General features: G+C 36.9%; 25 protein-coding genes and 1 long non-coding RNA gene across 43 annotated transcripts; 17 read left to right on the top strand and 9 right to left on the bottom strand.

Moving 5' to 3' along the window:
• Positions 1–19,726: 19,726 nt before the first annotated feature.
• Positions 19,727–22,660, bottom strand: LOC114530669. The gene is made up of 3 exons (XM_028552270.1): positions 21,188–22,660; positions 20,342–20,519; positions 19,727–20,032 (listed from the first exon to the last, which is right to left on the bottom strand). Exons 1-3 carry the CDS (start codon positions 22,256–22,258, stop codon positions 19,875–19,877), a joined length of 1,407 nt encoding a protein of 468 aa, XP_028408071.1. The 5' UTR covers positions 22,259–22,660; the 3' UTR covers positions 19,727–19,874.
• Positions 22,661–26,915: 4,255 nt separating this feature from the next.
• Positions 26,916–31,039, bottom strand: LOC114530645 (G/T mismatch-specific thymine DNA glycosylase-like). Its single transcript, XM_028552244.1, has 7 exons — positions 30,960–31,039; positions 29,105–29,228; positions 28,950–29,019; positions 28,441–28,573; positions 28,164–28,246; positions 27,909–27,985; positions 26,916–27,463 (listed from the first exon to the last, which is right to left on the bottom strand). Exons 1-7 carry the CDS (start codon positions 31,025–31,027, stop codon positions 27,329–27,331), a joined length of 690 nt encoding a protein of 229 aa, XP_028408045.1. The 5' UTR covers positions 31,028–31,039; the 3' UTR covers positions 26,916–27,328.
• Positions 31,040–32,245: 1,206 nt separating this feature from the next.
• LOC114530647 (neurogenic locus notch homolog protein 1-like) lies at positions 32,246–38,628 on the bottom strand. Of its 2 annotated transcripts, XM_028552246.1 has the most exons (7): positions 38,602–38,628; positions 38,285–38,444; positions 36,992–37,200; positions 36,171–36,288; positions 35,056–35,260; positions 33,205–33,492; positions 32,246–32,425 (listed from the first exon to the last, which is right to left on the bottom strand). In XM_028552246.1, the coding sequence occupies exons 2-6, from the start codon at positions 38,412–38,414 to the stop codon at positions 33,213–33,215; spliced, it is 942 nt and encodes a 313-aa protein (XP_028408047.1). In that variant the 5' UTR covers positions 38,415–38,444; positions 38,602–38,628; the 3' UTR covers positions 32,246–32,425; positions 33,205–33,212. The 2 variants fall into 2 exon arrangements, with proteins under 2 accessions (XP_028408047.1, XP_028408046.1); XM_028552245.1 differs by lacking the exon at positions 38,602–38,628 and having other exon boundaries at positions 38,285–38,563.
• A 2,891-nt stretch (positions 38,629–41,519) lies between these two features.
• LOC114530627 lies at positions 41,520–46,138 on the top strand. The gene is made up of 3 exons (XM_028552220.1): positions 41,520–41,784; positions 44,874–45,037; positions 45,692–46,138. The coding sequence occupies exons 1-3, from the start codon at positions 41,658–41,660 to the stop codon at positions 45,758–45,760; spliced, it is 360 nt and encodes a 119-aa protein (XP_028408021.1). The 5' UTR covers positions 41,520–41,657; the 3' UTR covers positions 45,761–46,138.
• A 1,409-nt stretch (positions 46,139–47,547) lies between these two features.
• LOC114530655 lies at positions 47,548–50,637 on the top strand. Its single transcript, XR_003687778.1, has 4 exons — positions 47,548–47,673; positions 48,370–48,487; positions 48,790–48,926; positions 49,875–50,637. It is a non-coding gene; the product is annotated as an uncharacterized LOC114530655 (long non-coding RNA).
• A 193-nt stretch (positions 50,638–50,830) lies between these two features.
• On the bottom strand, positions 50,831–54,620 carry LOC114530654 (E3 ubiquitin-protein ligase RNF113A-like). Its single transcript, XM_028552252.1, has 4 exons — positions 54,558–54,620; positions 53,412–53,733; positions 52,079–52,364; positions 50,831–51,714 (listed from the first exon to the last, which is right to left on the bottom strand). Exons 1-4 carry the CDS (start codon positions 54,591–54,593, stop codon positions 51,264–51,266), a joined length of 1,095 nt encoding a protein of 364 aa, XP_028408053.1. The 5' UTR covers positions 54,594–54,620; the 3' UTR covers positions 50,831–51,263.
• A 4,578-nt stretch (positions 54,621–59,198) lies between these two features.
• LOC114530630 lies at positions 59,199–61,696 on the top strand. The gene is made up of 4 exons (XM_028552222.1): positions 59,199–59,473; positions 60,255–60,358; positions 60,682–61,040; positions 61,478–61,696. Exons 1-4 carry the CDS (start codon positions 59,319–59,321, stop codon positions 61,565–61,567), a joined length of 708 nt encoding a protein of 235 aa, XP_028408023.1. The 5' UTR covers positions 59,199–59,318; the 3' UTR covers positions 61,568–61,696.
• A 1,659-nt stretch (positions 61,697–63,355) lies between these two features.
• LOC114530549 (NACHT, LRR and PYD domains-containing protein 12-like) lies at positions 63,356–69,323 on the top strand. Its single transcript, XM_028552116.1, has 4 exons — positions 63,356–65,622; positions 65,918–65,965; positions 68,006–68,574; positions 69,241–69,323. Exons 1-4 carry the CDS (start codon positions 63,425–63,427, stop codon positions 69,321–69,323), a joined length of 2,898 nt encoding a protein of 965 aa, XP_028407917.1. The 5' UTR covers positions 63,356–63,424.
• Positions 69,324–74,298: 4,975 nt separating this feature from the next.
• LOC114530597 lies at positions 74,299–82,335 on the top strand. Of its 3 annotated transcripts, none has more exons than XM_028552183.1 (5): positions 74,299–74,361; positions 79,588–79,700; positions 79,965–79,993; positions 80,144–80,238; positions 80,755–82,335. In XM_028552183.1, exons 2-5 carry the CDS (start codon positions 79,600–79,602, stop codon positions 81,919–81,921), a joined length of 1,392 nt encoding a protein of 463 aa, XP_028407984.1. In that variant the 5' UTR covers positions 74,299–74,361; positions 79,588–79,599; the 3' UTR covers positions 81,922–82,335. The 3 variants fall into 3 exon arrangements, with proteins under 3 accessions (XP_028407984.1, XP_028407983.1, XP_028407985.1); XM_028552182.1 differs by lacking the exon at positions 74,299–74,361 and adding an exon at positions 77,584–77,663; XM_028552184.1 differs by lacking the exon at positions 74,299–74,361 and having other exon boundaries at positions 79,667–79,704.
• A 4,349-nt stretch (positions 82,336–86,684) lies between these two features.
• LOC114530573 (helicase ARIP4-like) lies at positions 86,685–100,460 on the bottom strand. 4 transcript variants are annotated; one of them, XM_028552145.1, is made up of 22 exons: positions 100,156–100,460; positions 98,860–99,552; positions 97,840–98,218; positions 97,003–97,188; positions 96,783–96,897; positions 96,040–96,202; positions 95,839–95,903; positions 95,301–95,466; positions 94,814–94,888; positions 94,149–94,298; positions 93,889–94,007; positions 93,677–93,795; positions 93,294–93,393; positions 93,043–93,138; positions 92,457–92,566; positions 92,285–92,358; positions 92,088–92,189; positions 91,522–91,603; positions 91,170–91,248; positions 90,506–90,712; positions 89,633–89,868; positions 86,685–87,497 (listed from the first exon to the last, which is right to left on the bottom strand). In XM_028552145.1, the coding sequence occupies exons 2-22, from the start codon at positions 99,532–99,534 to the stop codon at positions 87,418–87,420; spliced, it is 3,378 nt and encodes a 1,125-aa protein (XP_028407946.1). In that variant the 5' UTR covers positions 99,535–99,552; positions 100,156–100,460; the 3' UTR covers positions 86,685–87,417. The 4 variants fall into 4 exon arrangements, with proteins under 4 accessions (XP_028407946.1, XP_028407947.1, XP_028407945.1 ...); XM_028552146.1 differs by lacking the exon at positions 86,685–87,497 and adding an exon at positions 87,936–88,656; XM_028552144.1 differs by lacking the exon at positions 86,685–87,497 and having other exon boundaries at positions 87,936–89,868; positions 100,171–100,460.
• Positions 100,461–100,651: 191 nt separating this feature from the next.
• Positions 100,652–104,608, bottom strand: LOC114530670. Of its 2 annotated transcripts, XM_028552272.1 has the most exons (3): positions 104,424–104,608; positions 103,695–104,081; positions 100,652–103,607 (listed from the first exon to the last, which is right to left on the bottom strand). In XM_028552272.1, the coding sequence occupies exons 1-3, from the start codon at positions 104,467–104,469 to the stop codon at positions 100,819–100,821; spliced, it is 3,222 nt and encodes a 1,073-aa protein (XP_028408073.1). In that variant the 5' UTR covers positions 104,470–104,608; the 3' UTR covers positions 100,652–100,818. The 2 variants fall into 2 exon arrangements, with proteins under 2 accessions (XP_028408073.1, XP_028408072.1); XM_028552271.1 differs by having other exon boundaries at positions 100,652–104,081.
• Positions 104,609–105,310: 702 nt separating this feature from the next.
• LOC114530592 (constitutive coactivator of PPAR-gamma-like protein 1 homolog) lies at positions 105,311–112,370 on the top strand. The gene is made up of 11 exons (XM_028552174.1): positions 105,311–106,261; positions 106,913–107,120; positions 107,218–107,399; positions 107,745–108,057; positions 108,180–108,311; positions 108,567–108,679; positions 108,791–109,200; positions 109,903–110,239; positions 110,358–110,652; positions 110,725–110,904; positions 111,156–112,370. Exons 1-11 carry the CDS (start codon positions 105,473–105,475, stop codon positions 111,644–111,646), a joined length of 3,450 nt encoding a protein of 1,149 aa, XP_028407975.1. The 5' UTR covers positions 105,311–105,472; the 3' UTR covers positions 111,647–112,370.
• A 525-nt stretch (positions 112,371–112,895) lies between these two features.
• On the top strand, positions 112,896–127,898 carry LOC114530602. Of its 2 annotated transcripts, XM_028552191.1 has the most exons (41): positions 112,896–113,278; positions 114,321–114,419; positions 115,098–115,165; positions 115,261–115,371; positions 115,555–115,630; positions 116,447–116,517; positions 116,593–116,718; positions 117,055–117,252; positions 117,684–117,773; positions 117,872–117,988; positions 118,355–118,423; positions 118,509–118,684; positions 118,925–119,033; positions 119,308–119,376; positions 119,579–119,653; positions 119,792–119,872; positions 120,054–120,112; positions 120,204–120,300; positions 120,401–120,527; positions 120,814–120,869; positions 121,057–121,211; positions 121,419–121,571; positions 121,792–121,840; positions 122,039–122,163; positions 122,436–122,510; positions 122,643–122,703; positions 122,810–122,842; positions 122,911–123,183; positions 123,267–123,291; positions 123,577–123,689; positions 123,803–123,868; positions 124,023–124,130; positions 124,359–124,466; positions 124,678–124,806; positions 124,952–125,053; positions 125,216–125,282; positions 125,375–125,456; positions 125,591–125,788; positions 126,040–126,106; positions 126,307–126,413; positions 126,807–127,898. In XM_028552191.1, exons 1-41 carry the CDS (start codon positions 113,152–113,154, stop codon positions 127,525–127,527), a joined length of 4,818 nt encoding a protein of 1,605 aa, XP_028407992.1. In that variant the 5' UTR covers positions 112,896–113,151; the 3' UTR covers positions 127,528–127,898. The 2 variants fall into 2 exon arrangements, with proteins under 2 accessions (XP_028407992.1, XP_028407993.1); XM_028552192.1 differs by lacking the exons at positions 112,896–113,278; positions 114,321–114,419; positions 115,098–115,165; ... (2 more) ...; positions 116,447–116,517; positions 116,593–116,718 and adding an exon at positions 116,737–116,811 and having other exon boundaries at positions 126,807–127,897.
• Positions 127,899–128,397: 499 nt separating this feature from the next.
• LOC114530588 (uncharacterized protein C1orf194 homolog) lies at positions 128,398–130,994 on the top strand. The gene is made up of 5 exons (XM_028552170.1): positions 128,398–128,560; positions 129,459–129,578; positions 129,771–129,886; positions 130,008–130,126; positions 130,684–130,994. Exons 1-5 carry the CDS (start codon positions 128,489–128,491, stop codon positions 130,752–130,754), a joined length of 498 nt encoding a protein of 165 aa, XP_028407971.1. The 5' UTR covers positions 128,398–128,488; the 3' UTR covers positions 130,755–130,994.
• A 1,155-nt stretch (positions 130,995–132,149) lies between these two features.
• LOC114530632 lies at positions 132,150–134,728 on the bottom strand. The gene is made up of 2 exons (XM_028552225.1): positions 134,636–134,728; positions 132,150–133,769 (listed from the first exon to the last, which is right to left on the bottom strand). The coding sequence occupies exon 2, from the start codon at positions 133,763–133,765 to the stop codon at positions 132,809–132,811; it is 957 nt and encodes a 318-aa protein (XP_028408026.1). The 5' UTR covers positions 133,766–133,769; positions 134,636–134,728; the 3' UTR covers positions 132,150–132,808.
• Positions 134,729–138,033: 3,305 nt separating this feature from the next.
• On the top strand, positions 138,034–140,654 carry LOC114530626. Its single transcript, XM_028552219.1, has one exon. It carries the CDS (start codon positions 138,459–138,461, stop codon positions 139,389–139,391), a length of 933 nt encoding a protein of 310 aa, XP_028408020.1. The 5' UTR covers positions 138,034–138,458; the 3' UTR covers positions 139,392–140,654.
• Positions 140,655–143,193: 2,539 nt separating this feature from the next.
• Positions 143,194–147,135, bottom strand: LOC114530521. The gene is made up of 4 exons (XM_028552085.1): positions 146,996–147,135; positions 145,165–146,326; positions 144,226–144,563; positions 143,194–143,907 (listed from the first exon to the last, which is right to left on the bottom strand). The coding sequence occupies exons 2-4, from the start codon at positions 146,267–146,269 to the stop codon at positions 143,476–143,478; spliced, it is 1,875 nt and encodes a 624-aa protein (XP_028407886.1). The 5' UTR covers positions 146,270–146,326; positions 146,996–147,135; the 3' UTR covers positions 143,194–143,475.
• A 784-nt stretch (positions 147,136–147,919) lies between these two features.
• Positions 147,920–149,395, top strand: LOC114530520 (U6 snRNA-associated Sm-like protein LSm8). 2 transcript variants are annotated; one of them, XM_028552083.1, is made up of 4 exons: positions 147,920–147,985; positions 148,260–148,300; positions 148,392–148,519; positions 148,608–149,395. In XM_028552083.1, the coding sequence occupies exons 1-4, from the start codon at positions 147,928–147,930 to the stop codon at positions 148,696–148,698; spliced, it is 318 nt and encodes a 105-aa protein (XP_028407884.1). In that variant the 5' UTR covers positions 147,920–147,927; the 3' UTR covers positions 148,699–149,395. The 2 variants fall into 2 exon arrangements, with proteins under 2 accessions (XP_028407884.1, XP_028407883.1); XM_028552082.1 differs by lacking the exon at positions 147,920–147,985 and having other exon boundaries at positions 148,008–148,300.
• An 80-nt stretch (positions 149,396–149,475) lies between these two features.
• LOC114530517 (octopamine receptor beta-1R-like) lies at positions 149,476–156,237 on the bottom strand. 3 transcript variants are annotated; one of them, XM_028552077.1, is made up of 2 exons: positions 156,157–156,237; positions 149,476–150,949 (listed from the first exon to the last, which is right to left on the bottom strand). In XM_028552077.1, the coding sequence occupies exon 2, from the start codon at positions 150,855–150,857 to the stop codon at positions 149,739–149,741; it is 1,119 nt and encodes a 372-aa protein (XP_028407878.1). In that variant the 5' UTR covers positions 150,858–150,949; positions 156,157–156,237; the 3' UTR covers positions 149,476–149,738. The 3 variants fall into 3 exon arrangements, with proteins under 3 accessions (XP_028407878.1, XP_028407880.1, XP_028407879.1); XM_028552079.1 differs by lacking the exon at positions 156,157–156,237 and adding an exon at positions 155,307–155,351; XM_028552078.1 differs by lacking the exon at positions 156,157–156,237 and adding an exon at positions 152,226–152,280.
• Positions 153,937–155,487, top strand: LOC114530518 (putative deoxyribonuclease TATDN2). Its single transcript, XM_028552080.1, has one exon. The coding sequence runs from the start codon at positions 153,937–153,939 to the stop codon at positions 155,005–155,007; it is 1,071 nt and encodes a 356-aa protein (XP_028407881.1). The 3' UTR covers positions 155,008–155,487.
• On the top strand, positions 155,563–158,743 carry LOC114530519 (ADP-ribosylation factor-like protein 8B). The gene is made up of 7 exons (XM_028552081.1): positions 155,563–155,747; positions 155,850–155,930; positions 156,421–156,494; positions 156,678–156,771; positions 157,143–157,210; positions 157,607–157,677; positions 157,885–158,743. The coding sequence occupies exons 1-7, from the start codon at positions 155,625–155,627 to the stop codon at positions 157,929–157,931; spliced, it is 558 nt and encodes a 185-aa protein (XP_028407882.1). The 5' UTR covers positions 155,563–155,624; the 3' UTR covers positions 157,932–158,743.
• A 4,227-nt stretch (positions 158,744–162,970) lies between these two features.
• On the top strand, positions 162,971–167,491 carry LOC114530560. 3 transcript variants are annotated; one of them, XR_003687770.1, is made up of 6 exons: positions 162,971–163,172; positions 163,496–163,713; positions 164,168–164,279; positions 164,816–165,121; positions 165,828–166,302; positions 167,379–167,491. XR_003687770.1 is itself a non-coding variant. In XM_028552128.1 (5 exons), exons 1-5 carry the CDS (start codon positions 163,058–163,060, stop codon positions 166,244–166,246), a joined length of 1,170 nt encoding a protein of 389 aa, XP_028407929.1. In that variant the 5' UTR covers positions 162,971–163,057; the 3' UTR covers positions 166,247–166,617. The 3 variants fall into 3 exon arrangements, 1 of the variants encoding a protein (XP_028407929.1); XR_003687769.1 differs by having other exon boundaries at positions 165,828–166,587; positions 167,379–167,474; XM_028552128.1 differs by lacking the exon at positions 167,379–167,491 and having other exon boundaries at positions 165,828–166,617.
• Positions 167,492–169,153: 1,662 nt separating this feature from the next.
• LOC114530562 (fish-egg lectin-like) lies at positions 169,154–172,927 on the top strand. 3 transcript variants are annotated; one of them, XR_003687771.1, is made up of 5 exons: positions 169,154–169,730; positions 170,272–170,577; positions 171,282–171,756; positions 171,938–172,041; positions 172,833–172,927. XR_003687771.1 is itself a non-coding variant. In XM_028552133.1 (4 exons), exons 1-3 carry the CDS (start codon positions 169,727–169,729, stop codon positions 171,698–171,700), a joined length of 729 nt encoding a protein of 242 aa, XP_028407934.1. In that variant the 5' UTR covers positions 169,154–169,726; the 3' UTR covers positions 171,701–171,756; positions 172,833–172,912. The 3 variants fall into 3 exon arrangements, 2 of the variants coding, with proteins under 2 accessions (XP_028407934.1, XP_028407933.1); XM_028552133.1 differs by lacking the exon at positions 171,938–172,041 and having other exon boundaries at positions 172,833–172,912; XM_028552132.1 differs by lacking the exon at positions 172,833–172,927 and having other exon boundaries at positions 171,938–172,071.
• Positions 172,928–173,874: 947 nt separating this feature from the next.
• LOC114530561 (fish-egg lectin-like) lies at positions 173,875–177,929 on the top strand. Of its 2 annotated transcripts, none has more exons than XM_028552131.1 (4): positions 173,875–174,212; positions 174,383–175,167; positions 175,917–176,222; positions 176,935–177,929. In XM_028552131.1, the coding sequence occupies exons 2-4, from the start codon at positions 175,059–175,061 to the stop codon at positions 177,351–177,353; spliced, it is 834 nt and encodes a 277-aa protein (XP_028407932.1). In that variant the 5' UTR covers positions 173,875–174,212; positions 174,383–175,058; the 3' UTR covers positions 177,354–177,929. The 2 variants fall into 2 exon arrangements, with proteins under 2 accessions (XP_028407932.1, XP_028407931.1); XM_028552130.1 differs by having other exon boundaries at positions 173,875–174,076.
• A 937-nt stretch (positions 177,930–178,866) lies between these two features.
• Positions 178,867–191,018, top strand: LOC114530651 (UPF0577 protein KIAA1324-like). Its single transcript, XM_028552251.1, has 31 exons — positions 178,867–179,059; positions 180,237–180,360; positions 180,644–180,842; positions 181,391–181,469; positions 181,692–181,769; positions 182,378–182,521; positions 183,239–183,350; positions 183,572–183,641; positions 183,746–183,828; positions 184,036–184,124; positions 184,321–184,498; positions 184,831–184,932; positions 185,046–185,263; positions 185,366–185,433; positions 185,603–185,707; positions 186,183–186,272; positions 186,529–186,596; positions 186,734–186,785; positions 186,903–186,986; positions 187,110–187,248; positions 187,406–187,494; positions 187,960–188,076; positions 188,295–188,367; positions 188,637–188,689; positions 188,959–189,040; positions 189,205–189,248; positions 189,342–189,429; positions 189,566–189,642; positions 189,998–190,109; positions 190,188–190,262; positions 190,406–191,018. Exons 1-31 carry the CDS (start codon positions 178,970–178,972, stop codon positions 190,451–190,453), a joined length of 3,030 nt encoding a protein of 1,009 aa, XP_028408052.1. The 5' UTR covers positions 178,867–178,969; the 3' UTR covers positions 190,454–191,018.
• Positions 191,019–191,991: 973 nt separating this feature from the next.
• Positions 191,992–200,049, top strand: LOC114530641 (adhesion G-protein coupled receptor G4-like). Of its 2 annotated transcripts, XM_028552237.1 has the most exons (13): positions 191,992–192,270; positions 192,380–192,458; positions 194,231–194,752; positions 194,979–195,140; positions 195,658–195,878; positions 195,949–196,095; positions 196,455–196,549; positions 196,675–197,144; positions 197,328–197,559; positions 197,844–198,106; positions 198,290–198,356; positions 198,647–198,803; positions 199,334–200,049. In XM_028552237.1, the coding sequence occupies exons 2-13, from the start codon at positions 192,386–192,388 to the stop codon at positions 199,715–199,717; spliced, it is 2,793 nt and encodes a 930-aa protein (XP_028408038.1). In that variant the 5' UTR covers positions 191,992–192,270; positions 192,380–192,385; the 3' UTR covers positions 199,718–200,049. The 2 variants fall into 2 exon arrangements, with proteins under 2 accessions (XP_028408038.1, XP_028408039.1); XM_028552238.1 differs by lacking the exons at positions 191,992–192,270; positions 192,380–192,458 and adding an exon at positions 192,977–193,038.
• Positions 200,050–202,924: the final 2,875 nt, after the last annotated feature.

Genomic DNA, 202,924 nt, shown 5'->3' on the forward strand with positions numbered 1-202,924 from the left:
AACTAAAGTGCGCGTGACGGGCTCGCGCCAACGAAAAAACAAAGCGCCTTTAGCAGAAAAAGCCTTTGGAAGAAATATACGTTAAGTCAGATTATGAGGACTCGCTGTTATATGCATGCAGCTGATTCAATTTAAATTGAATCAAATTAAATTGAATAAAAAAATTAGTATAGACTTATGAGCGATCCTTCATATATGAATATATGTATAATTTATGTTGACTCCGTGTTTTCCAAACATTTATATTCCATGTTTTTGGCAGACTACGTGTTTTCCATAATTTTTGACTCAGTGTTTTCCAATATTATTACGCCAGACTCCGTAATTTTGACTACGGGACACTGGTTCCGAAACTCCGGCTCCGAAACTCCGGCTCCGGAACTCCGACTCCGTGTTATCCATGTTGTGATGTGGCAACGTTGAATCAAAGCTAGATATTTATTTTACCCGCTCCTCGTGTTGCAAAATAAAGTCATCCTATTGGCTGAACACTCCCGGCCTGACAGCTCAAAATTGCTTCTGATTGGACGAGCATAGTAATTTGAAAAATATGATTAATTCTTTCCTTTCATTTCTGATGTTCAGGCTCAGGAGAAGAGAATTAATCATATTATTTAAATTACTATGAACGTCCAATCAAAAGCGTTGTTGAGCTGTCAGGTCGGGAGTGTTCATCCAATAGGATGACTTTATTTTGCAGACACAAGGAGCGGGTGAAATGAATAATATGTGCTTGCTCCAGTTTGAGACACTTCAGCGCTGGTCTTCGAAGAATAAAAATGAGTCTCCTCCATGCCAAGAAAATTTCAACAGAAATTTGTATCAGATTGCTATTGTCTTCAGCCGAAGAGAAGTTTAATAGAAGTTTACTCTCTCTGACAGACTGTCGTTGGTGTAAATACCAGGTAATATGCCTTTCCCTTTGCCTGTTTTATCAGTTTTTTCATCGTGAGCTTTTGGGCTGAGGTTCCACGTGTCTTTAGTTCATGTCTTGTAATGCCTCTTTCGTGCTGTGTTCAGCTTCAAATACAAACTTGTATAGCACTAACGTAGCTTTTATTCTTTTCATGCAGAATTTTGACGTATTAAAGCGAAGTTAAACGATGAAATTTGTTAACAAGAGATTGACGACCGATGAATTGTGGCTGAACTGGCTCAAGATAACTCGCCTTTGAAGAGAAAGCAAGTCTAGGCTTTTTCTGAGGAATATTGATGATATGAAAAAGGTAATATATGTCAAATCTTACCGTTGGGCCGCTAACTTTCTCTCTAACCACACGCAAATTACGTTTGAATTGAGTTCTAAAGACCTAAGCAGTGAACTAATGGTGCCTTTTATTCTTTCAGGTGGAGTTTGAGAGTTTAAAACCAAACTGAATGAAGTGAAGTGGGCAAAAAGTCCGTTACCGTAGCTGAAATTACCCGAGACAACTCGCATTTGACTCAAGATAACTCGCCTTTGAAGAGAGAAAGCACGTCTACGCATTTTCTTGGGACTTGTTGATGATATGAGAAAGGTAATGCACGCTAAATCGTATGTGAGCCGCTAACCTTTGCTCCAATCGCAAGCAATTACCTTTGAATTGAGTTATAAAGACCAAACCAGTAAACGAACATTGCCTTTTGTTCTTTCAGGTGGAGTTTAAAAGCTAAAACCAAACCGAATATAGAAATGAGCTGGGAGAGAAAACCCATAGCTGAAAATCCCCGAGATGACTCGCATTTAAAGAGACGGCAAGTCCAAAGCTGCTCTTTAACACTTGTTACTGAAATGAACAGGTAATTTTGGGTCTATTTTATTCAAAATAGGATGATAAACTTGAAACGCTTGATCAGGCATCATGCGTTCTCTCAACTGAATAATCATTGCAAGTTTTCTTCCGATATTTAAGCTCCCTTCATCGAAGGTAAATCCTTGAAATCGCTGTCTATAACAAGCATTCTTTTGGTTTTATTGCAGGTAGCGATTTAGCGGGTCAAGCCATTTGAAACAACGACAAAACCTGTTCATAATAAAACGTGAGTATTAAGCAATTGACCATTTTTAGATAAACCGAACAATGGGGAGTTTATGCATGATTCAGGTCAAGAACGACAACGGCCGCATGATAATTTGATATGAATAATGGCAAAGAAATACTTGAAATCCCAGAGGGGTTTTATAGATGTTGTTTTGGGTCTGTTTACAATCCCGATTTTACGCGTGTTTCTTCAATAAGAAAAGTTTTCCAATAAAAAATGTAGTTTGTTTATTTCTTTAATCTTATTTCAGGTTGATGGGCTCTGTTGCATGAGCTATTACCGACAAGCCAAATCGACGGCAAATCTACGTCTAAAGTAGCCGGCAATTTCGACGGCAAATCTACGCCAAATGTAGGCCAACTCGACAGCAAATCTACGCCTAATGTAGGCAACCTCGACGGCAAATCTACGCCTAATGTAGGCAACCTCGACGGCAAATCTACGCCTAATGTAGGCAACCTCGACGGCAAATCTACGCCTAATGTAGGCAACCTCGACGGCAAATCTACGCCTAATGTAGGCAAACTCGACGGCAAATCTACGCCTAATGTAGGCAATCTCGACGGCAAATCTACGCCTAATGTAGGCAACCTCGACGGCAAATCTACGCCTAATGTAGGCCAACTCGACGGCAAATCTACGCCTAATGTAGGCCAACTCGACGCCTAATATACGCCAAAACTACGCCAAATCGACGCCAAAAAGCAACGTTCAGCGATACCCGGGCATCGTTACAGGTTAGAGTAGCCTGGTGGTCAAAAAATGTGCATGCAGGGGTTAGTCTGTGCATGATTAACTTAACGAAGTTAACTAATTTAGTTAACGAACTTAAGTTAAATAAAGTTTTAAGTTCAGTTAACTAGGTTCTGGCCACCAGGAACATAGCTAATGCATGATGCATGTGAGCAAACGTTTCTTAAATTCGGTTAAATATTTTAATCGGTTTTGTGCTTAGGACTGCTCGCTTGTGCTTATAGGGCTGCCGGCTGCGCTAAGGTTTAGGTTGATAATTTGTCTGTTAAAACTGAAAACATATCACAACTGTTATATATATATATACACACATATTTCACCTAAGAAATGGCTAAAAAGTCATGCACATGCACTAACACAAACCACAGCCACAAATGGCAGACATAATCCCATAGGTTCTTTCCTCTTTCTCTATCTTGTCCTGATTGAAATCACCTTCGGCTCTCGGAAATCCGGTCAATTGCGGCTTTCGGAATTAACATTGTAAAATGATAACTATAGGGTCACTATTCGGTCTATAATTGTAAAATTATTTGTATGTAAATACGTTTTTGATTTCTCAGCAAACATTGTAAATATACGATTATATCTTGCCTTACTATATTTTTGTAATTGAACATATAATATTGTGTATGTATTTATGAAAAAACATCTTTATATCAAAATATGAACAGATACAAAACATCATGCACTATTAACTCATGATCTTTTAGCTGCACGTATAAAATAGACACGCACACGAGTAGCTAAATACATTGATGCAAACCATGGCCTATATAATGGCTTCTAGTTTATATCTCTCTTATATCTCTTGCATTCACTTAAGGCTACAGTTAATATTCAAGCCAGAAACATTGATTTTACGGCATGTCTTATACTGTCTTGCTTTTCTGAAATACATGAATTTATGCAATCAAAGTTAACACACACATGCTCTCAATTAATGAATTTGAATTAACTTGAAGAAAATAAGGAATGGGTGGGGGGGGGTGCATGCTGTTATCTTGAAACGATATATATGCCTTATTTCTACTATAGTTAGAAACCAATTACGAGACAAACATTGGCAGTGGCATTGTAACTTTATTATTTTTCCAAGGTCTCTGTGAGATTTCCAATCATTTAGCTTCGTCGAGCAGTGCTTATGAAAAGTAAGGCGCCACTTTTTGTCTGTACTGTTTGACTTTGCTATGTGGTTCGAAGTGTTAGCAGGTATCTTGGGATATCTAATAACGTTGCAGTGTTATTTTCATTGCTGTTTCTTTAAGAGCAGCTTGCTTTGGCTATATGCCTTAGCTCTAAAAGTTTTTAAACCAGATTTTCAAAGAAAAAAATGTACTCCTGTGGCTGTTTCTATAAGAGCAGCTTGCTTTGGCTATATGCCTTGGCTTTGAAAGTATTAGTCCACTTCTGAAAAAAAAATTGTACTCTTGGTGCTGTTTCTATAAGGGCAGCTTGCTTTGGGAATATCCCTTGCATGGTTAAAAAAATGTTGACTGAATTTTTTCAAAAAAATATTTGAACTTGATGCTGCACTTGGTTTCGACAGTTTGTTGCTTTGGCTATATGCCTCAGCCTCAAAAAAATTATAAAGTCAATTTCTTGTGGTATTTTTTTCCAAACCTTGTTTCTATACAAGGGCAGCATGCTCTGGCTTTATGCCTCAGCTCTGAAATGTGCAATGAAGATTTCAAGGACAATTGTGTATGCCTTCATGCTGTTTCTATAAGGGCTCATGAAATATATTCCAAGTTAACTCGATCCTTGAAATATGTGCACAGTTAGACAGCTTAAAACGAAACTATTAGGAACACTGCCTATGATTTGTCAGCAGAATAATTTTAGTTTTTGGACGAACGTAACTTGAATCTAAGCGCTCTGAACTCAGGCATTTTTATGTATTACTATATTAGTTCGTCGATCTCATAAGCTTTGATTCAGCACTCTACCAGAGTTAGTGGGTTAAGTCTATAATAGAACAAAAAAAATACACGATAACTTAGAAACACTTACTCACATTAATGCATGTTTTACTGATCAGTTTTAAACATTACTCAAACACAATAGCACACTGTAAAAAGACATGACTATAGTATGCCAAATTAACATTTAACCTGCACTGTTCTATAAATTTAAATGTCAAGATCTTAAACGCACCTACTTTGTAACCGGTTTTAGATATAATAGTTTAATGTCTTCGTATATTAATGATGTATTATGTAAAGAAAACACACACGCTTTGTAATACATGTTTAGTGAAGTATTAATAAAAATAGGACCAAAATTGTTCGTCTCCTCTCTCGTGATTTTAATATCTTTAAAACACACACACTTTGTTGTAATACATGACTTTGTTTTAATAAAATCTCAAACTTGTGTACTGTGTGTTTAATTCCGGCTTTCGGTGAGGGTTTTTCTCCAGGCACTCTGGTTTCCCTCGTAAAAAAACAGTGTCCGTGTGTTCGGAACCGTGTTTACGGTTGGTTTTCCATACGAAAATTGAACGTTTCACGAGTAAAATTGCATGAAAGCTAAACATTTCTGTAATTCTGTTGACAATTTATATCCTCATAATTGGTATGTCTCGTTACGTTATACTCGATAAAAAGTTTAGAATATTTTTGCAACCCAGTAGACTTTAATGTCTGACGTAAACGCTCTCAGAATAGAAAACATAATGGTCTAATGGAAGCTGACCTGTACACACGGTTACTGGGTTCAATTCCCGGAACACTGTTCTTTGTCGCGATAAACTTCAAGTTCTTCAATTAAAGCATGCAAAGCTTCGTCTTTAGACTATAATTTCACTTGACAAGTTGTTGATGAGCACTTTACTGATTTTGAAAGACGTGATACAGCCGAATTAAAATGCAATACTTCCTCATCCTCGTGCTTATAAAAGAACGACCACATTCGCCAGATTCGTGACTTTAAACGTGGAATAAGTGTTCTTCAAGACTTCAAGATGTTCTCTTAATCACCACCTCATCCGTATCATTTGGCTAATTCTCAAGATTAATACGAGATAGTTGGATATCAATGAGAACGAAGAGACAATCCGATTGGCCATAAAGTGATGCTGAAGATTTCTTAGCGACAAAATGATGCGAGCTTGTTAAATCCTTAACTTACCTCCTGCACCTACTGTGAAGGGGCTTCCTTCTAGAACCAGCGCATGATGCACTGAGATTACATTTTAACTTTATCAAATAAAGATTCTTTTTAATCCGTTTTGTCAGATCAAATTTTGCCTTTATTCATGTTGTCAAATATGACCGCAGGAAAATTGGACGGTAATTGTGATTATTTAAACGGATGATATTTGTACTGGTATATGACATCTTATTTTCTTATGTTCATGATCTCTGTTGCTGCCATGCTAGTCTTCGTGGACGAAATCTGTCATGCAGCCCAAGTTGATTCTGAAGAAGATATATGAATGTAATGACAAATGCATGTCATTGTTTCAGGAGTGATGTGCCGTACGGGAATCGTGTGTTTAATGTTTTTGTGCATGAGAAGGTTTAACGGGTACTCCGGTTCCTCTTGACTCAAGATTTTCAAATAATCACTCTGCAGTTGACTGTATTGTTTAATAAAAATAAACAAATAAGCCAAATTTTAAAAAAGCTTGAGGCGAATATTTGTTATCAACTACTTGTAAACTATTCTTTCAAAGGCTTTGCATGCTTTGTAGTTTTTTTAAAAAACATTTTAATGCTGTTGTTTTCTTTGATTTGGGTGCCCTAATGGAATGTTCTTGTTTAGTAGATTTAAAAAAAGCTGTCGATAAAAGGTAAAAGAAAATCGTAGTTTGGCAAGGTGAGCATATCACTGTTAAAAAAGAATAGTTTGATAAAGGTGTAAGTGTTCATGTACTGGCATTACAAATACATGGAAATACCTGCCAGATTTCCTTGCCTGAATTCAGGGCTCTGACTTTGCTCTCGAGCTCTTTTAATACTTTCTCCATGTTTACATTCGAGCGTATATAACGTATATTATTTCACGATTCGCACATACACGGGTTATTTCTTTGCTCTTGATCGAGCTCAATCACGATTGATCCCGTCGGGGGTGCCACTGTGTCGTAAACTCGCCTCCAAATAAGTTATTTACAACACTCACAAATCTCAATTCACAACACAAAATCTCACAAAATCTCAAATTCTCTCTCTCCTCTCCAAAATGTACAACCTCATGCTTTTTTGATTGACACTTCCCTTCCTCTATTGGCATGCACGTTAATAATAATGCAATAAATTAACTTATTAAGTCAATCTCCATCAAAGAACGTGGTTTAATTCACTACCACGTATGGTAACACTGGAATCCTTGTAGCTCGTAATAAGGTGGGACGGAATCTCTAAGACGCCTCAAAGGTGGGATTATTGGTATAATAAGAAGCTATTCTGTCCATTTAGTCCATTAGCTTGATCTCCCGGCTTTCCATTCCATTTGCACTATTGTCTGTTGCCCCACAGATTATAACGTCTCAAAACGGATGTCGTTTGATTTTGTAAATAGACTGTGAAAAAACCTGTTGGAAATCCTCAATCAGTCGCTAGTTGATTGTCGATGGATGTTAAGTACACTGTCTTGAATTAAAAAACTTTGATAATGGACATGATTTAATAGAAAGTAATGCAGGGATATGAATTTAGCAAAAAAATTTGAGTTAGCATAGTTTGTCAAAAAGTTATTAAATGATGAAAACATTTAGTCGAAAGGTAATCTGATTTCCTGTTTCAAGTCTTGCCTGCCTCGAACCCCCGCGGCCATTGTAGTGTAAATATAGATTATTATTTTCGACCTAATGAAGATTTTTAATTAAAATATGACAAAGCTTTCTGACAATTTTCAGATGTGCGATCATTATTTATCTATACTTCAGTATTCGAAGTTATTCTTTTCTAATAGTTTAATGCGAGATTCCGTCCGTCTCATCTTTTAGGTAATGAAGTAAATGAACACAGTTTGCTATTCCGCAAATGGTAAATAAACGACCGAAAAGCTTATCCTTAAACATAAATAATATTCCTCAATTTAAATGGGAGGATATTGTAGACAAAGAGGAAATTGGATGTGGCAGTTTTGGTGTGATTTAAGGTGATATAAGGACGCGTAATGTAGTTAGCTACAACAATAATTCTATGACTTTGAGCAAGAGGCATTATAGCTATAATCTTTTGTTATTGTGCATTCTTTCTTTCATACGATTACTGTGGTATAAAAAATCAGTCCTTCAGTCATGAATATATGTATAATTTACGTTGACTCTGTGTTTTCCAAACATTTATACTCCGTGTTTTCCATGTTTTTGGAAGACTACGTGTTTTCCATAATTTTTGACTCCGTGTTTTCCAATATTATTACGTCAGACTCCGTAATTTTGACTTCGGGACTCCGGCTCCGAAACTCCGGTGTCATGTTTATGTTTTTGCTGTTCTTGAAATCCGTGCTCTTCTTGAAACTCCAACATATAAAGAGCTAAAACGAGATCCCAAAGCCAATATTGGACGTAAAGTATGTTCAAATCCGGTATTTTGGCTCAAAAGCTTCATGGTTACTTGAAATCTTCACGGTAGTGTGTGTCCTAAATTTTTATGGTTTAGCCAAAATACATAAATCAGGCGTACCTCTTAGGCCTATAGTTGCATCTCAAGGTTCACCGACTTATAATCTTGCTAAATACCTTGCTAGAATGTTAAAACCTAGTCTAACTGAACACCATGTGGTTAATTCTAAAAAATTTGTTGCGAGTATGCAAGATGTTAAATTAGGCGAAAATGAAATTCTTGTCAGTTTCGACATTGAAAAAGTCGTTAATTTTCACCAAAATGGTAAGGCTTACCGACTTTTCAAAATTTTCTAAACCTGTGTTAACATGCTAAGAGTATCTTTAAATGTTTCCTAAGACTAATCTCTTTGGTTTTTGCAAATATTTGGTTTGTTTTGGGCACATTGAAAAAGTCGTTAATTTTGGTTGAAATGGTAAGGCTTACCCCCTTACCATTTTTGCGAAATTTGACAACTTTTCAAAATTTTCTAAAACTGTGTTAACGCGCTCAAAATGGCTTCCTAGAACTAATCTCTTTGGTTTTTGAGCAGATTTGGTTGGTTTTTAGAGCTTTGAAAACGTCTTCATTTTTGACCAGAGTGGTAACGCCTTACTCCTTACCATTTTTGCGAAAATAAACAAGTTTTCAAAATTTTTTAAACCTGTGTTAACATGCTAAGAATATCTTTAAATGTTTCATAAGGCTAATCTCCTTGGTTTTGCCGTTTTGGGGCATATTTGGTTTGTTTTGGGGACATTGAAAAATTCGTCAATTTTCACAAAAATGGTAAGGCTTACCCCCTTACCATTTTGCTCAATTTTGACGACTTTTTGAACTGTTCAAAAACTGTCTTAAAATGCTAAAGATGGCTTCCTAAGACTAATATATTTCATTTTAGAGCATATTTGGTTGGTTTTTGGAACAATGAAAAAGTGGTCAAAATTGGCCAAAATACCACTTACCATTTACCACTTACCATTTTTCAAAATTGACCCCTTTTCAAAATTTTCTAAAACTGTGCTAACATGCAAAAAATGGCTTCCTAAGATTAATCTCTTTGGTTTTAGAGCATATCTAGTTGCCTTTTGGAACAAAGAAAAAGTCATCAATTTTGACAAAAATGGTAAGGCTTACCTCTTAAAGGCTTACCCCTTACCTGCATTTTGCTCAATTTTGACGACTTTTTGAACGGTTCAAAAACTGTCTTAAAATGCTAAAAATGGCTTCCTAAGACCAATATCTTTCATTTTGGAGCACATTTGGTTGGTTTTTGGAACATTAAAAAAGACGTCAATTTTGACCAAAATGGTAAGGCTTTTGCTCAATTTTGACGACTTTTGAACTGTTAAAGAACGGTCTTAAAATGCTTGAAATGGCTTCCTGAGACTAATGTCTTTCATTTTAGAGCACATTTGGTTGGTTTTTGGAACATTGAAAAAGTCGTGAAAAGCCTTACGTAAGTCAATTTTGACGACTTTTTGAACTGTTCAAGAACGGTCTTAAAATGCTTAAAATGGCTTCCTAAGACAAATGTCTTTCATTTTAGAGCACATTTGGTTGGTTTTTGGAACAATGAAAAAGTGGTCAAAATTGAAAAAAAGAATAAGTCTTTTATTTTAGAGCACATTTGGTCAATTTTTACGACTTTTTGGACGGTTCAAAAATGGTCTTGAAATGCTAAAAATGGCTTCCTAAGACTAATATCTTTCATTTTAGAGAACATTTGGTTGGTTTTTGGAACGATGAAAAAGTGGTCAAAATTGGTCAAAATGGTTAGGCTTACTTACCCCTTACCATTTTCCCAAAATTGACCACTTTTCAAAATTTTCTAAAACGTGTTAACATGCAAAAAATGGCTTCTTAAGATTAATATCTTTGGTTTTAGAGCAATTTAATTGCCTTTTGGAACATTGAAAAAGTCATCGATTTTGACCAAAATGGTAAGTTTTTGGTCAACTTTTACGAATTTTTGAACTGTTCAAAAACTGTTTTAAAATGCTAAAAATGGCTTCCTAAGACTAATATCCTTCATTTTAGAGCACATTTGGTTGATTTTTGGAACAATGAAAAAGTGGCCAAAATTACCCAAAATGGTAAACTTTACTCCTTACCCCTTACCATTTTACTCAATTTTGATGACTTTTTGAATTGCTCAAAAACTGTCATAAAATGCTAAGAACGGCTTCAAAAGACCGATATCTTTCATTTTAGATCACATTTGGTTGGTTTTTGGAACATTGAAAAAGTCGTCAAAATTGACCAACATGGTAAGGCTTACACCCTTACCATTTGGGTCAATTTTGACGACTTTTTGAACTGTTCAAAAACTGTCTTAGAATGCTAAAAATGGCTTCCTAAGACTAATATCTTTCATTTTGGAGCACATTTGGTTGGTTTTGGGAACATTGAAAAGGACGTTAATTTTGACCAAAATGGTAAGGCTTTTGCTCAATTTTGACGACTTTTTGAACTGTTCAAGAACGGTCTTAAAATGCTTGAAATGGCTTCCTAAGACTAATGTCTTTCATTTTAGAGCACATTTGGTCAATTTTGACGACTTTTTGAACTATTCAAAAACTGTATTAAAATGCTAAAAATGGCTTTCTAAGACTAATATCTTTCATTTTAGAGCATATTTGGTTGGTTTTTGAAACATTGAAAAAGTCGTCAATTTTGACGACTTTTTGAACTGTTTAAGAACGGTCTTAAAATGCTTAAAATGGCTTCCTAAGACAAATGTCTTTCATTTTAGAGCACATTTGGTTGGTTTTTGGAACATTGAAAAAGTCGTCAAAATTGACCAACATGGTAAGGCTTACCCCTTACCATTTTGGTCAATTTTGACAACTTTTTGAACTGTTCAAAAACTGTCTTAAAATGCTAAAAGTGGCTTGCTAAGACTAATATCTTTCATTTTAGGGCATATTTGGTTGGTTTTTGGAAAATTGAAAAAGTCGTCAATTTTGCCTTCAAGTCTTAAAGTGTACTATTTTATTGCTAGTATCAACACAAGATGCGTTGGCCAAGTGGTTAAGGCTACCGTCCTACTAGGTTGTGAGCGTAGGTTCGAATCCTCGTAGGCATAAGTGCAATTTTTCCCACCTAAATTGCTATTTAATTTTAAATTCTGCGAATAGGATTAAGTCAAATAAAGAACATGAGCGTTTTATAAATGATGCTGTGGCGCGGTGGTTAAGACTACGGCCTTCCAGATTGTAAGCCTAGGTTCGAATCTTCCATTGGAAAGGTTCGATTTTTCCCACTAAAATTATTCTTTAATTTAAACTTTATCGAAAAGGATTAGGTCAAATAAAGAACAATAGCTTTCGACAAATGATGCGGTGGTCTAGTGGTTAAGACGGTCGTTTCTCAATCCGAGGACAAAGTTATCAACTCCGAGCAATGCCAAAAAAATTAGCGTGAAAAATTTCGGTTTGATTTGGAATGTTTAAAACAGTTAAAAGACTTCTCGGCCTTTGCGAAAGACTGTAAATTGAAAAAAATTTGAAATAAAAAAAAATGAAAACAAATTCTTGCGTTCAAAAGTACTTGAAAATTGAAAGAAAAGCACAATTAAAAAAAGTTTTAAAAACACGTGTCTTCTAAAAAGCCTGAAAATGAAGAAAGTCAGACGGAAAAAGGATTTAACAATTTCCCGCTTTTAAAAAACTCATGTTTACTTACCTTAATTTTTTTCACGAAAATTTGACAGGGTGATTTTCTCGAGAATAAAAAAGTTAAATTTTTTTCACTTTTTTGAAATTCTCTTAGATTTTTTTTTCACGCGGAGGTATTTTGTCTTGGGCTACCTGTGTCAAGCCAGACACAGGTAGCCCAAGACAGACACAGGTAGCCCAAGACATAATACTTCTTGATAAAAAAAAATATCTAAGAGAATTTCAAAAAAGTGAAAAAATGTAAATTTTTTCAGTCTCGAGAAAATCACCCTGTCAAATTTTCGTGAAAAAAAATATGGTAAGGTAAGTAAACATGAGTTTTTTAAAAGCGGGAATTTTTAAATTTTTAAGCCTTTTTAGGAGACACATGATTTTAAAATTTTTTTACTTGTGCTTTTTTCAATTTTCAGGTACTTTTAAACGCGAGAAATTTCTTTCAGTTTTTTTATTTCAATTTTTTTTCAATTTACGGTCTTTTTCCCAAAGGCCCAGGAGATTTAAAATGCTTTTATAGCTTCCAAATCAAACCGAAGTTTTTCACGCTAATTTCTTTTGCATTGCCCGAAGATACCTTTGTCCTCGGATTGAGAAGCGACCGTCTTAACCACTAGACTACCGCATCATCTGTCGAAAGCTATTGTTCTTTATTTGACCTAATCCTTTTTGATGAAGTTTAAATTAAAGAATAATTTTAGTGGGAAAAATCGAACCTTTCCAATGCAAGATTCGAACCTAGGCTTACAACCTGGAAGGCCGTAGCCTGAACCACTGCGCCAGAGCATCATTTATAAAACGCTTTTGTTCTTTATTTGACTTAATCCTATTCGCAGAATTCAAAATTAAATAGCAATTTAGGTGGAAAAAATTGCACTTCTCCCTTCGAGGATTCGAACCTACGCTCACAACCTAGTAGGGCGGTAGCCTTAACCACTTGGCCACCGCATCTTGTGTTGATACTAACAATAAAATAGTACACTTTAAGACTTGAAGGCAAGATTGACGACTTTTTCAATTTTCCAAAAACCAACCAAATATGCCCTAAAATGAAAGATATTAGTCTTAGCAAGCCACTTTTAGCATTTTAAGACAGTTTTTGAACAGTTCAAAAAGTTATCAAAATTGACCAAAATGGTAAGGGGTAAGCCTTACCATTGTGGTCGATTTTGGCGACTTTTTCAATGTTCCAAAAACAAACCAAATATGATCTAAAATGAAAGATATTAGTCTTAGCAAGCTATTTTTAACATTTTAAGACTGTTTTTGAACAGTTCAAAAAGTCGTCAAAATTGACCAAAATGGTAAAGGGTAAGCCTTACCATGTTGGTCAATTTTGACGACTTTTTCAATGTTCCAAAAACCAACAAAATATGATCTAAAATGGAAGATATTAGTCTTAAGAAGCCATTTTTAGCATTTTAAGACCATTTTTGAGCCGTCCAAAAAGTCGTCAAAATTGACCAAATGTGCTCTAAAATGAAAGACTTATTCTTTTTTTTCAAAATTGACGACTTTTTCAATGTTCCAAAAACCAACCAAATATGCTCTAAAATGAAAGATATTAGTCTTAGGAAGCCATTTTTAGCATTTTAATACAGTTTTTGAACAGTTCAAAAAGTCGTCAAAATTGACCAAATGAGCTCTAAAATGAAAGATTTACCTTTTTGACCAATTTTTACCACTTTTTCATTGTTCCAAAAACCAACAAAATATGATCTAAAATGAAAGATATTAGTCTTAGGAAGCCATTTTTAGCATTTTAAGACAGTTCTTGAACAGTTCAAAAAGTCGTCAAAATTGACGACTTTTTCAATGTTCCAAAAACCAACCAAATATGCTCTAAAATGAAAGAAATTAGTCTTAGGAAGCCATTTTTAGCATTTTAATACAGTTTTTGAACAATTCAAAAAGTCGTCAAAATTGACCAAATGTGCTCTAAAATGAAAGACTTACCTTTTCGACCAATTTTCACCACTTTTTCATTGTTCCAAAAACCAACCAAATGGGCTCTAAAATGAAAGATATTAGTCTTAGGAAGCCATTTTTAGCATTTTAAAACAGTTTTTGAATAGTTCAAAAAGTCGTCAAAATTGACCCAAATGGTAAGGGGTAAGCCTTACCATTTTGTTCAAAATTGACGACTTTTTCAATGTTCCAAAAAGGAACCAGATATGTTATAAAACCAAAGAGGTTAATCTTAGGAAGCCATTTTTTGCATGTTAAAACAGCTTTAGAAAATTTTGAAAAGTGGTCAATTTTGACAAATGATAAGGGTAAGCCTTACCATTTTGGTCAATTTTGACCAGTTTTTTATTGTTCAAAAAACCAATCAAATGTGCTCTGAAATGAAAGATATAAGTCTTAGGAAGTCATTTTTAGCATTTTAAGACAGTTTTTGAACAGTTCAAAAAGTCGTAAAAATTGGCCAAAATGGTAAGGGGTAAGCCTTACCATGTTGGTCAATTTTGACGACTTTTTCAATGTTCCAAAAACCAACCAAATATGATCTTAAATGAAAGATATTGGTCTTTTGAAACCGTTCTTAGCATTTTATGACAGTTTTTGACCAGTTCAAAAAGTCATCAAAATTGAGTAAAATGGTAAGGGGTAAGGAGTAAAGTTTACCATTTTGGGTAATTTTGGCCACTTTTTCATCGTTCCAAAAATCAACCAAATGTGCTCTAAAATGAAAGATATTAGTCTTAGGAAGCCATTTTTAGCATTTTAAAACAGTTTTTGAACAGTTCAAAAATTCGTAAAAGTTGACCAAAACGGTAAGGGGTAAGCCTTACCATTTTGGTCAAAATTGACGACTTTTTCAATGTTCCAAAAGGCAATTAGATTGCTCTAAATCCAAAGATATTAATCTTAAGAAGCCATTTTTTGCATGTTAACACGTTTTAGAAAATTTTGAAAAGTGGTCAATTTTGGGAAAATGGTAAGGTGTAAGTAAGCTTTACCATTTTGACCAATTTTGACCACTTTTTCATCGTTCCAAAAACCAACCAAATGTTCTCTAAAATGAAAGATATTAGTCTTAGGAAGCCATTTTTAGCATTTCAAGACCATTTTTGAACCGTCCAAAAAGTCGTCAAAATTGACCAAATGTGCTCTAAAATGAAAGACTTATTCTTTTTTTTCAAATTTGACCACTTTTTCATTGTTCCAAAAACCAACCAAATGTGATCTAAAATGAAGGATATTAGTCTTAGGGAGCAATTTTTAGCATTTTAAGACAATTTTTGGACAATTCAAAAAGTCGTCAAAATTGACCAAACTCGTAAGGAGTAAGCCTTACCATTTTGGCCAGTTTTGACCATCTTTTTATTGTTCCAAAAACCAACCAAACGTACTCAAAAATGGAAGATATTAGTCTTAGGAAGCCATTTTCAGCATTTTAAGACAGTTTTTGAACCGTTCAAAAAGTCGTCAGAATTGAGTAAAATGGTAAGGGGTAAGCTTTACCATTTTGGCCAATTTTGACCACTTTTTCATTGTTCCAAAAACCAACCAAATGAGCTATAAAATAAAAGATATTAGTTTTAGGAAGCGATTTTTTTCATGTTAAACAGTTTAAGAAAATTTTGAAAAGTGGTCAATTTTGGCAAAGTGGTAAGGGATAAGCCTTATCGTTTTGGTAAAAAAATGACGACTTTTTCAACGTTCCAAAAACCAACTAAATATGGTCAAAAACCAAACAGATTACTTGGGAAACATTATTTTTAAGATCTTTTTGCCATTGAACACGTGAACCAAATGAAAAATCGTTATTTTCGTCCATTTTTTGAAATTTTAAAATTCGGTTGAAAATACGTCGAAATGCTTCAGAATTAAGTAGAATTGCATTCTTTCATGAAAAGAATGCATTTGAACACATAAAGTCATACTTTGGTAAATTTCCAAATTTCAGGCAAATCGGCAACGGGGAACCAAAGGAAAAAATCCTAATTTTTGTCCATTTTTTAAAATTTCAAAATTCGGTTCAAAATACGTTAAAATGGTTTAGAGTTGAGAAAAATTGCATTCTTTCATGAAAACAACGCATTTGAATATATAAAATCAAACTTGGATAAATTTCAAAATTTCATGCAAATCGGCAACGAGGGACCAAAGGAAACTGAAGGCTAATTTTCGTCCATTTTTTAAAATTAAAAAAATAGGATGGAAATACGTCGAAATGCTTCAGAATTAAGTAGAATTGTATTCTTTCATGAAAACAATGCATTTGAACATATAAAATAAAACTTTGATAAATTTCAAAATTTCAGGCAATCGGCAACGAGGGACCAAAGGAAAAATCCTAATTTTTGTCGATTTTTTGAAATTTTAAAATTCGGTTGAAAATACATCAAAATACTTCAGAGTTAAGTAGAATTACATTCTTTCATGAAAACAATGCATTTGAACACATAAAATCATACTTTGATAAATTTCAAAATTTCAGGCAAATCGGCAACGAAGGACCAAAGGAAACTGGATGCTAATTTTCGTCTATTTTTTGAAATTTCAAAATTCGGTTGAAAATACGTCGAAATGCTTCAGAATTAAGTAGAATTGCATTCTTTCGAGAAAACGATGCATTTGAACATATAAAATCATACTTTGATAAATTTCAAAATTTCAAGCAAATCCGAAACGGGGCACCAAGGAAAAATCCTAATTTTTGTCCATACTTTAAAATTTCAAAATTCGGTTGAAAATACATGAAAATACTTCTGAGTTAAGTAGAATTACATTCTTTCATGAAAACAATGCATTTGAATACATAAAAGCATACTTTGATAAATTTCAAAATTTCAGGCAAATCGGCAACGAGGCACCAAAGGAAAAATCGTAATTTTCGTCGATTTTTTGAAATTTTTAAAATTCAGTTGAAAATACATCAAAATACTTCAGAGTGGAATTACATTCTTTCATGAAAACAATGCATTTGAACATATAAAGTCATACTTTGATTAATTTCAAAATTTTAGGCAAATCCGAAACGAAGGACCAAATGAAAAATCCTAATTTTTGTCCATTTTTAAATTTCAAAATTCGGTTCAAAATACATCAAAATGGTTTAGAGTTGAGAAAAATTGCATTCTTTTATGAAAACAACGCATTTAAACATATAAAATCAAACTTTGATAAATTTCAAAATTTCATGCAAATCGGCAACGAGGGACCAAAGGAAAAATCTTAATTTTTGTCGATTTTTTGAAATTTTAAAATTCGGTTGAAAATACATCAAAATACTTCAGAGTTAAGTAGAATTACATTCTTTCATGAAAACAATGCATTTGAACACATAAAATCATACTTTGATAAATTTCAAAATTTCAGGCAAATCGGCAACGAAGGACCAAAGGAAACTGGATGCTAATTTTCGTCTATTTTTATGAAATTTCAAAATTCGGTTGAAAATACGTCGAAATGCTTCAGAATTAAGTAGAATTGCATTCTTTCGAGAAAACGATGCATTTGAACATATAAAATCATACTTTGATAAATTTCAAAATTTCAAGCAAATCCGAAACGGGGCACCAAGAATAAATCCTAATTTTTGGGGGATTTTTAACGAGGGACCAAAGGAAACTGAATGCTAATTTTCGTCCATTTTTTGAAAATAAAGAAATTGGCTGGAAATACGTCGAAATGCTTCAGAATTAAGTCGAATTGCAATCTTTCATGAAAACAATGCATTTCAACAGATAAAATCAAACTTTCATAAATTTGAAAATTTCAGGCAAATCCAAAATGGGGGACCAAAGGTAAAATCCTAATTTTCGTCCATTTTTTGAAGTCAGTTAAAATTCGGTTCAAAATACGTCGAAATGCTTCTGAATTTAATAGAATTGCACACTTTCGTGAAAACAATGTATTTGAACAGCTAAATAATTTCAAAAGAATTTCAAAATTTCAGAGAGAATTTCAGGGAAAAAAAGGAACCTCGATTTAGGTATACTAAGATTTAATCAAAGTTAACAACGAGCGATTGAAAAAATCACTATCCGGTGGGTAGTTCTATCGGCCCCAGATGCTTTATAATTGATTCGCCTATTATAACTAAACCGTAGTATGCGACTTATCTGAGTTTGATGTGGGTCATGTAGTTTCCTGATTAACCCCAGTCTTTATTCTTTTGTGTGTTGTTTGCGCATGTCAGTTCCTGCCGATCAGTTTTTTTCCGATTTATGTTAATGTAATGTTGTCTTATGGTCCTCCTGTCTCATAGTGCCACTGTGCCATGTCAATAATTCCATATATTTATGTTCTTGTACTGAGTGAGTAGGTTAGCTTCTAAGAGACTAAGACCCCGTTTACACTAGAACGAAAGTTTCCGGATTTGTAATTGATTCATTGTTACACACATGTATCGGATTCGTCAAGTGTTTACACTACACTTTAGTTGTCTCTGTATGCGGATTTGTCCGTTTACACTCACATTACTTGTTCTTGGAGAATTGTTTGGTCGTCACGTTTGAATTTCTTCGGATTCGTCGCGCAAAACGTTTACACAAGAAAATTTTCCGGATTCAAATGTTTCTGAATACAAAGTTTCCACAAACTTTTACGGATTCAAAGTTTCCGGATACGGCTTAAAACCGAGTACATTTTCTATCGGATTCGTTGCTGCGTGTGTAAACAGCAACATGAATCCGGTACTAAAACATTCCGCTTTCGTGATGAATCCGGAAACTTTCGCTCTAGTGTAAACGGGGTCTAAAGCTCCGTTTACACTACACTCGATTTATCGGCACGGCACGACTAAATTGGAACCATATAATTGGTACCCGACTACCCGTACCCAATTTTATTAGTATTCAGGCCAGTGAACTCTAGAGTTCACTGATTCAGGCTACCGGGTACCCATTTTGGCCGTGCCGTTCCAGGCGCAGACCGCGTAGTAATAATTATATATAAGGCTTTTTTCATTTCGGCTTTTATTCATTTGATCAGACAGCACAACTCATTATTGTATTCTTATCTCGCAGCTCATTGTTCTCAGCTAGTAGCTTTTGAATTTCCGCCGGTTAGTAGCTGAGAAGCGAGAATTCTCAGTGTGATCGAGTGTTTTATCTAATATTTTTATATAATTATCTATTGTTCTATCTAATTATCTTGCTTCAAAATAGGTTTAATTCTGTAGTACGATTCCCAAATTTATCAAACTCCTCAGGTTGATATAATAATAGCTGGTTTGCTTCTAAATTTTCTAAATTGATCTCGCTTTGGGCTAAGCCTAAGCATATGATCATAATGATCTTATCTTTAATTTCGCCTGCTCTTTTTCCTCTTAACCAATGACTCAATGTTAGTGTACCATCGTATGTATGATGAAATCTTTATCTTATTACAGAACTTATTACACGTGCCGCCGTACGCTACAGACCTAGTATGTACCTCGCAGTCGTCATTTGTCGACAATTGATGTTCTTTTGCGGCCTTCAAATTTCCCAGTCCACTTTTTAATCCTTTTTAGATATTTTCCCTTTCCCTGTTACCGATTTGCCGATCTTGAAATTCATCAAAGTATGGTTTCATTTTTATCAAAAAATGTAATTAGAATAAGTTTGAATTTGGAAACAATTTCGACGAACTTTCAACCGAATTTTGATATTCCACCTTTGCTTTCCTTATTTGGGTATAGCTATATCTGGCAGATATTTTCTCAGGTTGATCTATTTTATGTGCCCTTGAACAAGAAACAATTCAAATACAGGCTTGGAAAAATCTCGGCAATTTGTGTACGGTATTGTCTAACGCATATGCCTCTTTATTAATTTTTAAACCTTTATAGCCTCTTTCATACAGATTTGTTCCATAGTTACAGGTAATCTACTACTTTTACTGCTCTGATATTCTGCAGCATGATCCAATGTCATTTTTGATCATTGCACACAGCTTTTTTGATAAGGTCAACAATAGATATCCTTTGAAGATCCTCAGCTAAACGAAGTGCTGTACTACCTCCATCTGTAGAAAACAAGGCTGTGTGTGCCCCAGCATCAATGAGTAACTGAACAATTTCACAGGAGTCTACAAATATGAAATGAAATTTTAAACTGACCCTGAAATTCTCAGAGTAGGTTAATTGGAGATTGATCTCGATTTGCTAACAATATACAGTTTTATATTTATAATACCTGCAGTACTGCCAATGGGAATTTCAAAAACATATCCAGATTATTCTCAATTTATAGATTTTAAATCATACAAAATGAGTTCTTACTTAGACTCATTACTCATTATATTTCAATTGTTCAAAAATGATGCTAACACATTACTATAAAAACATGTATCAGTACAAATTGAACTGTTTCAACTGAAAAGTTAAAGTTAACTCACCTTGCATTATAGCTAAGTGAAGTGGGGTTACATCATTACATTCCCTATTGGTTTGATTCACATCTGCTCCAGCATTCAGAAGTAACCTCACAAGTTGTTTGTCTCCAGTATTAACTGCAGCATGTAACAAGCTATTCCCTGATTTTGATACTTGTTTTATATCAATACTTTCATCTGTCTGCATTTAGAATACAAGAATATGTATTTAGATTTCAGAGTAACATGGAGTAGCAAATATAGTGCAAATTTTAGTATACATTGCAATTTCCCGAGTGTACATACATGATTAATAATACCCATATACGGCTGCCACTTAATTATACTATTAATCGACATAATTCACCTACAGTGGATTCTGTTTGACTGCTAAACAAAAAGTGTTCGCAATGCATGTTGGGTCGTTTAATATATGACATTTGAAATGTCACATGCACTGTTTCCAAGAAATGGGCGGAGCATTCCATTTGTACTTCAATGACATAGTTAAAATGTTGTTGAAAGAAAGTGCTTTAAAAAAAGTGCTTGCGTTAAAAGAAAGTAATTTCCCATAACTGTGTATAAGATTGCCCTTTCGTATGACTTTCCACATTTTAAATACCGCAAGCATTTTGAATATGTTTACATGCAAGAATGTATCCCAAAACCATGTGACATTTCAAAATTCTAACGTCATGTCATTCTAATTAACGACCAAACATGAGTTGCAAATGCTTGTTATTTTGCAGTCAACCGAAATCTGCTGTAAAGTACAGTTGTGCCTCAGCCATTGTACCACCCACACCAATTTTACTTGAAATATTCCACTCACATACACTGTACATTTAATTATATATCAATATATATTACCTCCAATATATACTTTGCTACCTCCACCTGGGCACACGTGACTGCACAAAATAATAGAGACAACATATCCTTGTTTTGCAAGCCTGAGATATTAAGATCTTGTTGCTCAACTAAATATACCAGGGTGTCCAAATATCCCAACCTCGCTGCATCGAATGCAAAACCTTGGATTGTTTTAGGGTATTGATATAGCTCTTTTGCATTTTTATCAACATCCTGATCTACTATGATGTACCCTGACAAGGATGAGTAAAATTTCACCATTGCTGTAATTATAGATATTAATGCAAATGCACGGACTGATAGAATCCAGTGTATCTGCTCGGGATGTTTTGTTGCAAATTTCACATTTGAAAGAAGCTTGCGGTACTTGTCCTTCTGTGCTGAGGCCAAAGTTACTAATGTATTCAAAACAAAAATGCTGCTATGTTCACCACATATTTTTGATGGATATTCCCAAATGATTAGCAAAAAGAATGACATCACATCATCTTTTGACACCTTTTTTTGCTTGAGTCCATCCTGTACAGAAAATGTTATTTCATCCAGAATAACTTCAACTTCCATTTCAACCAGTTCTGTTTGTTTCTGATGATCCATTTCCACAAGAAAGAAATTTGCAAATTTAACAAAATATTCTTTTGTGGAAACCCATTTAGAAAGCCATTGCACAGATTCGTTAGAGCGATGTAACCAAGAACTCACTACAGATCCATCAACATATTCCAGAATACGATTACAGGACCTTTGGTATGCCATTTCTACATTTTCTTTCGAGTTGATGCCATCATTTATGTTTGTTGAGGAGTTTATTGCTGGTAACGGTTTAAAACGAATATTTCTTAGACTACTTTTTTGCTTGTCAATGTGTTCAGTCGATGTTATACACCTTAGCGTCGTTTCATTTCGTTTTATAAATGTCGAATTTTGTCCACTATGATTGATGTGAATGAATGCGTTTACAACATCTTCTCGTTCATGATCATCGTTCTGAAAACTCGATTCGTCGCCATGAAATGATAATCGGGAAATATTAATCATGTCTCGTAAATCTTTTACACTTCTGGACATTTTTTAGATTAAAAAAAGCTAGAACGTCGAGCTTCGGAGGGTGCGATTTTTCAATAAATGTTCACCCGGCCGGAAGTCTGTTTGTGTATGAGAGACTTTAGAGAGACTCAGAGTAGCCAGTTCACTGGAGCAGCCATTTCAGATCAGTGAGAAATCAGTGAGTAACCAGGTGAGCCTAAATCCTAATAAATTTTCAATGAAAAGGCACGAGGTTGATGAAAAGGATGATGAAAGGAAGCTCCTCATACTCGTCCCCAGGGCCGCTCCTCGGCTCCACTGGACTGACTGGAGAGCAAAATGTAGTCATAGGTGCGTGGGCGAGGAGGTATTTGTTGCCCCCCCCAGTTTATAGCTCCTTGTCAGGGCTGAGGGCTGAGGTACTGTTACTTTTACATATATGAGTTGCATATGTCGCATGCAGGTCGCTGTCTACAGGTCAATGCTGCATGCCCCAAGTACAGCTCGAATCAGGATAATGCACCATTGCAAGGGTTTTCGAGATTACATAAATATAGCAGTCTAGATAACAGAAGCATACCCGGCCAGTGGCGTAGCCAGCCTGACGACTTTCAGCCTCGCTATGGAAATTTCGAGTTATTATAATCATTCATGTCTTTAGAAATTTATTGTTTTCACAGTCAGTGAACACCGAAATATTAGCATAGCGGGACAAATCGACAGGCTGGCTACGCTACTGTACCCGCGGCCCTATAGAACGATAGTATAAATACTGAATGTAATACTGTAAAGGATAGAGACATAGAGTTGGATCTAGACCACGTTGTGTGTTGCGTAAACTCGGCTCATTACAATAGCAACTCGACGGGGAAAAGTTATCATTCAGTGTTAATGCGAAGAACTATAACAATATAGTTCGATTAGTTCCAACATTTACCCCGCCACCAACGAGAAGTCCTTTTTTCTTCATTTTAATACAAACAAATTACTAATCTGTCAAATGCACAAGGATGCAAACAAATTTGAATTCATTCCAGTAATTAATATTTAATAAAATTAGCCCACAGTTCATTTTGCAAAAGTCATTATGTTTATTGTTTATTGACGAATTTTTCTAGAAATAATATTCAGTTTCCATGCATGAGCCGAAAAGCACGATTCAAGTATTGAGATAATTGAAACAATAGGTAGTCTTGTCAGTACGAGAGAGTATTATTACTTTCCTTTTATTCCCCCGCTTTGCAATTTTTTTTCACTCAAAAAACTTTCTTTCCTACATTGCGTGCATGAAAGCTAATCATTTATGTAGGGAGGGCACAAGAGCTGTGAAATGAGTATGATGTGCGATCGAGTTTATCACATTTATGCGATAGAGTAAACCTAATTGCGATACAACTGCGCAATATTGATGCCAACGTCATTAACAACCTCGTACAAAAGACCCTGGGTACGAGGTTGCGTCATCAAGAGCTTATATTATAGTTTGTTTTGTTCCCATCGGCTAGGTTTAACACGGCCAATTTAGCCTTCAGTACCAAAAAGACGGCATTTCAGCGCCAGGAGCACTTTTTTTCCTTCTGCGCGTAAAATGTTATTCTTCCAGAAAAATATCAAACTATTGAATGTTGAATTCATGGTGAAAACAGTATGTCCCCATAAGTAAGACATCATTACACTGTTCCGCGGCTTCTTGATAAAGGTAAATGCAATGTAAAGGCTACCGGGAATAGACATTATCATATAACAGGCAACTGTGAGTAGACAAGCAGAAATAGTTTTGAGGTTTTTGGTTCCTTTCAGTACTAATGGTGATATTGCATTGTTCCTGCGCACTTCCCTGGAAATCCTGAAGAGTTTGTAGTTGATAAAAATAAACGGTGGAAAGTAAATGGCTAAGAAAATAATCGAGGATACCGAGAGCGGAATAAGTAAATCATTTGCAGAAATCGCCATTAATGTTATTGGTAGGATAGTAAATATTGCGAAGAGTTTTAGCAGTCTGGGACGGGTCACTGATATGCGATGAAAGAAAGGATAATATACTCCTAAATATCGTTCAATGTTCATTACCAGAATTGCGGACATGGAAAGTCCGCCAAAAATACCTAAAAACTGACCATATATTTTTATTTCTGCTAATAAATATTTATCTTCATTGAGCCATAAAACCAGATAAACCACAAGTGTTGGATGATTCGTGATCACGGTGAGCAAATCGATACATGACAACAGCATGATAGTGAAGTTGCATAGTTTCCTTCGAAGTTGGGATGATCTTGAAATACTGACTAAAACCAATGTGTTCAAAACGATTCCAAAGAGAGTAAATATTATGTTCACAATAGCCAAAAATATTAGCTGGAAGTAAATTGTTAAATTCATCTTGGCCTCACAGACATATGTGATATCACTGATATGATTGATGTATTTGCCGTAGACGTGATGCATATAAATATAATTACAAAAATTAAATGTACAACAACTGTTCACAAGAACAAATTCAATTAACATAATATTTCGCTCATTAAATATTAAAGATAAAATATTAGACACTTCAATGTAAGATATTTCTCTATATTAAATATAGGAAAAAATGAATAAGAGGCAAGCATCTTTTCTTGAGATAAAGTTTGCAAATCAAACTTTTTCTTTATTGCTATAGAGAAGATTTGATTAGGCATAGATCATGGAGGGTTGTGGTAAAGGTTGTAAAAGCATTTGGTCCGGGATTAAATAGCCAATTGGACCGAAATACAATTTAACGACCAGAATTCATTTTAACGAAAACTTTTTTCGTTTATCACCATTTACCAATTTGGCCTACAAGGGAGTAACTTAAAGTGTCGAAAATCACACTATAGTATACGATAACAAGTTAACAACAATAGCCGAATTCATATTCGAGACGGGAAACTTATCTTAGACGGGGATGGTAAAACCCCGTCTAAATATGAATAGGAATGGATAAATTTATACGTGTGATGGGTCGGGTGATGCTAAAAATGGTGTCGTAATTATTACGATAAAATTTTGTTAGTCTTCTCTTAGCATTGTTCCGTCCTTGACCGTGTTGATATTTCAGAAACTCGTCTCATTTATTAAAGACGAGTTTCTCGTCCAAACGGGATTCCCGTCCAACTTACCCGTCTGTTTGGGAAATGAAGTAAAATTATAGATTCATCAGCAACTTGCAAAAATATTTGAAATGGCGTAACAAAATGTGGTCATTCATAAACCAGTAGTAACATGCACGAATAAAATTTAAAATTCTAATAAACTTTATTATAGGATTATCGTGTATTTCGATCAACGTTATCAGACTAAAACGCGAGTTTCAAGAATTTAATTTAGTATTAATGACATTCCATATGGCTTCATATCTTAAAAAAAATTGAAAAGGCGTCTTCAAGGTGGCGTGTCGTAGTCCTTTATTGACAAACACGTTTTGCGAAATGCAAATTGACAACGAGATCGATGTCGAGAAAACACTAACCCGAAAATTCCATCTAGGTGTTATACGAGGTATACAACTCTTACACTGAACTGAGGGCCAATTTTAGTTTCGATTGGTTGAACCTCGGACATAAAAGCTTCATATTCCAGCCTTCATGGGGTTCTCGTTGCGAGACCAAGTTCTATCTTTTAATTTGTTTGCTCAATTTAGGAGCAGACTATGTCTATGTATACTTTCAATAATGAACCGTTCTAAAGTTATTAGGTATATATGTCAGTGAAAAAAAGATGATGAATGTCACTCCAGCTGCATCCGGCGCAAGATAGTGGCTATACTATAATAAAGTCTAAGACAAAATACCCTTTTAACAACTATATATAGCACGTATCCTGATGCATGGCTTAAAAATTCATTGTTTTGTTTATTTAAATTTTGCTCGAAGAGCACTAAAGAACACTCAGCTTTAGTAGAATGCCTGATGTCCTCCTTCCTCACGTCCAAACGGTTTAAAAAAAGGAAAATGCCATGCAACCAGCAGCCTGAATCTGACAACACATGCATGTCACTACTTCAATGCTCATTGAGTTTTTGTTAAAAGTGTTTTAGCACTACGCTTCATGGCGATAATTATTAAAAATTATATTCATCTCTTTTTGCGCATTAATTAATAGGCTTTTTCTTGAGTATAATGAAAGGAATGCAAAATGTTTGCGTAGAACTCTTGCATGGGTTTCACGCTGCGCAAGGTCATATGATCCAGTGGTGGTCAGCTCAAAATCGAGACTCGGTATTGGACCTACATGAGTTTGTTCTATACTATTTGTGGTGACTTTGTTGCAAACACCTGCAATTTCGTATCACCTGTGCTGAAATCACCGAAATATTTCAGGCTAACCATAATTCATTCAATATATTATCACATTGTCCAATATTGTTCAGTTTTCATTTAGCTATAAAACCATTTGAATAACAAATACTGGATTATTCGTTATGATTGTAAGCAAATCGTAACACGACAAAACCATGATCATGAAACAGAGTTGCAAAAAAGCTGCGGGTATACGCGGGTACCAATCGGAGGAAGGTTTGCTTGAAGGAATGAGGTTTGTGAGGAAAGTTCAAAGTTGAACACTCTAATTGATCACATGCATGTACCAAAAAACCAAATATTTCTTTATGCTGGTTGCCACCTGACTCAGTGACGTAACGTCATTTTGAAGAAGGTTTTCAAAACTTAAAAGGTTGAACTCTTTTGCAACTATGTCATAAAAAAACATAATTTTTTCCGACGTTGCGAGGACTTGCTACTTGAAGAGTGGTAATTCATTTATTATACTATTATAACGACCTCGCCCTGCAATCTTTGGCCGAATGCCGCACAAAAGCTCCTGTATTGGCCCGGGGCGGGAAAAAATGTGTAGATCAGAATAATTATGATCACACTGATTAGTATCATTATACATTATGTGATGTCATGCACTAAACTTACAATTTATTGTTTACATCATCTGAGCGCATCTATTTTACAAAGCTTTGCTTATATATACTGTACACATAAATAAAGTTTAAAATTATTACCATCACCATGCACCCTTTGAAGGCATTAGAGCTAGATTGTAGATTTCAGAATACATCTTATAAACAGTGATAAACTGATTTCAGTCCTTCTCTGTCATTTTAACACTTTTAAGTTCATCTATTAATTCCTTCAGCTCGAGGTAGAAACGAAGTTTGTCACTTTTCCTGGGATACGTCATTGTTCCAGCCGACGAAGATGGCATAACGTAGATTACCTAGAGTACAAAATTCACATCAAAATGCAATTTTTACCAAGAGTATATATAGAATATCATAATGCAATATTTTTTAAAATATTCCATACTCTATTCCCTACTCCTACCCCAGCAAAGGAATAAGAATTGAAAAAGTTCATACTTGATAAATGATTGGGAATGACTAAAATTACCCATACTTTTCAAAACGTGCGTGAAGGCGCTGTTACATTATACAATTTTCCTTGCAACTTGCAATGCAAATTATAATTTTGAGGGATGTTAATTTGTAAAGAGGATTCGAATGCTAAGGAAACGTTAGCAGATCGTAATAAATGTTCGTATCATTTGACAACTTTAGATGCTCAGGAGTAGATTTGCATTGCAAGTTGCAAGAATGAACATTGCATGAACACATTTACAATATTCGGATCACATTTTGACAGCCATAAAGCTGTTAACTTACAGACTTTGTGTCAGGGACTGTTTCATTTTGTCTTCCAAGTTGGCACTTCTTGTTGCCAGAAAATATTTCATAAATACCTTCATAAAAAAATTGTATACATATATATAAGATTTTTACCCATAATTCAGGCATTCAATTTGGCAAAGGTATATTAACACACATCTACTTTATACATCCTAGTATAATTAAATAGGTAATAGTTAAATTTACACTGCATGACATGATTATTACATGAACGAGATAATTTTTTAACACCTTTTCCATTAAAACATGTCACCAATGGTTGATATTTCTTAATTTTTTCAATAAGATTTTCCTTCCCTTCCTTAATTTCCGCACTGAAAAAAACAAGAGATATACGATTACGAATAAATAAGTGTATGACTAGCATAGCATTATAAATGTAAAAGACGGTAAAACAAATTGTTGAAGAAAATGTGAAAGAAAATTGAAATGCCCTTAACAGTATCACATGTGACTGAAGCGAAATTTAAGACCTAAAGACGGGTTGAAACTAGCAAACCTTACCAACCGTGATAGGTCGCTGCTACTCCGTGTTGTCCTAGCAACAATATTAGTCAGTCCTATACCATGTTCAGGACATTTTACGTCGTCCAGGAATGTAAAATGTTCAGGTACAAGAGCGGCATCAATCAGACAAGGCCCTTTAGTTAAAAGATATAAAAAATATCACCAATATCGTACTTTTTCATTTCAACTATATCTTACCAAACGAATAGGCGCATTTCTTTGGGATAGAAATAATGATTACGAAACATTAACTAAAATACGACACGGAACGTTACGAGATGTTTAAGGTGGCAATCTGACGTTCGCAAAAGAAGACGTTCAGTGTAAGAAATTAAATAAGCATGCAAAGATACAACTTTGAAATAAATTGAAATTGTTGCTGCTTTCTTACAAAAATTTGACCGCTTAAACAGCTTAAAAGAATATAATCTACAGTGACTCAAAGGACCAAAATTAATAGATGTCAAAACGTAAAATGAAAAAACAGAACTGAAATAACACAAAACATACAGAAATGATTGTTTGATCCAGCGTAATGATGGCCTTTATACGCAGACATGAGACCTGGATTGATGCCAACCTTATAAAAGAAAAATATCAAAATTTGAAATAATGACAGAAAATATTGTCAAATATTAATATAAGAAACAATAAAGCTTACTAACAAACAAAACATCCATTGTTTCTGCCAGACGATCAGGAAGCAAAAGATTCATAACTTCATCTTCTGTCATATTTCCAAAACTGCTCTTACGTTTTCTTTGAACACTATCCTTGCCATCTTTTGCACTTTAATTGTGCAAGGTTGGTTGGAAAAATCATGTTATAAAAGTCGCATGTGCAAAAGTAAGTTATTATAATTACTGTTATTACAGTGGAACCTGTTAATATGACCACCATTCGGCCAAAATATTTCGATCATTTATTAACATAGTGGTCTCCTTAAAGGCAGTCAGATTCAAATTACAGCCTAGAGCCAAGAGATTGTTCAATTATGTCATATGTCAAACAGATAATTCAGTTAGTTAGAGCTATAATGAACAAAATCCCAAACACATTTAAAAAGTATTTTGTTAACTAAACAAAAGTTATAATTTTCTTGTATGATTGCATGGCGACTTTAGTAATTATAATAACTTGTAGGTACACCACGTAAGTATTAAATACTGCAAAGCTTTCGGTCCGTTAACCCGGACCTTCATCAGTGCAATTACTTGAATACACGTTTGCGCGTCACTTAAATATCATGTTAGTCGTGATTAGTTTGCTCGCGCTATTAATTAAACGGTTTCATTTAATTAAGTTCTAACTAATGCGCGCGCCCTAGACAAGTATTTGACTAAGAGACACCGAAAAGAGCACGCCACGTACTATTAAGTGGCTTTCCCTCTTGGACGATAGTTTGATGTTTATAAATTTCAATAGATTCTCTCATTTTACGAGAGACAGTAAACTTATCGTTTGCTAAAATGGAAACGGTTCGGTAGAAATCTCTCAATACGTCTTAAAGAACATAAGACGAACTGCGAGAAAGGTAAACTGGATAAGTCTGCAGTAGCTCACCATGCATGGACTTATGATCATCGCATTAAATGGAACGATGCTACCATTTTAGCAAACGATAAGTTTACTGTCTCTCGTAAAATGAGAGAATCTATTGAAATTTATAAACATCAAACTATCGTCCAAGAGGGAAAGCCACTTAATAGTACGTGGCGTGCTCTTTTCGGTGTCTCTTAGTCAAATACTTGTCTAGGGCGCGCGCATTAGTTAGAACTTAATTAAATGAAACCGTTTAATTAATAGCGCGAGCAAACTAATCACGACTAACATGATATTTAAGTGACGCGCAAACGTGTATTCAAGTAATTGCACTGATGAAGGTCCGGGTTAACGGACCGAAAGCTTTGCAGTATTTAATACTTACGTGGTGTACCTACAAGTTATTATAATAAACAAAAGTTGATTAGTAGAAAGACAAATAGTTAAAAGACTGAATAGATTATCTGCGCCAGGGAACATAGCAGTGAAAAGCTGTCAGCTTTGATCTATATTGTTGACATGGATTTGGATTCAGGATGCCCAACTTTTGTGAAATATGTCTAAAAAATCGATCTCAAAACTTGTATGGAAAGAAAAAGTATTCCTGTTATAAAGTCTTACACTTAAAAGCAAATCCACTTTTCGAACAACCAACCCCTGTAACCTTGTTGACAGCTGTTGTACAAAATCATATTTACCATAAATATATTGTGCAGGATTTGTAGTTTTACTGTATTTGGCATGCAATGTATTGACACTCCCAAGAAGACCTTTCTTTAGTATTTAAATACAATGTGAATTTACTCCACACCATATGATAAAGTTTAAATGTGTAATAGTGTATGACTATATCAGTATATCTGCTAAAAAATTCTTATTTCGCCAATTTGCCATATGTATAAAATGTGTTGTGGCATCTCCGCACTTCTCAAAAAGCACAGAATCAAATATATAGCGAGAGTTTGTAGTGAGACTTACAAATACGGGCTGTAGCGAATGTCCGTTTCTTTCTTTCTTGGTTGTCTTCCAGACCAATTGTCCGCCATGTTGAATTTTCTCTCCCCCCTGGTTTGCATAACTCAAAACAAATTGTTGGAGCATTGGGGGAAATTTTGTTATGTTAAATAAATGGAGCCAACGTCTTGGCATATATAAGTATATGCCTGTGTTTTTTTTAATGGGAGCTGCTATTGAGTTGTTTATGATCAAAGTCCGTGTCGGCAACGAAACATTTTGTAAGTTCAAATCAAGTTATACCTATGGGCTGTGGTTATACCCATAGTCATGGCATAGTGCAATGGACAATGGTACAGGCATAAGAATAATCAATACAGTAGACCTACATGGAAAAATTTATCTGTACAGCTGGAAAGAGCAATTCAAAATTAGTAAATAGAAATTCTGGTTGCAAAGTATTGAAAGGTGTGAAAAATATTGCCGTGCAAAAATTTACCAAAGATTTGTGCGCAAAAAAATTATTTTTCTCAAATTTGAGTACTTTTGAAACTTTTGCAATATTCATATGTTACGTTAGGAAATTCTAAGAATCTAAGCTCCACTTCAAATGACTTAATCTCACTTTTCGCATCAATTGGTGTTTTCTAATTAAATGTACATACATCCTTTATAGATGACACTGTTGTAAGAAAGGAATCAGAAAGAAGATTTGAGGAGCAGACAAAAACAACACATTAATCTTTTTAAAATAGTAACAGCTTACTGCATATATACATATTACTATAAGAATGCCTGCTGGAATGCCTTGGGGCAATTATTTAAAAGTTCTTACAGCTGGTATGATCTCAATGCTTTCTGGTGCTGCTGTGGTTCACAATTATTATAAACCAAACTTGGTAATTAAATTATTATAATATTATATTTAATTACATTAATTGCAATTAGTAACAGTTAGTAACATGTTATTTAACAGAATGAAAATGGAAATTTAATGCATTAACAACTTAGTAAAATTCTTGTCAATAATGACATGGTCTAAAAACATATACACTTTATATTTCTTTGCTCATTTTAATGTTAACTATGGTTTATGCTAACTTGTGCAAGGTGAAGGCAATAGATTTTTGCTGCTAATATATAAATAAATAAATATATATATATATATATGTATATATATATATATATATATATATATATATATATATATATATATATAATATATATATATATATATTTATATACTTTTATCAAGTTGTAAATGACAATCATATAGCATTTGCAATTAGCAACTTGTATACATGTTTTCTTTGCAAATAAGATTGGTTGGTGGATAAGGATAACTGGTTAAGTTTAAAAAACTGAGTAAATAGTTCATGCATATATGTATAAAAATTGTGGGGTTTTTTCTCACTCAGTTTGTCGTTGCTTATTTATAGATAATTCCGGATGTTCCACCGTCAGCTTCTGATCCTGTCGCTGGTGAAAACCTAAAAGGTTTCAGAAAAATTGTTTCAATCAAAAAGAACAATTAAAGTGTGTGAACTGTTAATGCATTTTACAGGAATACTAGTAATAGAATACTAGCACCGGTAGTGAATATAGCAAATAAAACGCTATTGCTTTTCAACATGCTACTAAAACTGAAAGCCGCGGTTAGAAGGCTAAGGCTTTGTATAATAGAGGCTGGTTAAGGGCGTTAAGCCACTGAAAGGATGTGTTAGGGAGAGGGGATTGCGGTCCGATCCAGCTCACGAACCTGAACACCCAGTGTTTTTATGGAAACATTTTGAAAGTGATTTACGTTGCGGGAATATTGATTCTGAGTATGCGGTTCCCGATAATTTAAAATGATCTCGCATTGGAAACATCCTCGTCCAGTTCTGGCCCTCGCCCCCACCCCACGCGACAGAACTGGACTTGAAACCCACATTACCATGATTTTACCATGAGCTCCGTTGGCAATGGTATTCACTGCTGTTTCCTAGTGTTACCATGGAAAATGTGTCAAAGCGTTAGCTGGAAAAAATATATCCTCAGCAATATTTTCAAGTTCGCTCCGGAGAATAGATTAGCGAGTTTAAGTTCACCAAATCAATGAGGGGGGCGTAAAGAAATTACTGGCACCGATATTTTCACAGTTTCACAACAGAATGAAAATTAATTGGACAAAGTCAGAGCCGTATGTACAAAAAATTAAAATTAGGTCTCTAAAACTATAACGGCTGTTTTCATGTCACATCCACGTCGTAGATTTCGATATAAATACCTGTATGACTATAAGAATCTGCAGCATTGGAGCTCTTCAATGCATGTTATCTCTTGGCAAGCAGATGTTCTTATCCCGTGAATATAATAAAATTGTTTCTGGCAGCGCACTGTTGAATGTGGGTTGTCAAACGTTAGGGTTATGTCTTCATAATAACAGTCGCCTAATTGAGCAGCATCATCAGGCTTGCAGCACACTCCTTCCTCAATATAGCCAAGATCTTGAGTGCCGCCAGCACGGTAAAATCCTCGCACAGCCATGTTCGCGGGACACCAGTTCCAGGCATCACTAAAATGTACCAAGCAATATAGCCGTGAGATGTTCGTACTTCAGTTTTACTCATTTATGCCTTCCATATTTAAACTTACGTACGAGTCTACGACTGGTCTGATTTGACAATCCATTTTGTATCCAACAGGCCGCAGTTAAAAATTACAATAAAAATTACAGCCCCCGGCAGCAAATGCGAGCATAAACTGCACTTTTCTGGTGGGATGCATTATCAACAAGTGCATGTCACAGAGTGTCTTGTTGTTGGTCTATTGCACAATTACTGGCATCTCAGTGGGCCCTACTTATTTTTTTTAAAAAACCAATTGATGATTTATTTTCAATGGGGCCTGAGGCTTAATGGTTTAACAAAAAATTTAAAACATGATTTCTAGTTCAACCATTAACCAATAATTCGGCCCACGGCGGAGGTAGGTGAAGCCTCTCCTTCACAGCTTCTACATATATATTCTAAAAAAATTCCGACAAAGTTTAGGGCCCTAAGAATATCTTGCAGCAAAGCCTCCTTCCCAACCTTTTAAAATATCCCTGTTCCTCGCCGAAAGCCGGTTTTCCATTAGGCGGAATTTTTTGATCGAACAAAATTTTTCTTTCGATTTTCTTTTGTTATGACCGGCGAAGGGAATCTGCTACGGTCGAATTCTCATAATTGAAAAGAAAATCGAGCGAAAATTTTTGTTCCATTGAAAAATTCCGCCCAGTGGGAAACCTTTAAGAATGCTTTCTTCCACTTACGCGTTTTTTATACGCACGTACACGTACGGAAAATTTTAAATGCTTTTAACTTTTTATTATTTAACATCTAGGTCAACTAATGCATACTAACATATGCAGAAAACTAAGTTCCTTCGATTTATTCACTTAGTTTTTTCAAAGGTAACATGTATAAGGATTTAGACTTTTACGTGCGTGTACGTCATAGAAATAATAGACATTATTTCTATAATTCATTGTCTATCAGTATTTCTATGGTGTACGTGCGTATCGGAAAAGCGCATAAAGGCTGTTTTCCACTTACGCGTTTTTCATACGCACGTACACGCACGTGAAGTCTAAATCCTTGTACATGTTACCTTTGCATTAGTTGACCTTAATGTTAAATAATAAAAAATTAAAAGCATTCAACATTTTCCGTACGTGTACGTGCGTATAAAAAACGCGTAAGTGGAAAACAGCCTTTAGAAGTATTTAAACTTTTACGTGCGTGGCTACGTGAAAAAAACGCGACAGTGGAATACAGCCTTAAATAATTAATGTGAAATGGGGATATTTGAAATGTTCTTAATCTTTTGAATATATAACACCCTACCCATCTAGTTTTCGTTCTCCCGAATTACAATCCTATTAGAATACAGTGCATGTGGTCTCTTTTAAGAAAAGCCTGATAATCAAAAATTCAATTAAAGCCAAGATATATATTTTTAAAAATTTAATTTATAAATATTTTTTTCGTCATGACTGGGAAGAAGAAAATTGTGTTATGCTAAATATCGAATTTTGAATGATCACATCTAAAAAAGACTGAATGGAATACTTGAACCCTAAGATTATCAAACTCACTGCGCAAATGTATTCCACCAATCTCCGTTTTGACAAGACATGCTTGATGTACTGTATTCAAACTGAAGAGGACAGCATACGGGTTCCTCGATGCAACTAAGTGAAGCGCAATCACTTCTCTTTAAACCAACCAGATAGGTCTTGCCACTGCATGTATGCGTTCCCGCATGATCGAATTGGTCCCACCAGTTTAAATTGAAGCAGTCTAAGAGAATAAAAAGAAAAGATGTATTTATGACAAGCGAAATTTGGAATATATTGCCTTACACCTTGGGTTAAAGCTATATGCTTTACTCTTACACCTTCACTAAGCTATGTTTTACGTCGGGGTACATAAATTATAAGTAGCTAAGCCAGCATGCACTGGAAAATCGGACTGAAATTGTGGAGATTGTAATTTGCCACTGTTCGTCTGTTTGAATAAACTGCTCACGTTGAATATTGTTGTAGCTAGAGGCGTTGTTATGGCTGGGTTTGGAGGGAACGTGCCCCCCCCCTCCTGGTGAAATTTTAGGCCCCTCCTGAAAAAATGAAGCGAAACATTTTCATGGTCATTAATACCAGAAAATGTCTGTATGTGAACTTGCGCAACGAAATTGTCCATCATTATTCCACAAAATCCTGCTCAGAATGTTTAGCATGAACCTTGTCCCGAGTCACACTGGCAGCCTGGCCCCACCTAGGTTTTTTTCTGTATGTCCCCACCCTCCTCAAAATCCTGGCTACGCCTCTGGTTATAGCGTTTACATTTTCTTGCAAATTATGTTCAGTCAAACTACGGAATCAGCTCCACTGTGGATTTATCTCTCCAGTTGGTTTTGCAACTATGAACTTACTCACAAATGATCCGCCATTTAATCAGTGGCACGATCCTTTCATTTAACTGATTAGTAACATAGTCTTACTGGCTTTGCATGAGTTTTTAAAAGTCTTCTGAAATCACAGGCCAAACGGTAATAGGCCGTAGTGCTGATTACCATGAATGCCACTTGCATACTATATTTGGTGGTTTTTGACAAAAATTGCAACCCAAAATTTCACTTGCAACAGCTCAATAAATTACCACTTTTGAAATGTAGATGCACTACCTGCTCTATAGAAATCTCAATACTTACTGATGTCGTGTTCACAGTTAGGACCCTGTTTATCAGCTGGACAATGACAAAGATGGTAAGGTTCTTCACAGAGATCCACGCATGTCCCTCCATTCAAACAAGGTGATGATTGACAGCCCTAAGACCGGAGAGATACCATGCGTTTCACATTAGTTACACCACCATGGGGATACTCATGCACATTGTCGTAAATTTAATTTGCTGATTGATCTAAATCGAAACTCCTCCTTGTTGATGAGAGGGTAATAACTATATTAGAATTCAGAGAGACCATTGTGGCTTTTTGGGAACAGCATATATTATAAAGAACATAATGTAGCAACTCTATTGTACCATGAACTCCATATTCTACTCGTCACTCGTGCATTAATTAACAGCTACTCCTACATACATTCAAGCCCCTTACAGACGGGCAAGTTTTCCTTGACAAGTTTTCTTGACCAGTTCACTTGCACGTGTGTATGACGTACAAGTTTCCCCTGCCAAGTTTTGTTTGCTCGTGTGTACGCGAAAAAATTTACGATAATATGAGCCATGATAAAATGAGTATAGACCGAATCTTAAAAGAAACAGAAGTTGATAAACTTCAAAAACCCGCTCGATTAGCTCGAAGATTGTCGCGCTGTTCCCTGCTGCGCGATTCTTTGTCAAGTTTTCCTTGAAGGCCGTGACAAACGAGCATTTTTCCTTGTTGAAAAGGTGGCATGACTAGCTTTTGAACAAGGCTCCTTGTCAAGGAAAACTTGTCAATTTTGTGCGTACACACGAGCAAATAAAACTTGGCAAGGAAAACTTGCCAGTCTGTACGGGGCTTCGCTTACCTCGATCATTCCGCTTGTCCTTCGTCTGTAGACAACAGCCTCGGTTGATGTTGCTATACCATCCTTGCTGCTTCCGAGATGGCAATTGTTTGTATTGGTGGTCGTTAGGAATGCAAGTGATCTACAACCAGACACATGCGTGCACTCAAACGAACAGAACTCTAACCTACTTGTTGTTGTAATTTTGAGTGGAGTTTCTTGAGGATACGCTATTACAAAAGATAAAAAATAATCCGTTGGAGATGACTTAGCCGGCGGCGTATACGACGTTTGATTAACTCCACAAACTACTTTTATTAATTACTGGATTTATACACATGTACACTTTATACATATTATTGTGAGTATGGGCAGATAACTGGATATATAGTCAATTACGTAAGCTTTGGAGAACCAATACACGACGTGCTATCATGCTGATTCAGGGCACCCGGAGCTTTTCTGAAACAACGTTATATTTTCATAAACTTTATATACTATTTCTAGTGCGCTTTCGTGGAGTGATCAAATTCTCTTAAAATAACCCCTGCCTAGAAAGAAAAAGTCAACGTGAATAAAGTTATGCCAGTGTTGACATAAGTTCAGGCATGAGAAATTCAATCCATCATTATGCGCCATCATTAATTCATCATTCTTCCACCAGCCATAGATAGGTTGACTATTTTTTTATACAACCGTCCCTGTTTTGTATAGTTCAGCTTATGACGATTTATCTCTCGCCACTTTGATTTTGCGAAATCGTGTGAATCTGGTACAATGACTAAGCACTATTTCCCCCTAGAACTAAATTTAAAACTAAAAAATTCATCTAGAAACGGCATCCAAATTAGTAAGATTGGATATTCATAAAATATTTTACACCCCCTACAAATATTTCAGGATGTGCCCACCTCACTGCAATTAAGCATTTCGAAGCTCCGGGAAAGGATGAAACACACGTCACACTGGCAAAATACTTTTTTAAAAAATATCCTAAGTAGTTCAGTCAAAGGTTGCTGTACTCAGTGATTATTTTAAATACACGCGTATAAATTAAAAGTTATTGAAATTTGGTTGATAATTCTCGCTATAGAAACTGGCTGAATAAGAGAAGCAAAAGCGGGGTAATAAAGACGGTAAAGACAACGATATATATAGCCTAAGGCCAGGTATTTTATTAAACACACGCTAATTTGCTATCTTAGGCTAGCAAAAACAAAATAAATTTCCAAAGAGGATTTTTTAACTTCGTCTCGTTTGCTTGTATATGTTCCAGTGGAAACCTTTATTATACCAGCGTTTATCAGTTTTTACCTCGTTCATTCAATTTCATATATTGGTATTCGCGATGACAAAGACTGCACCATACGTTTCTGCATAGCAACCCCAATCCTAAAATCACACAGCTCCGGAAAAGCCAACGCGGAAAGCTTCTTGCTACCATGATTTATAACACGATATCTGTTTGCTATTACTAAAGTGATAAGAGATTTTCTTTACGTTGCCAGGGACTACAATATATTGAAACTTGCATACAACGGACACCACTGAGTACATAAGTACATGCCTTGCACTAATGCTCGTATGCAGTCATATATTAGGACTCTTTTATGAAAAACATCAAACAGTACCTGGGTTGTTATAGCGTTATAAAAAACATAATGCCATTATGGTGGACAGGTTTAAATAATATTTTGACCGAATTAGCAGGTAATATATAGCTACGTTGACAAGGCAGTTGCATGCAGATTTCTGTTTCATGCATATAATTACATCGTTACACAGAAACAAATGGCATCAGTTTTCTGCCCCCAAATCAAATAACAGAGATTAAAAAAGTACAAAAAATTCAGACCCCTTCCAACTCCTGTCATCCTTAAATACAACAAGTTTCCAGTAAGGACTGCAATCGTCAGTAAAGACTGATTTGCATACACTTCCTATTCTGCCTACACATTCCTATGGCCCCTATATCTACCATTTGTCGTTAAACAGACGGGTTAAGACCAAATGGAAACGCTTCAAACAATAGACAGTAAAACAAATTTTTGGTAAATATGCGTACGGATCTAAATGTTTTGGGATTTTGATTTCGGACGTTCTGAGTTTAATGAGCAAAAATTAATGCCCGACTTATCAACAAATCAGACAACTTATCAACCCCGCCTCGAGGCTCTATGATGCAGATAAAACCATCTACATAAATAGCTTGCAGGTTGTGGTCATAATTAATATCCATGTTAATGCAAATTTTCCATCCACAAAAACGTTTTGCTTTGGCTATAAGCCGATAACACTTAACTTATTATGTCATTTTGTAAAGCCCCGATGTTACTGCCTATATATTGGCTATTCTCTTGTAAAACGTCGTTTGTAAAAATGCCGGTTTGCATTGTTCAGACATGCCAGTAAATCTCATGAAACCAGTTGCGAGATTTTGCGGTTTGTAAGCTGGAATACCATGAAAAGATGACTTCAACCAAAAACTACTTTCTCTGAGTCTCTCAGGCCTCAGGGTAATTTTAGGGAAAATATAGAGTTTCGGAATGAACTCATGCACTGTATATGCATGGGGTATAGTATGCTAGCTAGCGGGTAGCTGTATGGATAGCTGTATGCTATACTATTATACTACAGACACACAGGTTTATTACGCGGGTTTACTCCGAGCGAAGTATACGGTGCATTTACATGCAGGCTGAAGAATATTGTTAGCTAAACGCGACTAATAAGACCTTCATTTCGGAATTCAGAAACTCTGAACAGCCGTCATACTAATAATGGGGACCGATGCACCATCTACGACGCAGACGTGACATGAAATCAGCCGGGATTGTTAAAGAATCCGGCAGTTTTGATTAGTTTTATACATACAGCTCCGACCTTGTTTGCCGAAGGGAGTCCATAATTTGTATTCCTGTTGTGAAACTGTTGAAGTGAAGACAGTATTATTATACTTCCGCGACCCGCGTCGTAGATTTAGTGTATCTTAAGGCCCGTTTACACTTGCGATTTTTCATTTTTGCTACGATTTTTGCTGCGATTTTCTTCTTTTGATAAATGTGAACGAGTGAATTAGCTACTGATGTTCAAATAACAGCTCTTATACATTAGAGCATTCAAGAGCATTCGAATTCTTAACTAATTATTCGACGACGTTCACCTGATCTATCAAAAGAAGAAAATTGCACATAGAATCGCAGCCAAAACCGCAAGTGAACGGGCCCCTAAGGTCCCAAATATGTCTGTTACTTAGCAATAAATAGAAAAGAAGGTTCGGAACTTGCATCCGCGAAGAAAGTAAGATCTTAAATACCGCCGCAATTTATTCCCCTTCAAGTTTAGACCAGCAACTGAAACTGGGGGTTGCAGTGGCAGCTGCTTCCCTTGTCTTTTACCAGCAGGGGCTAAAGGGGAAGAAGATGTCCAACTATACTGCAATTTGTTCATTAACTCAGCCTATAGATAACGCCGGAATGCAGCCAACCATGCAGATTTAGGAAAGCACAATCGATTGGCGAAAAACCCCAGCGGCGTAGGAGAGGGGGGGGGCACTGGGGGCACGTGCCCCCCCAAGATTTTTCAAGGGACCAAAAGTGCCCTTTTTGTGAAAAAAATGCCTTTTTGGGAAGCGAAAAGAAAGAAAAAAGTATCTACTATTTCCCAATAATCACCTTAAATTGAGAGGGATTTGCGGCCATTTCAGAGGCCTATACTCTCAAAATTTTCTCGGGGGAGCATGTCCCCGGACACCCCTAGCAGTACGAACCCCAAAAAATACGAAAAATGCTCTGCGGTTGGCGATCCCTGAATCAAACCGTCCCTATATATATATTTTTACTAACCATTTTAACCGTCATTTTTATTAACCAAAAGTGCCCCTAGTAGCTGGTGCCCCCCCAACCTCTGGATGCTTCCTACGCCCTTGAAAAACCCTCAGACACCACAATCATCTAACAACTGTTCAACAGTCGATGTTTTAAAAACACTAACCAACATTCGCATTTAAACTACCCTTCTACGATAATCTGCCCCACCTTGCCTTTGAAGGACGGAAGTTGCCATTTCAAACAGTCGTCGCCATTTTTCAGAACGGTCGACGCCTTTTTAAATGGCGTTGCCATGCATGTTTTAAAATAGATGAATTCAGATATTGTGCAATATGGCAACGACCATTTGGCATCGACCGTCCTAGAAAATAGCAACGACTGTTTCAAATGGCAACGTCCGTTTACGAAAAGGAAAATTACCCCGGCGTCTCTGAGTTTTGACCAAATTAGATGCCTTCTTATTGACCATTAGAAATTTGCGTGTATGTCTCGGGTGCAAAAAGGTATTTAAAAAATACTTGTTAGTAAGCTTAAAATTCGTGCAAGAAAGATAGAGATTTTACCTTTCATGACCACCAGGCATGCAAACTACAGTCTGCAGCAGAAGCATAATTAATGCGTGACCGTCTAAAGGCCTGCACTCATCCGGTTCATGCAAATTATAGTTGTAAATTATAACAACTAACAAGTGGCGATGTTAAACAAAGCCGACACACGCAGGTACATCACATAACACTGGTCTGAGAAGTGTAAGCATCTCTATTCAAACTCGTCGAAATATTTAAGTTGGCAGTGAACAGCACAGCGAATATGGTGGCATCGAAAACGGGTTAATGGTGTAGGAAATTTAATTTGACATGGGTTTGCAGTTGGAAATAACAGTTTTATTCTTAAACCTTGTACATTTGGTTCAAATGACACAAAGACTAGGAAGGCTGGCTGGCAATGTGACAAGTAATTCTACTACATCGCACTCGAATAGCGGTAAGTTAATCCTGAAAACATAAAACCTGGTCTTTATGTACATTCATATATCTACAGCATAATCAATATTATCTATATATCTATCCTTGCCGACCTATTTGGTAAAATTAATTTCATTTTATATTCGCGTAACACATTTCAAAATATAAAAGTACACATGCCACGTGTGATAGCTTATCAATATGCAATTGCTAATATGTTTTTGTGTTAAAATGCCATGGTAATATATTTTTTACGGAGCAATTTCAGTAACTAATCACACCAATATAAGAGAAAACATACTCCGAAAATAAACATCTTGTAAACTTAAGATATGAGTTGTTAAAAGACAAGACACGATATTCAAGGTGATATTTCGACTCTATTTCAAAGTCATTGTCAAAGACTTTGAAATAGAGTCGAAATATCACCTTGAATATTGTGTCTCGTCTTTTAACAACTCATATCTTGAGTTTACAAGATGTTTATTTTCGGAGTATGTTTTCTCTTATATTTTGCAAAATTGTCTGCTGGAAAAGGTTTTCAGTTTAATCACACCAAACTAAATTCAAAGCTGTCTGTTCTTAAAATGTTTCAAAACGCTTTTAGCAAGATTGGAAAATAAATTATGGATACAGATGCAATCAGGACCGTAACTAGCGCAATAATTGGGGGGGGGGTCACATTCAAATATTCAGTACTGCCTGACGATTTCGTTAGAAAACGCGTACGCCGGAGAACAAGAGGAACCCGTCTGGCAGAACAGATATATGAATACAGCTAAATATAGTCTTTTTCTCGCAAAGGGGATACATATTCCTCGTAAGGTTGCGCGAGAGATTTTAGGATTAGGTTACATATACGACGAACTCTGCATTGAAACCGGTGGGGTGCATTAAAACTTTTACTTAGTAATACTTGTTATTGTAAATTCAAGAATCAATGTTTTTTAACCGTTGTCTTAAATGTATGGATAACTCTACGAACCTCCCAGCAAACGCTTCGTTTGCCATCATTATTCAATTAAACCGTCTTCCCTATTTTTTTTGACATAATTGAAAATAGGAAAACAAGGGATGGAAAGTAAGATGATTTACTGACGACAAACTGGAATCAAAATCGTATCTTCCCTTCGCTCGCTCTCATACACTTCTACTGATTCTAGGTTTGAATTCTCTCTTCATATGCTTGCATGGGCTACAGATTTGTGATAAATACTGATATAGGAATAACAGGATATGTTAGGCATTTTATAATTGGTTGCATTTTTGACGCATTATAAATTTTCCTCCATAATTAAACTTCCATGGTGCTCGTATGTTAACTGTTAATTATACACAACTAAGATTTAGAGAAGACAGTGTGGCACCAATCGACTTGGTCTTTGTCGTGAAAATTTAAAAGATTTCGCACAACACTCCACATAACTTGTGCGTGTAGAGTAGTCGCTCTTTATCTCCCCTATTGTGGATTAAACATCATATTAAACATCAGATATGTTTTCCAAACGGAAGGGTTTTACTCATTCCTCGATAATAATACTTATAAGACCTCGCGAGACGGAATTATCTTGAAAAAAACTTTTCTTGTGTGTCTTGGTGTACTTAATTTTAAATATAGCTCGTAATTGTCGAACCTCGAGAGCATAAACCACACTTGATTGAAAAATAATGACATATGGGGTGATATGCATATTTCCTGAAATGCAATTAAAGCGATTTAAAATGCAATTAAAGACGGTTTAAAATTTCTTGAGAACTAAAATCTTTGTGTTTTGCTGACATATTCTTTGGAAATTCCGAGCTGCATGAGGTTTCGTTTTTTCAATACACTCTGTGTGGTGTTGCGTAATGCTTCGATAAAAATATCTAAGCTATTATTACATGTAAAGTTATGCAAATTTCCGGCTTTGTAGAACTACGGCTTTGTAGAACTTCACAGAACTATGTCTGTATAAAGATTACAATCAATTGTCTATCAACATGAAGTTAATTTTTGGAAATCGGGTTACCTATATTTACTCTACCTTGCATGATCTATCCATCCAGCTAGGCTCATATCAGTTGCATGGTTTCCTCGCGACGTATTTTTCGTTTTTGCCTGCTGTTCATCGAACGAGGAAGATAACCTATCTTTTCCTGTCATTTATCTTGAATTTCAATCTTTTGTAATTCTATTATAAATCTATTATTATTATTATTGTTATACATAAAACATACTCCCAATAGGGCTTTTCAGTATGTATTAACAAATAATAAAAATTATGCTTCTATAAATAGTATTATTATATGGGCTATACTATATTTATAAAATATATTCATAATTAGAAGCAAGTCTTGGTTATATACTAAGCTTTGTTAATACTTTTACTAAGAGAAGTTTCCGTTAACATTAATTGTTTGCTAACATATTTTTCTTTAAGTGCTTCTGAAATGCTTTACATAAAAGGTAACTTTTTTAAATCTTTCGGCCAAAATATTCCAAATTTTTGTTGCTCTGTAGCAAAAACGTCTTTGACCTGATGTTGTTTACATAGGGGAATTGGGAAAGTTGATTTCGTCTTAATTCCGGGTGTTCATAAGGTGCCCTTTTACTTCAAAAGGCTGCATTGCAACGTGTTGATAATCCGCTTTGGACAGCGCTAAACATCGGGCATTCATCTGGGCAGCTCTCACTCCCTTTTGCATCGTTCCGATGTCCCTCTGCGAACTAAAATAAAGTTTTTCGATAATTACGACACCACATTATCGTTTTAATTTAATTTACAAACACCTTAAACGGGATAGAGTTTTAAGTTTTACTCTCACGAGCCACGTACAAAAATGCAAAACATCCTTCTTCAGCACATGCATTAAAGATTTTTGTATTTTGACCAATAAATTTGGAAATAAGCCATAACACGAGAACGAGGCTCAGAGGCTAAACCCGCGAGCCTCGTTCTCGCGTTATGGCTTATTTCAATACTTATGTTGGCGTAATTACTGAAGGTCTATTGGAAACGATCGGTGCCATCTCTACACCCAGAGAAACTCTATTAGCCCAGAAGAGACTGAATACTCCATTTATTTTTTATTACAAAAAATTATTTTTATTTTTTCTTGTTCTTTCAGATGGCCATAGCGTTACCTCAAAAATAACGATAGCGGTGGCTCTGGGTGTGGGCTTAACTGCTTTAATAATCAGCTGCATCGGAATTTTCCTTTGTCGAGGATATTTTGAGCAAAAGAGATTTACGAATCACAGGCAGTTGCTTAAAATGGAGCGATTAAATAAGGTAGGAATAATGAGTCGGGTCACTGGTCTCAAACGTAGACTGGATGATACAATGGTAATTAGAGTGTAGCTACCTCAGTGAGCTACCTCCTCCGCAGGCTCTTTTCCGGGCAATATGGCGGGCAGTGATATTTTACCCTTATATATGCTCCCTAGCGCCTGTGGAGGAGGTAGAGAGTAATCAGAGTATATTACTTTAGACCTGCCTTAGACGTCGGCATTTGGCTGAGCTAATGCGCATGTGTGGCATATACATAATACAGCTGCTTTATATGTTATTTTGCCGCAGCCGTGAGCTTTTGGCTGAGCTATAATTCATTCAAAGCTCGTATTTTTATTGGCTCCTGAACTTATTAAGTGTCGAGCTATTAGCTCACATAGTCCGCACACGTGGGATATTTCCACGCGTGGACAGTCAAATCAAGCACGATGTAATTTTTCCTCACGGTCACTCGTTTCGAATTCCACAGCGAAAATCCTTACGCAGACGTGAACTATTATCAGCTGTGATATTGCCACACGTGGTTGTTATAGCTCAGTGGGGTCTAGTATTACGGTTCAGGGGTCTAAATGGATGGACTAAAGGCAGTGTACAGAGAAGAATACTCTCCTCGTTACAAAACAAGTTAAAATCATGTTAATCTTCTACTTTTAGAATGTCACATCCTCGGAAAGTAAACTGGAAAATGAACAATCGAAGGATTTTACTGAGGAAGTTTTATGATAAATATAAATAAGCGTTGATCTATATATAGTATTTAAACAACGCCCAATTCATCAGAAAAAATATCTATGAGTAGTACTCTTTCCAGGTAGCTGGTCTGTCTGTGAGAAAAATGCCTGGAACTAGCAGCCGTATTTCTTTATCAAAACTAACTAGAATTTCCAATCAGTTCAAACTTAGCAATTATACTTAGAAATAGATGATACAATTATTTTTAAAAATTGACTGTAACGTATACAAAATATGAAGCATTTGTTCACCGAATAGTAGGTTTCTTTTTGACAAACTGGTCCCGGAACTATGCTGTTTTTCTATCACATGCATGGATGGTTTAGAAATACTAGTGTGCTCAGTATCATATAGACAGAGCTCATATACTGAAGTTTTGCTTCGAAGCTTTGAAGTCGACAACTTTTTACTTTTTTTTCAGTGTTGTTCCTTGAAGTTCGAATCTAAAAACTTCCCAACTTTAACTTCTAAGACTTAAAAGAAAACGACGTACATAAAATTCGTTTATATTATCTCTATTTGCCGTAGTATTTGGCCGGTCAACTATAACACAAACCCTGTCCCCCTACGCTGGCTGAAGGAACGAGGCAGATTTCTGTCGACTTAGTATTTTGGTAGCTTTAACCTTCTAAGCTCTACTTTTTAAACTATATATATCTGCATATGGCTCTTATCTGCGCAGGAGTCCACCAACCCTGGTCACGACATCGTGAATGGTGCGGTTTCAGTTAACGAGTATTCATGCATTAGTGGTGTCCGCAAAGGACCTGGGGGGGGGGGCGTTGTCCGCAATTGATTTTCATACAGTGGCGGTTCAGGGTATTGGATACTTATTTCTAAAGAATACTTTTATCTAAAAATACTTTTACATAAAAAGCATTAGTGTGGTAATTAATTCTGACCTGGACCCGCCACTGCTTTAAGATTTGCACAAATGATTCAATGAGTTCAATGAGGAAAGGTTAAAAATTTTGACATTCTACAAACATTTAAAAGAATTTAAAAGAAATTTTCTGGAACTTTCATCGCTGCATTTTCTGACCTGCGAAACGGGGAGGGGATCATGTTATCTTACGAGTCCCCCCCCCCCCTTGCCGTTGAGACCGTGTACTTCATGAAGAAATTTTTGGGATGCAGAATACGACTCCACTTAATTTGTTTGTGTCTGTTTTAAATGCGTTCGCGTATGTTTGTTTCGCAATGGATTTTTTATGACACCCCATCTATTGTGGGTGTTTCAGTACGGCAATTTTCAGATCATTCAAATTCAAATAAAATTCAAAACACTTAAACAATTTCATAAGATCGTAAAAGCCGTTTCGTTGACCCAGTTACGGGTGTTACAGGGCAAGTTTAAATTTAAAATATGAAAGTCGTGGTACGCAACATTGCCGGTATCTGGACGAGTTTATGTGGCGAGAACGGGCCGGCAAGAACAAGTTGCTATCCTAGCAGCCATCGCCTGGGGAAAGGTAATTTGATTCGATTAATTGAGCTAAATTCTCGATTACTCGATATTAGAAACCTAGAAGCTTATATAACAAATTTCTTCTGCCGGAATAAAATCAATATTTTGGGGGAGTCGTATATTCAAATGACCATTGCAGTTTACGACTCTAATGGCAAGGGGGGGGGGAAGGGGTATCGTTCCGTTTCCATTATTTCTTGAAATCAGAAGATGACCGAGCTTCATCCCTAGAGCTGGCATTTATACACAAATTACATAAAGGAGGTTTACAAATTCACGTGATCATAAGAGTCATGGAAGGGCAAACGCTGTAACACGACACTGATGAAAGGACAAGCTATTTTCTTGAACAAACAAAGTTAGATACTCAGATTCCCAGCATACACAGAACAGAACTTGTTGCGTATGAATTTACAGCTGCCGTAGCAAATTCCATGTAAGTATCCATTTTTTGTTTTCTAATTGGAAAATATGAGGATGTAAGGAAGTGAGTTCCTCCCGGTCGTACAATGTGGTTTGCCTTAACGGCTCAGTCTGCCGATGATCATGCAATGTCGACGCGTTTGAAAAATATAAAAGAACATTTGTCGTGTTGATAAAATTTAGAACGGTGTTCTGGGGATTAGGGAAAGTCTTTTTGCACTGTTCTTGAGCATGCACAACAACTGCAAAACACAATAAAAGGTAAACTGATTATTACAAGATGAAAAGGTGAATTAAAGCCCCGGCATATAATAACATTTTCACGCATAAACCGGCTTCATTTAGACCGACTTGAACCAAGCTCTATATATAGCCTTATAAGAATACATTCATCTACATCTTCACAAATATGGGTTAAAATTTGACTTTAGTCTCTACCTATATTATAGGACAACTTGGGACACGGGAGTCAATATAACGATATTATATTTTAATATTTTTGCTGTGCGAAGTATTGGCTGCTGAGTTTCAACAGTTGTTATATACGTACATCTTTCCACACAAAACAGACTTAACTATCACGCCAACGTTAATATCAACAGTTTATGTCACTTTCAACGAGAATAGCATGCGCAGACGCCATACCGGATATAGTGTAAAACCTTGAATTTGTTTATTTTTGACGATCTTTTATTTCGTTCAAAACAAGGTTATGATGTGGACGAACGCAGGAATACTGCTAAATTTAATCTTGGGATTGACATTAACTGTTGGAGAAAGCCCTGTGACATCGAATGGACGTATCGTAAGCACCACTGCAGAAGCGAGTAAGTCGTGTTTATCTACGATTTATTAGTTTTTTATCAGGTTTTTCTGTATCCCGGGCCAGAGCATATTAAATTTAGATTGCGCTGTTCAGATCCAAAGGTGCAAGCAAAAGAGTTGTTAAATAATATATTCCCATTGTAAATTGTTCGTTAGGAGAACGATTGTAAAAACGTGGGCTTTTTGCAACGCTCTCGCCGTCTTGGTATGTTTTGGAACAATCGTAAAAACCTGAACAAACAATCAACACTAATTTTACAACCTACATCCAATCAATTTTGATAGAATTTCTATGTACTTGTAGGTATAAGTGAGGGCTTAAGCAAAGGAATTATAGCAGTGATAATTGGTATTTGCCTAACATCATTCTTTGTGATTATAATTGCGTATTATATGGTGCGTGGATATCAAAAACAAGGAAGCAACGATTTGGCCACGATTGTAAGTATCACAAGCTGATAAGTTGAAAAAATCATCCAGTTATAAATTTACTATTAACTCACCGTGATGAAAAAGATAAAAAAATTGCATGGAGATTTTTATGCCCGAACAGAGTAAATAGCCCCATACATCACAAGATTATCGTTATAAATTATTTAGAACCACTTTAAATGAGATGGATTTCAAGTTTTACTCTCACGAGCCAGCCGAAAATACAAAACATCCTTCTTCAACACATGCATGAAAAAGAACTTTCCATTTTCGCAAATTGGTGTGGAAATAAGCCCTTACTCGAGAACGAGGCTCCCAGACGTAGCCTGGTAGCCTCGTTTTAGTGTTACAGCTTATTTCCACACTTATTTGTCAAAGTTAAAATTCTCTTTCATGCATGTGTTGATGAACGAGATGTTTTTTATTTTTGCACTAAATTGCACATGGCTCGTGAGAGTAAAACTTGAAAAGAAGGGTCTATTGTTTGATTTGCACGCACGCCTTCACGACTATTTCACTCAACGCATGCAGTGACGATGTATCCAACCTTTTTCAATAGCGGAAAAATAGGCAGTAATTTCCCAAATGAAGACGTTTGTCTGACCGAACGAACTCACTGCAATCTTACTAAAATTATTTTAGTATTAGATCGACACTAAGACACTGTTGTATGTAGCAACCGTGCTATAAATAATAAATCTCTGAATTTCCACGAAAAGGGAAAATTCTCTATGGTTTCAACAACGTTGTAATAGTTCAAAATACTCAAAACTCAATTTTGAAACTTATTAACTAGTATCTAAAAACAATATATAGCTACTAAAAAATAAAAACACACTCTATATTAATCACTGTTTTCACTACGTCTACGCTATTATAATACTTGTCCTACAGAGAATATCGATTTTTATTTATATTTTGCAAATCATAAATTATTTATTTATTCTTTCTTGGCAGGAGGAAAATGGGGGAAATACATCAGACCATGTAGCAGCGAAAAGCAATATGGGATTACGTCAACTATAAAATCTTAAAAGTGTTTTATTGAAAGCAGAAACTATATAGTTTATGTAGTCTGTCGTGAAAAAATAAAACAGGTATATATCGCGGAATTGGCTGACACCGCGCTCCATAACTTTCAAAGTGAAAGTCAGTTCTGCGCATCACTTCTGCTCATAACAATGTGAGGTCCTCAGAAATTTTGCCCTAATTTCGCATGTTTCAAATTTTTCTTATGAAAAACACTAGTTCATATTCATTTAAAGGCACAGCGAACCTAAACGTTGTTAAATATTCAGACAACACAACCATTTAAAGAAGTGTAGAAGTTCAAAATGTGAACAAACCGTTCGTTTACATACGCCACGGCAGACTTGACTTCCACTTTATTGTTCGTTGCTTTTATACTGGATTCATCCCAAATTGCTAGTCTATTTGCATGTGAACTGAAATATACAGTAACATATCTATAATATGTACTCATTAAATTAACATCATTTACATAAAGCGATATGAGGCATGCAGATGTGTGAAACTCGTCATGATCATGGGAAGCAGTTAGTAATATCATGGTTGATTGCATGTGGATAGCCAAAGGCTCAGATGAAGTATATCAACCTCGTACCCAGGGTAATTTCACTGTCTTATAGGGGGAGACCCTGGGTACGAGGTTGGAGGTATATCGTGAACAAACGATGTATGTTATAACTTCCCGTCTTCTCTAGATCTGTTTTCCTCAAGTCTGCGAGACCTTCATATCAGTCGTTATGTTGTCGAATATTTTCATTAACCAACTTTAATAATTATAATTCATTCTAGTATCAACCTATAAACAATTGTGGGAGTTTATTTCTCTTCTTCTACTCCCGGCTGGGAACGGTTGTTCAAAGCTAGGTTATTAGCGCTAATCCTGGGTTAAATTTTACTCCGCTGTTTTAGTTTATATGCTTCTGCACTGTTGTTCGTTTCAAGGCTTCACAAATTAAGACTTCTAGTTCTATTGATCCACGAAGTATTTATGGCAAAACATGTTCAATGTTGATGCTACGGCTTTTTTACAACTGGCCCCAAAAGGTCAACATATTTGCAATAATCCGGCGATTTTTGAGTGGCGATTTTTCAGTCGCTAACCAAAATTTCCAGTCAGGATGGGGTACTGATATCAGTGAATAGAGCTACTTAGATTTCAGAATAGCTTATATTCGGTAGTTGTCTATCAGTCTAAATGATTACCAATATTTACACAGGTTGTTATTTACACTGTCAATACCAACAAGTCAACCTGGACTGTATTTGACACCTTGGGACCTCTTGTGACCCTCGTGTACTCTATAGCACCTCTACGTCCTAACTCTGTTCCTCATTTTGTTTTTGTTCGTTGATCTTCTTAATCAAATCCTTAGCAGGGTTAAACACACCTTGTGTTGCCTGGTTACACACGTAGCATCTTTTAGATTTTTTGTAATGTTTAAGAGCACAAGATTCGCAGAAATAATGTCTACATTTTGTCATAACAGGATTTGTGAATGGTTCCCTGCATATAAAGCATGCAAAAGGGAGATCATCATCGCTGTCACTGTTAACCTCGTACTTATGTGGGTCTTGTTGGTCATAATTTCCGCTGTCCACCTCCCGTTCCAATTGCCAGCCATGTTTGTAGTCACTTCTGTCATGTAGGAACTTACAACTATCGCCAAAACCACAAAACCCTGTTTCTTTGTAATCTTTACAAATGTCTGGTTGGTAATCCCATCTTGTTGTCACACGAATGTTCGCTGGTGCTCGTATTGGCCCGTGTCTGTGTGGATCAGGACAGGAAAATGTTTTAAAAACAAACGCCAATTTTACTGGGGATTTTGCTGTTACCTTTGAGGCTGTGTTGTTATACGATGCAGTTTTTTTGAATTTGCAATGCAATCCTACTTTTGAAATATGTAAGTTTGGCAAACACAAAAGTTTTATTTTTCCTCATGGACATAAAACCTGTTCACTAATTTACATCTCTCAAAAGTATAATTCCATTGCAAACTTGTTGCAAGAAAAATTGCATTCTGTAACAGAGACTTCATACCAGTACCCAGTGTGTAAATAGATTTTAGAGATGTTTGAAAGAAAAATGAACAAAAAGATTAGTTCAAAACACTATGTTACTTTTACCTTACCTTACACTACCTGAGGCAGCATTTCCTTGTGCTGTATCTCTTTTCTCGTAAAAACTCTGATAATTATTAATTCCTTTATAAAGTTTATCATCATCACCCTTCTCTTTTACTTCTTTATTTGTTGCCAATTTCCTTTCAAAGATTGCCTGAGCATCTCGGTCCAGTTCAGTATCAACCTCATTAATTGATGTTGCACCAGAATCTTGGGGATCACTGCTCATTGCTGATCGTGTAGATTTGAAGAAAAATTTGACTTTCTCACTTGGAGGAGTTCCATCTGCCCCATCTGCAAAAAGCTGGTGTGTTATAAGGGTGATGACATACTAAACCAGAGATTGTCACAAAAAATTATATGTCTCACAGTACAGTTAATGATACACAGTACAGTAATGATGATAAAATCGGTTGCATAGTACATGCTACATAGTTTTAAATCCTATGTATATGCACACATCAATAATAATTAAATGTGGTTATTTATCATGAGTAAAAAAATGTGTAGGATTACCACTCAATGAGCCAACAAAGGCTGCTGAATATCTTTGCAAAATGTGTTGTTCCTGATTGGAAGATTTTTATATTTATATATTAATAATAGTATAACAGAGAGCTGATGAAAATGAAAATCGAAATACTGTTAAGTAAGAATTTAATTTAGAAAGTGTCTGTGAGATAGAGACACTTTAAATGTCTGGTTGAAAGTCAGACTATTTAATACTTCATATGAATACCTTCAGTACCTGTAGTCCTAAAAAGATGTACTGACTACACACTATTACACTAATTACAAAACATTTCTGAATTTTAAAGACATCAAAACTTCCATAAAACTTCAGTTTCCACTGTCTCACATATTTGTTTTGTCAAAAGGTCATGCCCTCTGTGTGACTGATATTACTCACACAATGCAAGTATTCTGCTATGTCTGTGACCGGTACCACACAGTTTTGACTTTTGATCCTATAACATTTTCTAATTTGGGGCATCATAAAGGGGTTAGAGCAATAGTAAAAATGTTGATGGAACAAGTTGGGACCAGATTCAGGTACGTATCATGGTACTATTATCTGATTCATCTCATTGTATTATGACAGCAATCTGATTGGTGAACCCACAAGTATAAGCAAAATTAACAATAGAAGTTATGATAAACCACTATCATCAAGTCTGAGAAATGAATGTGGTGTAATAATTAAAAAAATCCACCCTTTATCTTATTGGGGAAATTTTAGTGAAATTGTTTTTTTACTAAGAACTCATCAATAACATCTACCCATATTTTTTCTATTATTGATATATTTTACAATAGTCAAAACAAAGTGGTTTAATAAACCTTGCTTATCTGAGTTGATCTTTTTAGAATTCTCGACCTCATTCTCCCAAGTCCTAACTGCGGTGGCAGTTTTTTGTTTTAACGGGTTTGGCGCGGATTTCCTTTCAATTTTCACAACAGAAGTCTCATCTTCGCTTCCGGAGCTCTCTGCTTTTCGTTTGCGAACGTTTCCTTTCCTTTTTCCTTTTTTAAAAAACGTGCACGTTACTTTTTCATTCTCGCTGCCCTCGTCCGCCATTGCTGTTTGTGTTTCCACTTTCTGTTCACTGTCTTTTTCTTCGACTATTTGTTTTCTTTTGGCGGTTTTTTGGCGGCAACGCGACTATGGTGGCGATAGTTCAAATTTGGCGATAAATGTAAATTAAATTTTCGTCTTAGCACTGTTACCATTTTTGCGCTTGATCAAATCATTCGAAATGACAATTAAATATATGTCCTGCTATTTGGGAAACCATAAATACGCGGATATCGCTAAAAAATTATCAGGCCTTAACCTTTGCCGACATATCATAACGAAACTTACAAATTACCGCTAAAAATGACTGCGAAAAATTAAGCGATTGAGAAGTTTTTTTCCTGAACTATACAAAATGCTGATTGTGAATTGATAGATTCGGGCATTAGGAAGGGAAAAATAGTATATACCATTTAGTGACAACGTTGGGAAATTAGAAACATAAAAAGATTAAAGCACTGATTAATTAAAGCAATGCTTTGCTTCAAAATCATTCAATAAAATTGGAAATTTATAAGTGGAAACATCTCACCGTGATTTGTTACCTAACTTTGTTGTTTGTGTCATTGTGTGTCGTGATTGTGACATGTGGTTTTGTGTTGTCATGTTTTCGTCGTTGTTTGTCGTCTATTTTGTATTCGTTTAGCTCAGTTTTGTTGGTTTGCTGTCTTCTATTAGGTCTGTGCATGTTGTGTGTTTGTAAATCGTATTATAGATGTAGTTAATTCCTGATACACTTGTTCTTATCTGATCGAAGCCATCATACATGGTTTCGAAGTGACGAGAGCCGTGGTGTTCGAGCACTACCATGCAATGAAAGAACCCCGAATGGCAGATTAAGGAATGATGAACAAATGAACGGATATAGGAGGTATATATTGCCTTTGACTGCAACGTTTTTTTGGGCTGACCTTGAATATTCTGCCAATAATCAATGGGGTCCTCATTTCTGAATACCACAGCGGATAATCAAATTCAGAAATCTTGACACTTTGCACTGCCACAGTGAATCACCGGAATAACAAATTGTCAGTAATTTGTCTGCCCAACCTCAAATTAAAGGCAAAGTCTGGACTATTTCTCATACTGAAAGTGAGATGAAAGTGACTTGTGGTAGATAATTTACTTCGATAGACAGGAATCACAGAATACCGACCAAAACCCTGGGTACGATGTTGGATAACGCCGATATTGTCAATAACCATTGCCAATGATTTACGATATATGAAAATCACAGGCTCCAAAACATTGCTATTCGTACCGGATATGGACTAGACGAGTTCGGGCTTAAATTAGTTTTTTTCAGGTGTTGTTCACACCGCCTACGGAGAAAAAGGATGAAAATTTTACCGGTTTTATATATGTTTCACACGGACAAACCGGATGAGTTGAACTGTTGAAGCACGGTCACGAGTTCAGGGTGTGTGAACGTCGTGTGAGATTGTAAATACGACGGTAACATCTGCTTACGAAGCGATTTGTATGAGACGTCGAGTCATCGATAGAAAATAATTCGGCGAAAGATGCCTGGTTGTGTATTTTAAATATTAAAGTATACTGTATTTTTTTGTAGAATGCTAAGCGCGCAAAGGATCATTAGCACGATACTCGGCAAAGCTCATGGCAAAACTTCTTCAAATCTTGTTAGCGGCGACATGGTACTGGAATTTTGACTACCCATTCAACGATAACTTTCTAAAGCAGAGACTTTTGCTACTTCGCGGAACTAAAACATTTCGGAATTATTTTGTGTTTCATCAAGGTTTTCTCTATAGTTACAGATACTAAATCAATATTAAAGAATAAAATCATAGCTGGAATATACTGTAAAAGCTTCTGCTTCGAAATTCGAATATACAATTCGAAATACCAATTAGAGACTTTGTTCTTAAAATGAAAGGAGTGAAATACAATGTCATAGTTCTCTCTCCCCTTTTTCTAAGCCTTGCAAAATGTCCCCTTTTTCAAATCACAAAATGTACCCTCGGAAACTTGAATACGAACAACTTCTAAAATGTTTGGGAGTATTTTTTATTACTATATACCGAAAGTGCTTGTTACTGAGTGCCTTCACCTGGCAACGTAGGAGACGTTCCGGAGATTTTTTTTCTAAGAAGAAATCAAAACGTTCTCTCCCTTAATTTATGTCAATATAATTATATGCATTATTTGATTGATGATTACTCCATCGATGGTATATATAAACGTTTCTGTTTTCCTCTATTGTCAAGATTGAAAATTAAAATAAAAGGTTTAAATATTTGTTTCGAACTAACATTTACTGTCTGCTCATTTGTAGTATTAATATACGCGTTGGCGATTTCCATAAATGCACATCCGCTCTTAGGAACCACGAAAGAGATATTACAAAACCTCTCCAAAACAATTCAACAAAAGCATTGTTGGCAAAATTTTGATACAACTTTTGATGTATCAAAATTTATTAGACGTTACAGTAGCATATTCATAACAAAGAAATTAACTCGTCGAATTTGAAGTTTTAAGCGTGGCTTAAATTTGGATTTTGCAATTGGCTGTACGATTTGGCAACTGTCTTATATCGAAAGAAGAATATTTGTCATATTCTGTTTGCATGTATGGTAAGTGGAGAATAATTCGTGTTCATAGTATTTTAGCCAGTTTTATTTTGTCTACAAAGTGAAATTTATAGAAATATGATCTTTTCATCTCAGATAATTAGATTGATTTCACTGACACGGCTTGAAAGGAAACATTCGAATGTATAAAAGTATAGAGTACAAAACGTAATAACACAACACGCACACGAACTTTATCGATTATTAATTAACACGTCTTTACATCACAAGAGCTTTTGTTGGGGGCTTCAGACCTTTTTCGGGATTGTATGTTGCAAGCTATAACAATACAAATTGACTTTTTGGGGATAAACTATTTTGGCTGGATGTTTGTTTTCAAAAATTTCAATTTTTCATCGTTTCTAATTTGTAATGATTGGTTTTCCGCTTTCTGATATTGTCGCAATAATTATGGTGAAATGGCACATAGACAGATCACATTTATTGAGCAATTAGGTAAATTTATGGACTGTTTAATTCACGCGGAATTTCTTTGCAGATCGATTGAAGGAAAACATGTAAGTGAAACATGCCCAAACAAGATATACCTAAGCAAACAGATAATTTATATGATACCAGAAATACAATTCAAAGGCGATATGGCCGAATTTTAAAGTTTTGCCAAATGTCTCATCAGACTTTTTTGTCGCCTTTGCCTTTGGCACGTTCAGCAACAAAACATTGAAAATAACAAACTTTGCAGAGTACATTATTTAATGCATAATATTCACATTTTCAATCTCGCAACTTAGCTTCGTATCGCTGCATTAGCTTGAGCCTGAGCCATGAATTCGCTCGTCAAATTTCCAAACCAAAGCCAGGATATATTATGTAATTACCCTCTAACGATATTCAGAGCTCCGTACTTATATTATGATGAATAGACAACATTGTAACAATGTTGATGTACGTTAGATAAGTCAATATGCATCGGAATTCCTCAATATTTTAAGGACAATATATCAAATTCTTGAATTTTTACCTAACTGATTTGAGGATGGCATGTCTGATTAAGGCTGTTTTCACTTACGCGTTTTCATACTCACGTACACGCACGTAAGTCTAAATCCTTATACATGTTACCTTTGAAAAAAAGTGAATAAATCGAAGCTACTTGGTGTGCATTAGTTGACCCAGATGGTAAATAATAAAAATTTAAAAGCATTTAAGATTTTCCGTACGTGTACGTGCGTATAAAAACGCGTAAGTGGAAAGCAGCCTTAAGAACTTAAGAATGTATCGGGGCAACTCACCATCTTAATAACTATATGACTGTCGTATGCTTGTGTAGTTGTAAACTGATTTTCGTCTAACCAAATTTAGTGAGTTCAATCTGAATAATCAGTGGAAACAAAGAGTACAGCTGGCTACTTAGTATTTTTTTATTCGCTGTACATATTTTAGAGCATATTTGTTACAAAGAGCGGATGTCATCCACCATTTTGCCTGATAATTTTCAAGCCTCTTTCATTCACGAATTGATCGTCTTAGACGTTGTGGAAGTTGAAAAATTTAAATTGCATGTGTTGACATAAATTAATCAAGGAATAATAAGGCTACAATCAAAAGTAGTTGGCCATGGGACTAAACTTTATAACGCAACTATCAGTTGTTTAGACACCTCTTGCCCATTCAGTGACGGCGCCGGGCTGAAATGAACGGGGGGGGGGAGTAGGGGCAAAGAAATGTTTTTGGGGGCAGGATCTTATTATAAATGAAGCGGCGAACATCGCATAAGACCGTAAACTATTACGTAACATGAAAAGCCGGTCTGGGGGGGGCAGACAACAAAATTGGCGAGGGAGAATGTCCCACCCCCTCGCAAATTATTGCAGAACGAAATTGTTTGCCTACATGTTCCAAACTTTTGAAACTGATTGTAGCTTTGAGAAAAATATCGGGAAATATGTTTACTCAATCAACTCAACCTCGTTTCCAGGGCCTTTTACCTTGATTCTGGGTTGGGGAAAAAGGCCCTGGGATCGGCCAGCCGATCCTGTTTTCTGATTGGTTAAATGATTTTTCCTATTAATTTATGTGTAATTAGCGGAATATTTTCTAATTATTCCGAAATAATACAATTCCAATTTGCTTTGAATGCGACAATATTATCCGTTGTACCTTACGCCGCCATTTTGAAAATATTAGGCAAATTTTATGATTAATTATGCTTATTCAAAATACCCCCGGAATGTGGGTATTTTGAATGGCCGATCCTAGGGCCTTTCTTCTTCTCGCCCCCTGCCCCAATCCCCCATATAAAGTCCCAAAGGACCCTGGGAACGAGGTTGATGTTTACTAATAAAAGTTCCCAGTTTACCCAAGTTCCTCACGCCACAGAACAACGAATGAAATTAAACTACAATACCATGTTAACCTCGAGTGTATGGAATAAAATATATTTTAGGCGCCCAAGAAATAAAATATTTCGGCTTACCAATTAAAAAAGGTGTTGTTTCGATTTTATGTATTGAGTGACGTCCAAATATGGGTTTTAATTTATACCTTGCCATCAGTAATTAAGTGCCTGCAAGTGGCACGAAAGCACTAGGACTAGGTGTGGTGTTAAGTGTTTATCTGTTAGACAGTTAGTATAATCTTTGCTACCTAGCTTTCCATACTCTTTCTTTGTGGAGGGTTTCTGGCGACGGCTCAAATCACATCATATAATATGATACGAGAACTTTCATATTTTCAGACGAATGTATTATTATTACCTGGCGTGGAAATGTCTGTCGATGTTCTTAAAAGCTAATTTTATCTTAGAAATTCAAACGAAAACTGACCTTTTTCCCGGCCATTTAACCACAGCATATCATCCCGCATACTGAGTACTAGTGAAGATAATACATCCGTGAATATTGAAATTCACAGTTTTGCAGATATTCGTTAGATAGCTGCTACATATTTCTTTTCACTTTATTTCAACAGGATAATAGCACTGTCAAACCATCCTTCACCGTTCCAATACGCACAATACTTGGAGGCCACGATTTCGGCAATACAACAAACAAAACACTTTTGCAAAACTCCATAAACAGTACAAACAATGTTATCATTACGTCGTCGACGGTGATGAGTAGAGGCACAGACAATTCATCAAACTCTTCATCTGGGAAGGTTGAAATGTTGTTCACTTGGGTGTTCGTAGCGTGCGTCGTTTTGGCATTGTTGCTGATTGTTTCGCTGTGTATGGTTATTGTTTGTTGGAGAAGTAAAAGACGACGAAGGTTTGGAAATACAAGATATATTTTTTTTTTAATCAAAAACCGCAACAGTGGTCTGTTTCATGGATATAGGAATCGTTCTATCTTTGTGATATCGCGGCTATTCTAAAGTGCATGAACGCGGCCATTTGCATGCCATTAACACAAACCAATAAATTTCCAAGTCATTGATTTGCAATTACGTTTTTTGACCGGGCAGTCCCCTCTACTTCAACATTAAATCACAGTCAATAACATCATCTATGCATCATAACAGCGTGGGTTTTTATACGTATAGTCAGTTGATTAAATCAGATTGCATGGAATTGCTTCGAAATGCAGGAAGGAAAATGAATACTGTAGATCGGTTGATTTAAAAGTTAATTTTGTGATTTATTTACTGAAATATTCAAACTTCCAAGTGTTTGCATGACTGATGTCTCTTGTCGGAAGTGCAGGGAGTGGCATGTAGACTAAGCAGGCCTAGCACTTAGCCGCGGTAAGCTGTATTATCTTCAGCGAACAACAGTTTTCCTGAATATGCATGTATACGATTAGGACATAAGCAAGTACCGTACACTTGCCGTGCAATATAAAGAAATTCCCGAAACTAGTTTGATACATTTCGTATCCGCTACGTCTTGTGATGATGATGATCAGATGATCTGATGCCCAGACGAAATAGCTTATGCACGATCCGATTCAATCCTTGTATGGCATAGTTATGACTTGACTGACTTTGGTAAATCATCTTAAGATAAGGTGTTTAATATTTTATACTGTTGTTTATATTGATACTGAATAGAACCGCCACGGTGACGGACGTGAGAAAAGGTGCTAACCCCGTTAAAGAACGGAAGAGAGGCAGAACAAATCTACGTAATTCAATCAAAAGAGTGTTTGTGTCAGGTATATAAGCGAGGAATATTATTTGCCTCTATGAACCGACAAAATCATTATGAGAATACTCTATGATATCCATAGAGTTGATATCCATACTTTTATCAATTACATATCATGTTTGAATGCATGCAAGGTCAAGCCATTAGAAGACATATCATTTCAAGTCTTTATACCTTATATGAGCTGAGCTATTATTTGAAATCCAAAGAAGGAGTAAACGTTATAAGGTTCAACAACTGATCGTCAGAAGGTGTGAGGCTTATGGATGCATGCATGTAACGTTTCTCTCTTGAATGCCTTCAAAAACAACCCTTTTAATTTTACAACAGATGGTCCGTTGTATGCAGTTAGTAACTTGAGTGGCAGTCGTTATACGGACATTCGTGCGGGACAAAATCAGCAAAACTCGGATTCTGCCAGATCTAGTCCGGAGATTGTAGCTGATAACCAAAGTCATATCTCCAGGGATAACCAGCGTGTCGTTTATGAACGATATCTTAGTCCAATAGAGAGTGCCCCAACACAACCCGAGTCGGTCACTCCGATCGATAGAGGAGATGAAACATATTTACAACCAATAGATGAGCTTAGGGCGTCCAAGAGATTTTTGCAGCGTTCGAGGAATGACAGCCCAGAACCAGATGATCCCGAAACGTATTTGGAGCCATTGCATGGAATACCTGTGCCGGTAGGTAGTAATTTGATTACCAGGAATATTCTCCTTTATTGTACAGCACAGTGCATGCATATATCGTTCAAGGGTAATTGAACCATGAACTCTATTTATAATGATATGCACCCTGCTTCCCTAAGGGTGGTTCGTACACAATATATATATTTACTTATTATGGGAGCCGTATTGGATTGTCGGCTCACGTTTGTGAAAAACGATTTCTAAAGAAATTTGTCATTAGCACACTGCCAGGCCCCTTTTAAGGAACTGAATCAACGAATGTGAACCGGAGATGAAGTGGGGGCATTTTAAGGGTGTAGTAAGGATGTAAGTCTACTTGTCTATGACACCTTCATTGGCATATAGCGTACAGTCTGTAAAAAAATGACGGTAAGCAATTTCCACACCAGCAATTTCCGGCTGAGTCAATTTCAAAGTCAATTTCTGTTTAGGACGATATTCAACCGAAGGCACCGAGCACTAAAACAAGTTCTAAACCTGTCACAAGCCCGAAACCGACAGTGAAAGCTAAACCTAAATAACGCATGCGTGGTACAATCAATCAGCACAACCCCGTCAGTGGACGTGTACTAATCAGAGTGCACATATTACCGCAAACATTGTTGAAAAGATCCACATATGATTGGGTTGGTAAAGATGACTGATGACTCTCCAGCAATAATCATTCCAGAACATTCAAAAGTGACACATAACTGAGATGCTACAAAAGATACCCTCCCCACCCCCTCCAAATTTTTTCTTTTCTTTCTGTGTAAACAAAATGACGGCAGCTGTCATGAATACTACAAACAGCTGTAGTTAGGACTGATTAAAAACAATAACTGGTAAAGCCTTGGTTAACTGATCAATTCTGATTCGATGTATCACGTGCCATGACGTTTTGGAAAAGCACAACTGAAACTGGGCCCCAAACGCAAGAAATCAGGGCCCTTGTCTGTCAAAATAACCAAATAGTTTAAGCTAGTTTTAACTTATACTGAGTATCTGTAAATGAAACATTGAATTTAACATGTCTTGTCAATTTCTCATCGGTTGAAGTGAAAACTGGCTGGTTAAGGCCTTAAAAACTATTTCAGTTCAATGGAGTAGTAATTTGGTTATCTCGTTGGTAAATAGTATTCTGGGATTGAACCCAGAGACTGAATCATACAGTTGATTCAAGGTTCTCATGCAAAACCATTTTAGTTAAAAGAAAGTTTACCAAGTGCCTTCAGTCTTTCTTCTCATGAACACTGGGCGACACTGCGCTGTTTAGCGAAATTATAATTCATTCTGTAACTATTGTTTCGAACAGTACAATATTTAGTCCAAACCACAGGCACTATCTTTTTGCGAAATGAAAAATAATCGAAAGGAAACTATGAATAGCGGCGCAGTGGATGACCTCTGGGAACTAGTCTGTCAAACTCAAACCATGCACTCCACACATCTGTGGCTCCACAGCACCTGTTGCATGCTGGTCATGGTTAACGAGGAGATCGTGCCACCCGGGCTCAACCCACAGCTCACAATGCCCGGCCCAACCTCGTACGTTTACGACACACGGCTAACAGCAAACGGCAAATTTCAAATCGCTTTTGGGGGCAAACTTCACAAGTTTTTGCCCACCAAGTAGCTAATTCATGCTTCAGTTTTCATAGACAATTTGCCCAAACTTCGAACAGCTAACAGTTGGCCTCGAAATATGATTTGAAATTTGCAGTTTGCTGTTTGCCGTGTGCCGTAAACGTCATTCTTAAGGTCTGTTCACACGATCCAATTTTGTTGGATTCAATTCATTTCTGACGTATGAATTATAGTCAGTTATTGATAAAGCAGCACTGCATTGGTTTCAGTTTGCTGCTGATATACATAGCAAGACAACAGACTATAAAACATCCATCAGAAGTGAATTGGATCCAATAAAATTGGATCGTGTATTGGATCGTGTGAACCACATGTGAACAGACCTTTAAAGTTCATAATCACATGACAATCTCGTGATCTACGAGATTGAGAACTGTAAGAACTGGAGGGTGTAATTAAAAAGGGTGTTGTGACCAGTGAACTGAAATAAAACTGGAACGCTCACTCTGCCGGAAGTTTGAAGCCAAGATGGCGGATCATGAAGCCTTTCTTGTAGGTATGATCCAGGCCTCCACGCGGAAATTTTGTCGGGAATTCTGATTTTTCCTTTGAAGTTTCCGCGCCAGAGGCCTGGATCATACCTACAAGAAAGGCTTCATGATCCGCCATCTTGGCTTCACTCATCAATGAGGGAAAGTCATAGAGTGAGCGTTCCAGTTTTATTTGAGTTCACTGGTTGTGACAAAATAACTGGCAGGGTGGTCGTCATATGATCAAATCTAATCTTCTGGCAAAATTAGTAAATTACAGACATGGAGGTTTGCTTAAAACTGATTCCTCGTAATTGTTACAATACCCACAGTTCAGTAGTTCTTGGTGTGTTTGTAGCAATTGGTGTTGTTCTAATTGGAATCGCGAGTGATTACGAGTCGAAATCAAGTCTGGAATGTGACCTCACGAGCTCTTTATACAAGGGGAAGTACATTGAAACACAATGTCGTCTTCAATATGCCCAAGAATTCCTCCCTTCGTTATCTCTCAATGTCCAGATTGTGATAAGTTTTGGACTTGTCGTTGTGTTGAGCGTTGTGTATGGTTACCTCGTGAAACATAGAGTCGACATCTTCGCAAATAATCCAAACACAACGACGAACGAGGGCGTAGAAGAAAGGCGGCCACTACCGTCTGAAGCATCGCCAGCCGCACCGGAAGTCTATGGAGGTAGTAATCGTTATTTTGTATTTATGGCTTACATAATCCATTTGATCGTTTGTCGTATAATACCACTGACAGTATTCTCTGCATTTATCTTAACCTCGTCCAATTTTCCGACCCATTTTGAATGTCCTTTGCCCAATATGAAAACAACAACTAGTACTTCCCACGAGAACGTCACACGGTCAACTACGAATTCTTCATTTGTGGACTGCACTTATTCAATGGCTGGGAAGAAACAACAAGTTGTTGTCGGCTTTATCACGATAAATTTCCTCGTCGATGCAGTGACGCTCGTTGAGATAGTTTATCTGTTGTGGTCGGCATTGAAGAGACCAACTTTCCATACTGATCAGGAGTTCATTAGCTTATACCTTTTACGAAAACGAACGGAAACATTCCTAGAAATGAACGAAAGATTTCCATCAATCCAATCTAAAAATTCATTTGACCTGACTGCGATCTTTAGAGGAAAACATTTGTCGGATCGAGAACTGGAAGAGATCTATATCAATGTTATGATTCAGGATGGAAGGGAAACAACCTATAATTCAAGGAGAAGATATGAAGATAGACATGAGATTTATGAAGCTCGTTTAGAAAAACTCCCTAATGCAAAAGTGTTTAAGAGTACAGCAGAATTATTTCAAGCAGCAAAAACTAGTAAGAAACAACCTAGAACTGTTCTTATAGTGGGCAGACCTGGAATTGGAAAAACTCTACTGACAAGAAAAATTTTTCAGGAGTATAAAAAACGCCTAGAAAGATTCTGGCGTGGAAGAATTGTACTATTGATTCAATTACGTGATTTTAACATGGGAGAAACAAGTCTTAAAAAAATATTAAGTGAAGTTCATGGTTCTGCTATGCCGGCTCATTGCAACATGACCATCTACGAATATATTAGCAGGAACTCAAGTAATGTGATTCTTGTTTTTGATGGCTTAGATGAACTTAAAGTTGACAAAAAGTGTTTAACTGATGAGAAGATCATAAACAGCCCAGACAAAATGTGTCATATGTTTCTTATCCTTAAACAGCTGGTGGAAGGCAAACTATTGCCTGGAGCCACTGTGTTAATCACATCTCGACCTACAGCAGAAGATATTTATCAGTGTCTAAAGTTTGATCGGAAAGTGGAGATACTGGGTTTTAATGAGGAACAAATAAAAAAGTATGTTAAGATGTTTTGCAAAGATGACACAAGAAGTTCAGAGATGTGGCAAGTAATCAAGAGTTCGCCAGAACTTTTAAGTTTCTGTTACATACCAGTCAATTCCTATATAGTGTGCTTGACATTATACGAGAGCATTGATTTTGGTGAACATGAGAAGGATAAAAGCTACAGCAAGATTCCTAAAACAATGACTGAACTTTACAAAAGAGCTATAAGGATTTTGCTGTTCAAACACAATTCAAAATATGTGAATAAACCAGTCCGAAAGGATTATCTGACTTCAAAACTTCCAGAGCAGCTTCAAAACAATTTAGACAAACTGAAAGAAATTGCAAAGCAAGGCATGGAAGACAACCAGCTAGTTTTTCAGTTTGATGGCACTGATGAATTTATGGATGACTTAGCAGATTGCGGTGTATTTAATCAGTTAGAAGATGAAAATCAGTACATCTATTCTTTCCTTCATCTTACAATTGAAGAGTTTCTGACTGCACTATATGTGGTTGATGATATTAGAAATGTTGAATCATTTTTATCTAAACACATTGATAAACCCAGGTGGCATTTGGTGATCCAGTTTGTAGCTGGGTTACTTGGAGATAGGATGAGGGAGTTAAGGTATATCTCATTTTTCTTCAAATTAGTTTAAAAAATAAAGTAATACAGTAGCCAGTTATATTGGATAGTCACAACTCAATTTGATAGCCATTTGTATGTGAGGAAATCTTTTTATATTATCTATTCATCATAATGTATTGCACTGATGAAGCCCCTGGTTGATGGAGCAAAAAATCTGCATATAACCAATACACATGGTATTAGTTTTCCCATGCACAGATAAAAAAGGAAAGAAATATGGATATATCTTTTTGTGTTTGTACTAAATCAGTTACACATATAATTTTTTTATCAGGTCAGCAGAGCATAAAGACAATGAAGTGATTGAACGTATATGCAAAAGGTATAAATTTTTTACCATTTAAAGGGAAATGGCAATACATTTGTTTATTTTCTTGTTTGAAAGAGCTTTGAAAACTATATTTAATTCTCTTTTACCGTTTTTTTTATATCTTGCTTACTTCTACAAATATTTTGATCGAATGTCCCGGAGTACGGAGTCCCGGAGTGATGTGTCCAAAACTTTAAAACACGGAGTAGTAAAAACACGGAGTGGACGTAAAAACACGGAGTGGACGTAAAAACACGGTTTTTACTTAATATTTTTATTTTATATGTGATTGCAGGTATTCAGATCCTGTGGAGATGGCTATGCCCTCATTGCAGGGGTGTTTGAGGGTGCCTTTTGAACATGAGATGATTGGCAATGTAGCAATGATGATGATCATTTTCTCCGGCGCGCTCCAATGCTGCGCTTTATATAATTTCACCAACGGGAATACACGTGAGATTGAATACCACCCTTTCTCACAAAATCACCACACATTGGGGATGTTTTATTGAACCAATCAATTCAGAGAACAGGAACCAATCGATTCAGAGATTAGCCCCCATAGCAAACCAACAGCCCACTACATACGGATAAACAGCATGCTCATGCATATTTGGACCTCATCATCATCACCGATCTCACCACGAATTCACACAATTTCCGCTCATTGCCCACAAATCACATATGCGAGCACGTCGTTCCAAGACCTGCTAGCGGGTTAGAAACGTGCTTTCCCTACTTATGCTTGGAGCCTGATGGAACATAACTACAGTTTTCAACGAAAAACAAACGAAAGGGACTTGACCAGAATGGCAATAACCGGCATTCATTCTGGCCAAGGCATCTCACGCGTTTCCATATTGCACCCGGGTTTTGCCAAACAACAAACACATATTCGTAGCATTTCATAAATATAATTTTCAAATCCACAATTATCCACAATATTCTGCATTCTACAATTCCTATAACGGAATCATATCAAATGTTACCAAGCATCAATCTTCATCATTGCCACATTGCCAATCATCTCATCTTCAAAAGGCACCCTCCAACACCCCTGGAATGAGGGCATAGCCATCTCCACAGGATCTGAATACCTGCAACCACATATAAAATAAAAATATTGAGTAAAAACCGTGTTTTTACGTGGACTCCGTGTTTTTACGTCGACTCCGTGTTTTTACCACTCCGTGTTTTAAAGTTTTGGACACTTCACTCCGTACTCCGGAACTCCGACTCCGTGTTTTCATGCATACCTATATATAGCTAATCTGTGAAGATAAGGAGAGAGAGAACTGAGTTAAGCCCTGGTCAAACGAGAATGACAGTTGATGAGAGTTGAGAACGAGAGTTGATTACCGCGCGCATTAATTTCGTCATTACTCCACTTCGTTTTGCTATTTTTTTGTTTCTGCCCGTTATTTTCAGAAGATTTCTTTTTTTTGCCAAAAAAATGCAAACCGCTGGCGGTTTTGCAACTCTCATCAACTCTCATGACCGATCAAACGCGCCCAAACTATCATCAACTCTCATCAAAATTTGAACCAGTTCAAAGTCGATGAGAGTTGATGAGAGTGCACGAGAGTGTATGAGAGTTCGCGGTCAAACGCAAGCGAGAGTTGCAACTCTCATTAACTCTTATCAACTATCATTCTCGTTTGACCAGGGCTTTAAAAACAAACAAAAAACCTTTAAAAACTATTCAAAAATATTAAAAAATAGCTGAAATTACCTGAATGGATATATTTAAAACATTTAAGTGACGTTTTGTTGCCGTAATTCTATAATATGAGGTAATATTTTACTACGAATTTAAAATAGTTTTTGTTTCGTACATGCGAAGTCGAAAACCTTCAATTTTTGGCAGCTGGAAAAAACTAAAAAAAAAACATTTTAACATCGTTCTGAAGAAAAAAAGTTGTCTGTGTTGATGTCGCTTTCATGCTTGAATTAATTTTCTCCGATAAAATGGCTATTTAATACTGTGAAGTTTTCTTCAGTGAATTATATTCCTAAACTTCTGAACTTTTCTCCTAAAATATCTTAATCTAGATTTCAAGACTGGATGCCAAAGGAACGATATATTGACGGGAGTAATGACGAAGGTTTACTCGTGATAAAAAGTGTTTGGGAAATGCAAGAAGATCGCGTCATGAAAATGATTTCGTCGTTTGCGTCTGAGGATGATGACTCGTTTGCGTCTGCGGATGATCATGAAACATTTACTTTGAGCAACATAAATATTGCACCAGCAGAATCTTCGGCTTTGTTCAAATTTTTAAGCCACATCAAGAACTTGAAAAAGCTTAAAATCAATTTTTGTACTGTGAGGAACATTACTATGCGTGAATTGGCTGAGTTTTTGAAGAAAGATAACCATGGCCTAGAGAATGATAACTGTGAACTTACTGAACTAGATGTAAGTGAGAATTATTTAGAAACCGAAGCTGTTAAATATTTAAGTGATGCTTTGAAGAGTGACAACTGTAAACTTGCCAAACTAGATGTAAGTGGCAATGATTTAACAACTGAAGGTGTTAAATATTTAAGTGATGCCTTGAAGAGTGACAACTGTAAACTTACTGAACTAAATGTAATTGGCAATGATTTAAAAACTGAAAGTGCTAAATATTTAAGTGATGCTTTGAAGAGTGACAACTGTAAACTTACTAAACTAAATGTAAGAGGAAATGATTTAAAAACTGAAGGTGTTAAATATTTAAGTGATGCTTTGAAGAATGACAACTGTAAGCTTACTGAACTAGATTTAAGTGTCAATGATTTAAAAACTGAAGCTGCTAAATATTTAAGTGATGCTTTGAAGAGTGACAACGGTAAACTTACTAAACTAAATGTAAGAGGCAATGATTTAAAAACGGAAGGTGTTAAATATTTAAGTGATGCTTTGAAGAACGAGAACTGTAAACTTTCTGAACTAGATGTAAGTGGCAATGATTTAAAAACTGAAGCTGCTAAATATTTAAGTGATGCTTTGAAGAGTGACAACTGTATACTTACTAAACTAAATGTAAGAGGCAATGATTTAAAAACTGAAGGTGTTAAATATTTAAGTAATGCTTTGAAGAATGACAACTGTAAACTTACTGAACTAGATGTAAGTGGCAATGATTTAAAAACTGAAGGTGCTAAATATTTAAGTGATGCTTTGAAGAGTGACAACTGTAAACTTACTCAACTAAATGTAAGAGGCAATGGTTTAATAACTGAAGGTGTTAAATATTTAAGTGATGCTTTGAAGAATGACAACTGTAAACTTACTGAACTAGATGTAAGAGGCAATGATTTAACAACTGAAGATATTAAATATTTAAGTGATGCTAAGAGAGACAACTGCAAACTGATTTACTAAATGTAAAGTCGTAATGGCTGCAATCCTGTAAAACGCCTCAAATGTTTTTGTTAAGCTGTATATTGCAGGTAAATCATATTAATATTTTTTTACACGACACATTGGTATTTTTACTCTCATAGTTTTTTATACGAGCAAATGTTATTTGAAATGTTTTTTGTGGAATATATTTTGCCTGTGTTTATGAGAAGTTTATGAGAAATTTATGTTGGAATTTTTGCATTGCCATTGTATTAAAAGTCAATCAGTGTTTGTAGTTTCTGACAAGGTTTTTATTGCTTTGTAAATAGTTTCTTGATTGTATATCATTGCAATTCTAATATTTTTTATGGTAAATTTCTTTAAATATAAAACTCGCTGAACAGTTGTATACGTTTACCATACGACAAGCAAGCCTTGTGTATTTAAAATAAACTTTTTACAGCCACTTTTAATCCTTTGTTTTGCGATCCACCTCGACCGAAGACTTTCCGATATAAACACAGGATAAATTTCGTCTCAGGAAAGAAACTTTAAGCTGCTGAGCAGATATTCAAGTGTGAGATCACTTTGACTGTTTGAGACAGTTTGACACCAAAGAAGCACATGATATTGTCTGGGAGATTTATTATGGATTGCCTGAATCATGTTATATATACTTATTTCAATTTTCAATACCTCAAAGCAATCTTGCGCTTCGCCCTTACGAAAAAAACACATGCGAAAACCACATGTGGAATCACATGTGACTCACATGTGAAATTGGAACCATTATATCACATGTGGTTCACATGTAACGCGTTAACCGGGATCATGTAAACTGCCCCTAGCCTAGGCTAAAATAAACTTTTTACTACTAATATTAATGCTTTGTCTTAGCGATCCACCTCGTCCGAAGATCTTTCCATTATAAAAAGGGGATGAATTTCGTCTGAGGAAAGCAAGCTAGCTTGGGTACCAGGTCTGGATCATCTTCATACAAACCAACCCATGAGACATGCATTGTCGTTGTTGCAAAGAAATTTACCACCAGCATTAAAAAATATGTTTTAAACAATTGTCCAGCTCGTGCATGGTTCAACCTACACCCCGGCAGATATACAATAGACAAAAGACAGTAAAACTCGAGCAAAAAAAAGAAATATGCTAAAGCGAATAATCTTTGCTTTGTAAAATTATTTACAGTTAAAACAAACAGCCGAAGCCTGCAGCACGCGCAACGCAAAAAAAATTATCCAATTTTAAGAGCTTGCAGCCGCAAATAATTTTTTTTTTATTGAAGGAAACGATATAAGAACGTATTCCAACAATGATTATTGAAAGATATGAACCCAATTACACTGAATCAGAACACTTGGGTGCAATTTTGTGATGTGCGTGCTATAGCGTGAAGCTTTTATCTTTGCTGAGCGCTGCACGACTTTACTTTATACGCCAGTGCAGTGTTTATGATTATTGCCTGGCTGTTGCTCAGTTTTGTAAAGAAAAAGTGGAAAACTGCCTGAAGCACACATCATTGAGTGCTACGCATTGTACCCAAACCTAGCTGCTTACGTTAAGTTTAAGTTCGACCAAGCTAATGTTTGACAACTTCACGGAAACATGATGGAAACACAATATACCACGTTACTAAGACGGCCATTCACGAGCTTAATCCGCAGAGACTTTTCAAAGTTCGCCATGTTTAAGGACAAAGTTTCGTTTTTCAAATCAGTTGCCCGTCAACAAAGAAGCACATGAAAATACTCCACAAACCTGGCGATCATAGGGTGATCCCTCTTTCATCTGGCTGCATGGCGTCGCTTTATTTCCATAAACGATCCTTTGTGATGGTGCTTGATACAACGAGTACCACCACGGACCTCTTCGAATGAAAATGTTCATTTCGTTTTCCAGAAATACCGTGTTTGATATCATGCAGTACTATTGTGGCAAGTCCTCAAGCGCAACAACCTCTTTCGACCGATGAGGGACATCCGATTACGTCATGGTTGTTCTTTAATCCGTCCCTCTTCGCTTCTGTCGTCTTTAGGGTTCGGTGAATTTATTGTTCGATATTTAGCAGCACAAATCTGTGAAACAAAAGGCACGTGTGAGCGTAAATTTGAGCAGCACCCCGAAGCGAAATGGCTTTAAAAACTGACAGAAATGTTTTCAAAATTAGGACAACTACAGACTAACAATTACCTTGTGACCTTCAGAAGCATTTGTCGGCATTTTGTTGACGTTAAATGCTCTCTGATAACGTCTTTCAACGCGAAACGTCACCGTGCATGGTTATACAGGGTGTCCCAAAAAAAAGTCCCCTCTATTGAAATCAAGCCTTTGTTAGAATCTGATTGCCTTAATATTATGATAAACCCAATTGAAAGCAAGACGCTTTATTTGAATGCCTCAACCTAATAACTATGCAATTTACACACTACTGCGTTATGCACTCAGGTTATTTCACGACTCGTAGCTCCTCGTTCTACAATACAGATTCTTCTGAAATCTTTATATGAAGATTTACGTTTACTGCTGTCGACACATACCATCGCCTCATGACCACTTTATCGAGATTGTCGAATTTTACATCCTGAAATAGGATGTTTTAAAACATTACTACAACAAATTAGGGCAGAAAATAAGAAACAAAACGAGAAACTAAGCTATTAAGATAGACCTTGTGGCTTGTGCTTACCAAGGTGTGACTTTGAAGTCGGCGTTGAATGAACGCTTTCTTGTCGAATTAACGAAGCTAAAATTGAAGATAAATCAAAAATAAGTTACACAAATCAAACAATGAATATTGTAAAGCATTATAACGATGAAATAAGACGATAATATCAAGGAACGACGCCGGTATTTTAGAGGGAAATAAACACGCCAACTTCGCGGCTAACTTAACTCATTGTAATGTCACATCATTTCGACGTAAACGGAGATAAAATATCATTTAAATCTTATACTCACTTCGTCTTCTTGTCTTTTTCTTGAGGCTCGCCCAAAAAGCCTAGTGTCCTACTTAACCTCTTTGGGCGGAAAACCTAAGAACAAGCATGGGACGAGGGCTTACTTTTCTTCGATGAGTAAGACACTGTGTCGGCCGAAAGTATTTAAGAACACGAGTGGTAAAAGCAAGCTATCATGCATAAAGTTCTGTCTGTTTAACACGCCTTGGGGGGCTCTCTTCAATATTCAAAAATATCAAAAAATGCTCAAGGGTTAATTGTGGTGGTTTTTCAATCGCTCTAAAATTGCCCCGTGTTTTTGATACAATTTGAATTGATCCTTCCTATTCCTGAAGTATCCATTCTCCATTTATCGTTAGCTCAATATTTACAATATTATTTTTCAGACATTTTTCCATTGCTTGCAAGAACCACTATTTTCAAGATTCAGCTTTCAAAAAACTTCACGACAATCTCACGGTTTCTCCTGAATTTCATATCTCAACAGGTTCACCGAGAGACGGTTACGGGAGGCAGGTTACGTGTGTGGGCAAGCAATATCATAAAATCTCTATTCTGTCTGTAAAAATCCAGGGAAATTGCAGGGCGGGATAAGCCGAGAGACTTCCTGCTCTCTGCCGTTCCTGTAATCGGACAAGCCTTCCGGGCATCCGAGAGAATGAAAGTACCAGCCTCGAAAATATGCGTAGGATTCTTTGATTGATAAATCTTACTCCAAACGGAAACATCTTGAGGTAAAAAAAATACCTGGGAGCTTCATTTTTCTCTTTAAGGCTAATTTCCGCTTTTAATCGGTAAAAAAATATAAAGAAGCTTCAGGTGAAAAGTTTTGTCTATACGTATATGATTTGTTGTCTTTCCGTCCTACTGCCTGGCGCTGCATGTTTTGACATCATATCCGTCAAAGTGCTCAAACGAGGTTTAAGCAGCTGCTGGTCATTGAATAACATCCGTGAATAACTTGCTTAATGCAACTGCGATATGAGGGCCTCCACAGACTAGGGATTTAGTTGTCGACAACTATTTGTGATCGACAATTAAATAAGTCCGATAAAGGATTCCACACAATGGCGCTAAAATACTGATTTAGCAACCGAAATAGCGCGGAGATTAAAAGTAGTCGACATCTAAAACAAAAGTTTTCACACTACTAGAAAAACGCCAAAAAATGAGCCCGTCAACAACTACGCAGTTACTCTTTCCGAAGTTTAGTTGCCGACAACGCGACAGACTACGGTTTTTAGTTGTCCATAACATTTATTTGTCGATCACAAATAGTTGTCGACGACGACAACTGAATCCCTAGTCTGCGGAGGCCCTGAGATCTTTGCAAGTGAATTTGATCACATTATGGTTGGTATTCGCATCTTTCTGCTATTTTGAATAGCGAATCGAAATGGCGATTTCAAGCATGTAAACAAGCATATAGAATTACAGATGATAGCTGGTATATCAATCCGGCTATTACAACTTTGCTTTGGCCTTCTAAAAAGTTTCAAAGATGGCCTTAGTTGTCTAGAATTTATATGTAGACTCACGGTAATTTTAAGCAATGAAGAGGGGACGGGGTGGTCCGATGACGTACGTGGTCATGAAAATAAAAGTAAATTTGCCTTTTCATCGTTTCAGTGCAAACACTCACGACGCGCACAACAAGAAAGTAAATAATGCTGGATTGTTGAAATTATTGTCATTTGTGTGTTAAATGCACTTTGTATTAAATGAATGTGGTGATGCAGATGCATATCTAAAATTCCGCAGAGATTTCTATACCCACGCTGTAAACGCAAAGATTACGCAATTTGCGGGGGTGTTTCCATAGAAAGCGTGGGCCGCCCTTCATCCGCACTGTAATTTACGTTTTTCATTCGAGTGGGCTATCACAGCAGTCTGTCTAGATCTACATAAGTTGCATTACACGTGCTGGAACACATATGAAGCAAGTTCAAAGTATATTCGAAGTTATTTCATACCGAAGGAGATCATTGTGAAAAGATTTTATTATTCGACAAAGGACACAAACAGTTATTCCTCGAATGCCACGACTATTTAGTCAGAAAAAAAGAGGTGATCGAGGTCAAAGTCTTCCAATTCTTCCTATAAAGGTAAGAAATTTGAAAATTTTTAACGGTATGAGAAACTATTCCAACAGCATTTCCGTAACTCGAAAGTGAAGTTCTGGTCTTGACGGCGAGTTTTGAGGCTGTGGAATGATAGATTATAGACTGTAGCTATAATACAAGCATCTTTTGGGAGGCCAGTTTGTTATTTGAACTTTGATTTAAGGTACGCAGTCTGGTCTCGACTACGAATATTTGCAGTATGCTAACTCGTGTGTTTACGACACGCGGTTTGCCTATCATATCAGTGACAGCTTCCCTCGCTGGCTATAGTGTGCATATAATGATATACAGTAGTCCTATGGCTATATAGAGCATGCATGGAAAACAAGTTCGTCAATTAGATTCTTGCTTAGCATAGGATTTTAGTTAGGAATATCTTGTATATAGAAATAACAATTGAAATTAGATCAAAGAAAATATAGCTAACTAAAAATTCATCTGTAGCACAAGAGCATACACATACAACATGAGTTGCCAGTGAAATACACTTTATTATCAAGTATCCGTAGCTAGCAGTTGAAGGGACTGGAACGATTAAAATTAGCTTTCATTTCGGCATTGTATGTACTCGCTTTCAGTGATTCAGTCGAGCTGTCATGCGCTACCGTATAAGCTCGATGCAGTAGAAATTCTACTTAATGACCAATCATGTTAATGTAATGTGGTCTTATTAAAAATTGTATTGCATTTAGTTAACTATTCATATTTATATTTTTGACGCTCGTTTTGATGTGTGGGAAATTTTCATGAAGCCCGTTTCACACTTCCTATAGCTTAGGTCTGGAGCTCATATAGCTCATGCTTTGTAATTTTATATAAATTCTACTTCGTCACCGGGCGGCCACTTGCAAACCGATTGAACCGTGATTCACTAACGAAAACCAGTGGAAGCCTGAAAACGTTGCGGAAAACGTAAATTGTATTCATGCATGTAGCAACACATACACTAGAATAGCAAGGCAGGCACGTCATATATAGCATTCTGGAATACACATGATATATATATACGAACAAATTAATGCGAAAAGAGAACTGGAATGCTGCAGAGACGGTGACCTATTTATAATTGGTTGTCTCTACTCTCTAATGCATCTTTTTCACCATAATTTCATATTTAATTTTACCCAAAATTTCAGTGTTTTTCTGCTAACATAAAACTGTAGAAAATAATTGCGTCTGACGGAAACAACCAACTTTGAAATTCCTCATTTCAACAATCAACAGTTCTTTTAGCCGGTATATAAAAGCTCACTGGTCCAAGTGTGCTACATGCACACCAACTGAGCTCGAAGTTCCTATTTTGGCAAAATATAAAAGAAAGTTGAAATTATACAGTGTAAACTTATTTACCAATTTTTCCAATCTTTCATAGTTTTTTAAATATCTCGACCTATGTTTAACGAGCGATTTGCATGGCCGCCATCTGGAATAAATATTTCATCTCACAAGAGGGATTATTGATTAACCATTTAAAACTCCTCTTGGTTAAGGCGCATGTTTATGTGTTTATTGACTGCATGCATGCACAACTCTTTGTCTGTGGGAAAAAATTCATCTTAGCTTGTATTCACAAAGCTTAGGACGAAACTTAAGAAATTAACCTAAATTATATGATGGGTAAAACTGGTGATATGAAATTACCAAATATACGGAAAACGTACTTGCTCCAAGGGAGCTGACAGGTTGCAAACCATCATCCCTTGAGCACTATACGTTCAAAGGATAAGCTTTTAAAAAGATAACTCAGGCTCTGTTTACACTTTACACTGTACCGGATTCGTATTGTAACGACATCAAAATTAGCTATGGCAAAGCGAGTTTTACTCCTTAAAGCATGGTAGCATGATTGCTTTAACATGATATGCCATATGAAAAAATATTGTGGTGAGTGGACAGACTACAGAGACATTGTAAAACAACTTGAAATGTACCACTATACCGATTACCTAGTGTAAACGGGGTCTCATACAGTTAATTGTAACGAATTCATTGACTTCTTCACAAAATTTATCGCTTCACTTTTAGTTCACGCTCACAACATAACTTCGCATTCGCACATCATCCCCTGATCCAATATATATTTACAGTATTTACAATATTTGTATTACCAAGAATGGCAAGTTGCGCCATTTCCGAGTTTTCAAAAATATTGGTTCAAATGCGGGGTGATGCAAAGGTGCCGCTGGCTGGTGATTATTGAGCAATTGCAAAGAAACTTTGAAATGTTTTTGACGTCAAGAACCACCTAACGATTACCTAATAACATTTCCGGGCAATTATACATTACCACGCAACAAAGCGAAAGTTATAGTCAAAGTCATTCCGCCCATTCGAACTAATTTTTTATAAAAATAAAGGAGGATATTTTGCGCAAAAATTTCGAACTTCAAACTCTGTAAATTGTTACGCTTGCATTTTAAAGCGTCTAAAGTTGGACCATGTACGACCTCATGTTGAGTCGCTGCATGGGCAAAACTTTATTCGTCAAACAAGTAAATACATAACCGCTGCTCATATGTTATTCAAGGTTCGCGATAAGCTAAAACGTGCATGCCGTCATGCGGTCAGAAATTCTGCAGTTCAATCCTTGCTAATAAACGACAAAAAATTCACTTTGCCAATGCATAAATCTGTTAATGTTATAGACAAAACTATGCCTGCCGGAGTATATGTATCTCTCAGGCAAAATCTAACGTGTGTGCGGCTTTTAAAATCAACCCTTTTTGTGTAAACACAATTGACAGAATAGAGTTTAGTCGTAATCTAACTCGCCACTAAACGACTAAAAATTCACTTTGCCAATGCATGAATCTGTTATCAAACAAAACGATGCCTGCCGGAGTAGCTCTCCTGCCAATTCTAACGTGTGTGCGGCTTTTAAAATCAACCCTTTTACTCTTTTTTGTGTAAACACAATTGAATGGAGTTTAGTCGTAATCTAAATGATAAAATCTCGTGCTCAGCTACGAACAAGGACTTTCAAAGCTCTCTTCTCTAATTAAAGAAAATCTGTAGGCAGCGCTTCGACATGCTCTGCTGATCTTCAACCCTGCATACCCTACCCAAAACCGGAAAACAGTGCATGGGCGATCTGAGTTATTTTGCATTTGCATATCCTGTGTCAATGTAGATACAGATAGACAAAAAAATAACGAACAGAATATAAAGTAGTCTTTCACCGGTACATGGAAGTAGATTGCATGCAAGACATTTAGACACCGGAGACCACACTGCATTGACTCTATATGCGGATTATTCGGAAATAAAGTGACAGCTCAGGACAGGTATATTAAAACATGTTTCTTAAAATGTAATATTCTAGAGATATGGATGTTGACAACAAAGAACGCGATATGCCAACGTAAGACAGTAAAACAAATTCTTCGTCTTTGATACAAGGAGTATAGCGGTCCTTATATCCGAGTCTTATATATGGTCATCTTTATAAGCTATATATATAATATAATTTATAGTATAGAGGGATTTCGCGTATTGATTCAATTGGGTTTCAATTAAAAAGCTATTATCTATGCCTCTAAGCATTGCACTGATAACTAGTAATCTAGAGAGAAGAAAAATGAACAGCGAACAAATTAATGAATTGGGATGACTGAGGGTCTCAACATACAATCCTTAATTATATCAAAATGACATTAACCGTTGCCATGTATATTGTAGGTGAATATACATGCATCTATATCATATATAAATCAATGTTCATTTTATTGCTGTATTTGGTCAAATAATTTCATTGCTATTGACTACCTGGGTATTAATTGACTACCTGGGTATTAATTGACTACCTGGGTATTAATTGACTACCTGGGTATTAATAGTTATTAATTCCTTCCTCGCGTGGATTTTGTGTTAGCCGGATATAACATTGCGTTAGCAAAATACGAGCGAGCTAGACAAACCCACTCAGAGAATTAGCTTGTGCATGGTCAGTATAAGATACAAAGGAGTGTTAGTAACCATCTTAACGAAAGTCCTTTTACGGTGAAATCTCGGAGCGTTTTTTTTTGTAAATTCCAGGAAGTTTCATACCACATTTGATAAACAGATATTTGCCGGCCACGCTGCTCCCCCTGGTTATTAAGGAATGCTAATTTTCGTAGTCTGTTTAATTTTGTTTTCTTTTTTTTTAATCGTCAATATTGGACTTTGTGTTGTGCTACATTATTACGTAAGTCCTGCTAGGGCGGTCAAATAGTACAGGGGTCTCAAAAAAAAGAAAACTATTGAAATTACTCATTGTTAAAATTTGAATGCCGTGTTCACGAATTTTAGCCCGCGGGGATTTAATGCAATGTCAGCTGCACAGTGAGTAAAGTCAGTAAACTACATGCCAGGGTCGGTTGAACGAAAGCTGCGGGAATATAGCAGTATCAATACCGGACTTTTTAGTTCGATTTAAATTGCCCACGCGGTTTAATATGGCACATGCAGATCAAACCATACCATTCTTTAGGTGGAGTTCCGCTTCCTTAATGGTTGGGCCAGTATATTCATGCAGTTTTAAAAATCTTTTTCGGGCATTTTAAAACGGTCGAAAAAACACTATGCGAGTCGATAGCGCTAGCTAATATGAGTCGTTATCGTGTTTCCCTTGCGTGATAATCTGTTCACGACAGGAAAAAGGAACTCCAATTAAAGCAATCTTTGATATAATGTGACCTTAATTATGTTCAGGGTTTAAATAAATATCAAAGTTAAATGTAACGAGACACGAATCGTAAATATACTCGCTTTCTGCACGTCGTATACCAAAACTCGTATATAACTGGGCCCAGGGCTCTAGAGGCGCAAATTCATATATTGTTCTGCCCAGCGAATCTCACTTGCAGGTGATTGAACTTTAAGAAGAATTGCATCAATGCAATTAAATTTGAATATATACAAATAACCACCTTCTCCTCACTTATCGCGCTATAGTTACGTCCATGCCGGTATACTTCTCTCTAAATAAAATTCACACTTCGTTTGGCCATAAAGACGACCCCCCCCCTGCCCAGTTTCGCTTCGTAAAGTACGAGACACAATGTTTCGGATTAGTTAACACTGAATAGACATTTGTATAAGGCGGTGACTTGATAATGTCTACTGACTTCAATTCATCAAACATTTATACCATTATACCGGCAATCATACAACTTTCCAGTTGATCTGTCTGTTATTAATCCTGTATCTCCTTTACTTTTTCTCCAGTGAATTTTGAAAATGGAGATTGTTCAAATCCTGCTCATACCAGCAACAATAATTGGCAGTGTTTTACTGGTGGTATCGTGTTTGTTTTTCAAAGGATTGAGAGGAAAGAAGGGGTAGGTATGACATATCAACTGACTGTACTCTATAACTTTCCCTTGTGAATTCGTAGGTATATGTCGGCTGCAAGTTCATGCGTCATATATGCATGATTGCTATAACGAGTTTATATTTGAAATGCGTGCACAGAAATGATAATTTGAGTAATAAACATGAGATAAAGTAGTCACGTTTGAAGAACGAACGCCTATGTTGTCCAATAGAAGTTATTTAAGTTGCTTAGTTGCTATATAACATCTTTTATTCGATTTCATCTTCAGAAATACACCTCCAAAACAGACCAAATCAGGTAGGTTGTGCAACTTTTATTCATTCCCCAAATTTTTTGGCAATTTTTAATTCATTATTCAATTTTACTTTTTATTTTCATTTTGGAATAAAGAAATTCAACTTTCAGTTCAGAGTTGACTTAGATTTAGTTTTAATATCCTGTTCTTAGAAAAGACCAATAATCCTGTTGAAAATAGAAAAATCGATGGCATCACCAATCTGGCCTTCACAGATGGAAGCGGAAAAATAAATTCAGACGTTGAGGTATAACATGAGAATGAATAGTTTTATATTCGATCTCAGATGTGAAGATAATACTGAATTGTTTTTCTATTATTGGTTTGCATATGTCATAAATCAGTGCGTCATAATTACTGAGTCATTTGGCGCCATCTTGGTTGACTCTACAAAGTTTACTTCTGCTTTTCAAGAGAACAAACCGCGTTGATTTACTTTTTCCTTGTTTATTTTGTAACTGCTTATAATCTCTGTCGTATTATTGGGCGGTTATTAAAATACAGCAAAATGAAAATATTATCATTGTACACATGTTTTGAAAAATCAATCAAGATGGCGGCAATTGCAAACCACCTATTGTCTTATGATTTCTGATACCACCTATCGTCTTGTGATTTCTGATGTATAATTTCTGATGGTAGAAATTCCCGAAGATTAACTATGCGAACGTTTCCTATTTAAAAAAAGAAAAAGCTTGTGATATCACGTTCGTTTTCACCATTCCCATTTGCGACTAGTTAACAAATTTTTATTATTATCTAGAACGGTTCCATGGTTTACGACTATGTAAGGAACGAACATGGTTCTGGGAAAGAGTGGGACGTTTCACATCAAAATTGCAATGTTTCGCCACTGTATGCCGACGCCACAGACACAACCACAAGGTTTTACTTCTCTTTGGAAAGAGATGCTACGAAGTCTGCAGAAACTCAAGTAAGCATCGAGGACGACGAGGGTTCTTATGTCATTGCCATACCGGAAAATATTTATGATAAACCCGAAGATTCAATGGAAGAGGGCACTCCTACTGATGAAGAACATGCATTGGATGCAGGCCAATTATATTTTACGCTAGAAGAATGTTCTGAGGAAGAAGAAAATAACGAAACCATTCGTATAAATGTTGTTCCCGAAGCGAATGCAGATTACACCGATGGTATTTATGATGTGGCGGAGGAAATGTGTGAGAATGGCACGAGAGATGAAGTTGTGATAGAAAACGAAGAACAGGACAAAATGAACGATGACCGGCCATATGTAATAAGCATACCGAATGGAGCGAATGAATACGAAGAGGGGGAAGAAGAGTTCAATGTTATCAATGAACCTGATGATATGAATGGTGAACCTTCGGAGCAAATGAGGATTGAGACGACGGGAGATGGAGACGATGGTTGCGTGGAGATAAAAGTAGATAAAAATAACGAATGTTCTGAAAATAGCGGAGTAGAAATGGATTTCGATAATTCCGAGAGTATATACGAAAATGTAACTGCGTGTTTGCAACCTGAGAGTCAAGCACATGCTCATGTGAACAATGCAAAAATCTCAGAGGTGGTCACAGCAACAACAGGTGATAAAAACATGATCACTACAAAAACATTCAGTTATGAAAACAGTCAGGAGAATATGGGATATCTTGACGACGAGGTATTAACGCATAGTGAAACTGAAGGAACTTTACAAAATAATGGGAACGGAAAACCTCATTTTGTCCCAAATAAATCACTGGCAAGTGAGTGTTTCAGCGACGAAAATGAAAGTGAATATAAGGAATGTCATGATGATGACGATATTTATGAAGATTGGGAAGATAATATCGTTGGTAGAACAGAAGAGTTGGGATTAAACCAGGTGTCAGGTTGTGGAGATTTTTATCAAAATGTAAGAGATATGAGACTTTCTCTAGTGATGCAAAAAAGTGGATGAAAATGATATAGTATTAAGTATTTTACAACGAAAATTGCAAATATTATAATGAAGTTATATCGAACCACAGTTACAAAACTATAAGAGACACGTGAATGTTATCTAAACAACAATAATATATATTATAACTATATTTTGCCCAAGAATTACATTTTGCAGTGTTGTAAAAAATATGCTCATTTAGCGACAGGGGCCTGTGGCCTTCCTAACTAAACTTTATCGAGAACTTTAATTTTCGAGCATAAAATATTTCAGACAGGTATAGCAAATTGTGACGTGATGGCGACAGTAAAACCGCTTATACTTTGTGTACTACTATTTATGAGGTATTTATTGACTGTAAGTTATAGTATCTAAATGTTCAGTCACGTCGTAGCCGGGCGCTTATTTAAGCAAAAAGCAGGCAGTAGTAAAGGGCTTTCTAGAAAATAATAAATCATTAATAAATACAACCATGGCTTTCATAATTTATTCGTCCATTGTTTTCAGGGCCGCCAGAACGCCTCTCGTCTTGTGTATTAACGAGGGATAAGAAGGCAAAGTATGTTCTTATACAATCAAACGGATTGCATAGCAATAACATAGAAAGAGTAATCACCATCCCTGCCATCTATTTCAAATGTTAAACAATTATTACTTTCATTTAGGCATGACAGTATGTGATATATAGTAATTGCACTAGTGCAAATTGAAGTTTTAATTCAATTCTCTCTAGTTCCTCGGTGGGTGTCTCTTGCCCCCTACGTAATATAAACATTATGTCACTAAATTTTAAAAACATTTTGCTATATTCTGGCCATAAAGTGCGACCCTTGTCAGGTGATATTTTTCTGGGTCCAGGGACTCCGAAAGTTCTGACATTTATTTATGTAGGTATAAACGATATGCATCAAGTGTATATAGCGACAGATCAGTGGAATGCCATGCAAGAGAACTGCTATAGTCGGGCCATATTTTTTTCTGACTTGAAATAACTGATGAAATAACGTTTCTAGTTTTCTCCCGGGTAGTGTCCCAGCTTCTCGCAAGAATGATTTTCATTGGCTGAACTTTACAATACATTTTTGTTTCAACCAATAGCATAGCTTCGTTCTTTATAGAAAGCATAGAAAAGCATAATCCAATTAGACGAAAGCTTCCGAGAGCTGCAAAATGTCCCAGTTTTCTTACTATGCCTAGTCTCTTACCCAGGCGCTTTGAAAATGGCGTGCGTGGGCATCGCGCAGCTGCGAGGACGCGAACGTCATAGAAAAAGAGGACGTGAAAATGGCGATCGCCGAACAAGGTCTATAGCGCATTTTTGTCACGTTGAATTCAATTCAAACAACAGATGAGCTGACATCTCATTATCTTTTGTTTGAATTGCATTCGACGCGACTAAAATGCGCTTATACACCTACATACACCTACATCTAATGATGCAAAAAATAAAGAACCGTATAACCACGTATACTGTTCAAACGTGAGTAGGTATAGGTATAGACTTTTTTTTATCCACGCTAAAGGCTGCTTTCCACTTACGCGTCTTTTATACGTACGTATACACGTACGGAGAATTTTAAATCCTTTTAAATTTAACATCTAGGTCAACTAATGCATACTAAAATATGCAGAAAACTAAGTTCCTTCGATATATTCACTTAGTTTTTTCAAAGGTGACATGCATAAGGATTTAGACTTTTACGTGCGTATGAAAAACAGGTAAGTGGAAAACTACAGCCTTAACTCTTTGAGCCGAAAACATCGACCATGCACACACAGGACCGTGTAGAAAAGTGTTCGAAGTACCCCGTATAATGATCGTATCGGTCGTATCGCTGCGGTAGGTCACTTAAGGTTGTTATGCAGGCTTTCCATAAAACAATTAAAAATATCAGAGACGTTTCTGAGATAAATGTCGGCTTATTTATCTTTTGCAAAGACGGTGACGTCTGCGTTGTCAGATTTCATGAAACTTTAATAAGTAATAAACTGCATTAGTTTTAATTAGAAATGCAGTTATTGTTTAAAAGCGTGCCGATATAACGACGTGCATTCAAAATTAAAATGAACATGCAGGTGCATCTACAACTATATCGTATTTATGTTCAACGTGGTAATTCTAATGTACGAAAAACCAATTGGGATGGGAAAATGCTGTAACGACAAGTGCATATGAGTTGTACGAGAATTGACATGCAATTCGACATTCTTATCAACACGCTACTGCTGTGTTTTTTAAACATATCCTTCTAGGCCGTATTCTCTGGCACGAAAAGTCGCTTAGAAAACGATTTTCGTTGCCCCCCTTCGGGCACTACTTGAAAACACGATAGAAAATTAGGATAAATTATAGAAAGTCTAAATTCACTTGTTTTCACCTTCACAAACCTGCAGTTTTCGAGCATTTCATCTTCGAAACATCAGTGAATTTGCATGTTTTGCAATACACCGACGCCATTTTGATTCAGGAAATGTCAAGGATACTTGGTGTAATATACGACATATATAGCAGATTCAGCAGTTTTATACCGGTATTTAAATGAAGTTTCCTGCATTTTTGCTGTGCAAGCAGGTTTCAACAAGGAAGCTTTGAGTGGAGTTTTACGAGGTTTTTCGCAAATTTTCATAGTTTTTCAAAACTAAATTAGTCAGAGAAGACTTAGACAACAATTAATCGGAAAAACATCCGCCAATTTTGCTTACACCCATCAAAATCATCCACGAGCGTTTTGTTTCTAGTCAAGTTATATAAAATAATTACTACACAATTCCTTTCCAGCAACCTTTGTTTTATATTAACTACTTTTATATTACACACGTTTTCTCAGCAAAAACTATTTACAACATCTCAGTTTTTTGACAAAGTTAATTACCAACGCCTTTATCTTATTATCATCAATCCACTAAAACGAATTTGTTGAGCGAAAACCCAGACATCTTTACGAAGTTGAAAAAGAACAAATTTCAAACATTTTCCTTATGAAAACGTGAGAGGACTTGTGAAAACTGCCAAGTTGGCCCAAGTCTAAACTTGCTGAAGTATTGGAAAATGAATCTGGAAATCCAGAAGTCAATGTTTGTGCATTTAATAACAATGCACTGATTGTGGATGCTATGGCAGTTATTCAGTCGATGAAAGGAAAATGGAAAACATTTGGCGATGATGCTCTTTTAAAGACCTCAACACGCTAGCACGAAAGTATAATTCCAAACGATTAGATTGTTGCAGACAGGTATCCTTAGTTGAGCATAAAGAATGCAGAGAAACAACGAAGAGCTGAAGGAGTCCAGAAAGTTCAAATCTTCGGAAAAGATCAGAGTGTTCCAAAACAGTGGAAAAAGTGTTTAAGATGCGGTGAAAACCCCGAACGATAGTGTTACAAGTAATGAGGTGTTTTCGCTCCATAGCACACGAAGAAGCAGACACTCGTTTAATTCTACATGCCAACCACGCAGCAGCAACGTATGATAAAGTTATTATCAAAAGCCCTGATACAGATGTTCTTATACCTGCGATTGCCATGCAACAACAGATGCAGAAAGAGATTTTCTGTAGCAATTATCTCGAAATTCTTGGGTGTGGATGTTGCACTTTGTTTACCAGGCTTTCATGCTTTTACCGGTAATGGCATTAGCAATCAAGCAGCATCATGGTATCAGTGTTTAAGTGCAGAAGTCGATCTTCCATCACTGGTTGGCAATGGCTGGACGCTTGACGATAAAGAGCTGGAGATAACTTGGACGACACGCCCACCCGCTCCGCGATCTTTAATTGAGTGCCAGTTGAGTGCAAGTGCAAGACTGGATGCTCGACCATGCATGCGTTGTTCCTGCAAAAAGGCTGACTTAAAGTGCACCAACCTATGTTCGTGTGGTGATTGCCAGAATGCTGTAGTTGAAGATGGTAACGACGATGATAGCAGTTATGGCCTGCCTCAATCTGATGACGATGATCAACTTGAAGGATCAGGATCTAATCTGGATTTCGGAGATGACGTCGATGATGAATTGTGGTATTAGCTGTCCGATTAAAAGGGTTAAGTTCAACATTTATTTGTGTTTTAAAATTATAAGGCGCTCGTAATCTCCCACAATGGTATTAAAACGTATCAATATCAACCTTGGTATGCGTGTTCAATATTTTAACATGTACAGTAGTTGTACGTTGCAAATCACAAAACAAAGGGTATGCTGGAAAAGAATTGTGTAGTAATTATTTTATATAATTGACTAGAAACAAAACGCTCGTGGATGATTTTGATGCGTGTAAATAAAGTTGTTCTTATTTATTTGTAAATTCCAAGAGCAGAATGCTATAGAAAAATCGCAAATTGGCGGATGTTTTCCGATTAATTGTTGTCCAATTCTTCTGTGACTAATTTAGTTTTGAAAAAGTATGAAAATTTACGAAAAACCTCGTAAAACTCCACTCAAAGCTTCCTTGTTGAAACCTGCTTGCACAGCAAAAATGCTAGAAACTTCATGTAAATACCGGTATAAAACTGCTGAATTTGCTATATATGTCGTATATTACACCAAGTATCCAAGACATTTCCTGAATCAAAATGGCGTCGGTGTATTGCAAAACATGCAAATTTACTGATTTTTCGAAGATGAAATGCTCGAAAACTGCAGGTTTGTGAAGGTGAAAACAAGTGAATTTAGACTTTCTATAATTTATCCTAATTTTCTATCGTGTTTTCAAGTAGTGCCCGAAGGGGGGCAACGAAACTGAACGATAATCGGCCACAGAATACGGCCTATTCATGATTTTCGGAATATTTCTTAATTCCGTGGTTATAATCAGCATAAAGAGGTCGTCGCAACTTCGAAAGAAGCCAACCTACTTTATGATTCTTGTTCTATCTTGTTTTGATCTGACCGTAGTCATCATCACCAACCCTCTCATGGTGCTATCAACAATATTCTGGTGTAAAAAGGACTATGAAGACGTTCGCGAAAAGATTAGGATATACTCAACGTTTTTTCTTCACGCGTTTTCAATGCTTGCTTTATTAACATTAACAATTGAACGTTTCTTCGCGATAACGTTTCCGATATTTCATCGAGCATACGTTACTAAGAAACGGCTGCTGTATTTGCTGATCTTTTTGATCATTTGGGCGACCAGCCAGATTGCATTGTCCGCAATATTTTCGCATCAAAAAGCATTAGGCTACATCATATCAGCGGCAAACCTTTTGATATTACTGTCGTTGTTTGCCTACCTTAACTATAAGATATTCATAGTCGCTAAAGCAAAACGGCGAGAAGGACGAGTTACTACAGCAACGACAACAGAGAGTGATCAAGTGGGGAAAAAACGCAAGTGGAATATCAAAAATATTTCAACGTGTTCCTTAGCTGTTTTCTGCCTCTTCGTTTGCTCTTTGCCACAAATGATAAATTCTGGTCTCCGTTCTATATCGAACACGCCTTTTTACGATCGAGACGTCTGGTTAATTAACATATGGTGCAGTACATTTGTCGCTATGAACTCAACGTTCAACTGTCTCATATTTTTCTGGAAGAATTCAAACCTTCGCCAAGAAGGAATGAAGCTGCTGAGTTGTTGTCGAAACGCGAGGTTTTGACTAGTCATATAAAAGAAAAAGGGAATATTATATATTTCGCGAACGCTTTCCCTTGGTGTGTATTTGGTTCTGGTTTACTGTAGTTACCTCAGTGAAATGTCGAACGTGGAGAAGTGTATCGATTTTAGCAACTGTAGAGGAACAATCAACACCTAATGTTTTTAAAACATTTTGCCGTCGGCAAAATATAATGTGTGTTAAACTGCCATAATTGATTTTGATATACTGATCACAGCTGCTTTTAAGTTGCTTTAAAAAACTTTAACCGAATCCGCGAATCAATCGATGCACTCCACCCAAACCATTGGCATTGGGAGGAATTTTCATTGGCTAATTTTTAACCGATTTTTCGCAAGCTTGCTGCGTGTGTTTTTATCGGATCAAAAAGCTTGTGTGATGATTTTAATTATGTATATATATACTACAATTTCCAACGGGTCTCTGTAAACATCGGAACCGTAACGATCGAAACCGGAAATAACCGAAACCGGAAATAGTGGAAGCTAAAATTGCGTTCCCGCAGAATTGCCAAATTTTAAAGCGCGCTCAATTCTTTCTGAAAAAAGTGCACGACGATGAGAGTGATTGTTATTATGTTATGCAATGCAATTCTGCTTTTGAAAGATGTAAATTAGTGAAAGAGTTTTCAAAATGTACGAATAAGAAAACATCGTTGGAGGGTGTAAATACTAAAGTTTTGCATTCGCCAAATTCACATCTCTCAAAAATGGAATTGCATTGCAAAGTTGCAAGAAAAAGTGCATCGTGTAACACGGCCTTTTATGTGCTGGTTTTGGGTTATTTCAGCTATTGTTTGCAACAGGGTGCTCATATAGATCTATGTAAACGCCCTGGCACAGAATAGAACATGCATGGTTTCTATTCTTTGGCCTTGGTTTGCAACGATTAAGCAAGACAAAGCAAACATGTTTCCATACTAAATTCACGCTAGGCACAGTGCCTTATCTTTGTGCCCAATAAGTTTAACAGCTTATTAGCAATTGAGCATTTCAATTTTGAATTGGTAATCAATGAATTTTATAGGGACACGCACTCACTAATTTTCGGCAAATATTTTCGGTCGGTCATTTCCGGATTCGGTCGTTTCATTTTCCGTTGCTTACAGATCCAACGTCGTTTACGATAAGTGGAAAAGATCCTGAAAGACAATAGCAACAAAAATAATTTATCGCGGCCTTATATAAACAAAGGTTTAAAAACATGTAAAAAATCTGTCAAAGATTGTCATATCTCGCTACGTTTTTGACATATTTGAAGTTACCTGTCACATTTATATTTGACGGCAGGTGTGTAATTATTGTACACAACATATGTGCAAAACATTTTTGTAGAAAAGATTCAATTTCAGTGTTAAAAGTAGTGTTTTTATTATATACAATTAATCAAACGTATAGTTTGTCAGGGCAGTAAAGGCTAACGCAACCGAGATACTGCACTATTTTTAGTTATACAAAAGCCTGTCTTGTGCAGATCAGGCAGGTTAGTGAATAAGTCAAGTTCCCAGCTGGTTATTTGGCCCCTTATAGAGAAACCATACTTTCAATCATCGTTTCATGTTTGTTCAACATTTTGATGAATTCACATGATGGAGTCTGCAGCGATGTTTGTAGTGGGTAAGTTGCTTTCCACCAGCGTAGAAATCTCACTGTTTTGTTCCGTAATTGTTGCATGGCCAGACCCGTTTTGATCGGGTACTGATTGTTGAAAAATTACTGGATTATTTGTCAATTGCTGAACGGTACTAGCCGCCATAATTGGTGTGTGGTCTGATTGAGGTCCAGCAGTCTCCGTAGACAGAGTTATAACATTGGATGTTGTAGGATTATTGTAGTTTTTAGTTGTGATTATGTCAGGATTAGTTCCCGAACTAGAAGTAGCTTTATCTATCATCGCATTCTCAAAATCTTCCTTCGGGTTGCTATTCAGCATCGTTGGTTTTTGAATATTTGACTCGCAAACGGTTGTGACATTTTTGGTCATTACACTAGTGGCCACACCAGGCTGATCAGAAGAGCCCGCATTACTTTTTGACGTATCAAGGGAAACCGGGTCTGAATTACTTGATTTAACACACAACGATTGAGGATTTGCGACCTCAGGAGTAGCTACCTTACCGGCATTATTGGCAGTATTATTTGCCTCTCCATTTTTCTCTGCACTTTTAGGCGTAGTTTCTACTTTATTTGCTGCATCGGACTTCTCTTCAGGAGAGGTTAATAAATCAACGACTATTGGTTGTCGGATTCCACTTGATGGTCGTAAGTCAGGGTTGATTTCGGGGAAAGGGTAGGGCAACGGGAAATTACTAGGGTATGGGGACAACGGTCGCAATTCTCCCGTTTGGTAAAATCTGCAAAATTGAATAACATGCAAATTATTTATTTATCAAGTCATATTTTATAACAGGCAGTCGGAATCATATTTAATGTTGCTTCGTATATTTTAAAACAAGGTGATGCAATGCAATTGAACCTGTTATCACCATTGAACTGTGGGTGAACTGGAACACTAACTCCTGACAAACATCCCTATATTAACTTGAAGCCAAAACAGTTTTTCTTAGTTATGAGTTGAAATACTTGACGCCAGACGTTGTACTGGATGTCAAATTAAAGCTATTGAAGTTATATTTTATACGGAAATTTCAAGATTTAAACTGCACAGGAAATATATTTTAAAAAAACAAAAACAATTACAAACCGGCAAAAATGCTAAATTTTCGAGTTAAACTCTCGAAATTTCTACAGAAAACATAACTAACTTGATGTTCATAAACATAACTTTAATAGCTTTAATTTCATATACGGCTCAACATTTGGCGTTAAGTATTTTAGCTTATAACTCAGAAAAAGTAAAAAGCACTGGCTTCAATTTTCCTCCTGAGTTATCGTTCCAGTTTGTTTACAGTTCAATGGGTATCACGTCCTCCCTCGCAGCGATTTACTTTATGATATATTCATATTTATCAAATTACACTAAATTTATACCTGTTATTGAGAAGAGGTGGAAGAGTCATGCCTGCCATGTAAGCCATAGAAGGTAAGTCAGCTCTGAAGGGATTGGCATAGGGTTGAACCGGTAGAGGAAGAGACGAAACGGGTTGTCCCACAGGGGGACTGGCACTAGCCTGGACACTTTGTATCGGTTTAACATGACCAATAGGACGATTTATCACTTCCTTCCTGATTTGTTCCCTGCAAGAAAATTGTATGAACCACATTTAGTCAGAGAACGTTTAAAATCATGTCTAAATCTGTTACAGATGTGTCATATCTTGCTTGGTTTTTAAAATATTTTGACCGAGAAAAATAGGTTATCCGAAAAAAACCACTTAGTTTGTCAGAGCATTAAAGCATACGAAATACTGTATGTACACTTGCCAATATTTCGACTTTGGAATACAAAACCACATTTATCTTGAACTTTAAGCAAGCCAACTTTGTTAAACGTGATTTCTAAACAGTATTTCAGGCCTCGATAAGTGAATCTGACAACTCAGAGGCTTTCAGAGAGAAACTCACAGCCTTTCGTGATTCATTCATACATTTTTCTTGTGCGGCGACAGACAGTTGGTGTCTTAGTCCCAACTATATTACATGCCAAGTGTTGCACGGTTTGGCTTCTCAACCTACCATAGAGTCATCAACCTACCTTACTAATGGTGAACAGACGGTGGAAGACGAGCTGTATTTGTTTGCAGAATCGATTGCTCGCTTTTCACGTTCATAGCCTATATCAATAAATATATTTATAATCTTTCAGGAACTTTTTCATAACGTTTTTTCAGCTCATGGCAACTCAAAAACCGTTGTACATATCATGTTGCCTGCTATGGTAGGCCATACTGCAGCCAGTACTAAGACCTGTGTCAGTTTAGTTGTCGTTTGGTCACACTATCCCTACAAAACTGACTTGCATACCCCACACAAAAGACAGAGTGAACCTAAGAGCTATAAAAGAAAATGCATGTGGATTATCTATCTCATTATGACTTGTAATGTACCTTTCTTTGCCTCGCGTTTTTCTGCTTTTGTCAAAATGTTTCTTAATTTACGTGACGATTGCAGCTTATGTTTGAATGGTGTCTAAAAATAACGATAATTAGTTCTATTTAGCCCCCACCACGCCCCGGAACAAAATGACACAAATCACAACAAAGTGTGTCGTGAAGAAAGACAAAAATACAACATCGTTTATCATGACAAAATGACAAAACTTGCATTGCATGGAGTTTAGAATGTTTTTAACAGTATTAGCTGCCTAAAATTCGTACGGTCCCGGGCAAACAAAATACATAATAGCCCGTTCACATTCTTGTTGCAATTTTTTGTGCGATTTTCTTCTTTTGATAGATGTGAACGAGTAATAAGTTCTGCACGAATGCTTTGTATTTGAACTTCCGTAACTAATTCAGCCTCATTCACTCGTTCGTATCAATCAAAAGAAGAAAATCGCAACGAAAATCGCAGCAAAAATTGCAAGTGTAAATGGGTCCTAACAAAGTAGTTTACTACGGAGAATCCTATAGGATCAATAAACCCGAATCAATACCATACAACTCATTGTTACCTCAAGAATGGATTCATGACAGGTCCCACAAACATAATTCAAGACTGGATCAGGAAATGCATTTGCTGAAATATTAAGACTGGGATCCTCGTCGTCACTGCCCTATAGTTATAAATCCATAAATTTTTGCATTGTAGGATTGTAGGATTATGGCAACACGTTGAAATATGTTGAATTATATCGTAAAAAAAACACACCTGTTCCTTGAAAAGATGCATCACTTCCAGTTTCGTCAAATTTGCCTCGGGATTTAGTTCATCAATAACTCGATCTATATAGGTAATTCCATGCAGTAGGGAAAATTCAAGACACAGATTTCATATACGAAATTATTTAAATGTTTTTTTAATTATAAATCATCCTGCACACCTGACATTCCCTCCTTTGTTATTTGACGTTCATACATTCGTTTCTCAAAAGTACCATAGCTGACCAAACGATAAATAAAGCATTTTTTCGTTTGCCCGTACCTATATATCCTAAATCAAGAAGGACACTACGAATCAGATACAGTACGAGGCTGATATCGACGTAATGTACCGGTTTCAATTGTTTTCGATCGGGCGGTTTTTGGCAGTAGCGAGTGAAGAAATGATAGCTAATTAAACTAATGTCCATGCAAGGGAAAAGGTGATAATGATAATGCTATTAAAAGTAGTATACATGTAGGTTGGGCTAACTTCATTTTATTAGAGGAGTGCAGTATGCGGTGAGCATAATTGCACCACCGATTGATGCAAAGAGATAGATGTTCAAAATTTGTGTTATGAATTCATTTGACATTCTTTAGTAGTTAAGGATACAATTATCAACTATGTGTAATAAAAGTTTGTTTAATTCAGGTTCCCGCTGATATCTACTCCATCGGATCAATTCGGGCTTTTTAATGGAATTTAAGAAACAGATAGGAACGAAACAAGTTGAGCTTCTTCAGTGTCAGGAATCTTCTACTTACCTACAAACAGCTTGTGCATCATGACATGGATTCCACGAAGCATCAAATATCACAACTCTATTACCACCAATCAAGTTCACACCCAAGCTACACGCCCTGTAAGAACAATACAAATTTAATTACATGGAAAAATAGAGCATTTGTCAATACAAATTGGCTCCTCAGAGGTCATCAACCTCGAGGAAACATTGCTGTCTTGTCATAATTTGATATACCTGCAAAATGCGATATTCTTAGGTCCCAAAACTTACCTTGTTGATAACAGGAAAAGGTAAACTGATTGGTTTGTTTTTGAATTGAACGCCGTAATTAGCTTGTCACGCTCTTGTGATGAGGTACCACCGTCTAGACCTGAACAATAAAAACCATTCGATATTTCTACGCAATCCGCAACAAGTAATGCAAAGAAGAAGTCGTTACTTTTCAGGAGATTCGGCCATAATCGAAGGCCCAGTCGAAGTTCGTTTACACTAGGAAAACCTAGCAAAAAACTAGGCCTGGGCTCAAAATGTAAACACGACTGTGGTAACGCCAATCAAATGAAACATGTAACATGACAAATAAAAATGGGAGATGGTAGGGAGCGAAGGTTACAGCAGGTGGTTATATTCAAATGAAAAAACTAATGTCTTACGGTAGTAGTTCTTGTTTTTCTCCCAGTGAACAGGTTGAAACATGAGTTGAGATGGCAATGGTGGAACGACACGTTTTCGAAGAAAATCTTCGATGAGGCTAAGTGTGGATAAACTTTGGCTACAACAGAAAAGAACAATTCGTTAAGAGACTCCGTTACCTGCGTAAATACAAACCCAGAAGTCCTGTGGACGCCAAAAATACGGGAATTACCTAAATACGAGAATTTTATCTCCCATTTGAAGAGACTTATCGATGAGCTCCATCAAAATGACTAACTTCGAACCATGTTGTAACACACCAGTTTTGTAATTGTCCATCAAGTCGCCAACCTGGCGAAAGCAAAAAAGGAAATTTTAAACCATTGCTGCACAGTAGTGTCTGTTTCGGAAATGATATTTTCCCATATGATGAAGATGAACAAGTCAAGACACAGTAAAAAAGGGTTTGCAAAACTACAACTAATAACTTACCCAGTCAGAAACATTGGCTATTGCCTTTGGATCAGGTGGACACATAGTGGTATCTGAGTTGGTGTTTAGCTGCAGTTTAGCATCGTTCTTTGAATCTTTCGTTTTCTTGCTTACGCTAACTCCAATATCTAAGTCTGGGTCGCATACAGTCTGTAAAAGATTACCCCCGTTACTGTACAACGATAATAAAAAAATTTCTCTTACTTAAAAACAGCATTCACTCGAGATCATCCTACTACAACTTCTACTTCCGTTCTTCCCCTCCACCTCCTGTTACCTCTCCTCCTCCTACGGCTATACTCTTACTACAACTTCTACTCTCTCCCCATCCTCCTCCTGCTACTTCTCTCTCTCTCTACTGCTACATTTACCACATCTTTTATTGCCACTCTTCCTCCACACCCTTCTGCTACCCCTCCTATCTTACTGCCACTCTTCCTCCACATCCTCCAGCTACCCTTCCTATCTTACTGCCACTCTTCCTCCACATCCTTCTGCTACCCCTCCTATCCTACTGCCACTCTTCCTCCACATCCTCCAGTTACCCCTCCTATCCTACTGCCACTCTTCCTCCACATCCTTCTGCTATCCCTCCTATTCAAATACATGTACATGTAACTTCTGCTCATTTTCTACTAACTCAACAACTCCTGATAATCACTCACCAAAGGCGAGGCATTTCTGCTTGCATCTTTCTTACTGTCAAGATAGTTTTTCAGAATGTCTGGATGATTCCAAATCTATAACAAAAACATATATTCAGGAAAATATCCAAAAATTATTATTGATTAATATATTGTAATAGTTAAATTCGTATCTAATTTGGTATGCATAACAACTGCCTGGAAAAGACAAAGGCACTTCTCGTGGTTTCGACCCGAAGGGTTTTCTCTTTTGGTGAGGGCACCTCGGTAGAAATACGGTTGAAAACGTCGATACGTGTTTTGGTCTGTGTTAAGCTGATGTTTACCACGTTTGGATGCGACGTTTTGGAGAAAACGCTACCGCGATACTCCTTGATCGATAATAATTAAAGGTAGATGTTCAGATAAAACAAAAATTTATTGTCAACACACAACATACCCGATACGTGTATGTTTTTGCAGTTAACTATTGATTATAAAATACACAGAGATTCCCACATTTTCTTACCTTAATACATATCCCAAATGCTTTAATAGGATTAATATAACCCACATAACGCATCGCTGAAGTCACAAATGCTTTGTATAAAGACTTTTGAACAGACGTCATCTTCACAGGAATAACATATTCTTCTTTTTCGGGTAATGTCTTCGTGAGAACTGCTTCGCTCCTCCTTAAAACACCAAAATCGAGAAATTACCGCTTTGCCAACATGGATCTGGTTGGTTTCAGGGCCGTAGCTAGACCGCTTGAGGGGTGACTTAATTGGAGGGTGTATATTCATATATTCATGTTTACGTATCATAGGAACAAAAGTGTACAACAGAAATCAGTTGGGCATAAGATAAATATATGAATATATGTACACCCCCCCTCAATTAAGCTTCTAGCTATGGTCCTGGTACATTTAAGTCTGGTTAGAAAACGCTTAAAACCCACGTGGAGATAAAGGTGGTAAACGTACCCAACCTCCTTTCGACGGTGCTCGAAAAATCAATTGTGCGGCCATGGTGCTATTGTGTGGCCATTTTGTTATATTGTTTACCTTTGTACAAAGCCCTCCAGAAGACTGTGCAAAACATGGGCTCGGAAACGCATCAATTTGATATCCTGTAAATATTCAGTGATAATCAGTTTAACCTAAATTTCACACATTCGTGTCTAAGTAGAAGTAAGTATAAATCATATTGTATGACGACGAGGACTTGGAAAACAAGAGAAACGCAAGTTTGCATCAATAACTTACCGATGCTGTGCTGTCCACACACTGCCCGTTAACAATAGGTCTTTCAAACATGTTTGAAAACTCATGCCTGGTTCCCAGAAAATTAGGCCGAACGAAATCCACCATGCACCAATATTCCATCAAATTGTTTTGCAATGGATAACCAGTAAGTACTACACGCCGTCTGCGAAAATACACATATACATATGTACAAGTGACACCAAATGTTGATTGTACAGTACTTTCATGGCAGAGGACATCATAACGAGTCTGGTAGTGTTGAAGACTACATATTGAACTATACTTTCTACGAGGAGACTTTATCCAGACTGATATACTTCAGTCTTAGGTGGAATTAGAGATACTGAGAATGATCTGATTCAGTGGTGGTGTAGCCAGCCTGGGAATTTAGTCATGCTATGCTAATATTTTGGTGATAATTTCTAAAGACTGAACTGAATTTAATAATTCTAATGAATTGCAATTTGCATAGCGGGACAAAATCGGTAGGCTGACTACGCCACTGATCTAATTGATTCAAGAATTATCAATGGAGGAAACCCAAACTGCATGAATATTATATTTTTCAACTGTACACATTTCTACAAACAAGTTCTAGACTGCCATGTCTTTACTTTCTCTCAAGATCTACCTACGACCATCCTTCAAGCTGGACGTTTTAACTGTTGTTCCAGTAATTTTAGTCAATTTTGTTTGCATGGTATTCATTACCGGGATTCCGTAAAAAATCCTATTACACATACCTCGTGTGTATTTTCTTTAGAGCTTGCGAAATATTTGCTTGACTATTTTTAATACGATGGCCTTCATCACATACAACAAGATCGGGGCCGGGTTTACAAAGAGATTTCTGCACTTCTGAAAATTTGTAGGTAAATGTTAGAGCAGGTAAATGTTTAACCCATTAAAGAACATTCAATAAACCAATTCATTGTCCCAAAAAAGATCATTTGCAGTATTTACCAAGCAACAGATCCATATTTTTCTCCTCTTCATCAAGATCAATAACCTCCGTTGTGTTAGTGTTAGTTCTCTTTCTTTTACTTCCAGTTAGTTTAGTATTGTTGACCAGCGATGGCGTATACATAGCCAGTATTCGATACATCTCGTAACCCATAAGCAGCACGCCACCGTTCTTCTCCCAATTTCCTATGGGGACGAAAGAAGAAAACGACTCTCTTGTCACAAGCAAAAGATCAACTCTGTCATATCGTGAAAAACGAAAAGAATTTGTTTTCTTCGCCTTTAGTGGCTCAATTCTGCTATACTTTGAGGAAAATGCTTCTTGTTTGATCGTACCTAACTAAGACAATTTTACCTTCACCACTAATAGCAGAAACAAACAACTGCATGATCATGTCTACGGAATATCCAACAAATTTTAGAACTGGTTAAATCTTTCCAGTATGCATGATCATGTCTGCGGAATATCCAACAAATTTTAGAACTGGTTAAATCTTTCCTTTGATTTCCTCATTGATTTCATGTACAAATGTTCGAATGTGTATGACTGTATCTGTCCGAAGTGTATTAAAAAAAGGCCTCTTCCGTGCAAATATCATACAGACACAAGGGTACATGCCTGAAAATTGTAAACGTGCTACCCGCCCCGTGCTACCCGCCCCGTGCTACCCGCACCGTGCTACCCGCACGTAATCGGAGAACGATCAGCAATTGACTCTTTTAGGAAGCTATACGTTTATTGGTCCATGTGCTGAGTTGAAATGCTTTTATGTAGAGTCTCGTCACATTCTGAGGAGACATATTTTCAGTTGAAACAAAAAATACATGATATCTTACCTATCAAAGCTGATCGCGCGACAGTAGTTTTCACACTTTCACCAAGTAATAATACTTGAAATGTTCTTCCTTGCTTTTCTTGATTACCATCTTCTTTCATCAAACCTTCCTCAGATGTTTGCTCCCTAGCTTGACTGGATGGAGCTTCTGGTAGCCATAAATTGAACTCACTATACCAATTTTGAATGGTATTCATCGGAACAATACACAAAACTTTAGTGGCTTTCGTGAATTGAAGGAAGACATCGATAAAGCAAATCACTTGCAATGTTTTTCCCAGACCCATTGAGTGTGCTAGGATGCATCCAAATCCTGGACTAACTTCGTAGCGAGACAAAGATTCCACCAAATTGTCATAAAGAAACCTTATTCCTCCAATCTAAAAAAGCACAACAAGGATAATTTAAGTAAATAGCAAGAGATTAGAAGTAGTATACGAAGGCACATTATATACAAGGAACGTGAAGAAAAAGTCAACTAGATTGCCTTAGAAAATCAGATACAACAGATTGATCAAAAGGTTGCGTTCAGACTTGTGGCTGATACTGGTGCTTGATGTTTGAACTTGTACCAAGAATATTTAAACACAGTGTGGCTGTTTCAGAGGGTACCATTATAGAGGTACAGTAGTGCTTGTTTTTGGTCACTGTACCACACGGACAGATTTTCAGCTCTAACAACCTTTGAACGCTTTGAAATGTATTCATATGCATTTTGTACCTTTGGAGAGAGTTAGTCAGAAAGCTTGAGTACTCCTTTACTACCAAACAATTGAGAATTGTACAATAGAAAACATACTATTGTTCTATCCCATCAATATTTTATATCATCAATATTTTTCATATTTCATTTTTCCATATTTCATTTAGAAAGTTCATGTCCAAACTAGGGACCAAAAGAAAAGATGGGCACCAGTGATGGGCACCAGTGATGGCCACCCAGTGTGAACTCACCCTAAAAAGCATTTCTACATTGAAAGAGAATACTACCCAAAAGGCAATAGTATACCTATAAATTTACCTGGTGGGGTTTGGCCACGCTACAAAGATGTGATGCTAGAAATATATCAGGTTCAGTTGGTGGGTGATTAACATTCACCAAAACTCGTCCATGAACATCAGGTTGGTTGACATCATCATTAGTATGACTTCCACTATTCTCAGGCTCCTCATCTGCCTCGTTCTCCTCCTCTGTTGAATGTTCCGAATCAGAATCCAAAATAATCACACAATCCGATAAAGGCTGTGGCTTGTCAATAATAATATCACACTCATCGTCGCTATCATCGATAACAATTATCCGATCTGGGTCTTTACGTGGCACATCAACAACCACAGGCTGTGCTGGCACATTAGTTGTCTCCAAATGTGGAGAGCTTTTGTCTAAAGGTGAAGCACTCCTAGCTGCTGGTGTTGCTGTATTTAAACTTTTCTGTAGTTCCAAACGTCTAAGCCTTTCCTGTTCCTCTTTCTGAGCACTCAGAGTTTCACTGTCAAGCTGTTCTTCAGACAGAATTTTTCGGATACGTTTTCTACCCTCTTTACGTTTTCGCTTCTTTTTTTGTTTGGGTGCACCATCACTTTGACGCAGGTCATGGTGAATTGGATCATGAGATGTGGAAGAAACAGCGTCATTACCATCATCATCAGAGTCCTCAAGATTCCCACTGTTATCGCTTAAACTGTCTTCGTCCATAACTGAATTTATTAGATGCTGAGAAAATGAAATATGTACAGTTGGTAACAAGTTCACAGCTACTGGAAAAAATTATCCTTAGCAAGCCTGTACATAATTATTCTCTTTTGAAAAAGGTTACTTTCTTCCTTCTGTCTAATTTAATTAATTAAATATTAGATTACAAACATAGAAAGAACATGGGCTAGATAAAAAAGCCCCTTTAAGAAAATAGGAAGTTGACCGGTCTCCTCCTATTTGAGGCCATGGATTTCTCTCATAACCAATTCCTTTATTGATTACCAAGTGACAACAAACTCAGGTAGTAAGACATGGGGCCTTATCCAATCAGTTCAACAAGTTGTTTTGTAGGAAATGTGTTGGACTAAAAAGCTGGAGCAGATCCAGCATTCTGGTTGATGGGGTTCCATATTTTCATACATTTGACTGTACCAAAGTGGAATATACCATATTCCGGTATATTCAACCTTATCAAGATTGATGATGAAAACATGTGATAGGTGAATGGCAATACAAACTGATATGCTGAATGAGTGATGCAATAATATAAATGATTCTAATTTCTAACATAACATCAAACTACTTTAAACCTATACTTTATAAACATTATCGATCACTTACTTGTTATATACTTACGCAAGGTCTTATATTTCACAGTATTTGGCTAGAAATGGCTTGTATCTCCATACAGAATATCCAAATCATTTACACATTCTGTCATTCATATATTCAATTGATATATCCGGTTTTTTAGCATTATCCTCATTCAACTAAAGTTGTTTTGATAATATGTATGGTTATCATTTCACAGATTTTCAAAGATAGACTTAGACCCCCATGTGAACGAGTAATGTGGTGAAAATAATAATGCTTGCCAGTAGAAGAAGAAGAAAGTATTAAAAATGGAAAATAAAATTTAAGCCGCCATTTTGTACATCCGAAAACGCGCCGGAAATATACTGGCTGGCGGTAAGGTTCGTCGAAATACTTTATCTTGCACAAAACAATCTTTTAAAAGGTAAAAATAACCCTACATAGTCGAGGCGTGCGGTACTTTCCCCACCTATGTGGGTGTTGTTGGGTAACTTACAAACTGAGAGGGAGATCTAGAATCCGTTCGAGAAAGTCGTATTCTAACCCCGTTTTGCGACGAAATCAGCTGTTTTTAACAGTTATAACTTATAAACAATAGAGTAATTTCTAAAGGAGAGCCTTTTTGACACTTCGTATAATCGTATTATTCTTTTATTGTAGTTTACATTTTGTATAATTGTATTATACTGTCTATTGTTCTTTCGATGACAATAAGGACTCGTTCTCCTCGATTGTACTCTCGTTTGATGGTGTGTATGGAAATCCATTCACTCTCGCTAGTCTTGCAGTAAAGGCGTAAAACAAAAATGAAAACAGGTGCATCACTTTAAAGATAATAGAAAGCATAGGCAGAAAAAGTAAGGAAGCAATGGGAAAAATTATCAGAATATTTTCGATTAAATTGATTAAGTGTAAAAATGACACGCTATCAGAGTCCAAATCTTCACCATTATAAATGCTTTCGATTAACCTGAGTGCTGCGATAACAATCAGCGTTCCAAGTGATAATGTTTCAAGCACGTTATCGACTTTGGACCTGAAAGGTTTAACCCAGACCTGAGTAAGTAGAATAGCTACACAAACTATTAAGGAGTAAATTGCTTTTTCACGATTCTCGTATACAAACGTTAATATCAAAATCACAGCTAATCTACGAAAAATAAGAAAACCTTCCCAGGGAAGATGTGAGGCGGGGAAAATCAAAGTTGCTTTGTGTGGCCTAAACGGACCTAAGAGAACGCGAAGGATGGCTGACTTACTGCCTCTAGATTCGTGTTCAGAATCTAAAGCTCGATCTACATTTTCCTCCCTGTTTTCACGCACAGGTGTATCGTCTTGTATCATATCAACTTCCTTATTTCGAGCCCCATTTTTCTTTGCTTCAGTACGGCGTGGGAACTGTCGTAGCAACAAATACGACCAATAAAAACAAGCTGGAAGTGGGATAATACAAGCCAAGAGAAACTGTGCGACAGAAATACGATTCAACTTCAAAAGATACGAGCCAAGTACGGGAACAAGACAAAATGGAAGTATGCAAGTAATCAAGTAAATAAGAAGAAAATATTGAAATTTTTGATAACATTCTTTATTACCATCAAGAAACATAACTTGTCTCTCGCCAACTGGTACACAGTGGAGTAGGGAGAGGCATAGTTGGGTGGAGGAGGCGTACATGAGAAGTGAAATGTTAGCAAAGGCCCCTGCAATACGACTCAAAAAGCACTTCCTTTCTAAGCCATGATTATGACTTAATGTTTCGGTGTTTCTGGGTCTGAACAGCCTCAATTTTTGAAATGATTTGAATAGAAGTATAGACAGCCACAATAAACATAGAAGAATTAACAAACTATAACCTACTGAATGAACAATGAACGCTTTTTCAACCGCCCGAAGATCTTGAAAAGGACAATTAAAGGAAGGAATACCAGCAATGAGAAAACTGAAGAAAAAAGTTTCCAAGTCATCCAACAGGTTAATTTTATCATCAAAACCAAGAGACCTTCGTAATAAATAAACAATCTGGTAGTAGTAGAAAGTTATTTTTAACAAACCACCTGGTTTAAAGGTTTGATCATTTCTGTGAGTGACAGAAAGCAAACAAGGCAATCTGGGAAAGATACGTCCCCCTAGAAAACCCAGAATATCTTCCTGGTATAAGAAAAAAAGTAGATAAATGATTAGGTAGAGTGTTATCCCAGGCCAGAATGACGCACCTGTGCAATGTTTGTTTGCTTTACATTTTGTATCGAATAAAGTTTCCGACATTCCCTCGGGGCACTCGCCACACAGGGTGCCCGTTCTGTTACCATGACAACTGTGATAGTCTTGGCAGTCTTGAGTACCACAGCAGTATTTAGTAGGACATTGTAGAAACTTAACTGTCCAATTTGACCTGTCGTGAATGTATCCCCAAAAATTTGGCTTGGATTTTATCTGGCCATCAATACAATTTCCACCCACTGGACATTCATGGCACTTGACGTATTTGGTTACGTTGTCCTTAAATTTGCCTTGGGCCAAAGAGTACGTTTTTGTCGGACATTCCTCACAAAACATTTGAAACAAAAAGCAAGATATTGTTTTCCAACTATTATAACATTCGGTAGTTTTTGAATTCATGACATAGCCTTTTGGACAAACGATTCTTACAGGCTCCTTGACTGTTAAATATGTATTTTGTGCATCGTGCGATATGATGTAAAACAAGTTGCTGCCACTATTGCGTCCAATTCGATGAATTTCATACGAACAGTTTTCAAATGTTGCCGTGATTGAGCTTTCAATACGAATGAGTGGAAAATCAGGATTGCGCTCAGGAACACTGTGAGAAAAATGGCATGATAAGAAAGAATAAAAGCCACTGCCGGAAAGATATATCGGACCATCTTTCTTTGTAGGAGTGCTTAGAGTTGCAATGAAAGTGGTATTGACAACTTTTACACTGTGCGGCGCGGACGTTGGGAACGGCTCAATATTCTGGGTACTCCTTTTGACAATGTTGCTCCAGAGTGCTCTGGTACTGGTGTTCACGAAAAGAGAGTTGGAAATGCTAATTCGAAGCGTTTCGTTCGGATATGCTGGTAAAGAGATATACACTACCCCTTGATTGCAGCCAATATTTTCGAAACGTAATCTATCCAAAACTATGGATGCTTTAGTTGGCAAACTCGAGTCACCGGAGTCTATTACTAAGGCTTGGTAAAGGGAATAAACGTTAACAAAAACAGAATTTGTAATCCTTACATCACATATATCGATCAAAGGACTAATGATAATGACTGAAGAGGTAGCAATTGTTTGTGCCTGTGTAAAGTTGCAATTATCAATGAGAATGTTGAATATTTTTTCTTCGCTTGCTGTTCCCGAGCGTAGCAAAAGTGGACAAGAGAAAAACGCCGATCCAAGCAAACGAACCACCATGTTGCTGCAACGCACCTGCAGGGGATATTGACGACTTCGGATGTGAGAATCGGATACTAGAATTAAACAATTAATTGCCATGACTTTGACAAAATGCCGAGATTCCTCTATGTTGCAGGAATTTAATTCCAACTCGAACTTACTAATTCCACTAGTAACGTTAACGTCAAGTACATCTCCACGGCTAGCTATTGAAAGGTTGGAGAATACAACTTTTGAACTTGCATTCGCCAAACTATTAATTCTAAAAAATGAATAGCTCTGCTGACAGTGTAATACTGCATTTCCATTAAAGCCGTAAAACAATAGCGATTTATTTAGCACAATCGTGTCAAGTCTTTTTTGAGTGAAGTTTTCACATTCCTTATAGGGTTTACCCCCAGCGTAATCAATACGTATGACGTCATTATCACGCGCAATCGTGATGGTATGTCTCAAACTGCGACAAGGTAATGTTTCGTCGCCACAATTTTCTTTATCGTGTCCATGATGACTAACGAACAAATTTTTTAATGATACGGGCTGGATACCTGAAATAAATGAAGTTATAGCATTAATTATATATATATATATCTTCTGTAGTCATTGTGAAATACTGCAATTTCATTAAGAGATAAGAGCTAGGATACGAGGAGTGCCGGTGATTTGAGCATTGAATGCACCCTTTGCGAGTTGTAATTGTACTCTTGCCCATAGCCATTAGCCAATAAAAATGACTTTAGTATTTGCAACTAGCGTTATGATGTAAGTTGTTGCAAGTGTGAGTTCTGTTTGGCAATATTAAAACCGGAAATGGAACAAATAGATCTATAAGACTCGGACCATATATTAAGCTTTGTTTTCTTTATAAAGGAAAATTAGCATTTTCTTACCGTAGCAAAACAGAGCCAGCAAGATGAAAATATTCGCCATCAGCATTTTTTATGGCAAGCGACAGTGCATCTGTGCCAATATTGCTCGGTGTCTCTGCCACTGGTCTCTGCTGACTGCTGAGTGCTGACTGTGTATGTCACAAAATTTTCTTGCATTGCATTGTGGTACTACTAGTTTCCAACACTAACTTACTCATTAGGTAGTGAGTGCTGCCTACATTCGACTAATCGTGAAATATTTTTCGCTACCAGAAAATAACATTGGCACAACCGATACAACGAAATTATGATGCTTCTGATGGTCCTGTTGACAGTGTTGTTCGAAAAAGTATGTTTATATTTAGCAAGAACCCGCTTAGCCTGACGCAACCACGGGATGCGGAAAGCTACGTGATATGCACTTACCCTTGGCCTCGTGTATTCAGTGTTTTTTTTAATGGAAAAATGCTCAAAAAGACCAACTATTATATAATGCAATGTTAACAATTCCTCTGATGTTATATATTCGCTGCATGACCCTAAGCCCCTAACCTAACCAATTCCTAATCATGCGCTCGCGATACGAGTTTGGGCACTGATACGAGTTTGTTTTGTAATCACAGAACCATTGCTACGCAAAGTCACAAACTAAAGATCATATTCTTCCTCTGTGGCTAAGTTCACACGGGACTGGATGAGTTTGAGATTATGTTCGAATTCGTCCGGTTTAGGTGGACGTTCACACGGTAAAAATCGATAAAAATTTGACCGGTTCCAAGAGTTGTTCACACGAGGAACCTCATTCGTTTGTGTTGTTTAGTTACATCCATTCAGTAACTTAGTGAGATCTACGGAGGCATTAGGGATGTTTCCGCCCGTTTGCAGGCTATCCCTATTGCTGATATATTAACAATAGAATTACATTTCAACATGGCGCTTTCGATAGCTTGAATTTTACACGTGTTTTATTCATGTTCTACTCCGATTTCCTGGTGTTTCTTATGTGCGATTTATGGGTGTAAAATGTAGTTTTGTACAACAAAAACCGAAAGGCAAAATCGGTCATAAACATGGGGATCCAGGGCCTACAATCTTTTGTTGAAATACAATGTTCCAACGAAGCATTGCAAGACATTGACTTCAAGGAACTAAATCAAAGTGTAAATCATGGCAAAACAGCGGTCACTCCATCGGTTCTCGTAATCGATGCTATGAGTTGTTTAAAACATTTTTACGGCTCGAATACGGACTGGGTTTGCGGTGGGCAGTGGAATGAACTACTTCGTAATGTTGAAAACTTTGTTCGGGCATTTCGGCAAATTAATATTGAACTGGTTGTTTTCTTTGATGGCGAACAAGACACGGCTAAGATCCAGAGCTGGATACAAGAAGAGGAAGAGAATCGACAAATAGTTCATCAGATTTTATCGCATGTACACACCACTTGCACCTTTCCACCAAAAAGACATTTTTTCGCTCCGAAAAGCGTCTCCACGTGCCTCCGTCTGGCCTTCCGCTGTCGCGATGTTGTCGTTTGTTCCACTGTAGGGGACTTGCACAAAGAAATAATCAATTACTGTAAGAGGCATTCGTGTTTAGGAATTTTGGGTTACCATTCTGACTATCTATTGCTTGATGCCATGTCATATTATTCGTCTTCACATCTCAAAATGATAAAGAAGACAGGGGCAACGGCGGTCAAATTTAACACTGATGTTATTTTTCGCGAGCTGGAATTGGACAGAGATCGTTTGGCCTTGTTCTCTACATTACTTGGCAATTCTTTTCTTCCCGAAGAGTGGCTAGCACAGTTTCATTGGTCCTTGCTGGGGCCTGATCACCCCCTGGCCAAGTTGCAGGTATTGTGTTTATGCTATTGGCCTTGGTTCTTTAATATATCATTTTGATTTGGCCTTGATTTTTATAATTTTGAATGCATTATTTAGATCATAAAATCTAATATTGACTTCAATTTATGCACAAACAACATTACAATCTCTATTACCAGTGTATTTCCTCTGTACCTGATACCAATCTATGCGTCTTCAGATAGTACATTTTACCAGTTGAACATCCATACATCTAACGGCTAATAATCTCCATGCACCCCTTGATTAACCTTGTTCTTTTTTGATTAATTTCTAACTGTATTGTTATTCAAACCAATTCCACTGATTATTTATCATCATGGGTTCATTTTCAATATTGCACCTGGCTTATATATAGATGTATGTTACTATGTAAACAGAGTAATTTTCTATGAGCCAATCAAATTTATTATGGCAAAGTTGATTTTGATTAGCAGTGCCAGCATATTGTGTAAATAGTCAGCCCAGTCCAGATTTTAGACTAAAGAATCTTTAATATTTTTAAATGCATTTGTTTTTATGTCTGGCTTACCTTTTCTACCTCCCATTTGGCCAGCTTACTTTCTTATGTGCATGGAAAAAGTACAGGCTGTCACTCTGGCTATTATTGGGTTTACATGGTATTGATTTTTTTAATTACAGGCACAAGTGGGTAAACAGTTTATCTTACCACCATATGATGTTGTTGTTCGAAGTGTGGCAAAATATGTTCGCGAATTGGAAGATATATCTGACCTTCAGGCTATTATGTTGCAAGTATTTAGGTCACCTGAGACAACAGAGGCAGATTTTTTACACAGGTTGCAACGTTCAATTGCACATTATTCTAATGATGGCTCTTCTGATGAAGGTAATTATGTGTAAGATCTATGTGTTTGTTTTCATTTGACTGGTTCAATAATTTTAGTCCTGCTTTGACCTCAATGATATTCTTTGGTTATTTCTAGTAAAAGAAAATGGCGAGTCGGAGAGTTCATGTAATTACCCAACTGTATCAAATGTCCCCAATTCTGATGTTTTACCTTCTCCAAGTAATCGGACAAGTGAGTCAAACTATCAAAAGCGCTGGCAGCATTGGCAACAACATCAGTATGTGCCCAGTGGTGAACTTTTGAAAATGTCAAATAAGGTAAAAGAGCATTTAACCACATTTAAAAATGTTTTAAAAAATTGCATTGAAATGGTTTTAAAATATTGCTCCAATTTTCCTATGCTAAATCATAATACGGTAATCTTAAATGCTATAAACTATAAGTACTTAACTTAGCTTAATTTTACATTGATGGACACCTTTATCCATTGTTCTGTTTGGAAACTTGGAATGATGAACAATTTAAATACTGGTATGACCTGAATCAATGAAATTTTGATTCAGATCGAGCTTTTTAAAACCGAGCATCACTATAGGCCCTATCATGGCTAGTTATCAACATGGAGACTAATCTACTAATTACCTTTGTAATTAACCTTTTAGATATCTAATGGTATCTCCCCATCCAATTCTGAACCAGATGTTGAAAAGCTTGTTGCAGATGTCCAGCAACTTCAGTTAAAGGAACTCGATCTCAAGGGCCCCGACCAACAAGACTTATTGAGTCCCACCCAAACCCTGTCTGCTCCTGAAACACCCAGTACACCCACCCAGGAAGAATTTATTTTGGCTTGTCCTGATACCCCCGAGACACCTAAAGCCTTTGATGCTGCAACCAGTCCTATTGTTTTTCCCCCCACAGAGGAGAGTACAGCAATTGTTGGTGATATACCCATTGAAGATCCAGAATTGCTAGGTATGTTACAATCTTTGCCATCACACCCCTTCTGATATTGAGGACTTTTATTTGAGGTTTAGAGAGGTTAAGCTACCTTTCCATTGCCAATATACTGAGAGTATTCATACATGTTTTTTAAGGTGTTACAATAGAAGCTCCTGAAATCCCAACATCACCATCAGCTTCTACTGATTCAGAACCTGCACCGTCCATACCCCCATCTCAGCTCTCTCCTGCACGGCAGACAAATGTTTCACCTGCATCAAGTGATGGTTAGTACAATACATACTTATATCTTGAAGAGAAAACCCATAATGGACCTATTATGTGTTGCCAAGTTAAGAAATTTTTAATACTTGGGTTCATTTGTTTGCACAAAATAGCTATAAATACCAGTGATGAGCAAAATATAGAATATTGTGTAAGAACTGGCTGGTCAAAACTTTAGGTATCAATCATACTAAAAAATAATAGGAAATGTACAACTTTAAAATTGGCAACAGGAAATAATATATTTGTGTTTTTAGATAAGTCAAATGAAAAGCCATTATCAGCGTTCTATGCCTTCATATCACCTGAAGTACTAAAGACGGCGAAAAAACGTCATCAGGGTGGACAGATGATGGAAATGGTTTATCAGGTACAACTTTGAGGGTTTTTTTTATAAAAATACATTTTGTACTAAGCGTGTAGTTATTTAAGCTTGAAAATTATGCTAATAATTTTGTCCCTCAAACGTTTCCATATATAGGTTTTATCAAAAGGAGAAATAAAGCTTAGCGCGGCATTGGAAGATGAAAATCCTAAAGGACGTGTTTCCACGGCTTTGTTATACCGAAGTGTTCGTCAGCGTGTGTACGGCATCCTACTGGATAAAAAACTTTATGACTCTGCCGGAGCTGAACAGCCACGTACACCGCCACCGTCTATCAGAGAGTGGTGTATTTATGGCGGGAAAAAGTTAGAAAAACCTGAAATGGTCGAACCCGTTAGCCTAAAATGGGATGTCCCTGGGTGTAAACAATTATGGCTTGGCACTCAGCCCACTGATAATACGAACAGATTAAAGGCCTTTCTTTCATGTATGCTTAGTGATTCACCCAGCATGACAAAAACAACTATGGTACCACAACGCTGTATTATACTTTGCTGTGTGTTACGGTACGTATGTATCCTGCGGATATCGAAAGTAATTTGGATTGTATGACTGGTTGGTTTTCGACCGTTTGTTTGAAATGTTTAGAAACTATAGGACACTAGTTTGCTTGAGCATTCCTTTCGGCTGATGATCTTAGACCAGACTTCTACAGTATTTTGGAACTAATGGATGCATATATCAAGAATAAAACGTTCGGTTTTAATTTTCTCTTGTAGCAACATTCGACGGGTCCATCCTGAACAGTTACAAACTGGTTAAGCTTTCTTTCATCCGATAAAATTCTTTAGTAGTTAGAGATATGATACGACCAGAACAGCATGATTGGGTTTCTTTTGTCGTTCAGAATTCAGCCATACGTTGTCCCGTAAATCATTTGTATACTGGATCTGAAAAAATTTTTACTATCGACAATTGACAAACTACGGACAAGGAATGAAACATGATTGTTGGTGCTTTATAACGTAGCCTTAACTAAAATGTTGTTCACTCTACTAAACAATATGAGATGTAGCAACGCGTCCCATTCACTAAAATATAACAAAAATGTTTGCAGCATGTGCACTTTGCCACATTTTGAAACCTCCACTTAGCCTCCACAAAAAACACAGTTTACTTCTTAAACAATTCCTTAGTGCAATACATTCTGGCAAAATGTTTACCCATCACCTTTTCCATCTAGTCAATTGTATGTATATCATTTTTAGATATCTCATTCAAAAACAGTCTGGCCATCCAATCCTTCGTGCCCAGGAACTCGAAGCGTTTCTCGCCCAGGCCCTTTCGCCTCATCTCACGACAGAATGCAACGTCACGAACCTCATTCAAATTAAAGTCAACAAAGTTGACATACGTGGAGTGAATCTCGCCACCATATTTATGCGAGGGGTCGAGACTGCGATCTTTGCTAACGATGCATGTGGCTCTCCAATTCCATGGGATCTTGTCTGCCCTTGGAACTATTTTGACGGTAAACTCTTCCAGAGTAAATTGAACATTACAAGCAGTGATAGTGCGACGTTATTGGATCTCTGTGATGGCAACGTGAGTACAATCAGTACATACAATGTATATTGAAATGGTGTTGCAAGAAATCGTATTGTATCGAGATTTGTTCGAACCAAAACCCAAAACTAATGATTTTTCATTATTCTTTATGCAGAGTTCTCGTGTAGAGAAATTAGAACGAATGAAGTGGTGTATTATGGAGGGTCTTGGCCAAGACTTCATGCTAAACGGTTTACCTTCGAACCGTAATGCTTCGACGATAAGTCTGCTACCTTCACCGTTCTTTGGTCCAATCCCCCCTCATCTTCGTAACGCACCGCCGTTGAGTGCACAATACGGAAACTCACAGAACCATCAGAATAAATCGCGCGGTCGAGGCAGCAAAAGGCCTGTATCCGGCTTGGGCGGAACATTGCAAGTTGCCGGGGTGCCTGTCGCCAAATTTCAAGGTATGTTGAACAAAAGGCGCTCTCAGATTGAACCAATTTTTTCTATAAAGTTAACTTGCATTTTTTTGTTAGGTAACCGAGCTGGTCGCGGATACAATCCTAATCAACAAGTAGTGGTTGGCGGAAGGTCAAGTGTGGATATTGGGGAGCATAAGTCCAGTCTCCGTGGTCGTGGTTCCCGCCATTCTTCTCAGGGTCGCGGTGTATCCTGGGCGCCAGACACTGTTGATAAAGATTTCGACAGAAGTGCAGGTATGGTGAGAATAAATCCATTAATACATGACCAAAGACTTTGAACTTTGTAAACTAGGCTGCAATAAATAAAGCCGGGTTTATACGTTGTGCAACCATTTGAGCTTTATATATACTGAAAATTGTGCAAAATTTGTATCGATAAATACATTCAGACGGCAGATCCCGCACTATGAAAGGAAATTTGTTTCTGTAAAAGTGTCACACATGCATGATCAGATCTTTACCAAGTCGCATTTCGTTATTGACAGGTTATCGTCCACCCACGTCAAACCAATCCACGAATTTAAGTCAGGTTAACGATTACATGGACTTCCCGGGGAGCTATTCCCCTAAGCAACAGCGAGGAAAGAAACGGTCCCACAAAATCGGTGATCAATCACAAACCGGCATTAACCACCCCGGAGAAATGAACCCGCCACCATTGATGCATCCTCGAGTGCCGATGCAGGATCCCAACCAGATGTTTGCGAAAATGCCAGCACATTTTGGGACTATGTCCGCCCCTCATGGTCGAGGTATGATGATGGAACCATCCCCTGCAAATATGGGCTCGCTTAATCTTAATCAACGCAAAGGTCATATGGTGAACACTCCTCAGATGATGGGCGGGGGTGTAAATCCTGCTGTACCAAAATACAACATGATGCCTGGATTAGGGCTGGCGAATACACCAATACACGATAAAGCTATGATGGGTCGTGGGTGGTGGTGGGAACAAATGAAACAAGCCCATCCATAGGAATTCTTATCACGTGCAAAATTCATAGTGTTAACGTGCAAGATTTTAATCACATGAGAAATTCATAATATCGTGTGCAAAATACTATTTGCTCACGTGCAAAATATCAGTGTTAACGTGAACATCTAATTAATTTCGCGTGAAAATCGTTTAGTGTTCACGTGCAAATCCATAGTGCTCACGTGAAAATTTTAGTCTTCATGTGCGAGGTTTGTTATTCGTGCAAGTTTCATATTGTTTACGTGTAAGTTTCATAGTGTTAATTCAGTGTGATGTTTTACAGTTTTAGTTGAAACCAAGTTTTTGCGAAGATTTATTTTAAACTCAGTTGGTTTCACGTCTTATTTTCCAAAATTTCAGTGATGTAACTTAATTGACTTTCAATGATTATCGATATGGTAGTTAAAAAAGTTGGAAAACTGACCTACTTTGTTTGTCTTTATAATTTTAGTCAACCTGCTTTGAGAGGACGTATTGATTATCAGTTGTTTTGACGTTACCATCCTTGCTCGAAAATTAAGTTTCATCGCTGAAAATTACGCCGCTGTTTCGTCTCCATATAAATCAAATTGTTGTGATTGTTGATTGCCATTAATACATGTAACTTGGCAGTGCGTAGACGATATTTTATCCCAATACTGTGACGAAAAGGACTTGGTTTACACTGGCTTGGGATAATTAAACTAATAAAATATTTCAACTGAACGGTCTGAACCATAGAAAAGTTGATGGCTGGGATTGGCGACCATTTTCTCGTACTGTACCATTTTCTCTTTTGCATCCACTCAGCTAGGTTGGGATGGATGTTTTCCTATTGCTGCAAATTTTGATGACACTGAGCAGTCTGAGCTAAATGTATGAAGTTCGTACGTGAAATATTTAACGAACGTGACCAAACATTACCGGCATGCATCAAGTCCCTATTCTGTGCTTTAAGTCTGGTTCCCATTTAGTCGTGATTAGCGTGAGCAAGTGATTTACTCATTGATGTAAATTTGTCTTTCTGTATTCAAATCGGTCGTCATCTACCACCATGACATAATCACAATAATTATGACTATTAAAATAAAAACCAGGCTTCACCCCTATTTCTAACAATTTTAATCTCGTAAACTCTCTCTTGTCCATAATGGTCCATTCCTTTCTACCTGACATTTTTCATTAAAATGAAATACACTTAAATATGAAACTAGGTACTATGTTACCATGCGTGCGCTCCCCCCTGAACAACAAAAGTGTGGCACAGACTCACAGTGGCACTGGCACTGTAGCCTGTAGGTCGAATCATACAGTTTTTTGACTTTTGATGACTGATAGTTTTCGAGTAAAATGCTTTCTATTCTCTCTTTTTATCACTTATGGTGCTCCAAAAAAAGTTAATAACAAACCTGTGCTTATGTATCGACTTTTAGCGAATGGCAAATTGATAGTATTTACATTTTATACACTGGTGTAGCTTGATAATTGCTTCTTTATACCATGTGACATCACGGTTACATGTAGTTATGGACGGAACTAGAAAGCAAAAGGAATCAGGGACGATTATACCAGATATGCGTCTGAAAGAATGCGAGTTGTTCGAGCTAGTACATGTCGTTCGCGTACGTCCTGTTTTGAAGGAAAGTTGCATAGGTATTTAATGTTTTACGAAATAACTTAAATTAAAATATGTAGTAGCTGGAGCATATATATATTTTTATTATCGGCTGTAGGTGTGGGTATTGTAGGTCTTAGCATTAACGATAAAACTTAATCACCAATAACACAAAATACCAAACCCAACAGAAAGAAAATGTCTAGGCCCAGGAATCACACTACCAGCCTGTTTACATGGTACTGTTGAACCTTTGCAATCTGCTCCACCTGCTAATGTTTAGTGGTCAAAGATATATTGAATTAAAGAATTATCAAAAAGTTACAACATTATAGAGAGAGTTTGGAAACTTTCAACAAAGTCAGGCAAAACATTGAAAGAACAGCTTATACAATAATAGCAATTAAGTAATTAATATTGTAATGTTACAACTATAGCTATAGGAATTTAGACCATTAGCAAGAATTGTGTGGAAAGGGTGATTACCCTAAGGACAAAAAAGGCTTAGTTATTGTTAAGAAACATGATTCTACAAAAACATGATGCTTCCCTTTCGCTTGGAAGGGAAATCTGTCTTCCTTGCCTTCATGTTGTTCCATCATTCATGACTATTTTGGATGAGCTTATTTAAATTTAAGGAATTTCCTTGCCCTTCCAGACCATGCTTCTGTCTCCAAATTTTAGTTAGCATGGCATCTTCATGCCGATATGTGGTGACAAAAGCATGGAGTTAACCAATGGAGTCGGAGAGGGGTGAGGGGTCTTTAAATTGAAGATAGGTACTTTGGGAAAAATATCATCTGCCTTCTCCTGACCTCCTTCACCTAGGCCCTATGTATGCTTATCAGCCACTTCTCTGTGCCAGAGTTTGGTAGTTGTTAATGCTTCTTGATTCAATGTTAGATTCACAGTTCTTTGATATATATATATATATATATATATATATATATATATATATATATATGTATATATATATATATATATATATATATATATATATATATATATATATATATAAGCACCCTGGTTGAACTTGCTATGTGTGTATATAGTGGCAACCTAATGAATTAATTTATCTAGATCGGGATAGAACTACTTATGTGAGGCTGTGGAGCTGTTTTGAAGACTCGGAAAGGTGCTTGTTGATTTTGTTGTGTCGTAATAAGAGCAACAAGAAAGGTTAGAATGAACTGATCAAAATGCATTCAAATAAATAAAAAGATAAAATTATTTGGGGACATATTAGACGTACAGAAAAGTCTACAATGCCGCTACGCGCAAGTTTTCTAAAATGTCGGACAATTTTACACGTGAAGTTGTAAACGATAGACAAGAGAAAAAAAAAATGGAACAACGGTGTGAACTAACTACAGAATTACAGAAACTCTGTTTAGAATTCACTTTAGAACTTACTTTTCTTTACTTTAGAACTTTACTTTAGAACTTTACTTTAGAACTTTGAATTTCAAACTTCCGCTAACTAATTGAATAAATTTGACCGTCGGTTTCATTGTAGTTATTTTATAAAGCAAACACTAAATGGTTTCCGTGCAGGATAGCCGGTAGCGTGATGCACTTGGGATATTGCTCGACTTTAGAAAAGCGTAAAAAAACACTCGCCGAAGTCTCTTGCTATAATAAGTATCCCTATTCAGTATTGTTAAATATCCTGGCCTTGGAAAATAAAATCGTTCAAATTTTCACAGCAAAAAATAAAAACGTAAAAAAGGATGAAAAAGAGAGGGTGGGGAGAAACCGGGGGATAAGAATTTTTTTACACAACGAAGGGATAATTCTTTCCCCATTCTTTTGAACGCCTTAAAATCAGGCATGACTTAATTTCATATTTTTTTAAAGAAACGTTTCTTGTTCGTCATTATCAACTTTACGAAAAAGCAATCTTGAAGGAAATTCCTTGGTTTCAGGTAATGTCAAACAGTCCTTAAATTGGGTCCGTCCCATTGTAAAACTCGACCAAAATTTTTTTTATTAAAATAGTAAATTTGATTTTAATAAATAGAGTCCAGTTAGATCCATCCGGTGTCTGTCTCTTGATCCATCTGGTTCGTGGCTGTTATGTTCATGTGAAGACAAATATCTTTATCTCCTTCCAGTCCTCGCTCTTATACTGGTAAGAATATTTCTCAAAGGAAATGCATTCATTGGGCTATAATATGTAGATCAGTGACCCATCTAGCCAACTCAGTGAACTCAATGTGAACTAGAATGATAACTCGGATGCCAACTGCATGTTTGAAGGGTCGAATTCATAATCTAACCGCAATATTAATTTTCATATTCTCCACGTTTGTAGGGACCGGAAGAAGTGGACTGTCCACCTCACTGGCAAAACAATGATCTTACTAAATTTCCACCTCACGAGAGGAAAGGTGCTGAAATAATTTAAGCATAGAAATATTTCTAAGTAGTTTAACACGAAACCGACAAGGAAAGCAGCTTGTTTGAAGTTGTTTCTTGTAGTTGGGCGCTAGATAAACTGCATCCCCCCACGCAGGCATAAAAATGGCGTGTTCTTGTTCGCACTCTGCCCTTGCGAAAGGTTAATGTGTCCTAGTAAATAGAAAGCCGGGATGTACTTCTGAAAATGGAAGTAAAGAAAACAGTAAACAAGCCTGACAATAAACCGACATAGACATTGTGTGGTACGAAGATGTGTGTGTCCAGCAAATTTTTTGCCCGAAAGCCTGTCCTGAATTAAAGAATTCTTGTTATCTTATCCAGGGCCGTAGCTAGAAGCTTAATTGGGGGGGGGGGGGTGTATATTCATAAATTCATCTTATGCCCGACTGATTTCTTTTGTACGCTATTTCTTCCGGTAAATAAACATGAGTATATGAATATACACCCCCCCAATTAAGCGGTCTAGCTACGGCCCTGATCTTATCAAATGTTAGGAAATTTATCGCGAAGTTAATTATATCTGCTAATGCTACAAATGAATCGAAGGAAAATATGAATTTCATTCACCCCAAAGTGTCTTAGATGTAGTAGAAAAATGAACCTGAAGATATAATACAGTTTTTTAATATCAGGCACCTTTTTGAAATTTATTTTGAAATGCCAAATATTCCCGAGCCTCTGCCTCCCGAATATGTCCTCATAATTCTTATCTAATCCCTCATTATCCCTGCCCTCACGAATATGAAAAATCAAACTCAAATCAATCATGCTTTCCTTACAAACAGGAGTTGTGACAAGTATGGTTTGGTGGGAACAATCACTGATAAACACGCATATTTGTATACTGGGCACTGAAGTAAGTTAGGTTGTTAGTTAAAATGAGGACGCCACCACAATTTTGGCGCTCTGATTGTACTTTTTTCTTTGGTAGTTGGGCGAAATCGTGTTTGTGGATCTTCACAAGTTTGGTCAAATTATATTTCAAACCAGTGTTGAGGGTGCAGTGAAGACGTTAAGCATCGTACAGGATAGAGTTCATGGCACTTGCTATTTATTGGCGAGTATCTATTTCTCACTTCTAAGGCCTTCACCCATGCAGTATCCGATATCGTCAGTTACATGTTGCCATCCGAGTTGATAAAATTTGTAGGTACTACAAGATTGTAAGGATTTTAAAGCGTACTAATGGATTCACCAAACATTTGATAGCATTTAACGTTGTACCAGGGTACATACTTCAACGGCAAGATCTCCTATCGAGCAAATCCGCCACAGTATAAACGCTGCCCTTTAGAACCACTAACCTAAACTCTAGCATTCGTGGAATTCATCTTAAACTTGAATGTCGTTATATTAAAATAAAAAGGAACAAAATTGTAATTGTTTCCACCAGATCCAGACGTGTGAGAAAACATGGAAGTTACTATTGGAAAGTTACTCTCTTCAAATACCTTCAAGACATGACACTGTTTTTATGCCAGAAGGTGGACTGGGATACGAAATGCTTCATGAACAATCTATACCGTTACATTCCTTGCTGGTATCACAACAGGACAGCTCGTCATTTCAGATGGAACAGATACGCTATCAGGTTGGTTGTCGGTTCGAGCCCGAAATATTCTAACAAAGGCGTTCTGTCTATGGGCTCGCGGTCATATGAAATGACATTGTTAACAGAGACAGTGGCGAAAACAGCAACAATGACATTGGTGATTCTCTGGTCACACACATGACGCTGCATGCTATTCTATTTTGTTACATGCAAAATATGAAGCCTGAAGAAACAGCAATGTCACCAGAAAATCACCCACATTGGCATAAGTAACAACAACACCAGGCGTAGTGGCAACAATAGGAACAATAAAGGCAACAATAATTATGACAACAATAATAACCACAATAACAGCAATAACGACGATAGCAACAGCAACCAGTGAAGTCTACAAAAATACTAACACACAGCAGCAAAATTGACGGCATTATTATTAAAAATGAAATAGGTATCGAATTGATTTTATCTAGAACGAGAATGAGAACGTTCAACTGTCAATTCAATACGCCAGGAACCAGTTTTTCCTTGCCTTGCTCAATTCTTCCAACAAAATATACAAGGTAATTCATTACAGACATTTGAATGCGAAATCGATTGACCTAAGGGAATTACAGGTTAAATTACTATTCTTTCAATGTTTTGTTTGTCTCTTTGTCAGGTGTTTGATGTTGATCGCGAGAACGTACCAATGTTTGTCTATGATTTAAACGAACTCACAAGAGAGGTTTTATTGACTGATAGATTGTTGTTTACTGTCTGTGGAAACGAGGAACAGGTATTATACTTGATGTTTGATGTACTAAATGTGTCTTTAGAGCACTATACAATGAAATGATTGCTAACTGCCGTACTTGGAGAGAAGATCAACTTTAGTCTTCAGCTCTTCTATGAAACCATTCTATTCCAGAATGTAGACAGGCAGACGTTAAATAAAAAAGGCCACAAGATGTGACGAAGATAGCCAAAAATGTTGTTAAGCAAAACATATTAGGGTTTCACCACATTTTAATTTTCGACATTAACACGAAAAGGCTCTTACGACCTTTGCGCTCTCCCAGTTGGGCTGCCTCTCACGGACACGAGTTTAGTTCTTCATCATTTAAATGTGATTTTGTTAACTGACTGATTGCATTTCTTGCAGACTCATATTAACATTCTTTCCAGTCAATTGGCTGAGACCGGATTACCTGGCACGAATGCCAAAACAAAGGTACTGTCTATATACTACTTTTTGAACGAATCAAGTCTTGCTGAAATTCAGACATTACCATCCTAATATCATAATTTATCCGCAGGCGTCAAGTTGTATTCAGGCATTCACGCTCCCCCCTGGCGAGACAGTGCTGGCTATTTATCGTCTAACGACTTACGCCATATTGGCGAAAACAAAGCATGCCGTCCACCCGCAATCACACCCGGTTGATGGGTGCCTTGTTATCACTACAGCTGCTGTATATGAGATCAGACCAAGGTCAGGAAGGAAAACCTAAAATTTAAAATTTTGTTGCCACAAATCTTTGTGACACCAAATGTTCCATAAAATCGTAGTGTACTTCTTTTTTCAATTTTTTTAATTGGTCTAATTTACCTAGTCTGCATTGTTTCACTGAAAATTTGCAGTTTCAGCAGTATTTAAAACAAACAGTGCGGTGTGTCAAATAACTACAGGATAAATTCACTTCGTTCGCAAACTTGGTTTCTTTCATACTAGGGTATCGCCTGAAGAACTATTTATTGAACTGGCTGTGAATAATGTTGATACCGTCGCTGCTGATAGATTGGCCATTATCACAGGATTGGACGTCAATACATTATATGAGGTACAATAGTGTACACTGGGTGTGAATATTACGTCATCTAATAATTTACACTCCAAAGATAATACATCGTTCGCGTTTGTTTGTTTGGATCTGGGCACGAGTTTCTAAAACAAACGTGATTCTCATTGGTCACTGACAGTCGGCGATAGCTGTCGTCGGTTGAAGTGTTTGTTATTTGAATAAATTTTTTTCGTCACCGAGCACCAAAAATACATCGCCGACTGTCGAAGATCGATAAGAATCAGGCTTTAATATCATTCGTTTCATTCTCTAGCAAGCTGGAGACATTGCAATGGATGCCGGACAACTTCAGCATGCGCTGGAACTTTACCAAGCTTCTAAGGTAAAAATATCCGAGGTCGCTCTCTTAACAATATCACAAAGTTCGGACTATTCGGATATGGGTAACGTCTTATTGTGCATAAGCGCACAGCTTCCATCCCACCACAACTGACGTCTATATGGCTATCTGAAAGATTTTAATCCTGGGCATTATACAATGTTCCGGTTCCTTTATACCTTAGCAGTTCAAATATTTTTTGCAGTCTCGGCACAGTCGTAGAGTAAAGAAATTTGCTCAACATGCTGGAATGGCTGACGTTATTACGTATATACAAGAGGCGAGTTATGAAACTATTGGGATTTTTGTGAAAAACACACAATGATATGAGTACATTCCAAATTTTATCCAACATACACGTAGATATTGCTATGACAACGGTTTACATTAATTGTTCAAATGCACTGATCGCGTTTAGATTCTCGAGAAACCTGCTGACGTTTCCTCTGGTGATAGAAAACAACTGGCAAATATGGCTATGAAGTGTTTTGTTCAGCAGGTCTGTAATTTGCATATAACTGTTTAAAAACGTAATAATTCAATACTGAATGTATAAAATGCCATCATTTATCAATATTCTGTGATATTTCCCAACTTATGCCTTCCATTTTTGTAAACTTTAAAGAAGGCAAATTTACAATAGTTGCTGGATGATCTAACTCTAGTTGGGCATATTTTAGATCCTTGCAAAAGACTCGGACGATAGCGAAGAGATGGTTAAGCTTAGAGAAAAGTTTTGGTAGGAAAATTTGTTACCCACTAGTCTAACAAATTCTTGTAACTGAGATGTATTTTGAATATTAATGAAATTATAATTCCTTCTTTTGTAGTCAGTTCATCAACGACAACTTCGACTATGACGAATACAGCGCACTGGACCTGCTTGCATCTTTTGGACTGGAAGAGTATTTGTTCCAGGTTGCTAAGGTCTGTGAGTACACTCACGGTCTCACTGTACATATACAAACCATAGCTGGGAAATTTAGTTTACTTTGTTTACTCATCTCATTCTTAAAATCTTGCTTAGGCACGTGGGTTAGTGAAACAAGGTCTTGAGGTCCTTGCGGAAAAAGGGCATTTTCATCTCAAGAAGTCGACTCAAGAGTTTCTCATTGCCAAGGGATTTGCTGACATAGTATGTCAAAGTTGTAATGGTGAGATGCTAACATCAGTTAGTGGGTTCCAAAAGTACGAGTATTTTTCCTACCGAATTCACTAGAAAGTCACCTGAGGTTTAAAATAACCCTGTAATGAATTTTATCAGATTGTACATAAAAATCTGCATGAAAATCTAATGTGTATACAGCAAAGAAAGACAGGCATATTGACTGCATGGACTGGTATATACTGTACAGTAATAAATATTACCAGTCATTTCTTTCCTGCAAGTTTGGAAACAATTTCTGTTGTCAACAGTCTCTTTTTTGCCATTTCCTTCAGGTGCTTTTTTACGATGTATGTCCCCTGAGGATGCAATCCAACTTTTATTGGCCAAGGTATTTATTTAGGATCCCAGTACCGGTCAGCTCCGGTATTCTTAGCACTTTCTTTCGTTGTCTCTGACGTGATAAAGTCGCCAACATTTTCTTAGGGATAGGGTTCCCCCAAAGGAAGCTTTTTCTTCGCCTCCCTCAATTTAAAAATTGTCCCATGGTTCGTCATAAAGCTGTTTGTCCTTTATAGCCTGAATCGATTCTTCCTCACCTGAACTATGTGAAGTCATTGCTGCCTGTTCTTAATGAGTCCACGTTGTTACGCATTGCCAGGCTCTTCGATCCTTCCAGACCTGCAGCAAAGACTTTGCTCATGAAATTCTCTAATACTCCGAGAAGACAAAGGTTTGTGAAAGTCGATAAATGCATTATTTGGTTCCCATGAAGAAAGAGCTTGGCGTCTCTATTTGAACAAAGATCTATCTAATATGAATCATGTATAAATAGACTTATATATAGGGTTAGTCTAGTTTGGGTTGACTCCGTATATCTGTACAGCAATTGCCAGTGAACTTGATGGTATGAACGCAAATATCTCTGTGTTCTTTGAAGGGTTCATTCCGGTGCATCTCTAACATCACTGGACAGCTATCTTAGTTTCACTCGTGAAACAAACAGCTCAGCAATTTCGGATCTACTGGAGCTATTCCTTGCAACACTTGTGGTCTTGAACTCAAAAAGACACTTCAACACTTTCCCTGACTTGTAAGTATATTTTCCCAGTTGTTACCATGGACCTTTATGAAAAGTTGGAACGTTGACGTAGTCCTGCGAACTAGACGTGTTTCTGATTGGCTTTCTGAACTGGGTGCATTGGCCAATCAGAGGCATGCATTCTCTGTCTGCAAATGAAGTTTATTAAGTAAGGTCTGTAGCAAGAAATAGGTCATGCATCATTTTCTTGACAAATAATTTTTTATTTTAGATTATTAATTGCTGACAACTGTGAAGAAAAGACGAAATCAAAACAACTGGTCAGTGTTTGCACATAGCTTACTATTGCATAGCTAAATGTACTCAGTTTGACTGACTATTTTAGATATATTTATATCAACCGATAAATATATTATTAAGAAGGATGCATCTTTACATGGTTTTATTGTTGCCGTATCTTAAGGATAGCTGCAGTTAGCCTGAACTAAAATTCGCCTGTTTTCGTTTTTAATGAACAGGAAGAGAGCATTTTACGAGGCGGTGTTCTTCCCGAATATGTGACGTTATCTTGTGGTCAGGAGCATTCGGCACTTGTAACAGACACTGGTGATGTTTACACTTGGGGAAAATCATGTAATGGAAGGTAGGCTGTCGAGAAAATTCGGAACCTTCCCATTCATGCACATCTAACATTACATGCATACTGGTGTACTCGTGACATTTCATCTTGACCAGTTCCAGTTGTTCGTTGCAGGAACTGCAAATTTGTGGGTTAAATGTTTTCGTACAACAGGGCTGCATGGTCGGAGACACTAAGTAGAGCAACCATTGGTCAGGATGCACATGTAAATACACGCTATATATAAATAGTGAATAGATATGTCTTTATTAGATATTTACTATTTCCTTTACCAGGCTAGGTCATGGAGATCTGATTGAAGAAGAAGGCAAATCGGCTCCTTTTCGTGTTGAGCTTCTACACATTCAAAAGTATATTTACAATTATTTTCTTTTAATTAATTTTAATCAAGTCATGTCAAGTGTCCTGTTTAAGACCCTGGATTTGACTCCTTAGGTTAAATCATGGTGTGAAAGTTTGAAAAGTTATTTAATTCCTTTCAGAATCAAAGTGCGATCTGTTGCTTGTGGAAGGGAGCACACCTTAGCCTTGACTAAACAAGGAGTAAGTTTACTTCTAACGATCAAGCTATCTAAAAAACGAACACGCAATTAATCGATTATAAACTGGATTTGCTAAAAAATGTTGTTATGTTTTTATTTCGGGCTAGGTTTATGCGTGGGGTTCGTCAGATTATGGCCAGGTTAGTACAGTTTTCAAACTTGTGCCCAGTGATGAAATTCATTAAAAAATCGATGGGAATCCTTTTAGCTCGGTTTAGGCAACACCAACAAACAGACCCGTCCAGTGTTCGTCACAGAGCTTGCAGACAAAGATTGCATCGCACTTACGTGTGGCTACTACCATTCCTTGGCGTTGTCCGCTGACCGCGGTGTGTGGTCCTGGGGCTGGGGTGTTCATGGTCAATTGGGATTTGGCAATGTGGAAGATTATCTTGTTCCAGTACGAGTTTCGTCGTTAGATCGCTGTAGTGTCATACGGCTGGCTGCTGGGTATTCACACACTGCTATCCTCACGTCTGAGGTAAGTGGATATCAAGGATTTGTAAACTGCGGACTATAATGTTCGTACAATACTCAATTATATAAATATAATTTTTCTTCTAGGGAAAGGTGTATACCTTCGGTGGAGGTACGTTCTAAAACATTTTGCATTGATTACGTCTAAATCTATGCTATCATCACATTAACCTTGGTGCCAGTTATAGTTGCATGTATATCATTAGGTTATGTTCACAAACGGAGTTTGAATACAAAGAACCGAATAAATACAATGATGTACTTTTACTGCTAATTTGCCATACAGCCAATCGAGGGGTATACTCTGTATGCTCTAGTTTATGTTTAGGGGGGTGGTTGTGGATTGAGTGTAGTTGCTATATTTGGCATAATATTGTTTATCTTTGTGACAATATAGGTGTGTTTGGTCAGCTTGGATTGGGGCCAGTGAAGAAACAGTCGAAACCTAAACTGGTTGAAGGAATCGCTCATGAAAAAGTGCAGTTACTGTGCTGTGGTTCGTTTGAAACGGTAAGTTTGATTAAAAAAATAATCAGCGGACGCCAGTTTGGGTCATGTTTCGTAGGAAACTATTTTTTTTCAGTCCTTAATGTCTTACTTCATCCTTTTGTGATTTTGTTTAGATGGTGGTCACTTTAGATCGAAAATTTTACAAGTGGGGAAGAAATGCACAATTGATACGGCAAGCAGTGAGTGATTCCAAAAAAATTTCCAAATTATGTCTCGCTTGCCTGCGAGCGCATAAGAAGATAAAAAAATTCCTGGCGCGATTTTATCATTTTTTAGATTAGCTCCTTGACCAACGGCAAGTGACGATTATTTTCTATCAAACAATTTTTTTAGAAAGACTACTTTCAAAAAATGGACAACAGGAATGTTCAACGAAAGGAATTAACGCATCAACTTGTTCCTGTAGAAGTTCAAATGAAAATATTCTCCCCGATTGTCCAGGTATTTCGATAATGTTGTCGTTGATGTTTCATCGGCGATTTTGTCCTTCTAGCGTATGTTATTGTGTGAATTGTATACGCAGTTGTATAAGCTGGGCGAAGTAAAGTAACCTACTCTGTTAAATTTACTTAATAGCATACACCAAGAGAAGAAAAACCACGTCAAAAATCGCCCGTGTAGCCGGGGCTTTATTGTAAGAACGTGATACAACATTTACGTATTATCTAGATATGTTGCGGCAATAACCACGCAATATTTCTCACGGAAAGTGGTAATGTTTACACGATGGGACAGAATGATCACGGACAACTGGGATTAGGCAACAAAACTGAACGCGTAAGTTTTTTAGATTTATGATTTTACACTTCCACAACCTATAAAATATATAACCTTCTTCAAACTTATTAACGACAGTGATTAATAAGGAAATTGATGATGCGTTTGCCACATGGAAGCATGGCCTTAAAAACAGCCTTAATAGTTGCAAGTTGCAAGGCAGATTGCAACGTGTAAGAGGGCCTTTAGTAACGTCCTTTTGTTATTTCAGACAAGTCCAGTGCTCGTTCAAGAGTTACTAACTCACGAAGTGATTTCTGTTGGAGCTGGAGCAGCACATTGTGTGACTGTCACCGCACAAGGACAAACATTTGTCTGGGGAAGAGGGGATAGTGGACAGGTTTGGCCATTTCAATCTATTTTGCTAGGAGTAAATGATTTCTAGAGACTTGATTGCTGCGTCCTATTGTATCGACCGGTACAGGCTCCGCTAGGTGTCGCATTTGTGACCAATTTAACGATTTACGTTCCGTGTTCTCTACTAGCTTGGTTTAGAAATTCCAAAATTGAAGGATATTACCATACCAACATCGTTGAAGAACATTCCAATCAGTAAACTATCGGATAAATGGAACAATTCAGCTGAAGTACGAGAACTTCTGCAGCACAATCAAAACAGTATTTTAATACTTACTGCATGCATGGGATAGCTCTCTGTATATTTATTTCTTTCTCCCGACCCTCCTCTTCCCTCATACGTTTTTGATATTTGGACTCAATGACCACCCATATTTATTTTTTTTTTAAAGTCATTGGAAGATTCCAAATTAGGTGAACTTGAATTCGAAAAAGACCTGTCAGAGTTATCTTCTATTGGTAGGTTTTCTTTTGTAAGTAACAAAGTATGCCATGTTGCATACAGAGTTTGAAATGTATTACTGTGTAATATAACTGTTATTTTACATTAGGCACCATTCCCTACAGCCGCGAGTCTTTGGCGACAGCGCTGTATCAATTGTGGGGTTTTTATAATGATGGGGATATTTTGAGGTATATCTGAAACGTTAAACCGAGTTTTCTTGAATTAGTGTTTATGATAATTTAAATGCATTATGCATGACGTATTCAATTTATCTATTTTCAATCTCTGAGTAATCAAATGTTATCTATTCTGCTTATTTTAGACATTGCAATGATTCCAATGACACATTTTCGTCCTCTGTGATTTACAAAATACAAGAGAATTGGGCTATATTCCTCAGCTATCGTCTAAAGTCTTTATCTAATTGGTTTGGCACGATGAAGGCTAGGGGTCTGGTTAAAACTGACGTTCTCAATGAGCTAGAAAAACTGACTGTAACTGTCATCGCTGATGCTGTTAGGTAAGAGCTGTAAGCCACACATTCTAAAACATGCATTATTTGCTTATAAAAGCAACTGCCGTCAATATTTATAATATGGGGATAAATCAGTGGAATAAAAATGGACGTCAATATCTATCATCGCAAAAAAAAATATATCTTCACTCCAGAAATACATGGTGTGGAGTCAGGTCACTTAACTCTTTCAATCTTACAAGTCCAGAAATGTTATTGTACGCGACAAACAAATATTGTAGATTACTTCGTTTTAGGAATTTATCAAACACTTGCTCAGAGGATTATTTTCCAATTCAACAAGCTGTGTTACTTGTCAATGAGGTAATTTATATTTGATTTAGGTACATATTTGGTCATCTTATATTCAGTAAAATCTACCCGAAATGATGTACAACTAACAACTATGTACTTGTTCTACACAATTTTAACGCAATCATAAATCTAACTGATCCATAATATCGCGAATTAAAATGGCTCTTTGGGTACCGTACTTTTGCCACATAAAGAAATATTTTTCCTAGATTTTACGGTTTTGGAAAGATGATATTTTCGATCAATCAGTACTAGAATCATTGTTGGATTCACACATGGATTTTCTGGCGTGCCCTATTTCTCTTTTGGTTCTAAGGTGAGTTGTGAAAATCTAATGTTTAGATTTAATCTTAAGGCCCTGTTACACGGTGCAATTTTTCTTGCAACTTGCAATGCAATTATACTTTTGAGAGATGCATATTTGGGGACAACGAAACTTTTGTTTATTACACTTCATGCACTTTTCTTCTGCCAGACTCTTTACTAATTTACATCTCTTAGAAGTAGAATTGCAATGCAAGTTGCAAGAAAAATTGCACCGTGTAACGGGGCCTTTACCTGCTGTAATTCATGGTTAGTTTTTTAGATATAGTGCATTAATTATACATAATATGTATCCCGTATTGTGTACAAGAGCTTGTATAATTACCCATGCAAATCTAGTGTTTTTAGACACGTAGTTTTAACAAAGCAATCCTTTTGGTTGTAGAGATAATTCAATACGCGAAAGACAATGCAATAAAGCAATCGGTGAAAAGGATGAGAATCGATATTCATATCTACGGCGGGAGTTTAGTCCTGGGTTTCTATTTCGTGTCACTGAAGCTACCGTGGAACAGTTGAGGACAGAATGCCCACGGCGAAATATATTTAGCAAAGATTTGGATTTGCTCCTGACAACAAGGACTATGGGTAGCACTCCTCCTCGATATACGTCATTCATGCCACAGGAACCCCCAGACACATCCGAGGTCGCATTGCAAGAGCAGAACCGAAAATCGGGCAAAATTACGCAAGAAAAACTTTGGCAGGAAATTATAGATAATTTCAAACGCAATCTAGAAAAAATGACCACTATTTCGCTGTCTTCTACTGCAGGATCGACGCTTGTTGCGGCATCTTTGAATTTAGAACAACAGAGCGAAGCCACGCGTGTGCCACGAGGTAGCGTGGTCGTGTTCACGTGCGAACATAGTTTTGCTTCTGCGCATTTCATGGACCTGATCCTGCCTGAGTTTGAGCAACGGATGAGCGAGCTGCCTAAAGCACTGCCTCAGTTAACCGAGCATCTTGTATTGAAATATCATCAGCGCAGTGAACTGTACCCGACCAGTTGTCCTGTGTGTGTTTATAATTTCATACGTGAAGATCAGATCAAGGATAAGAAATTTTCAGCTAAAGGAAAACCACCTCAACCTTGGGATATTTAGAATTACACAATCATCTTTAATTCATTACGTCAGCCACATGTTAGAAATAAAAATTTAAACGTAAGAAACCCGCCGAAAAAGCCTCGCAAATTTTTGTTGCAGGAAGAAATGCACAAAGGTTTTGCCACAATTACGGCAACACAATGCACTTTGAGACCATTAGTCATTACTTGTGGTGTGATATGCTTTCCTCACATAAGGCGGCGATGTATTGTCGTTGGCCAGTGGCGAAGAAAGTTTATTGAACGTTTAGATTTCGGACAAGAACGGAAAGAAAGACGGCTAATAATATAATGAAATTCATTATAGCAAAGAAAATAATTGAATAATTTAAATTGCGACCTGTTTACAACGATTCATAGCATAATTTCACGTGCTGTTTCACTTGCTAACATTGGGGTAGAAGTTTCTTTGCAATATTTCGTGTAAAGTTGTTTGTTTTAACCATCTTTGACTTTGTGGAGGTTGACGTTGCCCTCTTTAATCTTGACTTACGGGCTTGGGAAATGCTTTGTGAAACGTTCAGAAAAGGCTACAAAAGCAGGTTCGACTGAAAGGAATCACAAAATTAAATTCTAAACAAGGAAACTAAGGGGTCAGAAATATCTACTACTTCCATGATTACGGTCTAAGATGTACGTTTGCCGCAATTCGACTCGCAAAGGTGAACAACTATTTCAGCATTGCGTTGCAAAGTATGTTGCACACATCTTCAAGGAAATGAAAAGTGTGGGGACACGAAGTTTAGTCACTGAGCAATATTTTCATCATTTCTTGAATTCGAAATAGGACGTGTTTGAGCGCGACCGTTCAGTTCGCTACAGGTCAGTTTGCGTGACGTCATGATATTTGCAGCCATAGCAACCAGAAACAACAAGCGGGTGCATGAAAACAGTGGTGCAGAGATTCCGGCAAGTTATTGTGATTCTATCCTCCCAAAACTTGCACGAAATTCGCAAGGATGCCACGAAATCCGTACCCATTTCCTCGCTTAGAAAATGACGACAATTTTGTAAAAGAAAATCAAAAACAGGTGAGTTTATTATTAAAATCAAAATAGGATATTGTCAATCAACGATTTTCGAACGATAAATTTGTGCCAATTAGTAAATTAGAACGTTTTTTGGAACTAATTTGCCACTATAATTTTGCCAATATATAGAAGTCAAACTGTGAATAACTATTTTAGAATAAACGAAGTTTTGCATAATTCCAATTAGTCTTGATATTATCTTCACTTTATCCCCCTGCTATCAATAAACAATCTATAATCCTTAAACCTTTTCATTATAATTAGCACAACGTTAGTTCACCCAATGATCCTTCATGCTTTCTGTTTATATATATGTCAGGCAGCCTAAATTTTGTGTTCTGTGAGTGAGATGACTTACATTGTTGTAGCCATAGCAACTGGATAATGATAAGCCTGGGGCTGGTTGTTCAAAGCCCAATTAGAGTTAACCTTGGGATAAATTTTAACCTGCTGTATTTGTTTCTGTGTTTTTGATGGCTGTTCTGTTCACGACTTTGGAAAATGAAATCTCTAAAACGTATACAACTCGGTGGTAAAGTTTGATTGCATGTAGCGAACTTGCTTTTGAACAACTTTGGAAAATGAAATCTCTATAATTAAACCAGGGAAAACCTATCCAACTAGGTGGTAAAGTTTAATTTGTAGCGAACCTGCTCTTGAACAACTTGCTCTAGGCTTCTAGCCCTATAACCATGGGGTTGAAAATATCCTAGCTCATTACTGGTATAGTCTTTTGATAAGTGTATAAAAGATTATTTTTTGTGATATTTAGCCTATGATGTTGGTGTAGTATGTTGATGCAGTTGCTAGTCATTACATATGTACCTTAGTACCCTTGAAACAGCTTATATAATGCCATATAAAAATGAGATACATATTGTTACACTATTTATATCAGGCTTGCAAGCACTCTATGAAATTTAATGAGAAGACAAATGGTCAAGATCAATGGAATCGTTTGTTTAGGACTGAGACATTGTCCAGTAAACGGCGTGAAGTCTTGCACTTTGATCCACAGGTAACCCTAATATATGAATGTGCCATTTTAACATTAAATGAAAAATAAACCTACATGCACATTGTACAGCTGATTGCAAAGAGACATTACTAAAGAATTAATAATATGTGCAGAAACTCAAGAATGGAGTATATATCTTGTAGTTTTGGATTATGTGAAGGAATTTAAAATTTTTCTCCACTAATCATCCAGGCACCCAATGATAGTCTTGATTTTGTGATAAAATCAACATACAATCATCATGGCGAGTTCCTTAGTTCAAAAGCAGAAACTCTTGTCCAACCTGAAACGAAAAATTTTGCGCACGGGTAAGTAATAAAACGAGATTTTCGTTTTGCGAAGTACTGGCAGTATGTTTTTGTCTTTTTACTGTCAATCAGGCATCACGACAAAAACTGTAAATGATACCGAGAATATATTCGTTTTTAGACGTATATTGAAAAATCGACCTCCGCCAGCCGGACCAAAGATAGATTTAAACAAACTTCCGCTGTTAATCTCTTCCTCAAGCAAAAAAGAAAGTGTACATTCAGTTACTGGAGCAATTGGTAGGAAATTTAAGTGAATGAATATTTAACATCGATGAATTTGATGCACTATACACTATAGCCGTATAGGCTAGCTAAATAGTTTACTAAACATTAACAATAAAACTTTATCATCCTGATAAGAAAGATCGGTAAATGACACTGAACTCATCTAAAACGTGGGAGGAACATGCAGCCTGTCTGTGACGTACTGCAGTGACTCTCGCGTTGGATGCCGTAAAAAAAACTGACGAATCTTTTTAAATCAGGATGAACTATATATGCCGTATAATTAACTGGTCTGTTATTCTCGCAATAAAATTCTCCAAAATTAATAATGAAAGCTACCCTGAAAGCTTCTAAACCCGGCCCCTTAAATGTATGTATGTCAAGAAAAACTTGCCCGTTTTTCTACTTTTTCAGTATTGCATGTATGTATACAAGTCATGCATGCATGCAAATAAACTAAGGGAAATGATTGCTCGACGCTCGTCCGTAGGCGTAGGCGACTAGGCGTACTCGTAGGGGCAAAATTCAACAGTTGATTTTATTTCTTGTTTCGTCATTTATAATTACAGAAAGTCATCACAGCGCAGCAACAAACCGTGGATACTCAAGAAAACACGATGGTGGATTCTACGCTTGTTGAGAAATCATACGAACAATCAATGATATCATACTGAAATTCTCTTGGCAAAGACCGTGCTTATATAAATATAAGTCCAATTATATTTTTCGAATTCCACGCGGCAACAACACGATCGAGGGATATTATAGTCGATGATTTGCTATTTTTTAACTCAACATTTTTTTGCATCCAGTGATGTATGTCTATATGACTATATAAATTTGTATATCAATTATTATATTAATATGGTTTGCATGTCGATTTTGCACCTGTATTAATATGTACCGATTGCTGCCGCAGGGAGGAGCCTGATTCACAAATGGGTGTGCAAAAATCAAAATTTCCCTTCGGCGTATAGCATGACGGTAATAGTGGCAGGGGGGATCCGGGGTTGAACATATTTTATATCGGGGGGGGGGTTTATTTAACTCTCAAGCTCGCTGCAAAGATTTTCATCCGGCAAAGAAAATGCTTTTTGGTTGATTTTAATTATAGTGAGGGCCATAGCTGGAAGGCGCATCACCCGGCAATTTATTTGCAGTAAATTTTAATTTATTCGTTTTATAGTAGCTTTCGACGATCCAGCGAGACATAAGGCCAGCTTTACACATAAGCGTTGCGTGTCTGCGAAGACATACCCGGGTGTATTTTTGCGGAGCGATAGATAACGTTATACATGCAGATATACGCAGCTTTTCTTGCTAATTTTCTTCGCATTTATTTTGAATTTTGTTCGTTCACTTCGCATTAGGGTCAGGAAGGTCAGTGTTGTACGCCCATTCGATAACCAGCCCACTAACAATAGATTGATTACATTGCCCGCCTCGTTTCCAAGCTATTGTTTTGTGTGCACTCAAGCAATTTTGGGAAGTGTCTAAGGAACACGTCATGGAGCGCTTCAAACTAGAGGAACTTATGAATTTTGGGCAATATGCTTAAGAACTTTATGTCAAAATGTTTTGCAAAAAGAAATTGTTTTAAACATTAAACGGCCTGAGTATAAGTATTCATACATACAGTCAAGTGGCGGTGTTCAAAACAAATATCATGCACATGACTGTCCTAAGCCCTGGGCAAACTAGTAAACATTGTTGCGGTCTTGCAGAAACATTGATTCGTAATGTTTCCCCAAATGTTACCCTGTTTGCCCACCCATGGAAACATTGTTACAGAAGTAAAATGTTTCCTATCAAATTCAGAAACTAACAGAAAATGTTTCTTAATTGCGGTTTTTCTTGCGGAAACATAATGTTTCCTGGTGTTTTCCCAACTTGGAAAACACTGAGAAACATTGGCGGGAAACAATGTTTAATGTTTTAGGTAAAGAGAAATTACGCAGCTTCCTTTCGTGTTTCTTCTCATATTTTTCGCATAGCTTTTACAATATTCACGCACTTTGGTTTGATATACTTTAATGTGAAAACGAACTTAAAATGTGTTGTATTAATTTTGTTGTAACTAATGCAGCTTACATGGATTTACAGCTTCCTTATATATAATACACGGCTAAAAACTCTAAGTCTGCTGTATACATTTATCAGCATGTAACAATATTGTTCAATGTTGATAACAACTCTGAATAACGTTGTAACTCAGCACAACATTGTTCCATCCTGCATGTTCATATCAATATTGCATCAACCTGATCGTTTTAGGCGCGTAGATCTAGACAAGTGCGTGGATGCTAGCTGAACTTTGAGCATGACGTCAACAATCAACATTATAGGGAGCATATACTAATAACAAGTGTTGTTTAACGATTAAAAGACTACGGGCTAACCTAAGAGATAAGTTTATATCTAAACTCTAAAGGACCTCTCAACAGAAATAAGATATTAACTTTATATTGTTTTTTTATATTATTAATATGGGTAATATATATATGCATGCTTTCTTTAATATTCTTTGTACTCATTTGTTCCATTTAACCTCGGTCTTAACAAAATGCTCAGCTGTGCCTGCTTTTTTAAATGATAAAACGTTTCTTTTCCTATAAAACTACCAAATTGCCAAAATAATTATTAATGTGGCTAAACACAGCAACCACCTTGTTCCATCGTCCCCAGCTTTAAAGTTTAGTATGGTATCTTGCCTGTTTTTAAACTTATTTCTAATTTATTTGCCAGGCAGCGAAGTTCTCTTCCATGTTGAGATTCTTCTTTGGTGGCACAGTGATTTTGATACATGTTGTATCCTTCCCACAGAGTAGTGATGATTCCAAGCGCCATGGTCACGGTTCCAGCAACTTTCAAGGCTGTTTTTGTACCTGTTTTTGCTCCATTCTTTATTAGTTGTGTTGCCGAAACTTTTGCTCCTTCTTCTGTAGCTTCCGTAGCAATTTTTTTTGTTGCACGTCCTGCCACTTCTTCAACAACCTCCTTAACAGTAGTCTTGATGGGCCTTGCAATAGCATATCGGATGCATACCACTGCCACACCTGATAATATCGGGAATCCTCCATGCGAAATAATTTTGATCACTGATGGAATCCGATTTATCATTTCCTTCAAAATATTGCTATTCAGTCCAACGGCATCAAGACCATCAGCAGCTGCATGCATTTCACGAGCAACTTGTGCTGGTTCGAGTACACTTCCATCACGTACACTGCGCCTATGAAGGATCTCCTCAAACATTTCCGATACTTCTCTCTCATCTTCGCGCAAAACAGCCGAAATCCTTTTGTTCAAGTTTTCAAGCTCCATTCCACGATCCCACACATTTTTTATTGACCAGAAACCACCTGCAATCGAAGCCCCTCCTGATGTAAGCGAAAGTCCGGTTAGCAAAGCCGGTGCTGCAAGGCCACCTGTAGGCAGTGTTAGAACACCTCCTATCACTGCCGCAACTCCTCCAATTGCCCCAGTGCCATTGGCTTTCCTGTCTCTTCCAGCATAGCTCTGGTAAATTACATCGGCTGTATAAGCTTTATCTCTGAGTTTTCTAATTGTACGCTCACGTATACTTTTCAAAGGTTCTGGAATCTCAACTTGCGCACGACTATTATTAACTCCTTTATTCGCTCCACTCATTGTTCTGCGGAAATTGAAAAGGACGTATTGCATTTACTAAGAGTATTTTTTCCTTTAATGCCATTTAACCTAAACCGTTGCAAGTTGCACAACATTTTCCCGTCAAAAATCAAAATTACTGGTGGCCGTGCGGGTTTAGATGAATAGGACGAACTGTTATCCTATTGAATGTTAGTCAACGAATTACAATTGTAAAATAATTGACATAAAAGTTTTTCTTTTGTTAAGACAGCTTTTTTGGAATAAAATTCATCTTTCCCTCTCAGAAATCTAAAAATTGGTATGCTACACCTTCAAATCTCAAAGATCAGTGTTGAAAAAGGATCATAGAATGACACCATAGACATTAGCAATAGGCATTGTATATAGTTCTATCCATGCAGTCGTAATGTCTTGAACTCATGAATGATAATGACGGGAATTCGTAATAATATTATATTGTATAAACGTCGAAGAGAATGTGTCGTAAATATTCACTCGAATTCCCCCGTAGCTATATGCCTATATCTTAGAGTTAGAATAACATATATAGTCACACAATCCTTTATGTAAGCGTTTAATTATAAACTTGACTTAATCTCAGTACTACATAGTCGTGGTCGTGAACTCACTTAAATCGTAATTTTTTTACTTTCTCCTGTCTCTTATATCTCTTTTTTATCAGTCTCAGTCTCTCAACACACAAACGACTATTTCATCGTTTTGATGATAACGAGTTTGTTGTCGGTAATTTATATAAGTTTGTTGACGGTTGTTGTCGGTTGCTGTTCGGTAATTAGTAGGACTCTACATCTCGTGAAATCAAATCTTCGACTTCGTGCTTTAATGCTAGGTAGAAAGAACTGAAAGATCGACAAGTACCAAACGTACCTTCAGTAAATGTTGATCCAGATATATGGAATATGGCTACTATGGTAAATTGAAGTAAACTTGCATTCGTTTTTTCCAAATTTTACATCTATCGTCGTGGCGATTTCTCCGAAAGCTGTCATATGACACATAAAAAAAACATAAATTTGAACTGCATAATTTATAAACTGAAGCGTGTCCTGCCAGCATTAATAATCCACACCCGTAATGGGCGGTGCTTCGTGCACCGCCTGCATCGCCCGTCTTAGAACCCTATCTATATACTACTGTTATTTATATTATGGGTAAAATTTAAAATTTTTTTAAGTGCCAGTAGATTTTGAATATAAACAAAACATAATACTCTTTATCAAAAACAAAGCTAAAGACAGAGTGAGACCCAAGGACCGTAGCTAGAAGCTTACTTGGAGGGGGAGTATAAACAAACCGTATGTGTTTTAACTCCACTATCATAAACTATATATGCAGCAATTTTGCTAAATTACAAACGTTCCGCGTAAAACTCGTGAAGTTTTCGCAAGAATTAAACTGGTTAAAACCGGCGTTTCACAACTGATGCGTTTTCGGCACACGCAGTTGTCGCATAGCACGTGAATACTAGTTTTGTACAGAAAAAAACGGGTTCAAAAGTGAAATTGAATGTCTATAATTATATCCGTATTACTTCATGTATGTACTTTATGCCGGCCTAGACTTGTAGTTCAATGTTCGGAGCGTATTTTCTACTCCTAAAGTGTCTTATCTTGCTGCATATAGTGATTCTTTTGCTTCCCAGGAAAGCATGTCACTTTTACTAGGCTTAATTCATATGCCCGTGAATTTTTCGTGAATTGTCCATGTATAATGATCAATGTTTTATTGTCATATTGGCTGACCGTTGGCGTTCGAAATTGGATAAATAAAACGATAACAAACAAGTTTGTTTTCGTGTCAATCTAGATTTTACTTTTGTGTATACCGCAGATGTTATACACTATAAAGTTGTATTTCTAATGTCTACTTTAACAAATCCTCAGTCAGACCATATTGAACCGTTTGATTTATGTTATTTATAACTTCTGTGTCTAATCCTTTTATTCTTTATTTTCTGCAATAACATCGCGTATATAGCTAATCCTAAAGAATTAAAGTCTTGTTGTAGAAGTTTCCTGTATAACAGCCTTCAAAGCTTCGATCTTCTGGAGTAAAAGCATGCATGCATTGTTTCTTTCGACAAAATTTTCCCAGTTCCTTCTGGAGACGGAATATTAGAGTATAATGCTGCATGTGTCCTCATCTATAGGGTAGCTCATCAAATCATCAATATGCAGCTTTTTATAAATACTTGTTTTCCTATCCTCAACGTAACTCATCTTTGCCTTTTGACTCATCTGGAAGAACCATTTCTTCATCAGCTTCTTCAGCTATTGATTCTTCATGTCGTCATGCATGAACATGATTGTTGACATTACCTGCCGGTTTAAATAAAGGAATAGAATATCAATACGTTTTTTTAAATAACATATTCTGCCAACACTGCATGCACATGCAGAGCGCTTAACAATCGTTGTCTCTCCGACTCCGAGTTTTTTGCCCAACGGGGGAACAAGGTAGTTAGAGCCTGTTTTTATTGAGCGAGTTATCCCGGCTAGGCGCAATCTCGAAACCAGAGCCCGCGATCTTCTCCTGATGGATTCGAGATTGGGCTATAGGCGGGATGACTCGCTGCATATAAACAGGATTCCCCGCGCTCAAAAGTCGAAAGACGGCATGAATTTTGCGTTATTCTCTTCACTCAGATTAATAAGAACACAGACGAGTTAAAGTTCACGCCTGTTTCAAATTCCAAAACGCTGCAGTTTTTTTATTTCTAAGTAGCTAATGCAAAAAGTTGGAAGATATGTATTTTTTTGTAGCTATATAGTTATTGCGTTTTAGCCTTTTACAGAGAAAAAATATAGCACGGAATTCTTGTGGTCTTCAGTTTAAACTGAAATTTGATCATATCCTATATATTTTAAACATGAAAAGATAAGTGCTTGAAGAATAAAATAATAATGCTTGTTTGGCTTTGTTATTCAACAAATTTTGTTGAACAAACTTCTTTTGTTTTAAGTGATTTGAACATGACTCTGAACGACAGGGTGCATCTCAAATATTGCACCTGTCAGTTCTGCGCACGCGACGAGAAGATAATGTATATATGTATATATATATTTTGATATTTTACTACACATGTGTAGTTTAGCTATATATTTTTTTTATATACGTATGTATAATTAGAAATAATTGATAGTTATGTAGGGCAGAAGGTTTCTCAAACGTATATAGCTAGTTCGCTGAAGTTCGTGTTACCTTATTATTCTTGAAGGGCCTAATTCCACGGGCGCTTTTTCTCCGCGAAATGCGAAACATTTCGCCTTTTTCCTTTGAATTTCGACCACTTGAATAATTATTTCTGGTACATTGCTCACAATTCAAAAGAAGCAGGCGAAATATCTCGCATTTCGCTTGAAAACTTAGCGCGTGGAATTAGGGTTTAACCGCGGTTTTTGTTCGGTTATTTCTGGGCAGTTCTGTATGCTATAGTGCATGTTAGCAACTGCACTTGTTGGAAGAGGAACTGCAAGGAAATCAAATTCACTGTATTTGGAACATGTATGCTGGCAAACTTGATGTTCTATAATCTATATACGATATAACCCTGACGTTCTATTTCATACCCTGATACCCCATAATGCATGCATGAACTAGACGGCGATCAAAGTTGGACAGGAATCTCGTCTGTAAGAGAAACTCGTCTTAAATTCGCATTTAATTATCAACACGGTCATGCATCGCGGAATTGCAGCTAAATATTAAAATTAAATAAACAAAATTATTATCGTAAATCCCGTAATGATTACGTACACTATCTCGGGAAATAGTGAGTTTTGTTTTCCCTCGAATCTCATTCAGACTCTTGGGAGAACAAAACTCCCTATTTCCCTCGGGAGGATACATAAAGTGTATAATTATTATCTACCCTATGCATATTAAGATGGGTTTTTACTATCAACTTTCTCGTCTAACTAATGCCAAATATTTAGGCCGAAGTGGAGTGAAAGTAACAAAGCATCACCTGCTGGGCTAACAACAATAAGTGTAGGCAAAGTATGTCGAAAAAAAATTAATTTCGGATAAGAGTTACAAACTATTCTTTTGCCATGCATGGTGCGGTTTTTCTCGGCAGAATGCGATACATCGAAGGGTCACAAAGAATGATAGCATTTTATAGTCAAATTTAATCCTATTACAGGCCTTATTAACATATGTTTACAAAGCGAATGTTTAGTCATGCACGAAATTTGTAAGTCTATATATACACAGCTACACATGCATGCATGCATCGTCAATGACCTCACTATAGGCTGCCTGAATATAAACAAGCATATATATAGTCACAGTAACGTACGTCAAAAAAGACATTACTGCTTATGCATATAAACTATTGCATTTAAAATTGTATAGTACCGGCTAGTCGAGTTTACGAATCTGAACGTCGCCTGGTTGATGTCGTGTCTCCATATTGGCTTTTATATATGTCAGCAGACGGATGTTTTTGATCCATCTCAGTTCTTGAACGCGTTTATTTTTGTTCATGTATAGCCTAATAGAAACCCGTATAGAGTGAGTAAAGGGATATCTGGTAGAAACCTGCAATAACCACTGACTAAAGTCATCAGAGAAGAAAAAACCAAGGAACCGTCTCATTCATTCGAACAGCGGTTTGTGTACAACTAGATCACAAAACACGTCAGAGACAGAGTACTTCTTTATAATCATCATTTTTGCGGGTGATCAAATGCACGAAGTGAGATTTATGAAGATCAATACTGCTGAAAATCAAAGAAAGTCTCAGAAAATAAAGTGGTACTCTATTCATACATGGTTTCTCCGTGTGTTCCTAACTGCTCTGGCATTATCCTACGTTAATGTAGCCAACTGGATCTGCTGGAAAGACCATCGCAATAAGATTAAGTGTTCTATATTCGGTACATGTATGCTGGTAACCTTGGTGTTCTATGTGAAACTGAACGTCGATACCCATAACACACATGAACTAGACAGCGATCAAAGCCCGCATTTTCCATGCAACAGAACGCCAGAACAAGCACAAGAGCTACGGGATCTCTTTCATGACGTACGCGATATCCTAAACGAAATGAGCATAAGACCTTTTTTAATTTACGGTTCAGTTTGGGGTGCATATCGCGCAAAAGCTCCTTTGGCTTGGGATTACGACATTGATTTAGCAATTATAGGCGACGAAACATACTCACAAATCCCCAAAGCGGAATTTCTCAAGCCGTTTCGAGAGCGAGGAATAGAAGTTTACGACATGACTTGGATGTCTAGTTGTTATTATTTCACCCGTGGCAAGTTTGCACAGGTTGACATCGATATATTTTATAATTTCCATGGATTGATGCAAAGATCAGGGTTAATAACATGGCTTTTGTATTATAATTATAAAAAATATCATAGTTTTCCTGAGTGGATGGTCGAAAAACCGTTGCCTAAGATGCAATTCATTGATGTTCAAATAGAAGTCCCGCGAGGCGGTATGGAAATACTAAAGTATTTATACCCGAATGATTGGGAAAGGCCGTTTACCCCTGCTGCTTGTAAAGTGAATAATGTTAAAGAAAAAAGAGTTGAACCACAAAGTAGAATTTTTGTAAATGAAAGTGGAAAAGAGGATCGAAAAGAAAAGAATAGTATTCCTTCAAAATAGAGAATCAAATGGCGTCATTTATATATAGATCATATCATAATAACATCGTCATAATCTTATTTACATAAACTATTTATCATATCAACTATTCATGATATTTTGTGTTGGTATTTATATCAACAACGCGTAGATAAACGTTTTCCATTTTTTCTAAATGCAATTTATTATTAAATACCTTAAATAGTAAATGTAGTGAATTATAGTAAGTGTTACTTGGTTTCCCTATGGCGCCTCGCACGGCTTATTTCGTTCACGCAGTGTATATGCATGGCATTTCGTACAAGCATGAACCGAGTTATGCAGCCTGCCTGTAGGGTAATTAAATTGCTAACTGTTGTGATTTGAAGGCAAACGCACATAATCCTAGCTTAACTCTAACAGATAGCTATATATTACTAAAATTTCATCAGTATATATGATAACCTATCGCTATGCATCGCTAAATACTGCATGTGATATAATTATTCTAGAAGACGTCTAGATCTCCAAATATTTGCTTGCAGTCCTTCATGCATGCATGTATGAACTTTGCGTAGGTGGTAAAAATATCGTTGTAGCAACAACATAGCCATATAATATCTCTTTCATAGCTTTTATTGTCAAAATTGTAAAGAGGTACTCTGACTCTGTAAAGCGAATTTCCGTTCGTGCATGGCGCGCCCAATGGCAAAGACAATGCTGGTGTGCGATATAAACTGGTAATGGTATTGTAAAATTACACACGACAGCAAATTCCTCTTAATAATTCCTCCTGAACATTCCTTTTCGCTCATTTTCTGTGTAATAATTGACGTAGGCGCACTTGCCGTGATGGTAAGAGCAAGAGCAAGTTCTTCATTTAATTGGTCGCATGAAATTTGACAGGTGGTTATAAGAAATTTAAAACAATACGTAGTTTGCATCTGTACTTTGAAAAATCTGTACGGTATAATGGTATATTCAATTCACCATGTTAGGCTGCCTTTACATCCGGTATATCATTTCATGCTGCTTTCGATCGCAGTGTCATTGTTCTTCACATTTGATGTGTGTTGTTTTTTAAACTTTAGTAATTTCCATGACGGTTGGGCATGTACAGTTGGAGTTGGACTGATTTGAATTTAAATTGACTATAATAGCGAAAATGATTGCTATTATATTGGCTTATTGCTGTCAGAAATAGTTTAAAATGAAGCGAGGTTTACTGGACTGGGAAACATACTGTAAGACATTTGATGTTTGCACCTGCTGCGATCTATTTTGTCAGTACTCAACTTGTATTAGATAAACAAACATATATATATTGTTCATGTTAAACTCGTGTAACGTGAGAGTCATGAGCATGTGATTAGGGGTTCTTCACATGAGCTCGGCTATACCGAGATTTAACGAGGTGTAAAATGGTTTTGATTTTTGAAGTATTAAAATAAAATCTTTTTGAAACAGAACAATCACATGCTATCTGAGTATGATTACACGACTACCAGAATCGTGTCATTCAACTCATTTCAATACCTCAAAGTCCATTTTACGCCTCGTTAAATCCAGTGAGCTATATATCAATTTCCCCCATCTTTGGCTTCACTTTTAGCAACCAAGTTACTACTCTATAATCCATATATATATATATATATATATGAACTGGAACGATAACTCCATTGATTTGATCTCTCATGCATTCTGGCGATTAGAAAAGTGTGTTTTTGAGCAAATATTTGCAAGAAATGTATAGTACTGGCGTTCGTTCTTGCATCCAAAGGCTCCAAGTTTTCTGAATATTGTTCGAGGTTTTCGACATGCAATAAGCGCAATAACGTGAGAGGCAGCATCTCAGTAAATTTTCGACTGTTTTACTGAGTCACTGACGTCCCCGCTATAATTAACTCCCAACTGCAATTAAGATATTGTATAAAAACATTTTTTTTTCGTTCACGAAACTTGCTTTTCACTAATGATGAAGCGTGCATGGATGTTTGTTTTAAGCCATCTTGCTCATGCATTTTTTGTACGAAAAATGATTGATCCCGTTTTCCACCAGGCGTGTTCTTTTCTTGCTGGTAAAACTGAGTAAGAAGCAATGGCTCTGACCTTGTCTACTATTTTTACCCCTGTTGTGAAACTGTGCCGAAAAATAATGGCAGTATTATAATGGGCATCAGAGTCAGCGCAGAAACATTTTGCGGATTGGATGAAGTCACTTGTAGAGTCCTTGCAGACATTAAAAATTCACCGGATACGGGTATATATATCTGCAGAATATAACTGATTTTACATGATTGACTATTTCATGCAGGGGTCACACTACGATCTGAAAAAATCCAAACCTTTTCGTGTTACATTTAGTATGATATTTGTCAACCAGCCTATTTCTTCCACTTCATGAAAATTTTCAATAAGACTTTTCTAGCCGGTTTTGATGAACTAAAACTAGTACGTGCTTTTTACTAAATATTTTGTCAAACGGAAATAATGCTTGCATGGTTCGTTCATATATTATCCGGCTATGTGTATATCTGACCACGCGCATACCAGTTTTCAGACCCTTCAGATCAGAAAGCATTCTAAGTCACTTTGTCTTTGGGTGATCAAATTGGGTTGCTATTAAACTGAGACATTACTGAAGTCAGTAGTTGATGTAGGCCTATACGGCATTAGGTGACTGTAGCAAGTTTGCCGTCAATGCCGTGTATATACGTAATTTTAGCCAAGCATTGATTTTCCTATACTAATAGAGCGCTCTAGTCTCCCTATTTCATTTCTCGAAGAGCCCCGTAATCCATTTATAATATATTGGACAGTAACATTATCGCGATTTTTAAGTATATTAGAGGAATATATAAACTAGCCAAGTTGTTGTTAAACAATTAACAATGTAAAATACCTGCACTCCGTCACCTCTATATGTGATAATGTTACTGTGTCGGCTGATGTTGAATATAAATATAATCCCTGCATCTATTCGTCAAAGAACAGTCACACTTCTGACCCTTTTAGGCTTTTACCAAGCAAAAATTTTCCATTTTAAGAAGCGGTTATATGGATTTGACTTACAATTGCAAATGTCAGCTTGCCAGACAACAAAAATTATTGCAAATAAGTCACCTTTAATCTGTTATGCAGTGGCCTGATTTGATGGCGTGAGGAATTAGCCAATGAAATTCAGTTTAGGTATTATGCAAAGTTATTCGTTTATAATCCACAGTGCTATATCATGCAGTTATGCACGTGATCATAATTATTTAGCATATCTGAATGCTAATTTACCATGCCTGCTGCAGGAGGCTTCGTTCTTTAGAAAGCATAGAAAACGGCATAATCCAATTGGACGAAAGCTTCCGAGCACTGCGACATGTCCCCTGCGATGAATTGCAATGGAAGTTCCGTGTTAGTCTGAATAAGATGAGAGGTACCAATTACCAAATGTATGAAAGATTTAAATGAAAATGAACTTTTCAATTACACGATCAAAAAAAATTTCTTTATGCACTTCATGCAATTCACAACACGTATGTTTTTCCTGCAACGAGTTGGCGCGACTAGATCCAAATTTGAATGGTGGAATACATGGCTTATTGTTCTTCTCAAGTATGATCTATGAATATACAACCCTATGATGAGACACTTAGTTTTGACCGGATTGACTCATCGACAAATTGGTTGGTATGGCACAAATTTCCAAGGCAGAGGAAAATCCTTCCTGAGTGATTTCAACTACACCATGCCAGTGTTCTAGGTCTTTTGCTACCAAAACAGCCTGTTCAGTTTTCAGTTTTGCTACGTTCTTGTTCAGTTTATATGACAAAAACTTTTACTGAGCAACAAACAAATGAGAAAATTTATAATTTTTTTTATAGTTATAATATAATGTAATTTTATACAGTAAAACAACATCAAATCAGTGTATGTATGTAAGAGTTTTTGACTAAATAGCAATGAAAAAAGGTGAAAGTTTCTTAAGACGAATAAGGCAAACTTAAGCAAGTCAATCAACTTTGTGGCTACAAAGGTGTTGTCCTAGCTGTTTTTTTAGGACCTCCGTCATATGTTGGATCTGTATATATAATGTATATATTTTCCTTTGTGGAATAATAATTGTGAGAGTTATCTATTGCCACTTGTAACAACCGCCATAACCCGATATTTCTTCCCATTTTAAAACAGTAGTGGTGTGCTTTGTTTTCTTGCAACCAGGGGAATCTTTGGACCTCTGCTGACAGCACACCCACCGCCCAGCTAAGATCGTTCCCCCCATAAAATACGCGCCGTGCTCTTTACATCCATCTTGTGAATTATCATCAAACTCCGCCCCACACCTACCACACTTCGAATACCGCGACGTTCCCTGGTTCTGGTGAATCCAATACAGAGCGTTTTCAAGCATTTCACGCCTCGCGTGTACTTCCTCTGTGACGTCATCCTCCAGGACTTTCGTGGGCCCTCGCGAGGAGTAGGCTCGGATGAATTCGGAAATGCGGTTAATTCGTGGGATGCCATCATCTTTTATTCCCGCGTCGGAGATAGACCTCATTTCGAAAACCTGATTTTTTGGAAGAAAAAATCAAGGTGTGACTCTTATTCATTAAAAAGTGAACTAGCCTTTTTGAAATTAAAAATTAATTCCAGAAGATGGAAAGCTCTCAATTTTGAGGTTTGTCAACCGTTTTTATCCCAATTAAGACCTTTAGTGAACCAATATATCTTTTTGCCTAATTTTACCTAATATTTGACAGCGACCAATTCGTATCATAAACAGTCCTTAGTGGAATAGATGGAAATTCTTATGTGTCCGTTATTATTAAGTTGGTGGGATAGTGGCATTCGGACTAATTAGTGATTAATATAAAGACTAGATTACCTTGGAGCGAGCAACGACATCAGATATCCATGGCAGCAGTGAGAGCTTGGGTTCTACTTTTATAAATATGATAGGTTTTCCTCTAGAGAGAGCATACTTTAATTCTAAGCAGCAATTCAGTGACTGTTGATATTTTGCTGTGAGGAAACAAATGATTGTCGTTGAGCACTCGACGGCGTTTGCCATGGCCTCGTAAATATTTCCTTGCATCCCTCCCCAAATATCCATCCACACTTCCAAATTGCGCATGTGCAGATCCATGTAAAAATCTCGTACAAAATCTTGTATAGACCACTGGTACGAACACATAGCTTCAAATTTGCGCCTCAGAGGGACACCTGGAGATAATGCACACATTAGCTCGTGCTTGGGATTGGATTTAAGACACTACATTTTATTCGTGTTTTATGGTTGGAACCCAGTCCTTTAACGCGATATACGGCACATGAATTTAACCTTGACATACGATGTGATTAGCTGTGGAGTCGCCAGCTTGATAAGTGGGGTGCATGACATAATCACGTATTCGTGTTTTAAAACATTCATTTCTTTTCGAATTGATTGTTTTCACGTTCTGTGAATATGAATATACTGAATTTGTCCACACCCCACTTATCGATGCTGGCGACGCCACTGATGATTAGGGTGCCTTCCAATCCAGTATATTCATTAAACGGATTAAAGATAAGATCGAAGAGAAAAAATCATGATCCAAAATGGCAGTATATGCACCCGACAAATGTGAGATGGGCTTGGACAAGTTTCAACGTCCATGGCAGAGTACCCTGGGTATGACGTGGGGACGTTTCTCATATGCCGTGTGGATTTGATTTGGTTTTTCCCAAGAATGGCTACGATGTTTGTTTATGTCAAGCTGTGGCTGAACTAACAATTATGGGAAAATATGAGGGACATACACATCACAAACATGAAATATACCTCGGTGATCGAACAAAGGCTTCGGAGGAACGAAGGACATGCGAGTGACCTCGTGATGTATGTAATTAAATACCAAATCTTTTTTTGTATCCACAGTTAGCTCTTTTACAGCACTTTCGACCTCAGCAACTTTACTTTCCTGTGGTCTCGGTTTTGGTGGCCAGGTGTCGAGTTTCTTCTTACAATCCTCAAGTTGTAATTCCAAGGCTTGTATCTCCTTCGTTTCTCGCTCCTCCTCGCTAGCGTGTGGTTGCAAGAATGCTTCGACGGCGAAGCGAAAGTCGTTGATAAGTGAGCTATCGTAGAACTTCTTGTATGCCTTTTCCCGATTGGGCATATCATAGTACAGCTTTCCAGCAATGGCTAACGCCAGCCAACCGGTGGCCTGGTACTTAGAGGCTCCGATCACCGGAACAATTTTCTTTCGGTAGAGTCTTGCAGTTTCATAACTCTTCTGACTTGCGGTCGAGGTCTGATATTCAGGTGAAAGAACGGCAACGAAAACTTGGCAGGTCGAAATTGCCTTATCATTGCCTGCATTTTGGGAGGGATTTATATACGACGCAGTTGAGCCTAAAACCGATTTTATCAGTTCGGCAACATGGGCCGCATCATTTTGATACGAAATTAAGACTCCGCCTGATTTACTTGCAGTTTGGGACAGGTTTGGCGTCGAGCTCGAATGAATGATTTCTGGTTTGGGTATCTCGGTACTCCACGCTTTCGATTCCAGCTCTTTTTCCAAAATTTTGAGGGAGTTTGAAAAATCATCGGTGAAATCAATTACGGTTGTTCCTGCAACGGCAATGGCCCCAATTGCGCCCGAGGGTTTGTAGTTACTCTGAGCCAAAATTGTGACGATCGGTTTGCGGATCGTTTTTGCGTAGTTGGCCAACTCCTGACAATATGCATCGCGCTGGTAGCGCACCGAGCCCACGACGACAAACATCGCACACCAGCGGACTGCTTCTTCGCGCACAGCCAAGGACTGAGGGGAGCTCTCGTCGATAACGATGACATCATACTCGGTACCAGACAGGGCGGCGGAGATTTTAGTACATATGGGCTTGTATTGTGAGTGTGTGGAGAGAATTATTCCCTTCATTTTTAAGTCAGCTGTGATCTTTATATTTGGGACTTGAATTTTCTTCGAAGACTAAACCTATTTACGAAAAATCGTATTTTACTAATATTTGTAGCTAATCCGTGTAGTTTTATCAGCATAGAGCTTCGTTTTTCACACGGACACAGTTTTAGAGGGTTCATTGTCAGTCAGGGGTTGACCGGACAGAAACTGTCACAAGTAAGGGACTGCGATTCATTAGATATTATTGCTCAATCAATGGATCTCTCAATACACAATAATTCGGATGCATATAGATATTGATACAAATCATACAATCGATTATCGATATCTCATTGACTTTGATATGGTACGATTGTCGTACAGACCGAAGCACACGACAAAATCTCACAAGCTGGCCACAAGCATGTGATTTTCACAAGTTTGCAGTGCGAACACAAATTGTTGTTAGCAAGCAGCCTATGAATAGAGTTCATATGTAACAACTTGTTTGCAAACTTGATACAATCAGTCAATGTCAAAGCGGTAAGTCACAGCAAACACGGTAGTTTTTTCAGTAAGCGGATCTGCAGATCTTTAATTCCAACTACATCATTCTACATAACATGTACAGGATAATGAAAATTTTCACTGAACAGTAATACAAATAATTTCCTAGACTCCCGGCTAGAGGTGTCTTATGTATTCCCAGTATACTCACGACAATGCGGCAGTTACGAAATAAGACTAAGTAGGAGCAATACTTACCAAAACACAAGAAGGTAAATTATATAGTAATAAGACTGAACAGCAGAGAACGGCTTGTCTATTTTCTCTTGTTGATGGCTTGATGCTGCAGAAATAATTGGACGCTTTCGTTGCTACAATAAAACAAGTAATATTCATAAATAATGTTAATTTGGCAATCGCTTGCCGCCTGTAACACTAATATATATGCAAATGTAAGCGAAACAGTATCGTTCCAAATAATCATTATTTCAAGGTAAAGTTTTTCCTCGAAAATATAATCAAACTCAATTTCAAATCAACACAGATTTGAACGGTTAATAAATTTGTCTAATCGTCTGCTATCGCGTTTCATTAAAGTTAGACTGGGAAAAGGATTCTCAGTCATGTACTACCAGTGGAGGCCAGTCATACAATTTACCCACAGTATCCTACCAGTCTTTACCCCGCGAGCAGAGCCTTATTTTCGTTTCTTTTTTTCGTTTCTAAAGGAACCTGGCTTTGTTTGACTTAAGTCCACTTCAGTACAATGTACGACGTATAGAATATGGCATGCCAAGGCTCTATCACTATCACCAGTATCAGAGTTTCTAGATCTACCAGGGTCTATTAATATTCCTCAAACTAACAAACCCGAACAAGCTGGAACAGATTTCATGGACAGGAAGTGTTTAAAAAACAAATAATTTTATTTTTCTTTAATTAAGACATGGTCATGTTTCCCTGGAATTATTCCATATTCTATTAAGAGAAGAACAGGATCGCACTCTTGTTAAAACCTTTCTCCACCCATTAAAAAGAGTTTCTTCGAAACATGTAAAACGAAAAGCAAAATTACTAAATGTAAAGCTCCCCCAAAGTCCCACTCCCGAATCCCGATCTTTACAGCCAATAAAAAGCAAAACATATATTGCCGCCAATGAAGTTGATAACGAAGATCACGAAGTTCATTCATGACAGTGGAAGTACGAACTTCAAAGATGGCGTCCACTTTGGAATCGTATGTTGGTCGTATCCTTTAATTTACAGTTAAAACGTTTACATTTTTGTAAATAATCAAACAATAACATAAAATCGGTGTGTAAAGGAAGTAATTGCTCAAATGTTAGATGTCCCAAAGGAGTATACGAAGTAATATGTTCTGTGCTATAGCTGAAGCTTGTTGGTTTTAATCACATGGCTTGGCTTAGAATTGGCTCACAGCCTTACATCACCCCATATCCAGCGTCCAGAGCATATATCACACTGCATTTTCTTGTGAATTCCTTGATAGTTTATAATATAGATACAGTAGCAGTTGTAACTCAGGATGGTCGAATGATTGTGGTATGTAAAACTCTATTCAAGGACTTTTATCCTGTATAAAAATCAAATCTCTAATTCTGTACATATTTCTTTGCTTCAATGCATTTCAAAGGGATTGTTAAAAGGTTTTGACCAAACAATCAATTTGATATTGGATGAAAGCCATGAACGAGTATTTTCGTCAACAAGTGGAGTCGAACAAGTTGTCCTAGGACTTTACATCATTCGTGGAGACAACATGTAAGTTTACCCTGACTATTTCCAAACTTGTTGTCACTAATTACTATTTAAAATGCAGCTTATTAAAAATATTGCAACTGTCATTCAGTGCAGTAATTGGTGAGATTGATGATGATACAGATTCAAGTCTTGATATGGCCAACATAAGAGCTGATCCACTTAATCCTGTTGTCTACTAATCTAATGGCAAGACAAGTTTATTGACACAGAAGGAAATTCAAAAGGCTTGAATGAGGATCCCAAAGTAATATGGTGATAGTAATTGTGATACCCATGCATGAACAACAAATTTGGCTAATCTTACATCCTCATTGCATAATAGTGTGTAGCAGTACTTAGTAATCACAAGCACATTGCTTCTTAATTATAACTACATACTATTTGCAGCATGCAAGAGGAATACAAACAGTATTTTTATTATTTGATTGTTTGATGCTACTCTGAGTTGAACCAAATGTGCAAGGCTAAAAATACTTGTCTTCATTGAGAACCTATGTGGCAAACAAGGTCGTCAACAGTTCTAAAATCTGTGATGCTCCAAAATATTTCCTGCTCAGTTCAACACAGAGTAACTGCATGGTTCATAAAGCAAGTTTGTCTTCATTTTCGGGACAGCTCAAATAGGATTTTGTCTTCTCCTGTGTATATATCTCTATATCACCTACTGTATGTTTGCCTGCACCTCATGCAGTATGTGAGCTTGCATCATATGCTGTAATGTATATAAAGAATGCATGACGCTGTTGAACTTCTGATACGGGTGTGAATAAGCCCTACTTTCAGTTTAGTGTAGTCTTGTAGGCACGATCTTGCAAAATTAAGTTTATTTATTAACCAGGTAGATTGGGATTATTACATATATGCTGTACAAGTTTATTTCGTGTCTCATAGTTTGCGTATTTCATAATATGTTATATACACGTATACAGATTATTAACGTGACAAAGCCAGACCCTTTTCCAGTTCTCCCCAGAGTTGGGTCTCCGCCTGCGTTTTCCACTCAGCAAGTGGCAAAGAAACCTAAGCGTTAATACTCGGTATAACAGATTTGAAACTCTAACGGGGATATTTAAAAAAAGATTCATGAATCGTGGCGTTTTATATTGTTTATACAATCTGTGATATTCTGACTGCGTATCTTAATTTGAAATCAAGGTCGTCCGTGAGATTAAACCTGCTTTATTAATTTCTTTTAACATATCCTTGAGTTTTTCTCAGATCATACGCATATTGACCCCATTCTGCCTTCAGTGGTTGTTAAATCTTGTTCCTCTTTCGTTGTCTTCCAAGAGAGGACGCAATTTTTCATTTGCACGAACCAACTCTTAAGTGCCTCTCTAAAATCCTTCTTTATGAGAGAATAAAGCAAAGGGTTTATTACAGACGTGGAGGAGCGAGCGAACGCCGGCCAACGACCGCCAACGGGTTTGTAGTGTTTTGGAGAGACCGAGAGAATTAGGATCTGGGCATACCAGGACGACCAGGTGATGGTGAAGACTAAGAACATGGTAAGAAAAATCAACACAGGTTTGCGTTCTAACTTGTACACCTGGTTTGTTCGGTTTTCTGCCGTCTCTTTACTGTCATTGTCGCTGGTATCACAAGTCCTTAATGAAGAATCCACCATTTCCATTAATTCTGAATCTCGCCTGTTGTGTCTCGATATTTCACGCAAAATCCTTTTAAAACTGTACGTCATGATGACAAGCGGAATTAGAAAGAACAGAGTGACCGTAAATAATGTGTACGCGAATTCGAAGCGAAGCAGCTTTGAATTGTGTAATCCTGGTGGTTGTTTCAAATGATTATAGTCGTCTACCAAACCTGCCCAAGACAAAGAGATGACCGAGTTACAAGTTGATACGAACCACACAAAGACAAGAGTTTTGATAATGCGCGTTTTTGTAACCAAACTGTGGTATCGTAATGGGGACAGGATGCAGATGTGGCGTTCCAATGTCACCGCGAGGATGTGCAACATTGTCGACACGGCGATGAAACGGTACATTACCATGGATGTCAAGCGTAAAGATTGTTCCTGGACGTGTATATTGACTAGGATCTGAAGTGGAATGACGACTAATCCATTTAACATGTCCGACCATGCTAAACTTGCGAGGATCGTGTTTGTTTTTGTACGAAGACTGTCGTGGGTGACATAGAGAATAATCACCATCAAATTGACAAGAAATATCAATGCTGCTAACAAGCTTAACAACAAAATATACCCTTCAGTATAACGATCATTGATCACTGAATTTTCTTGGGAAGCATTGGAAATGTTGTGCACACCATGATTTGCCATCCTTAATGCTATGCACGGATTATCCCGCATCATAAATTTATTTGCGGAATGACACTATTAATCCCTTTGTTTTCGCCTTCTCAACTGAACTGCGGGCATCTGCCATGTTCAGCAAATAATTGTATCTAAAATTAAAGATCGGATTCTGATTACCCTTCAATTATCTTGCAGTCCATATAGATTATAATTTAATATGGCACATTGCATGCTTTTTTTTCCGTTTGTTTTACATTAGTTATTTATAAATGTAAGTTATGTAGAGTTTTATCTAGAAACGTATTTTTCATTGGTCTTGCCAACAGAAAACCAGATCAATTACACATTATAAGAATGATCTGTGTACACACCCGCCCACTGCGACGCCAAAACTTCTGAAGGTTTTAGCCGCTTATACATGCACCTCTAATTTAAAATATGAATATATAAACGTCTCATCGGAAGAATTAATTCATGTTGTCGATAATAATTTTGATCATATCATGTTGAAGTATATTGGGACTCAACAAGACCAAAATAGATGAATGAAGATTGTTACAGGATGGAGCAGAACAGAACAATTCTATGCGTTTTTTTGAATTCATTTGTTATTAATGGTTAGTGAATATAGAAAGGCAAAGTAAAATGAATGTTGCCGGGATTCGGAGAACCTCGTAGTTCTTTCTCTTCTATTAATGATTTATCAACTGACTATGATGTCATTGATGTAACGATTTAACCGAAAAGAACAATAGACGAGATATGGAGAAGAAAGTGGGAATGAAAGAAGAAAATTGGAGATGGATACAATATATTTATTTGACTTATTTTATGAATAAAAAAATAATGTCAGTAATGTGTAGAAACATTTTGAAGAACGCAATTCATTGCATGTGTCATTGTCGTTTAATTAATGGCCGCATGATGACAGCTAGCTACATGTGATAGGACGCAATTACAAGTATTAGAAGTCGAACGATAATTGCTTTCCTTCAGTCAGAATATGTGGTTTCTATTCACTATTCAATAAGTAATCCTACGGTAGAGGCGTAGTCAGGAGACATGTAAATGATAAGAAATTTACTATTATATGCCTGGCTATGTTCCATATTTCCAACTACCATGCCCGGTCGATAATTTCGGATAATATAAAGGGAAACAAATTCCGAAGAATAAAGCCATCTTGAAACTCAAGATATGAATAAAACAATTATGAAAGGCGAATATACGAATGAGTGTAAATTTCGAGGTCATCATTCATCAGACAGAATGAATTGATTTGAAATTTACACTCACGCATATATTCTTCTTTCTAGTTTTATTCATAATCATATCTTGAATTTCAAGATGGCTTTATTCTTCGGAATTTGTTTCAGTTTTTAGCACTGATTGCCAACTGACAGTCATGATTACTGCAGTACTCACTCAAGAGTCCGATGGTCCAAATCCAATGCACTGGCTGTGGGAATGTGATTAAGGCGTCGAATAAACACCAACGAGAAGAAGTCTCATAGTAGGCTAGCTATACGTATTATACTGAACGATTGTGTAATGCTTTCTAAAGCACCTTTCGCAATTTATTATTTTAGATTTATATAAATAAATCATAGTAATATATCTCTACTAGACAGTGAACAACGATGACAACTGCAGTTACATTAACAAGTATTAATATATGCACACTGCTATCAAGTGTCTGCTATAAGCTTATCTACTCCGTTTCCTCATGGTTTCGTATGCATGCAATCTGCTCTTAGACTTAGATGTGAACTTTAAACTATAATATAATGCAAGATATCATGTTTACGTCTTCAGTTGACCCTTCAGTGTTGCTGTTAGCGTGCATTGTCTATTTTCGTCGGTTGCTTTCGTGAGCGACTGTTTGCATAAAAATTAGCGTCAAAACCATATCTTTAGTTCAGATGACGTTTACTTTATCAAGCGGATTGTTTTGAATCATGACCATATATCATCCTAATACGACGTGTGACAAACACTCACTGATAGTCACTGACAGTCAAATACCATAGAGTGGCTATATACTAGTATATACTAGAGTGTGTTTGTATAAATTGCGGCATGTTATGATTGCGGAGTCTCATTCAGAAAGGCATGTTTTTTTTGCTCAGTACTTGCTTAATAAAAAAACTTACAATGCTGAATGCTATCATTATAAAGTAGGTTGCAAAGCATTACATTTATAGAAATGAAAAAAAATAAGCAGGAAGAAAAGACCGAAATTGCATGGCTATCCGGAGTGAGGCTGATAGTTGACTTTGCGTCACAGCGTTAATCTAGCTTGATAATGACCTTTTACTTAGTTTGGTTTACCAAATTTGAAAAACGAAATGTTTTTTGAAAATAAGTATTGGTGACATTGAAGGCTGATTGATTGAGTATCAAATCCAGCTTTCTTGTGATTTCCGAAAATCAAAGAAAAAATTAACGAAGGTTTTATTATTACTATATCATTACTTTTTTATCATTACTTTTAACCATTACATAATTGGATTGCCATTCGGCAAACAAATGAACTTAAATATGCCAGTTCACTATAGAATGCTCCTATACCCGAGGTATCCTCTGTCATTCCATGGGAGTTCTCAGTTTATCATTAGTACAATATAATATAGATATGTTGAACGGCAGGGTGTGTTTTAGAAAATCATTAATATAGGAATAAGCGTGCAAATTGGTAATGTAAAGACTTGGGACTGTTGCAAGGGGTTTAAACGTTTGGAGTGTCCGTGGGACATAGAAAAGAGGGCCTAGAAAATGTCTGTCTCTCTCTCTCTCTATATATATGATTTTATTTCTATTTCCCGCATTTTGGCGAACACTGAAAAATCCATTTTGGCGGAGCGAGGTTTGTTCAGTATAGTAACATTACTTTCCGTTGAGCATCATTGCGGGAGACCAAAAGCTATCACTAGGAAGGGAGAAGAAGCGAGCAGGGAGGATTTTCTCCCTCTCCCCAGTTATTTAGATAAAAAAGACAGGGTAATGAACGGATAGGTTTTTTAAAATGAGGGAGCAGCGTAGGAGACTGAGCAGTTTTGAAAAGAAATTAAGAAAACAATATCCCGGGATAAGGTTTTCAAATTAAGTGGAAACACTGAATTCAGGTGGTTACAATATGGATGGTATAAAGTGTTTTTCTTGTGGTAAAGAAGGGCATATAAAGAAAGAGTGTCCGGAAATTAAAGCTAAAAAACTTGCAAAAATCAAGTGTTTTAACTGTGGACGACATGGGCATATTGCCAAAGAGTGTAAAGAGGAATGTTCCGCACCATCCGGCAATTTGGCGACAACTTCGTCAATGGCTATGTCAACGAGTTTCTCAACAGTGAACGGTTTATATTCATGTTTCAATGCAAATGAAGTCCATGTACCTGAATCTGCTGTGAAATACATTGATTCTCACTGTCATTTGAACTACGTGTTCGATAAGAATCGACATCGTGAAGGATTTGATAGCTTTAAGCACAAGTTCAATTTTCCAGAAAATTTTAGTGGATGCATTACAAGTTTTTGTGATCCAGCCTCGTTTTCATGTCTTGGGATTTGTGATGATTTGTTAGCTCACGATCAGGTTTGGGCTGCATTTGGCTTTCATCCACACAATGCTAAGTATTACAATGATCATTTGGAATACAAGCTTTGTGAGAGATTACAGCATCCAAAAGCAGTTGCTTTGGGCGAAATTGGACTTGATTATTCTGTCCGAATTCAGTCTGAGGTTGAAGTGCAGAAGGCAGTGTTTCTAAGACAGGTTAGGCTTGCCGAAGTTTGGAAGAAGCCACTTGTTATACATTGTCGTGAAGCTGAGAATGATGTTTTTGACATACTTTCATCAAATTTACCAAACAATTGGAAGATTCATTTGCATTGCTATACTGGTAGCTATGAGATTGCATCAAAGTTTCTCAACTATTTCCCTAATCTATACCTGGGGATCAGTGGTGTGGTCACTTTTCCAAAGGCATCACAAGTTCATAGTGTTGTTTACAATGCACCTATTGAGAGGATGATCCTTGAAACTGATGCACCTTATCTGGTGCCAAGCTGTTTTGGAAGAGATACAAGACTGAGTCATCCTGGAATGATACCTTTTATTGCTAAGGAGGTAGCTAACATAAAAAACATGCATTTGGATCAAGTACTTAAACATGCATTGGCAAACACAAAAGGTGTTTATGATCTATAAGGGAAGAGGCATAACTTTCACACAGCAGAGATTGTGAGCAACCCCTGATATGAGCGACCAAAGCTCTTTGAAAGAGGCTTAGTGCATGAATTGTCCACATTTTAACTAGACCTTTGAATTGTAGACATTTTATGTTTTTTTACACACATTGCATCATGAGTCAGAAAATAACTCTACTCTTGCAAACTGATGGAATTGTATATATTTTATTCATCAGATAGTTTAAAGACTTTGTAGCTTTTATAGATTCAGTAATGCCACTTCAAAATTATGTAGTTGTTTTAACTAAAAGTACTTACGATAAGATTTTATATGCAGCTGTTGCAGCACTTCTTTAAAATATATCCTTCTTTAATAGCATATGTAGAATTGTCTGTAAAGGTATTTTCTAATTTGTAAAATATGAAAAACCAATGTACAAGTCATAAACATCTTGTGCGACTGTTCACCGTCACCGGAAGGTGAAAACGACGGTAATACATGGTACAAAATCTTTATCTGACATGAAGTATTGTAATAACCATCTATCCTTGCAGGCTCGAATTCAAAGATCACATGATTTTCAATATATCTCTTGTCTTGCACGAATTATCGATTTCATACAAAGTTTTGTCAAGATGATGTCCTTTTTTCAGCGCATTTTGGACTGGTTTCGCAGTCTGTTTTGGAAAGAAGAGATGGAGCTGACATTAGTCGGTCTCCAGTACTCTGGAAAGACGACTTTTGTGAACGTTATTGCTGTATGAATGTTCTCAAATGTTTTGGTTTTTCTTTTGGAATATTCTAGTTTCAACATATTATTAAATTGCAAGTTGTTTATTGTTTCTGTTGCTCTTTTGCAGTCAGGGCAGTACAACGAGGACATGATACCGACCGTTGGTTTTAATATGAGAAAAATATCTAAAGGCAACGTAACAATAAAGGTAGTATATATACGGTTAATAAAAATATATTATTGGAAGATACTAAGGCCTGTTGATATTTAACTCGAATTAGTTGTGTTTTCACTATTGCCGTTTAATAGGTAAAATGTTTGCTGGTGCTGTGTGTGTCACCACCCAACATCTGAATTGTTTTATAAATTAGAAGTTGACAACTTGACTGGAGAGTGTTAGCATAGCTATTATATTGTTAAGAAGGTTGAAATACCTCATGAAATAGGTCCAAGGAATAATCCAATGTCATCTCTTGTCCTTATAATCCCTAATGACAAACCTTGCAATAAAAGAGGTCCAGATTGTGGCAAATGTGACACTTGATATAGTCGCCTAGATGCATTCCAGTTTGGTTTTAGCTAGCTATGAAGTGTTTGATTTCATTCCTGACTATTTCATCACTATTTCACGATTTTATTATTTTCAGGGCCCATATGAATTTTTGTGCACCTAAATATCATACCAAAATATTTTTTAGGTGTGGGATATTGGTGGGCAACCACGTTTCAGAAGTATGTGGGAGCGATATTGTCGAGGTGTCAACTGTATTGTGTAAGTTAAAGGATAATTAATGCTTGACTTCAGCCCTATCTCAATTTTTTTACTTAGAATTCAAAGATGATGACTGGCTAATAGGCTAAAAATTATTTCAGGTTTCCTCACACACTACCTGGAGCTAGGATTTTACTCTGTGTGATATGTTTAATTAACTTATGTTAATAATTCTGTTTGTAGATACATGGTAGATGCTGCTGACCATGACAAATTTGCTGCAGCAAAAAATGAACTTCATAATTTACTGGATAAACCACAGCTTTCTGGAATTCCTGTAAAATCCTCTTTCTTACAAATAGTGTAGATTATACAAACATTTTCCTAAACTTCTAGTTACCTAAATGTCTATAATCAGGATATCAAACAGCCTATTTCAAAGTTTTGTTCTACAAATTTTTGTCATGTAGGAAAAGATGGCCAAATTGCCAAATACATTGAAAGTCATAATTTCCATATTGAGACATTTAAATTTCAACCATTTTTCCTAATTATGATTTTCTTTTTGTCAAAGATCTAGCAATGTTAGTTTACAAAGTAGTTTGCAAAGATGCTTGGGCCACAAATTAGTTTCAGTGAAAGTCATCTTTCCTAAATTTTCTGAAAACTTTGACTTCTGACATTTCTTTCTTCTGACTTATTCCCTAGGTACTTGTGCTAGGCAACAAACGTGATTTATCTAATGCAATAGATGAGAAAGATCTAATAGAAAAGTTGTAAGTATTGATTTACTTTGTCTAAAAGGTTAAGTATAACAAAATATTGAATTCTCAGTGATTGTCTTACAGTATAATGTATAAACAGGAACATCTTTGTTTCTTTAGTATTAATTTATTATCTTATGATTTTAAGTTACGTGTTCCCAATTGCATCTCTAGATTTTTAGTATTGAATAGTTGCATATTTAGTGAACAGAATATTGAATTTAAACCCTATATTAGCAAAAGATGCAGTTGCCATTGACTAAAATGATTGACCAGTAAGATGTCATGATGCATTCAGGTGCATTCCTAGTCATTGTGCCCTGCCAATTTACTGGGGTTACACAGTGAGGTACTAAAATTGCTTCCTGATATATACTCAGATAATAGGTTGATTTGCATATCTTCCAGAAATCTTTCATCAGTTCAAGATCGGGAGATTTGTTGCTATTCCATATCATGTAAGGAGAAACAAAATATAGGTAAGTAAATTATGTTATTTTGGGGGTTGTAAATAATGTACTATAACTGCTACAAATTTCACAATTTCTTCAGAAGAAGGTATGTTACTTTTATGAAATTTAAAAGTTGCTCACGCATTCCTTCCTGGTTTGGTACTACCACAAGTATATTTTCCAAATAGAATTCTAGGGCCCTATTTTATGTCGTATGTCCCTTTTATTTTGCAGATATAACTTTGCAATGGTTGATGAATCACTCAAAATCAAAAAGTTAGAAAATTTTGTTTAAATTTGAAGAAAAAATAGAAATGGATGGCAGTGTGATTACTAGGGATCTTTCTCGATACGTCAAGAATCGCAACAGTGGCAATCGACTTTTTTACTTTTAGGCCGGCACACAGCATACGCAAATTATCAATGCAGCGCAATTTTTCAGTTTTATAAGCAAAAAAATATTCTGATTAAATATTTTATAAAAATCACATTCATAAAAAATACGCTTGCTAAAAATATTCAAAATTTTTGCGCTGTATTGACAATTCCTATTTGTAGTGTGTTGGCCTTGAAACATACATAGTGCTTTGTAAAGTCGCTGTCGTTGCTAGACAAATTCAAAGTTGAACGCGTTGCTTTACAATGGCTATATCATGATATAATGAGTATGCGAAAGGTTTTGATTTGTAGAATTAATGAAATCATATGATTGTCGTAAATGTGCTAGTATAAAAATTTAGAATTTTAATTGCTAGGCAAGTCACAACTAAAGGATTTATGATTCGTGATCTTCGACTTCTAAAGTGTCCCATGCAAAAGAATGAATTCTTACATTTTTTCTCCATTAAGAATATTTCAGAAGTATTGATTTTAATCAAATTTATGATAACCCTGCCATGGACTTTCTCCCAATGGCATTGTTAGCCTTGTAATACTGTAGTTCAAATTGCGATATAAGTATCTATATTTGTATATTAACATTAAGTTCGTAACTACCACTAACATTTGCATACAACTGCTATTGTATTTGTAGATTCACAAACAACTTTACTTAGAGGAATGAATAAAGTGATGATTAATGACTTGATTAATGGTATATTATTTTGTTTTGCAAAATATTTACCTGGTGTAAAATATTTATTCACAGATAGGGTTGCGAAAATGCTGTAATGTTGCTCTAAAATTACTCACCACGCCCATGGCCAAGACTAATATAACCGTAAAATGTCTTATAGGTCTGCGTGGTAAAAATTATAAGTTACGAGATTTTTGTTTTATAGCTGTAATGTAACTGCAACTTTAAACTTTAAATGCAAATTGTACCTTGGTCGAAAATGTGATGCGAGGGTTGAATGCGGTGAAGAAGAAAGGTACTGCCTATATACCTTCTATCTTACGTCTGGGCCTCTTCCTATCTCTCCAGGTCCCGTTGCCGTTTTCCCCTGTGGATAGTGCATATTGACCAGGTTTGACTACAGGCTTTGATTACGAAGAAAAGGCCCCAAAAATTGCAATCTGTCGAAGTTTACATCAATGTTAAAATAACTCATCGCCGCAACAATTTAAAGCTAAGCTTTTAATTACAGCAAGAATATTTTTTATGTTTCATATTCGTAATGAACTGGTGTTGAACTGGTTGCTATATTCTTGGTTGGATTGTCTAACTTTCTAATTAAACAACTGCAAGATCTATAATAAGACAGAGATATAAACATAAACATAATTTACGAGAAAATTTCATTCTGGCTTATGTATATAAATTACCTGGCTGTTCACATGAATCGCGGTAATATATAAAATATAGACTGTTCACATGATCCAGATGTTGAAATTAAACGATGCGTTCAGTGCATATGATTTCTTTTATATCTCTATTCTCCTCTAATTCGCTACAATCCAACTGCATAGGAATAATTCATATCAATTACACACACTATGCAAAGTTATATTGAATTTATATATTGAATTGTTCACTATTGATATTGTATTAATGTAAAATTATGTCCCACGGACACGCCCAATGAAAACAGACACACCCAATGATGAAAATGGTTGACTTGAACAAAAACGATAACTATATTATATACAAATTATGTTAAAAAAATTTATGTACTTTGCCTATATAGGATAACCAGAACTCTATATATATAACTTAGGTTGTCCCTATAAAATGTCCCTGTTTCCTTAAAGTGATTTTTGTTGCTCGGAATAAACCCATTAATTAACCAAATTAATAAAATTGTTTAACACTCGCGTTCTCTAATATTTTGTCAAAAACATCGAGCTTCCATTGAGAAGGCCTTCATAATTGTTTTCCTTAATTTTGAGAATGTTGAATCGTAATTTTCTTTTGCTAAAATACTAAACTATCTGCGTAGGTTTTGCAGTCAGTGTCATTTTTACTCCAACTCCCTTTCTTCTCTTTCTCTCATCGCCTCACTTTTGCTTCGCCTTTCGGCTTCTTTTTTCTATCCGCTAGTTCAAGCCACTTGCTTCTCGGTTTTCGTTTTTTCAGCCTGTTCGTTTGCTTCTTTTTGCATTGCCTTACTATTGCTTTCAGTCGTCGTAACGTGTGAATGAGCCTATTCCATTTCCCCCCTTGGTTTTTCATCTTCATTTTCTCTATCTCAGTACATTGCCTTACTATTGCTTTAAGTCGTCGTATTGTACCAATTACGAGCCTTTTCCATCTCATTCTACGATTTTTCAGCCTAATAATTCTCTTTTTCTTGCGCCGCCCTGCCACAGCAATAAGACGATGACCTTTCCTTTTCGGTTTTTCGTGTTTGGTCCTTCGCAATCCTTCATTCACGCGTTTCCTTGCTAATGCTTTGACTCCTTGTATTTTACAAAAAAGCCATTGCCTTATCTCTTTCTGAGTTTTCAGTCCGTTGAGTTTTTCTTTCAGGCGTCGCTTTGCTCTTGATTTAACTCTTTGTATCTCACGAATTAGCCACTGTCGTATCTTTCTTTGTGCTTCCAACCTGTTCCTTCTTAACCTAACGCCGCGTTTCTTTGCCATTGTTCTGAATTTTTGTATCCTAATAATAAGCCAGTGTTTTGTGTTTCTTTGCGGTTTCAGTTTTTCCATTCTCTCTTTCCTGCGTCTTCTCGCCATTGATCTAAGTGGATTCCGTTTGCTCTTAAGTAATTGCTTCTTCCTCTTCCTTCTTTTCAAAATACGTTGTGGTTTCGAACTGGCTGGTTTTGGTTGTCTTGTGTGCGTTGTGTGTTGTTTTTCATGTTGGACTGGAGACAGATCGTCTCTGTTGGAATTCTCCGAAAACGAAATTTGTTCGCCAACGGTGTCGTTTTCCCTTGTTGCATCGGTTCCATTAGATGTTTGGTTGCAACTATCGGAACTACTCTTCTCACTGATTGGCAAAGAGTAGACAAAAGCGACGGAGAAAAGTATAATCACTAGCGAAAAATTTAATAATTCCGCCATGTTGGTGCCAGGAAAACACCGCCAAGACTGACAATCTTGTCTGAATGACGGAATTTCTGGAGTTCTTTGAATATACATTAACATATCTTTTGTACTCCTTATGATTACTGGTAACGAACTGGTGCTAAAACCTTATTTTCATATGTCGCCGACAGTACGCGATGCATGTATTTTCGGTGGCCGATGACGAAGAAGATTGACTTTATTCTTTAAATAACAAAGCACTCGCATGCAGAACTAAAATGTCAAAACAATTCCTGCGACTAAAATTCACGTTTGTCAATTTTTTGGTGGATGTTAAGCAAGTTACAGTTATTAATATTAATAGCAGTCTTCTTTTGAAATCGGTCGACGTAATATATTTATTTTATCCGTTAAATAATCATTGTTAAATCAGATGAGTTGCAAGTGCATGAAATTATCCCAAACCGTTATTAGACGTTGATGATTCAATACATAATATATTTTGGGGCTGGTTATAATTGAAATTTTCTGTTTTATCACTCGAAAGCCAAGCTTTACTAAGAAAAAATTTTCTTATCCTCTAATTCATATTCTTGTTTGAATATGAACCGGTACAAATATCCCTGGTTCACTGGTTGTCTGTTTTAGATAGCCTCATTTAAAAAAATTCAAACTTTCAATTGCGACAGATGAACTGCTAAATTTAAGTATGATTTCTTTTCAAATCTTTTTCTGATCGTATGTAAGGCCAGGTTTAGACGCTGAACTTCTCATGTGCCGAAACTGATATTAATGAGCTAAAATTTAAGCCATTTTCATTCGTTTCGGCACATATAAAGTTCGATTTCTGAAAGGCGGGCCTAAGAGTTTCACATTACCATTGCCGTCTCTTCCCAGACTCCCCTCGGTGAAAAGCAACATCTTCACTCAATGATTAGCTACATATAGTATAGAATAACAACACATGTCATTAAATTAATGTTGGTATTTCGATTATTCCAGTTCGATAGAGTGAAATATCAGATTTGAAATGCCAGCATGCATGTTAACCAGGTCTTACTTAGTCTTAGGCTTTCATTACTAAATTTTACAAAAAGAGGAACTTGCTTTTATGTTTGCCATCAGCCGTCAATGTTTACATTTTATTCCCATATATATATGTTCCAGTTTTGGCAGTTTTGCTATTTGTGAGGCTCGTTTAATGATAACATGCAGTTTTGCGATGTTTCCTTTAAAACAGGTAGCAATGCCCATTCTGAAAAATGGAAGACTTTAGAGAAAGTGTTAAAAGAGTCAGTAATCGTTTCCTCAAATCTGTGAAGGACAGTAATAATGGTGATAAATAACTCAGTATAATAATTTATATGGAGTCGGGTAATTTCCCATGATTTTAAAATGAAAACGAAGATATATATACGGAATCAAAATGGCTCAACGACAGGGAAAAATGTGCCCATTTTAGTGTGAACGGAGCTTTAAGGTTTCACTTCTCAGAATCAAAAGCAAATTCAGGGGGGGGGGTTGACGAATATCTAATAATTCTCTCCATGTTTCAATTTTAATTTTACCATGTTTCAAAAGATCATTTCAGGAACTTTTTAAATCAAATGTTCGATTTGTGGCCATGTGTTTAGGCGAAACAGAAAGAAAAAATCGGGCCACAAAAAAGTTTAGCACACAAAGGAACTTAGAATTTTTAACTGTCTAACTTGTTGTGATTACGCGAATCTGCGGTACTGTGTAACTAGGGCCTTAATTAAAACCTGGCCTTGAATTCACTGTGTTGCCGGGTTATGATAGTTTAAAACAAAACATATTACCATATTTGGAGATTGCTTTTTATCTTTGCGGTGCATCTCGTTTCGTAGTACAGGTACATTGAGCTCATTAGCATCCAGTTTCGCAGTTTACTGTCCGCAGATGTTGTACAAATCAGCCTTGGATCTTACCAGTCGCAACTGATATAAAGCTTGTCTCCATTTAGCAATAAAAAATATGTTGTTATTCGTCTGTTTTTTAATTTCTTTTCTCAATTTCGGCAATTGTGAAGTCAAAGAGAGCTATTCTTGTCCAACAGGGAAAAACAAGCAATTCATCAAAGTATCTCAAGGTAATTATTCAAAATGTGATTCAGACATGCATGCATTCACGAATAAAGTTCAATCCTTCAACTGTATCATTGCACTCCTATTTTGCACTCCGGCTGCGATAAAAATGTTCAAATTTGTCACCAGGTGAGTTAATTGAATGTTGAAATCGCATATCGAGGTTTTCAAATCGTCAACCTCGTACCCAGGGTCTTTTACCTACGCTCCGATTTGCCAAATCTTTTTCCCCCGCAAGGAACATTACTGCCAGCCCAGCTCACACACTGCCACCTCAGCGTAATTTGCAATTGCGTAAAACCATAATTTATCATTCATATCGTTTCAGATGGCTTGGCAGAAGTGAATCCTTTCGAAAAAACTACAGTGACCTCGCGAATATCATGTTCTTTCGACTGTTCTCACAATATTTTATGTTGGTCGTTTGTTTTCTTGAAACAAAAGACGATTGAGAACTGTTTATTGAGCACAGATCCAAATGGAGGGTCTAGCACCGAAGATAGCGAGACGTTCAAAATCACAGTGAAATATCCACGCTACGATCAGGCAAGTTGTGATCAGTTAAATGCAGTGCATCGTTTACTGTTTACTTGTGGCTCCTCCTGTTTACTTGTGCACCGCTAAAGATAGCTAAATTTACCGCTTATACTATTGTCTAGCCAATCGCAATTTTCAGAACTGCTTTGTGAAAACATGAATTAAAAACATGAGTAAATTATATAATATAGTATTAATGAACTAATAAATTCGCCTTTGAATTAACGCTTTTAAAGTTAACGTTTGGGACTTGGGAATAACAACGTCCAAAACACGTTCTGTAATTATTTTGGTTATAATTTCCGTCACATACCCCGATCGTATTGGGACTTAGCTAACAACCTCGGTCCTCGGAAGGCTGCATGCATGTGTTGTGCTGCATTAACTGTTGTGTTGCAAAGTATTGCACCTGAGCCGATGCCAATTTGAGATCAACTCTTTCAGAGTCTTTGTTGTTGTTTAGACGACGACTAACTGCCAGAGAGGTGGAAAAACTGTGATATGTTCTGAAGAGCACGATGTATGTGAATGTCCACCGTGGGCTGAAGGAAACAATTGCGAGAACCTAAATATGGGTACGTTTTTGAAAACCTTAATGTGCATGAGTTAGGGAAGAATTTGCGAAATTTTGATAAAGACACAAAGGTTTGGTAGTTTTTTGAATCTCGAGTGTAAAGGGCAAGTTTTCCTTGACAGGTTTTCTTGACCAGTTCACTAGTGCGCTCCATTTGAAGATTGGATCTGGGAACGAGACGTTGGCTCGAAGATTGTTGCGCTGTTCCCTACTGCGCAATAGGCCTTTTTCATAATGACGTCAAACGCGGAAAGTATGATGTTACACGAAGTTTGATTGGCTTGATAGTTTTGTGTAGCCAATCAAATTTCGTGTAACATCAGACTTTCCGCGTTTGACGTCATTATAAGAAAGGTCTATTCCTTGTCAAGTTTTCCTTGAAGGCCGTACACACGAGCATTTTTCCTTGTTGAAAAGCTGGCATGACTAGCTTTTGATCAAGGCCCCTTTACATGTAAGGAAACATGCCTAATTGCATTAGGAAGTGCATGCAGGCAGGCGTGAAGCTATCTAGATTCATTTTCTCTTCTTATACAGCCTACAATCTTGACCTACTTCCCTGGAAGAAAGGTGATGGATATAACTTAAAAACTGTTGATATTTCCTTTACCGAGACGTGGTGTACTAACAGCTTTGATCAAATTTACCATCTTCAAAATGGTAAATGGGAACAAGTATTTGGATTACTCCAAAAAGTATCTGTCGGAGAAAATGGATTTTGGGGGACAAATTCAATCCAGCATATTGTCGCAAGACTCGGGATAACGGCGTCAGAACCCAAAGGAACACAATGGTACCATGACACAAGCGGTCTACTTAGTCAAGTTACTTCTGGCCGTCCAGGTAACATGAAGTAAACCATTTTTGGGGTATACAGTTAACGGGCTTATAAGGTCATGCAATCCAATTCTGTTGGTTCCAATTTACCGTTCTGACGTATGGAACGTAGTCTGCTTATGCTCTGCTATTGATAAAACAGCTAGTACTGCGCCAGCTTATGTTAGTTTCTGCCCATATACATTGCGAGTCTACAGACTTTAAAAGTTAAAACATCCATCATAGGGAAATTGGGTCCAACAAAATTAGATCGTGTGAATGGACCTATTAAGGCTGAAGGCTCATATAGCGAGAAAGGGACTTGCAATATTCACTCATATATATATACTATAGCTGAACTGGGGTTGTCATCGTGCATGACGTTTTAGGTCATAAAGCCGACAAATACCGCCAACGCGACGCGACTTTTATTTACTAACTTTGATCATCGTGGTTGACGCCGTAGATCTCAATGCCGACACGCACCCTAAATGTGACCCAATTTGAATTGAAATTACCTCTCGAATTTGCCTTGAGAATTGTATTTTTTCGTTTCTGGAAAACCGGTTGAACTTCAACTTTGTCCTCCGTTTCTCCTAAGAAGCCAATGACAGCCCAATGTTATTTTTAATGTTAATACGAATAAACAAAGCTATTAGACTGCCGATGTTTCGCAATCTCTTTCAAAAATCAAAATATGATCTCATTCTAGTCCTATTATACGCACACACAGGTATACTTTGGGGAGTCAATGTGTATAATCAACTCTATTATAAGCAAAAAAGTGGTACTTGGTCACTTATCGGTGTATATTATATATGGGTGTCATGTGGAAAATTTGGCTGTTGGGCAATCGTAAGAGGCAACGGACATGCATATTTCAGAACTGGCGTGACCACAGATGTTCCTGGAGGGGTTTCGTGGGTGGACACTGGTGGGACATTTACACAACTGGACACCGGAGTGCGAGGGGATGTGTACGCTGTGGACGGTGGCGGACAACTGTATACACGTGAAGGTATAAGTGAAGACCTTCCCTATGGACGAAAATGGTCAAAATTTGGAAACTTTTTGCTCAGTCATGTTAGCGTTGGTGCTAAAAGTGTAATCGGAATACACAACAAGTTATTCTACACGATGGACACGCCATAGAGAGAATCTCTGTGAAGATAAATTTTTGCACAAAAAAGAAGATACTTTCGAAAACAGTAAGCTGCATGCAGTATATTCAATACTTATTTCCAGCATGCACCATAAGGTAGCCCACGGGTAAAAAAATCATCTATTGGCCACTTGTGTTCCAAATTGAATGAGCCAAATTTTAATCGATGGGTATAACTTGGGCTGCATGCATATAAATTTTGAGTTATTTCTTCTTTTGAGCGACAGATGTAATCAAAGATATTCACTTTGATGAACACACGATAGTATTGGAACCGAATGTGAGCAATTAGTATTTAACGAACAAAATCTATTATCTCACAATTTGCACTGTAAGTACATAAATAATTGTATATAACTATATCCCTAAATATAACTATATATTTTGGGGCTGCTTATAATTGAAATTTTTTGTTTTATCACTCGAAAGCCAAGCTTTACTAAGAAAAAATTTTCGTATTCTCTAATTCATATTCTTGTTTGAATATGAACCGGTACAAATATTCCTGGTTCACTGGTTTCTGTTCAGTTTAGATAGCCTAATTAAAAAAAATTCAAACTTTCAATTGCGACAGATGAACTGCTAAATTTAAGTATGATTTCTTTTCAAATCTTTTTCTGATCGTATGTAAGGCCAGGTTTAGACGCTAAACTTCTCATGTGCCGAAACTGATATTAATGAGCTAAAATTTAAGCCATTTTCATTCGTTTCGGCACATATAAAGTTCGATTTCTGAAAGGCGGGCCTAAGAGTTTCACATTACCATTGCCGTCTCTTCCCAGACTCCCCTCGGTGAAAAGCAACATCTTCACTCAATGATTAGCTACATATAGTATAGAATAACAACACATGTCATTAAATTAATGTTGGTGTTTCGATTATTCCAGTTCGATAGAGTGAAATATCAGATTTGAAATGCCAGCATGCATGTTAACCAGGTCTTACTTAGTCTTAGGCTTCCACTACTAAATTTTACAAAAAGAGGAACTTGCTTTTATGTTTGCCATCAGTCAATGTTTACATTTTATTCCCATATATATATGTTCCAGTTTTGGCAGTTTTGCTATTTGTGAGGCTCGTTTAATGATAACATGCAGTTTTGCGATGTTTCCTTTAAAACAGGTAGCAATGCCCATTCTGAAAAATGGAAGACTTTAGAGAAAGTGTTGAAAAGAGTCAGTAATCGTTTCCTCAACAGGAACATTAACGTTCCTCCTTCCTTTCCTTTTGTGCACATGCTTGAAGTCCTACTGCAACTATGCTCGAAATGAACTGGCGTGAACTGGCGTGACAACAGCTAACCCTGGTGGGATAATATGGGTCGAAACTGGTGGGTCATTTAAGCAATTGGACGCATGCAGGAGTACGGGAGGAGGTGTATGCTGTTGATGATGCAAGACGTGTGTATACACAACACGTGAGGGCATTAGTGAAAATCGACCCCGAGCAACAAAATGGTCACAATTTGGAAATATGTTTGCTCATTTTAATATCGGAGACAGGATTCTTTGGGGGTTGATATCGCTTTTGACGAGCGGACATATTTATACATTACGATTACCTTAAGATCCTCCGTGTGAAAGACAGTAATAATGGTGATAAATAACTCAGTATAATAATTTATATGGAGTCGGGTAATTTCCCATGATTTTAAAATGAAAACGAAGATATATATACGGAATCAAAATGGCTCAACGACAGGGAAAAATGTGCCCATTTTAGTGTGAACGGAGCTTTAAGGTTTCACTTCTCAGAATCAAAAGCAAATTCAGGGGGGGGGTTGACGAATATCTAATAATTCTCTCCATGTTTCAATTTTAATTTTACCATGTTTCAAAAGATCATTTCAGGAACTTTTTAAATCAAATGTTCGATTTGTGGCCATGTGTTTAGGCGAAACAGAAAGAAAAAATCGGGCCACAAAAAAGTTTAGCACACAAAGGAACTTAGAATTTTTAACTGTCTAACTTGTTGTGATTACGCGAATCTGCGGTATTGTGTAACTAGGGCCTTAATTAAACACTGCCTTGAATTCACTGTGTTGCCGGGTTATGATAGTTTAAAACAAAACATATTACCATATTTGGAGATTGCTTTTTATCTTTGCGGTGCATCTCGTTTCGTAGTACAGGTACATTGAGCTCATTAGCATCCAGTTTCGCAGTTTACTGTCCGCAGATGTTGTACAAATCAGCCTTGGATCTTACCAGTCGCAACTGATATAAAGCTTGTCTCCATTTAGCAATAAAAAATATGTTGTTATTCGTCTGTTTTTTAATTTCTTTTCTCAATTTCGGCAATTGTGAAGTCAAAGAGAGCTATTCTTGTCCAACAGGGAAAAACAAGCAATTCATCAAAGTATCTCAAGGTAATTATTCAAAATGTGATTCAGACATGCATGCATTCACGAATAAAGTTCAATCCTTCAACTGTATCATTGCACTCCTATTTTGCACTCCGGCTGCGATAAAAATGTTCAAATTTGTCACCAGGTGAGTTAATTGAATGTTGAAATCGCATATCGAGTTTTCAAATCGTCAACCTCGTACCCAGGGTCTTTTACCTACGCTCCGATTTGCCAAATCTTTTTCCCCCGCAAGGAACATTACTGCCACCCCAGCTCACACACTGCCACCTCAGCGTAATTTGCAATTGCGTAAAACCATAATTTATCATTCATATCGTTTCAGATGGCTTGGCAGAAGTGAATCCTTTCGAAAAAACTACAGTGACCTCGCGAATATCATGTTCTTTCGACTGTTCTCACAATATTTTATGTTGGTCGTTTGTTTTCTTGAAACAAAAGACGATTGAGAACTGTTTATTGAGCACAGATCCAAATGGAGGGTCTAGCACCGAAGATAGCGAGACGTTCAAAATCAGAGTGAAATATCCACGCTACGATCAGGCAAGTTGTGATCAGTTAAATGCAGTGCATCGTTTACTGTTTACTTGTGGCTCCTCCTGTTTACTTGTGCACCGCTAAAGATAGCTAAATTTACCGCTTATACTATTGTCTAGCCAATCGCAATTTTCAGAACTGCTTTGTGAAAACATGAATTAAAAACATGAGTAAATTATATAATATAGTATTAATGAACTAATAAATTCGCCTTTGAATTAACGCTTTTAAAGTTAACGTTTGGGACTTGGGAATAACAACGTCCAAAACACGTTCTGTAATTATTTTGGTTATAATTTCCGTCACATACCCCGATCGTATTGGGACTTAGCTAACAACCTCGGTCCTCGGAAGGCTGCATGCATGTGTTGTGCTGCATTAACTGTTGTGTTGCAAAGTATTGCACCTGAGCCGATGCCAATTTGAGATCAACTCTTTCAGAGTCTTTGTTGTTGTTTAGACGACGACTAACTGCCAGAGAGGTGGAAAAACTGTGATATGTTCTGAAGAGCACGATGTATGTGAATGTCCACCGTGGGCTGAAGGAAACAATTGCGAGAACCTAAATATGGGTACGTTTTTGAAAACCTTAATGTGCATGAGTTAGGGAAGAATTTGCGAAATTTTGATAAAGACACAAAGGTTTGGTAGTTGCAAATTTTGAATCTCGAGTGTAAAGGGCAAGTTTTCCTTGACAGGTTTTCTTGACCAGTTCACTAGTGCGCTCCTTTTGAAGATTGGATCTGGGAACGAGACGTTGGCTCGAAGATTGTTGCGCTGTTCCCTACTGCGCAATAGGCCTTTTTCATAATGACGTCAAACGCGGAAAGTATGATGTTACACGAAGTTTGATTGGCTTGATAGTTTTGTGTAGCCAATCAAATTTCGTGTAACATCAGACTTTCCGCGTTTGACGTCATTATAAGAAAGGTCTATTCCTTGTCAAGTTTTCCTTGAAGGCCGTACACACGAGCATTTTTCCTTGTTGAAAAGCTGGCATGACTAGCTTTTGATCAAGGCCCCTTTACATGTTAGGAAACATGCCTAATTGCATTAGGAAGTGCATGCAGGCAGGCGTGAAGCTATCTAGATTCATTTTCTCTTCTTATACAGCCTACAATCTTGACCTACTTCCCTGGAAGAAAGGTGATGGATATAACTTAAAAACTGTTGATATTTCCTTTACCGAGACGTGGTGTACTAACAGCTTTGATCAAATTTACCATCTTCAAAATGGTAAATGGGAACAAGTATTTGGATTACTCCAAAAAGTATCTGTCGGAGAAAATGGATTTTGGGGGACAAATTCAATCCAGCATATTGTCGCAAGACTCGGGATAACGGCGTCAGAACCCAAAGGAACACAATGGTACCATGACACAAGCGGTCTACTTAGTCAAGTTACTTCTGGCCGTCCAGGTAACATGAAGTAAACCATTTTTGGGGTATACAGTTAACGGGCTTATAAGGTCATGCAATCCAATTCTGTTGGTTCCAATTTACCGTTCTGACGTATGGAACGTAGTCTGCTTATGCTCTGCTATTGATAAAACAGCTAGTACTGCGCCAGCTTATGTTAGTTTCTGCCCATATACATTGCGAGTCTACAGACTTTAAAAGTTAAACATCCATCATAGGGAAATTGGGTCCAACAAAATTAGATCGTGTGAATGGACCTATTAAGGCTGAAGGCTCATATAGCGAGAAAGGGACTTGCAATATTCACTCATTATATATACTATAGCTGAACTGGGGTTGTCATCGTGCATGACGTTTTAGGTCATAAAGCCGACAAATACCGCCAACGCGACGCGACTTTTATTTACTAACTTTGATCATCGTGGTTGACGCCGTAGATCTCAATGCCGACACGCACCCTAAATGTGACCCAATTTGAATTGAAATTACCTCTCGAATTTGCCTTGAGAATTGTATTTTTTCGTTTCTGGAAAACCGGTTGAACTTCAACTTTGTCCTCCGTTTCTCCTAAGAAGCCAATGACAGCCCAATGTTATTTTTAATGTTAATACGAATAGACAAAGCTATTAGACTGCCGATGTTTCGCAATCTCTTTCAAAAATCAAAATATGATCTCATTCTAGTCCTATTATACGCACACACAGGTATACTTTGGGGAGTCAATGTGTATAATCAACTCTATTATAAGCAAAAAAGTGGTACTTGGTCACTTATCGGTGTATATTATATATGGGTGTCATGTGGAAAATTTGGCTGTTGGGCAATCGTAAGAGGCAACGGACATGCATATTTCAGAACTGGCGTGACCGCAGATGTTCCTGGAGGGGTTTCGTGGGTGGACACTGGTGGGACATTTACACAACTGGACACCGGAGTGCGAGGGGATGTGTACGCTGTGGACGGTGGCGGACAACTGTATACACGTGAAGGTATAAGTGAAGACCTTCCCTATGGACGAAAATGGTCAAAATTTGGAAACTTTTTGCTCAGTCATGTTAGCGTTGGTGCTAAAAGTGTAATCGGAATACACAACAAGTTATTCTACACGATGGACACGCCATAGAGAGAATCTCTGTGAAGATAAATTTTTGCACAAAAAAGAAGATACTTTCGAAAACAGTAAGCTGCATGCAGTATATTAAATACTTATTTCCAGCATGCACCATAAGGTAGCCCACGGGTAAAAAAATCATCTATTGGCCACTTGTGTTCCAAATTGAATGAGCTAAATTTTAATCGATGGGTATAACTTGGGCTGCATGCATATAAATTTTGAGTTATTTCTTCTTTTGAGCGACAGATGTAATCAAAGATATTCACTTTGATGAACACACGATAGTATTGGAACCGAATGTGAGCAATTAGTATTTAACGAACAAAATCTATTATCTCACAATTTGCACTGTAAGTACATAAATAATTGTATATAACTATATCCCTAAATATAACTATATATTTTGGGGCTGCTTATAATTGAAATTTTTTGTTTTATCACTCGAAAGCCAAGCTTTACTAAGAAAAAATTTTCTTATCCTCTAATTCATATTCTTGTTTGAATATGAACCGGTACAAATATTCCTGGTTCACTGGTTTCTGTTCAGTTTAGATAGCCTAATTAAAAAAAATTCAAACTTTCAATTGCGACAGATGAACTGCTAAATTTAAGTATGATTTCTTTTCAAATCTTTTTCTGATCGTATGTAAGGCCAGGTTTAGACGCTAAACTTCTCATGTGCCGAAACTGATATTAATGAGCTAAAATTTAAGCCATTTTCATTCGTTTCGGCACATATAAAGTTCGATTTCTGAAAGGCGGGCCTAAGAGTTTCACATTACCATTGCCGTCTCTTCCCAGACTCCCCTCGGTGAAAAGCAACATCTTCACTCAATGATTAGCTACATATAGTATAGAATAACAACACATGTCATTAAATTAATGTTGGTGTTTCGATTATTCCAGTTCGATAGAGTGAAATATCAGATTTGAAATGCCAGCATGCATGTTAACCAGGTCTTACTTAGTCTTAGGCTTTCACTACTAAATTTTACAAAAAGAGAAACTTGCTTTTATATTTGCCATCAGTCAATGTTTACATTTTATTCCCATATATATATGTTCCAGTTTTGGCAGTTTTGCTATTTGTGAGGCTCGTTTAATGATAACATGCAGTTTTGCGATGTTTCCTTTAAAACAGGTAGCAATGCCCATTCTGAAAAATGGAAGACTTTAGAGAAAGTGTTGAAAAGAGTCAGTAATCGTTTCCTCAACAGGAACATTAACGTTCCTCCTTCCTTTCCTTTTGTGCACATGCTTGAAGTCCTACTGCAACTATGCTCGAAATGAACTGGCGTGAACTGGCGTGACAACAGCTAACCCTGGTGGGATAATATGGGTCGAAACTGGTGGGTCATTTAAGCAATTGGACGCATGCAGGAGTACGGGAGGAGGTGTATGCTGTTGATGATGCAAGACGTGTGTATACACAACACGTGAGGGCATTAGTGAAAATCGACCCCGAGCAACAAAATGGTCACAATTTGGAAATATGTTTGCTCATTTTAATATCGGAGACAGGATTCTTTGGGGTTGATATCGCTTTTGACGAGCGGACATATTTATACATTACGATTACCTTAAGATCCTCCGTGTGAAAGACAGTAATAATGGTGATAAATAACTCAGTATAATAATTTATATGGAGTCGGGTAATTTCCCATGATTTTAAAATGAAAACGAAGATATATATACGGAATCAAAATGGCTCAACGACAGGGAAAAATGTGCCCATTTTAGTGTGAACGGAGCTTTAAGGTTTCACTTCTCAGAATCAAAAGCAAATTCAGGGGGGGGTTGACGAATATCTAATAATTCTCTCCATGTTTCAATTTTAATTTTACCATGTTTCAAAAGATCATTTCAGGAACTTTTTAAATCAAATGTTCGATTTGTGGCCATGTGTTTAGGCGAAACAGAAAGAAAAAATCGGGCCACAAAAAAGTTTAGCACACAAAGGAACTTAGAATTTTTAACTGTCTAACTTGTTGTGATTACGCGAATCTGCGGTATTGTGTAACTAGGGCCTTAATTAAACACTGCCTTGAATTCACTGTGTTGCCGGGTTATGATAGTTTAAAACAAAACATATTACCATATTTGGAGATTGCTTTTTATCTTTGCGGTGCATCTCGTTTCGTAGTACAGGTACATTGAGCTCATTAGCATCCAGTTTCGCAGTTTACTGTCCGCAGATGTTGTACAAATCAGCCTTGGATCTTACCAGTCGCAACTGATATAAAGCTTGTCTCCATTTAGCAATAAAAAATATGTTGTTATTCGTCTGTTTTTTAATTTCTTTTCTCAATTTCGGCAATTGTGAAGTCAAAGAAAGCTATTCTTGTCCAACAGGGAAAAACAAGCAATTCATCAAAGTATCTCAAGGTAATTATTCAAAATGCGATTAAAACATTCATTCACGAATAAAGTTCCATCCTTCTATCCTCCAAGTTCCAAAGCTGTATCAATGCACTCCTATTTTGTATTCGACTGCGATAAAAATGTCCAAATTTGTCACCAGGTGAGTTAATTGCATGTTGAAATCGCATTTCGAGGTTTTCAAATCGTCAGCCAATTTGCCAAATCTTTTTCCCCCGCAAGGAACATAACTGCCACCCCAGCTCAAACATTGCCACCTCAGCGTAATTTGCAATTGCGTAAAACGATAATTTATCATTCATATCGTTTCAGATGGCTTGGCAGAAGTGAATCCTTTCGAAAAAACCACAGTGACCTCGCCAATATCATGTTCTTTCGACTGTTCTCACAATATTTTATGTTGGTCGTTTGTTTTCTTGAAACAAAAGACGATTGAGAACTGTTTATTGAGCACAGATCCAAATGGAGGGTCTAGCACCGAAGATAGCGAGACGTTCAAAATCACAGTGAAATATCCACGCTACGATCTGGCAAGTTGTGATCAGTTAAATGCAGTGCATCGTTTACTGTTTACTTGCGGCTCTTCCTGTTTACTTGTGGCTCCGCTAAAAATAGCTAAATTTACCGCTTATACTATCGTCTAGCCAATGACAATTTTCAGAACTGCTTTGTGAAAACATGAATTAAAAACATGAGTAAATTATATAATATAGTATTAATGAACTAATAAATTTGCCTTTAAATTAACGCTTTTAAAGTTAACGTTTGGGACTTGGGAATAACAACGTCCAAAACACGTTCTGTAATTATTTTGGTTATCATTTCCGTCACATACCCCGATCGTATTGGGACTTAGCTAACAACCTCGGTCCTCGGAAGGCTGCATGCATGTGTTGTGCTGCATTAATTGTTGTGTTGCAAAGTATTGCACCTGAGCCGATGCCAATTTGAGATCAATTCTTTCAGAGTCTTTGTTGTTGTTTAGACGATGACTAATTGCCAGAGAGGTGGAAAAACTGTGATATGTTCTGAAGAGCACGATGTATGTGAATGTCCACCGTGGGCTGAAGGAAACAATTGCGAGAACCTAAATATGGGTACGTTTTTGAAAATTTTAATGTGCATAAGTTAGGGAAGAATTTACAAACTTTTGATAAAGACACAAAGATTTGGTAGTTGCAAAATTTGAATCTCGAGTGTCAAGCCCCGTTAGACGGGCAAGTTTTCCTTGACAGGTTTTCTTGACCAGTTCACTTGCTGGTGTGTCTAGCGAACAAGTTTTCGTTGACAAGTTTCCCTTGCCAAGTTTTATTTGCCAAGTTTTATTTGCTCGTGTGTACGTGAAAAATTTGACAAATCTTTTTTGACAAGTTTTACGATAGTATATGAGTATATTTTATGATAATAGGAGCCATGATAAAATGAGTATACGACCGAATCTCAAAACAAATAAAAATGATAAAACTTCAAAAACCCGTTCCATTCGAAGATTGGATCTGGGAACGAGACGTTGGCTCGAAGATTGTTGCGCTGTTCCCTACTGCGCAATTCCTTGTCAAGTTTTCCTTGACGGCCGTACACACGAGCATTTTTCCTTGTTGAAAAGCTGGCATGACTAGCTTTTGATCAAGGCTCCTTTACATGCTAGGAAACATGCCTAATTGCATTAGGAAGTGCAGGCAGGCAGGCAGGCAGGCAGGCAGGCAGGCAGGCAGGCAGGCAGGCAGGCAGGCAGGCAGGCAGGCAGGCAGGCAGGCAGGCAGGCAGGCAGGCAGGCAGGCAGGCAGGCAGGCAGGCAGGCAGGCAGGCGTGAAGCTATCTAAATTCATTTTCTCTTCTTATACAGCCTACAATCTTGACCTCCTTCCCTGGAAGAAGGGCCATGGAGGTAACTTAAAAACTGTTGATATTTCCTTTACCGAGACGTGGTGTACTACCAACTTTGATGGAATTTACCATCTTCAAAATGGTAAATGGGTAAAAGTATCTGGATTACTCCAAAAAATATCTGTCGGAGAAAATGGACTTTGGGGGACAAATTCATTCCAGTATATTTTCCCAAGACTCGGGATAACGGCCTCAGAACCCAAAGGAACACAATGGTACCTTGACACAAGCGGTCTACTTAGTCAAGTTACTTCTGGCCGTCCAGGTAACATGAAGTAAACCATTTTTGGGGTATACAGTTAACGGGCTTATAAGGTCATGCAATCCAATTCTGTTCGATCCAATTTACCGTTCTGACGTATGGAACGTAGTCTGTTTACTCTGCTATCGATAAAACAGCTAGTACTGCGCCAGCTTATGTTGGTTTCTGCCCATATACGTTGCGAGTCTACAGACTTTTAAATATCCATCATAGGGGAATTGGATCTAACAAAATTGAATCGTGTAAATGGGCCTATTGACTGAAGGCTCATATAGCGAGAAAGGGACTTGCAATATTCATTAAATTCACTCATTATATATACTATAGCTGAACTGGGGTTGTCACGTGCATGACGTTTTAGATTATAAAGCCGACAAACACCACCAACCTGACGCGACTTTTTATTTACTAACTTTGATCATCGTGGTTGACGTCGTCGTTGTCGTGGTTGACGCCGTAGATCTCAATGCCGACACGCACCCTAAATGTGACCCAATTTGAATTAGAATTACCTCTCAAATTTACTTTGAGAATTGTATTTTTTCGCATCTGGAAAACCGGTTAAAATTCAACTTTGTCCTCCGCTTCTCCTAAGAGGCCAATGTTATTTTCAATGTTACTACGAATAGCAAAGCTATTAGACTGCCGATGTTTCGCAATCTCTTTCAAAAATCAAAATATGATCTCATTCTAGTCCTATTATACGCACACACAGGTATACTTTGGGGAGTCAATGTGTATAATCAACTCTATTATAAGCAAAAAAGTGGTACTTGGTCACTTATCGGTGTATATTATATATGGGTGTCATGTGGAAAATTTGGCTGTTGGGCAATCGTAAGAGGCAACGGACATGCATATTTCAGAACTGGCGTGACCGCGGATGTTCCTGGAGGGGTTTCGTGGGTGGACACTGGTGGGACATTTACACAACTGGACACCGGAGTGCGAGGGGATGTGTACGCTGTGGACGGTGGCGGACAACTGTATACACGTGAAGGTATAAGTGAGGACCTTCCCTATGGACGAAAATGGTCAAAATTTGGAAACTTTTTGCTCAGTCATGTTAGCGTTGGTGCTAAAAGTGTAATCGGAATACACAACGAGTTATTCTACACGATGGACACGCCATAGAGACAATCTCTGTGAAGATAAATTTTTGCACAAAAAAGAAGATACTTTCGAAAACAGTAAGCTGCATGCAGTATATTCAATACTTATTTCCAGCATGCACCATAAGGTAGCCCACGGGTAAAAAAATCATCTATTGGCCACTTGTGTTCCAAATTGAATGAGCCAAATTTTAATCGATGGGTATAACCTGGGCTGCATGCATATAAATTTTGAGTTATTTCTTCTTTTGAGCGACAGATGTAATAAAAAATATTCACTTTGATGAACACACGATAGTATTGGAACCGAATGTGAGCAATTAGTATTTAACGAACAAAATTTATAATCTCACAATTTGCACTGTAAGTACATAAATAATTATATATAACTATATCCTTTGTAGGCATAACACTTATATTCATTATACCAAAATTGATTATAAAACTGTACTTTAAAGCCAATTTCTCATTGTTGGGTGCCGAGGGCAGCTTTTTAAAGTCTGGTTCCCATTAATCGGCGGATGTACTATTAATGCTGGTTTACGAAGAAAATTAAATTCCATTCAAAGTAACAAAACAACTCACTCTTTAGAGATCACCGACAATGGCCTTCGCTTTCTGTTGATTAAATATGAAAACCAGGCGCACGCATTAGACCCAAACGTAACCTATAAGTATCAGGATTTTGTTACGCTACTACAAACACTAGACGTACGTTTACTCCTGTGTGTTTTATTTATAACTATCACGGCTAAAATTCATCAGTAAAGCTAATGTGAGCATGCACCCAAAAATTAGGAGGATGAATTGGCTGAAAAATATTGAAAAATTTCAGTAGCTTTACAAAGGCTTGACAACTTCATCGTATACGGTGAGATATATTTCACATTTTTAAATATTGTGCAAATAAATTTTCCAATCTTACTATTATTAGGATGCCCTTCCTGGCTGTACTGATAGTTTTTTCAGGGGGCTCTTATTTTTTATAGTTGGAATAATTATAGTATTATAGTCGTCCATTCTGCCGTTAGAATACGATATATACATAGATACTACTGATATAAGGTTTTAAAGCAAACGCAACACTTAAATATTTACCGAGGAATAGTATTTTTTGATCTTTTGTGATCGAATAGAAATAATAATATTTATAAATATTTAGTGTTGCGATTTTTTGATACATTTTTCACAGGCTTTGTTAAGTTCCAGCGAACTGATGTCGATCCTTTTGTTTCGTGAAACAAAGCAGCTAGACTGACATTCATGAATATCAATCACGAATGAAATTCAGAATCGAGGTAGGTCGAGAAGGGTGCACCAAAGTACATCACGACCCTTGCTAGACAGTACAATATAAATATATATATTAGATTATTCACATTTATTAGTCATGTCATGATGTATTATTATACAGTATACTTATTTTCATTATAGCCATAGGTACATATACATACATAAACAGGAATAAGATCAATCATCTATATTCATCATCAGGCTTTATGCAAATATCATGCGCATGAATAATATGTCACCCGGAGCGGAACGAAGGATGTAGCCACATATGACACACGTTTACATGCAATTCCTGTGAGAAAATTTATATCATTTAACGAATTTGGGCAAACTGATTTTCTAAATATGGTGAATGTATGCCTGGCTGTGTTTATTCTCGTCTGCTTCCAAGGCTTCTTAGGAAGATGTTCAGCAGTGTTGCCAGAATGTGGAAATGTATGTGTTTTATATGTATTGTGTATTCTTTAGAATGTCATATGTGTTTGTTAATTCGTCTAACTGAAAAGTTTGGATGAGAAAGTTCGTGTTGTTATTTAATTTTAGCGCAAGCTCTTCGGCTTCGCTTGAACGTTAATTTCTGCCAATTTCTGCCGCTTTTGTCAAAGTATGCTTTTGTGGGGGTGTATGAATGACTCTTTTAAGAATGAATACTCGATTTTTGGACCTGTGGCCAAAGTATACTTTAGTCGAGTCGCGTACACATTCAAGATAATATAATATAGCAAGTTTCGCTCGTTGATCTTTTGACGAACTCCCGTGATTTCCCCCCTAATACGTGGAAGATTAATATATATACACGTAGACGCTAGTTTGTTCTCCTAGACATAATAATTGAAATTGCTTTGTTGACCGTGGTTGCTGTTCAAACCACCGAGTGTTTGTGACGACGTTTTCAGTAAATTTACGCTGTTCTTTCGCCAAAGCCGTCTTTGAGATAAATAAAAGTAGTCGAAGCGTCGGGCCGGTAATTGAAAAATACTCGTCGAAGCAAATTGAGCCAAACTCGGCTATATTTTAAATTTATATAATTATTTATATATGCGAAAAGAAACTATAGCTTGTATACTTAGCACGTTTCAAACTGCTTGTGCACTTAAAACAAGCATATCCGATATGACGTTTCATTCTAGAGACCGGATCATCCATTGTCTAATAATAATCATCATTGCATTCAGTGCATTACACGAATTGTTCGTCATGAACTGTAATATCTTCTCTTTTGAGCAAGTATAATGTCGACCCATAGACAGTATATATTGTAAACAAGTTCTCTACTCTAGTCACGCTCTGGACATACTCATGCCCGATACCAGTTTGGGTCATGCATTGTTTCCTTCATAATCTCAATATTGTTTTACTCTTTATAAAATATATGTATAAGAGGTAATTGTACATTTGTTTTTAACAATGTGCATTTCTGTCATTCTGTGTACCATATACTATATATGTATATATATACCTTAAAACTGCAACTTCTATATTCAACACCAAAAGACCGTAGGCCTCTGGGAATTATTGGGATTGCAGTTTTTTTATACACCCTGCATAGTGACAAAATTACAACGCGAGAAAAATCGATCAATGTGACAATGAAACCTGCACCATTTTTTAGGGAGAATACCATTACGAGTACACAGAATGTTGGTCGGATGGTGGTAGATGGCATGTTGCTGTTCCCCATGATGCAAACCACTGTCATGTTAAAACCAGGCCACCAATCAGACAAAAATCCTGTGGTAAGACGATTTATGGAGTGTTGTGTTGAAAGCGGCATGCATGCACATGTTAAGCCTGGTTCACGCTTGCATGTCCTTAGAATTCTGGGATTCCCTTTGTCTGAGGCCGTCGCTGGCGTGCAAAATGCTTTGTCTATCGGAAAGTAATATACAATGGATCCCCGATTCTTAAGAGCTAGTGTGAACCAGGCCTTAGCTATTGCACTGATGTTTAGCAAATATACACAATCACTTTATGTTTTTTCCTATAAAACATAAAGTCCATTATATTTGTCATTAACAGATTCGAGCTGCCCTGAAGGACAGCATTCCGATGTATCATTGCTCTCTGAGAATTGTAAACCATGCCCAAAAGGCACACACAGTCTAGGGGGAGCCGTGCACTACAATAACTGGACAATTCTCCCCCCTGAGTTTGATTCTTACTCCGTGAGAGATTACAATGAAAGAATGCAGAGTGACACCGAAGATTCCGGTTGCAAGTATGTTATAATTGAGCTTTTATGTTCCAAAATTAAGACGCCGACTTAAATGAAAAGCTAAGGCTGACTGTTCTGCGAAGTATCACTATCCACTCGGATATAAACCCAGATTTCGCCTCATGCATCCATCGTTTTAGCTAATAAATTTACCACGGTCTTACAGGCTTCTCCAATACAACCTAATCGGATAAAACACTACGTATATCGCGGTAATAATGAATTTGATTTGAGTTTTTTATCTCGGGTAACAGCATGCAATACTGTAAAAACTATGCTAATTTTGAATTGGTTACCTCAGATTCTTTTACTGGACCAATTATTTGCTGGTTAAAATAACTAAAAACAGAAAATGTTTGGAGTTGTTTTGAATTTATTTGATCAAAAGAGATTTCCAACAATAGAGACTACAAATTCCAACAATCTGTTTCTGCAGAGAAGAGACGAATAGCGAACATTTCAATTCAAGAAATCACAAGGCCAGGAAGCATCTGATTCAATAAATGTTTTTTATATATATGCATGTTTATTGTGATATCTGATATTTACAGCTCCACATGGAAAGCTGATGGGTACTTCTTACGAACCGTAGGGACAGCTTGTCTTACTCGACTTACGTACTCTGTCAATGTAAGTATATATATATATATATATATATATATATATATATATATATTATATATATATTTATATAAATATTATATAATAATATATAGTGTTAAATCCCATTCGAGAGAACTCAAAGAACGGATTTTTCTAACGGCTTCCTGCCATGCGCTATTCTTATTTAGATATTATAGCTATTATTGTATCGATCGAATCACCACTAATGGAGGATATCTTCGGTTTTAGATTGTTAGAGAGGAAGGTTCCATAACGTTTTGGTATTATTACACAAATGAGTTTGGCGAGATAGATTTTGAAGTTTTTGTAAGTATTTTTCTTTTCAAATTTCGAATTTTTTTCACGTTAGTTAACAGCCAATTTCAAACCTCGAAAATGAAGATATACAACAACTTTCCTAGTATTATCCCTATAGGCTAACGTCCCTTTTCTTTCGGTGATTTTGATCCTGTCAGAGAGATAATTCCGTTGAGTCATGACAATATATCGTCTTTCGTATACGCTCTTGCGCAGACCTCAGACGCAGGGGGGTGGTTGGCATATTTATCGTGAAAGAGCACTTCTGCAACACATAGAAGAGAAATAAAAAACATCTTCGAATGAATTCGTTTGATCGTGTTTTCTCTTTCCAAGATGATTTCGGTGTTTCGAAGTTCTTCACCAGATGATTATGCTATCTCTACCAATCTTGAAGCTCGGTTGTACTCCCACTTAAGATACGTACCCAATGTAATCCTTGGCAAAATTAAAGGGCAACTGAACTGATAAAAAGCAAGATCGAGGGACAGTTGCCCCAGCTTCTCCTGCTACCCCTATGTCCTGGTGTCACTGGTGAGGGGTTTTGCAATCCTCAAAACCTAGTTTATAGCTATAATTACACAATAAAAATGAGGATTTTGTGTAATTAATTTAAGGTACAAAATGAGCAATGTCAGATCTCCAAACAGCACAATGAAGACGAAGGTTACGAGGAGTCCGAGTATAACGATGAAGATGATTTTGGTAATGATGATGAAAGCCCAGAACCCTCAGCCAATTATGTCTGGAAGAATCATACAGTATGTGATAGAAAAATTATGATAATACTAATTACTTTTTAGCGTACTTTTTAAGATCTTCCGGAAAACGTTTCACGATTAATAAATATGCCTTCAAATTTGACGTGAATTCATTCTGCATGTAATAAGAATTAAAAATTAAAAGAAGTAAAATACAAAACATGAAGTGAAAAGAATATCTTGAAACTTATCCAAGATGTGTATATATCAACACTGCATGTTCTTTATACTTCATAATATTATTATTTTATGTGTATTTTAAATTTGTAAAGTGAAATGTAAATTATAAGGCGAAATTTTCTTACGCCAGGAGAAGAATTGTATGTGACGATTCGCATAGTGCATGTAAATGGTCCTTTATTATAATGCATAGCATATGGAGGGGAAATTTTCGAATTCTCAACGTATAGTGAAACAAGCTTTTCATCACAACTACACACTCCGTTAATAACCCATAAACTTCTTTTATATATATGACATCAGACTCATTCCGATGTCCTCAGTTGACATGCTAAGCGGTTGCGTCCATGAGGCCCACGTGTAGGCTCGTGCAGGGCTCGTGTTAAGTGCGAAACGAGGACATCGAAACTCTATAACAATAACATCCAGCAATAGGGGCAATAATTGCTGTTAAGTAGCGATATTACTGGTCTATTATGCCTAACAACTATCTGCCTACACTGACGAATCGCTACAAAAAATCAATCTTTCTTACAGCTGAAATTAAAACGTGGTAAGAGTTTGGTCGTTTGGGAGGTGGCGCACTGGAACGATGTCAAAGGAACAACCTTTTCAAATACGGTTTTCATTCGAGATATTAAAGTTAAAGGTACGCATGGCCTCTACTTTGGGTTGATTTTAAAACTAAGGAGCTACAAATGAAAGTCGAAAGTCGAAATCAACTTGTCATGAAGAAATTGCAAAGCGAATCATTATACGCACATTTCACCCCCCCCACTTTCTTATAATCAGTGAAATAATAAATATTTCCTTTTTCAAAAGGAAACATCCGATGCATATAATTTCTACTCATATTATTTTTTTGTAAAGGTACTGACTCCAACTCAGAATGCGTCCCTTGCCCAGCTGGAACTTATGCATCCAAGGAGGGATCTTCCTGGTACGGCTTGTCGAATTATGAAATTCCAATTTTAAAAAATTTACACTGTACCTAGAACGCAGGTGTGCAAAATACTAACGTGTGGTATTTTTGACAACCTTTAGGTGCGAGTCATGTCCAGAAAATTTAGTTTCCGATGCAGGTGCAGAAAAATGCACTTCTTGCAACGAGAAAACGGAGTATGCTCGTATGTATAGAGAATATATTTTAAAACAGCAGGAATTTGTGATAAGCCTATCAGAAAATGAAATAAAAAGGTTATAAGGTTGAGACTGAGCAGTTTAGGATAAATGTCATTACAAGAATACATGTTACCACAAAGAACACCGACTTTGCTGTCGATCCACGGTTTTACAACGGTTTAATAGGACTGTACTTTTGTTCTTATTTTTAGCTCGAGGTAGTTCATCATGTCTTCAGCGACCTGCTTGTAAGAAATCAGACTATATAGAAACATCTTCTGTCTGTGACAAAGACAACAAGGTACTTTATATTACGAGGTCGATGATTCTTCATGAATGATATTCATGGACACTGTTAATTACCTCGCGGTAACATCATAACATCAAACTCTATTTGTTTGCGAGTCTAAACCATAGAAGCCTTAGAAGCCTGAAGCCAAATCAAAAGAAAAATTCCCCTTTTGTAATTCCATTAATGTATCTTTCATTTTTTTAAGTTTCAAACAGTGTATAAGTGGATTGAGCCAAAGAATTGCAATGATGCCAGCAAAGATGCAGTGAAATTACCTGCTCCGGGCAAGAAGGAGAAATGTCCTCCCTGTAATCCTGGGATGTTTCTCAATGGTACTGAATGTCTTTTCTGTCCTATGGGAACCATAAGTGATGGTAACAAACGTAAGTAAAGCATCTGAAACGGTTTTGTAACTGATTATAGTCCGTGCATAGAATTTTTCGACTTCTTTCGGCAATGGTAGCATAGCACTGTGCGCGCGAATTACTATTAATACTCCGTCATGTTGCCTTTCTCCTCCCCAATTGGATTTTTCGTTAGGTTTTTATTTACCTCAACAATTGAGAAGCAACAATGGGGAACAATAGCTCAACACTGTATTAATTCATCCGGTATAACTGCGAGCATGTACACCCGAGTTGCGTAGAAAAAAACGGTCAATAGATTTGGATGGATTTATTTATCCTCAATTCTATTTTCATGCATCTTTTTTTAGCCTGTGAAAAATGCCCGGCATCAACAGCTCCTCTTCTCAATCATGATTACCGCTCGTGGAGAAGTTGGCCTTCCGCCACAGAACACTGGTGTTCAAGCTATGGTAACTGAAGTTTGAGCTGCATTATACAATATTGCATTTTGAATGAGAGTCCACCCATAGGCAATTTGCATGTAAGACTAGTTATCATTAATTTTCAACATGACTGTTTATAGCTAACGGTTGCTCTACTCCTGATGGATGGCAACTACGTGGTCACTTCTTGGATAGCGCACTCGGTCATTCTGATGACGTCACAATGTTTTTTGAAATAAAAACCAAAGGTTTTGCCGGCGAACGTGGACTGGTTTCTAGAACAGCCAGTGCTGTTGGAACAGTAAGGATTGATTTTGAGTTGGATTGTGATGGACCATGTGACTTTGTTATGTTCGAGGTAAGCCTGATATTATAAACTGAGGGTATTAAGGAGTTTCAGTTGGGCCGAGTAACTTAAGCAGTCTTTCTCTAAAGCCCTGTTTATGGTTTGATTTTATAGAGAACTGAAACTCATGGCACAACGCAGCTCGAGAAATGGCATGGAAGAGAACCCAGACAGAACTACTCGTACGCGTATAACAATAAAACGTACATTAAAAATACCAGAAAACACGAGTCGCGGATTATCTACTTAGGCTGAAGACGTCAAGACCGGGCTTTATGATGCCTGTGATTTCTTATATGTTTCCAGTGTTTCCAGCTATATTTACCATCCACCTTTCCTTGTATACTTCAGATACGCGGTTACTGACAAGGGACCAATAACATATCGCTGGCAGTTTAAGAAGTCAGAAAGTTCAGGTTACCAAGATGTGAAGACATACCAATACATCAATGATAGGTTTGAACTTCTACATTACTTTTAGTCACATGTAACCAAAGTCCTAGCTAACGGAATAATATGTCCCGCAATTAAACACATAAGAGTTAAAACCCTGCTCACACGAATTGAAACCGGCATGAAACTGACGGTAGAAATAAATTGCAGTTTGAACTCTATAACAGGATCTGTTAACACGATACCAGATTAATAATATTAACTTTTAGCGAGGCGTTCACATGGTCCCGGCTCAGTGTCCTTTTCGTTTTTTTTTCTATCCAGAAATAAACCGTTAAATTGACAATATACTGCACAAACCTGCATGTTAAAATAGAAACAATTCGAGCACTCCAAAAAACAACTTCTGTTAAATACATTCCCCCCAAAACTCAATTCGGGCATGCCGGCATCGTACAATGAATAAGCGTAAATTTCCTTCTTGTTATTATGTATTTATATAATACGGCAGCTTAAAGTTTGTCCCCTCTACTTTCAGAGTAAAGATTTATGCTGTCGATCTTTCCAACACTTTGGACGGTGGTGGTTCAAAATGTCGTCAGTGTCCTGTAGGAATACATGAGTCAGGGTGAGTTAATGACGTCGGCATTGTGTGTGTGCATTGTAGTTAACCAGCCGCTTTCTGCCTTCCGTGAAGGAATTAAATCTTGAGAGAGATCATTTTCTTGCGCAAAACAGACGTAAAGTGTTGTTCAGACGATCCAATTTTGTTGGATATAATTCTCTTCTGATCAAAATTTTCTGATTTGTTTGGTTGCAATGTACATGGCAGAAAAACCACTAAAGTTTTTATTAATAACAGGCTATTGTATTATTTATCTTAGTTGTGTGGAGTGCCCTAAAGGTCATTTTGTCAACAATGTAACGAGAAAGTGCGAAGCTTGCTCGCCAGGTATAATTTTAAAAGTTTATCGTTGAATTCGTTTTTGTACTGCATTCAGTTTATAAAAATATATTGTGCCCCATGAAATTCTGACAACTACGATACCCCTAATTAAGAGACTAATTAAGCATTTTTTTGCCCTTAAGGTACTTACCTCAGTAAAAATACATGTTTAAAATGTGGACCTGGTTTAACAAGGTACTGTCCTGTAATGTACTAAATCTGTATCAGTGTTGCATCTGACGTTCAGTGGAGCAAAACTGACGATAGTTCATTCCAAGCAGTGCACTGTAATCTTTTGTTTTCGATTTCTAGCTCCGAAGCTTCAACAAGATGCTATTCCAACTGCAAGTATCGCACTAAAAAGGGACGCAATATTGACCTTGTTCATTTGCAGGGGTAAGGTTGATATTTATATTTGTTATTATACGTACCGATCTTTCTTTTTACGAGCCAGTTTACGAGCAGAATGTGGTAACTGCCCGCCTTACCGATATCGATTACTATATTTGCTATTTATAGCCTCCACGCGGTCCAAACACAAAAATCGTTCTTCAGCGAAGGAACGGCCTTTTTTTACGAATACCATATCAATCTATGCGGTGTTAATGCTCCACCTGCCAGTTGCCATAGCAACTCAACGAAGATACGTGGTGAACAGGTGAGCATGATGATTAGATAAATAGGATTGTGGGTATTAGTCCAGCTGCAATGGCAATATCTTGGAATCGGGTCAGACACCGTTTCAGTGAATTGGTCTAAAAGTGTTTTGGTTGCATTAATCCCATATACTGTCTTCATATACCTTCTTGTTAAAGGGAGCCAAGACTTTGAATGCAAGTATTTGCCAGACGCGCATTATACCTGGGAAAAATAACGGTCCAGCAATGGCGACAACTTTGGCAGGGTGAGTGAAAATGCTCTAACAATGGCCGCCGGTTGGTGGTGTCACGAGTATAGAACGAAGAAACAACAATAGAGAATAAAACCACTACCATGCATGACTATATAAGACAACAATAGCGACAAATACAACACTTTAATGCACACGGAAAATAATTTGCGAAAATGCTCATAATTGCCATATGATAAGAAAGCATTTTTCGTTAAGTAAGTAAATTAGCTGTTACTAGTGGTAGGTATACCACGTAAGTATTTAATATTGCAAAGCTTTTTTATTTCGGTCCGTTAACCCGTGCCTTCATCAGTGCAATAACGGACCGAAAGCCTTGCAGTGTTAAATATACTTATATGGTGTGTTTACAAGCTAATTTACTTATTTAATGTCACCATGCAAACGTACTAGGATATTATATTTCGTTAGTTGAATAACTATATTAATACGATATGTCTCGGTTTTTTGAACATTTAGCATTGGACACCAGTTAATGGGGATCTACGAAGAAAAGCCGGAGGGTCTACAACTAGATGTGTTCAGTGATGATCTTTCAAATAAATCGTTATTGTACTTCGACTACTTATCCCATTCGTGAGTAAAATGATGTAATGTAGTAATGATGTAATTATCAGAGCTTTTGTGCCCATGTTGCACACATAAAACTTGTGTCAGACAAATTGAAATTTAAATTACAAATCAAACTCGTATATATGCATGCACATATAATTTATTAATAAATATATTTTCAGTCATATATAAGTCTCACTGTAAAAATGGAGACCTACATAAACCCTTTTTGCGTATTTCAGAACGACACCATCTTGTCCTAAAGGTAGATCTGCGTGGATGATGTTACATTGTCATCCTGATGCTGAGGGAAAGGTGAGTGTATCAAAATTCAGGTTTTTGCCATACCAAGAAGTCAAACTAAGGGTCTCAGTTGAAAAATATCATTAAACGGTATATACCACGTCACTGCACGTCACTGCACGTCACTGCACGTCACTGCATTGACATAACATTATTTTACCCCAATTCACCTTCATCCTTCCTCGATCTGAGTAAACTTGATTGATTTTTGTAACGACCTTTCACTATTCCTAGAGCAAAATGTCACAGTTTTTAGTAAGCCAGTCTCTTTCTTTTTCTAGGGAACAATAACATTCCCAACTGAATGTCACGAAGGAACTTGTGATGGCTGCCAGTAAGTTACGTCCGCCCGACAAATAACTTACCATAGTTTTTAAGGTTGAATAAGTTTTTCCACAAATATTTTCCTGATCAATAAAAGCAAACAACGGTGGGTAAGCGCTAAGCACATAAACAAAAACAGTGGTTTGAAATACAACCCACGGCAACGAGCCCCGGTTGCAGCTAACCTAGCCGTTTAAAAACCAAGCTTCCTGTCTTAAAGAAACGTATTTTACCTTTGTGCATGCATTGACGTGTAAAATGTATCGAACTCTCTTTAAGGTTCTTATTCTTGTGGCACACAAAGTACGCATGTCCGTTATGTACTGAGAAAGACATCAAAGAGATTGAGTCCGGATGTGTGGTATGTACTACCCTGAATTCAATGGGAGAGATTTGTTTGAACTTTTTAGTTTTCAAACTTAAATTATAAATGAAGTATAAATGAAAGTCTTAATTTTAGCTGAAACAAAGGATTTTTTGAAGCAATGAGGTCATCCAGGAGATTTTTCGTTTTATATTTTGTAGGATGGCAAAAAGAACGTCCATTATAGTTGGAACCCAATGCCAAAGTGAGCCTTGATAATGCATGCTGAATTCTCAATTAGCCTATTGTTCCTACTTTTATAACTCTTTTCACTCTTGTGAATCTTTTCATTTTATAGAGAATGCGTGAACGGAATACCACTTCCAAAGACAAAAACTGTTACTTGTAGTGAAATGTCTGTCAACGAGGCAGTTCAACAATTTCGGGTAAGACTGATTTCATGAAAGGCGTAATTTTTGTCGAAACCAACAATGACTTATTTGGATGTATAGGATTCTCTTTTTCAATATACAAATATATGTGAACCCTTTTTCAACCTATATATAACGTGTAATTTTTTAGATTTTGATCGGGATTGTAGCATTTGTGTTAACGGCTATTGTAGTCAGTCTCTTCTTCCTGTGGTATAAAAATCGAGTGTAAGTTAATTTATTCTCAATTAGTCGCCTTGTAATCGCTTGTAATCACCGAGCCCGAGACGACTAATTGTTTTAGTATAAATTTCGGGGTGTTTACAAATAATAATCAACATAATTTCATAAAAAATCATAATTACTTCAGATTACTTAGTTAAAAAACAACAAAAAAAAGCTATAGTGAATCTACAGAGACAGTGAATCTTAACCAATCAGAATGTAGGAAAATCAATAGTCACCTCGGAAAAAACATGCACCTATAGGTTTCTGTTTAAGACAAACGTTACTTTTCTCTACAAATATAAGTTGGAAGTGCATGATGTTGTTTTGCTAAAGGTATTTACTTTTGTGTATTTAGGTTGAAATACAAGTTGTATCAACGTGTTGCCGTGAACGAATCAAGCCAAGCCGAAGGAGAACTTCCCGCAGCAGAGAGCTGCATGGCGGATGATGATGAAGAGTTTGGAGAAGTAAACATGCAATAATTTAATTTAACATATGATATGATTGTGGAGAATTCTAAGCTAATTCAAAGCCTTTTTTCGCAGAAGGTGGAATTCAAGAGAGGAGAGAATCCGGGTAAAAAGCTTTTGAAGAAACTGAAAGACATGCGAAACGAAAAGGTTTGCCATTCAACTGTTGAACGTTTCATTTCATTCCACGTTTACATGTTATCTTTATAGGGTAACACGGATCAACGTTTTTTATTCGCCCTCGTACTTCAAAATGTATTGCATATAAACGTGTTTTTTTTTTAATTTCACAGGAAGAAGGAATGAGCCTAGCTGATTCGTTTGAAGTTGATTTGAATTAAAAACTGATGTAAATTTAAGGTTAATATCCACGTAGTTCTATTGTGTCATTTGAAGAAAAGGGGTGAATATATTTTATATTTGCCATTGCTGTGACACAAATGGAAACGTAAACAACTATAGGACAGAATTTCACAAATTTCTATGTCTAATTAGATTCATATTTATGTAACTTATTACTGTGGCGTGGTTTATCAAAAGACAGCGCGAAAATAACGTGACACTCGACATATTTGTGAAACTGACTAAAGACTGAGTTCATTATCTTTGAGTTATACACAATGCCAATGGCCGAACCTTCAGACCATATGTCAGGGTAACGAAAAAGGTTAGCCACTCAGTCATTTGAGAATAATACAGTTACTATTGGGCACTACTATAGGTTTGAGAACTGATCTTTAAAATTCAGTAATAAAATTTCTGAGAGTTGTTTAAAAACGGGGAACTTAAAAAGCAGAATGGAAAGCAGAATTGTCGAAAAAGATTGTCCAACTGTAACTTTATTCGCGGATGTATATCTTTTTTAAGCCTCGCAAGCAAAGTGATATGCTGTTTTACATTGAAAAACGTAATAATTATAGTCCATAGAAGAATGATCTGAATAGTTACGTATGTCGTATTAGTTTGTTGGACGAAATACAAATACACACGATTTTGCAAAGTGTAATGAAGTTTCATGAACATTTACTTCTGCTATAAACAATATAGAAGAATATTTCGTTTATGTTTCCAAATGATTAACCCGAATTACTTTATTTTGAATTCGTCTGTTGCAGCAAGACGGATTTCCAGGCAGACCCACGTAGCATGTACGATTTGTTTTGGTCAGCGTCAGTCTGTTTTTAAAGTGTGGCTGGCTTAATTAAACATCGACAATAATCCCTTCAAGCAGACAAGTCTAATCTCAGATAATTGTTATATGAGTAACGCTTAGCAAACGGGAAAAAGTCTTTCTCATAGCGAACCATCTGCGCAGTTGTCTACGTAAATACATTTTCGCACGTAGTTTGTCTTCAATGATGTCTGTGTTTGTACACTACGCGTTTTGCCGTTTGCACAAGACGTCATTAAGGGCATAGTTCGGTCGGTAAACCTCATAGAAATTGTTTCTACATGAGTAATTAGTTCAGCCGTTTTTTAATTCTACGATATTCACATCGTTTCTAAGAACTAAAAAACAACCAGCTCCGTCCATGACTCGTATGTTAAAAGAATGTGGTCGCGCAAATTAATTTCTCCCCCCCCGAATATCCTTTCTTGCCATGCGAATTGCTTTCTTCCCTTCAACTATTAACTTAATAACAATTTTTCAAAAGATGAACATACATGGACACACTTGGTTCTTTCATCACATCTATTCATTTTGTAACTTATGACGAAGCGGTCATTAGAAAAATCAATTAGGATTTAATTTCGACTCCATCAAAGAATTAATCAATGTGACGCCGACGCATAGTAACTAACGACTAAAACTCACAGTACTGACTTTGCATCAAAATATCCGCTCGTTAGACAGCTATAAACTAGAAACTGAGACAATATATGCTTAATTAATTATACCTAAGTTGTTTTTGAACAAGCAGCTGCTTTTAAGATTTGTAAACTGCAATTTACATTGCAGGTAAAATTGTATCGGACCATATGCTTCAAGAATTACAAAGATTCAATTGGTTGAGAAAAACTCTGTTATTGCAAAACCCCCAAAGTAAACAAACGTGCGAGTTTAGGGATTGTTTTGCAAAGGAGCGACCGAATTGAACAGACGACCTAAAGCAAACAAGATCGCAGTTAAGACCGGCATTTTGATCAAAATATTTCAGTAAGTGTTGCTTCGCCGTCAAGTTGAAGAAGGCCTAGGGTTGCATGTGTATATAGCTGCAATTGCTGATTGGTCGTATGATTTATTAAGTCGGAGACCTGTTATTTAGTGGGATATGCCTTGGTCGTTAAGGAAATTATTTGGTCTCATTGCACTCATATGGAGTCAATCAAATCACGGTCAAGCAGGTATGTTTAACGCATGTGGTATACCTGGTAACTGCATAGCCCCACTCCATGTTGTCAGAGCTATAAAGTAGCGATCATCTCTGGTATTATGGGTTCTGATAGACTGCGGACAATTGTGTTTCTTTCTCTCTGTGATTGAGTCTGTCAACGTTTGATCCCGATTAAATAAAAGGCAATCTCCGGGTATTTCATTTCTTGGCATCTGCCGCAGAAGTTCAGCTGCAAAGTGGCAGAGAGTGTTTTCAGTGTTGGTTTGAAGTAAGTTCTTATTTCATATAAAGCTCTCGCGAAAGTTTTATGCACAGATGCAAAGTCAAAAATGAAAATATAATGTGGTTTCAGAGGTGAAAGTCCAAACCTTTCATGTGTGAAACTTGATGTTAAACTAGGTACGGCAATGAACATTCGTGTAGTCATAATTATTTACATATAGGTATTGTTAGTTTATATTTAGTTATAAGCGCTGTAACTGAGGAGTACCTTACCGCTGCTTTGCACGTAAAAGTTTGAAATAATTTAAAAGTGATATTTATGAAATCAATGATTGAATGGAGAATGATGCATAGGATTGGTTCTGTTGGTATGTTTTTTCTAGCATGAAATTAAATATAACAACTTAGAAGGTCTGAATGAAGGAATCCTAATGAATTGTGACTGTTGTGTTATGTAGCAATTATATACATACAACGTTCTTAAGGCCGGCGCACACTAGAGCTATGTGGTTAGCAAAAAGTCATTTGTGGCCATTGGCGTAAGGCAGTTGCTCTCGTGTGCGGGCGACTTTTCCGGCGACTTTGGTCATTCGTGCCACTTACGGCAAATATCTAGCATGTTTGATAATTTCTGCCTCGTGTGCCGAAATCTTTCCGTGTGCGGCAAACTGAAAGCTATCTGCTTATGGATTGTCTTAACAGCGCATGCGTAATATACGAAAGTAAACATGCAAGATGTCCGCTTTAACGACTTTAACGACTAGACGTCCGCTTTAAGCGCCGTTATCCAAGTATTATTATTACGTCTAGTCTAGTCCGACGCAACAGCAACAAATATAACAACACCTCTTCCTCTTCACTTTCATTCATAATTTTGGTTTTTGCAATCTGTCCGCCATCTTGAATGTTTACTTTCGTATATTACGCATGCGCTGTTAAGACAATCCATAAGCAGATAGCTTTTATTTTTGCCGCACAGGGAAAGATTTTGGCGCGCCAGGCAGAAATTATCAAACATGCTAGATATTTGCCGTAAGTGGCAGGAATACCAAAGTCGCCGAAAAAGTCGCCCGCACACGAGAGCAATTGCCTTACGCCAATGGCCACGAATGACTTTTTGTCAAGCACATAGCTCTAGTGTGCGCCGGCCTTTACCTGTATATGTCAATGTCGAAAGTGAATTTTTAGACAAATGCAGAGGCCGTATCTATTGCCACAAACCGGAGCACCTGCATGCATGTGTCTTCCTTATATCCTTCTTGATCAAAAGACGAGTTACAATGTTCATTTGTTACAACATTTAAGTTGAGACAAATCGTTTGTGTTCGAAACCGACGAGGCACGATGAGTATGAGCTAGACTTTCTCACGCACAATTGATGGAAGCAAATTGTCCCTGGATGTCTATTAAATAGTTATAATGTACATTATGCATATAATCAATATCCTTTGACTAAAAAAAAGGATTTATTTTTACCTGAAATCTACTTCTCTATCTGCATATATTAGCACCAAAGATATGTTAGAAGTTTATGCTTCATTTGCAAGACTTTCACTTTAGATTTTGCTCCACTTTCATCCCACTGTCTCTTGGTTGATATCGACGTTTATTATGATGCCTCACGCATTGGGTCCATTGACTTAAACAAAACAACCACCGATTTCAAAAGTTCCTATTTTACCCAGTACATCACGAACACCTGGCCCAAAAGTTTTGAAGGCATTTGCGATGATATAAAAGTTATATTTGACGATGTAACCTTGAAAAAAAGGTCATCATCGGGATACCTCGTCCTTGCTGCAACCTACTTGTACGAATTTGAAATTGGCGTGAAAGGGATACCTAGTGATAGAAAATTAACCCGATGTATCAATTCCACTCGTGAAAAACACAACAAACATGTGGACAAGTTCAACTGGCTGACAATTATTCCAAAGTTGAAGGGAAAAGACGGACGAGATGTTGAAGCGGAAAAAGCTCCGTATGATTCAAAATTTAGGCATTGTTGTATGGAGAAGAGGAATGGAACTTGTTGTCCTGAAGGAGCCATGTTTGTGGGTAGAGGAGAAAGTAGTTTCTGCGGTAAATACAAATTTCTTCTCCCCAATTAAGTTTATAAATAAAACTGTTTAAAGCCTCCCAACTGCTTGTCTGAATGATTGAGTTTTCAATGTTTCGTTATGCTGCCAGCATCCTTTGCGATGCAATTTTAATAGTCGTGTTCTTTTTTGTTTTTATTCATTAACTGTTGTTAGCCGGAATTTTTTGTTGATATTAAAACGACGCTTACTTTTTCCTTTTTGTTTAGATTGCAAACAGGGTTATTTCCATCACCCAGCTACTCCGTTAGCCTGTCACCCTTGTCCAATAGATACATATCAAGCAAAACCAAATATGCAAAACTGTCCTCCATGTCCTTCAGGGAAAATGACTCTTGGTGAAGGTTCTACATCCTGCGTGCCAATCATAGGTGAGTCGGGTTCGAGAGTACATATGTTAACTGATATACTCTTCTATTTATCAACGAATATTACAGAAGTTGATGGGCAATAGGCATGAATGTAAACACGAATGCAATTAATATGATCCCAATTCAGATTTATTCATTATTATAATGATTGATTATTCATTATTATAATGATTCAAATTTAGGAGTCGGAGTATTGTTATAAGAATGAATGAGCAGCTTATCAATTGCGTCTGCTCCACGATGTATGTAGCCTATACATCACTGTAAATCTCGCTAACATTAAAAGGGTGTAGGATAACACTCATCAGTATTCTATACTTGAAAAGTGTATCTCAACACCATGGAAGCGTTTCTATAAAAACTTCAATATTTATTCACAAATTCGATGTCCGTTAATTAGGTTGCAAGGTTTGTTACACAAAATAATTGTAGAGAGACCTTCAGAGGTGTTAGTTTCTGTAGATGGCGGAGATTTAATTGCAGTTGATGTACAAGATGCATTAATTCTATATCTAAGAATGCAAAAGAGAAGTGATTTGGACAGTAAAAGGAACATTTACTTGGAAAGCGACAAGGGTGAACAAACTAGCAAGCCATAAATGTCCATATGGTCCAGGCAACGTCACTCTCTCGCGAAATTGCAGTTGGATATCCAACACTGCGGCGTCTTGGACTGTGTTTGACTCTTCTGGATGTAATCCATCTAAACATACAGAAACATTGTTAGAACTTTCCAAGGTAAATACATAGACGTTTTACATTAGATAAATTTAGAGTAATTCAGCATTAATCAGTAGGTTTTTTTCAGACGCCAATTGATGAAACAAACGTAAACAACATCACCGAGGTCTTGGTGGGGGAAACTGAAGCTCCTGATGAACTAGATTCATATGATGTTGCTCTAGTAACAACCACTATTTCTGACATTGTGGATTATAATAGTTCCTTGGCAGAGGTATCAGCAATTCTCCATTGTCATAGCTTTAAATCCCCCTTTCCTACTACTAAATGGAATCTTTACTCGCCAACGTAATCACTTATCTTAGATAATTTGACATCAATAAAATTAATGGTGGGGGAAAAGGCGAGACTGTCGCTCTTTATAGATGATGAGCCGAGTTGGTCAAACAAGTGAAAGTGCACCAGATTCATCAGCTTAGGATGATAGTCATGATCGAGGTCATGATCGTTAGGAGTTATTCTCCTGTAGGCAAGAATGTAAATACATTCATATGAGCGTATAATAATATACTTCTATAATTTAGCTCCTGCATTTCTTTGTACGCATAAATCATACATGCATTCGTGTTGTAGGTTGCGGAAAATGTATTACAAGTCATTGACAATATTTTGTCGGTTAGTGAAGAAATTTTAGCTGAAAGTGAATTGTATAACCAAACCACTTCGAGGTATGTTACCGGTAATCACAATGTATAAATTGGTTAAATAATTTAAGTCTTCAAATAATTTACCACTTTGTTTTCATGTTGTTATTTTTTCTTTTTTTACATGATATCTTTTTCACATTCTGTAGATTGCTTAACGTTACAGAGACGTTTGCTGAAAATGTTCCACTGGAGAAAGGAATTCGTCTTCTGGTTGGCGAAAACATTAAAATTAAAGCGGAATCAATCGCTCAAGAATTCGTCGGGGACGATCTCACATATGTTGCGAACGTTACGACACGAAATTCTTCATTAACCACTCAAACGGAAATAAAAATCTCGAAAAACGCCATTCAACAAGCAAAGCAACAAGGATCTGATCGCGTGATAACAATCGTTTATCAGAACAACAAACTGTTTCCTGTGTCGGTTGACAAAAGTTTGAAGAATGGCATCAAAAGAAAACGAAATGTCGGAAATATCATTCTGTCTGGAAAATTTAAAGAAGCTAGTATCGAGATGGTCAATGGCGCTATAGAACTAATATTTCCAAATAAAATGAAAAGTGATGACAGAATGTATTTTCCACGTTGTGTTTATTGGGATTTTACAGCCAACGGTATGTATGTATCGCATTGAAATCAGCTTTTGTGAAAAAAATGTAGGTTTGTACCTCAGTTGCCGTCGCATGAGATGAATGCCGTACGTGAACTCGTAGGAACTATATAGAAAATACTCGTTTAATAGTATCAGACCACAAACTCATTTTATGATTTACCAAAAAGTTGTTACTGTTTTGTAGATGGATTTGGTAATTGGTCGTCAGAAGGCTGCTTTTACGAAGGAACCAAGTCCGGTCACGTGACATGCCGATGTAATCACATGACACACTTTGCCATTCTGTTGACTGCTGACCCAGATAGAGACGTGTCAGACTCAGATCACAGTCACGCATTGTCAGTTATTAGTTATATTGGTTGTGGAATATCGCTGCTTGCCGCCATTTTGACTCTCATCACCTACGTTTACTTTCGGTAAGTTGATTATGGCAAGGCAACGCCCCAGTTTGTCCGATATGATTTTACCCACAACTCGAGCCAAAATCTAATTCAATTCCCCCCGCAGCCTCAACCCTCCATATACGGTCTCAAAAGGCCCTGGGAACGAGGTTGTAATATTCTAATATAATAATAATTATTTTACAGTTCTAATATTTTAAATTTCATATCGCTGCCAATAAGTGGCCACATTGAAATTTCACAATCAATTTGATTTAAGTATTTTCGATCACTAAATGTACTTCTTCCTCTTCATGTAGAGATCTCAAACGCAGCAACGCGCAAACTATTTTGTGCCATCTTTGCGTCGCGTTGATTGGTCTTTTGGTGACATACTTTATTGTCGCGACTCGGGATCCGAAGACGACCGGCTGTCTGGTTTCCGGTCTTCTGGTCCACTTTTTTCTGCTCGCGACATTTTCATGGATGGCTGTTGAAGGAATTAACATGTATCTCGCATTCGTGAAAGTAATGTCTGCGCATGTGCCCAGATTTGTACCAAAAGCTGTTCTCATTGCATGGGGTAAGCGCGTGTTATGGATTTACTTTTTCCTAATGTTTTGAAACTAAAAACGAATTTTGCTAGGATTGTCCGTGCATCTTCAATCACTTACGGCCCTTAACGAACCCTCAAGGCCTTACCACACGACTGTGTCCGGGAAACAAAAGAAAATCAATTCAAATTTACAATACACATATCTTCTAGGTTTTCCAGGAGTTGTCGTTGTCGTAACTGGTGCTTTAGCTTTTGACTACTATTCAACTGACGAAAGGTTCGTGCGATAATAATATCCGGTCCATTATCCGGTCCTAATATTACCTGGTATAGCTGAAGCACGGCAGGGTATTTTACTAATATACAACTACTGGAGCATTTAACCTGGGAACATTGATTTTCGTGTGGAATGGGGGACCTATTGTCATTGCGACGGACGTAAAGTATCCGTCTGCATAGGCATAGGCAGCATAGCGCACCGCGATATGGCATTATTGCTCAGAGTGATGAGAAACTATATGCGACGTTTAATGTCACTTAACCAGATTGTCACTTACATTTTTTTAGCTGTTTCCTCCACGGAATTGCTTTCTACATCAGTGTATTTGCGCCAGCTGCTTTTGTTCTTTTCATGAACTTCATAATGTTTGTTCTGACTATGTATTCTTTGTCTCAAATGGGAAAAGAAGTTTCTCAAGAAAATAAGATGACTGGTTATCACCGGGTAAGTTTCGAGAGTAATGTTCTGGTGATATGATTGGTAGATTGCATTGTTCACTGAACCGCAAAAAACAAAGTTGTGCCGCGGTCTGTGAAGATGGTTGTTGTCAAGACGCAAATAACTTGTACAAGCCTAAAAGGTTTTTGGAACTTTGGTCACAACAATGTTTATGGATGCAACATGCACAACATTGTTCAGTCCTAGCTAGGCCTGCTTTCATCGATTTGAAGCCACAAAAGCACATTTTGTACTAGAAATCTTACAATTGTGTGCAGTTGTAGTTTTTTCGCTTTGTAGTTATGATCTTAGAAGTTTTTAACGAGCCGCACCGCTAGCTGGAACATTAGGCCCCAGAACAGTAAAATTATCCATCTAAACTATTTAATAGAATTATGTATTAATTTTGTACTTTGTAATATGAACAAATCCTTTGTTTACATTTGTACACAGTTTTAGCCTGCTGTGCATCTTAATTAATGAACATGAGCTTTCGCGTTAACATGCTGTATCTTGTTCATTATTTTTATTTTCAGGTCAAAGTTGCCTTGGCAATCACAGTTCTGCTCGGTCTAACCTGGTTTTTTGGCACGCTTGCAATCGGCAGTGCTCGTCTGGTTTTTCAATATCTATTTTGTATTTTCAATTCTCTGCAAGGGTTTGCCATCTTCTGGTTTCATTGCGTGCGTCAGCCCGAAGTTCGGCAATGTTGGGCCGACTTTTTACGAGGTCGACGCGGTAGACAACGACGTTATACCGCTAGCACAACTGCGCCCGCATTAGCAACGAACGCCGTAAAGAAGTCGTCTTCAGCAACAGCTTCGCCGAGATTGTCGCCGTTTAACTCGCGAGGAAAGTATAACATTGAACAAAAGAAGATAAGTCTGGATCGAAATCACAACACAGCTAATAGTCTTTGAAGAAATCTCTGGAAAGACTTTTATTTCGTCGTATGGCAATTGGTCAACCTAATATTATTCAGTCGCACATTGGTATTACATGGAAATTTGTTCGTTGTGCTAATTCAGTCTTAGCACTATTGTTTTAATGGACCTGAGCTCAAATAGTGTCCAGAATGCTTTTCCTTTACTTAAGGGTGTACCAACAAAAAAATTATCGAAATCACCTACTTTTAACGTTAATTTGAATGTCGGACTTGTCCACGAATTTTTGCCTGTGGGGATTAGCGCAACTTATAAAATGTTAAATACAAAAATTTTAATTTTGCTAGAGAAAGGGGGCATGTCGAAGATTATGGCGCTTGAGTTGTAAATTTAAATATTGCTATCCATATTTTTGGAGTGTAAATATTGAACAAATGCAGTTTTTGTGTCGATTCACTTGTGCAAAAATACTAAACAATTATTTGCCTTAGACTTGGTGATTATCTTCGCTTTCGGCGAATAATTGTTAAATGAGATGATAAACTTCCTTAAGCTCATTTACCATCTCATTATCTATTGTTCGAATTGCATTCGACGCGACTAAAATGCGACGTTTAACCTAGGTCTTAGGCCTGGTAAACCTCATTAAGCTTCATTATCATCTCATTATCTATTGTTTGAAACCTAGGCCTTAAACGTCGAGTTTCTCGTGTGCTGAACGGATAAAAAGAATAGATGAGAGGTTGAGAGCCACCACAACTGATTAACTATTGCTTTTAATGCGTTCGCGCGGCTCGTTTGAAACAGGCCTAACCATTGCTCTCTTTGTTTTGACCTTGTTTTGTCTTTGTTTAGGCCCTAATAAAGGTGTTTAGTTATCAACTAAAATTGCAAACCAGTACGCCTTCAGGGTTTATGATTTGCTGAAAAAATTTGCCAAACACCGTCATTAGTGCAGAGGCCAAACTCAAAGCTACAATTAGGTATACTGGTGTTTGCCTAATTTATGCAGCCAAGTCAGAAAATCACTACACGTGATAATTATAACAACTGATATACTCGAGAAACGAAGTTATACCATGCAGCGTGCTGAATCATATAAGAATTAAACGGACCGAAAGCTTTGCAGTAATATATACTTACGTGGTGAACCTACAAGCTTAATTACGTATTATATAAAAATTATTCACTACATATTCCTAAATGAGTTGTCAAAGTGTTTTATAGTCAAAGTGACAGAAACATGGCTTCGTCATGAGTGCACTCCTGAACTAAATCCAGAGACAGATATAATGGCTATACTCTTATCGTAATATTAGAAATGATGCTTCTAAAGGTATGAAAATGTAATCTGGTTGGGTGTATTGGCACCATTTATGCGAGTTTAGTGTACATAATCAAATTAAGTAATGTTGCATTCCAGGCACACCATAAAAATACTAGCACGATAAGCTCGAATTGACATGTTATGATTTGGCGAAGCGAAAATTCCAGCATTTGCTAATTCCGGTTGCTTTTAAGCCATTTACTTATAAAGTCAAATGTTATTGCTTAAAACATAGGCGGTAAATTAAAATCGCTGTACGTGCAAAATCGCAATTTTGATGGACCGCCATGCAACGGTTGAAATGTAAGTAAAAAATAAATTTTTGATACATTCTTCACAAACCGCGCAGTGGAAAACAATGGTAAGGGACTGGGACTGTACGACGCGTATGTCATCTTGACTTCAAATATGGCGGCCAATTTATTTTTTTAATGAAAATTTTGGGAGAGGGGGCTAATGTCTGTCCGATGAGATGAGGGGTGAATGCTGCTAGCCGATTTGGGGTGATTTTCAAATAAAGACTCTATGACACCATAGACAATGCAAAAGACTGTCTTTTGGATTGTCTGTGATGAGTGATGACACGCATCAGTTTGTGTTGACCACTGAGGATTTTCGGACTTATCACTAATTCTCCCCATAGGAGCTTCTCCTTCCACTTAGAATGCTTAATATTCATTTCAGATTTGAAAGTACCGATTTTGAAAATATAAAATTCAGACACGAAGTAGATCCTTTAATTACAGTATATTATAGTATAAAATTATAGATTAAACCATAATGTCAAAAATTACAAAATTGTCAGTGTGATACAAAATTATATTTTATAACATTAGCGGTAAATCAAAAGTGTCAATCATATCTAATCATTCAAAAAATGTGCAAAATAATCAACCTTCATAGAAAATTCCAGAACTTCCTCGCCTTAGTTCTAAAACAGGTATACCTTCATTGCTGTATGTGCTAAAAATATAGTGTGACGTACTTCAAGATATGAAATTTGTGGGTCCCCTGTTATAGACGATGAGCTAATAAGGGTAGTTTCGGTAGACGGTTTGCTTGTACGGGGGTCCAGCTGGAGGTGGCCCTTCAATGAATTCTCCACGTTTTGCATACGGCAAGTCGATCACGGAGGGCGCACGTGCTGGCTCCATGTGAAAATCATCATTGTAGTATGAACGATGATTACCCTAGATGGATAATAAAATTATTATACAGCTGAATGAACTTTTGAAGCCATTTAAAAAATCGAAATTTTAAGAAACAAAAGAAGATACGACGTCGTAGGTCGCCAGAATTATATACGGCGGTTTTAAAATCCTATCTAGAAAGTTAAAATTTAAATTGAACCTTAACATTTAGCCTAACAAAGCTATAATCAAGTTGCAAGTTGATTATATCATAGTTTTCATCAAATGTAGATCTTTGCCCAAACAGCAAGCCAAAATGAGGCTCTTAGCATGAGATTGATCGAAACGTTCCAGCGTTTTCTTTTTAAGTTTGCTTCATTCCACGCTTCGGTTCCTCCTGGTTATTTTTGATTGTCAAATACCATAGTTGGGTTTTAAAGTACAATAAACTACGGCAAAACTTGACAAATTCGATAAGTTCTCCCCCAACTCCCAATATTTCCGCATTTGCACGTAAAGTCTTCCTTTCTACCATAATTTCGATTCACTTTTTGCAAACTTGCAAACTGATACTGGTCATAGAGCACGAAGATCAGAAATTAAATATATATGCATTTACTTATATATAGTGAGAGATTTCGAGGTTACTTTTTTCGCACACCCAGTAAAAATGATACTATTATTATTAAGTTCGATTGACCATGTATTAACTTACATATCTTATGCGTTTCCATGACAACGACTTGGTGATAACCAGAATACTGAACACACAGAAAATCGCCACAA

This window comes from Dendronephthya gigantea, unplaced genomic scaffold (genome assembly GCF_004324835.1).
Source record: "Dendronephthya gigantea isolate DGI-Jeju-01 unplaced genomic scaffold, DenGig_1.0 000064F, whole genome shotgun sequence".
In the NCBI taxonomy this organism is placed as follows: Eukaryota; Metazoa; Cnidaria; class Anthozoa; order Malacalcyonacea; family Nephtheidae; genus Dendronephthya; species Dendronephthya gigantea.

What these genes read in the sequence shown, in the direction of transcription:
- LOC114530627 (XM_028552220.1), top strand. Translation starts at nt 41,658, where the DNA reads ATGGGTTTGCAGTTGGAAATAACAGTTTTATTCTTAAACCTTGTACAT. An exon ending in TACATCGCACTCGAATAGCG is followed by an intron (nt 41,785 to 44,873) that starts GTAAGTTAATCC and finishes TTGTTCTTTCAG; the next exon opens with ATGGCCATAGCGTTACCTCA. An exon ending in AAATGGAGCGATTAAATAAG is followed by an intron (nt 45,038 to 45,691) that starts GTAGGAATAATG and finishes TTCTACTTTTAG; the next exon opens with AATGTCACATCCTCGGAAAG.
- LOC114530630 (XM_028552222.1), top strand. Translation starts at nt 59,319, where the DNA reads ATGAGTAGAGGCACAGACAATTCATCAAACTCTTCATCTGGGAAGGTT. An exon ending in CAAAAGAGTGTTTGTGTCAG is followed by an intron (nt 60,359 to 60,681) that starts GTATATAAGCGA and finishes ATTTTACAACAG; the next exon opens with ATGGTCCGTTGTATGCAGTT. An exon ending in TGCATGGAATACCTGTGCCG is followed by an intron (nt 61,041 to 61,477) that starts GTAGGTAGTAAT and finishes ATTTCTGTTTAG; the next exon opens with GACGATATTCAACCGAAGGC.
- LOC114530518 (XM_028552080.1), top strand. Translation starts at nt 153,937, where the DNA reads ATGGATGGTATAAAGTGTTTTTCTTGTGGTAAAGAAGGGCATATAAAG.
- LOC114530602 (XM_028552191.1), top strand. Translation starts at nt 113,152, where the DNA reads ATGGACGGAACTAGAAAGCAAAAGGAATCAGGGACGATTATACCAGAT. An exon ending in TGGAACAGATACGCTATCAG is followed by an intron (nt 117,253 to 117,683) that starts GTTGGTTGTCGG and finishes GATTTTATCTAG; the next exon opens with AACGAGAATGAGAACGTTCA. An exon ending in AATGATGGGGATATTTTGAG is followed by an intron (nt 125,457 to 125,590) that starts GTATATCTGAAA and finishes TGCTTATTTTAG; the next exon opens with ACATTGCAATGATTCCAATG.
- LOC114530519 (XM_028552081.1), top strand. Translation starts at nt 155,625, where the DNA reads ATGATGTCCTTTTTTCAGCGCATTTTGGACTGGTTTCGCAGTCTGTTT. An exon ending in CACAGCTTTCTGGAATTCCT is followed by an intron (nt 156,772 to 157,142) that starts GTAAAATCCTCT and finishes CTTATTCCCTAG; the next exon opens with GTACTTGTGCTAGGCAACAA. An exon ending in AAAGATCTAATAGAAAAGTT is followed by an intron (nt 157,211 to 157,606) that starts GTAAGTATTGAT and finishes CATATCTTCCAG; the next exon opens with AAATCTTTCATCAGTTCAAG.
- LOC114530520 (XM_028552082.1), top strand. Translation starts at nt 148,151, where the DNA reads ATGGCTTGGCTTAGAATTGGCTCACAGCCTTACATCACCCCATATCCA. An exon ending in AGGATGGTCGAATGATTGTG is followed by an intron (nt 148,301 to 148,391) that starts GTATGTAAAACT and finishes TGCATTTCAAAG; the next exon opens with GGATTGTTAAAAGGTTTTGA. An exon ending in ATCATTCGTGGAGACAACAT is followed by an intron (nt 148,520 to 148,607) that starts GTAAGTTTACCC and finishes ACTGTCATTCAG; the next exon opens with TGCAGTAATTGGTGAGATTG.
- LOC114530645 (XM_028552244.1), bottom strand. Translation starts at nt 31,027, where the DNA reads ATGGCGGACAATTGGTCTGGAAGACAACCAAGAAAGAAAGAAACGGAC. An exon ending in AGTAGCAGCGACCTATCACG is followed by an intron (nt 28,247 to 28,440) that starts GTTGGTAAGGTT and finishes TGTTTTTTTCAG; the next exon opens with TGCGGAAATTAAGGAAGGGA. An exon ending in GACATGTTTTAATGGAAAAG is followed by an intron (nt 27,986 to 28,163) that starts GTGTTAAAAAAT and finishes TTTTTTATGAAG; the next exon opens with GTATTTATGAAATATTTTCT.
- LOC114530651 (XM_028552251.1), top strand. Translation starts at nt 178,970, where the DNA reads ATGGTGAATGTATGCCTGGCTGTGTTTATTCTCGTCTGCTTCCAAGGC. An exon ending in TGTTGCCAGAATGTGGAAAT is followed by an intron (nt 179,060 to 180,236) that starts GTATGTGTTTTA and finishes ACCATTTTTTAG; the next exon opens with GGAGAATACCATTACGAGTA. An exon ending in GTGACTTTGTTATGTTCGAG is followed by an intron (nt 185,264 to 185,365) that starts GTAAGCCTGATA and finishes TTGATTTTATAG; the next exon opens with AGAACTGAAACTCATGGCAC.
- LOC114530592 (XM_028552174.1), top strand. Translation starts at nt 105,473, where the DNA reads ATGGGGATCCAGGGCCTACAATCTTTTGTTGAAATACAATGTTCCAAC. An exon ending in TGATGGAAATGGTTTATCAG is followed by an intron (nt 108,680 to 108,790) that starts GTACAACTTTGA and finishes TTCCATATATAG; the next exon opens with GTTTTATCAAAAGGAGAAAT. An exon ending in AGATTTCGACAGAAGTGCAG is followed by an intron (nt 110,905 to 111,155) that starts GTATGGTGAGAA and finishes CGTTATTGACAG; the next exon opens with GTTATCGTCCACCCACGTCA.
- LOC114530654 (XM_028552252.1), bottom strand. Translation starts at nt 54,593, where the DNA reads ATGAGGACCCCATTGATTATTGGCAGAATATTCAAG. An exon ending in TTATTGGCAGAATATTCAAG is followed by an intron (nt 53,734 to 54,557) that starts GTCAGCCCAAAA and finishes TCGCCACCATAG; the next exon opens with TCGCGTTGCCGCCAAAAAAC. An exon ending in GCTGCCTCAGGTAGTGTAAG is followed by an intron (nt 51,715 to 52,078) that starts GTAAGGTAAAAG and finishes TGATCCACACAG; the next exon opens with ACACGGGCCAATACGAGCAC.
- LOC114530626 (XM_028552219.1), top strand. Translation starts at nt 138,459, where the DNA reads ATGCACGAAGTGAGATTTATGAAGATCAATACTGCTGAAAATCAAAGA.
- LOC114530561 (XM_028552131.1), top strand. Translation starts at nt 175,059, where the DNA reads ATGACTAATTGCCAGAGAGGTGGAAAAACTGTGATATGTTCTGAAGAG. An exon ending in TTGCGAGAACCTAAATATGG is followed by an intron (nt 175,168 to 175,916) that starts GTACGTTTTTGA and finishes CTTCTTATACAG; the next exon opens with CCTACAATCTTGACCTCCTT. An exon ending in AGTTACTTCTGGCCGTCCAG is followed by an intron (nt 176,223 to 176,934) that starts GTAACATGAAGT and finishes ACGCACACACAG; the next exon opens with GTATACTTTGGGGAGTCAAT.
- LOC114530549 (XM_028552116.1), top strand. Translation starts at nt 63,425, where the DNA reads ATGGAGGTTTGCTTAAAACTGATTCCTCGTAATTGTTACAATACCCAC. An exon ending in ATTGAACGTATATGCAAAAG is followed by an intron (nt 65,966 to 68,005) that starts GTATAAATTTTT and finishes ATCTTAATCTAG; the next exon opens with ATTTCAAGACTGGATGCCAA. An exon ending in CAATGATTTAAAAACTGAAA is followed by an intron (nt 68,575 to 69,240) that starts GTGCTAAATATT and finishes TTACTGAACTAG; the next exon opens with ATGTAAGAGGCAATGATTTA.
- LOC114530517 (XM_028552077.1), bottom strand. Translation starts at nt 150,857, where the DNA reads ATGATGCGGGATAATCCGTGCATAGCATTAAGGATGGCAAATCATGGT.
- LOC114530573 (XM_028552144.1), bottom strand. Translation starts at nt 99,534, where the DNA reads ATGGACGAAGACAGTTTAAGCGATAACAGTGGGAATCTTGAGGACTCT. An exon ending in CTTTTCCTGTTATCAACAAG is followed by an intron (nt 93,139 to 93,293) that starts GTAAGTTTTGGG and finishes TTGTTCTTACAG; the next exon opens with GGCGTGTAGCTTGGGTGTGA. An exon ending in GTCATGAATCCATTCTTGAG is followed by an intron (nt 91,604 to 92,087) that starts GTAACAATGAGT and finishes CGTTATTTTTAG; the next exon opens with ACACCATTCAAACATAAGCT.
- LOC114530669 (XM_028552270.1), bottom strand. Translation starts at nt 22,258, where the DNA reads ATGTCCAGAAGTGTAAAAGATTTACGAGACATGATTAATATTTCCCGA. An exon ending in TAGCAAAGTATATATTGGAG is followed by an intron (nt 20,520 to 21,187) that starts GTAATATATATT and finishes TTCTAAATGCAG; the next exon opens with ACAGATGAAAGTATTGATAT. An exon ending in TCACTTAGCTATAATGCAAG is followed by an intron (nt 20,033 to 20,341) that starts GTGAGTTAACTT and finishes TCATATTTGTAG; the next exon opens with ACTCCTGTGAAATTGTTCAG.
- LOC114530647 (XM_028552246.1), bottom strand. Translation starts at nt 38,414, where the DNA reads ATGGTAGCAAGAAGCTTTCCGCGTTGGCTTTTCCGGAGCTGTGTGATT. An exon ending in GGACAAGCGGAATGATCGAG is followed by an intron (nt 36,289 to 36,991) that starts GTAAGCGAAGCC and finishes CTCCGGTCTTAG; the next exon opens with GGCTGTCAATCATCACCTTG. An exon ending in TGGTGGAATACATTTGCGCA is followed by an intron (nt 33,493 to 35,055) that starts GTGAGTTTGATA and finishes GGTACATTTTAG; the next exon opens with TGATGCCTGGAACTGGTGTC.
- LOC114530670 (XM_028552271.1), bottom strand. Translation starts at nt 104,469, where the DNA reads ATGCTGATGGCGAATATTTTCATCTTGCTGGCTCTGTTTTGCTACG. An exon ending in GCTGGCTCTGTTTTGCTACG is followed by an intron (nt 104,082 to 104,423) that starts GTAAGAAAATGC and finishes CATTTATTTCAG; the next exon opens with GTATCCAGCCCGTATCATTA.
- LOC114530588 (XM_028552170.1), top strand. Translation starts at nt 128,489, where the DNA reads ATGCCACGAAATCCGTACCCATTTCCTCGCTTAGAAAATGACGACAAT. An exon ending in TAAAAGAAAATCAAAAACAG is followed by an intron (nt 128,561 to 129,458) that starts GTGAGTTTATTA and finishes TATTTATATCAG; the next exon opens with GCTTGCAAGCACTCTATGAA. An exon ending in TTCAGTTACTGGAGCAATTG is followed by an intron (nt 130,127 to 130,683) that starts GTAGGAAATTTA and finishes TTATAATTACAG; the next exon opens with AAAGTCATCACAGCGCAGCA.
- LOC114530560 (XM_028552128.1), top strand. Translation starts at nt 163,058, where the DNA reads ATGTTGTTATTCGTCTGTTTTTTAATTTCTTTTCTCAATTTCGGCAAT. An exon ending in AATATCCACGCTACGATCAG is followed by an intron (nt 163,714 to 164,167) that starts GCAAGTTGTGAT and finishes GTTGTTGTTTAG; the next exon opens with ACGACGACTAACTGCCAGAG. An exon ending in AGTTACTTCTGGCCGTCCAG is followed by an intron (nt 165,122 to 165,827) that starts GTAACATGAAGT and finishes ACGCACACACAG; the next exon opens with GTATACTTTGGGGAGTCAAT.
- LOC114530632 (XM_028552225.1), bottom strand. Translation starts at nt 133,765, where the DNA reads ATGAGTGGAGCGAATAAAGGAGTTAATAATAGTCGTGCGCAAGTTGAG.
- LOC114530521 (XM_028552085.1), bottom strand. Translation starts at nt 146,269, where the DNA reads ATGAAGGGAATAATTCTCTCCACACACTCACAATACAAGCCCATATGT. An exon ending in GCCTTTGTTCGATCACCGAG is followed by an intron (nt 144,564 to 145,164) that starts GTATATTTCATG and finishes CATTATCTCCAG; the next exon opens with GTGTCCCTCTGAGGCGCAAA. An exon ending in ATGTCGTTGCTCGCTCCAAG is followed by an intron (nt 143,908 to 144,225) that starts GTAATCTAGTCT and finishes CCAAAAAATCAG; the next exon opens with GTTTTCGAAATGAGGTCTAT.
- LOC114530562 (XM_028552133.1), top strand. An exon ending in AGTTACTTCTGGCCGTCCAG is followed by an intron (nt 170,578 to 171,281) that starts GTAACATGAAGT and finishes ACGCACACACAG; the next exon opens with GTATACTTTGGGGAGTCAAT.
- LOC114530597 (XM_028552183.1), top strand. Translation starts at nt 79,600, where the DNA reads ATGGAGATTGTTCAAATCCTGCTCATACCAGCAACAATAATTGGCAGT. An exon ending in TCCAAAACAGACCAAATCAG is followed by an intron (nt 79,994 to 80,143) that starts GTAGGTTGTGCA and finishes TCCTGTTCTTAG; the next exon opens with AAAAGACCAATAATCCTGTT. An exon ending in AAATAAATTCAGACGTTGAG is followed by an intron (nt 80,239 to 80,754) that starts GTATAACATGAG and finishes ATTATTATCTAG; the next exon opens with AACGGTTCCATGGTTTACGA.
- LOC114530641 (XM_028552237.1), top strand. Translation starts at nt 192,386, where the DNA reads ATGCCTTGGTCGTTAAGGAAATTATTTGGTCTCATTGCACTCATATGG. An exon ending in TACTATTCAACTGACGAAAG is followed by an intron (nt 198,357 to 198,646) that starts GTTCGTGCGATA and finishes ACATTTTTTTAG; the next exon opens with CTGTTTCCTCCACGGAATTG. An exon ending in AGATGACTGGTTATCACCGG is followed by an intron (nt 198,804 to 199,333) that starts GTAAGTTTCGAG and finishes TTTTATTTTCAG; the next exon opens with GTCAAAGTTGCCTTGGCAAT.